General features: G+C 34.2%; 18 protein-coding genes, 2 long non-coding RNA genes and 6 pseudogenes across 25 annotated transcripts; 14 read left to right on the top strand and 12 right to left on the bottom strand.

Moving 5' to 3' along the window:
- Positions 1 to 3,116: 3,116 nt before the first annotated feature.
- On the top strand, positions 3,117 to 6,189 carry LOC120137725. The gene is made up of 3 exons (XR_005517449.1): positions 3,117 to 3,145; positions 4,230 to 4,642; positions 5,516 to 6,189. It is a non-coding gene; the product is annotated as an uncharacterized LOC120137725 (long non-coding RNA).
- Positions 6,190 to 11,840: 5,651 nt separating this feature from the next.
- Positions 11,841 to 12,961, top strand: LOC120137740. Its single transcript, XR_005517451.1, has 4 exons — positions 11,841 to 11,913; positions 12,025 to 12,091; positions 12,449 to 12,528; positions 12,801 to 12,961. It is a non-coding gene; the product is annotated as an uncharacterized LOC120137740 (long non-coding RNA).
- A 9,084-nt stretch (positions 12,962 to 22,045) lies between these two features.
- On the top strand, positions 22,046 to 23,302 carry LOC120137818 (probable inactive leucine-rich repeat receptor kinase XIAO). Its single transcript, XM_039153471.1, has one exon. The coding sequence runs from the start codon at positions 22,046 to 22,048 to the stop codon at positions 23,300 to 23,302; it is 1,257 nt and encodes a 418-aa protein (XP_039009402.1).
- A 1,552-nt stretch (positions 23,303 to 24,854) lies between these two features.
- On the top strand, positions 24,855 to 29,483 carry LOC120137890 (annotated as a pseudogene).
- A 1,339-nt stretch (positions 29,484 to 30,822) lies between these two features.
- LOC120137889 (GTPase-activating protein gyp1-like) lies at positions 30,823 to 53,391 on the top strand. Of its 3 annotated transcripts, XM_039153527.1 has the most exons (12): positions 30,824 to 31,098; positions 32,107 to 32,254; positions 32,398 to 32,569; positions 33,142 to 33,212; positions 33,775 to 33,912; positions 33,992 to 34,083; positions 34,460 to 34,731; positions 35,282 to 35,367; positions 35,483 to 35,584; positions 36,107 to 36,268; positions 52,753 to 52,762; positions 53,380 to 53,391. In XM_039153527.1, the coding sequence occupies exons 1-10, from the start codon at positions 31,010 to 31,012 to the stop codon at positions 36,266 to 36,268; spliced, it is 1,332 nt and encodes a 443-aa protein (XP_039009458.1). In that variant the 5' UTR covers positions 30,824 to 31,009; the 3' UTR covers positions 52,753 to 52,762; positions 53,380 to 53,391. The 3 variants fall into 3 exon arrangements, with proteins under 3 accessions (XP_039009459.1, XP_039009458.1, XP_039009457.1); XM_039153528.1 differs by lacking the exons at positions 52,753 to 52,762; positions 53,380 to 53,391 and having other exon boundaries at positions 30,823 to 31,098; positions 34,040 to 34,083; positions 36,107 to 36,537; XM_039153526.1 differs by lacking the exons at positions 52,753 to 52,762; positions 53,380 to 53,391 and having other exon boundaries at positions 36,107 to 36,537.
- LOC120137888 (transcription initiation factor TFIID subunit 1) lies at positions 46,353 to 75,893 on the bottom strand. The gene is made up of 21 exons (XM_039153525.1): positions 75,709 to 75,893; positions 75,485 to 75,603; positions 74,418 to 74,480; positions 74,221 to 74,266; positions 73,046 to 73,264; positions 69,888 to 70,003; positions 68,993 to 69,161; positions 67,611 to 68,700; positions 64,945 to 65,147; positions 64,568 to 64,805; positions 63,858 to 64,197; positions 60,714 to 60,923; positions 60,437 to 60,529; positions 59,273 to 59,479; positions 58,865 to 59,071; positions 50,665 to 51,151; positions 50,088 to 50,293; positions 49,838 to 49,954; positions 49,532 to 49,588; positions 48,350 to 49,447; positions 46,353 to 47,384 (listed from the first exon to the last, which is right to left on the bottom strand). The coding sequence occupies exons 1-21, from the start codon at positions 75,728 to 75,730 to the stop codon at positions 47,028 to 47,030; spliced, it is 5,664 nt and encodes a 1,887-aa protein (XP_039009456.1). The 5' UTR covers positions 75,731 to 75,893; the 3' UTR covers positions 46,353 to 47,027.
- Positions 75,894 to 79,049: 3,156 nt separating this feature from the next.
- Positions 79,050 to 102,433, bottom strand: LOC120137817 (annotated as a pseudogene).
- A 9,277-nt stretch (positions 102,434 to 111,710) lies between these two features.
- Positions 111,711 to 113,714, bottom strand: LOC120137903 (annotated as a pseudogene).
- Positions 113,715 to 115,254: 1,540 nt separating this feature from the next.
- On the bottom strand, positions 115,255 to 117,129 carry LOC120137816 (annotated as a pseudogene).
- A 5,711-nt stretch (positions 117,130 to 122,840) lies between these two features.
- On the top strand, positions 122,841 to 123,757 carry LOC120137904 (transcription factor bHLH153-like). Its single transcript, XM_039153543.1, has 3 exons — positions 122,841 to 123,053; positions 123,183 to 123,251; positions 123,427 to 123,757. The coding sequence occupies exons 1-3, from the start codon at positions 122,955 to 122,957 to the stop codon at positions 123,580 to 123,582; spliced, it is 324 nt and encodes a 107-aa protein (XP_039009474.1). The 5' UTR covers positions 122,841 to 122,954; the 3' UTR covers positions 123,583 to 123,757.
- Positions 123,758 to 125,980: 2,223 nt separating this feature from the next.
- Positions 125,981 to 129,326, top strand: LOC120137897. The gene is made up of 6 exons (XM_039153537.1): positions 125,981 to 126,071; positions 126,811 to 127,189; positions 127,500 to 127,810; positions 127,905 to 127,961; positions 128,256 to 128,731; positions 128,904 to 129,326. Exons 2-6 carry the CDS (start codon positions 126,900 to 126,902, stop codon positions 129,216 to 129,218), a joined length of 1,449 nt encoding a protein of 482 aa, XP_039009468.1. The 5' UTR covers positions 125,981 to 126,071; positions 126,811 to 126,899; the 3' UTR covers positions 129,219 to 129,326.
- A 1,763-nt stretch (positions 129,327 to 131,089) lies between these two features.
- LOC120137896 (protein IQ-DOMAIN 14-like) lies at positions 131,090 to 134,145 on the top strand. Of its 2 annotated transcripts, XM_039153536.1 has the most exons (6): positions 131,090 to 131,292; positions 131,842 to 131,939; positions 132,062 to 132,481; positions 132,727 to 132,966; positions 133,070 to 133,198; positions 133,287 to 134,145. In XM_039153536.1, exons 2-6 carry the CDS (start codon positions 131,865 to 131,867, stop codon positions 134,019 to 134,021), a joined length of 1,599 nt encoding a protein of 532 aa, XP_039009467.1. In that variant the 5' UTR covers positions 131,090 to 131,292; positions 131,842 to 131,864; the 3' UTR covers positions 134,022 to 134,145. The 2 variants fall into 2 exon arrangements, with proteins under 2 accessions (XP_039009467.1, XP_039009466.1); XM_039153535.1 differs by lacking the exon at positions 131,090 to 131,292 and having other exon boundaries at positions 131,679 to 131,939.
- A 2,306-nt stretch (positions 134,146 to 136,451) lies between these two features.
- Positions 136,452 to 142,222, top strand: LOC120137899 (stearoyl-[acyl-carrier-protein] 9-desaturase, chloroplastic-like). Its single transcript, XM_039153538.1, has 3 exons — positions 136,452 to 136,574; positions 140,434 to 140,938; positions 141,507 to 142,222. Exons 1-3 carry the CDS (start codon positions 136,474 to 136,476, stop codon positions 142,050 to 142,052), a joined length of 1,152 nt encoding a protein of 383 aa, XP_039009469.1. The 5' UTR covers positions 136,452 to 136,473; the 3' UTR covers positions 142,053 to 142,222.
- A 15,055-nt stretch (positions 142,223 to 157,277) lies between these two features.
- Positions 157,278 to 160,276, top strand: LOC120137900 (1-aminocyclopropane-1-carboxylate oxidase homolog 1-like). The gene is made up of 3 exons (XM_039153539.1): positions 157,278 to 157,891; positions 159,374 to 159,695; positions 159,774 to 160,276. Exons 1-3 carry the CDS (start codon positions 157,371 to 157,373, stop codon positions 160,020 to 160,022), a joined length of 1,092 nt encoding a protein of 363 aa, XP_039009470.1. The 5' UTR covers positions 157,278 to 157,370; the 3' UTR covers positions 160,023 to 160,276.
- Positions 160,277 to 162,778: 2,502 nt separating this feature from the next.
- Positions 162,779 to 185,153, top strand: LOC120137898 (annotated as a pseudogene).
- LOC120137902 ((+)-neomenthol dehydrogenase-like) lies at positions 170,252 to 172,630 on the bottom strand. Its single transcript, XM_039153542.1, has 4 exons — positions 172,475 to 172,630; positions 172,121 to 172,382; positions 171,083 to 171,265; positions 170,252 to 170,670 (listed from the first exon to the last, which is right to left on the bottom strand). Exons 1-4 carry the CDS (start codon positions 172,525 to 172,527, stop codon positions 170,278 to 170,280), a joined length of 891 nt encoding a protein of 296 aa, XP_039009473.1. The 5' UTR covers positions 172,528 to 172,630; the 3' UTR covers positions 170,252 to 170,277.
- Positions 182,948 to 185,121, bottom strand: LOC120137901 (U5 small nuclear ribonucleoprotein 40 kDa protein-like). 2 transcript variants are annotated; one of them, XM_039153540.1, is made up of 2 exons: positions 185,091 to 185,121; positions 182,948 to 184,129 (listed from the first exon to the last, which is right to left on the bottom strand). In XM_039153540.1, the coding sequence occupies exon 2, from the start codon at positions 184,069 to 184,071 to the stop codon at positions 183,043 to 183,045; it is 1,029 nt and encodes a 342-aa protein (XP_039009471.1). In that variant the 5' UTR covers positions 184,072 to 184,129; positions 185,091 to 185,121; the 3' UTR covers positions 182,948 to 183,042. The 2 variants fall into 2 exon arrangements, with proteins under 2 accessions (XP_039009471.1, XP_039009472.1); XM_039153541.1 differs by lacking the exon at positions 185,091 to 185,121 and adding an exon at positions 184,936 to 184,956.
- Positions 185,154 to 187,510: 2,357 nt separating the features above from the next.
- Positions 187,511 to 190,471, bottom strand: LOC120137954 (acyl-coenzyme A thioesterase 9, mitochondrial-like). The gene is made up of 5 exons (XM_039153590.1): positions 189,730 to 190,471; positions 189,373 to 189,550; positions 188,202 to 188,671; positions 187,903 to 188,031; positions 187,511 to 187,681 (listed from the first exon to the last, which is right to left on the bottom strand). Exons 1-5 carry the CDS (start codon positions 190,330 to 190,332, stop codon positions 187,529 to 187,531), a joined length of 1,533 nt encoding a protein of 510 aa, XP_039009521.1. The 5' UTR covers positions 190,333 to 190,471; the 3' UTR covers positions 187,511 to 187,528.
- A 462-nt stretch (positions 190,472 to 190,933) lies between these two features.
- On the top strand, positions 190,934 to 193,041 carry LOC120137814 (annotated as a pseudogene).
- Positions 193,042 to 193,805: 764 nt separating this feature from the next.
- LOC120137813 (mitochondrial proton/calcium exchanger protein-like) lies at positions 193,806 to 204,759 on the bottom strand. Its single transcript, XM_039153470.1, has 13 exons — positions 204,705 to 204,759; positions 204,459 to 204,604; positions 204,283 to 204,371; positions 204,095 to 204,187; positions 203,275 to 203,401; positions 202,960 to 203,036; positions 202,666 to 202,840; positions 202,212 to 202,406; positions 202,009 to 202,087; positions 195,023 to 195,163; positions 194,844 to 194,926; positions 194,593 to 194,708; positions 193,806 to 194,048 (listed from the first exon to the last, which is right to left on the bottom strand). Exons 1-10 carry the CDS (start codon positions 204,757 to 204,759, stop codon positions 195,150 to 195,152), a joined length of 1,050 nt encoding a protein of 349 aa, XP_039009401.1. The 3' UTR covers positions 193,806 to 194,048; positions 194,593 to 194,708; positions 194,844 to 194,926; positions 195,023 to 195,149.
- On the bottom strand, positions 204,638 to 207,461 carry LOC120137955 (mitochondrial proton/calcium exchanger protein-like). The gene is made up of 3 exons (XM_039153591.1): positions 207,375 to 207,461; positions 206,002 to 206,691; positions 204,638 to 205,892 (listed from the first exon to the last, which is right to left on the bottom strand). The coding sequence occupies exons 2-3, from the start codon at positions 206,622 to 206,624 to the stop codon at positions 205,580 to 205,582; spliced, it is 936 nt and encodes a 311-aa protein (XP_039009522.1). The 5' UTR covers positions 206,625 to 206,691; positions 207,375 to 207,461; the 3' UTR covers positions 204,638 to 205,579.
- Positions 207,462 to 208,943: 1,482 nt separating this feature from the next.
- On the bottom strand, positions 208,944 to 215,280 carry LOC120137833 (integrin-linked protein kinase 1-like). The gene is made up of 12 exons (XM_039153485.1): positions 214,809 to 215,280; positions 214,327 to 214,401; positions 214,118 to 214,222; positions 213,274 to 213,359; positions 212,224 to 212,344; positions 211,455 to 211,534; positions 211,168 to 211,230; positions 210,929 to 211,050; positions 210,727 to 210,812; positions 210,237 to 210,361; positions 209,859 to 209,990; positions 208,944 to 209,096 (listed from the first exon to the last, which is right to left on the bottom strand). The coding sequence occupies exons 1-12, from the start codon at positions 215,226 to 215,228 to the stop codon at positions 209,090 to 209,092; spliced, it is 1,422 nt and encodes a 473-aa protein (XP_039009416.1). The 5' UTR covers positions 215,229 to 215,280; the 3' UTR covers positions 208,944 to 209,089.
- A 4,622-nt stretch (positions 215,281 to 219,902) lies between these two features.
- LOC120137812 (TOM1-like protein 6) lies at positions 219,903 to 225,771 on the top strand. The gene is made up of 9 exons (XM_039153469.1): positions 219,903 to 220,033; positions 220,994 to 221,072; positions 221,455 to 221,553; positions 222,213 to 222,326; positions 223,569 to 223,716; positions 223,962 to 224,044; positions 224,516 to 224,601; positions 224,714 to 224,977; positions 225,087 to 225,771. Exons 1-9 carry the CDS (start codon positions 219,903 to 219,905, stop codon positions 225,769 to 225,771), a joined length of 1,689 nt encoding a protein of 562 aa, XP_039009400.1.
- A 1,281-nt stretch (positions 225,772 to 227,052) lies between these two features.
- Positions 227,053 to 229,561, bottom strand: LOC120137830 (regulatory-associated protein of TOR 1-like). 2 transcript variants are annotated; one of them, XM_039153482.1, is made up of 5 exons: positions 228,956 to 229,561; positions 228,767 to 228,861; positions 228,176 to 228,261; positions 227,659 to 227,743; positions 227,053 to 227,573 (listed from the first exon to the last, which is right to left on the bottom strand). In XM_039153482.1, exons 1-5 carry the CDS (start codon positions 229,251 to 229,253, stop codon positions 227,310 to 227,312), a joined length of 828 nt encoding a protein of 275 aa, XP_039009413.1. In that variant the 5' UTR covers positions 229,254 to 229,561; the 3' UTR covers positions 227,053 to 227,309. The 2 variants fall into 2 exon arrangements, with proteins under 2 accessions (XP_039009413.1, XP_039009414.1); XM_039153483.1 differs by having other exon boundaries at positions 228,767 to 228,855.
- Positions 229,562 to 232,148: 2,587 nt separating this feature from the next.
- LOC120137919 (alanine--glyoxylate aminotransferase 2 homolog 2, mitochondrial-like) lies at positions 232,149 to 235,439 on the bottom strand. Its single transcript, XM_039153557.1, has 9 exons — positions 235,182 to 235,439; positions 234,370 to 234,600; positions 233,985 to 234,155; positions 233,385 to 233,528; positions 233,112 to 233,291; positions 232,739 to 232,964; positions 232,539 to 232,652; positions 232,361 to 232,447; positions 232,149 to 232,281 (listed from the first exon to the last, which is right to left on the bottom strand). Exons 1-9 carry the CDS (start codon positions 235,419 to 235,421, stop codon positions 232,238 to 232,240), a joined length of 1,437 nt encoding a protein of 478 aa, XP_039009488.1. The 5' UTR covers positions 235,422 to 235,439; the 3' UTR covers positions 232,149 to 232,237.
- Positions 235,440 to 247,085: 11,646 nt separating this feature from the next.
- LOC120137918 (berberine bridge enzyme-like 8) lies at positions 247,086 to 248,779 on the top strand. Its single transcript, XM_039153556.1, has one exon. It carries the CDS (start codon positions 247,130 to 247,132, stop codon positions 248,744 to 248,746), a length of 1,617 nt encoding a protein of 538 aa, XP_039009487.1. The 5' UTR covers positions 247,086 to 247,129; the 3' UTR covers positions 248,747 to 248,779.
- The last annotated feature ends 3,698 nt before the right edge of the window (positions 248,780 to 252,477 follow it).

The following is a 252,477-nucleotide window of genomic DNA, read 5'->3' as shown; positions in this document are numbered from 1 at the left end:
AGCGGGCCATTCTTTTTGTATAGATCCTGCATTTCCTTATTCTTCTCTTCCCGCAAAAGAATCTAATCCGAAGTCGGTTGCGAAAGCATCAATGTGTCTTAGAGTAAAGCATCATAAGCATGATTGTCAACCGAAGAATTTTCCGCATCCAAAACCCGAAATCTGCTGAACACTTGAGAAATGTGTTAGTACAATGATTGTGGTGCACTCGAGCATATGGTTTGCTAAGTTCACTCGTGCGAAGTACTTGCATAGGGTCGAGGCGAGTCGCCGTTCCCTGTCACGACAGAGGTTACAGAAGAAGGCCTAAGTAGTTGACTGAACACCTGCAGATGAGAAAAATTCATAGTAACATAATATCAAGGGCTACAAAATTCATTCTTGCACCAACCCATAGACTCAAATTGTTTAAATTGGTCAACTTGCCTTAAGTCACCAGTAAAGTGTCATCTTTGCTTCCTATGCTTCTCCGACGATCTCGCTATAGCGTAGCCGAAATTCCGGACATCGGAATGCACCCGATAATACATCTAATGCCTAGGTGCTCCAGCCAAGTCTAGAGCCTGCAAGTATAACCATTGGCAAAGAGGCCAGTTCAAAAATTACTCAAAACATCCTATCTAAATTTCCCAACCCTGGAAAAATGCAGCCAAATTTTTTTAGTACCTGAACTTTCATATTTTTTAAAAAAACTTAACTTTAAATTTTGAACGGGTAATAAAATAAAACAAAAACTAGAGTTTAAGTATGGTTTTGAAAAAATTGAAAGTTTATGGTACTAAAACGGACCAAAACTGATAGTTAAGGTACTAAACGTGTAGTTTACCCTAAAATATATATAATGATTGTGAATGTTGATGATTATGTGGCCTATTATTAATTGGCATGGTCATTGTAACAGCCACATGAGTTTGAACAAGATCCATTAGATTGCAAATGAATTGATTATCTTTATTTCTTGCAAGGAAGAAAAGCAATTAGGCTTAGTGTGAAGCAGAACGAGATTTTCTTATTTAAAGCTTCTACAAATATTATTACATCCTTTTTTTTCTTTATAAAATAACTATGAAGTAATATTGTATAATATGGTTTGAAAAAACGAAAAGTAAGTTTGTTGTTGAAGTTTATTTTTTTTTTTTTTATGGAAGAAGAAGATACAAACATTATATTGTTGAATGAAAAATGTTATATAACATGAACCTAAGAACAGGTAGTGGAAGATGATCAAATTTGAATCGAAAATATATTTACATAATTAGCCTTTAAAAATACACTTTTTAGTACATTCTAAATTATTCTTAAAGTAAGAGTTTGAATAATTTTGTATATTTGTGATTTATTGGTCGGGCTGTCTTTACTTGAATTGTAGAACTTGATATTGGCATTATAACAATACCAAATTCCATAATTCAATTGATGGCATCCCTAATTAAAATAGGACATATATAAGTAATTCGAACTCTTAATATAACAATAATTAAGTGTATTGAATTGTATATTTTTTTATACTAATTTCCTGGGCATATCTTCAAAATCAGATTCAGTATTTTCAAAATATATTTCCCCTCGTCGAATCATGTTTTTAAATATGTTTTCCTTCAATTATAAGAATGCTTGTGTCTTCATCTTCTCTAAAAAAAAAGGACCTTAAGAACAAATTTTTTTCAATATTTTATGTAAATAATTATACAAGATTAGCTTCAGCTTTGTATAAAGAAGAAATGATGTATTAATACATGTAAAATTTTAAATCTAGTATGACCTTGCAATAAGTCTAGGTCCTCTCCTTTGCACATGATGTATTAATAATTTATTTTTTTCATTAATCTGGGATAATTGCAAAAGATAACTTTCAATCATTTGACGTTGAACGCTCACTCCCCTGACATTCATGATGCTAAAACCCGAGACCTAAAGGATTAACAACAATTCTTTTATTTTCGAGGTCACTTGGTTCGTGCAAGACCAAAGAGAATATTAGGAGGTATTATTTTATTCTTTAATAGAATAGCTGAGAATGAAATATGCCCAATTTTGCTAAACAACATACCTTTGGATCCATGCATAAATTGAACCTATATAATTAGATTGCTTTTTCCTGCATGGCTTTTATTAATTTTATTTCTTCTCCATTAAATCTTACATCTCATTTTCTGTGTATTTTTTTAGATTCTCCTTGATTTTTCGATGATGAGACATCTTCCTTCAAAATCCTATATTGGAGAGGTGGATAAGGAGGATATGAGCTATATATCTGATTCCATGATTAAACCATAGAAATTGTGGATCAAAGTCATTTTTCTCTAAATTTTAGATTGAGTTTTACAAGTTTTAAAGAGATTTTATAAAAATGTAAACTGATAAAATGATTGAAAACAGCATGACGAGTTTGTTGATGTCTTTTGTGGTGAGAGAAGACTCTAGAGAATATTGATTTCAATGTCATCTACACGACCAATAGGTAACTTCCACATCAGCATAAAATCAATCATTTCATCTTATTGTATATTAATCTATTAACGATAAAAAAAATTAAATAAACTAAAATTTTAATGATTAAATTTAAGGAAGTTTCAAAAACAAAATTTTGTGAATTAGATTATTTAACGGTAAGAGACATGTTTATATTATAACAATATTTTTATTGAGTGATTAAATTATAACTTTTTAGAAACAAATGACCAATTTATAATCTAAATAATATTGACTGACTTGGGGTGTATTTTACCCAAAACAAATCTCCTTTTCAATATTTTATTGTGTAATTGCATATAAACTTAAATTATCGGTTTTGGTTTGTTTTAATACTTAAACTTTTAATTTGTTTAAAATTATATCTAACGTTTAGTTTTGTTTCATTTTAGTATCACATTGTTAAAAAATTAACACATTTAGTTCATAAATTATCTATTTTGGTCTGTTTTAGTAACTAAACTTAATTGTTTCCAAAACTTAACATTAAATTTTGAATGAATATTAAAATGAAATAAAAACTAAAACATATGTATGATTTTAAAAAAATTAGATACTAAAACGGACTAAACACATAATTTACCCTATTTATTCATTTTCATTTCGTTTTATCGTCTTCTTCCTCTCTCATCTTGTTAACGGAGCAAAAAAACAAAAATCCTTCTTAATTCCAGTAAGTTCAATCTTTCGTTTGTTTCACTTAAATTTTTGAAAAATGATGACTTTTCTCTTTTATTTTTTTAATTATTATTAAAAAAGAACAACCCTAGAAATTTCACCTTTTTTACTTATTTTCACTTGCTCAATTTTGTCTTCATTTAGCGTTTTTCCCCTTCCTTTTTTGTAATGATTTTTATAACCTGTGCATTATGAAAATTCAAGCATAAATTCAACTTTACCTTTATATCTTTTTGTTTGAAGAGGAATATTATTGATGTAATTGTTCTCATTCATGATTGAGTTCCTGGTTTTGTTTGTTTGTTTATTTCACTTTTAGTGATTATTATTCAATCTGGAACTGGTACTGTAACTTTTGACTTTGGCCATTTGTGTTTTGAATTCGAGATGCTCCTTAGGAAATTTTCTGATAAATGCCTTCTATATATTGCTATTCGATATAGAGATTTAAAAACCTGGAGCTGCTCATATCTCATGTTAATAATGTAGTAGATCAACCATCATTATCGATCGGTGTTCTGGATTTTTATCTAGTTGGCACTATGTATGTCTTTGAATGGAAGATTGCCCATGATTGCAGTTTTCCTGATGCTTGACCGGAAAAGGATCATACCATAATAGAGTTACCGATTTAGTGTTGACACTATGTATGTCTGGTTTTTAATCATGTTAATAATGTAGTACATCAACTGGCATTATCGATTGGTATTCTGGTTTTTTATCTGGTTGGCACTATGTATGCCTTTGAATGGAAGATTGCCCATGATTGGAGTTTTCCTGATGCTTGACCAGAAAAGGATCATACCGTAATAGAGTTAACGATTTAGTGTTGAAATAAGCTTCTCCCCACCTGTGTATGATTGTTTTGTTAGGTATGTGGTTTATATCATCTGAGTGATTCCTCATCATTGATATTGATTGGGATTACACTTGTATATGTTAGATGATTTGTTACTTTAATTTAGTCCTCTTTTTTCCCTTATATATTTGAGTATTTCCTACTAACCATTGACTACTTGTTTATGTTTGCTAGATGTCTTATTTTAGTTTCTATTTAACCAAATCTCTTTGTGCATCAGTGGGTGAACAAGTGGATGATGGTGATGGTAGATTAGAAGCTTCTACTGTGGATGAACCAAATTTGCATGACTATGACACAATTCAGGAACCTACGTGGGTATGGTATTTGAATCAGAAGGGGCTGCCAAAACGTTTTATGATGGTTATGCAAGACAAGTAGGGTTTTTGACGCGTGTTCTATCTTCACATAAGTCGGAGCGTGACAGCCTACTCTTCTCTCGTGGACTTGGATGTAGAGGTTACTATGATGATCAGACAAATGTTCAACTTTAGAAGCAAGACAAGAAACGAGAAAGCTGCTCAGCAATGATTCATTTGAGGAGAGAAGAATGGGAGATGGATGATTAAGAAATTTATAAGGGACCATAATCATCCTTTGGTGATTCAGTTAGAAGAAAGCCACAAAACACTTGTAAGCTTTTTATTCCTCGGTTAATTACTTGTCAAATGAAAAGGAATAGGACATGATTTCTTTATATTACATTATATTTGTTATCCATTGAGAAAGTATTTTTTAGCTTTTTGTCTTTGTAAATATATAATTATGAGCCTGCTCAAACAAATTTGATCACAATCATCTAAGAGTAGTTTTATTGTTCTTTACCATTGTACTGATATTTTTCTTGATTTTGTGGGTTAGGAATTTACCAATAATTTATGTAGGAAGGAGCACTGTAACTTGTGTTTACCATTAGGGTGCTTATTTACTGAATTACTGTCATTATATGTTCTGTTTAGGCTCTCCTTTTTCCAACGGACATTTCCTATCATTTTCTTCCTAGTAGTACTCAACTACTCTCATTAGAGTTGTGTTTCTTTTCTTGTAAGATTCCGTAGATTGTCTTGTCCGTATTCTTCTACCTCTTTGTCTTGATACTTTATCTGTTTTGGGCCGGAGGAATCTGGTCGGATGAGTGTAGCCACAAAGGCAGTGCAATATTTACACTGTCAATGAGTTGTTTCCTTGTGATAAGGGATCTAGAAGTTCCATTTGTGTATTTGCAGCTTTAGGGGAGAGCATAAACAACTCTCATGGGTTTAAAAAATCTGAAGTTTCAGATTCATGGTATGGTTGTAACACATTAACCCAAATATTTAGTTCATTTCTTGGATAAAGGCTGATTTATATGATTAGATATCTATTAGATGATGAACTTTGATTGCAATTTTTGGTCAGGAGATGATTGGTTTCTTGACATCATCAAAAATCATATGATCTTACTATGTCTGCTCAGATTCTTTCTTCTGATTATTATTGTTATCGATTCTCTCGCCGGAATTACAGGATGAAGAGAAGGATAAGAAAATCCAGGAATTAACTGGGAAACTGCGGGTTAGGAAGCGGTTGAGTACATCATACCACGAGCAGCTAGAAGCATTTGTGAAAGAAGTTGAAGATCACAACTATGACATATCAATGAAAGTCCAAAGAACTTTGGACAATTTGAAAAGGTTTGATGCTGAGGCAAAGGAGCTTTTAAGCGGTTGATAGCTTCCTCCTTTTTCTTTTTCACCTACGTGTAATTGTGCTATCTTTATTTAGGTATCTTTTGTGATTTCCTTATTAGTTCATGAAATCTCAACTTTTATTAATGGGCATGATTAGTTTGGAGGTTGCTGAATTAGGGTATTATAGAAAATACACGGGGGAAATGGAATTGACGTGTTGTTATTTTCGGGCAAAAATGCATCAAAGATTCTTGTACTTTAAAAAAATTTATTGTGGCTCTCATATTATTTTTTCTCTCAATGTGGCCCTCTAACTCAGAAAATAAGTCAAATGTGACCCTTTTATCAACGTTTTTCGTTGTTGACCGTTACGATGCTGACATAGCAGTTAACGGTGCTAGGTATCAGATAGTATTCTCGATGAAAATGGTAATTTGATTAACCCATTTGATTGACATTTACATACGGAACCACATATAGGTTTGGAGTTTGAGTCTGCAGAAGATGCTAGGGAGTTGTACGAAATGTACGGTCGACGAATGAGCTTCACCATTCGGAACAATCGCACACGTCGTTCACTCAAGGATAATTCGATAACCGGTCGAGAGTTTGTTTGCTCGAAAGAAGGTTTCCGTGTGGAGAAATGTACAAAGAAAGGAACCCGAGTCTTCCAATCACGGCCTGCGACGAGAGAGGGATGTGATGCAATGCTGAGAATAGCAGCGAAGGATTGGGGGAAATGGGTTATCTATGGTTTTATTAAAGAACATACTCATGAACTGAATCCAAGCAAAATACCACCTCGACCGTCACATCAAATTGCATTTTGTGAGGTATGTTAGCACTTCTTTTTAATGATTCATAGAGATGACAACAGCTTGTTGCCTGAGATGACATTAATGATGTTCTACAGCCAAATATAAGTACTTTTATGTTTATTTTCTTTATGACACCATAGATATATAATTTAGGAACCTTTTGACCGTAAGACATGTTGGAGAGTATTGTCATTTTCAAGCTTGCACTAGGGTTCTCTGTGGCTTTTTGTACTCGTTAACGGTATTTGTTTATAAATTACAACTCAAATTGCCCTTATATGCATTAGCTTCTGATTTGCAGGATGAAAAAAGATCTTAAGATTCGAGAACTGTCCACCGAGCTGCATCGCGAGAAAAAGAAATTTGCTGCTTACCAAGAACAGCTTCAGATGGTTTTAAATTATATCGAAGAGCACACTCGGCGCCTATCCTTAAAAGTTAATTTGGTGTCCAACAATCTGTGGGAGTTTGAATCTGAAGACTAAGACCGCTCGTTTTCTAAGGTGAGCCTCCGTCTGACATCTCTTCTATGCATAAGAACATCTGTTAACTTTGTGAGTCACTTTGGTCCAGTCGTTGCTCATCTCTTCTATGCATAAGAACATATGTTAACTTTGTGAGTCCCTTTACTCCAGTCGTTGCTCTTCTCTGTAATTGCTTAATCAGATAGAATCTTGTTTAAACATTTATCCATGGCGGGCAAAGTAATGATGCCGAAAGTTTTGTTTCCGTTTCAGTTGATTCTCGAACTGTGGAAGTTGTTTCGAAGAGATCAGTTAATTATATTACCAAATGCGGAGATGATTAAGGTGCATATCTTGGTTTAAACAACCTCACCTTACTCGTAAATGAACCTGAGTTCGATCTTTGCTTGAAGAACAATATGTTGCGTATGATTGTTAATATATTGTTTCCTCCAAGTTTCTTGATGACTGGTTTGAGCCATAATTTGCTCACCATATTTGCTTTGTAGTTGTAAGAATAGTCTGTAAATGCAAAATTTACGTTCGTCTTTTCTTCCATTGCTTGTTTGTTTGTCTAGCAGCAACCTCAGGTTGCATAGGCAACAAAACATAAATAAACACGTACATTTTGTTAAATTTTGTAAAATTATAAGTCATGTCCTATAAAATCTTAAGATTTACATAATAATCTCTGAAATTATACTTAAATTCATATTAATCCAAAATTTATAAGGTGAGTAGTTAGTGAGCGGACGGATGGGGAGCGAGTAAGGTCTTAAACTCATCACTTACCCACTACTTACGATGGGTATGACTTTTTACATCCACACATGCCCGTTTATGTGTTTTTTCCCTCTTAGAAAAACATTAGTCAACCAAACCAAAATATATATACTATCACCCTGCATATATTTTTTTATTCCCTCGTAGAAAAACATCAGTCCATGATTAAATCTCAACCAAATCAAAATAGATTAACTATAAATAACTGACAAGATAAACATGTTACTATGAACAATAATATATTTTGAGAATCATTATTTAATTAATAATGACTCAAATGTTGAAGTTTGGTGGACTGAATATTTTTACCACCACTCCCACTATGAATTAAAAATTTGAGAATCATTCATGTCATGTGATGAATATATGATTATTTGATTTATATATATAAAATAATTGGAAAGCAAGAGCCGGGAAATTTCATTACCAACTTAACCTATTAACGAGGACTTGCTAAAAAGATAAAAAGCCAGTCTTCATCTTCGTCTTCCTCAAACAAATTAGCAAGCCAAATGGATTCCTATTGTGCGTTGTACTTGCTCCCCCTACCCATACTCTTGTTTTGCCCAATATTACAGGCAGCAAAATCACAAGAACCTGCAAGCAAGGCTGTTTGTGGACTAGAAGTATGTGGGAATGTTAGTATTAAACTCCCATTTGGAAAAGAAACTGGCTGTTATACTAATTCTTGGTTTCAAGTAACTTGCAACAAAATCGTGGACGGGCTCAAACCTTTCATCAATCGTCTCATGCTGGAGATACTTGATTTTACATCGGTTTCAGTTGTCAATAATCCAGTTACTTACGTTCATTGTCCCAACAGAAATGGATCTATTACGAGTACCAATCTAAAAGGCAGTCCCTTTGTCTTCTCAAGTTCTTACAACTTTTTCGGCTCGGTAGGCTGCGGAAATCTGGCTACTCTTTTTGGGAACCGAACTGATCATGTTTCCGGCTGCTTGCAAACAATGTGCGATGACGGGGCTTCTAAATCAGGCTGCTTTGTCACAATCAATGAAGATCTCACTTCCTATACTGTCAACATGACACCCTTTTATACTAATGGTACTGGTGAAGGAGACAGCAAGAGATGCACTTCCGCGTTCCTGTATGACATGATCAAGGTTCATAACCGAATGAATACCCGATTCTTAGTGATATCGATTTCGACACCACACATGTTGCTGCATCGCTCGAGTGGAATCCGTTCACCTGCAATTTAGAAGGTCGGTCTAAACTTGATTTACGTATGCATATGAGTTGGATTTTAATTCTTGTAACTTGTTGCAATTTTCTTCTTCCTGCTGAGCAGAGCCGTTATGCCAAGGACCTGCCACGGCACCTCTCAAGTCTAAACGTAGCAGAACATGTGGGACGGTTGATATTGAATATCCTTTCGGAATAGAGCAGGGAGATTACATTGATGACCGATTTAGAGTAACATGCGAAGAAATCAACAATAAGATGGTGCCTTACATACAAAGCATCAACCTGCAACAACTCCAGGTTTAATTTTCCGAAAGAACTGTTGAGGTCAACTATCTGATAACATATTTCTACTGTGGCAAAAACAAAAGCCATGTCAATGGGATCAGTGTCAACTTAACAGAAACCCCATTTTACTTCTCACGGACCCAGAACATATTCTGGTCTCCAGGTTACGGTAATTTGGCTACTGTTTTCGATTATCAAACAGGTCATCCTATCGGTTGCTGTTTGCAACAGAGTTGTGGTACTAATGAAGAGGTTTCCAGTGTTAATGGCTGCTTTGTATATCTTCCTCATGGTCTCAATTCTTTTACTGCAAATATGACCAAGTTTGATTCGAGTAATAGTAGTAATGGATCATGCGAATTTGCTTCTGTGGTCTATAATGACTTCATCAATGTGTGGAACTCAAATCCGGACCTCCGTGGATTGACGCATATTCCTGCAACGCTGCAATGGGGCACACCCATGTCAGGGTGGTGCCGGTTGGAAGAAGAATTTGACATTCTTTGTAGCTCCGATAGACAACACTGCTGGCGAAACTTGAGCCCTACTCATCTCTGTGTGCAGGATAGAGCCTTACTCTGATCTATCTTCAGATGTATGCCTAGGTATAATCAAATTATCTATATTACTTGCCTACTTATATGAATCTATAATATTTTTATATGGATGACAGATGCGACATGTGGGAATTCTAAACATCGGTTCTGTCATATGCTTTGCCTGAATACTCCTCGCAACTACTGTTCTTCCGAGAATTGTCCTCCTGAATTCGAATTCAACTGAACGAGTTACAGCTGCATTCACCGGTGTCGACCGAAAAGATTCTAAACTTGGGCATCGTTATAGGTATGAGTTGAATCCACTCGTTATCAATCGGTTTTCATCGAGTTGATTTGATTACTTGCTTAATTTACCTTGATAGAATTGTGTTTCATATAGGTTGCACTACAATTGGGACAATATTTATGCTCCTTGGAACATGGAGAGCATTCAAAGTACACAAAAGAAGACAAAATGTTAAGCTGAAGCAGAAATACTTCAAGAGGAACGGAGGTCTGTTACTCCACAGCATTTGTCTAACAACACAGGTAATGTTGAAAAAAAACGAAGTTGTTTACTTCGAAGGATATGGAAAAAGAGACGGATTATTATAACGAGAACCGAATCCTCGGCCAAGGAACTGTTTACAAAGGAATGCTAACGGATGGAAGTATTGTTGCTATCAAGAAGTCCAGGTTGGTGGAAGGGAAGAAGGTTGAACAGTTCATCAATGAAGTGATAATTTTGTCTCAAATCAACCATAGGAATGTGGTTAAGCTTTAAGGGTGCTGTTTAGAGGCTGAAGTCCCTTTGCTGGTGTATGAGTTTATCCCAAATGGAACACTATATTGAAATCTAACAGCTTCCTTAATTAAGGTCAAGATAGCACCGGTAAGACGAGAATAACTTTGGAAGATCTTGGGTCCGTACATAATACAAGTGAGCACTCCAAACCACCTTCGGAACGTAAGAAGTCAAGAAATTTTTCTTTGAGAAAAGAAGCTTTTGCCTAAAGAAATTCTTGATTCCACGACATAATCTGTCGACAAATGGTACACAATCTCCCAACACTTCGTCAAATGAAAGTGAGTAATAAAATAAAAGCGTATAAAATACCTTTAAAGCTTAATAATGAGTTATGAGAATCACATAGACCGAGAATAATGAAAACGTTTAAAATCTAAAACGTCTTAAGTTATTAAAAATTAACTTGTCATTGCATAACGTTTAATATCTGTTTGTTTCTTAGCTCCACTAATCAGTTATATCTGTTTAGAGTTCGTGTACCCGAAACATGTTCGGGAGCACATGAGTACTCTCAAAATCGAAAATCTCCATGAGAATCTCAGTTTTCTTTATATATATATATAAAAAAAAGAGTTTAATATTAAAAAAATACGAATTAAAATGTCTTCTATAGAAGAAATTCAATAAGAAAAACATATTAGAATAAATACAGAGAAAACTACTCCTCAAATGACCACTTAACTATATGTTGGTGTTGATATGACCACCATACTTCCAATTTTGACAACGTGACGACATAACTATTTAAATGATTTAAATATAGTCACTTGCCGTTAAAACCAAACGGAGTAACTCACGCGGAACTCTGACTCACCGTTAATCAATAACGATCCCGATTAATTACATTTACGACTAAGGTTAAAGCATTATTTTACACATTCCTCTTCTACAAGCAAAATTAGACCACATCTATTATCACTTTTCATAGATGAAAAATTACATTGATGTTAGAAAGAATCCATGAGAATCTTCTATTGGCATCACAAGTCGTTTTCTCACTATAACCAGCTTGAGTAGGCTTTCTAAAAGAAGGGCCAATCCGAATAAATCATAAAAATGAAAACTTTGAAACACAAAATTTAAAGACATAATAATAACCCATCAAACAGTCTCAATAGTTGAAGAGTGTGTTGCTCTTTCTTGAGATTTTGGATTCGACCGATTTTTTTTTTTGAATAAAAGAGATAAACACAGTGAGTTGAGTCTAATTCACACTGCCATTAGCCACAACAGTAACATGACGAGCATCACCTAGAAAAGCAGTTTCATTTCTTGTAGGCTTTCGAGTATGGACTTTTTCCGGGCTTAGCCTTAAGTGCATTGGAACAGTAAGACTTCATCTTTTGCTGGACATAGCTATGTAAAGATTACTTGTCGGCGACACTTGCTCACTTCCATTTTCTCTAATGTGAATGTTGCTCTGTTTTGACTTCTTACAGCTATGTATTGAAAGGAAAATCTTCGTTCACGCTTAAGCATGGGAAACCTGACCATGAAGCAACAAATGTAAGGAAACCTTTTTCTGGAGGAAAAAAAAGTTACTACAAAATGGCAAATTAAGTATTAGGATATATTTTGATCTAGGAATCCATGTTAACCCTGTTAAAATTCATCGTAAGCTGAAATCCAAGTTGTTTCTGGATAAAACAGTCAATATGGGAAACAATGGAAGAACACTCTTTGTCAATGAGCCTAATCATATCTCAAATCCGACGCATAAATAGAATTATTGTTGTAAATTATATGAAGAAAAAAAATAAACAAAGCTGCATATGCTGATAGAGAAAAGTTAATCCTGTACCTCTTTTAGCATTCGATTTTGTGCACATCTTCTGCAACTAATTAGCACACTTCAATTTGCAGGTTGCTATGTCACATTCCCCAATTGAATACCCGAAGCCGGATGGAGTATTGTCCTTGGACGTGCCAACGTCTTTGCACAGGTGTAGAGAATGGAACACATTGCCTTGTGTTAATTTTCTTTATCATAGTTTAGATTTTATTTCCAAAGATTTATTAGATAAAAAAAAAATCTAAATCTCGAACTGATTCCAGAATTCATTAGCCTCTAGTTTCGGTTTTTATGGTAGATAACGAAGGAAATGAGCAAATAAATGCGGTATGAAACTGGATTACTCAGCGAAAAATGCGTATTCTCTTTATCATTCTGTCCCGACTTATGGAGTGTTTTGCTTATCTTTTATTTTCATTTTAGGAGCAATACAAATCATAACCATGACCAGCCAGCTCATCTTCACTTGAGGGACCTGAATATTCCCGAAACAGTAAACTTGCCTTTGTATGCTGGACCTGAGTCACGATATTGACCTGCCCGTGTATACGAGTAAATTTCTTATCATACTTTTTATTCCAGCTTATCCCTTGTAATATATTGTCCCTGAATCTATTATTTTCTCAAGTTACAGATCAATGCTCAAAATTGCTTGCACTGTAAGGTAATATAAAAAACGATCAGTTGATACTTACCTCAAAAACATCCTTTCTTCTAGTCTGCAATGGTTTCAGTGGAAGCGAATAAAGAGCGCGACAAACAAAGGTCGGATATATATATCGACATCCGACATTCCCAACCGAGTTTAACGTATTGATTTAAACAATTTACAGGCATGCGATATTAAAGATCCGAAGCAAAACATCGAGTGGACGGTGCCGGAAGGAGGCGGAGGTCCATGCTATTCTGTCTTGTAGAATTCATAAGCTAACCCTCTTTTCGTTATCATCGGAGGTTGCAAATATTGTTTTACTTTTGGACTTCACAACAAATACATTATGTTTAAAATAATTAACAACTCCATCTTAAATTAATAATATTTTTTTAAAAAATAATATGATTAGGGTCTATAAAAAAATAATATTTCAAGAAACTAGTCACGAAAAAAAAACAAATTTCAGCTGTAATGTATCATTTATTGCTTATCTCAAACTAATGTTAGGCTAATTTTATCTCACATTACATATTCTCTAATACTATTGAAAATTTATAAATATACCAATAAAATAAAAACACTATATATACAATATTCATATAACTTTTGGCCTCATTAAGATGCTCAAGTAAAAATGGACTCAAACCCAGTTTTATCAAGTATGACCAATAAATAGGGTAGAGAAGACAAATAATTCTCAAATATTGTTTTATTAAGTTTCTCGACTATTAAAAGTCATAAAATATTCTTTTGATTATAAGGCGTTATTTTATTGAGTCATTTAAAATTACAAAATTGTCACCAAACTATTCATATATTTCAACTTTGTCCCTTTTTTAAAAAAATTAGTGGCCGTTTAAGTTTGACGTTAACATGTTAATTTAAAAATGATAAAATTTTACCAGAATTGTTTCAACTGTATTTTGTGGATCGACTCTCCGTTTACATTATGTCGTTGAGTCAGTGCTTGAAAGCAACGGTGGTGCCAATAGACATCATTAAAATGTTATTTTGTCATATCTCGGTGAGTTGATTAACGTCCAACTCTGACGACCTTCAAGTTTTTAACGGAAAAGGCCGAGTTTAATACATATGAATAATCGAATAATCATTTTGTAACTTTTAATAGTCGGAATACTCAATAAAATGTGATGGAAGCATTTGTATACTTTACTTTAGTAAATAATTGGGGCAACTTAGGAGTAGGGACGGAAGCAGTCATGTTTCTGGTCAATCCGAGCTAACTTGAAAATATGTATCCTTCACCCGAATCTGACTAGACACGAAATTATATTTTCTCCATCTGGCTCGACCCGAAAAATATATATCATCCACCCAACTCCGATCTGATCCGAAATTTTTAGAGTATAAATTTGACCCGAATCAATCTGACGTAATATAAATAAGGACTTAATTAAAATAATAATAATTTTTTAAGAAAATTACATTATAAGGTAGAGTTGTGTTTGAGTTTTTTTCACCTTCCACCAGAACTCGACCTGACCTGACCTTACCCCTTAAAAGATCGACCCGACCCAACATGAATCTATTTTTTTTTAAATCCAACCCTATTTAATCAAATTGAATCGGAACATGTCGGTTTTAGGTTAAATTACCGTCCCTACTTAGGAGTAATGATTAACGCGTCTAAAATTCTCTCTGCCACGAGTTCACATCTCATGAGACTACAGTTTTGTAGAAACAATAATTAGTCTCAAAACCCCACAAAATCAAAAGGTTCACGGACTACACCATTCATCCCCTATAAATTCACTCTTTGGATAGCACCAAACATCCCCATTCTCATCGGTCCAAATCATCAAAAAGGAAAAAACACCAGAGAAAATGAAGGGCATGGCATTTATAGTAGTAGCATTGGTCATGGTCATGGCCATTGCTGATGCTCAAACCATATGCAACATGCCCACTTCGGGTTTGATGGCATGCAAGCCGGCAGTGACTCCTCCGAAACCTCCGCCGCCCACGTCGACGTGTTGCTTGGCCCTTTCGCACGCCGATATGCGTTGCCTTTGCTCGTATAAGAACTCGAAGCTCTTGCCTACCCTTGGCATTGACCCAAACCTTGCCATGAAATTGCCTAGCCTGTGCAAGCTTCCTCACCCTGCAAATTGTTAGAGCCATATATATGCATATGATAAGCCTCTACTTCATGTGATTGTTGTACTGAATTTTCGGTTTCGGGTTTCCTTTTTCTTCTTCCTTTTATGTACTGTGTTTTGACTGGTGTTTGCCTAATAATCGTGTAATGTCACGTACGTGTTGTGTGTTTTCTCATCAATAATTATAATGTTTATATGATATTATATATATATATTAAACAAACAATATTTGCTTGATCTAATTAGCTGAAGAGAATGTGAAGTTGTTTGATTCAACACTTTAGTCACTTCTTGGCATCTTTCAACACTTGTTTATGTTAAAAGTTTCAAAGTTTGGCAACCAACTTTGGAAAATGTTTTTTTTCAAAGTTTGGTAAATGTTTCTTTGAAAAATGTTTTTCAAAGTTTGGTAAAATTTTGGTAGATGTTTGTTGAAAATAGGAATGGGTAAATTCACTTTAGTCATTGCACTTTAGGGTATTTTCAAAGATTAGTCCCTAAGTTTCTACTATAAATACCCTTACCCATTTAGCTTCAAAATCATCCCAAAACATTTCTTTCTTCCTATACTAGAGAGCTTTCTTGTGAGTAGTGAGTGTTTTGTAAACACCTGTAAATTTTCTCTCTTAGTAAAAGATCTGCAGCAGCCCGGAGACGTAAGCACAATTGGCTGAACTCCGTTATCAATTTTCGGGTATTATTTTTCCGCTTTTATTTTGCATTCTCACTAATCTGGTTATAGGGAAATTACTTGTACTCGGTTTATTTTCCTAACAACTGGTATCAGAGCTTTTGGTTGTGAATTTGTCAATTTTCTGCGAGGTTACTATTCACTATTCACGTGAATAGTGAATTTCGTGAATAGTGAAATTTCGGTCGGCGATACGAGTTTGTCGACAGTGGTGTTCTAATACACGGTGGTTCGCAAGAATTGTCAGAAACGATCCAAAAAGCCAGATTCGAGTGGAAGCGATGGCTGCAGACGAAGGGAAGGTGAAAATTGAAAAGTTCGATGGTGCGGACTTTGGCTTTTGGAAGATGCAGATTGAAGATTTTCTGTACCAGAAAAATCTTTATCAACCTCTCTCAGGAAAGCAACCAGAGGGCATGAAGAATGAAGACTGGGCTTCTCGACCGACAAGCCCTCGGAGTTATCCGACTGACGTTATCCCGCAATGTTGCTTTCAACATAGCAAAGGAAAAGACCACGGCGGGTCTTATGGCGGCTCTCTCCAGTATGTATGAGAAGCCATCGGCCTCAAACAAAGTTCATTTGATGAGGCGATTATTCAATTTGCGGATGGCGGAAGGGGCATCGGTGGCACAACACCTAAATGAACTCAACACAATCACAACCCAGTTGAGTTCAGTGGAAATTGAGTTCGATGATGAAGTTCGAGCTTTAATTCTCTTATCATCTCTACCAGACAGTTGGAATGCTACTGTTACAGCAGTCAGCAGTTCGTCGGGAAACAGCAAATTAAAATTCAACGATGTTCGGGATCTGGTATTGAGTGAAGAAATTCGACGAAGAGAATCGGGTGAAGCATCAACCTCCTCAGCCTTGCACACGGAGTCTAGAGGAAGAACTTCAGAAAGATATTCAAATCGTGGCAGATCAAAATCCAGACGGGAAAAATCTAGAACGGGAAAGAAAGATTTTACCTGTTATAATTGTGGCAAGAAAGGTCACTTTAAAAGAGATTGCCGAGCACTGAAGAAAGATACCGGTGCACAGGAATCTGCCAACGTGACAGAGGAGACAGGTGATGCCATGATTCTAAGCGTCAACAGTCCGATTGAATCATGGATCTTGGATTCAGGGGCATCTTTCCACTCCACCCCATGCCAAGAAATCATGGAGAACTATGTCAGTGGTGATTTTGGGAAGGTTCATCTTGCTGATGATGAAACCTTAAAGATCGTCGGAAAAGGAGACATCCGACTAAAGTTGCCAAACCAGACCACCTGGAAGCTGACAGGAGTGAGACATATTCCTGGCCTCAAAAGAAATCTGATTTCTGTTGGACAGCTTGATGGAGAAGGATATAGCACAACCTTTTCAGGCTGTGAATGGAAGATTACCAAAGGAGCACTCGTCATTGCTCGTGGTAAGAAGACTGGTACTCTCTATGTAACCTCAAATTTAGAGAATATCATTGCAGTAGCAGATGCTGATGGAAAATCAAACCTATGGCACCAAAGGCTTGGCCATATGAGCGAGAAAGGGATGAAAACACTTTTGTCAAAAGGGAAGCTGCCGGATCTAAAAAATGTAGATGTCGGACTATGTGAGGATTGCATCTTTGGCAAACAAAAGAAAGTCAGTTTTGCAAAGATTGGCAAGACACCCAAGGCAGAAAGGTTAGAATTGGTTCATACTGATGTATGGGGACCATCCCCAGTTCCATCTCTTGCAGGCTCACTATATTATGTCACCTTCATCGATGATTCAACAAGGAAGGTGTGGGTTTATTTTCTGAAGAAGAAATCAGAAGTCTTCGATATCTTCAGAAAATGGAAGGCCATGGTGGAAAATGAGACTGGTTTGAAAGTCAAGCGGTTGAGGTCTGACAATGGAGGAGAGTACAGAGACAGTAGATTCAGAGATTTCTGTGCAAACAATGGGATCAAGATGGAGACAACAGTTCCCAAGACACCGCAACATAATGGTGCAGAGCGCATGAACAGAACTCTGAATGAACGTGCCAGAAGTATGAGGATACATGCCGGCTTGCCCAAATTTCTATGGGCTGAAGCAATCAACACTGCAGCTTACTTGATCAACCGTGGGCCCTCAGTTCCTTTGGATGGCAGAACCAGAGGAAGTTTGGAGCAAGAAAGAAATAAACCTTTCACACTTAAGAGTGTTTGGTTGTATTTCTTATGTACACATAGACTCTGCTGAAAGAAGTAAGCTTGATGCTAAGTCCAACAAATGTGCCTTTGTTGGTTATGGCGGTGATGAGTTCGGTTACCGGTTTTGGGACTATGAAAATCGGAAGATCATCAGAAGCAGAGACGTCATTTTCAATGAAATGTGATGTACAAAGATAGATCAACCGCAGAATCAAGTAATACCGAAGCTGAAACAAAGGAATTTGCTGAGTTCGAGGAGATTTCTGGAAATGATGTTCAGATCAATCCTGAAGCAGTTCAAGAAGAACCAGGCACCAGAACTGAGACGCTCCTCCAGAATTCCTAAACCAACCCAACGGTATTCTCCTTCTTTACACTACTTGTTACTGACTGACAATGGTGAACCAGAGTGCTATGATGAAGCAATGCAAGTGGAGGATTCAGTCAAGTGGGAGTCTTCCATGAAAGATGAGATGGACTCGCTTATGTCAAATCAAACATGGGAATTAGCTGAATTACCACCAGGCAAGAAAGCGCTCCACAACAAGGATTTACAGGATCAAAGAAGAGCACGATGGGAGCAAACGCTACAAAGCAAGATTGGTTGTCAAAGGCTTTCAGCAAAAAGAAGGTATGACTACAATGAAATTTTCTCCAGTCGTAAAATTGTCTACAATCAGACTGATGTTGAAAATTGTAGCTGCAGAGAATTTACATCTTAGAGTTAGATGTAAAGACAGCTTTCCTTCATGGTGATTTGGAGGAAGAAATCTACATGAGGCAGCCAGAAGGCTTCATAGAGGCAGACAAGAAAAACCTGGTATGCAGGTTGAAGAAGAGCTTTTATGGTTTAAAACAAGCTCCTAGACAGTGGTACAAGAAGTTCGATAGCTTCATGAGTAGCAGTGGTTTTATCAGATGCCAAGCAGATCATTGTTGCTACATCAAGAGGTTCGACAACAGCTTCATTATTTTATTATTGTACGTTGATGACATGCTCGTTGCAGGCTCAGACATGCAAGAGATTATACACTTGAAGCAAAAATTGTCGAAGCAGTTTGCTATGAAGGATCTGGGCGCTGCAAAGCAGATTCTTGGGATGAGGATCAAGAGAGACACAAAGTCGGGGACTTTGATGTTATCACAGGAGTACATCAACAAAGTACTCTCCAGGTTCAACATGCAAGCTAAACCAGTAAGTACACCTTTAGGTGTTCATTTCAGACTCTCCAAAGACCAATCACCAAAGACGGAGGAAGAACGTGCACACATGGTGAAGGTGCCGTATGCCTCAGCAATTGGAAGTCTGATGTATGCCATGGTTTGTACCAGACCAGATATTGCTCATGCAGTGGGCTGTTAGCAGGTACATGAATAATCCGGGCAAGGTACACTGGGAAGCAGTCAAATGGATCCTCAGATATCGGGGTACCACAAACAAAGCACTTTGTTTCAAAGGTGGAGATATGATACTGACAGGCTATGTAGATGCTGACTTAGCCGGAAATGTCGACATCAGAAGGAGCACTACAGGGTATGTCTATACTCTAGGAGGCACTGCAGTGAGTTGGGTTTCTCAACTACAGAAGATAGTTGCTCTCTCCACAACTGAAGCAGAATATGTCGCTGTTACGGAAGCCAGCAAGGAGATGGTTTGGCTCCAAAGTTTCTTGGAAGAGTTAGGCAAGAAACAAGAAAACAATATCTTGTATTGCGACAGTCAAAGTGCTATCCATCTAGCAAAGAATCCGTCTTTTCATTCCAGGACAAAGCACATACAATTGAGATATCATTTTATCCGGTCTCTTCTGGAAGATGGGATTTTGAAACTTGAAAAGATTAGTGGAGCTCAAAATCCGGCAGACATGTTGACAAAGACGGTGACTACGGACAAACTGAAGTTGTGTTCAACTTCAGTTGGCATGCTAGAATAACAAGACCAGACATGCTGCTGCATTGATCGAGGTGTGAAGACATATTAAAATCAGTCTTCAAGTGGGAGATTGTTAAAAGTTTCAAAGTTTGGCAACCAACTTTGGAAAATGTTTTTTTCAAAGTTTGGTAAATGTTTCTTTGAAAAATGTTTTTCAAAGTTTGGTAAAATTTTGGTAGATGTTTGTTGAAAATAGGAATGGGTAAATTCACTTTAGTCATTGCACTTTAGGGTATTTTCAAAGATTAGTCCCTAAGTTTCTACTATAAATACCCTTACCCATTTAGCTTCAAAATCATCCCAAAACATTTCTTTCTTCCTATACTAGAGAGCTTTCTTGTGAGTAGTGAGTGTTTTGTAAACACCTGTAAATTTTCTCTCTTAGTAAAAGATCTGCAGCAGCCCGGAGACGTAAGCACAATTGGCTGAACTCCGTTATCAATTTTCGGGTATTATTTTTCCGCTTTTATTTTGCATTCTCACTAATCTGGTTATAGGGAAATTACTTGTACTCGGTTTATTTTCCTAACAGTTTAAACCTCTCGGAACTGAAAGCGATCCTAATCGGCCAATCGATCCTGGCGTCGAGGCCGTCGTCGCCTTGCGATCGGACGAGCAGTTATTGAAATGCAGCACAAGACAGATACTTGATAGGTACTTCGAACCTCTTTGCCTCTTCGTATACCAATACGTAACCACTTCGAGCTAGAACGGAATCGACATCGACCTCCTAGGCATTGGTTTCCGGCAGCCAATCGTAGGAACATCGCTCCTGCTTGCAGATCCAAAGCTTCTTCTTGACCAGCGAAACGAATTAAGATGCCGAATACATTGCAGAACCAGACCTGTGGGCAACTTTTTTTTTTTTGGATTTCATGAGAACAATGTTGTGATTTTTATGGAGGATTTATTGGTTGCATGGTATACCATAATACTTAAGAACTTAAATGTAATCCTAAAAAGTAATACTAATAGAGATATATTTCATATTTACTAAGACTTCTTTTTCGGTAGAAGCATAATTATGCATATTTTTCTAATTATTAGCAAGGCTGAAGGTTAAAAATCCTCCAATTCTTTTTAAAAAAATTAATTATACTAATATTTTTTAAGCACAATTAATACTTAACATTTTATTTAGTCTAAAATTTAACCCTAAATAGATGAAAATAGTTAACTCACAAACAACATCTTAAAATGATGTAATAAATCTACATAACATCGTACGTTGATGTAACATGTACTTATACTCACAGGAGGATACAAAACATGGTTAGAGTGAGTACGTATAAATTCAAATTATTTTATATTCGTGGCTCATTTTACTATTAATGTTCACTTAAAAATTTTATTTTTTTCAATAATTAATGTGTATGCTCACCATGTTACTGAATCATCTAGCGGTTATATACTTAAGGAGTTGTACAATAATTATATTCCACTGACACATGAATAGTAACCTTACAAGGTATCGTTCCATTTTGAAAGGAGACATCTCTTATCCCTTTGGATCTTTTAAAATCTAGGGTAAATTAAATATTTAGTATTTAAACTATCAGTTTAGTTTATTTTAATATTTAAACTTTTATTCTTTTCAAAATCATACTTAATATTTTGTTTTTATTTTATTTTAGTATCTCGCCGTTAAAAGCTTAATGCGTTTAGTACTTAATTATCAAATTTGGTCCATTTTAATATTTTAATATTAACAAGGTACTAAAAAGAAACAAAAACCGAAGTTTTCAACGTCGGGTTACTAAGATGAAACAAAAACTAAACTTTAGGAGTGATTTTGAAAGAAAAAAATTGAAAGTTTATGTACTAAAACGGATCAAAACTGATAGTTTATGTATTAAACATGTAATTTACCCTAAAAATCTAGACTCATTCTTTATACAAAGTAGGTTGAAATGCCAAAGATTGGAACTTTTTGCCAAAATATAAAAGCACTTCACAAGCTTTCAACCTAACTTTAAATTGGCATGATCATTAAAACCATACATTTTCCAAGTAAAAACTGCATTTACAGACCCTATTGGAAGAACTATTTATAAGTTATTTCCTTTCGCTGATGCTTTAGATGATCATCTTGTCCATAAACATGCATTCCTTTGATTGTTCTTCTTCTTCATGTGTCATCTTCTTTGCTGCAATTCTCTCTTTCCTTCTTACGTTTTCTCATTCGTTAACGTTACAATCGGACATCGAAGCTCTTCAATCCCTTAAACTCTCCGTCGATCCGAACATGATCCCGCCGTCGTCGTACCTCACGACTTGGGATTTCTCGGCCGATCCATGCGAGACTTCCGGTTCGAAATTCCTGGGAATTTTATGCTCTTTCCCTCAAGGCAACTCAACGAGCCGAATAACAGCGCTCGAGCTTGATAGCGTTGGATATGAGGGATTTTTACCACCCAGAATAGGAACACTTACCGCACTCACCACACTCGACCTCAGCGGTAACAAGTTCAGAGGGCCGGTGCCGGAGACCATAAAGAACCTCAACAAACTAACCAGAATCTCTCTTTCCGGTAACTTTTTTACCGGCGGTATCTGGACATGGATATACAGGTTGAAGAAGCTTGAAAGGATAAACCTGTCTGGAAACCAACTCTCCGGTCGGATCCCTGCTCGGATTTCCAAGCTAAGAAGATTGACTCACTTAAGCCTATCGAACAACGAGTTTTCACAAAGAATTCCCAGCCTTTATGCATTGGAAAACCTGCAGACACTCGAGCTCGACTCGAACATATTGATCGGAAGCTTGCCAAAGCTTCCTTCAGGGCTAACAACTTTAAGATTGTCACACAACAAACTGACAGGCCATATCACATCATTAGTTGACCTCGAGCATCTATTATACATAGATTTGAGTGATAACTGGTTTTCAGGACCTGTTAACCGGGGAGTTCTTGCATTACCTCGGTTGACATACCTCAATGTCTCCTTCAACAAGTTCAAAAAAATGGAGGTGAACAACTACTTCGGAAGCGGGTCCAGGCTTCGAACGCTCGACGCGCAATGGAATCTCCTGCAAGGTCATTTACCGGTTAAGTTGGTGAACTTCGAGAGATTAGTAGTGATTAATCTGTCACACAATCAGTTTACAGGTGAAATCCCCATAGGGTATGCACAAAGATTGGGGAGGCCATGGAGAACCCTGTTTTTAGATCATAACTACTTATTGGGTCGCGTTTCGGTAGAGTTCGGCAGCGCCGTCGCGAGGATTAGAGGTAGTCTGGCGAATAATTGCCTGAGATGCCCTTTAAGGATCCCGCTTTGCCGGGGGCAGCAGAGGCCGGCATCGGCATGCCATGGTTATACTCAAAATACCACGAATCATTTAGAGAACTATTGATTAACTTTCGCAGCACATGTAAATTGGTTTTTTTCCCATGAATATGGTAATAGAAAATTATACCAGATAAATTGTTATGACTCTTTATTTATATATAAGTAACCTGCCAAAATTATTGTTAAGGTACAATGTAAATTCTAGAGTTATTTTAGTTATTTTAGTTTATATATATATATTAAGAATACTCTAGATTAATATAAAAATTAGAGATGTGTAAAAATGTCCCTATAAAATTCTAGATGTTTATAATATTTAATATTATATATAAATTTATTTATTAGAAGAATCTAGATATTTATAATATTAAATGGTTAAGATACTAACACGTGTTGGATTCGTCGAAATTTCCAACAATTATATAAGATGGAGTTTTCACATATTTAAAGAGACCTTTCATATTTATTATCTGCCAAATCAATGGACTACAAACCATGTAGGAGTTCATCAAAAGATGTAATACGACTTCTTTAGAGGGAACCTCACCGCTTCAACTTCAAACTGACTGTCTTTCTTGTCAATCAACCTAGCCGAAATTAGTGGAAGGTTTTTTCATAGAACTACCATTTTATGATTTCAGGTGAAAGTGGGGTTGTTTAGTTTGTTTTGTGAGCAAAATGGACCCCTTTTCATCTAAAAGAACGGGAAATAGTAGTTGGGTTCCTCCCAGAGCTCAGATGGAGGGTTTGGGTGGCACTGGCAGGATCAGGAATTCACTTTTAGAGGACCCTTTTAACTTTTCAGACCTTATGAACTTTGATTCATATGCTGGTTGGTTTAATATCCTTCAGCAACAGATCGGGTGTTTGCTTCCTTCAGTTTGTCCTCGTATCCGTCCTTGTCGTATACCTCTTTCGATTCGCTACCCATCGCGGGACAAAATTATGACATCTTTGTGAAACTTTGATGCGTTGAATGGCACGGATGTTGAAAATTAAACACTAAGTGGCCATCAAATTTTTGATGGAAAGTTTGATGAAATATTAAATTTGTCAAGTCACCGGAAGTTGGCTTGAAATTATTAAAAAATTGTACAGCGGTAAAATTTTATTTTTAGTTATTATAATTTAGGATATTTACAAATTAATCTTTAAACTTCAACTATAAATACTCTAGTTCATTTAACTTCAAAATCATCCCAAAACATTCTAGTTTTTTTTCAATATTAGAGAATTTAGAGAATTTATTGAGAGTTATTTTCTCTTTTTTATCAAGAGAGAATTATCATTGTTTTCTCTTTAGTAGATCGAGAGAAGTTGTAATTCATATTTTTTCATAGTGAAATTCTTCTACCGTTGCCTGTAGTTTTTACCCTATATTATTTAAGGGTTTTCCACGTAAATTTTGTGTCTCTTTTATTTTCATTTTTATTTTTTCAAATTATCAGTTGTGTTTTTGTTCTATTCGATAGCCGTCTTCCGCATCAGATTCTTATAGTTGTGGGGACAACATGGTGTTCCAGGAAAGAGATACACACATCAGTAATTCATTGGTTCCATCTGAAGCAGAATTGGGTTATCCGGATTTGTCTAATACATTGGTTCTTTTTCCAACTAGACCCTCACTTGATGAGAAGATGCTTAAAGCATTTTCCTTTCTTAAGGAGTCATCTGGAGGGGGCATTTTGGCACAAGTTTGGGTTCCAATCAAGCATGGAGATCACTATATGCTGAGCACTTCTGAACAGCCTTATTTGCTAGACCAGATGCTTTTGGGTTATCGTGAAGTTTCAAGGACATATATCTTCTCTGCAGAACTGAAACCGGGTTCTTCCCCCGGTCTTCCTGGTCGTGTTTTTATCTCTAGAGTTCCTGAATGGACTTCTAATGTAATCCATTACAGTAAGGGCGAGTACTTGCGGGTTACAGATGCAGTCAATTACAAAATCCGTGGTTCCATTGCCTTGCCAATTTTTGAACCTCCTGAGATGTCTTGTTGTGCTGTGCTGGAACTTGTCACCATGAAAGAGAAACCCAATTTTGATTCAGAAATGAAAAGTGTCTCCCTTGCACTCCAGGTTAGTAACTAATATTTATGTTTCTGCAATTGAAAGATTTTGCATTTATGGGTCTGAACCTTCATTAACTCTTCCTTTTTATTGTGAAACTGTGTTATACATATTCGTGTCGGACAGGGGCACAAGGATATGACTTTCCTAAGACCCTTTAGATATATGGAGAAACTAAGAGAAACCTGAACATACTCGTGTCAGACACATATCTGTACTCGACAGTAACACCCGAGTCTGTGAAACATAGGTTTGAAAGACTGTTTTTCTGTTTTCTGTAACTCCCCAAACATATCCTTATTTCTCATTTGGCTTTCTATAACTCATTTAAACTTAAACTCCATTTTAATGGATGACATGAAGAAGAGTAATAAGGAGGTAAAATATTACTGACTAATAACTTGCCAGAGTTTTTCTTCCATTCTACATCTCTTGCTAACCCAAATTTTCAGTTTTTTGCAGCAAAATATTATTGTCTTCGCATATTATTTATAAGTTTGTACTGCTGAACAATAATGCATTTTCTGCTAGAAATTCTTGCATTTTCATCATGTTTGTAAATGGAAACCCTGGAGCTTTGATCCATAGAAACTGTAGTTAATGACAGAAAACTTCTTTAATTCTCTCGGATGAAGCGGAGTTTGCGTTATTAATGCTAGAATTTAGTTTAGAAAATGTTAAAAATGTATGATAAAATTATAACTAACATCTGATATTCAACCTTTAGGTGCCATGCTATTGTTGAATGTGGGAAGGTACTGGTGGTATATGTTATTTACCTAATCTTAGATTATCAATTTTAGAGAAAAATAACCTTACCGCACCCGCACAGACATACACTATAGAGCAATTCCTTTAAAGTAAATCATGTATGGATTTTAAGGTACTGAACCGTATTAGTTATATATGATATCATGGAATTTATCTTGAACCCTATCATGTGCAGGCTGTGAATTTAAGGACCGCCACTCCTCCACGACCTCTTCCACAGGTACATTAGAACTTCGAATGCATTTAACTTCAGCTGTTATAGAAAAGGCATTTTTATGTTGAATTGTGTGTGTGTGTGTGTATCTGTAAGTATAAACAATATTGGGTGTTTTTCTTATTGGTTAACTGAATAAGAAGTGTGGTACTGTACATTTTCTCTAAGGCCTCTCCTTCCAATTTTGTCTTCAGTGCCTCTCGAGGAACCAGCAATCTGCATTAGCTTAAATAACTGATGTTTTACGTGCTGTATGTCATGCACATAGTTTGCCATTGGCTCTAACATGGATTCCTTGTAATTACGCTGAGGAAGCTGTGGACGAAATTTTAAAAGTACGTGGTGGAGAGAGTAGCAAACGTCAGGAAGGGAAGTGTCTTACGTGTTGAAACTACAGCCTGTTATGTTAATGAAAGGGAGACATAGCATTTTGTGCGAGCTTGTATGGAACATTACCTTGAAGAAGGAAAAGGTATAGCTGGAAAAGTGCTTCGGTCTAAGCATCCATTCTTCTCTACTGATGTGAAGACATATGACATTAGTGATTATCCGCTTGTTCATCACGCACGCAAGTGTAACCTGAACGCTGCCGTTGCTATCAGGTTGAGCAGCACCTACACTGGTGATGATGATTATATATTGGAGCTTTTTCTTCCTATTAAATTGAAAGGAAGTTCAGAACAGCAACTCCTGTTGAATAACCTCTCAGGTACTATGCAACGAATATGTAGGAGTTTGAGAACAGTTTCGGATGCAGAAATTATTGGACAAGGGTCAAAAATTGAGGTTCAGAGGGAAGCAATATCAAACTTCCCCTCATTGTCTATATCTAGGAGGGGCTCGGAAATGGAATTATCTGCTGATAGTGACATGAAATCTAGTGATACAGTTCCCAATGTATCGAATTCAAGAAGTGATGGAAAGGAAGCTGATGGTCCTCGTGAACAGGTACCGTGTTGAATGTTCTTTCCCTTTTGATGGATGACTTGAGTACTTGACTTGTGAAACACATGAAAGGGATCCTTCATTTATTGTATGTAAACGAAAGAAGTCTGGAAATTTGATTTGAACGATGCATCCAGACAAAGGAATTCATGATCTGATATCTGTTTTCTGATAACTGTTGAGTTAGATAAGATACTATGTATGTGTTGAGTTGAATAAGATACTATCTTTTTCCTGTAATAATATACTTATGTTTACTAGTAATAAAGAGTGGTTGTCTAATTGAAATCGAAGAATCAGCAGTATTTTAAGCAAGTACTATTAAGTATTAACATGTCTCGTGAGCTTGCCCTGTCATACTTGCTTGCTTTGAGCTTAGCAAGTATTCAAGCTCTCTTGAAATAATCAATATGCACTTGTGTTTCCTGTTTTAATCGTTTAACATGATTGATATGTATGAGTTTTTGTGTTGGAATATACTGAACTTATTTTCTTTATTCAGTTGTGTTGTTCCATGTTTGCACCCGCCGTTGTGGGCAACCTTATGTGGTTAAGTAATATCTCCGTGCATATTTGTAGGCAATGAGCGGACCACGAAGGCAGATAGAGAAGAAGAGAACTGCAGCAGAAAAGAATGTTAGCTCGAGTGTTCTTCAACAGTATTTCTCAGGGAGTCTGAAGGATGCTGCAAAAAGCCTTGGTGGTAAGCCTTGAAGTTGCTTGTTTAAGTGCATCATAAGATTACTATAACGCCGGTTCTGATCAAGTTTCTGTAGAAATTTTTGTGTTCGTTGACTTTATAAGATTTTGCTTATCTTTTGGAGAAAAAATTTAAATATGCAAGTTTATAAAATCCAATTCCAAATTCGTGATTTTAAGTTCCAAAATTCCGATCCCCGACTGAAAGTCAAAGCATTGCTCCGTATACCAATTTATCACCGCTGCCTTTGCCCCACTCAAAATCCTCCCGATCAGAACCAGCGTTATTAGTAATCTTATGATTTTTTTATGAAGAATCTTTGAAACTAGAAATTGTTTTTATCGTTTAGTCTATATGCTTTAGAAAATACTTGTGAAAACGGGTATAATGAACATATGCAAGTTTTGGAATATCATTTTCAAGCAGTAGAGTGAACCTGGTTCATGCTATATATTTTGATGTATGATTGACCTTTGATTTCCTGCTCCTTGTAGTTTGCCCCACTACACTGAAAAGGATATGTAGACAACTTGGGATCTCAAGATGGCCGTCTCGCAAGATTAACAAGGTGAATAGATCATTAAAAAAATACAAACTGTTATCGACTCTGTGCAAGGGGTGGAAGGAGGATTGAAGTTTGATCAATCGACCGGAGAGTTTATTGCAGCAGGAAAACACTAGTACTCTCCAATAAGAACCTTCCCGTCCAAATTCTTGAACCTGTAGTCAAGAGAAATCATCAGCGTCGCTAGAATCTTGCCCAGATGAAGAAAATTCAGTGGTTAAGTTGGAGGAAAACCAGTGTTATTTTGGTGGTAACAACGGCAAGTCTGCAAGGGGTGTGCTTGTTCCAAATACCCGTGGTGAAGTAAAAAAATCTAGCGTCCCTCTTATTGATTGTAGTGATGACTCTAAGTCAGTTTCTCTAGACACGGAAAATGGAACCATTGGTTCTTATTTACGAAAAGGGCATATCAGTGGTCTGAACAAGGAGAATCTGAAGGTAGAAGACTCAAACTCCCACTTCATGTTTCGGGGTTCGAGCTCCTTGGCTGCTGCCGCTGAAATAGATATTGGAAATGCTGAAGAAAACCACCAACCAGCTTCTTCAAGTATGACAGACTCATCGAATGGATCTGGTTCAATGTCACATGGAAGCACATCAAGCTCTGAAAGTTTCGAGAAGGCTAAGAATTCTAAAGTGAAAATCTGCGTTGAAAGCAGCTCAAAAATTACTGTGAAAGCTACATACAAAGATGATACAGTCCGTTTTAAGTTTGAGCCATCTGCTGGGTGCTTCGAACTATACGAAGAAGTTGCGAGGAGGTTCAAACTACAAACCGGGACATTCCAACTCAAGTATTTAGATGACGAAGAAGAATGGGTAATGTTGGTTAGTGACTCAGATTTACAGGAGTATCTGGAAGTCATGGAATACGTCGGAACGCGCAACGTGAAGTTTCAAGTTCGCGATGTGCCTTGTGCTATGGGCAGTTCTGGTGGCAGCAACTGCTTTTTGGGTGGAAGCTAAACACTAATATGTCGATTGCGAGGGATGCAATCTCATAGTGGTTCCTCGAGCTCGATCCAAAAAGAAGGCTTCAATGTTTTACTCGATTCGCTTCCCATGGTGTTCCTAAATAAATGGTTGCTCGGCTCAACGATGCTGTTCTTGAATCTTGATTCTTGAATGGTAATGATTGCTTGGAAGTGAGACAAAGGCTTAAAAGAAGTGAGCATGGATTATTGAATAAATTTATAATACATCTTGTTATATAGGTTTGTGGACAATAGAAATTCTTAGGAGGTGTAGCAAAGGGCATTTTATTTTTATTTGAACTTGGATAGTTATTATTTTTTGATTGTCCGGTTTCAAGGTTTTGCCTTGACTAATTAAGATTCATCCGCGTCGGACACTTGAATTTGGTGGGTGAACTCCATGTAAGGATTTTCTGTATATACAAAGACCTAAACTCAAGACTTTGTTTAAGCGATATTAAGTTATTTATCACTTGAATCAACCCTGTTATAACTTGGATAGTTATTTTTAAAAGGTAACATTAAATTACATGAAATCGAATTTTAATATATGTACTATTCTCTCTCTTTTTCCTTCTATTTTTCTTCATTTCACAAATATATTGAAATTTAACTCCAATTACATATAAACAAAGGGTAAACTACATGGTTATCACTTCAATTATTATTTTATTTCATTTTGGTCATCCACCATTAAAAATTAGGATAAAGTACATAAATAGTCCTATGAATATAAAGTATTCGACTATTAAAAGTTATAAAATAGTCATCCGATTATACAATATTATTTTGTCGAGTCCCTCGACTATTATAAATTATAAATGTCATCTAACTATTCATTATGTTCCAAACTCGTCCTTTTCGTTAAAAAAATTAACAGTATTCTAAGTTAGACATTAACATGTTGACTGTGATATGAGAAAATCTGATCTCAAAATCTCAAACGACTATCATATCCCAGACATCATGTTAACGTCCAAATTAGACAATAACTGATTTTTTTAACAAAAAATTGACGAGTTTAGAACAAAATGAATACTTAAATGATCATTTTATAACTTTTAATAATTGAATGACTTAACAAAATAATACTATATAGTCGAATGATCATTTTATAACTTTTAATAGTTGATAGACTTAATAAAAATTAATCTATAATCGTTAGACTATTTATATACTTTACCTACAAAAATTAATGTTGATATTGGTAAAAAAAAACAATATCAAATCATCATTATTTTTCTTTTTAAAAATATCACGTTGATCTAGATAAAACTTATGTGATTTCTAATCCGATTTTTCAATTATAAAATATAGTGTAAATAAGTGTAATGTAATATATAAATCATTTTGTTGTTAGGCAATGTTAGTTCTTCATGTTTTCTTAAGCTTCTTCCCCGTAGGAAAAACATGAGATTCAAAGAAGAAAAAGGAGCATCAAACAAGAAGAATTTGTAGTAAAAGTGAAAAAATAGAGCCACAAACAAAGGAAAGAAAAGAAACAGAGCATGCTCTGGTCATCGAAACAAAACCATGAAAGCCAACATCAAAGGAGAAGCAGATCAGCCTAAGAAAGAAAGACTTGATTCCAGATTCAGCCAAACCCTCAGAAATGTCCAAGGGTACCTCCTTTTTAACTATATTCCTATTCCTTTCTTCCTATGTTTTCTGTTTTTTCTCCTGTTCCTCAATGTTTCGAATCTGGATTCTCCTACTTGTGTTTTTCTGCAATTGGATTTAGATACACTTTTGAGAAATGTGTTCGGATCTTTCGAATTTCAATTCCAGTTATCTTGTCATGTGGAAGGATTTTCCTTTTCGTGGAGAAATTTTTATTTCCCATACCTTTTCATTTCTTTTTATTGGGTATAAATTGTTGAAGTTTGCACTCAGATTTAAGGACCCTTTCGGTGATTTAATTCAGATCCCTCAATTTCTGCTTGGTTGCGTGATCCCGGTTTCTATTTATCATTGAAGATGATTCTCTGTGTTTGAAATATTTTTCCCTCTGCATGCCTTTATTTTGGTGTATGCTGTTATTTGATTATGGCATTGTGGTTAGAGAAACATAGGAATTACTAGGAATAAAAAGAGGTTATTCCATTTCATTTAGCCTGGGTTTTCTGGTAAAGGCCGTTATGCACCTGGGAATTGGGAAGTTCCTAAAGGATGTTCTATGTGTTTTGATGTGCTGACTAGTGAGCTTGGATTTCTGAGTACAAATTGGAAAGAGATCAATGATAACATGGGCTGCAATGTTGTTTTGCTTAATGAACTCTGTCTGAGTTTAAACTTTAAAGAGGATTGGCGAAAAAGGCTTCCTCTTCGGTAAGGTTGGCTTTTCTTATTATGTCACCTCTATTAGCTCCTCCATGTGGCTTTTATGAGTGTTAGCAAACTCCTGGTGTTTTCTACTTTTTATTTTTAATAGAAATGCAACTACCCCTGTTTACCGTTTTTGTCAATTTCGAACCATACCTTTATCTAAGAGTATGTAATAATAAATTGCGTAACTAGTCCACTTTCGTGTCCATGGAATGTTCACCCAATATTTCTTTGCTTCATGGACTTATGTCTCTCACAATTATTGAGTTGAGTGCAAATAATTTTCTTTTATGCCTTTTAATAAGGTTACTTAAGGGTCGCAACATTCCTGGCAAAGTATTATTGACCAGAAGGTTGGAATCATCGGACAAATCAGGCATACAGAAACAATATCAAAGAAGTTATTCTCAGAATGATGCTGGCAGAAGTAATGACGTGGACAAATACTTGGAGGTGATGTTGAGAGTGACTATGTATTGTGTACAATAGTTATTGTATTACTACAGTACCAAAATTAATTATTGTATCAGTAGTGTGGGTTTTAATTCTTTAAAAGTCAGAAATATTGTTAACCAACCAACTTTCTTTTCATATAGGAAGGTGTCAGAAATACAGGTATTGATATAACTGTTAATAAGTTAAGAGCCTCAACCTCAAACATCGAGCATGCTGCTAGAGAAGTCAAGTCTGCAATGGGTTCAAGATCTACAGATTCTGCAAGGGTTTTGAAGTTCACGAAAGAGCTCTCACGGGAAATGGTCATAATAGGTATTATGTCTATTTTGTTACTTCAGGATGAGTTTACAATCAAATAATATCATAATATTATAAATATTTACAATTAAAGTTAAGCAAAAATTCAACTTGATTCAAATTTTATAAACTCGACTCGAAAAAATTTCAACTTTGAGTTGTAAAATTGGACTCGTTAACTCTAATAACTCGAATTTTTTTCCTCAACTTGATCAAACGCTCACCACTACCTACAAGATATGAAATCACATATCTTCAATCATATTTGATAAAAAAAATACTACTTTGGTGTTGATATGCCTACATTTCCTGTCATGTTAGAAAGAAACAAAATACCGCTTTGGCCTGACATCAATATTCTGCACTCTAATGTATGGGCCATACTCTTTCTGTTTTTTGATATCTTATATGCACTTTTGTACGTGTTAATTTGTATGAACATTTATTTTCATTTGACACTTATTGTCACTTTCTTAGTTTGATAGATAACGTGGTCTTTTCTGTTCCCTTACTTTTCTGAGTTCTAGTTTAACAATCCTTTTATTATTAGTATCATAGTGTGACTTGATCATGAGTTTCTTGTGCAGAGAGATTACGTGAACTAGCTTGGAGTGGTATTCCACCTTACATGCGCCCTGATGTATGGAGACTTCTTCTGGTAAGCTTGATGATCTAATGAAACTGTCAATTTTAGGCATCAGGAGGACTGGAACTGTATGTGAACCAATTTGTTCATCTTCTTTTCTACAAAGACTGATATTTCTTATGTTGGCCTATTATGGTTGAAATCATACCAATTCTATTGACTTACTGCTATTATACGCCCCCCCCCCCACCAAAAATAAATAAAGAAAGAAAGAAAAAGATCACATCATTATCTGAACGTAGTAGGCCACTTTTAGTGTCAGATGTTTCTTTTTAGGAGCTATTGGTTTTAGTTTGTCATTCCAGTCTACAACGTCTTCCTTTTTTTTTCTTTCTTTTTGGCCAATATATGCAATGCCTCTTAAGGTTGTTGGTTTTGTACTTTTTGTATATACTTTTTTGGCTTTCTATTCCCATACATGAAACCAATCTGGCCACTGTTTAGAGCATGCATAAAGAAGCCTATATGCCTAATATTTTATATTCAGGCTTAACAAATGAGTCATCTAAGGGACATGGTTATTTTTATTAAATTTTGGTTGCTTGTTTGAAATGAAAGTATGAAATGACAACAGGGATATGCACCACCTAATTCAGATAGAAGGGAGGGAGTTCTAAGGAGGAAACGCATTGAATATCTTGATTGTGTTGCTCAATTTTATGACATTCCAGAGACTGACCGTTCAGATGATGAGATCAATATGCTTCGTCAGGTACCTTTAACCCATACTGAATTCAAATTTCAGCCTTCTATGTCTGATTATTAACAATTGCCTTTATTCGGTTCGTTAGATTTCTGTTGATTGTCCTAGAACTGTACCTGATGTTGCCTTCTTTCAGCAAGCACAAGTTCAAAAGTCCTTGGAGCGCATTCTTTATACATGGTAAGGTATTATTTACATTGATGAGTCCAAATTTATTGATGGCTTCTTATAACATGTAATGTTTGCAATTTAAGATGTGTGAGATCCCATGTGTCGTTTTGGAGTAATGATTTTTTTCTCAACATGTATTATTTCCATTGGTGAGTCCAAATTTATTGATGGCTTCTTATAACATGTAATGTTTGCTATTTAAGATGTGTGAGATCCCATGTGTTGTTTTGGAGTAATGATTTTTTTCTCAACATGTATTATTTCCATTGGTGAGTCCATATTTATTGATGGCTTCTTATAAAATGTAATGTTTGCAATTTAAGATGCTGTGAGATCCCATGTGTTGTTTTGGAATAATGATTTTTTCCCTCAACTTCATGTATAGGGCCATTCGGCATCCTGCAAGTGGATATGTGCAGGGGATAAATGATATAGTTACACCCTTTCTGGTTGTCTTCTTATCAGAGTATTTAGACGGGAGCATAGATAGTTGGTCAATCTCTGATTTATCTTCGGCGAATATCACCAACATAGAAGCCGACTGTTATTGGTGCTTGTCACAGTTTCTTGATGGGATGCAAGACCATTACACCTTTGCTCAACCAGGAATCCAGAGGCTTGTATTCAAGCTGAAGGAATTGGTTCGGCGAATTGATGGTAATCTCTTTAGGGGCAGTCAGTTCTCTCTCTAGCATTTTTTTTGTTCATGAATTCAACCACCTTTTGCTTCATGTAGGAAATTTAAGTCTTCATCTATGTGCAGATATTTTAGTGATTCTTATATGGAAAGCTAAAGGTTGTATTATGTATGTACAGGCCCCCTCATTTTCTTACTCATACGGAGAAAGGGAAATGGTTTTATTTAGTATAGACGTTTTCTTGTGCATGCCTTTATGTCGTGTGCTTCTTTTATTTACTAAAAATCTATGTTACTTGGACTCGGGTATGAATGGCAGATATGTGTCTGTGTTTGACATGCGAATGTTTAAAGCTTATATTTTTTCTTCTAAAGCTTTTCCTTGTATTTAGAGGATCCTTGGAGGGTAATACTCAGTCATATCCCCATATCCATGTCCTCCTATGCATCAAACATGGGTACTTTATGAAAAATGAAGAGTTAAAACAGCATAACTTAAAATTATGTTTCCTTTTATACGTTCTAATTTCTTTCTCATATTAACCACTTTGTTTTGTTAATTTGTACAAGAACCTGTTTCTAGACATGTGGAGAACCAAGGACTTGAGTTTCTTCAATTTGCTTTTCGTTGGTTCAACTGTCTACTGATACGTGAGGTAAAGTTTAATCCTACCATCCAATCCATTACTTAAACTGTCTAATTATCCTGCATTTTGCAATTTTTTTACGGTTAATTGACAAACTGGTCATACTTTTATTTTTGTTTAACAGATTCCTTTCGATCTAGTAACCCGTCTATGGGATACGTATCTTGCTGAAGGCGATGCACTTCCTGATTTTCTTGTGTACTTTTTTGCCAGTTTTCTTTTAACGGTGAGCTGTGCTTTAACTTCCTTTCTACGAATATAATTCACTTCATCTTAGCCTGCATGCATTTCTGGAATCTTTAAGCGATATAGCTGCAATAGTTGTTCAAATGAAAAGATGTCTTCTTTTTCTTCTTAATTTACGCTTTTTTCTTATCCGAAAGGAAATGAGTAACTATTTCTTTGGTCCAAAACATAATGACGGCTGAAGGTGAAGAAGCTGTTGGAACAATTACATTGAGACTGAAAGACGGCATCTCACACGGCTTTATTCATAGACATAAGAGCCTGTTTTCCAGGATTGTTATGACTGCATTCTTTTTGTTATTTTCCTCTGCATTGTTTGGATTATTTCATTCGACTCCTTACGGACTCTGCTGATGACATTTGCTTCTGCAATTTGCAAACTTCAACTGATTCTTTTCCCCGACAGCGGATGCCTCGACAAATTTGTGCCCCCTTTATGATTATTCATAATCTTATCAAGTACAGAAGCTAACCGATGATCGATTTTATTGTACAATTTCAGTGGTCAGACACACTTAAGAAGCTTGATTTCCAGGAATTGGTGATGTTCCTTCAACACCTTCCAACTCACAACTGGACATATCAAGAGCTTGAAATTGTGCTTTCCAGGGCATATATGTGGCACAGTATGTTTAACAATTCTCCCAGTCACTTGGCTAGCTGAACCCCCCACATTTCATTTTTACTATTTTATTGATATATATATATTATGATCAAATGGTGGTTTAATCGAGCAATTAATGCTCAGGTTTTTGTTTTGGTAGAAGCCTAGAAATGTTATTTCTTTGTATTTTGGCTTCTAATGTCTCATATTTGTAATACCAAACGAACATTCCTTTGTACATCTACTTGAACTTAAGGAAGGGCACTTGTATAACTAATGTTCACAATTTGGACCTATGCTGTGAGCTTTGATAGGTCTATGTGTTTGACTCAAGCATTTTCTTTTGTTTTTTTTAAGTTCTCATGTTCTTAGGATGGGATCATATTACACACTGTAATTTTTTTTTACTTTTACACAGATTTAGAACCGTTAGATGAATGAAATTAAATGGATAAGATAAATGATAAAAAATGAAAAGATATTCACTTGGGAAAAAACAAGTTAACCTCAACCCTAGTTTTTATTTTTTTTCCTTTTTCCTCTTCTTTTGATCAACACAAAGGATAGACCCATTTCTAAGATTTTATTTGCCTGGACGAATATAAAAATTAGGCCTCTAATAATATGTATTGAAAAAAATTAAATTGTAAGAGTAAGAAAAAAAATATATTTGTTTGTAAATTATTTTTTCATTACGTAAAATAAATTATCTAATAAATACAGAGCTATATCATACATTTTCGGGACCCTGAGCGAAACTAAAATATAGACCTTTATAAAACGAAAGTATATTCTAATACTTTGAATAATTAATTTAACATTACGTTAATAAATCATATAAAAATGATTAAATTAGGAGCTTAAACTATAAAAGTAAAAAATATGATTGAAAAAATTAGGGACCTCAATTATAAAAGTAAAAAAGCGAGATTAAAAAATAGTACCTTAATTTTAAAGGTAAAAAGTGAGATTAAAAAAAATTAGGGGCCTAAATTATATAAGTAAAAAATGAGATTGAAAAAATTAAAGGCTTCAATTATAAAGGTAAAAGTGATTAAAAAAATCAGGAACTTAATTATAAAGGTACAAAACGAGATTAAAAATCTTAGGATTATCAATCATAAATATAAAAAATGGGATTGAAAAAAATTAAGGGCCTCAATTATAAAGATAAAATGTAGGATTACAAAAATTAAGGACCTCAATTGCAAAGATAAAACACTAAAATTAAAGAAAATTCAAGGGTTAAATTATATAAATAAGCAATAAAATAGAAAAATTAGGGGTTGTAATACCATCAAACCGATACAGGTAACTTGATTCGATATGGGGTATCACATTAGGGCCATCAGAACGACCCACCATAAAAATCAATAAAAATTAAAACTTTTATTAACCCTTTTCAAACCGTAAAACAATTTAGAAATAAAAACACAACTTCAGAAAAATTATTTACATATTAAAATAGAATTCAATAGCGTCTCAATTTAAAGAACAAATGTGACCTATATGACCCTAATTACATATGTATCGTACTCTCAAGTAGTGCCGAAGGAACTCCCATATTGATGTCAATAGCCGCACAAGATCGATTTTTAACCTGAAATGGTAAATAACAAAGTGAGCTTTGGGAAGCTCAGTAATACAATACTACCATATGAATGTTAGAGGACAAGCAAATATATGGTACAACATAAAATTTTCCTTATTGATTCAAACATCTAAAGGCTTTTGTGATGAACTGAGGTTTCACTGATATTTCTTCTGGTAATAGAGAGGGAGCTTACAGTTCAAAGGAAATGTTTAGAGGAACATATTCAGAAAATCAGAATATGACGTTTAGTGTGTTCCCATAAAACCAGAATAAATAAAATCATAGTTTAAATATAATAGTAGTTTATTTCAGTAAAACATATTTTTAAAAACACAGGATTACCCATCACCCGTATACCGATATGTAGTTCCTCATAATTGTATCCATAAGGACTTATTTTGTCTCATTGGACGTAAGAGTCAACCTAAGGGAATGCATTAGGCTTTAGAGCCTACCCAAGGAGTACCTTGGGGCCTAAGAGCTTACCGAAGGGAATATCTCAGGGCCTAAGAGTCTACCCAAGGGTCACCTTAGGTCCGTACGGATTTATTAGTTTAATCAGAGTTGAACCTTTGTACTCTATAATTCTACCCAGATAGTACCCCAGTAAAAATTAGATTGAGCAGTAAAATGTAATATCAACATCATGATCTTGTAGAATCTCGTAAAAGTGACAATGAAATTTATTTAAATCACATAATTCCTCTTCATCCGTACACCAAATTGTAATCCTCTAGAACTGCATCTATAAGGACTTATCATATACCCATCGAGTATAAGAGCCAACATAAGGAAGTGTCTTGGGGTTTTAGAGCCTACCCAAGAGAGTACACCTCGGGGCCTAAGAGCCTACCTAAGAGTCACCTTAGGTCTGTAAGAATTTACTAACTTGATAAGAGATGAATCTCCATACTCTAGATCATACCCAGAAAGTATCCCAATAAAGTAGTTCAGGTAGTAAACAATAATTTTATGATTCATAAATCAGGCATATTACTTTTTTTAGTAAAATAAGCAACCAGAGAGCATAATTTAGGCAACCATAGTTTATAAACGGTAACCAATAAATCAATATATCCATCAGTAAAAACCATTGTAAATTAACTATATATCAATGCGTAATTTCAATACAAATAAATGGTCATTTAGTACGCAGGGAATACATTAGAGGATTCATATATTTTTTAGATGCACTTGATATTTATCAAGAAGGGAAAATATAAAACTTATATACATTGATCAATTTCAGAATCGAGGTCCCTATTACAAGGGTTCGGTTACTAACATATCTCATCAAACATTTAGAAAATGATTCAGGACCATTTAGAATTTGGGTGCATCCGAAAGATATTCAGGAACCTTTACATTAGAAGTATTTAATATTCAGATATAAAAAAATCATCATTCAAACTACCAGGGGCAATTTATATATTTTGATTCATGAAGGAATCTTATTAACTTAATCCAATTAAAACGATGATTTAGAGTATCCAAGATTTATATCCATTTATCAGAATTTTGAGTCAGATTAGACTACTCATATCCCAACAATGGGATACTTGTCAATCATTCAGATCGAGATCTTTCACGAATATTCACCTCTTAGTACCGACTACACTAGCTGAACGGATCTCTTGTAGAATCAACATTGAACAAATCTTCAGAAGACGAACATGTATTCCAATGATGTTTAATAGATTTTTTATTGCAATAGTATCCAAAATAACCGATGTGTTTGGGTCGTGCTCCAAAGATGTGTTTCCAGAATCTATCCATTGACATCCACTTATTTTTAGGTCATGAGGGTGTTTACAATATTTTAATACTCGAAGTTATTTTAGTCACTTCTGAGCTAAAGGGTATTTCGACCATTTTGAGGTCTAAGGGCATTTTAGTCATTTTCTTTGATTCAATCATATCATATGCATTAATCAGTTACCAACATGTATCATAAAACATGCATAGGGTAGTAAAGTATTACCTAAATTTTTGTGTTATATCGATCTACCATTTAAATTCCATTCGACTGCCATTGAACTTGATTTTAACGTCCCATAATATATCGGATGCATGGTAACACAAATTGCATCAGAAGTAGAACTTAAACGTGATAATCAAATCGAATTAAAAGGTAAAACGCTGAAAAATAATTTAACGGGTTCGAATTTGATGAAACGAATCCAAAAACACGTTCATTACGTCAACAAACCCAAAACATATCTTTTTCAAAAATAGTGAACTATCTAGGACCTCGTTATCCCTGAATTCGGACTTACTAACTATTAATCCAAGCTTCCAATCTCTCTCCTAAACCCAGACCATTTCTATTAACAATCTCCAAAACCACGTGCGCCTACCATTCTTTCATTTCTTATTTTCTTTTCTGTCCTTTACCTTTCTTCTCCCGTAAGCTCTCAAATCTCCACACCTGAACAATTAATTGCTCAGTGCACCCCTAATAGCCAAAAATAAAATAAGAAGTATAATTTTAATGTAAAACGAAAAATAATTTTAAAATTATCAATATCATTGTTGAATTTTTAACGATGGATAACCAATAAAATTAAAATGTAATATTAAGTATAATTTTAAAGAAAAAAAATTAAATAATCAAAACAAAAATAAAATAATAGATAGATAGATGACTAAATAAATAATTTTTTATTTTTTATTTATATATAAATTCTATAATTTTGGGCTCTGGGCAAGTGCCCCTCTTATCATGCCCAAATACGAGTCTGACAAAGGAGAGGTCTCAACTGGAAGAACATGTTCTGTTGAATTAAAATCTTAATTGTTGATATATATAATGTATAATACTATTATAAAGTATGATATAAAATTAAGCGACCAATCATGTTACATGTATCATAGGTATTAAAGTCCAAAATTCTCAATATTGCTTGTTATGAGACCACTGTTCATAGTTCAGTAGCTTAAAATTTTGCATCAACAAAGTGATTTCAGTGATTAAGAATTTTTTTTTTCTCGCTATAGGTCCTGAGTTCGAACATCGATAGGAGTATGAACATTCATTACAAATCTGTTAAGGGTCTTTGAACATATATTACCCCTTATATTCACACCAAATGTATAAAAAATAGTTAAAATTTTGCTATTTTATATACTTTTCGTATTTTTTATTGATAATTTATTAGAACCTTTAAAAAAATTTAATTTCATTCACTCTTAAAATTTTAAAAGTTTGTCTCTTAAACATAAAATAACGTGTCCATCGGAAGCTTAACTCACAGAAAATTTCAAAACCAGCTTGGACTTCCAGAGAGGAGCCATGTGTACCCTAGTTTTTTATTATTCAAAAATATATAGGGAAAACATGTATTTAGATCTTTAAATTTTGGTTTATTTTTATTTTGCCTCCAAATTTTAATTTATTTTGATTTTGTCCCTCTCATTTTATATTGTTAGATATACCTTGGCCCTTAAATTAGAATTCTCGCTGCGTCCATGTGAACTTCTATTTTGTTTGATAAAACCAAAAAGCGTAATGAGTAGTAAAATAAAAGTTTCAAATATTGACATTCAAGCCTCAATCTTCAAAGATAATCTTCATTGCTCAAACTCCCAATCGTTCAAACAACTCATGCTTTGACACATTCAAAACCCTAAACCTTTTACATCTTCCTTCCTAGCAAAAACCATATACCAAGCCCCATTTTCACATAGTTTTTCTTGGGTAAATTACGTCATATCACATCATCTTTCACGTATGGATCGTCACATCAATATAGCAAACTATCACGTGTAAGAAATACACCTAGTTTTTGTTTTCTTTTCCATTGTATGCGTGTATGACTTTTTCAAAACTCCATGGTCAACACGAAATCTCTTAAAAAGCCAACTGAGAAAACCCAGGCCAATATATTCAAACCATTTTACGTACTCTAGTCCAATTCTAGAAACCTTGCCTATATATACCCCATTTCGCTTCCATGCTTCATACACCAACAACAAAAACGTTCATAACTATAGCTTCCAGGAAATACAAAAAGAAAGAAAGTTACAGTTTGAGCTTTCAGTTGGAGAAAAAACAGTCTTTCTCAAAGATGAACAGCAGAAAATTAAGCAGCCTTTTGATCATTTTGGTCATCTCAGTGGCCATTTTGAGCCATGGTGGAGTGGAGGCGACGAGAGTTTTAGGTGAGGATTTTGCAAGAGCCAATCATTTGGATACGTACTCGTCGGTGTACGAGAAGGCCAAGTTCACCATGTCGTGCTGGCTCGAGCGGTTGGCTTCTGGTCCCAGTCCTAGAGGACCTGGTCACTAGATGTCTGCAAATCCAGTTAAGGATCAATATTCAGACTAGAAGGAAGTTTTTTTTTAATATGGGGTAAATATAAGGCAATATTGTTTAAAGATAGCTCTCAATAATTTGAGATTGAACGCTCGTATTCCTGATATTCCTGATGCTCGAATACAAGACCTAAATAAATAACAACAATTTTTTTGCTAGATACCGAGGGGTTTGGTTGAGAGTTATATTATTGTTTTATTTTCTTTCTTTGATTATAGGTAGGTTCAAGTTGTATAATGCAGCTTCAGCATATTGCACATAGAACTATATATATGTGCAAATGTAAATCTACAAGTGATAAAGTTTTTCTTCTTACGACAGAAGTTGCCATTCGGAATAAAGAAGATAGTTTTAGGGCTGAATATTCGGTTGACTCACGTCAACAAATTTCGAGTTAGTTAAATTGAAGAGTTCTATTTTATTATAACTTTAACTTTATTTGAATGTTTTTTAGTTGAGTCGAGTTTATAAAATTCAAGTTAAGTCGAGTTATTCGAGTATCTATTTAAATTTAATTATAAATATTTATAATATTAGGGTACTAATTGATTTCAATTTAAATGGTTATCTATAACCATATACATTAATATACATACATATATATTTTTTCATATTTTTTATTTGTGATATACATATATCATATAGAGTCGAGAGACTTAACTCGAAGTTAAAAAAATTTATAAATTAATGTGACCACATAATTTGTATTTCTTAATAATATTATTGTTTGGATAAAAATCTTATAATTTTTTATTATCAATTAACTCAATTTAGTTATTTAAAAAATCTTATAATTTAGTTATTTAAAAATCATATTAATTAGGGTAAAGTATGTGTTTAGTACCTAAACTATTAGTTTTTGTATGTTTTATAAAAACTAAATGTTATGCATGCATTTTAAAAAAATTAAAAGTTTAGGTATTAAAACGAAAACTGATAGTTTAGATACTAAACGTAAAATTTACCCTAAACTGCGTGCATGACTTTTTTTCAAAATTCCATGGTCAACAAGCACCCTCTCAAAAAGCCAACTGCCAAAACCCTAAACCAATATTATTTAAACCATTTTACTGGAGTCCAACTCTATCAGCCTTGCCTATAATACACACACGCACACCCCATTTCGCTTCCATGCTTCATACAACAGCATTCAAAGTTCAAACTAGCTTTCAGTAAATACAAAAAGAAAGAAAGTTATAGTTTGGAGAAACAAAAAACAGTGTTTCTCAAAGATGAATAGCAGAAAATTAAGCAGCCTTTTGATCATTTTGGTCATCTCAACGGCCATTCTGAACCATGGTGGAGTGGAGGCGACGAGAGTTTTAGGTGAGGATTTTGCAAGAGCCAATCATTTGGAAACGTACTCGTCGGTGTACGAGAAGGCCAAGCTCACCATGTCGTGCCGGCTCGTGCGGTTGGCTTCTGGTCCCAGTCCTAGAGGACCTGGTCACTAGATGTCTGCAAATCCAGTTATGGATCAATATTCAGAACAGAAGAAAGTTTTTTTTTTTAATATGGGGCAAGTATAAGAGGCAGAACTGTTTAAAGATATAACTCTTAATCATTTGAGATCGTACGCTCACACCCTAAAATTCTTGGTGCTCGAACCCGAGACTTCAAGGAATAACAATAATTCCTTTAAGGTAGCTTGGTTGAGAGTTATATTATTGTTTTATTTTATTTCTTTGATTATAGGTAGGTTCAAGTTGTGTAATGCAGCTTCAGCATATTGCACATAGAACTAATATATACGTGCAAATGTAAATCTACAAATGATAAAGTTTTTCTTCTTTATGACCAAAGTTGCCATTCGGAATAAAGAAGATAATGTTAGGGCTGAATATTCGGAATAAAGTATTTATTTAAATTTAATTAGAAATATTTATAATGTTGTGGTACTAACCGATTCCAATTTAATCGGTTATCTACAACCATATATAATATACAGAAGTATATATATATTTCTTTATTTTTTTATATGTGATATACATATATTATACATAGTTGATAGGTTCGACTCGAACTTAAAAGAATTTATAAGTTAATGCGACCAAATAATTTATATTTCTTAATAATATTATTGTTCGGATAAAAAATAGAACAATATATATCACTAATCGATTTTATTAGTCGAGTGGTAAAAATATTTATATTAATTTATCTTAAATAAGTTTAAATTCTGACATTTATATTTATCTAAAGAATATAAAAATATATCCCTATAATAAAAAAAAATTATTTTCAAGGAGTATAATTTCATTTCAAAAATAGGAAAATAAAAATTCATACAATTCCTTAAGAATGCTATGCTTGATATACTCACATATGTTTAATGTATTGTACCAAATAATTTTTACATTAATTATTTCCAATACTTTGAAATATAATTTTATGTAAGGGTAGGTGGATCAAATCAACAAATAAATAAATAAATCTTAATTCACTTTTAAAATTTATTTAATATTCTTTATTAGTTGAAATCGAATTAATAATCGAATTAAAATATGACAAATGATTTGATTTTTCACTTTAATTAAAGATAAAAAGTTTATAATTTTTTATTATCAATTAATTCATTTTAGTTATTTAAAAATAAACTAACATTGATGAAGATCTCAACAGTCAAATTCAACACTTTCACATATAATATATAAATGGGTAAATCACACGTTTAGGATCTCGACTATCAGTTTTAGTCAATTTTAGTACTTAAACTTTATTTTTTTTTTTCAAAACAATATATGAAGTTTAGTTTTTATTTCATTTTAATAATTCGCCGTTAAAAACTTTAATTTTTGTTTTATTTTAGTATCATGTTCAAAATTTAATATTAAGTTTTGATTTTTTTTATAAAAAGTTTATGGACTAAAACGGATCAAAACTGATAGTTTAGATGCTAAACGCATTAGGTTTTTAACAGTGGTATACTAAAATGAAATGAAAACTAAATATTATGTATGATTTTAAAAAAATAAAAGTTTAAATACTAAAACAAACCAAAACTGATAATTTAGATACTATATACGTAGTTTATCCTATTTTAAATAAACAGTGATTTATTTCTGTTGTCATTTTGCCGAAGCACTAGCCAACCAACCAACCAACGAAATTTTGGTCGATTTCAATATTTCCAACTTTGGGGCCTTTATTAAATTTCTCAAGTCTCAACTGAATCCCAATTCTGACCCTATCTTTTTCTCAAAATAACAAAAGTAGCCTTCATAGGCTCTACAATCCAATCAATGAAACAAAAGGGTCAAACATGAAACAAGGAAATCTGAAATGAAAACTGTATCTGCCACTGACAAATTCCAAATAGCTATGACTTGGCACAAAAATTCTGGGTCAACACGATTAGGCGGTCCTAAAAGGCTCACGTTTGATATTTTCAGCTGTTCTAACTAGACTTTGTACACCTTTGTTTTTCCTATATGAACCATTCCGTTCATAGTTTGTTTCATTCACAATATCATAATTCGTGTTAAGATACTCTTAACCACCTTTTTCTGGTGTTTAGAGTAATGTTTGGGAAGATAGCAGAAAGCAAAGTACCCTTTTGATCATCTCTGTCATCTCACTGGCAGTGTTGAGCCCTGCCAGTGTTGAAGCGGCCAGAGTTTTATCGGAAGATTTCACCGACGTAAACCACTTGGATACTTACTCGTTGGTTTACCACAACCATATCGTGTTGGCTCCAGCGGTTGGCTTCGGGACCTAGTCCTAAAGGACCTGTTCACTAGCAAACCTCCCTCATCCCCCATGGAAGTTTATAACATAGAGACACACCCATCACTTGATATTGTCAAGTTCTTTTATTTTTTTAGATTGAGATATTCTGCAGTTCTGTTAATAGCACAAGTGTAAACGATGAACACGATTCTTTGATTTTATTTGACGTGATTATATGGTCTCATTTTTCTGCTTCTTTGAGGGGCATAGAATGATTAATAACAAGAATTCCTCGGAGATTTTTGTTGTTTTTATTTTTAAAGTAAACTGAGAAAATAAAATTTAGAATGATGTTACCTACTAGTTAAACATAACTAACCGATCACATATTATAATCATGTGGAATTTTTAAATGAAACCCAAACTCAAAAATAAAAACGTTAGGGATTAACAAAACTGCAAACGCATATTACACATGTAAGAAATGACGATTAAAAAACGGTTTTTAATAACTAAACTTTGACAGATATGAATGAAAATTGTGTACTACATAAAAAGGAAAGAAAAGGAAAAAATAGTACATCAGAGTATACATAGATTTTTATGGTACAGACAGTTATCAATTGAGCATCAAAATTCTTCACTATATATCAGCTTCTCTCTCCCTCATAAGTTATTATTAGCAAATCAAATAAAGCTTGAATCACACTAACCTATGTCGAAAGGAGCTTTGACTGCTAAGTTTAGTAAACAGCTGAAGCATTTCCACCTACCCGCTTCGGCTTCCTCCACAAACCAACATAATTGATGTCAAAAGAGGGGAGCTCTTCAAGATAGTGAGACCCCATATCTTCATGGGAATGCTTCATCTCTTGGCTAATTGTAAGTAAAAGTGAAGCGTTTCCGAATGAATGCTACAGGGACATTTAGCCCTCGATGTCCTATGCTTTCAACACGAATCTGGTTCTCTACAAGCTTTCATCTCTTATCGTCCAAACCATCAGTTACCAGCCACCTATATCACTTAGGTTATCACCATCCTTTTTCTTACCCACCTATATGAACTAGTTTCTTTTGATGATTGAAACAATTCAAGCACTCGAGGTTTCAAGTACACATATACAAAGCTCTATTACCATGGTTTTCCAAAGCCTAGACACCCCTAAAATCCAGAGAAGCAACAGCTCTTCTCTAGGTGGTTCTGGCTTTCAAATGATAAATGATTTCAAGTGTTCTTTGATTAAGCTTCCCCTATACCTGCTTCAGCTTCATCCAAGCTATGAACATACTCATGCAGCAAGTAGTCACAAAGCTCCAAAAGCTGATCAGCGAGAGGAGGAATACCAGGATTACGACCGTCATTGTAGATATGAGCATTGTAGGCAATCTGCCACACATCATGCCTAAAGTCTTCTCGATCTTTGTATTCCATCCTCTTAACCTTGTCCCTTATTGTGGACAAATCCATTGGGTGCTTTACAATGTTCAGGTAGTCAGGGGCCTCCTTCTTGGACACTGGTTTTAAGAACAGAAAGGACACCTCAGTATTATCTCTAAGTGTTTCTACAATCCGCTCTAAGATGTTGGCCAGACCAACCTGGAGGGCAATCAATTGAAGAATACAATAAGCAGGGAACTAGAAGGATTAATAGTAAATAGGAAAGACATATTAAGTAAGATTTAGTAGCAGATATACATGCACCAAAATTATTTAGTTATCTCATTACATAATCTTACTGCTCCATAGCTTTCTCATTCCATATTCTTTTTTTCTCAGATGATAAAATTTCACAGGGCACATCAGAAAACTTATCATGAAAGAGTTCAATCATCCAAAAGTCACATGCAAGCATGCAGCCAAGCAGCTAGACAGCAGCAATGCTTGCTCATCTTGTTACAAACATAAGATACAGAAAATTCACAGAAATTGAAGATTTCTTTTCAAATGAGCACATAAATTTCTTTTACAGTTCATTGAAAAATGTAAATATCCTTGGCGTCCATTCAAACATGAAAACAAATTTGCATCAAATATAGACTCTCACCTTCTAAACTATCTATCAATTATTATGCTTATTATGGTTCAATCAAGTTAAGCTCTTAAATCTATTACAACAATTTATAGATTTTTCTTTTCAAATAAAATATTTCAATACCTTTTTTTTCATAATAATTTAATTTAAATATACACTTGAAGATATCAATAAATGAATCATGATGATATGTGGGCTCAGATCATCTGTGCATTATAAAAACAGAATTGTGATTATAAAGATATTAATACAACTACATTATCAATTTAATAATTTATAGTCTATTATATTTTATGCACATACTAAAAGAAAATAACGATGAGATTTTAATCTTAAGCAATTAACTAACAGCAGCCTTAAAGAACAAAAATTCAATTATAATTCCCCAGGATCAACGTCTGATGAGCCTAAACTCAATTTCAATGATCCCAGCAGAGTTTGGCACATGTACCATCATGAGTTGTAAAGGAGTAAAAAATTAAAAGATGAACCAGGACAAACGAAAGCAACGAAGGAAAAATGTCATTACCTCTCCCCCTCTGCGTCGCTTTGTTGGAGGAACACACACTGCAGAATATCGTCCTAACTCAACAGGTTTCCTTTTTGCTCCTCGATCTCTTTCCACCACTCTTCTGTCATTTCTTCTTGTCCTGTAGTCTTCTAAATAATCATCTTTTATTTCAGCCTTTTTCTTCTTCTTTTTCTTAGCTTTTTGGCGTTCCTCTTCCTCCCTCTCTCTTCGAATGTCCTCTGTGTATCTTGTGATCTCAGCAAATCTTTCTCGCTCTTCCAGCAGTCTCATTTCTTCCTCATAGAGCTTCCTTGCCCTGTCTTCTCTTATTCTCTCCACATTTCTCCTTTTCTCTTCCTCTTCCCACAATCTTCTCTCCCCTTTAGCTTTCCGCCTTTCTTTTGGTTCCGTTAATCGCAAGCTTTCCTTCTTCCCATGCTTTTCAAAGCTTGACAATTCCACTATCTTTTTTGTTTTTCTGTACTCAGGATAAGTGCCCCCCTCTTGACTAAGTTGATCCATATCAGAAATTTCCTTTGGTCGCTTGATTATAATTTTTTTGTGAGGTTGTTCTTTATCAGCTGGTGGGCGAATGACAACAGAGGGTTTATGGGGTTCAACTTGGTCCCTCTCCATATTTGCTGGTGGCTTTATAACAATAGATTTCTTATGAGATTCAGCTTCCATTTGATGCCGTATAACAATGGGCAACTCAACTTGCATTTCATCAGGCTTAGCCCTGTTTGAAATAATTATTTTATTAACCTTTGCAGCAGATTTGGTTCCATTTTCTGGGTCAGAAGAGACTGGATGGTCGGAACTTTGTGTGCCTCCAGAAGCAATTTTATCAGACATCTTATCAGTAGAGCATTTGAACTTCAATGGAAGCGCTTTTGCATTTGAACTAGATTTTTCACCCTCTGAAGCTTCTACAACTGCTATCTTTGTTGCACTTTTAGTTATGAGCTTCTTTTTCATCATCTTCAACCGGGACTGACCCGAGGGTTCCAGCGAAGTTGATTTGCCTGGAGTTTTTTCCATATCAGTAGCTTCAACCTGCATTTCTGGATCTTCTCCATACTTGGGGCAGTTCTTGTTGGTCCTCATGTGTCCAAGCTAGTTCACCAAAAGATAATGGTTGATTATATACTCCAAGAAAATCAAAACTCAGGAGTCACACTATCTTGATAAGTTGCATACCTGACCACAAGCTCCACAGACAAAAGTCTCTCTTGATGATTTCTTCTCCTTGAACAACTGATTTAATACAAGAAAGTGAAGTGGTTTAGAATAACAAGATTTCTAATGTTCTAAACAACACAAGCATACAAAGAACAAATGCTGAAGGACTTCCCAGGTTGAAATACAAATGAAAAGAAATTCAAAAAGAACGCTCATGCAACATCTAACAGGATATAGGCGGTATTTAAAAATAAACAAGCTCACTTGTCTTTCCATTAAAAGAAGATAAAAAAAGGAAAATGGTGAAGGGGAGAGCCCACTTGCCTTGACATTGTCTCCCAATATTTTGACTTTAGTTAATGGTCCTGTGCTGGGCATACCATTCTTTTTCATTCCTTTCAACTTTCCAGACAGGCTTCCCTTAAAACTTCTACTTTCAATCTGCCATCAAAGAACACCTCGGTCATTAAAACCATTTTGCACCTTGGACATGGGCGAAAGTTGCATAGACTAAACAGAATCTGTCAAAACAGGCCATATGTTTAATCCTCATAATTAAGGTAACCAGTCTTACATCCTTTGAATCCTTAACAAGATTCTCATTTGTAGTATATGACCCACTAGTTTGAGCAGCACGAACAATCTGCTTGGGAGTTATGCTTGCTTTCTTTACACCTAAACTCTCAACGCCCATACGTGGTTGTAAGCCAAAAGTCAACCCAGTATACTCTGCAACAGCTTTATTTTTCTTCTTCTTTTTCTTCTTTTGGTCATCCTCATCTAACATGAAGAGTAGTTGGCTAATTACTTGAATCATAAATACCTTTCTCCCAACAAAATATTCAGATGATAAAAGGAAAACACACTACAATAAATTTCCTGACTCGCTACTATGGATTGTGCAAAATAAACATTAACAGGCAAGCAAGAAAAGTTGGATAAATTACATGGACTTGAGCTAACTTTAAAGAACCAACACTCAATTTAAAAAGTTAAATTTAATAGTCATTTTAGCAATAAATGTTATTCCGATGAAATATAGGTAATTATTACAAACATATTTGCTTCATAAGACTAAGGTTTTTTATTTTTTCCCCTTTTTTCAGCAAAAGCAATAAGAGAAAACACTGTTGGGATGAAACAATTCATACCATCCATGAGTAAACGGCATAACTCAGCAGCCTCCTCAGCTTCATCTTCAATTTCTTCTTCTGCTTGAGCCTTATATGGACGTCTTCTCATCTTGAGCCCCTTAACAGCATCTGCTTTGTCAACCTTGTTATCGTTATCACCTTCTTCCCCTTCTTCAAATTCCTCTGCGTCAAGCAAAATTTCTAGATCGCCAGCAAAGGAATCAAGATCACTATTTGCCTCGGAATCACTTTCATTTTCTTCACCATCAACAGCTGAAAGAGACTGAATTTGTCGATCCCATATTTCCTGACATTTTTCCCTGGTTTGCTGTTGTAACTGAAGAAAGGACATCCGCTGTCCCCGTGCATACTTGCTTATAGTTGTTGGATCAACCTTGACTCCTGATGCAGCTTGTTCACTTGAAAGTTTGCGTATCATAGCAATACGGTGCCACCTAGTTTGTTTTGCAATCACTTCATCAGGAACATTAAACTTCAAAAGAACCTGGTAAAAAGAAAAAGCAGTTAAGAAACAACATATATGAATCAAAGAATTTATAGAAGATCTGTAAAAACCTACAAGGGAAACAAGTCAACCATTTTTTCTCCAATTTATTCAGAAGAGACATTGTTCAAAACATCTAATCACGGCAGCAAAAATTAGCTGAACTCGGTTTAAACTAGACCAGCACCTATGTTACATAAAGGTCCACTTAGGAGTTATGACGAGGACAAAAGATGTAACTGATGGTCTGTGTCTTGTACAACAAATTTAGATTCCCTTACTGACAAGAAGATTTCTCTAGAAACTATATTATAAAACCCAACACCTCCTTCTTCCTCTTCAGAAAAGCAAAAAGGAGAGAATGCAGAAAGCAAAAGCTGTTGCCTTAGCAAAATAGATAAAAGGTTGCAATGTTCACATCATCAATTCAAATATTTTTGCAGTAAATTTAAAATTTTCCTTTGTTCCTGAACTGATAACAATTCAAAAATTTCATACTTGAATGTTTTATTCCAATACTATTGACATTTCAGCATACACAGAAAACAATAAAACAAAAGGTGATTTTTTTTTTTTTTTGATAGGAATAGGAAGCCTCGTTAAAAACCTCCCTCATAGTTGACCCTTTCCTAATAGAAAGGATCAAGTAGTGGAGGGAGGAAAAGAGTGCCTCATTTTATTACCAAACCAGATTACATAAGACTTAACAATACAGCAGATGCTTTTACATTAGACTTAACAACTTCTGCTACTTCAAGAACCTACAGCCATAGGAAAATGAACTATAACTAAAACATACAATCAACCGATCCCCTGCTTTGCTAAACTATCTGCCTCCCCATTACAAGACCTTGGAATTAACCTAATTAAAACCACCTTTTCAGAAAGGATCAACAGAATTTCTCTAACAAGAGGCAACATGAAAACTGGTGCCAAAGACGGGGTGTGAATCCACTCCACTGCTGACTTACAATCACTCTCAACAACCAATCTACTAGCAGCATACCATCTTGAAGCTAGAAAAATTTCGATGCCTCTTTTAATAGCCTTTAACTCTGCAACTGGTGGGGGACCTTGACCAATATTCTCTGAAAAAGTCAAAAGAGTGCAGCAATTCCAGTCCCTTAAAATGCCTCCAATACCTCCAATCGAGTCATTTAACCTAACAGCTCCATCAACATTCATCTTTAAGAAATCAACAGGTGGAGGAAGCCAGCCAATAACAGAATAATCTTTAGGTTTAGGAACAGAAATACCATCAGCTAGTGATGGATCCCCAATTAGCAGATCTTCCTGAATAGGGAATTTAGGATACTTGGCTAGGAACCATTTAGATAACCTAAATCTCACAAGGAAAAAGAGAGACAGCCTATCAAGGTTTAAACCTTCAAACACAATCGCATTCCTTGCTTTCCAAATAGACCAAAAAACGACTCCCGGGATAAACTTCCAAATCAATGAATTCAACCTCAAACTCCCCCACGAATTAAGTAAGGAAGGAGGGTCCTGTGGTAGCACAATAGACAAGTCCCAGAAGCTTGCCAGTTTATTCCATAGTTCCCAAACTACAAAACACGAAATGAATAAGTGTTGCACAGATTCCTCATGTTCCTTGCAAAAAGGACAGAGTATATCTTCTTCTAAGGACATTCCTCTTTTAACTAACTCCATTTTAACTGCAACCTTCTGATGAGCTAACTGCCATAGGAAGGCTTCTACACGAGGCGGAGACAAACCCAACCACACCCCTTTTGACCACAACTCAATACCCCCAACTTCCTTACCAAGAGCTTTCCTGCACGATTTCACTGAGAATAACCCATCACCACTTGCTGACCAAGAGAGAAAATCTTCAACCGAATCAGTGAGTTTTATTTCCTTTAATTTCATCATCAGATCCAACCATTGTTCCAATTCCCAATCAAACAAATTCCTCCTAGTAATAATGTTCCACTGCCAACCATTCAACTCAAAGCTTCCAAAATCAGCAACCCTACCCCATTTGTTAGTTGAGAGTGCAAAAATTCTAGGGAAAAGAATTTTTAAAGGAACCCCATCCACCCATGGATCAGTCCAAAAAGATATGGACTTACCATTGCCTACTTGCAACTTCGAAAAAGATCTAAGACACTCACCCGCCGAATCATTCTTCAAAAAATTATTAGCAATACTTCTCAAATTCCAAGAAGATTTTGGAGAAATGACCTTACTAATAGACATAGTATTACTACTAATATTATGCTTACTACATAGCACTCTTTTCCATATGGAATCCTTTTCATTTGCGAACTTCCACACCCATTTCCCCAATAATGCCCGATTAGAAAGATTCAAGTCAAGAACCCCAAGGCCACCACTGTTCATTGGTTTGCAAACTGTATCCCAACTAACCCAGTGGATCTTCCTTTTTTCCGCACTGTCACCCCATAAAAATCTGGCCATTAAGGAGTTTAATTTATTCCCAACTTTGCAAGGCATTTTAAAGAAAGATAGGAAAAATGTTGGCAGGGAAGTCAACACTGACTTTAATAGAACTGTCCTGCCAGCCAAGGACAGAGAAGAAGCTTTCCACCCAGCTAGTTTTGAATTGAAATTTTTAAGGACAGGATCCCATAAAGCTTCAGAATTCTTCTTAGCACCGATTGGAAGACCCAAATAATCTGCGGGAAAACGATCAACAGAACAGCCCACTTCCACTGCCCAGTCTGATAAAATATCCTCATCAACGTTGACACCATACAGTTTACTCTTCTTTAAGTTTAGATGCAACCCTGCCATTATACTGAAAATCCTCAACACCCTTTTGACATTTTTAATCTGAGTAAGTGAAGCTTGGCAAAAAATGATGAGATCGTCGGCAAATTGAAGATGAGATAACCGAAGTGAATCCGCAGAATTCCCAATCACAAAACCTTGGAAAAGTCCTTTGTCAACTGCTTTGTCTAGCATCAAATGCAGCAACTCACCTACAATATTAAATAGGAGCGGAGAGAGACTACAACCTTGTCTTAGTCTTTTAGCCATAGTAAACTCTTCCGAAGGGGAACCGTTCACCAGAACCGAAACCGAAGCAGAAGAGATACACTGTGAGATCCACGAACACCATCTTATACCAAAGCCCATCTCCTTCATTGCTCTGTTCAAAATCGGCCATTCAACAGAATCATATGCTCTGCGAAAGTCAACTTTGAAAACAACCCCTTGTAGACCTTGTTTTCTCCAATAATCGATCCCTTCATTTGCAACAAATGCACAATCCAACAATTGTCTCCCTGGTATAAACGCAAACTGGAAAGGGCTAATAATGTCACCAACACAGCTGCTAAGCCTCTTGGATAGAACTTTTGATAGGATCTTATACAAACTTCTTACAAGGCTAATTGGTCGATAGTCTTCAACACTTTCCGGATTTAAAATTTTCGGAATTAGGGTAATAAAGGCGTGATTTACTCCATGCTCCCACATCCTTCCGAAATAAAAATCGTTAAAAAATTCCAGTACTTGCTCCTTTAAATCTGGCCCGCATTTCTTGAAGAAACCCATTGTAAAGCCATCCAGACCAGGAGATTTAGAACTGTCCGAGGATGCTATAGCTTGCCAAACTTCCTGTTCTGAAAACTTCTCCTCTATTTTTGTAGATTGTTCCCTTGACAGTTTAGAAAAATCCAGAAATAAGTTCTCCACTTCCATTGTAGAAATGGAATTAAAAGCTGTCTTAAAAAAATCAGAAATGTGGGTCTTGATCAGAGACGGGTCTGAAACTACAGTCCCATTAATCTTCAGACTAGTAATTGCATTTCTCCTGTTTCTGTTTAGTGCACACAAGTGGAAAAATCTAGTATTTCTGTCCCCTCCTTTGATCCATCTCGTTCTTGCTCTTTGAAACCAAACGCTTTCTTCAATCCTGTACAACCTCCAGAGATTCGATCTAGACTGCTTCACCTGTTCCCACTCTTGCGGAGAAAGTTTACTACCTTGTGCCTTCAATTCTAACTCATTAATTCGCCCTTCTAAAGTTTCGATAGAGTCTGAAATCCCATTAAATTTCCTGCTTGACCAGTTTCTGATTGACTTTTTAGTTCCCTGTAAAATACTGAGGATACCCCTTCTATTATTCCTTTCTATCAAGTCAACCATTGAAGATTTAACCAAATCCTCGAAGCATTCTTCCTCTAGTAAATAATTGTAAAATCTGAATGGTTTAGGACCCCAGTCTACATACGAATCCTCCAATGACACCGGATTATGATCTGATATGGACCTAGGCAGTAGCCTTTGAACTACGTTCGGACAGCAGGTCAAAAAATTACCAGAAATTAAGAACCTGTCAAGCCTAACCCAGGTTGATTCTTCCCTGTTGTTACACCAAGTAAAAGTTCCTCCCACCAACGGAAGATCAATTAGATTGGTTTGCTGCAGAAAATTCCTAAATATATCAACAGAATGCCAGTTTTGAGACCTTCCCATCTTCTCAGTCGGATCAAGATACGTATTAAAGTCCCCCCCAATACAAAGTAGATTCGATTGGGCTGAAACAAACTCCAGTAATTCCCTGTAAAATTCATCCTTTTCAGATTCAGTGGAGGGACCATAAATATTCATAATCACACACTCCTCAACAACATTCTTAAACTTCCCAAATATTGCAATGATCCTGCTACTTAAGTAACTACTGGACACTTTAAATTCATTATCATTCCACATTACCAGCAAACCCCCTGCAGACCCAACAGCTGGTGAAAAGATACATCCCTCGAGAAGACAACCCCCTACCCTTCTCCTTAGTGCCATAGAACAATTTTCTAGCTTTGTTTCTTGAATAAGTAGAATGCTCGGCTTATTCTTCCTGACTAATTTAGCTACAGCTCTTGTTTTTTCCTTCTTCCCCAACCCCCTTATGTTCCACGAAATAATATTAATGTTACTCATAAATATAACAAATATCCCAAGAAATTCAACTCAAAAAAGCACAATAGCACACCCCCTTATTTCAACAATTCCTACTAACCCCCAATCCTTCCTCAAGATCAATAATTTTATCTAAAAACACCTTCTTGCCTTCTTTAAATGAGATCCCCAACAACTTACTAACCTCCCACGTAGCCACTGCTTCTTCCAAAAACATCGAAAAGGAGGGAGAAGAAACTGTGTGTAAACTAGCCACCTCCAAAGCTTCCCTAGTCAAAATCCTTCTCTGTCGCCTACTCTCTTTCCTTATAACTGCTCGAGACTGACAATCTGATCGAGGCACTACCCTGCTCCCTGAATGCTGGTCCAAGTCTCCTACTACACTTTTAAAAGGACCTCCTTCCTCATCGTCGCTAATTATTCCATCTTCCTCTAAAGTTGGGAGCGGTTGGGTGGTCAATAAAGAATTGGAAGCTTTTCTATTATGGTGCAGTACCTCAGCTGGTCGCAACAGCTCTTCTTCTATCTTTGGATCATACCAGAATTTTCTATCTTTTGATCTTCTATACTCTATTACAAGTTCCTCTATTCCCTCTTCCCACCGGAACACTCGTCAAAGCCAAACTTCTGGACAAATAAACCAACGGACTCCAGCTCCTCTGACCATTAGGAAACGTCCCCTTTCGTACTTCCATTGGTTGAGTTCCAACAGTTTTGATTGAAACATCATCCTTTTCCTCCTCCACTCCTTTTGCGTTCGTAACCTCATTGTCCAAGGCCACTACGTCCTTTATCGATTCTTCATTGGACTTGATCCATTCCATGTTTAATTGGGGAATAAATCTGCCTTTGGACCCTTCGGCAATCCATTTCAGATTATACGCAGGCCCTGGAGGACACATAATCTTCATGCTTGATTCAGAAATCAAACTGTTACAATCTTGGGCTTGAGAGTCTAGGCCCAATTCTTCCCTTAGACCAAGTCCAGCATGCTCCCCAGCAGGATATTTTCCTTTTTCCTGCAAATCTGACAACCCAACGTCTAAAATATTCATATTTGACTTTTTTGGTAAAAGCTGCTCCCCATCCCCCTTTTGCAACCTACTCCTCTGCTCCTGATCATGCCAATTGTCTTTCTTCAGCATAGAGTCTTCAGAAGACTTAAAATTTTCAACTTGTTCCAAAGTCAGACGGCGGCCGCACTCTTCCTCGGGAAAATGATTTTCACTGTACCCGTAATTTGAATTTTCACCATCAATCCCCCCGGAAAACTCCTCCGGTTTTAAAAATACCGATCCCAGTATGGCTTTAACCTTGAAAGATCTGCCGTAAGACCCTATTGTGACCATTTCAGGGACATCAAACGGACTGGCGACCCTGATCAAAACTCTTGCTGACGATAAATCTGACCTATTCTTTGAAGAATCCAAGATGCCAATGAACTTTCCCCATTTCTGAACAAGTTTCTCCAAGAACTCTACATTCCAGCATAATAACGGTAATCCCATCAATTCCACGAGACAGAACGCCAATGGAACTCCCTCCTCGTTTAGCAATGGCTCCAGCCAATCAAACCAAAAACAGATCTCCTCCTGTTTTCTTGCCCATGTGTCAGAGTAGTCTTCAATCGATTTAAAGGTTACAACACAAGCATTCCATGCGTAGCCCCATCTCGCTATTTTTACCTGAATTCCTTCACTTGCCAAAGCTTTTTGAACAAATTCTTGCTCAAAGGAATGCTTGATTACCCCTGTTAAAGACCTTTTCACCCAAGTCGAATCCTCCGAGGAGATATGCATCTCCCAGACATTCCTTATCCCATTAGCAGCCTTCCTTAACCTTTGACCATCCTCTTTATTGACATTTCCGCAATCCTCTCTATTGGTCGTTTCCACCACCTCTTTGTATGATCTACTGTCCCTCAGATTTCTCAAAGATCCAGCTTGCTTCTCACCATTTGTTTTCTCCACCCTTATTGGGATTGGCCCATCCCTCGTAGACATGCCTTCAGTAACTTCTCTATTCCTGTTGTTCTGATATTTTTCTAACCCGACTGAAACTTTTTTCCCATCGATCCAAGTTCCGTTAACACCCTGAATAGCCCTCCTCCTCCCTTCCTCACTTGCAAACTGGACAAACGCGAAAGTGTAATTCTTGTATTTCGGTTTCTGAGTAAAATTTGGAATGAAAATCCTCACAACTTGATCGTAATGCTGAAATATTTCCCTTAATTCACCTCTTGTAACCCTCTTGCTAAGATTATCAACGAAAATCGTCCATTTCTCCCCCACAACAAACTGACCATTCGCTCCTTCTCTCTCTAAATTTTTGACTCTCTCACTCATATCTTTTTTGTATCAATGATAAATTTCTAATTAATGTTTAATTTATGGTTACTGAGAATGCCCTAAATATCTTGTTAACTTGATGAGTTTATCAAGTTGTGGGAAGTTTGAACTCCCTTTCTATATGTTTGTGATGTTACAAAAGGTGATTAATAAAATCAAAATTTGTTGTCTTTATCTTGATTCTAGACCTTAATTAACCCGTGGAAACTTACCGAGTCTTAAGTTCCTTTAGATGAAAAGTTGCAGGTTTTCACCATAGTTTGACATATGGAGCAGCTAAGGGAAAACTATATTTTTCTTTTTCTAAATAAACAGCATAGTGAAGATGTAACATTACAGCCACTATCTAAAAACTATAGTAACTATAAGTGATACCAAAATGACAAAAGAAAACAGTATTTCTGACAAATTTTCCTATCAGACTTCAATAGTTATTTTTTCCCCAATAAAAACTCACCTCCCGTGCTGCCTCCATGCTTAATCTGCGAAGGTCAGCATCTGTACCAGTCACACTAGAACCTCCACGAGCAGCTGCAGTTTTTTTCTTCATCACAGCATTTGACACAGGAGCCTTTGGAGCAGTACGGACATAGCTAAATCCTAAACCTCGACCAGAAGGATCACCAACACCAGTTATTTCCAGTCTCTCAATATTATCTCTGTCCTGGAAAAAGGGAAGAGGTAAAAGGTAAATGATAAAATTAAATAGCAAATTGCTACTTAACAAGCCATTTTCCTAATCAAAACACTTTAAAGAATATGATTGGAAAGGTCAACTTCATAATATGTGATTTTGTTGCTTTATAGCCTGTTTGAAAAGCAAAAACTCGAGTGCTTCTTATTAGCATAAGAAATAATATTTTACCTGGCTTGTACATGCAACAAAATTGCAACTCAGATTCCATGGAGTTATCTGCAGCTCCCGTTCAATGTGTGACGCAGCAGCCAGAGCTATAGCTTCATCAGGGAGTTGACTCATTGCAGATGAAACACTGGTAAGAGTAGTTAGTCGTGTGATTCCTAAATGTTTAAGCCGGTACAGACCAGCTTGCATGCTTTCATATGCACAAACCTGTACAAGATTGAGAAAAGAAACAATCAAGATAGATGAATTACATGGAAGCACATGCATTTCAAACCTCAGAGCCTTTCTATGTTTTCTATACATAATACATGTTTCAAAGATCATGATACAACAATGGTCAATAACAAAGCATCTAGTTTGTCATTTTGTTTTATTCTCCAATAGATGGAAAATAAAGCAAGTTGATTCACATATGGAGAATAAATAAATAAAAGGTTAGTGACAAAGATCCTTGCAGTGAAAAAATAATAATTTATTTTTCCATTATCTTCCAGAATATTCAAGTCAACTTCTTTTGTTATTAGGATAGGTGAATTTTTTAGATCCTTTCCCTGAAGGAACCAGACATGATAAGTTTTCATCATCCAGCTCAAGCAAAAGTCAATCAAATCAAAATGGATACCCATAAAATAAATCCATATGCTATCCCTATGTAAAAAAAAATTTACCCGACTCCATTTTCAAGAAGTTGAAGTTGTACATCCCAAGGAATTCCATTTTTACAGGCAAATGCTTTTTAAGAACCAAGGAAACACCAAAGAGAAGGTATAAAGGTTGTTGGTTCATATGGAACAAATAAGGAAACTACCAAAGTAAATGTAAAATCAACAACAAAGCAAATACCATCGAAAAGACATGTTATTTGAAGTTACCCACCAACCACATACACTAATACTTCACCATATCCAACAGAAGAAATATATATTATATACTATTGAGCAAGGACCTAATGCACTAACTATTGAGACAAATGTTCAGGTAATTTCCAAAATTGTTAAATTTACAATGGCTATGATATTATGCAACACCATGAATATACCTTCAAATACCTTTTCTTTATTGTAAACGCACTGGGCCTACATCTTCATTCATCTTCAGACTTTTGATATAAGACTCAATTATATAAGGTAAAGAAAAAGAAACAATATAGATAGTGAAACTCACGTGCTCTGGAGACACCAACTTTCTCAGAACACCTTCAGGTGGAATGTGGAAATCACGCTTCATGGACCAAATTTGTCGTCCACTTTTATCTCTCTAGGATGCAAGGAAGGCAAGTGTAGCAAATAAGTTAATAGAAGATAATAGAAGAATAAATCAGAAAAGCAATAATCTTGAAAATTTGAGGATCACTGACATCAATAGGAACATCAGGCAGGTATCAAGCAACTTTTTAATTAACAATCAACCGAAATTCAAAATAATAAAACACAAAAATTACCCGCAAATAAGCACATTCCTTCAGCTTTTTACGGACAATTGCATCTGAAAGGTTAGGAAAATGAGTAAACAACTCATCTGTACCAATACATGGAATCAAACCACGTTTGGCAGCCGCAAAGAACTCCCGATATACATAAACCAGCATTCTGTTCATGAGATATGTCTGAATATTCTTTGATCCAGGAGCAAATACCTCCATGAGAGGCTCCTGCATAAGGAAAATTGGATAAATCAGAAAGGGAAAGACCATAGTATGAGTTATGCCGATTCTTTAAAGAATTCACAAAGAACAACACATACACTCAAATGCATCAATGTCCACATACCATCTTACACTACATGGATTTATCTTGAAAATTCCAGGAGCAGGAGAACAAATAAAGTTACAAACAAGCAACCTATCACTATGACCTTGCTAAGCATCCAACCGAAAACCAATTAGAAATAGGCAAAGAAACCAGAACCTGAATATGGAGATGCAATAAACACCAAAACTGCATTTAAGATGTACCATTTCCATTGGATCAGACCTGATAGTTCTCAGGCTGGAACTACTTAGCATGCTAACATCCCAAAGTTTAACAAATATGATGCCAAAGTTATATTGACAATTTGTTAGCATCAGAAACCTAAGTTCATAAACATACATTGTACTCTATGCATAAACACAATGAGCTTATAATTCACACACAACTACCACAACCCAAACCACATATAGAACCCTCACTCTAGTCTCTATGTCCTTTTCCACTCTCAACATACATATAATAGCTTTTTCTTGCAATTATTCACCAAAAACACAGCAGATTAATGTTAAATATTCATCCATGGAATTAATTAACACAGTTTAACTTGGAAAAGAAACTGTGCAAAATCTAAATCTTGACAATACAAAAGTGATCAGAGGGCATTTGTCTGTTTTGGAAAAACTCACCCCTAAAACCACATATATGATTTATAGATTTAACTCTCTTTCTAGCAAGGAAGTCAATGTCAGCTGTCAGACCATGGATATTAACAAGGTTATTTCTCAAAATGACTCTTGGATGTGGAGGGGAATTGTTAATAACTTCATGAAGGATGATACCATCGGAGGTTGTCTTAGATCTCATGCAAAGATACAAATTGGGAATGGGAAATCTATATCCTTTTGGTGTGATACATGGCTTGGGGAGTTTCCTTTGAAATTTCTTTTTCCAAGAATTTTTGCCCTTTCTACTAATAAAACGGGTAATGTTGCAGACTTTGGGAGTTTTGATTCAACCGGATGGGAATGGTGTGTGAAGACTAGGAGGAATCTATGTGATTGGGAGGTGGAGCAGCTGGTAGAGCTGTTGGATAGGCTGAAAAATGTTAAACTTATTGAGTCATTGGATGATGGGTTGTTGTGGAATGGGTTGAATGTCGGGCTGTTTTCTGTTAAAGCTTGCAGGAAAGCTCTTTACAATTTTAATGATGAATCTTTATTTTGGAGTAACTGTGTATGGTCGGGCTTAGTTCCTCCTAGAGTAGAATCCTTCATTTGGCAATTGTCCCATCAAAAAGTTGCTGTTAGAGTTGAATTGTTGAGAAGAGGGGTTCCTTTAGGGGAGAACATTCTTTGTCCACTTTGTAACCTGCAGGATGAATCAATCCAGCATCTTTTCATTTCATGTCGAGTTTCGTGGGAACTTTGGTATAAGATTATAGGGTACTGGGGTTTTCGGTTAGTTTTACCGCCAGACCCTCCTTCGTTGCTTAGTTCTTGGGCTGATATGAATCCTAAATCTGCTATGTGGAAGTTTATTTCGGGGGCAGTCTTGTGGTCAATATGGAAGATTAGAAATGAGATCATTTTTGAGGAAAAGAAGTTGGATAGATTATCATTGTTTTTTCACTGTGCGGTTAAGGTTAGCCAAATGGTATTTGGCAAAATATCCACTTATCCCTATTCAGGTGGATTCTTTAATTGCTGACCTTTCTTTGGCTGATAATCTAACAGAGTTCATAGGCATGAATAGGAAGGCGATTTGTTGGAGTCCTCCTCCAGTGGATTTTTTTAAGTTGAATGTGGATGGGGCTGTTAGTACGGTTGGTATGTATGCTGGAATAGGGGGTATTCTCAGAGATTGGAATCGGGATAGTCTTTTTTCGTTTTCAGAAAGTGTCGGTCCTTCTCCTACTATCCTAGCAGAGCTGAAGGCTATCAAAAAAGGAATTGACCTATTTGTTTCATCACAATGGGCTTCGAAGGGCAGACTAATTATTGAAAGCGATTCAAAGATAGCAGTGGATTGGATTAAAGACCAAGCTCTTGCACCTGCTTTTCTGTCAAACTTTGTCAAGGAAATTGTGTCTATTATTTCTGCTATTCAGGCTCTTGTTAGGTGGATTCCTAGATGGTGTAACTGTGAGGCCGATAAGTTAGCAAAGGAAGGAATTGGGTAATTTTTGTCCTTGCTTAGGCGGTTGTGTAAGCCTTAAGAGCAAAGTACCCTCAGGACTGTTTTTAAGTTTTATGTAGTTTGCAAGACTGTTTTTAAGCCTTATGTATCTGGTTTATTATCAATAAATTGATGCACTCTTTTCCTCCTTCCGCTAGTTGGTCCTACCTTAGGGCAGAGGACCACTATGAGGGAGGTTTTTAATGAGGCATCCTATTCCTATCAAAAAAAAAAATCAAGCTTATCAATGGACAGGCCATGCCTAAACCTCAAGGGCAAAAAATGGTCGGCCAAGTCAAGCCTAACTATCAAACAAAGTTTTCCCTGGTCCTTGCCCTAAAGTTAAATGGCTGTTGAACATCAATCCTGCATCTTTTCTATAAATATTATTTACTCGTATGATATATCTGCTCTGAAATGCAAATCATACAACCAATGAATTAATGTCAGGAACACCACCACCATTCAGGTTAAGGTTTCTTATAAATGCAATAGTTCCACCCTGGCTAATAGATTTTGACAACGGCAATGCTAATACAGGTGTAGGCAGGCAGCCAACACATTGATTTGAGCATAGGCAAAACAAGTAACATGCAGCACCAAAATCAGTAACCAGAAGCTTACAGCATACAAATGCATCAACTCCATAGAATTAATGGTACAGTTTGATATAATTTCTTGGAAAGCTACATGCAGAAAAACCTACAGCTGAAACAAACCTGTTGTCCTACAACAGCGATCTTATCAATACGTCGTATGGAAAGCTTTCCCTTTGGTGACCTAACCAATAAGAAGTCAGTTGATGGCACTTTGTGGGAAAATATAGGAGCCTTGTACATGTTTGTTTCTAGAGATGACTGGCTATAGCCGGCTTTAATATCTCCAATAAAAGGTGATTTGTCAGCTGGCTCTAGAAGCAGAACATTTCCCAAGGTTTGGTTTCCATTGCGTAACATTCCACTAGTAGTTTGATCACCTGAAGATGTTTTCTGATAGTAGGTGCACAGGTTCGCACCCATGCCCACATTGTTCAACAGTAAAGGCCTCTCCTCACAGTACCTGAACCGTGAAAAAGTGGTGAAGGTCACTTGAGAAATCCATATGTAATATACCTATTTTCATGAGAATCCCTTCATTCATGATAATGAAAATTATTCTAATAATAATAATAATAACAATATTAGAAGAAGAAAATGCTCAATTTATATACAACTTAAGTTCAAAATGTAATGTAGAAGAAAAAATATCAGCTAAAGCTCAGAAGTCAGAAATACTACTGAAAAAGCCTAAGACGGTCTAGTCTTATTATTGCTTGTTCTAAGCCACAAAATAAGAAGATGCCACAACACAATAAGATTTGAAAACGTATTATACTCAAGAAAATGAGAGGGGAAAAATGGGCAGGCAGAAAATGATGTTTGACACTCACTCCATAAGAAAGACATGACCATCTTTCACAGAAAGATCAGATTTCTTCTTAAATGCCCCGGGAGGCCTTAAAGACTTATTCTCTCGCGGAAGTTTTTGTGCCCTTGGCCACAAATGTAATCTAGTGCGAATAAGATGGAGCAGAGAATTTGGTTGAACATTTTGGGCAGCAAGAGACTTATCGTCTTCAAGCTCCTTCCCAAGATAAAATATTTTCACTGTTTCTGATGGCTTGAAATCTACAAAAAAAAAATACCCAAAATGAACTTTAAGATCCAGACATTATAAAATTCACAAAGCAAAAACTTAAAAGCCAGCATCTTCTGTTTAACAGCTAAAGTACAGTGGATATACATGTTAAAAACAATATTTTTGTACCTAGCTTTTTAGAAGCCTTTGCTTTAACAGAAGAGACAGTTTCCTCAGCATCAACATGTAGTTTGCAACCTCTGCCTCCCAAGCTCTTCAATATGACTTTCATGGGTCCTTGGGTCGACAGCCTCCCTTGTTGCCTAACAGCCACCTCAATATCATGCGGATAACATATCGCTCTTGGACGGTGAAAATTTGCTATATCTTTACTGCAAAACCACAGATTATACTCAAAGGCTGAAATCTAGCGGGTACATACTCATAGTACTGAACGGCAAGCACTGTGCAAGAGCCAGGAGAAATAACATAAAACGAAAAGTTTAGCTAGGAATACACCAATGTAGCATCACATTATTCTAATTACCAAAACTACTTATATAGAGAGAAGATGATAAAATATCTGCAAGATCAAAGTTTATTCAGCTAAATTACAGCCACGTACTCAAGAGTAATTGTAATACACTGCTGAAAATTTTGTAGATTGTACCAAGATCAGAAACCATCAGCCACTAATGAGCTATTAACTATTCTAATCAGAAACCAAATATAAGAAACCTTTAATCAAAGGCGCTCTGCTTTTGCTCATAACGAATATTTTGAGCGTCTACTTTCTAAAACATCTAAAATTACAGCAAATACACATCCGTTAGGGCTGCATTGGAGTCTCGAAAACTTATAAAAACATATAGTATTACAGGCATGGTACCCCAAATATTCCCAAATCATGCAAATAAATTTCATACTTGTACTAAAATAGGCAGCAGGGTCTTCGCAGTCTCCACGATCTAAGCATTGAAAACCTCACTCTAATACCGCCTATTGTAACCCCCAAACCCGGCTCAAGAGTTGTCACTTTCCGTAGGTCACTTGAGTCACTGATGTGACATTGTTCGTTTAACGACTCAAATCACTCGACATTTCAACCATTTAATGAATACGGTACAAAAATGGGAAAGCTAATTTTAGCTAAGCATCCATTTCGGCTGTTTCATTGAATTCCCTGGCTGGTGATCCCTGTTTGGCGGACTCATTGTCCCTCGGAAATTAAAAGCGAAAATCACTTGTTGGACTCCTCCTCCCGATGGCTTTTTTAAGGTAAATGTAGATGGGGCAGTAGTAAGCGATAGGAGGAAGGGGGCATTGATGGATTGTTAAGGGATTCGAACAGCTGTACACTGCTGTTTTTTCCCGACTCTGTGGGTCCAGGTCCTCCAATCCTAGATGAATTGAAGGCGATCAAAGCAGAGTTGAAACTATTCTTTGATTCAGATTGGGGCTCGCTGGGTCGTCTTATTTTGGAGTGCGATTGCTCGGTAGCTTTAGAATGGATTAAAAATTTGTCTTGTCCTTCATGTTATGAATGCATTGTTAGGGAGATTAGATCCTTGGTTTTAGCTAAAGATGTCATATGTAGGCTGATTGTAAGATGTGCTAATTGGGAAGCTGATGAATTGGCTAAGAAAGGGATTGGGTGAGGTTAGGATAGGGATACTTAAGAGTGGGGTTTTTTCTTTGTAATGGGGTTATAGCAATGTTCTGGTTGTAATGTTGGGTATTTAAACCCTTATTTTAATAAAATTTGAGGCACTCTTTTCCTCCTTCCACTGATTGTTTGTTCTCCTTTTTGGGGAACGGACAGTTATGAAGGGGGGGTTTTAACGAGACCTCCTATTCTTATAAAAAAAATACAATCATGTAAGCTTAGACAGAGTCACCCCTAATGATAGAGCAACTCATACTAATCAAAAACAATGTTTTTAAACTAAAAGTGTATTTTGGTAATTTTGACCAAAACTGAATATCTCGTATGTCAGATGATAACGGATTTTTTGGAGTATTAAACTCATTTTAGGATACCACTGAAAATAGTAGCTCAAACGGATTTGATAAACTTGCTCAATTTTGCTTGTAAACAAAATACTAGGGTAATAATGGGCATAGTTTTCCTATCAAAAAAATAATGGGTATAGTTTTTTTTCTCTCGGATAAATAACAGCAGCAGAGGGATTTGTTTGATTAAGAGAAGAGAGGCAGATTGCTCCAGTTTCTCTAGTTTTGGTATCCTTGGCTTCGGTGGGTGCATGGATCCCACAAAACCACTTTAAAAGGGAAATTTTCAAAATTCGACTAGTTGGGAAGATTTGAAACTATAAAAACAGAAACGCTGATATTTTAATATTCCCATCATATAAAATAAACTGGGTTAACAATTCCTACCCTTAGAAAGCCTTACCAACAAAGTCAGTAAATTAACCCTCCTTTCAAAGCAACCCAAATACGGGGAACCATGGATTACCTTCCTCCGACTTCTCATCTCTCTCAGATCCCTCTCCTTTCCTTCCCTCATAGTTGACAAGCATAGGATATTTTCTTGTATCCTCCTTTCAATTCATTTTTCACAAATTAGATGAAACTACTTCGATAAAAGAAACTCAGATTCATTATAGTAGATCGAGCAAATAGACAACTATTGTGATATTGCCAATAAATTTAAGCCTAAGAAGAGATGCAATATTTTTGTATGAATTTTGAACCGAACAAAGATCACAAAGGACAGTTTACAGTACATAGATCAACAGGACAACAAAATGAACACATAAGTATGCACCAAACACTACCAAAGGAGTAGACATGAATTAAAACATTAAAAGGATATTAACAGGAAGACTTACTTGCTCAACTTCAACTTCATTGTTTGAAGCTTAAGTGCAGGTGCTGAATGATGAACTCTGACGCCATGAGCCATGCGTTTATTCGAATTTGATTGTAACTGCTGTGAAACTTTACGGTTGACGTAGAACTTATCATTAGCAATATTGAATTGCCAACCAGGTTGATATTTATGATCTGAGACCTCATGAGAACGACTGTCTGGCTTTGCAGGTCGAGTAATAACCATAGCCCCAGAATGGAGCTGAAGATGTTTACTTTCTTTGTTATCTAAAATTTCAAAAAGCATCTGCTCATCTTGAAGATCAAGAATTAGCTTAGGCTTTGCGATAACACTATGTGGTTCCCATATAACATTGTCTAACCATGACCCTTCAATTATATCTTTATTTTGCAACTCAAGTTTTCTAAAACATTTCACCAGATCTATTTTATAGGGATCTTTGGTAACACATTTGCTTTTACTTTCAGAACCATTTAAGGAATCTACTCCCAACTTAGATTCCAGCCTCAAGAGTTGGGGATGGAATCTGCTTTCCAATGATGGCATGCCCATGGATTCTGAATGAGATTTTGATTCAAACGATTCCAAGACAACAGAGGAATGACAAAGGCCACCCTCATGGTCCTTCTCATAGGGTTCTATAGACTGCTCGGTAAATAGATTTTGCCCAGTCTGTTGGATGGTCTCTCTTGAAACTGAAGCCTCCAAATCAGAGACAGAGATTTCAGGACTCTTCAAAGAATTGTCGTCTGTTGCAGGAGAATAGTCCCAAACAATTTGTTCTTCCCAGTCCAACTGGTCAAGTGGAAAATATCTCGGACATAAGGGTGACTGCCATCCAGAAGCAAAATTTAATACTGCCTCCTCTTTCATTGCTTCAGGATTTGAGTAACAATCCTTAACATGTTCTTCACTATGTGCAGAAATTTCCAAACCTCCTTTCACCAGAGGTTCATCTGTAAATTCAGATATATCATGTTGGATTGCCTTTTCCCAACCAATAAATGAGAACCCTTGATCAGTGTCCTTTAGAAACGCCTCTTCATCCTCTTCAACACGATCAGAATCATCCATAGATTTGTACTTCTCTGGACAAATGAAGTGGAAAACCAAAAATTACAACTGGTGAAAATGAAGAGATCTAGGAAACTGACAACTAAATTAACCAAGATATATTATTCATTTGTTGATTTTATAATGGAAGAAGTGGTTTCCAAACAAAAAAAAATGCTCCACATTAATGGCCAAGAATAATGACCAAAAGAAAGCAAAAAAAAAAAAAATTGGTGCATATGAACTCAAAATTGATGTCAGAAGCCCACTACAAGATTTAACCGCACATATTAAGAATGAAAAAGAAAATTTTCATAGGCAACATACCTCTATGAGTGAAATAGCCACGGTCCCTTTTGCCTGCTTTCTTCAAGGGCTCATGGATACCAAATATTTCAGAAAAACGTAAGATCACCATACCATCTTCTACACATAAAACAGGAAGAGGTGTCGAACCTTTGGAATCTAAAGGCTCTTCTGGAGTGTCAGGTACCTCCTGTTGTGACATTTAGAATAAATTACATCTTTCTTTATCAAATGAAAATCAAGAACTGAAAGAAAAAAAAAATACATTTCCTGTTAGTTTGTCATAGTTGAGCACTTAAAGAACAGAACTAAAAAATAAGAAGCAATTTCCTATTCTAAGTTTTTGAATGGCAATCTTGTTGTGACTTAATGTTTAGTAAAGTTATTAAAAGGAAACATTTGAAATCAGATAGCATGTATTCCATGGTCACCATTTCTCCAAACTCTCTAACAGCAGTCAAAATTCCATATACAAACATTTCATTATAACTACAATGCAATTAGAGGGATAATGCTCAGGTCCTCTAATAATAATTCTCTAAGTAGACCAAAACTGAATTAACAGCGTGAGAATATACAGCTAAACACTAGACCCTATTTTAGCTGCAAACACCAACTATAACCCTGATGTCTTTACATAAAAAATAAACAATGTGCTAGATAATATTATTTTACATTATATCTATTTGTGTATATCTATTGAAAATTTGATATTTAATTGGGGGTCTTACTAAGTTGAAATAAAATCAAAGGCTCGGGTTTCATTTCATTACAAAACTTGAGGCAATTTTCTCTGAGATGACATTCCAAAAAGAACATCTACCCGCAGAAAATCGTGGTTATCCAAATATTTCTTACAGTTCTCAAAGACATATTAAACTTAAATTCTAAAGATATATGTACATAAAATAGGCACCTGAAAATCTTCAGTACCATCTGCTTGATCTCCACTATCTGAAGAGCCACAAAGTACTTCAGGCCCAGGAGATTTTTCCACTTCAAATGATACTGCAAGATGCTCTTCCTGCACAACTACAAAATGGGTGCAAAAATTCAGTCAAATGAAGAATAAAGCTCGGATTTATCATAAACACTGCAGTCAAAGATGAAAGATGCCATAAAAACACCTGACAATTGCTTTGGCATATTTTCCAAGAAAAGTGCATGGTAAAGAATAAAACAAATTCTAAAATAAGTCGAAAATATCTAATAAAAATGAACTTTATCTATAATACAGATTAATATGTAAGCTATTCAATTTCCTGTTCATCACAATGAAAGATAATATGTAAACGAATCATTTTGCAGATTAACCAGAACCAGAAGAGGGTAACCACTATAATTTGATCCTAAATAAACTAGCATATGGAAAGTTTAACTTAATAAACTCAGTAGAAACACATCTGGGAAAAAAAAAAAAAAAGGTTATATGTAGAAAGATAATCCAACTTGATTTCCATAAAAAATACATGATCACATAGATTTAACCCATAAAAAAACGAAAAGCACATGTTTATGAACTAGAAACATCAAACTAGCAATCTTTTCATATTCTGTTAATTTAGAGAATACTTGGAAGAACAAAGACATCACTTCCACCTATCAAGAGAGAGCATATTGTAAAAAAAAACAAGAGAGATTAGTGTTGGTGAAGGCAGTTTTGTCATCCTTGCCCATTTTTTTCCTCTCTATATTCAAAATTCCTTCAAAGATTAATCATAAGCTGAATTCTTTGATGGCTAATTTCCTTTAGGGGATGGTTCTATGAAGAAACGGATTCATTGGGTAAATTGGAAATCGGTTTGTCAACCTTACGAGAAGGGTTGCTTGGGAGTTATGGATTTGTCTATGGTTAATAGAGTGTTACTTGGGAAATGGGTTTGGAAGTTTGCAAATGAGAAAGACTCTCAATGGAAGAAGATGGTATGTTGCAAGCATAATATCAGTAATTTAACCCTATCAATTACTAAGGTTGCAAACCCTCATGATTCATGGATTTGGAGAGGAATTTTGAACAACTATGCGAAAAGGATGATATTGGGGACTGTTTGAGGTCTAATTCGAAGATTCAAGTGGGGAATGGTAAATCAATTGCATTCTTGAATGACGTTTGGGTGAATAATTCTACTTTAAAAGAACAATTCCCTAGGATTTATGCTTTATTAACTAATAAATCAGGATCAGTTGCAGACTTCGGTAGTTATGAAAACAGTTGTTGGGTTTGGAACATTCAATTAAGGAGGAATTTATGCGACTGGGAATTGGATCAATGGATCTCTCTAATGACATTGATTGATAATATTGTTTTGATGGATTCAGTTGATGATTTCCTGACTTTTTCATGAAATGGAGATGGTTTGTTCTCAGTTAAGGCTTGTAGATCAGCACTTACACACAGTTCTGGAGGGAATTTTCAGTGGAACAAATGGGTATGGTTTGGATTGGCTCCTCCAAAGGTTAAAACATTTCTATGGCAACTATCTCATCTAAAACTAGTTGTTAGAGTGGAGTTGAAGAAAAGAGGTGTTCCTCTTGTAGATTTACTATGTCCTCTATGTCAAACGGAAGAAGAAACAATTCATCATCTCTTTATTTTATGTCTTGTTGCTTGGGAGCTGTGGAATAGATTCATCAGGTTATGGGAGGTTTCTATAGTTCTGCCAAGAGATCCCCAGTCTTTACTTTGCTCTTGGTCTTTTATAAGGCCTTCTTCTTCTATCTGGAATTTTATACCGGGAGTGGTTCTGCGGTCGCTTTGGAAGGCTAGGAATTTAGTGTTGTTTGAAAATTCAAACTTTGACAGTCATACTCTGTTCTTCATTTGCATATTTAGGCTTGCCAAATGGTTTTTAGCTAAATTTCATAAGGCTAATATCCAGGTCGATTTATTAATAGGGGATCCTCGGCTTGCAGACAAGAGTGCAGTTAATTCTCCTAAAAAGAAGAAGGATCTCTGTTGGTTTCCACCTCCACCTGAATTTTACAAATTCAATGTGGATGGGGCGGTTAGAGGTGATGGCTTGAAGGGTGGACTTGGAGGATTGTTGAAAGATTCGATTGGCTCTACTTTGATCACTTTTTCTAAGGTTGTGGGACCAGGTCCTCCTTTGTTTGCTAAGTTGAAAGCTATTAAAGAAGGCATTGATTTGTTTGTTGATTCGGAATGGGTGCTGAAGGGAAGACTAATACTTGAGAGTGATTGTAAAACGGCAGTGGATTGGATTTTGAGGCCTTTTGCTGCCCCTTCGTTTTTCAGTTCTTTGATTGGGGAAATTGGGAATTTAATTTCTGCTAGGGACATTATGGTTAGGCTGGTTCCTAGGGCTTGTAATTGGGAGGCAGACAAGTTAGCTAAGGAGGGGATAGGTTGATTGTCTTTAGTGGTTATGTTTGGTATTTTATTTAGGGTGTTTATTTGTAATCTTTAGTCTTATGTAATCTTGGTTTATTAATCTACTGAGGTACTCTTTTCCTCTTTCCGCTAATTGCCTCTTCTTAAAGGCAACTATGAGGGAGGTTTTTAATGAGACCTTTTCCTATCAAAAAAAATATTAACCCATAATTAAAGGTGAATCCATCTATATTCACAAACCAACATGGAAAGTAATTTTACCGTGGTTTAACAGTTAAACAGCACAAAGCATTAAACAAACAGGAAACCAGGTTTTGATAAGTTTGTTAAGCATGTAAAGAGTAAAGAGGATTAAAATCTCATTTTATAGTTCACACGCAGATACACTTGTAGCACACAATTTGCAGCAAGATAAAACTGTCCAAGTTGGGTAGAATCCATAGATGTTTATAACACCAAACTTCTCTTAAGATGAAAAAAGACCCAATGATCAAAAGATTATTTGAAAGGTACTCGGGAAAGAGATAGTAGTCATCAAACATTCAAGCCTCCAAATATAAGCAAAGGCACCCAGCTAAGAGTATTGGACCGTCACTACAACGATTATCAGTTATAATATTTTTTTCTAAAAAACACTGAATATATTACTAATTATCAAACTAAAAGAATACTGCAGTTCAACAGTGAGCCTGATGAACAATTTGAACCATGTATATGCTTACCTACCACCTCTTGCTCCTTTTCACTTTCCTCATCCTCATCATAATTTTCATCGTCAAACACAGAGGCTTTAGACTCCAAAGCAGAAGAAACATCAGCAGCAAAATATTCCTTTTTGGGAAGTAAATTGTCTTCCTCAGTGGCAGCTTGAGTCTCTGGACCTTCATACTCCTCATCAATATCTTCATAGTCAATGGCATTTTCAGCCTTCTCATCATAATCTATCATAGTGAAACCCCAATGAACAAATTATCAGAATGTTGGACCAGAGAGAGACACCAGATTGTTGTGAGGCATACAAAACTTAGGGCAACACAATTTTTCCAAGCAATGACTTATAGCCTCCATATCCTTCTATTAAAAAGATTAGAAATGAATAATCTACAATCCAAACAAATATATATATATATATATCATAACTTGAAGCATGTATCCTGATGAAAGAAAATACTTAGAAAATCACTAATAATTATGAGGATTACCAGTAGGAGACAACCAAAATAATATCTTGCCAGAGGCATTAAAACAATTTTCGCTTTTCATTCTCAAGAATTAATGCAATATTGAAAGCAGATTGTGGTATGCTTCATTATACCATTATTATGGATATTCGCCGCGGGTAATTGTCCATGAATGCAAACCAACCTATTATAAAGCCACTTAGGCACCAGTTCAACCTTTGGGGAAAGCAAATCATGGATTCTATGCTCAATCATAATTTTCAGCATAACACCAAGTTTCCTAGAATATGGTTTGACTCTCAAACTAGCTCTCATTCTATGGCCCAAATAATACCATATGCATTCAAGCACATTAATTTAATAAAGGAAACTTCTATGGAATATCCTTTTTATAATCACAACACTAATCCAATCGGAAATCGGTATCTCAACAATATAATCTAGATAGAAGTATATTTGATAGAAAAGTCTTATTAGATGTAGGCAACTCAAACTATTTAAACTACAAATCTCCTACTTCAATTATCATATTTTTTGTTCTTGCGTTAACTCCATTATTTTTTCTTCTCTCTCGATTTATTCTCTTTATTTTTTTTCCTTCTCTATCGTTCTATTCTCTTAGATTTCAACACAAAGCATAGCAACTAGTTGAAGAAACACACATACTAATAGAATATCAAAAACTGCATGAGGATTTTGCAACCGTACAACATCACCTTGGTCAGCAGCATCAGCCGGAGTGTGTGGTGATTTATCTGACAACTGACAATCAAACAGTGACATTAGCAACACAAACCCCACTTAAAATTAAAAACAAAACAATGGAGAAAATATTGCATTAGTTTTATTTATTATGAATCAACAATTTAGTAGGGAAGAGAGAATAGAGAGAACACATAATAGAACAACATACATCTATATCTGTAAGCGATGGACCCAGCTTGTCAGCTACCGCAGCAAGATGTTCCTTTGCGTCCTGGAAGAAATAAAGTTCGTTATCTATAATGAAATAGTTAAGCCAAGCATCAAACTAACAACTTAAATAGATAGTGCAAGCCAAATTAGTATGTTATATCCTACAAGGGTTTTATCAGGTTATGGACGAAATAAGAGGAGAAATCATGCAGTTCTCAAGAGCACCAAAGTCCTTCAAGTCCAACGGAAGCCAGCCTCGTATAATTATCATTTCATTTAGTCTTAGAGTTTCCATATTAAATTTGATGCCATTAGTTTTTTTATTTGTTTGTTTAAATTTTCAAAGAGGTGTTAGATTAGTGCTTTTGATTTCTAGAATGGGATTTTCTCGGGTTCACTAGTCTTATTTTGACCCTAATTTAGTTACTGAATCATCTCTCCTATGGAATTTGTTTTATATGTCTTTAGTATCATTATTGAACTAAAAATATTTGAAAGTTTATTTCTCCAAACTTGTAAGAGATTCATTCAACATGACTAGAACTTAGTAGAGTCAAATTTGATGGGAGTTTCACGAACAACAAATGAGTGCAGAATTAATTGAGTGATTGGTTATTCTAAACACAAATAGAAATAGTTCATTGCAGCATCAAGATGCTTCTGTTCCGCAACTCTATTTAGGTGCGAAATTCAAATTAATATAAACATAATACTAATTGCTCCTTGAACACAAAACATAAGTAGATTCAAAATAATTCTCCCGCAAAATAGAAGAAGCATAAAAAGCTAAGTGCTACACTATCCTTCCTCACATCAGTTTCATTTTATCCTAAGCCCTCGTCCAAACCCAGCTCCACCAAATACGTGAAGTGCAGAACATTCTCAAACCCATCAAGAACGTGAGATTCCACCGACTGATTTACATACAAAGTAAGCAAATAACGAGCTTTGAACGGCTTAATAAACAGCCTCAACAGTAAGAAAATTCTGTTTAGGTTTACGCCTATATTACCAAGAATTTAAGCTCCAAGAAGAAAAGGGGATAAATTATAATAGAAAACTTGCCTCGTCAAGATAATCGGCATCAAGATCACCCGAGTTATCGACATTCCCAAACATAAAACCCAGGAGCCGATTACTCCCACCAGCTTCCTCCTCGTATTCTTCTTCATCGTCATCTTCGTCTGCTCCAACGAAGAAAAAAAGCAAAAGACGCTTTACAATTCAATCCAAGAAAAGGAAATCCAAGTTTATAAAAAGAGATGCTAAAAACATGTGAAATTGAAGACCTTGGAAGCTAGAGTGACCCATATTTCTCTGTTTCTGCAAATCAAAGAAAACCCAGAACAATTTAACCTAACCTAAACCCCATGGGTGTTCTTCAAGGGCTTTGGGGATTGAACTGAGAGAAATGAATTGGAGAAAAGAAACAAAATTTCGGTTTGATGGTTAATAAAAGAGGGAAATTGAACAAAAATAAAAGGATATTTATATGATTTTTAAAAGAGAAAAATAAATTGCAGAAAGTTGTAAGTGCTGGAAATTTAGAGACAATATAAACCGAAAATTGGATGGAGATGCCAGGGGTATTTATAGAGGAGCTCGCGTCGACTTCGATTTTCACTTTCTTAAAGTAAATGGACCAAATTGCACAAAAACTCAGTTGATGGGCCTCTTCGTAGCTGTTTATAGGCCCATTGCTTTAAATATTTTTAAACTATAAATATTTTAATGGTTTTAATTTTATATTTGATAATATAATTACATGCATAAATTTTTAGCTTCAGTACACAAATAATCTCGATTATAGGATATTACTTTATTAAATCTCTCGATTATTAAAAGTTATAAAATTGTCCTTCAAATATAAAGTGTTACTTTATTGAGTATTTCGACTATTAAAAATTACATAATGGTCACTTGAATATTCATTATATTCTAAACTTGTATTTCTTTGTTAAAAAATTAACGATATTTTGAGTTGAACGTTGATCTATTAATTGTGATCTGATAAAATCTGATTTCATGATCTCAAGTTACCATCATATCACAATATCAATTGGCTATCATATCACAATTATCATGTCAATGTTCAACTTAGACAACCTTCAATTTTTAAGTAACATTAAATAATCATATGACTATTTTATAACTTTTAATAATTAAAAGACTTAATAAAATAATACTATATAGTTGGGAAACGATTTATGTACTTTTCCCTAATTTTTTGAATCAACGTGATATTTCTATCGTATTAACCAAAAGTATTCTATTAATTCATGATTAACGGTTAAAAGTTTTTACTTTAAATATATATAAGTTTTTAATTTATTTGAAATCTGAAGTAAATTATATATTTGTATTTATATTATATGTATAAACTCTAATTAAGTTGGTTTTATTAGTTAACTTAATACCAACTCAGTTTAAAAATTAGGGTAAATTACAAATTTGGCCACTGAACTTTCATATGATTCCTATTTTAATCACCGTACTTTCAAAATTTTCAATTTGCTCACTCAAATTTATAGATTGAGTTATTTTGGTCATTTTGTCGTTAAACTTCTCACGCCGTTATGATGTGGCTTAGAGAAATAATTTTTTGATCGTTAAAAGCCACGGATACGATACAAGTTAGAAAAAATAAAAGGTAAATTACAAATTTGATAACTGAATTTTCATATGATTCTTATTTTACTCACTCAACTTTATAGATTGAGTTTTTTTAGTCAATTTGCTGTTAAACTTCTCATGGCTAACAATCGTCCACCACTGCCCTCATCGTTAAACCCATATCTAGCCATCGGTGGCTCACACCGCCACCTCCAACAGCACCAGTGTTGTCTCCCAATCGAAGCTTTACACTTCACCGTTGATGAAAGCCAATCGTTCTTTGTATAGAAACCGTCAAAGGTTCGTCCGAAAACCAAAGCTTCTCATATGTTTTCATCGATTTTCGGTCATCTCGGTTGTCATTTCGTCTTAACGCTGCCACTATTGAAGTCTTCTCCTCTTTCCAACCAAAACCTAGTCGATTTGCGCCCTCTCATCGTCGCTGCCTAAGTCCGACACTATTTTCCGGCCACCCCGTGTTCGTTCATCTCACCTCGGTCAAAAACTCAATCTATATAGTTGAGTGAGTAAATTGAAAATTTTGAAAGTACGGTGAGTAAAATAAGAATGACATGAAAGTTTAGTTACCAAATTTGTAATTTACCCTAATTGTTTTTATTACGTGGAAATCCAATGTGACATGTTTAATATTAAAATATTCTACATCAACTAGGTGTAAGTGATATAAGGTGGAGTGACCAAAAAAGTTCAATACATAAAGTTGAGTGAGCAAATTGAAAATTTTGAAAGTACGGTGAGTAAAATAGAAATCGTATGAAAGTTTAGCTACCAAATTTATAATTTACCCTAAAAATTATTATATTATCTTTAAAAAAATAAGAGTCTCGTTAAAAAGTGAAAACATCCAAAATTATAAAGGGTTTATAACTATCATCTTTCATTAAATATATAATTTAAATATTTTTTATAACATTGAAACTTGCCATGTTTTGATTAGATTATCCTTTATTGGCATATAGTACAAATATAAAATTTATACATCAACCTTAATCTAATATGTAATTTGATGCATGACCTTTAATATGTTGTTAATATACATGGAACTTAAGGTTCAAACGTATACATTAAACCTTAATTTAATTTAAGTATACATATTCGAAGAAATAAATATAAATAACTGTAAATACCAATAATACTTGTAAATACCGATAATATATCTTTCTTTTTTTTGGAATTGAAAGAGAACAGGATTACATTAAGCTCTTAAATGGGCAGGGCCGTGTAAATCGCGATTTAGATGGTGCATAAGCTCTGGCGGGGGAACATCATAAAGAATGGTACCAACTAAGAGTGTAAAAAATTGACCCGACCTGTAAAACTGACTGAAATCGACTCGAGTTAAACTGTTTTTGATCTACACTGTGACGATCCGAAACCGACTTGAGTCGAAACTGATGTTGATCTGAACCCGAGTTGGACTTGGAAATTGTTGATCTGACCTGAGAACGACCTAAACCCGAATTAAACCGAAAATATGATATCCGAACCCGAACTGCATCCGACTGATATGAACCCGAACCCGATATTGACCTGGTAAAATAACTGGTATTACTCGACCTGTTTTCAACCTGACCTGTTATGAACCTGACCTGTAATTGACTCAACCTGTAAATGATCTAACATGTTAAAATGATCTAATATTATCCTGACTTATAAGTGAAGTTACAATTAATATAATTATGTTATTTTAAATATATAATAAACTTATAATAATTAAATTATTATGATAATTAAGTTAATACGATTACTTTTTAAAATTTTATCATAAATTATTATAATAATTAAATTAATATGATTACTTTTTTGAAATTTAGTTTTATATTAATTATAATTTGTATATTATAAATTTAATTTTTATGTTAATTCCAATTTATAAATTTCTTTATATTTCTTATATTATAAATTTTATTTAAAATCACTAAATTAAATTTAAATATTATCTTATTAAACTTGATTTTATTAAATTATATTAACCAAGTTAAAATATTCATAAATCTTTTGCAATCCCATCAAGATGACAGTGTTCCCTCCAATTGATTAGTTGTAAGCTTAGGCAGCAGTTTTGAAACCACGTTTTGCAATGTAACATGCTTCACCCTGTCATTGCTTCCGTTTAAGACTGTTTTCGACAGAAACGCGACCTCATGCTAGTTGAGATGATCACCTAATAGCTCGTTCCAGAACTTATCGTCCTCATTGAGATCGGGTGTTTCTATCAATTCCACCACTTTCTTCAACGTCGCTACGTTCCTACCAGCACCACAACCCACGGCGCGGTAGCTGCACCCACGACATTCGCAAATGCCAATGTAATAACCAACAGAATGTCATGTATAAAGCCGAATGCAATAGCAGCAACAAAACTATCTCCGTACCCAATAGTGTCCATGATTTTCACCTAATCAGGCATATGAAAGAATCCATGACCAATAGCTTTAAAATACATTTTCAAGCTACAAAAAGAAGCATCTAAGCTTAAAGCAAATCTAAACTTAATCGAGGAATTTCCATGAAAAGCATTCATATTCTAACTATGACCTTCTATGTTTTTGGATATACAACGAAGCTATAACTCACCTTAAATGGAGGCGCACAAGTAATATCTGACTTGGTTATCAGAATCGAACCCTTAGAGCCCATCTTCACAACCACCCATTTAGCACGGTTTCCTTTCTTCAACAACTCCTGCCCTGCTAGAATCGGGTTAGCTATGTCGGTTAAAGATTCAACCTGGAAGTTCACGAATGCAAGTAATAAGGTAAACAGCTAAAAAAATCTATCATCAGACAAGAAGACATTAAGTTTCACATCAAATACCATGAAAGGCCAAATACTTCCTAATGGAATAAAAACCTCCATAGTTGCAGGCATATCTAATATTTATCAAGGAATGAAGAACACTCGTGTTTATAATCTGTCATAACGAATGAAGTATAGACTTCATTATTTTCATCTTAGACAGACGATAAATATTTCTTAGATTGAAGGTTCAGCTAAAGAACTAACCGATAAAGGAACAATCATTCACAACGATTAGACAAAACTTGTGATAATTCAGGTTCGAATTAAAACAGGTCTAATAGGAGAATGTACCATCAGGATCAATAACCAACACTTTTAAAAAAGATCCGACGAAGCAACTTCCGAAAGTCAAAATGATTACAATGTGACATCAAAATGGGATATGAAAACATTGAAAACAGATATAGAAGCACAATACAAGCAGATAAAAAAATTGAATAAAACACGTCCATTGATTATGTGAAAAGAACCTCATCAGCTGTTAGAATGAGGACATCACTCATCCTCAAGAAATGCCTAAGTGCTTTTTGCTCTTCCGCGGTTCCACTTAAAAGACTCTTCCTTCGTGGCCCGGGATCAAAGAACACCGATGTACCGACTTCAACAGCATTCTCCACGGCTGAGACTATAACATCAGGGGATAAGTCATCAAAGCCATACCCATTACAAAACATGATTCTCGTCGTTTAATCGCCCCCTTTACTTCTTCAGACAATGTATTCATCCAGCTAAAAGCTGGTTCCTTACTAAAATCTGCCCGACTACCGAAACAAAAACAAGGCATAAAACTTTATCAACCATTTTCTCGTCGTTGGAAAACAACAAAAAGAAGAAAAGGGTTTCTTATCCTTTACCTGCAAAAGCCATGTTTTTGCGAAGGATCAACGAGCACCCAGTATAAGAGCGTTTCATAAGAATAAATTGCTTTACCAAATACTACTTTGCTAGTTTGCTGGTGACCTAAAAGATAAAATAAGGTTCACTATAAGATAAAAGAAGGGTTCCCTGCCCGAGCAGTATCTCTAATACAGAAGAAATTGATATTCTACACAAATCAAACAGCTATAACGGATTATCACTTCTGAAAGGAAAGAATAGAGAGCCAAACCTCGAGGGCCATCCAGAATGATGTCTCTGGTACTCCACAACCAAACGAGTATCGTCTTAGAACTTCACAGATCGATGAATTAAGAGAAAAACTAAACCCAAATTTAACAAATATATAAGGAAAACGAGAGGGAGAAAATGGAGGGAGGATTTGGCCGGGAAGAGAGGGAGAAAAGTAAGGGGAAACTAAATGAGATTTTGGATGCTGAGCAAGGAAGAAGAGAGATCGAAAATAAATGAGGGAGGGTTTGGCCGGGAAGAGAGGGAGAAAATGGTTATTTTGGCGCCTGTTTTTAGTTTTATCTATATAAATTTATATTAATAAACTACTTATAATTAATATTAAAATAATTATATATTATAATTAATATTAATATAATTAATATTAATATAATATAGTTTATAATTTGTAATTAAAATTAATATAAAATATAGTATATAAAATTAATATTAATATAAACTATATGTTATAAATTATATAGTATAGTTTATAAACTATAGTTAATATAATTAATATTAATATAGTATAGTTTATAAACATTATACTATATTAATATAAATTATAGTTAAGATAATTAACATTAATATAAACTATATAGTACATTAATATAACTATAGTTTATAAATTATATACTATATGCTATAAAGTATAAACTATATAATACACTAATATACATACATGTACTATAAGTTACATATATAGTTTACATTTATACATATACTATAAGTTTATACATACATGTACTATAAGTTACATATATTTACATATATATATACTATAGGTTACATATATTAACTATTGTTTATGCATAGTATTTAGGGTTTAGGGTTAACATTTTATGTTTTAGGGTTAATAGTTTATATTTAGGGTTTAGGTTTTTTTATAAAGTATATATTTTATTATTTTATATAGTTTATGCATAGTGTTTATATATATATATATATATATATATATATATATTACTTATATTAGTTATACATAAATATATATATATTATATTAATATAAATTATAATTTATAAACTATATACTTAAGGTTACATATATAAACTATAGTTTAGGGTTTATGATTTAGGGTTTAGGGTTTAGGATTTCTATAAAACTATATACTTTATTACTTTATATAGTTTATGCATAGTATTTCTATAAACTATATAAGTAATTTACTTTATATAGTTTATATATTTATATATATACTATACATGGTTTATATATACATGTACTATAAGTTACATATATAGTTTAGGGTTTAGGGCTAAAGGTTTAGGGTCAATGATTTAGGGTTTAAGGTTTTTTTATAAACTATATACTTTATTACTTTATATAGTTTATGCATAGTGTTTATAATATATATATATATATATATATATATATATATTTTATAGATTACTTATGTTAGTTATACATACATAAATATATATATTATATTAATATAAATTATAATTTATAAACTATATATTTTATATAGTTTATACATATATAGTTATATACATACATACATACATATAGAAAATTAAAAGTAATTAGAATGTGTACAAGATTAAATTGCATCGAATTGAAAATTCAAGAATATATTTACAATTAAACCATGACTAAAATGAAAGAAATCAAAAATCAAATACAAGTGGAAAAATGATGACTGTTGGAGGAGCATTAGCCTAATTAACCCAAAATATCTTTCCAAATAAAATCTCAATTCTCAATTTCCCTCCAAATTTTTCTATTCCCTCTAAATTCTCAATTTCCCTCTAAATTCCCAAATAAAATAAAAAAAATTAACACAAAAAAATCTTTATTTTAAATAGTTTTCTTCCACCACTCACTTTGAATATATATATATATATACATATACTATATTAATATAAATTATAGTTTATAAACTATATACTTTTTATAGTTTATACATATATAGTTTACATATATAGTTTATATTAGGGATGGCAATGGGTCGGGTCGGGTCGGGTTTTTGGGCCACCCGACCCGACCCGAGAAGAAAGGGTTCTCCACCCGTGATCCGACCCGACCCGACAAAATTAATGTTTCACCCGACCTGACCCGACCCGAATATATGACTTAGAAACCCGACCCGACCCGACCCGACCCGAAATAATAAAAAAAAAATTAATTCAATGAAAACAGTGACTTAATTGAAAAAAATTATATGGAGGGATATTATTGTAATTATCCCTAAATATAAAGATAAAATTATATATATTTTTCGGGTCGGGTCGGATTTTTTTTACCCTAAACCCGACCCGAACAGTGCATTTAAAAAAAACCCAACCCGAACCCGAATTTTTTTTAAAAAAATCCGACCCGATCGGGTCGGGTCGGGTCGGAACCCGTCGGATTCGGGTTGAGTTGCCATCCCTAGTTTATATATATAGTTCATATAAACATAATTTATATATATAACTTATAATAATTATAGTTATATATAAATATAGTTTATATATAAACTTATATTATATATATATTTTTTTTTTCAATTTTTTAAATGAATGTAATTTATATATTTTCATTATTCTTCATATTTTGCATTTATTCGATTTAATATTTTCTTTTTTTTTATTATTTCAATTTAAGTCATTCATTTTTATAGTTTCAATTTAGTCCTTAATTTATAATTGCATCTTCATTTGGCCCATTGTTAGTTGTTATTTATATTTTGTAACTAGCCCATACTTTTAAATGTTTTAATTAATCCTTTTTATATAATTAAACCTCACATTTAAATTTATTTTGATTTAGTCCCTTACATGTGTGTGTTGTTTAATTTATATTTTAAAATATTATTGTAACTTTATTACTTCAAATTTATCCTTAAATTTTTTTTTTACAAATTGATCCTGGATATTTATTTTTCTCTTAATTTACTCGAAATCATATACAATTATAACTTGCAATTCAACAATCACTAAAGATGACAAAATAATTAATCCAAAAATAAAAATGACCCGACATGAACTAAATATGTATTCGGTAAACATCCGACCTGAATTTTATCTGTCAATGATGTGACCCAATCTGAACGAGATCCGACTGAAGTCCACCCGAACCTGAATTAACCTGGTCTTTATCTGTTTTGGACCTAAACTGACATCGATCCGAACTGAAAATGACCTGGCCTGAACCCGATCTGGATATGGTGTCAAATCGACCTGAAAATAACTCGAACTAATTTGACCTGACCTGAACCCAATCTAGATCTGGTGTCAAATTTACCTGACTTGACCTTGTAGATGCTTAATTTGTCTGGGTAGTTAAGAAACCAAAAATTAGAGGGAACGGTTGTAGAGAGTGGGAGTATTGGGAGTTAACCAAAACAAAGTGGGGAAGGGTCAGTTTTAATGGAAATTAACCACTGAAAACGTGGGAGGAGAGAGCACATGAGAATAAGGGGGCTCAGTTTTGAAACGAGGGGGGGAAACCATTTTGGCAGGAATTAACAGAACAAAACACAATCAGAAAAGAAGAAAAAGAGTGAAAAGAAAACCAACGAAAAACACAAAAAAAGGTCTACTGTCCGATTCAAAACTAATCAAGCAGAAATTCCATCAATATTCAGTGAGGAAATTCGAGCATAGGGGGAAGACAATATTTCCATATTACAGGTCAGCATTGTAACAATCATCGTTTTTCAGGAAAGCAATAACAAGCAAAGAGCCATTCTTTGGTATATCTCTCTTTCAAATTCTAGTAATTTGTATGAGTGTTTTTATTTCTAAACTAAAAAAAAAACAAACTAAAGGTAAGGAATATAGAAATAGACAGTTGGATTTACCTCTGATCTGTTTTGATTGTTTGTCAAGGTCAGTTTTGCTGCATCTAGGTTGGGTTTCTGTCCCGTTTGGTTGATTTTTTTTCTTTGGGTTTAGGGAAGCTCTCGGGTCTGTAGTCTGAGATTGGTTTAAACGGTATGTTAGTTTCATACGTTTTGAAATCTTGTTTACTAAAAAGCAAAATCAGAAGAAAGTTAAAAGAAAGATTCAACTTAGCTTATCTCGCCGGTTCTGGTCCGTCGGAGTCTATAGGTGGCGTTGGTCGTTCATTTTGGTTGAGGGCTAGAGAGGAAGGAGGGTCTAGGCTCATTAGATCGATTCGGGTGCTTCGTCGCTGATGACCACCACGATAGTGGTCTGAAAAGTGAATTGGTCTGGGTTATCACAGGGGTCGAGAGAAGAGCAGAGAGAGGAGAGTGGAGAAGATGAGGGGTATTACGGCGGGAATGAGTAATTGATTTAGGGTTCAGCTTTCACCCTATATTTTGTATATATAATTCATTGAAACGTGTCGTATGGATGTTTAAGGATCTTGTTTTACGCGTGGTTATGTACGCTTGAGCCATCTAACTTTTCAGTTTCATGCATTTTGGTCCCAATTGAGTCTTGTTGTTTTGTAATTTGGACTTTCATGTACATTTTTTTAGTCTGCATGATATGGTATACATTTTCTTTCGTTGCACATTGGTTTTCAAGTGTTGGCACGTTCTATTTTAGTCCTTGAACCTAGTTATTTGAATTATTCTATGTTGTACTTTGCTATGCGGTTTTGTAAATCTACATTTTGGTCCAGCATGTAATTGTGGATTTATTTCCTAGTTAGTCATGCATATTTGGTTTAGTTCACTTGAATCCATGATAGAGTATTTTATTTTAATTTGATCTTCATAGTTTTATGTGAATTTAATTTCAGTCCTACATGTTTAGGTATTTATCTCAAATTTGGTACATGGAATGTGTTGGTTTTATATGTTAGGACTTTATTTATGCTGAATTTATGATTTTAACTTTAAAGTTATGGCTCATTCCATTTCGATCCTTATGTTTGTTTGACATGGCATTTTTATTCATTTGCGAATTTATTTAGGTATAGGTTTTTCTTGAAATCATTTTGCATAATTTGCATGATGGCCTCAACGTGCATAACTCGACCATATGACATAATTGGATTAAGGGTAATATACTTTTAATTTAAAATTGTTGAAGTGGGCAGTCATAACTGATTTGAGGTCTTTAATGATTTTAAATTAAAAATGTATCCCGAAAGTGAAACCAAAAAATTGATTCGTCACCTAAAAGTTGGGAACGAAAGAAAAGAAATGTTCGTTTATTTAAATATATCGAGAAAAGGGTTGTATATCTTTAAGATCTGGTCTCGATATTTGTAAATAATCGAACATCCTTTATCTTTCTAAAATGACTTGGTAATTTAATTTAATTTATTTGAATGCTTTTAAATGTTTTAAATTTACATTTTTTTTGGATCAAAAATTAATTAAGTTCGAATTTGTAAAGTTCATTGCAAAGACGTTAATCGACTAGGTACCGATTTAGGGCGTTGTGGGGGTGCTAATCCTTCCCTACACGTAACCGACTCCCGAACTCGGATTTTGGTAACGCAGACCTCATTTGTTGTTTTAATTAAAATTAATTTTTATTTAAAATAACAAACATTTTTGGGTGCCCAATCACCCTAATCAAAGATTGTGGCGACTCTTGAACTATATTTTTTCGATCATAAAGGAAATCTGATTTTTTTTTTTTTTCGAAACAGAGGTTTTTAAATCACATATGTTTTTAAAATGAAAAGAGACAATTAAGAATTAATGTGGTTTTCAAAATCTCACCTTTTTTCACCCTTAAGAAAAAAACGTTTCGACAGCTTGGCGACTCCACTGGGGACTTTTTTTTTAGAGAGTCAAGCCGATAGTCGATTAATTAATTGTCTTTGCAATTGAAAATTACAAATTCGTTTTAATTTGATTTTGATCCTTGTTTGGTTTTTAATAAGTTTTGTTTGTTTTTGATTTCTTTAATTTAATTTGATTGACAATTAAATAGTTGTACTGATCTGTTGTTAATGATTTCAGATTAATTGTGTGAATTAGGAAATTTTGAGTGTTTTTATTGGTTTTTTTTTTTTCCGCTTTTCCTCACACACTGCACAGCTGCATTGTCATAACATGAGCTAAAACCCCGCTCCGTCCTATTTAAGTAGGAGTGAGAGACTATGCCCTCGTGTGGTTTTCACCTCCGCATGGGATAGTGGATCGCTCCTGGAGCTCACGCCTTATGGTCCTCGTGATGGTAATCACCTCCGCATGGACATAAGGAGGTGTGTTCCCTCGAAATTGAACTCGATCCCCTAAAGCCTGTGATGGGCCAGGATTGAGGGTTCGGCAGCCCAAGGGGGCACCGACAAGGACAATTCGAGAACCTATTACTTTAGAACCTAACCCAGCATATAGTGAACGTAGAGCCTGAACTTAGGTTGAACCAAACCCGAACCTTAAGAATCCCGTGAGGAGGGTACACAAGGAAAAGCTTTTTTGAGTCATTTATTTTCATTTTTCGAACAAGCATGCGAACTAGATATCATGCGGTTAGGATTTCTTTTTGTGGATAACAAAGCATGGGGGTAGATATCATGTTGGGTAAGATCTGATAAAGCATGATGGGGTAGTCAACATATGTGGGTAGGATTTTTTGAATAAATTATTAGACTTAATTGCTTCATGCTTACTAACCGATTTGTTGTTTTTGCTTGTTTTTTTCTGTTTTGCATGCATTGTCCACATGGTGTTGATTTGGGGTCGATGTCCATATAGAAGGCCAGTAATATGGAACGAACGGTTCAGAAAGAGGTTGAGGACAATGCAGATGTTGAGATGGTCGGAACAGTCCCAATTGACCAATGGGGACAGCGTGATGCCTGGATATGTGTCAGAGTTATTTGGTTACACTCACATCAACGTGCGTCAGAATGATCTAAGTGAGCTAAAGGAGATATGGGGAAGATGGACAGTAGCCGATAAGGAGATGTTTTATCAGTTGTACGGCGATATTCCTTATCTTCTGGATGTTTCTATTGACCGAAGTCTGTTTAGAGCATTGGCACAGTTCTGGAACCCGGCTTATAGCTGTTTCACATTTGGTAGAGTGGATCTAACGCCAACAATAGAGGAGTATCAAGCTTTGGTCCGTTGTTCGAGGTCACAGATGGATAGAGTATATACCAAGCTGCCAGTCACTCCTTCATTTAAGAAGAAATTACTATTGATGACCGGAATGAGTGAAGATTGGGTAATCAGAAACATTAAGAAGAAGGGAGACAGTGAATGCATCTCTTGGGCTGCTCTGAAAGAAGTAATTGCTCATCATCCTGAAGAAAGAAAGCTTGACTTGTTTGCTTTAGGGATTTATGGGCTTGTTATTTTTCCAAAAGTGCTAGGATATGTAGACGTATCAGTTGTTGACTGTTTGAAAGATTAGACAAGCGCGTGGATCCTGTTCCAGCTATTCTAGCTGAGACGTTCCGGTCTTTGAGTTGTAGGCGCGAGGGAGAAGGACGCTTTATAGGATGTGCGCCTTTGCTGCTAGTGTGGATTCTGAGTCATTTCAAACATGTTGAAAGAGCACCAGGACGAGTAGACGGTTTTTCACCTTTGAAGGATTTTCTTGCTAAAGAGTGGCCTGGGGGTTTTACTGAAGAAAAATGGATGGTCATCTTCAAGGATATCAGAGATGGGATATTTTGTGGCGAGCTTCGTGGAATACCTCTTCGGATATACTTTACCGATGTGGAGAGCGAGATTGGGTTCCTTTGCCAGGTATATGGGGTTCTGTTGGATATGCACCGCTACTAGTTTCCAGACAGTATGGGTCAAGACAGTTCATTCCAGCCACATGGGACTTGGTAGGGTCGGATTTTGCATTCAAAGGAGATCAGTATAAGGGTAAAGTTAAAGGGGTTGCTGAGGCCTGGAAGCAAACTCGTCGCGTAAATTTGTTTACCTATGATCTCGAGTTGTCTCAAGAGTACGAGCAGTGGAGAAGCGGTCGAGTAAATGACAATATCCCAATGGTGAATCCTGAAAATATTCAGCCAGTGGAGGAACAGTTGAGAGTGGTGACATCTCCATTAGAGTTAGCCAAGCGTGATTTCGAAGCAGAACGAAGACAATGGAGAATGACTTTGCAGAAGCTAGAAGATGAAGTGTATCAAAAAGGATTGGAGATTGACATTCAGAAGAGTAGAGCAGATCGAATTGAAAAAGTAGAGAAGCAACTTCGGCTAGACTTTGACGATCTTCGGTCAACTTATCAGCGAATGGTAAAAGCTCAAGTAGGTTCTAGTTCGAGTAAGTCTGTCGAATTGAGGCAAGAAGTGGCGAGCCTCAAAAGAGTAGCCGGAGAGAGTCAAGAAGAGCTCAAGCAAAGCAGACACCAAGTGAAAATTTTATCGAAAGAAAAGGATTCTTTAGAGCAGCGGTTACAAGAGAGTCAAGTCCAAAATGAGAAGTTGAAGGAGGAAATTTCAAGTTTAAGGACCGCATTACGACGATACCGAAGCGAGGAAGGTAGCTCGAGCCGTGGGGAGGTTGAAAGTTTGAAGAGACAAGTGAGCGAGCTTGAAGCCATGGTTCAAGAGTTTCATAGGCAAGCAAGTGAGCTATCGATAGTTCCCTATGAGGGGGATATACAGTGGCGTTTTCGATGGGAGCGAGCTCAGGCGAGAGTTAAGCAAATAGAGGATTTTATTGCTTGTTACCTAAACCACGCGCGGGGAATAGCTCAGTATTTGGTCATTCTATCTGAGGAAGCTGCTGATGTGACTGAAGAACTGGATCCCGAGGCTGAAGAAAACCAGAAGATCGTGGAGTTGCTAGCACACGTACAAGAAATAGGAGAGATGGTGCAGATTTATTTGTGATATGTTTCAACTTTGTAATTGAACGTCGTTCTAATATAAAGAGTTGTTCTAAGGAGTCGTTCCAGGATCAACACCCTGCATTTTGCATATGCATTTTTAATGCATTTAATTTTTGCATCGCATTCTATTCATAATCATATGTTCATATTCATTAATAAATATCAGCGATAACAAAATGACTCTGTGACAGAGTAATACTGGAAAATCCCAAGCATATCTACAGAACCAGGAAGAAAGTTATGGAAGATAAACTTGCCCAAATTGAGAAAGCTCAGTCGGAGTTGCAAGATAATATCAAGAAAATGCAAGAAGATATGATGAATGCCCAAAAGGAGATGTTTGCCAAGTTTGCGAGTATGTTGGAAGGAAGAAATCCATAACATGGGAAAAGTCCTATGCCAGAAGGTGTAACTGAAGACCCACTTCATCATCCAGGGTTAACCCCAGAACAATCTCAGAATGTTCAAGTGACCCCTGTTCATGTCGGGAAGGTGCACATTAATCCAGTCGGTGCTTCTGTTAACGTACAGCCTGGATCTAGTTCGTATCAGGAAGAACATCAATATCATCAAGTTCCGGACCTTGATGAAGAAGCCAAGAAGGATCAAAACAATCTGTTGGAAGAGAAATGGAAGCAGTTAGAAAGAGAGGTCAGAGCCATGAAGGAAGATACCAGTGTCTATGGATTTGACGCAAAGGAGTTAAGTCTAGTTCCTGATCTGGTCTTGCCTCCAAAGTTTAAAGTTCCTGAATTTGAAAAGTTTGATGGTACCAGGTGCCCCTCTGCACATATCACAATGTTTTGTAGGAAGATGACCGGATACATAGGGGACGATCAATTGTTGATACACTGCTTTCAGGAAAGCTTAACTGGCTCGGCAATCCGGTGGTATAACCAGCTGAGTAAAGCTAATATTAAATCGTGGAAAGACTTGGCTAAGTCCTTTCTTGAGCAATACAAACATGTGAAGGATGTTAGGCCCAACAGGATGATGTTGCAAGGAATGGAAAAGAAGTCTAACGAGAGTTTTAGACAATATGCTCAAAGGTGGAGAGATGTAGCAGTGCAAGTCCACCCCCATTGGAGAGGAGGAAACAAATATGCTTTTTGTCAACACCTTAAAGGCTCCTTTTTTCTCGCATCTTATCGGTAATCCTTATCGAAGTTTTGCTGATGTAGTTACGTCAGGAGAAATGATTGAAATGGCTGTTAAGAGTGGGAAGCTCGAGGGGGAGAGTCTAGTAAGAGGCCACCAACGAGGAAAAAGGAAAACGAAGTCAGTAATGTGAGGCATTACGATTCTAATAACATCACTGTTTCCCGTCCTCAAGGAGCAGGGTCATCAACACAAAATGACAATAGACAAGGGGTAAGGGACCAAAGGAGAGAGAGGCCTCAATTTGATCCAATTCCGATGACTTATAAGGAATTGTTTCAGATTTTGTATGATCGACATGTGGTTTCGCCATATCACGTGACACCAATGCAACCTCCTTTTCCCAAATGGTATGATGCTAGTGCTCAGTGTGAGTACCATGCAGGAAACCCTGGGCATTCCATTGAGAATTGTACTGCTTTTAAGAAGGTTGTCCAAGCTTTGAGAACGAGGAATGTCATCAACTTTGGTGACAGTGAGCAGCCAAATATAGCTCAGAATCCGTTGCCAAGTCATGCAGGGGCATGAGTTAACGCGATTACTGAAGAAAAAGGAAAGAGAATTGTAAGAAAGGTTAGTGATGTAGTATCACCCATGAGTTGGGTGTGGTGCCAGATGGTCAAGGTAGGATTGTTGAAGCCCAGTTTGATGGGTGAACAGTTTAACAGTGGAGAGGTATGTCTGTATCATAATAGTGAAGGACACAGTATTCAGCAATGTCCTGATTTCCTATCTTTGGTGCAAGACATGATGGACAATAAAGAAATTGAGTTTTTTAGAGAGATTGCTGAAGAAGAGGAAGCGGAAGTTTGCGCTTCAGAAGGGTCGTCTAAAGGGGTATACAATGCTAGTTGTCCTCTAATTATTACTCCTAAAAATCGAGTTGCTGAGAAGGTAGCCCCGAAAGTAGTTATTACACCTCCATCTCCATTCCCATATCGGGATAATAAACAAGTGCCTTGGAGATATGATTGCCAGATGGGAGATGTAACAAAAGAGAATGAGGAAGTAGATGAGGTGGGACGCTTTACTAGAAGCGGTAGGTGTTATTCTCTTAATCCACCTAAAGAGTCTGAGAAGAAGGTTGTGGTTGATAAGGGAAAAAAAGTTGATGTGCAGATAGAAGAGGATAAGCCTGTTATCAATGAACCAGTAACCGAGAGTGAAGCGGTAGAATTTTTGAAGTTTCTGAAACACAGTGAATACAGTGTTGTGGAACAGTTACACAAGTTGCCTGCCCGTATTTCTGTTTTATCATTACTTTTGAGTTCAGAGGCCCATAGGAATGCTCTGTTAAAGGTTTTGAACCAGACTTTTGTTCCGAAAGAATTGCCCGTTGAAAAGTTGGATCGGTTAGTTTCCAATGTACAAGCCGATAATTTTTTATCTTTTTCTGAGGATGAGATCCCTTCTGGGATGATGGGTAGTCAGAAGGCTTTGCACATTACAGTTAAATGTAAAGGGCATGTGTTGTCCCGGGTCTTGGTTGATAATGGTTCAGCTTTGAATGTGATGCCTTTAGTGACTCTGAAGAAGCTTCCATTAGATAGTACACTTATGAGAACCTGTCAAAGTGTGGTTCGAGCTTTCGATGGGACTAAAAGAGAAGTGTTGGGCAAGATTGATGTTCCTCTGAATATTGGTCCAGCAACTTATGAAGTGGAATTTTCTTGTAATGGACATTATGCCTACATACAATTGTTTGTTGGGAAGGCCTTGGATTCATCAGGCCGGTGCAGTTCCGTCCACATTACACCAGAGACTGAAATTTGTGATTGATGGAAGGTTGGTATGTATTCATGCTGAAGAGGACATTATTGCTTCTGTTTCTACTACTGCTCCGTATATTGAAGTTGATGAGCAAGCCGTCGAGTGTTCTTTCAGATCGTTGGAGTTTGTCAATGCTACGTTTGTGGCCGAAGGAAAGAAGATACCAAAGCCTCGATTGTCAAACTGTACCAAGATGGGGCTTAAATTGACTTTGGGAAGAGGAGCAAAAGTTGGAAAGGGTTTAGGCCGACAGTTGCAAGGACCGGTGAATCCCATATGCCCTATTACTAAAAAAAATCGATTTGGTTTGGGATATCAGCCAACTTCGAGGGATAAGATGAGGGGAATTAAGAAGGTCCAAGAAATCAGAAAGGCCAGATTGGCTGGTGAAGACCTTAGCTGGGAACCCATGACCTTCCCGCCGTTGAGTAGCATTTTCATGTCTGGGGGGCATATGTTTCAAAGGAATTCGAGGAATACTGAGGTGATGGTTGAGAATGCCTTGGGAGATTTAGGCATTAATGTTATAACTGATGATGAATACGAGGAGATGAGAGCTATGGGCATTTATCCTGTACCACCGGGCTTTGTGTTGAACAATTGGACCGCGGAAGAACTGCCTGTAGTTTACAAATCTTTTACAGAGTAATGCATTGGAACTTTCTCCCTGTTGTTCATACCCTGGGGCAATAGGTGATTTTATGTAAAGGGTTAAGCTGTTTGTTTTTTCTTGCTTTCAATAAAAGATGCATTCTGTTAGTTCCAAATGGCAAACATTTTCCCATTCATATCATTCATTCATTCTTTGTTGTATATATGTATGTATTTATTTCTTTCTATTTATTTATATGGGAAAAGATCCTCCCATATGTATATATGTATATATATCTTCTCTTTCATTATTTTTTCAGGAGCTCAGATATCAATAATATGAATGCCAATGATTCTGACCCGGAGATTGATTTCGAGAAGCCTATATGTCAAGGGGAAATCGAAGATTGTGATGATGATGAGAGATATGAACTACCTTCTGAATTGCTGAAAATGGTGGAGAATGAAAGATAAGCAGATTCTGCCTCATAAAGAGCCTACTGAGATTTTGAATTTGGGGACGGATGAGGATAAGAGAGAAGTAAAGATCGGTACCACTCTGTCAGTTGGAGGTCGACATGATTTGATAGAATTGCTTCGAGAATACAAGAATGTGTTTGCTTGGTCATACGAAGATATGCCGGGTTTAGATACAGAGTTGGTTGTTCACAAACTGCCAATAAGCCTGAATGTAAACCGGTACAGCAAAAACTGAGAAGAATGAGACCTGAGATGCTGCTCAAGATTAAAGAGGAAGTGAGGAAACAATTTGATGCCGGGTTTCTTAAAGTGGCTAAATATCCTGAATGGGTAGCTAATATTGTCCCAGTACCGAAGAAGGATGGGAAGGTTCGAATGTGTGTTGACTACAGGGATCTCAACCGAGCTAGTCCAAAGGATAATTTTCCTTTGCCACATATAGATACGCTAGTGGATAATACTGCTGGAAATTCTTTGTTCTCTTTTATGGATGGTTTCTCTGGCTATAATCAAATTAAGATGAACCCTGAAGATATGGAAAAAACGACATTTGTTACCATGTGGGGAACGTTTTGCTATAAAGTAATGCCGTTTGGATTGAAGAACGCTGGGGCAACATATCAAAGGGCCATGGTGACGTTATTTCACGACATGATGCATAAAGAGATAGAAGTTTATGTCGATGATATGATAGTCAAAGCTAAGACAGAGGAAGAACATATCGGGAATTTGAGAAAGCTTTTTAAAAGACTAAGAAGATGCCAGTTAAAACTCAACCCAAATAAATGTACTTTTGGGGTGACATCTGGGAAGCTGTTGGGATTTGTAGTAAGCCAAAAAGGAATCGAAATAGACCCAGATAAAGTAAAAGCTATTCAAGACCTGCCACCCCCACGAACACAAAAAGAAGTCAGAGGATTTTTGGGGAGATTAAATTATATAGCTCGGTTTATTTCACAGCTGACAGAAAAGTGTGATCCCATATTCCGCCTTCTTCGCAAGAATAACTCAGGGGAATGGAGTGAAGATTGTCAAAGAGCTTTTGAAGCAGTGAAAAGATATTTGTCGAGCACTCCAATCTTAGCACCACCCATCTCAGGCAAACCCTTGATTCTGTATTTGTCGGTTTATGAAAATTCAATGGGGTGTGTGCTGGGGCAACGTGACCAAACTGAGAAAAAAGAAAGGGCTATCTATTATCTCAGCAAGAAGTTCACTGAATGTGAGACAAGATACTCACCCATTGAAAAGTTGTGTTGCGCTTTAGTATGGGCTACCCGAAGGCTTAGGCAATATATGTTGTATCATACTACTTGGCTTATATCCAAGCTTGATCCCTTGAAATATCTAATGGGTGTGCCGGCATTATCTGGAAGATTAGCTCGTTGGCAGATCTTATTGTCCGAGTTTGACATCCAGTATGTAAACCAGACGGCAATTAAAAGGAAGTGCTATAGCGGAATTCATTGCAAGCAGGGCTTCAGAAGAATATGAGTCGTTGAGCTTTGATTTCCCGGATGAAGATTTAATGGCTATTTCGGTAGAAGAAGTAGTTGCATCCACTAGCAAATATTGGAAGTTGAACTTTGATGGTGCTTCAAATGCCTTGGGACATGGAATCGGGGCAATTTTGGTCTCACCAGAGGGAGAGCATTATCCTTTCACCAGTCGGCTTAATTTTGATTGTACTAACAATATGGCTGAGTATGAGGCTTGTGTTCTGGGTCTTAGAGCTGCTGTTGAACGCAAAGTAAAAATGCTCAAGGTGTATGGAGATTCAGCTTTGGTAATATACCAGCTCAGAGGTGAATGGGAGACAAAAGATCCCAAGCTTGTAGAATACCGTAAGTTGGTTATGGAACTTGTTGAAGAATTTGATGAAGTAACTTTCAATTACCTCCCCAGAGAAGAGAATCAAATGGCAGATGCCTTAGCCACACTGGCAGCAGCGTTTAAGATGAACGAGCATTCAAATATGATGCCCATTGAAATGAAGGCTTATGAGTATCCAGCCCATTGTTTTAATATTGAAGAAGAAGAAGATGGAAATCCCTGGTATTATGATATCTTGCAATATATAAGGTATCAGAGTTATCCAGAACAGGCCACTGAGAATGATAAGAGAACCATTAGAAGAATGGCATCAGGGTATGTGCTTGATGGTGAGACCCTATACAAGAAAAGTCTGGATCAGGTCTTGTTAAGATGTGTGGACGCGAAAGAGGCCAAATTGATTCTTGAAGAAGTGCATGAGGGAATATGTGGTACCCATGCTAATGGGCATACTATGGCTAGGCAGATTATGAGATTTGGGTATTATTGGTCAACTATGGAAACAGACTGTATCAATTATGCCCGAAAATGTCACAAGTGTCAGATTTATGGAGATAGGATACATACTCCTCCTCATCCGTTGCATGTAATGACAGCTCCGTGGCCATTCTCAATGTGGGGCATGGATGTTATTGGACAAATTTCGCCCAAAGCTTCAAATGGTCATCGCTTCATTCTGGTAGCCATAGATTATTTCACCAAGTGGGTAGAAGCGGCTTCTTATGCAAATGTTACCCAGTCTACAATATGCAAATTTTTGAAGAAGGAGATCATTTGTAGATATGGTTTGCCCGAGAGGATTATCTCCGATAATGCGTTGAATTTAAATAATAAGATGATGGACTCGGTCTGTAAACAATTCAAAATAAAGCATCATAATTCCACCACTTATCGCCCAAAGATGAATGGGGCAGTAGAGGCGGCCAATAAGAACATCAAAAGGCTCATAGAGAAAATGACTGAGACCTATAAGGATTGGCATGAGAAGTTGCCATTTGCTCTGTTTGCTTATCGAACTTCAGTACGGACTTCAACTGGGGCAACTCCGTTTTCTTTGGTTTATGGGATGGAAGCTGTCTTACCTATTGAGGTGGAAATTCCCTCACTTCGGATTTTGTCAGAGGTAAAGCTTGATGAGAATGGGTCCAAGCTAGGTATGACCAGTTGAATTTGATTGAAGAAAAGAGATTGAAAGCTATTTGTCATGGTCAGATGTACCAAAACGTATGATACGGGCACATGGTAAGAAAGTTCGCCTTCGAGAATTCCATGAGGGAGATTTGGTGCTTAAAAGGATTTTGCCTATTCAGAAAGATTACAGAGGAAAATGGATGCCCAATTGGGAAGGACCTTATGTTGTCAAGAAGGCCTTTTCTGGGGGAGCTCTAGTCCTAACTGAAATGGACGGATCAGAATTACCATATCCAGTGAATTCCGACGCTGTTAAGAGATATTTTGCTTAAAGAAGAAATAAAAGAGAAAAGAAGAAAAAATGAGAAAAAGAAAAATGATGGAAAAAACGAAAGGAAAAAATAAGAGAAAAAGAGAAAAATGGAAAAAAAAAGAAAAGTGAAAAAAGAGAAATAAAAGGAGGGTTCAAGATGAAAACCCGAAAAGGGCGTCTGGGAACCAAAGGAGGTCTCAAGTTGAAAACCCGCAAAGGGCGACTTGAGTTGAATTTGAAATTCAGAATTCGTGCATGGTGGAAGGTTCTGAATTAATTTTGGAAGTGGAAAGAGCTCCTGATATGGATAGTAACAATGGCAGTTGGTGATCAGGGATGAGACTAAAGATTAATGAGTCTCGATTGAAATAACCAAGAGATTGAATGCACATGAGATTCAATACTGGTTTAGGGAATCTAATGATAGAGATTTGGGAGTTTAGAAGTAGCTTCATACTCTTAAGCATCACAATTTTGAAGATCTTTTTGACAGAAGCTACGCTCGAGACATTCTAACGGCGTGCCAGTTCAAAAGCATTTGCATTATTGATATTTGAAGACGCCTACTCTTTTGTTCTTTTACTGTTTCCAGTTAAAACTTTGCCATTTAGTTGCCTAAAATTCTCTGTATTTATATAAATAAAGAGATGTCTTTTCTTGATAATTTCCCTTTTGCAAACATCTTATTTGGAAAGGTTAAAACATATAGCTTAACTTGAAGTACATGAGATCATTTTGTATTATTGTGCAAAAGGTTTTGGAAAATGCAGGTATTCTGAAGCTGATGATGGTTTTAACATGTAAGCTTGTATGGTTATGGGAAAATGAAATCTTGAAATTCATAAGAAAATCTCAACCATTAAAAGATGACCCAATGAGGTTACCATTAATCAAGAAGTTGGTCATGGATACTGGCGGGTTTCAAGAAAGAAATGAGTCAAGGTCATGATTAAGCCGAGAGACATGGAATTGAGATTGTCAACTGGGGTGAACTGATCAAACGTTCTGTGCCCAAGATGAAGCCGAGTTCTATCGAGATCAAAAGGAGATAGAGTTCCTACAAAGAAGAAAACACATTGAATTGCATAATTGCATACATTTTAGGCATGAGTAGGATCATGGCATTCATAATCGCATGACGGCTTAAATATCTACAGGTTTCCCAGGGATAGTTGAAGATTGAAGATATGAAAGCATCGAGATGAAGATAACTGGTTTGACATTTGAAGCAAATCATCTATAAGCCTTCACAAAAGAGTAGTGAAGCAAATTCGTTTGTTGAAGATTGAGTCCTATACTCTCTGAATGAATAGAGAGCGGACAAGTTCGTTGAAGATTGAGTCCTATACTCTCTGAATGAATAGGGAGCGGACAAGTTCGTTGAAGATTGAGTCCTATACTCTCTGAATGAATAGGGAGCGGACAAGTTCGTTGAAGATTGAGTCCTATACTCTCTGAAGGAATAGGGAGCGGACAAGTTCGTTGAAGATTGAGTCCTATACTCTCTGAATGAATAGAGAGCGGACAAGTTCGTTGAGGATTGAGTCCTATACTCTCTGAAGGAATAGGGAGCGGACAAGTTTGTTAAAGATTGAGTCCTATACTCTCTGAAGGAATAGGGAGTGGACCTGTTTATTGAAGATTTTTCGAGTTCTATACTCTCTGAAGGAATAGAGAGCGGACTCGTTTTATTGAAGATTTTTCGAGTTCTATACTCTCTGAAGGAATAGAGAGCGGACTCGTTTTATTGAAGATTATTCAAGTCTTATACTCTCTGAATGAATAGAGAGCAGACACATTTTATGAAGATTGCTCGAGTCTTATACTTCCTGAAGGAATAGGGAGCAGGCTCGTCATTTGAAGATGTTTCAAGTCTCATTTATCCTGACGTAACATTCTCAAGACCAGACAAATTCGGTCATCATTTGATCTTTGCTCTATTCTCGTTACACGACAATGAACAAAGAGGGGCAGCTGTAGATGCTTAATTTGTCTGGGTAGTTAAGAAACCAAAAATTAGAGGGAACGGTTGTAGAGAGTGGGAGTATTGGGAGTTAACCAAAACAAAGTGGGGAAGGGTCAGTTTTAATGGAAATTAACCACTGAAAACGTGGGAGGAGAGAGCACATGAGAATAAGGGGGCTCAGTTTTGAAACGAGGGGGGGAAACCATTTTGGCAGGAATTAACAGAACAAAACACAATCAGAAAAGAAGAAAAAGAGTGAAAAGAAAACCAACGAAAAACACAAAAAAAGGTCTACTGTCCGATTCAAAACTAATCAAGCAGAAATTCCATCAATATTCAGTGAGGAAATTCGAGCATAGGGGAAGACAATATTTCCATATTACAAGGTCAAGCATTGTAACAATCATCGTTTTTCAGGAAAGCAATAACAAGCAAAGAGCCATTCTTTTGGTATATTCTCTCTTTATTTCAAATTCTAGTAATTTGTATGAGTGTTTTTTATTTCTAAACTAAAAAAAAAAACAAACTAAAGGTAAGGAAGATAGAAATAGACAGTTGGATTTACCTCTGATTCTGTTTTGATTGTTTGTCAAGGTCAGTTTTGCTGCATCTAGGTTGGGTTTCTGTCCCGTTTGGTTGATTTTTTTTCTTTGGTGTTTAGGGAAGCTCTCGGGTCTGTAGTCTGAGATTGGTTTAACACCGAGTCATGTTAGTTTCATACGTTTTGAAATCTTGTTTAGACTAAAAGCAAAATCAGAAGAAAAGTTAAAAGAAAGATTCAACTTAGCTTATCTCGCCGGTTCTGGTCCTCGTCGGAGTCTATAGGTGGCGTTGGTCGTTCATTTTGGTTGAGGGCTAGAGAGGAAGGAGGTGTCTAGGCTCATTAGATCGATTCGGGTGCTTCGTCGCTGATGACCACCACGATAGTGGTCTGAAAAGTGAATTGTGTCTGGGTTATCACAGGGGGTCGAGAGAAGAGGCGAGAGGGAGAGTGGAGAAGATGAGAGGGTATTACGGCTGGGAATGAGTAATTGATTTAGGGTTCAGCTTTCACCCTATATTTTGTATATATGAATTCATTGAAACGGTGTCGTATGGATGTTTAAGGATCTTGTTTTACGCGTGGTTATGTACCGCTTGAGCCATCTAACTTTTCAGTTTCATGCATTTTGGTCCCAATTGAGTCTTGTTTGTTTTGTAATTTGGACTTCGTCTTTCATGTACATTTTATTTTAGTCCTGCATGATATGGTATACATTTTCTTTCGTTTGCACATTTGGTTTTCAAGTGTTGGCACGTTCTATTTTAGTCCCTTGAACCTAGTTATTTTGAATTATTCTATGTTTGTACATTTGCTATGCGGTTTTGTAAATCTACATTTTGGTCCAGCATGTAATTGTGGATTTATTTCCTAGTTAGTCATGCATTTATTTGGTTTAGTTCACTTGAATCCATGAATAGAGTATTTTATTTTTTAATTTGATCTTCATAGTTTTATGTGAATTTAATTTCAGTCCTACATATGTTTAGGTATTTATCTCAAATTTGGTACATGGAATGTGTTGGTTTTATATGTTAGGACTTTATTTATGCTGAATTTATGATTTTAACTTTAAAGTTTATGGCTCATTCCATTTCGATCCTTATGTTTGTTTGACATGGCATTTTTATTCATTTGCGAATTTATTTAGGTATAGGTTTTCTTGAAATCATTTTGCATAATTTGCATGATGGCCTCACGTGCATAACTCGACCATATGACATAATTGGATTAAGGGTAATATACTTTTAATTTAAAATTGTTGAAGTGGGCAGTCATAACTGATTTGAGGTCTGCTTTTAATGATTTTAAATTAAAAATGTATCCCGAAAGTGAAACCAAAAAATTGATTCGTCACCTAAAAGTTGGGAACGAAAGAAAAAGAAATGTTCGTTTATTTAAATATATCGAGAAAAGGTTGTTATATCTTTAAGATCTGGTCTCGATATTTGTAAATAATCGAACATCCTTTATCTTTCTAAAATGACTTGGTAATTTTAATTTAATTTATTTGAATGCTTTTAAATGTTTTAAATTTACATTTTTGTTTTATGGGATCAAAAATTAAATTAAGTTCGAATTTGTAAAGTTCATTGCAAAGACGTTAATTAATCGACTAGGTACCGATTTAGGGCGTTGTGGGGGTGCTAATCCTTCCCTACACGTAACCGACTCCCGAACTCGGATTTTGGTAACGCAGACCTCAATTTGTTGTTTTAATTAAAATTAATTTTTATTTAAAATAACAAACATTTTTGGGTGCCCAATCACACCCTAATCAAAGATTGGTGGCGACTCTTTGAACTATATTTTTTCGATCATAAAGGAAATCTGATTTTTTTTTTTTTTTCGAAACGAGAGGTTTTTAAATCACATATGTTTTTAAAATGAAAAGAGACAATTAAGAATTAATGTGGTTTTCAAAATCTCACCTTTTTTCACCCTTAAGAAAAAAACGTTTCGACAGACCTATATCCGATTTTACCCAACCTGATAGAATCCGACTGAAACCTGAACGATTACCCGATTTTACAACCCTAGACTACCAACTGCATAAGAGCCATCAGCTTTGACAAGGGCATCAGCTACCGAATTCGCCTTATGGGGGACCCATTTGAATGAATATAAATATTTGTAAATACCAATAATATATCAATTTATTCGAAGAAATAAATATATCAATTTATTTTCACACTAAATGAATATAAATATTTGTAAATACCAATAATATGGATACCAATAATACATTAAACTCAAGACATGAATAAATTCCATGCTTAATAACTACACCAAGCTAAGTGTATGTAGGATGGTAATTTAACTCGAAATTGACGAGTTTTGATCTGACCCCATTCGATAGGGTCAGATTAAAAAAAAGTTCAGGTTGGGTCAGAATTTTTTAAATGAGTGAGGTCGGGTCTGGTTAGGTTCAGATGGAAGGTGAAAAAACTCTGACCCGACCTGAAAATAATAATTTAATTTATTTTTTAAAAAATATTATTTTTTAGTTAGGTCCTTATTTTATACTAAATCGGGTCGGGTTGACCAAAAACCCGACTCAACTTGATCCGTTGACATCCCTATGTGTAACAACCTAATTCAGTTAGACCTGAAAATCCATGGATTACAATGTTATGCGGGACCACCGAAATAGTGACCCAAAATTTTCTTTTAAAGCTGCTTGTAAATATCTTAAATTTAGACATTCATATTGTAATATAAAAACATAATAATAAACTGGGTTTACAAATAATGGGGAGCTCTCAAAATACATCCACAAAATAATACAAAATATTGAGTTTCAAAAGAGTTACGACTGAATATATAATAAGGTCCATAACAGTACATGCCCTCTAAAGATGATTCAAGACGTACTCTGAAAGGTCTCAGGAAATCTGAATCTGCTGCACTGGAATATCTGACGATGATAGCTCCTCACGGCCTGCTCCCTAAGAACCTGCGTAGGGAAACACATTATGAACTCTGAGCTTACGAGCTCAATGGCTCATTGAAAACTAATTATATTATATGCATTCACTAGATGAAGTGACAAGTGGCACATGTTTGAGTGTACAACTATTGGACTGCTACTTTGTGGCTGGCATCATGGTGCGGCTGATTGATTCTGCATCTCGGAGCTCACGCACCCCTTTAACATTGTCGAAGCACCATCAGGTACTCCTAAGCGAGATTCACAATTTTGCATCGGAATGTACACCAACCAACTTACTTCATCAAGTCTTGGGCATATGCGCCCAGTCGACTGTTATAGTGTCGTGACACTGATTTGGATCCACTGAGTGTCGTATTTATGCTAAAAGGAACTCGGGTGTTTTGATTGTTTCCCGAGCGTCAACCAATGCTAGTTTTATGTAAACCTAGCTATTTTTGTTTCTACTGTTATGATATTAATTATTATTCTCGCTTGAATTCTTATTTGAGGATATACTGAAGTGTTGGTTACCTCGATTCTAATTCCCTCAAAAACTGGTCTTTTTGTCCAAAACAGACTGAAAGTATCGATATTAACCAAAGAGTATCGATATTCCTGCAAAAGTTTTGATACTTTATATAAGTATTGATACTTTATATAAGTATTTATACTTTTAAACATTCTGTTCTTATTTGTTTCGAAACTTTTTTGGAGTTTTGAAACTATGACCCAAATTATCGAAACTCTTGAAATAGTATCGATACTCTTACCCAGAAACTCATGAGTTTACCCGAGAAAAAGAACAAGTTTCGATAATATCCTTCTAGTATCAAAACTCAACCTGTAAAGAGCATAAAATAGGTGAAAAAACTCATATTTTACTATCCCAAAGACCTTAGTGAGATCCCCAAACATTATTAATGTTTTATAAAGATACAAAGAAGCATAAATAGGGCCTTAGGCATGTTTATAACTCTAAAACATGAAATCTACCATGGGAATGCTTCAAGCTTATGCAACCTACTACATTTCATCTAAATGACATATATATGGTATAGTTGAGTCAAGAGTGAGTTACCTTTGATGCTAAACTGCTGAAAACACCCAATACTCAACCAAGGGTGAATTTCTCATTCCCTTTAGCTTTGGAGCTTTCTCCAACCTCCCTCACTGAACAATATTCAAAACAAAGATTACTAGTGAAAGTGAAGTCTAAGAAGGGTTTAAAAACACTTTCTATAGATAGGAATCACTAAAAACGAGCTAGATACTTTGAATTCCTTAAACCTATTCAAAAACCCATTTTTGGCACCCATCACTAAACCTTGCAAGAGTGGGCTTGAAATAAAGCTTTGAAAGAGTCGAATATGGTTCTTACCTTGGTTTAAAGGGATAAACTGGAGATAAACTAAAGTTCCCACCTTTACTCAAGTTTTCTAAGAAAGAATGTGAAGCCTTGGAAGAAGAAAATGACAAATGGGAGTTGAGAAAATGAGGAAGGGAAAACAGACGTAAAATCAACTTTAATTAAAGGATTTTAGCTTTATTTTTAAACAAGGGTATAATTGTTTCCTTTTTCCATCCAATTTTGTCTGCAGATTAAAAACACTATTTTTAATCTCTATTGGGCTTACTTCAAACCCAAATACTCTTTAATTTGGGTAAAGGTTTCCTACAAGCTAAGGAATTAAACCAATGCCCATCTCGGGTTAGCCAATACTTCTAACCGGGATTCGAGGCTTTACATTATATGTATAGAATATGAACACCAATCAATTATTAACTTAAAACATATTAGGGAAATATAAAAAAGTATGTAAGTTTCCCTTTATTCTTTAGCAGGTCTCTTAAAAGAAACCTTATAGTAGTAAATTTATTCTACACAACCGAACTTGGAGCCTTCTATATCTCCTACGTCGAAGAACAACTCAAAAACTCTAACAAGACATTTTGGGTCCAGGATCGATGTTGAATCGTTTACAATAACCGATGTAAAAATGGATTTTACGTTAAACCCTCTTTTATATTTCTTCATCGACCCCACATTCGAGTTAGTCGTTAATAGCTCCAAGGCTCTAAATCCTTAGCTGAGGCATTCATCTAGCACCATAATGAAGCCTTAAACGAGGTGGCATAGTTCATGGCTACTATTTTAGGGTTCTTCAATAAGTCCAACTTTAGAGCATTCCCGGCTTCCCCATAGTTGATGTTCCCCATAAGTTGAATGGGTCATCGTTCATAGTAGAACTTGCCTGGTGCACATTAGAACTTTGCTATTGTGGAAAGTGTAGGATCACATCAAATAAATTTTAGATCATGATTTAAATCTTTAATGTTTTAGTGAGTGCGTTAGTCACCAAAGTGGCCCACTCGAAATTCATTAAATGATTTATATTATGTTTATAAATGTTTATTTGATATAGCATCATAAATGACATTTAATAATAATAAACATTTATAGTTATTAACATGTAATTATACGATTACCCAAAAGGTATATCTTACTCAAGGTTAATAACAATTGAAGTAGGTTATGAACTTTGTTTAATTAATATATAAGTTGCATCCAAAGATGGCTTTTATGTTAAAGTAAACTTAATGATTGACCTTATATATGTTATAGGAATGATACATGTTTGATGATTGTTGGTTGTGTTTAGATTTAGCCCAAAGGTGAATTTAAATGTAATGTTTTGGTATATGTTATAGTATGAATTGTGGTTTAAATTCAAAGCAATTAATATGTAAGATGTAAATGTTTGTAGTGATCTCTACTATGTCAAATATGACTGCTAATGGTATCAAGTTTAATGGGCAGAACTATGATGATTGGATCGAATATGTCAAGCTAAATGTTGGCCTTTTTGGACTCGATTTAGCTCTAGTTATGGATGAGCCCACTAAACCGACTAATACTAGTCTGGAGGCAGACAAAAAACTGTATGAGAACTGGGAGAGATCGAATAGGCTTATGATGAGTTTTCTTAAGCTTAACACAGTGCCTAATATTAAGCCTTCCCAGCCCAAGACTGAGAATGTGTGGTAATTTGTGGTTGAAATTAAGAAATGTACTATGATACACATTGTGGATAAGTATGTTGTTACTGCTCTTATTGATGATTTTTTTAATAAAGAGTACATTATAACTCAGTCAATAGAGAAACACATTACTCATATGGTGAATACCTACAACCGACTTAAAAGTTTGGATATGGATCTTGGTGAGAGGGTTTGGTTGATTTCATGCTGAAATCATGCGATTTCAAGCAATTTCAGATAACATACAACCAACTTAAGGAAAAATGGTCTCTTTCGGATACTAAGGTCATGATCTTACAAGAGGAGGAAAGGAAAAATGAAGACCTTAAGGATAACCTTCCCCAAACCAACTTTGCCTATTGTGTTAATTCAAATGTTGGTTTTAGTGGCGGCAAAGCTCCAAGTAAGAAATGGAAGAACAAGGGAAAGCAACCATTTAAGGTGTAACCCGGTAAAGGGCAATGAGGGTTGAAAAAATACTTAAATGTTTCTCTTGCAACAAACCTGGGCAGAAGAAGACTGATTGCTCAAAGAGAAAATCATGGTTTGAAAAGAGAGGTATACATTTTATTTCTATATGCTTTGAATCAAATCTAATTGAGGTACCTTCTAATACTTTGTGGCTTGATACTATTGCAACCATTCATGTTTCTAATGTTATGCAGGGTTACCTAAATATCCACTGAATGCTGGAAAGTGAAAGTTTTCTATTTATAGGAAACAAAATAAAGGTTAGAATTGAAGGTTTAGGGACATATAGAATTGTGTTAGATACGAGTTATTACCTTGATCTCGAGAAGTGTCTATATGTTCCAGATTGCTCTAGAAATCTTGTTTCTATTTCTAGGTTGGATGTTTTAGGGCATTTATACGTAGTATATTATACCTAAATCACCACTTAAAATGGTGTCGCGGAAAGGCGTAATCGTACATTGATGGAGATGGTGAGAAGTATAATGAATGATTGTTTTATACCTGTTTCATTGTGGATGTATGCATTGAGGATTGCCGCATACATATTGAATAGGGTACCTAGTAAAGCAATTCTTAAGACACCTTATGAATTGTGGACATATGGGAAGCCTAATTTAAGACATCTTCAAGTGTGGATTGTCAAACCGAAGTAAGGATATATAATCTACATGAAAATAATTTGAATTCCAGGACCATTAGTGGTGATTTCATTGGATATCTGGAGAGGTCAAAAGGGTATTGATTTTATTGTCCTAACCATAGTACTAGAATTGTAGAGTTTGGAAATGCTTGCTTCATTTAAAATGAAAAAATTCTTGAGAGTATGGGAGCACGTAATGTAGATATAAGAGAGTCATTGATGGACCAAAACTCATCAAGTGATTCATCTCAAGTTGATGTTTCTCTTATTGTAACACGACCACAAGGCATGAATACGGAACAACAACAAATGGATGCTCAAAATCCAATTATGCATGTCATTGTTCAAGAATATGAAGAAAATGCTCAAGTTAATTAGCAAGTGCAACCTTAAGAAAAAATAACATTAAGGAAGTCTACTAGAGAGAAAAGATCGACTATTTCAAGTGAGTATATAGTTTATACACTTAAGCATGAAAGTAGCTTGAGCATTGATAATTACCCAATCTCTTTTGACCAATCCATGAATGGTGAAAATTCTAATAAGTGGTTGATGGCCATGAAGGAATAGTTAAAATCTATAGATGATAACAATGTTTAAGAAATGACAGAATTGTCAAAGGATTCTAAAAGAGTCAGCTATGAGTTGGTTTTTAAGACCAAACGAGACTCTAAGGGAAATGTCGAGAGGTACAAAACCAAACTTGTTGCCAAAGGTTACACTTAGAATGATGGCATTGACTATAAAGAGACTTTATCTCTGGTTTCTAGAAAGGACACTTTAAGGATTGTAATGGCTTTGGTGGCTCATTTTGATCTTTAGCTTCACCAAATGGATGTTAAAACAACTTTTCTCAATGGATATTTGGAAGAAGGTGTATATATGGATCAACCTTAAGGTTTTGAGACCACAAGTGAAAGAAATTTGGTATGTAGGTTGAAGAAATCAATTTATGGATTAAAATAAGCTTCTCGATAATGATACTTGATGTTTAATGATAATGTATTGTTATATGACTTTGTAAAAATGACTGTTGACCGATGTATTTATAGGAAGGTTGTGGGAAACAAGTTTATAATCCTTGTGTTATATGTAGATGATATTATTATTGCCGCTAGTGATCGTGGGTTATTGCATGATGTTAAGGGCTACATTTCTAGCAACTTTGAGATAAATGATATGGGTGAGGCTTCCTATGTGATCGAAATAAAAATCTTTCGAGATAGATTACAAGGAATTTTGGGATTGTCTCAAAAAGCTTACATCAACAAAGTTCTAAAAAGATTTAAGATGAAATCATGCACACCTAGTCCACACCTAGTCCATTTTTCCTCAAAAAATGAGACAATTCCAGTCTGTCCCAATGTCCCAAGAACGACATGGAGCACAAAAAAATGGATAATATCTCTTATGCTTCTTTAGTCGGGAGTTTGATGTATGCTCAGACTTGTACTAGGCCGGATATAAGCTTTACGGTCGGTATGTTAGGTTGTTATTAATCAAATCCTGAACTGATTCATTGGAGAGCTGCAAAGAAAGTTTTAAGGTACTTGTAAGGCACTAAGGATCACATGCTCACATATAGAAGAACTAGTAACCTTGAGGTTATTGGTTACTTGGACTCGAACTATGCCGAATGTTCGGATACCCAAAAGTTCACATTTGGCTATGTGTTCCTTCTAGCTGATGGAGCTATCTCATGGAAGAGTGGTTTGCATTATGTTATTGCTACTTCCATTATGGAGGCTGAATTTGTAGCATGATTTGAACCTATAGTTCAATCGTTATGGTTGCGTAATTTTGTTGATGGTTTAGGCATCATTGGTACCATTTCTAAACCGATGATGATTTATTGTGATAATGTGGTAGCTATATTCTTCTCTAAGAACGATAGATACTCCAAGGGTGCCAAACATATGGATTTAAAGTATCTATCTGCCAAAGAAGATGTACAAAATCAAAATGTTCAAATAGTGCACATTGGCACCAATGATATGATTGTGGATCTGTTGACTAAAGGACTAGCTCCTAAGACATTTGTTGTCCATGTTAGTGAAATGGGAGTTGTCGCGAAGTCCTTGTATAGCATATGATTAGTCATACATGTATGTATATATGTCTTGCACATTTATGTTTGTTTGATACTCTAAATATCGATGTTTGTTTGGATTTTGCTTATCTATGAAGCATATTTCAGTTATGCATATTTTGTTATGATCATAGGTGTTGGATCTAATTTTAAGACATTGTCGCATAAGATATTTTTGGGTGTCTATTTTATTAAATCGTGTCTGTTTGAATTGGGTTGACCTGTAATACATGGAAGGAATCAGGACGTTTGCCAAGCCCGTGACCGCCATGATTCAGTCGGTTTAGTTCTTACGAAATTGTGACTTGTATATTACATTATTCAAGTGAGCTCCAATTATGTTAATATGTTATATACTTGTTATATATGAATCAAGTAGGAGAATGTTATAAATTTTGATTTTTAAGATATTTAAGTAATTGGTAATTGTTGTTGTTGTACACAAGATGATGATTAATGTATATTAAGGAGGCAATTATCATATGTAAATCTCTCCGTCTCATACTGTGAAAATATAAGTTTGAGTAGTGATACGTGTAACTAAAAAGTAGAGGGGTCTTTCAGTTATTTTGTGATTTAAAAAACTCACGTAGCAAACAATTTTTTTTCAAGGCTATCTCTTTTTCTCTCTTAAAAAGAAAACAAAAACACTATCTGATTTGGGATTATGATTATTTCATCAAGAATCAAACAAGTCATGATATCATCACAAGGCAAATTGAGGATTATACAGTATTGACACTGTATAACATTTATTATTTCTTACTTTTGGGGATATTCAACTATCATAATGGAATCATCAAGGAAATTTTCATTTCTTTTTACTGTAGTTCCTAATAATTATGTCATGAGTTTGATTTGGTTAATTTAATTATCCTATCAAGATGTGTTAATTGATTCCGTATGCATGATTAATTGATTTTAACAACTTTAACCGAAACATGAAAGGAAATTTCAAAACCCTGTTCCGTTCAGACACGCAATTATCCTTTAAACTGTTGGTCACTGTCCGTAGAAACAAGAAAGTCGGTTCACGGTGATATGCCTGTAGACTCTTCCAAGCAAATCATCTTTGAAAAATACAAACTCTAACGACTCTGAATAGATTTGTCGTCAATGCTCGGTCTATCTCGTATCAACTGAACTTCCTCCTCGATCGAATCTGGTCATATTAACTTCCTTTTTCTGAGTTCTATTCGACACAACAGAATCTTATACTTACGATCATATAATGCTTCAGAAGAGGCCATATGAACTAATGGAATATTTTCCCATAATCGCTAAAAATCAATGATACAAAAATGAACATATCCTCGAGGACTTGAATAATTCGATCTTACTGATGACTACAAAATTGTAAGATTTGTTGTTGATTATATTAAAGATGATGAACATGCATATGTATCTCAACAGAAGGAACAAGTTGACTAATGGATCATGGACTAAACAATTTATCATCGAATCTGTTCATGGAATTGAGAGACCTTCGGGGGATTAGAAAGACGTCGAATTGTTTCTGAAAAGCTCAGATCATGAACGATCCCTCCACACGATATATTAAAAATCACGGCATCCATGCTTTTCAAGAAACAATGCAAATTATTGCTTATGTTGATAGCTTGGTTTCTTTCAATGGAAGATCAGAGTATGAGGAACGTATAATACGTGTGCATCAAGTTCATATTGAAGACAATGATGGATAGAGAACTACAACAGAAGAGGTAAAGACTTGATGGGATTCTCTGAGTGTCCAAGATGATAATTATTTTGTTTGTTTTAGTGTTTTTTTTTTTTTGTAAAATTCATGCCTAGAAAAACCACCTAATTGTTAACTCTTATCTGCAAATCAAATACAGTGCATATAATTATTTGCAGGCGGATCTAGAAATATTTTTTAGGGTACACACATGTATATTAACATTTAGGGGTGAGCGTTCGATTGAGTCGAGTCAAAAATTTCGAATTATTCGAGTTGACGAGACCTATTTTACAATTCGAAGTTGACTTGATTTTTTTCGAGTCGAGACAATTTTTTAAATTTTCTGTTTAAATTTTAATTTTAAATATTTATAATATTATGATATCATTTGATTCTAATTTAAATAGATTTTACAACTCGGATTGAACTTGAAAATTTTCGAGTAATTCGAGTATTTTGGGTGCAAAAGAAATACAGTGAAGCACTTTTCCCAGCCTTTTTCTTTTTTTCATTTGAAGGGCTTTTACAGTAAGCTACTGTTTCCCCGACGTAATGCATACGTTATGATGATGCGTGACTCCTGACGACATCCTTCTTCATTCAACTAAAACGCTTTGGGAAGAAAGGTGGTGAAATTGAAAACAAGGCATGTAACTAAACACCCTAGTGTGCAAGGTACATGGACAACTGGTGTGAAATTTTGAGACACAACTGGGCTTTCTTTGTTCTATTTGGCTATGGTTGATGGCTAAAGCATTCCCTCTTTGGAGGTCAATGAAACTGGCTCTGTTATGGACAAAGCCTAATGGTGTTTGAATCATTTTGAGTATGAACTGGAAACTGTCTCTATTTGTGTTGTATTTCAAAGTATGGTAGCTAGGGGTGAGTGTTTGATGAGTTAAAATTTTTTCAAGTCGACTTTATAAGTCAAGTTGAATCAAATTTTCAAATTTCTATTTATGTTATTATTTGATTTCAATTTAAATGGTTTTTTATAACCATATACAATACATTTTTTTTCTTCATATTTTTTTTTTGTATGTTATATACTTATGTTTCTTATTATTTGAAAATTAAATATTTCATGTATCTAAAAACTAATTTATGCATGTATCTAAAACCTCATTAAACCATTATCAGTGGATGCCTAAAGAAACTTTAAGATAACAGAGAGGGTCTGGTTTAGTTTGTAAAGGAAAAGAGCCTGCAAATCCGAGCAAAACAACACAGTTTTGCAATAAGATTATGCAAAAATGATAGTTAAAATGCAACATAAACCAAATGAGGAATGAAACTAAATTTCAAAAGAGAAAGAAGTTACTAAAAGCAAATCCATAAACCCTATCATTCAAGGCTAATTCTTTTGGCACAAACAACTCTAGACAAGGTAGGCTTAAGCAGCAACCTGGGCGGCAAGCCTCTTCCTTGCTTCCTCAATGATCGACAACTTGATACCCTTGCCCTTAGGAAGGGAAACCCATGGCTTTATTCCTTTACCGATCGTGAAGACGTTGCCTAGACGAGTCGCAAACTCGTGCCCAGCTGCATCTTGCACGTGGATCGTCTCAAAGCTACCCTTATGCTTCTCCCTGTTCTTAATCACTCCAACACGTCCTCTGTTCCTTCCTCCAGTGACCATGACAACATTCCCGACATCAAACTTAATGAAGTCGACAATTTTGTTGCTCTCCAAGTCGAGCTTGATGGTATCGTTGGCCTTGATCAAAGGGTCCGGGTAGCGGATGGTGCGTCCATCGTAGGTATTGAGGTATGGAATACCCTTCTGGCCAAATTGGACAGACCTAACTTTGCAAAGCTTAAACTGCAAAGTACAAGATCAACAAAATTAGGTCAATCATTTTTGAGATACTCAACGGTATAAAGAAAATTCGATCAACAACATTAGAGGATACAACAAGAAATATAAAGACAACAGTCCTTCCATACAAACCTTGGTCTCATCACCAGTGATGGCATGAAGGCGGAAACGACCTTTAGTGTCATATAAGAGGCGGAAGTCCTCATTTGTCTTGGGAATTGACACAACATCTAGTATAAGAAAATAAGGGAAGACCCATGAATTTCAGCAAGACTGAAGTACAAGGTATAGGTATTAACCCATAAAGTTCAAAACCGAGCATAAAAATAGCGATCCAGAGACAATAATCGCAAAATGCTTTAAGCTACATAATTCAGACTTTAATGTGAATGTCGAATACGGGTATGTTTCTAATATGAGTATCTTTAACTTTACCAAATTTTTACATGAACTTGGAGGATCATATCCCCATAAATCCAAATATGCATCAAATGTCTAATACGAGTACTTCAAGGCATGGTATTGAAGACGTGAAGAAATCTTAGACATTAAATTCTAGCTTTTTAAGAGTTCCTAATATGATTAAAAATACAACTAATTAATCAAAACACAATGGCAAATCCAACATACCCATAAACCCTGCAGGTAGGTCTTATCTGTCCTAACCTTCCCATCTACCATGACATGCCTTTGCATAAGAATGGCAATCACTTCTCTGTATGTCAAAGCATACTTCAATCTGTTCCGTAGAATTAGAATGAGCGGCAAGCATTCCCTCGACTAGTGTGGTCCGGACGATGGCTTCGGAGCCTGAATGATCAAATATTAATAACTCAGAATCAGAACACAAGGGCATCAAACTGGTAAGGAATCCAAAAAGAAAAGTTAAAGATAACATACAAATGCGCCGCCAATCTTGTCAAGCATCCAATGCCTAGGGGCATTGAGCCTCTTCAAGTGTTTCTTCAACCCTCTAGCCTGTAAGGAAAATACAAAGGAAAAATTTTGACTCAAATTTAACACAAAGGACAGTTCACACATTCAAAAAACGAAATCATTGATAATCACACAATAAGGAAAATACAAACATTTGATCTAACATTCCCCTTTCAGCAACTAAATTTATTATTTCTCCATCACATTTAAAACAAAAATTTAGAAGTATAATGCCAGTATCGCCATCCAACAGTCATTAGACATCTAAAAATAAATTTTGTGAACAACCCAAAAATATCCAGCAGCCAAAATCAACATTTCAAAACAAAATTAAGTGTTTTTTTTTTCATTTTTATATGAATAATTGCTGCAAAAAATGCAAAAATGTACACTTTACTGTGATTCAACAAACTCATAAATCAAATCTTGAATGAAAATCGAAATAATAAGTGAACAATCAGAACAAATCCAAGCTTATGAAGTGAACTAACCATTTTTTTATTTTTATTTTTTGCTGGACGAGGCTGTTTCCGCTGAAAGCTTTTGTTCTTCGTACGGAAATGCGAAAGAGAGAGACAAACACAAAACCCTAGTTTTGCTTTATCATTATATATTGACTTTTTGGGGTTTAAACCCGACTTGGATTTCACAGGTCGGTCCAGTTAGAAAATGAGTTAATTGCACAAATGTCTTTTTTACTTTGCTAAATGTTCTAATTTGGTCTTAATAAAAAAATGTTTCTCATTGTTCAATGTGCCCATGTCCTTTGCTTCGGTGTTCTGAAATGCCCTCTCAAAATTAACTAGGATAAATTATGCATTTAGTACAACTTTTAATTTTTATAAAATCATGCTTGATATTTAGTTTTCATTTCATTTTAGTATATGTCGTTATAAACTAAACATGTTTAGTACCTAAACTATTAATTTTGGTCCATTTTAGTACCTAAACTTTTAATCTTTTCAAAATTTAACATTAAATTTCGAACATGTATTAAAATGAAACAAAAACTAGAGTTTTTAACGGTGAGGTACTAAAATAAAATAAAAACTAAACTTTAGGTATGATTTAGAAAAAAATAAAGTTTATGGATTAAACGTTTTATGGATTAAATTGAACTAGTCCAGGTTCAGAGTCATATTTGTTAATCTTAATTTGTTCAAGGACTAATCAAATAACTTATAGTAGTTTATGAAGAGATTAAATTTTAGTTTATTTTTTAAAAAAATAATAAAATGAATAAATCCTTATATATATTTAGAAACTAAAGATGTCAAAACAAAATTTACTATTTTAGATTAAAATGTCGTATAAAGAATCTACAAAAAAATAGATATCTTATTTGGAAATATCAAATCTTAGTCTAAAAAGAAAAGTCACTTAAATGAGTGATTAAAAGAAGAAGAAAAATATTACTTCAATTGAAGAAGAAAATAATTGAAATGATTCCATGAAAATCAATACAAGAAAAGTTTGCTCATGGATCCACTAGTCATAATAAAATGGCATAATAACAAAATTACTCTCACTATTTGTCTAAATAATCACTTTGCCTCTTATCCTTTTGTTTTTAGTATTTTAGTCTCAACTTTTTATTTTGGAGCAAAATGTCCCACGGGTTGATGGAAATCGTTAGTTTACTAACGGTCAACGTTTCCTATTGATATGGTAAGCCCATGTGTAATGTAGTGTCATCAAAAATTATTTTTAAATATATTTTTATAAATATTTTTATAAATATATATGTAATTAAATATAATTGTAGTTTAATCTAAAAGTAGTTTTTTACTGAAGTGAAATTACACATGAACTTGCTTCAAAATGAAATGTTTAGAGGATAAAATGCTCCAAAAAAAAAAAAAAGATAAGAAACAAAAATAACCATTTGTACAAACAAACCAAGCAAGGCCACTCTCAAATAATTAAGTATTACCTCGCCACTAATATTTCAAGGGAAAAAACAAAAACAAAAATACCACGGCGTAAAAATACCACCGTATAGAAACGCCCTCTCAGCCCAACCGTCCGCCACGTTGGGCGGACAACAACCGTAGCCGGTCATTTCTATTGGCTCGAAACCCTCGCCGTCGACCTCCTGTACGACATGTGCAATTTATTGTAAAGAGAATCGAGGACCTGCCACGTGGCGTCCCCTTCTTGCATGTGCTCATTGAACACCAAGGCTTTGCCGACTGAAGGTTTCCATAAGTTCCTCTGTATGGTCGACAGGTTGGTTCTCGCCACGCCGTCCAGGATCGTCCCTAACTCCCCGACGTCCCTTTCCGCCACCCTGAGTGAAATCGCCGGCCACCGCACCACGGAGGCGAAAGGCAATCGTATACCGTCTGCTATGATTACCGGCACGCACCCCAAAGCCACGGACTCAACGAGCCTAGGACTCCATGGCGCCCATCCCAGTGGACACAAACAAAACACCGACCGTACAATTTCCGACTGGTAACCGGCGTATCTGTGTCTTTGCAATTAAAACCTCCGGTCACCGTTGTACCTCCGCCAGATTTCCGTCCTCACCTTCCTGATTGATGCCAAAACACAGCATTCGTAACCATATAATGATTAGGGTAAATTATGTATTTAGTATTTAAATTATCAGTTTTGATATGTTTGAATATCTAAACATTTAATTTTTTTAAAATTATGTTTCATTTTAGTATTCATCATTATAATATTTAATTTTTGTTTTATTTTAATAACTTTGTCAAAATTTAACGTTAAATTTTTAAAAAATTGAAAGGTTATGCACTGAAACGGACCAAAACTAATAGTTTAAGTATCAATCGTGTAAAATTTTTAATGACGAATACTAAAATAAAATAAAAACTAAATAAAGTATAAGTTTTAAAAATAAAAAAATTAAATATTAAAATAGATAAAAATTATTAGTTTAGATACTAAATGCATACTCATGATTAAAGTTTAATATTAAGACTTTGATTTCCCTGACTTACTTGCTATAAAATTTCCCACTAACGTTTTTGGGATGCACCTCCATTTCTCCCCGGAAAAACACCATGATGTCTCGATTCCCGGTCACGGGAAACTTCTCCAGGGTGTTCCGTACACTTTCCGGCGGGATATACGGCGGAATAACAACATGTTCAACGTCCTGGCAAGGGTGCTTGTAATCAACCCCGAAAGTTTGTAATATTATCGATTTCTTCAACAACTCCGGGATCCCATCATCAACAGCTCTATCCTCCTTCATACAAAAAAATGGTAAAAAAACTGGAATAAAAAACCACTCTAATACATCCTTTTTGAAAAATCATGGTTGCTTTACGTACCATGGCGTGAAAGCAAGCTCCATAATCATGGGAGGCAACGAAGATGTGGTCGGAACCTTGGGACTGGTTCCAGAAAGGGTAGCAGGAGATGAGTTGAACGGCGGAAGATATAAGAGATCGAGCGTGGCCGATGGCCGGGAAGCCATTAACGGTGCTGAAGTTGCACGACACGTAGACAGGGACGAAGAAGAAATCAGCCTCGTACGGGTCGAACGTTCTCAACTCGTACGTGTTCATCAGCGCCCGATGAACGGCCACCTCGGCGGCGAACAAGTGGCTGCTGCATCGCTTGTTCGAAAGCCAATCCTCGTTGTACTCCGATGGTAATTCGTATATATATATCTTCAAGACTTTAAACGAAGCTGTCAAATGAACAAACAAAAACAGTAAAAAAAAGCTTTGATCTTCAATGGAAAACTATAGATGAAGAAGACGAACCAGGGTTTACGGGTTTGGGTTTCGATTTGTGACGAGTTTTGTTGGCGGATTCAAACAGGACACGAGAAGATTTCGAACCGGAGACACGGGTTCCCGACAAAGGGATAGGCTTGTTTGTAATGAAGAATGATGTGAGGAAGTAGAGGGTAAAAGAAAACCAAAGAAGCCATTTGTAATACTTGAAAAAGAAGAAGCTTTTATCAGATTGTCTGCCTTTGTGTAATACCCTCATCTGCTTCTCTTCCTCCTCGTTTCTTTCTGGGTTTTTGCAGCTCTAAACCCATGTTATTTAAAAAGATCTTCCTTTATCAATGGTGGAAGATCAAAGGGCTTAGCTTTAGCTTCATCTAATGGCTAAGGCAGTTCAAATGGGGCTTTCGGTTTCTGTTTTTGGACGATGAATTGGAAATTAAGAAACAACGATTTGAAGATGGAGAATGTTGGTTGGCATTTCGGTTTTCCACCCAAAAATATTTAAACAAATTTTCATTAAAAAAACAAACAAACAAAGGCACAATGATAAAATTACCCACAAAATTTATATGAATAGTCGTTTAGTTAATATACTTTTTGGGTAAATTACATGTTTAGTACCTAATCTATTAATTTTAGTCCGTTTTAGTACTTAAATATTTTTTTTTCAAAATCATTTAGTTTTGTTTCATTTTAGTACCCCATTCATTAAAAACTTAATGGACGGGCTCGCCATCCGCCGCCGCGTCTACAATCACCGACTTTCACATCCGTCGATCGATGAGGCTCATTCTTTCCAGTTCACACCTTTCTCAATCCCTTGAACGTGATTTTGGCATCCGTTTCATCGAAAAATATCTCAATCTCCTCAAATCGACGATGGACTCTTGTACTTCTTCATCCCCGATCTCTATAGTCAACCATCTGATTGGCCTGAAATTGAACCATGTTGATCGACTCGTCATTCTCTCGTAGTCCACCATTCAGATTGGTCGTCGGTCCCTGGAGCTATGACGCGTCAGTCCGTCCATTAAGTTTTTAACAATGGGTGTTAAAATGAAACAAAAACTAAACATTAAGTATAGTTTTTTTTTAATTTAAAGTATAAGTACTAAAATAGACCAAAATTAATAGCTTAGGTGTTGATGTGTAATTTACCCTTTTTTGAAATATTTTAATTCCAAACAGTATAATTTTTTTATTAAAATATCCAAGTAAATCATTAGTCAAACATGTATAATATAATAATAAGGAAAACTAATATATAAAACTATCACGTCAATAATATATATTATTATTATCGATTAATAATCTCAAGTTATTTTGACCAAAGATTAGAATACTAAAAAGTTAAAATACTTCAAAATAAAAGGATTAAAATAATAATTTATATAAACGTTTAGAATAATTTCATGATTATACTAAAAACAAAACTAGGCAACTTTACTTACATTATTATTACACGATACATGTTTGCCTGTACAAGTATCGTGGTTTTAAACCGAGACCTACGCCCGAGTTCCACTCTGAAAATAAATTATCTTCTACTACCATGTGACCTCTATGAATATATATCTCTCTCTTCCGATATTTTTTTATCAATATTTTTTAATAATTTAAAGTGATTGTGAAATAATATATGTTGATTATCTATCGGTTCAACTAATTAGCAAGATTGTTTGTTATATGATAAATAATTTCACTACAACAAAATATGTTTTTAGTGACATTTTTAGTAGCGTTTTAATAGTAAAATTTGCTAAGATTTTACATATCGAGAAGTTTATAGTTAAAACGTCACAAAAGTATAACATTAGTAGTATTTCTTAACAAACGCCACTATAGACCCATATTTTAGTGACGTTTCTTAGAAAAATGCCGCAACAAGATGAATATAGTAGCGTTCTTAAATCAAACGCCGCAATAAGATGTATATATAGCGGCATCTTGTTAAACGGCACTATATAATTCATGTTAGAGCTTTTATATTGTCTAAAATTCCGAAAATAACTTATCTTAACTGTAGTTGACACTTGAGTTAAAATATAAATATGTTAGTATGATATAATAATACATTGAAACGGACTAAAAAAGATAATTTTAAGTTTGTATATAAATTAAGTCCAATTGTGATGTTCAAAATATATTCTTAATGGTGAGTGTAGAACTTACGTAGTTTGATATATCAATAATTAATAAATCTTGGGATAATAAATTGTTGGTTGATATCTTGATTGTGTAACTAGTACATAATATAATTGCATTTATAAATACAAAATTATAGCTCGATTAAAGAGTAAAATTTAGCACATGCAATGACATTATATGTTTTATGATATAATAAATTATTATTTAATTTAAGGAGTTATAAATTGAAATAAATTATATGTATATATTAGTATAGTAAATTTATCTTGATTTTAACAGGATTAGAATTGAGTTATGCAACACTATTTATTAAAGAAAAAATAGTTTTTTCATGATTAATCTATTTATTTATAAATTATAATTAATTTGAATCATTTATAATTATTAAATATTCAACTTGAACATTTAAATTTGAGTTTAAAAATTGTATGAAATAAATAAAATCCAAAACACATTAGTCCCATGTGCCATAATGAATTGTTGAGAGAGGAGAAACAAGAGTAGAGGTGGAATATCAGCAGCAAATTAAATTGGGTAAATTTCACGTTTAATACCTAACCGATCAATTTTGATTTGTTTTAATACCTAAACGCGTAATTTACCCAATTAAATTAAAGATGAAAAGATTGAAACCAAAATGAGTGTGTTATGGCAACCTTCACCCAACAAGCAGGTCACCCAACAAGCAGGTAAACGAGAGATTTTGAGTGACTTCTTACCTAGTATAATAATAGTAATAATAAGGCTTAATTATAAAATAAATACTCAAATTATAGTCTTTTATCATGAATAGGTGTTTATATGATTTTTTGAATGATTCGGGTGTCTAACCTTACAAACAATATCACTTTAGGTGCCCATTACATAACGATCGTTAAAAGATTCCGTTAATAGACATGTATCACACTTCGATAATTTTGAAATAATTTTAAAAAATATAATGTTCATAAAAAACTTTCTTTTTCTAAAATTACAAAAAAAAAAGTCCCAAAATCCCTAAAATCTCCAAATTCTAACCCTAACTCCACCTCCATTTCTGGCTCAGTTCTTCTTCTTTAAAATAACTAGCAATTTTTTAAACTCAAAAGATGTGAACAGTTTCTAGTTTTCAGTATTATTGACATGATTATTATTAGTTGAAACTCAAAAGATGTCTACTTCATAAAATTGGTAAATTTTTGCAACGTTCTTACTTCTTACTTAGTGGCATTAAAAACTTTTTCCCTTGTTAACATATGGTCTAAAACTCTCTGGTAATTCTAATATTAATGGTGGTTTTCTTATCTAGATTCTAGAATTGTTCTACATAAACAAGAGGACTAATTACAGCAAGGGTACATAACATTAGTCTGGGGTGGCGACTAACATTCCTCTTATTCTGATTGATGTTAACGAACGAGAGAAATATATTTGATAAGAATCTTTTGGTTTGATAACCCGTTACATTAATCCTGCAGGAATGTAAACGACTCAACTCATATGTGGAGGCTGTCGAACATTGCTAATGTATGCACGTGGAGGAACAAGTGTACGTAAGATGTTCTTGCTGTCCTACCATTAACCTTGCACCAGATATAATAATTTTTTGCATGCAATGTTAGGAACTGCTGAATTGTTGCTACTAAAGAACAAAGGAAACTCATTTTGGGTTTTGAGTCAAACTTAGTGCTTTTGGTTGAATATTTCTTACTTCAACTTCTTCTGCTCCGTACACAAACACAAGTACACGGAGTGTGGTTCAGTTTGACCAAAAAGAAAAAAAAACGAGGGGGCGGGGGCTTGTCGTCATGTTTTCTGATTTTATTATATATGTTCCTCATGGATATCTTCTGTTTTGAACTTTGTACTATTTCCATGGTTAATAGGTTATGAATAAAGAGAAGAAATATGCTGACGTCAGTATTCCATTACTGCAGTAACGATTTGTTAACGGTTGTTAATTTTTAGTGATCATTTTATAATAAACGATAATGTTAGTGACCATTTTGTAAGAAACGATAATATTAATGATCAATTTGTAATATTTTAAACATCAATATTAAAAACGAACACTTACCCAAACATTAATAACCATCGGCATAATTTACCCTTAAATCAACCACATAAGGTGCTTTGGCACTTTGCATGGTTGGATGTTACTATTAACTGTCAAATAATAAAACAAGAACAAATTATTCAATTTTATAAATTTTCTCTCTCCCCCCCCCCTTTTGTTTTTCTTTTCAATCTCTTTATTTTATTGCTTCAAAATCCCAAAAAAACTCCCACTTCTCTTTCCATATTCTCTCTTTCTCAGCTTCTTTGAGCCTTTAGCAGTGTTGGGGTTTAAAGCTTTGAACCAACTTTTGCAGATTTTGGATTAAAGCAATTTTGATTCTCTAAGTTTTGAACTTTGTTTGCATATAAAAAAAGTTTTTGGCTATAAAGTTCCAGTCTTTTAGCCCTAAACAAAAAGTTTGCCGCTTTCAATGTTTTCTTGAAGAAAACTAGAGCAAAACTGAATTCTGGACTTTGGGGTCTTTTCTTAACAAAAAACTATCAACTACAGTTTTCTTTTGTTGAATTTGGATGTTTTTCTTGAGTTGAGTCCTCAAAATTTTCAACTTACTGTACAATGCTTGAGTTAATCTCTCTGTCCAATGCAAACTTTATGTTCTTGGTGAGTTGCTGAAATCCTATCTGATTTTGATGAAATTGGAGGTGCTTGCTTGTAAGTGTAAGCATGCTATTGTTTTGTATTATCGTATGCTTCAATGTTATCTTCAAAAATAGTTGTTTAATCATAGTTCTGTTAATGTTTGGTTGGTATTATTAAGTTACTAATAAAACTGCAAATCAGATGCATCTATGGTTCATCCATGCATGGATATGGTTTCTGTTTTTCAATTGTTCGTTTTAAGAAAATGGTCCCACTAAAGATCATTCTATGGATAATCACTAATGATCATGCTTTTTCCACCGTTTGATTATATGTTCATGGCTTGATGAATCACACGATGTCTCTGGTTTGTAAGTATGTGTATATGATATATTGCTTGTGCTTTGATTACATTTTTGTATTTTATTTTCAGTTCTATATGTTGTTTTTCATTGATTCAGGCAACTATTGTCTGTGTGTAAGAAAGTTTGAATCGTTTATTTGATCATGCTTACATGGATGATTTCAAAGTGTATATTATCGAATGTTAATTGATAATCTCGGTCTTGAAGTATTGGATATCTTTGATATCCAATTCATGAATGTTCAGCTTCATGAATGAAGTCAGATGAACTTTTTATCGTGTTCACTGTACGGTGTTATATCAGTATGTGATTCTGTTTTTGACTCTTATTAACCAGTGAAGACAGGACCGAGATCGGAACGATGACGGAAAACGAAAGTAGCCCTTGCTCTGTTGTTCATAATAGTTTCACTTCCTTGGCTTCAAAAAGACAGAAGGCCGAGTTATCGATCTCCACAAAGGTTTTAAGCCTTATTTACTCCATTTTATGTATATACTAAGGGAATCTCTCATACCAGTACTTGAAGAACGATGGGATAGTCGGCTCAGTTCAGTTCGACTATAGCTCAATCTCCATTAGCTGGGATTAGCTACATGTAACTTTTTATGTTATCAATTTCCCGGCTATGCCGATTCGGTTTCTTCTCTCTGCATACTAAAACTAAGTACTGTGGAACCGGTTTGTTTCTAGCTAATATAATCCTAATTTACTCCTATTTCACCATAGGATAAGAAAGATAAGGTCAGTGAACGCGTTGTCACTCTGCAGCAGCTTGTTTCGCCTTATGAAAAGGTACTTTGGCAATCAATTGTTGACATCAGAGTGGCAATACGATTATGGTGTCATTATCGACATTAATATTTGACTTCAGTAGGTTGCATCAAGCCTAGCATCTTCTTATCCAATAAGAAATCGAATCCCGACGCTACATTGGTCTTATTTTAGTGTTTACTGTGGCTCGACTGAAATCATCTTTCGGCATAAAGTTTCCGATCTTGCTATGATCTTAAAGCTCTATTTGGTTTCATTGCAGACGGATACAACTTCTGTTCTCTTGGAAGCAGTGCAATACATACGGTTTCTTCATGAACAAGTTAAGGTATGGTTTTTCTAGTCGATTTACTTAAATGATTGTAACATGCCTATCAGTCGGTATTAGTTGCAATTTCTAAGGATCAGCAATCAGAAATTCGATGAAAATATTGCCTTTTAATGGCTATGATCATGGGTTTTGAGTGCTCCGTATCTTCGAACCACACCGACAAATAACGTGCAGGCTAGCATTAAACCGAACCGGGTACACAGAAATTACGATATGTAACATAAAGCCCTGATTACTTCTCATGCTCAAGCACTTGTCATCCCTATTTACGGAACCTATTTGGTTCAATGTCGGATGTTGATACAAAAAAACATTAGTTAGGGAACCATAGGTCGAAAGTTACTGGATTTTAAACCGTTTTTTCTTCCAGGACATAGAGCACTATAGCCTGAGGAGCCAAGGTTTATGCCTCGTCCCAATCTTGTACACCGTCGGAGTTGCTCGTAGCAACAACGGTGCCGATATTTGGGCTCCCATCAAGACTTCATCACCGAAATTTGCCAAGGGTATAACACCATTCAATTGAACATAGTTTTCTTCAGCTGCAACCTGCAGTAGTCTTTGAACTTAACTCGAATCGGGTTTAACAGGTAACCGACTTGATATCGAATGCACAAAATTTCCTAATCTGATGCAAAAATTTAAATGAAGCACTATAAGATAGGATGTTCATAGGCAAAAACTATTAGGCTTTGATGGGTAGGATTAAGCTGCATTTAGTCTTATTTGATTATAAGAATCAATAGCTCTCTCTTGATCATGTTATGTAAAATGTAAATTGATGAAGATGAGTCGAATAATTACAATGTTGTGTAGGGTTTTAAATGAACAGAGTATTCGTATAACGTTCGTTTATGTCTGTTTATTAAGTTATATAAGCGAGTATGATTGAATTTTTTATGTTTATTTAATAAACGAACGGACACAAACAAAAGTATATTTGATTCGTTTATGTTCACGAACAAGTTCATTTATAAGTTCAATTATCGACTCATTTGTAAGTGTGTTTACTTGGTTCTCCTTTTTCTTTTACTTTTTTTAGATTTTAAATATTTGTGAAAGTAAGGTCTAAATTGAACATATGAATAACTTTGGGGTGTAAGGACTATTAATGTAATTTTACCATTTTTCTTTGTTCCACAAACCATGTTTGGCAAATAATAAATGAACAAGTTGAACATCTTTGTTAATTTTCAAACTAAATCCGAAAACCTTTAGAAATAAACAAACAAACACAATATGATATTAAAAATTTAAATGAACATGAGTTGAATATAAATATTGTTAAAAATAAATAAATAAAAATATAATATTAATTATTTAAATTCTATTAATTTACACTCAATCAATTTTATTATCAAATGACAATATATATATATATACCTTAGTTTGGGTTTATTGAATTTTACAAATTTATTATTATTTTTAAATATTTAAAAAATTATAAATAAAATAATAATCTAATGATATTAATGTAAGATAGTTTAACTCTGTTTATTTTCACGGATGAAAGAAATATAAATTTACTATAAACTTAGAGTACAAATAAATGATATCTTCATGCATCTCATAACGCTCTTATAATATTATACATATTTTATTTTTACAACACAAATCTCAAAAGTTGTAAAGAATATGAAAGGATTATATATATTCAAAATAATTTTCTCCCATAAATTTTAAAAATTAAGCCATATTATTTGTTTATATAGTTAAATATTTTATTATTGAGTTAATAAAATTAATATAGAAATTAAATTGGTAAAATATTAAAATATTATATGTTATTTTTAAAAATAAAATAAAATAAAAATAAAGTGTGAAAATTGAGAGTTACATCTGTTATTATACTAAATTTATTAACTATTATGTCCTTAAAATAATTTTAAAAATTGAATAATTTTTTAATAAATATGAGATAAATATAATATAGTATATGTTCAAATACTCTTAATCATTTGTTAATTAAAGCTCATATCTCTGACATATGTCGTGCCCATATCTGAGACATCAAAAGAAAAAAACAAATTATTCAATAACTAATGTCGCTTGTGTAACACCCATAACTCGTATACGTCTCGAAATACAAGTCATAGATGTTACATAAAATTGACATAAGTTCACTAAGCATAAATACTTATTTGGTTCGTTTTAAAATACTCATATTTTTAACTTTAAATCTATTTCCTTAAAACATATAATTATAAATTAATAGTTTGTTGTAGAAAACAAATTCATTTTTCAACCAGAAATTAGACAATTTTGTCTATTTTTCGTAAATTATTTGGGGTATTACAACTTAATTAATACATCATTTTATAAATTTTTATGATAAGAGAACCCGACAAAAATGCCTTACAATAGGAAGACATTTGCATATTTAACCCTATGATGTAAATATGTAATGTAACTTTGCCAACAAAATAATGTAATAGGTAAATTATGTATTTAGTACTTATATTACTAATTTTAGTCCATTTTAGTACTTAAAGTTTTAATTTTTAAAAATCATACTTAATATTTAGTTCTTGTAAGAATTTATTTTTAATTATATTAATAAAATAATAATAAAGAAATGCCATGTCACAAAAATTAAATTATTAAAATTTTAAACTTTAGTACCAAAATAGGAGTGATGAATGATGTAATTTATCCATAAAAATGTAGTATCATTAAGTTTTTTACGGAGATGTACTAAACTGAAACAAAAACTAAATATTAGGTATTATTTTAAAAAAATTTAAATTTAAATACTAAAACAGACTAAAACTGATAGTTTATGTACTAAACATTAGATATGATTTTGAAAAAACTGAAAGTTTATATATTAAAACGGATCAAAAGTGATAGCTTATATGCTAAATGCTTAATTTACCCTAATGTAATTTACAAGAGCAACATTAATAAGACAAAACTAAAGTGGTTCCTCTTTAGGTTTTATTACTACAACGTTAACTTTCTCATTTATCTTCCTCGCCGCCTTTCTTTTTCTTCTTCACTCTCTCTGCCTCTCTGGTACACCACTCTCTTTCCATATCTTCAAAGATTCATTCTTTATGCACTCCTTTGTACGGGTTGGAATCATGAGTTGTTTAGTTTCTTTGTACTTGGTTTGTTTAGTTTCTTGTTTCAGCTTAATGAGTTGTTTGAATCTAGCTTGGAACATGTTGTTTTTAGCCGTTTCTACTTCCATGATCATAGTTCTTACTTCCCATGTATGTGAATATGGATATGAATGCCATGACCCATGCATGCATGTTGACATGAGTTTTCTTACATGATTATATACCCGAATTACAAATTTAAGGAAGGTGGAGAACTTCTTTGGAATTTCCAAATTGTTAGCTTTTTATGCAAAATAAGTTGCTTCCATTTTGTTATTCTTTTTTTGGTGAAGTATTTACTGTGCTTAAATTTGTACCTAGTTATCCATTTTTGTCTTGTTTTTAATTCGAAATTCGATTGGACTTACAAGCATCACAATGTATGGAATCTGGAAAATTGAAGAGCTTAGTCATCTGTTACTGAAATTTGGAATATTTCTTAAACAAGTTTTTCCTTCACATTCAAAATTCAAGGACAGAAATGAATTTTGGAGGATAGTTGGATTTCTAAGCTTCAAATAGAGTAACATGTTTGATTTTCAGGAGACTCGAATTTTCGAAATTTAACATAAGCTGGTTTTTAATGAGCATGAAGATGAACTATGACTGTTGTATGGCTTCTGAACAAATACCGATGGATGTTAATCCAGGTAATAAACTACATTGTGCTGCAAAAGCTGCAGTTCACAAGGAGAAGATGAGTTCCTTGGATGGCTTGGTTGGGAAGAGTTCAAGGTGAATGATTAAGTGCGAAGAGAGCATCGATAACATGGAGGTTGAGATGCATACACAAAATAACACTCTGGAGGATATCGAGGTCGATATACTCGGATGCACAAATGATAATCACACCGCGAAAATCGAAATTCAGGATCCGGATGCAACTGAATGTTCCAGCTCATTTGCCGACACCACGTCCTATACCGATAAATGTTCTGAGTTGAGTGATGCTGAAGTGGAATCCCGTTTCATCGGCGATGCTGCTTTCACATCTGCTTACGGACCGTTTAGTAGCGTGTTTCATATGAGGTTTGCTTTCTTTCCATATATATTTGAGCATTTAAGTAATTCGAATATGCATGCATGTTTATGTGTGTGTACGTATGGATGTGTATAGAGTCAATATTTGGCTACAATTTGAGAAGTTACCTTCTTTTTTATGAAGGGAGGAATGGCTGTTTAAAACATTAGAGGCTTTCTATGGTAAATTCTTCGGTTTTTGATTTGTTCCATCCGAATCTTCATTGAAACATTTTGTGATTCACAGCAATTTTGACATTGCATAGCATGCAGACATGCTGTAATCGTATATAAACGTCGTTCCATACTTGCCGTTCAGGAAGAAGAGGCGGACAAATCACTGGAGGAACTTCATTCGGCCTCTCATGTGGCGCTGCAAATGGGCGGAACTGAGGATCAAACAGATCGAGTCACAAGCAGGAAAATACACCAGAGAACTTTCAGCATACAATCAGAGAAAGTTTTCCAGAATTGATCCATCTGAAATTGAAGGTATTGTTTCAAAGTCATTGCCATTCTCTAGTCAGTATAGCCGTAAAAAGGCTGTTAAACGGAGGAGACGAAAGAGAATCGAAGAAACGACCGATGTAGCGTCATACATGTCAAGCCATAACTTATTTTCCTACTTCGGTACTAGCTTTTCCTTTATTCTTTATCATTGTTGTTTAAGTGTTTTTCTCGTCTCGCCTTAACCCCAATGCGATTCGCTCGTAATATGTTTCAGAAAACAGGAAAACCATTCCGGATGGTGCTTATATTGCTGATGATTTTCCCAACATAGGTAATGCCATTTTCCATTTTACTGAATCAATTTCCTGTATTTTAACTTCATTTTTAACCATTCATTTTGCAAGAAACTAGACCTATGGATCCTAGGAAATCGAATATGTCACCGTGGCTGGCTCCATTATGTTAAAATCAGGCTGACATACTGAAAAACATGATCATATGTTAACTGTCAAATGGAAGTAGTTCCTAAGGTAGAATCAGCATTTCGAAGGCTATGTTTTTTTTTTTCGATTTCTAGTTATCTTAGTTTTGATTGTGAAGTGATCTTTGTCATTACTTGGTGCAGCTGATACGGACCAACATGCCGAATGCAACGATAAATCCGGCATTAATAACGATCGATTACTTTTCGAGTTCAGAGTTGAAAATAATTCCTTGGACCAAGTCCTTAGGAAGATTGAAATCATGCAAGCTAAGATTCAAAAACTCAGGAATCAGCTTGATCATGTGATGTCCAAAAATGTTTCCAAGTTTTCTTCCTCTGAGAATTTGAGCCTCCTTGCTGTTTGTGATGCTCAAACCAGCTCTGTCCCTAGCCCTACAGTTTCAGCTGGCAACAGAGACACGATATCCACCGGACCTGCATTTAACACGACTCGACAAATTTCTGAATATGGTGGAGATATGGTCATGCCTGCAAGTGCCGTTTCAAGTTATGGAGAGGCTTTCCATGTTCCTGATATTATCGAAAGCACTGTTGGATCGTTGTCGTCTGCTGAAGTTACCTGCCACCAGCCACGACTCGTCTATTCGTGCGAAGATGTAAGGCCTCTTAACATACAGAACTTGCATGTATATTTTTGGCTCATTTTTTTCACCAGATATGACAATGCCATATAGTTGTTTGAATCTGACCTGTTTTGTTTGCTTCTCATTCTTGATATAGTTATGGCACATGAGAACCTTCTCATTATGATACCGATGATATTTGCAGATTGTGGAAAATGTTCCGACACGGAACGAAGGAAACGCCGGAGATAAACAAGCTTCAACAGCGACAAACAGTCGGTCCGTAAAGCAACATCGTCAAGTCGAAAAAGTAGGAGAGAGCACCGGTCCTTCTCGTGTTCCAACATCAGAACCTAATAACGCAACTGAAAACGTAGTGTCTCGGGAGCAATCGATTCCGAGACCATGTCTAGCGTCGGACATCTACGTCCCTAGGTGCAAAAGAAAACGTGGCGAACGTAAAGCCAGTCCCGTTGGTTGGAGCAAGAAACCTGCAGGCGAGCCTGGTAGTAGCCGGTGACTTCATTTCTGATGGTTCACCAAGCTTAATAGGCTCTTTATTGCTAACAAGTCAATCATAGACACTTACTAGGTACTGTAACCGGAACTCGATTTTGAAGAATACTCGTTTAAGGGGTTTAATGAAAAAGGTGAAGAACTTATTCGTTAAATATTCGTGTCAAGCTGAAGATTGTTAAAATTGTGTGAAATGATTTCATTTGATCCAGTCCGAAAGCTCGAGGCATAACTCACTTGATTTTTGACGTTGTGGGGACGGAACCTAATGGTACGAATTAATTGAATCCATACAAAATTATATTTCTATAATTAGATATTGATTAAGAGTAGGAAACTCGATTTAAGTAAACTTTCACCTATATAAGTTTATTTCTTATTAAGTATTTATCTCAATAGATAGATATTATATAATTTGATTAACCCTCAAATAGTGCATAATCACGATCCTCTCGCATTTTTTTGTATTTTCTTGACATAGTATTTTTTTTTACTTGTAATTTTTATCGTTAAGAATTTTTACGTAAATCTTGATGTTTTGTTTTTCTTTCACTTTGTAATTATCGATATCTATTATTACAGTTGATGCAAAAGTCATGGAAATAGATTTCTCTTCACCTCTATGAGACGAGTTTTGCACTATAATAAATGACTTTCTCTACCTCTATGTGACGAGTTCTGTATCTACTGTAACAAATTACCTAAATCTTAAAATAATTATCAAACAGTCCATTCTTCAAAAAAAAAAAAATTCAACCCATATTATTCTCAAAACTTAGTGTTATCCAATAATTATAGGATATTTAAAAGGCATAGATAGAGATGGTCAAAATACCTAAATTCAATGGTTCTTGATCTGATTCGATCCTATAGGGTTTTTTTTTAAAAATTTTTGGGCTCGGGTCGAGCCAGACTGGGGTCGAGTTCAAGGTGAGAAAATCACCGACCCGTCCTGGTTAATTTATATATATAAATATTTAATATTCTAGGAATTTTTATTTTATATTATTAAAATATATTATTTAGTTATTAAAAATATAAAATTATTATAAAATATATTATTTTAATTGTTTAAAATGTAATAAGTAATTATAAATATATTATTATAAAATATATTATTTTAATTATTTTAAAATATTAATATATTATAATCGGGTTGAATTAGAGTTTTAATTTAAAATTTAGGGTGAATTCGGATGAAAAAAAGATCTAAATTTCATCTAAACGGGATAGAATTAGATATAAAATTTATATTTTCGAGTCGAACAGCTGAAAAAGGGACCCACCCCGTGCCCAACCCTAGGTAGAGATGACACTTCTTTGTTAAGAGAATCAGATTATACCTAACTATATCATGTCCAAAGTTCGAAGCCAAGCTATGGTCCATTTTCCAAGGCTTTGAAACCCAGGCAAGCCTACGTACCCATGGTTGCCCTGGCCTTGAAAGGTTTTTTTCGTTTCACCTAGCCTTGAAAGTTGAATATCAGGCAAAAGGACACACATTGGTAATAAATTATTTTATAATTTCAATATTAATAGTTAAGATAAAATGAAAGAGTACCAAACCTAACCGTTTAAATCAGTGAGTGGCCATGGTTGCTGTCCAAATGCAAATATAGTATTCCCATTCAAGTAAAGGTGGTTGAAAGTTTGGCACATGGAGTGTAAAAATGACCAAACCCTATATCGAGCGATGGATCGAGAGCCAGACATAGTAATCCAAAAAATTTAAAATTATCATAGATTTTAAGTTTTTTAGCTATTTGTCAGCTAATTTGCGTGTCTCTTACTCTTTTATAAATTCCTCTTTTAAAAGACGAAGAATTCTTGTTTAAAAAGTTGAGAAATATTACAGTAGTAAGTAGAAAGAAAAAAAAATAGATCCCCACTAAATGTTTTAGATAAAAAGGCTAGGAATAAGAAAGGTTAACAGGAACAACTATGTTGTCCAGGGTCTACATGAAGGCTAGAGAGACGAAAAAAGAGAGGATCTTTCTATTTTTCTAGCTTCTTATAGCTCAGCTTTTTGAAGGGTTTTTTTTGCAGGATTTGGAATTTGGAGCTCTTCTTCAATAAAGGTACATACATATATGATCTTTTCAAAGCATTTTTGTTTGTATAAATTTCTGGGGTTTTGTCAGTTATGCTGTTCATGATCAATGTGATCTGTTTCTTTTGGCTTTGTGTGAATTATGTTCTCGGGGGAAGGAGTAGATAACATGATCGAGATTCCCCTGTTTGCTCTTAGTGCCATCTGTTGGTTCAAAGTTGTTTTTGTTTGATTCATTCATGGGGGTGGGCGACCTTAGCTTCAGGCCTATGACCTACTTGATTATTAGTGTTGGGCATTTTCTCACTGGCCTTCTTCCTGTTAATCTTCATGCTAATCTACTTATAATTGTGATTTACAAAAGTATACATGTCTTAACATTTGTTCTTCATTAAGAATTTTTGGATCATGAATAGCCTGAAAATTTCCCAAGTAATACAGGCCTTTATACGATTCTCGGTTTTTTTTCAAAAAAAACCAGCAGGTCGAATCGTATAATCCTGCTTTTGGATCAAGACAATAAAAAAAAGGTTGACCTACCGGTTTTTTTTGTCATTGGGTTTATTCTCATGGTTAGACCAAACCAGTAATGCTGGGAGTATGGGGAAGAAAGGAAGTTGGTTTTCTGCAATTAAAAGGGTTCTCATACCACACTCCAAGGAAAAGCTAAGCAATGTAAGTTCATATCTTTACTATATCATCTGTGGTTTTGATTTACTATGACTATGGATGTAGTATGATTGTAGATGATGTTTATTGTTTAATTGCATCATTTTTGTATGGTTAAATCCTTGCAGGGATCGGATAAAACGAGTGGTAAAGAAAAGAAGAAGAAAGACCTAGGAAAATTAAGATATGGGGACACCAATTCCTTTATTCGCCTCTTCAGAGAGCCCAGCAGTGTTGAGAAAATTCTTGGTGAGGCTGAAAGAGAGCAGAGAATAGTATTCAGGCCTCCGGCACTCCCGGAGCAGCCGGCGACACTGCCTTTCGTTCCTCATCGAGCTGCTGCTCCAAGTAGTTCTTCTCATAGGATTGCTTCCCCGAGGTCTGCTTCTCTGCCGCGAATCGCTTCCCCTTCACAAGCTCCTTCTCCACCACGAACCGCCTCTCCGAAAGCTGCTCCGCCAACAGTTATCCGTCCTCGACTGGAACCAACTTCAAGGAACAATCATGCTTCAGCTACAAAAGTTCAAGCGGCCTATAGAGGTTACATGGTAAAATGTTTTTACTTTTCTTATTAACAGAAGATTTCAAAGTGCAAATTTCATGGAGGCAAATATTCATATGCTGTAAATGAACATAATTCCCCTTAAAAGCTTCCTTGGGCAATAAGTTAATCACATTGCTCTTAGTTGGCGATTTCGTGTCGTAGGATTATACACTGTAGAGCCCTTTGCATTGATATGTTTTGCATCAATGTTCGTTTGCCAGATTGATAATGTTGAAGCTAATCATACAGGCAAGGAGAAGTTTTCGAGCTTGGAAAGGCCTTGTGAGGCTTCAAGGAGTTGTGAGAGGTCAGAATGTGAAACGCCAAACTACTACTGCGATGAAGCATATGCAGCTTCTGGTTCGAGTTCAGTCTCGGATTCAGTCTAGCCGGATCCAGATGTTAGAAAACCAAGCACGACAACAGGCTCGGTTTAAGAACGATAAAGAAGTGGGAAGTACCTTGGGTAAATCAACCTTCATTCAGGCGGTAAGTTTTCATCCAGGGGATACCTTTGGGGAACTTGACGTAAATTAGAGATCATATGTTTCTGCTTGTTTAGAATGAGTAACTTGGTCGAACATCGGATCAGTTTGTTGCAGGCAACGAAGACTGGGATGATAGCTTGCTAACGAAGGAAGAAATCGAGGCAAGAATGCAGAGAAAGGTAGAGGCCGTCGTCAAGAGAGAAAGAGCCATTCCCTATGCATATTCCCATCAGGTAGGTACATTTAGCACACCAATTCCCTTTAGTTTGACTTGTATAAGTCCAACTACCATTGATTTAAAACCTTTTTTTTTGCATACAGCTATGGAAAGCTACTCCGAATTCGGGTCACGCGGGTGCATCAAACATTCGAACTCGCGGACCATGGTGGTGGAACTGGTTAGAACGTCAGCTGGCTTCTAGCAATGCTCCTGCAGAAGGCCATGGCATGAAGGATTTCCGACTTACACCAACAAGGCCAAATTCTGAATTGAAGCCTAGTCCAAAACTGCCATTGGGCAACAAGAAACATCAGTTTATACTCGACGATATGGACACTCCGACACCGCAATCTAAGAGATTAACCACGCTTCCAATTACACGACCTATGCAAACTCCACCTAGTGGAATCCTGGAAGGAAGAAGTTCAGCATTGTCGAAATATTCAAGACCGAGAGCTAACGGAGGGGATTCATCGTTTGACTTGCTCTTGAAGGATGATGACAGTCTCACTAACTGCCCGCCATTCTCGGTTCCGAATTACATGACACCAACAGTTTCGGCCAAAGCCAAAGCAAGAGGCAACAGCAACTCGAAGGATATCTTTACGGGGACGCCAGAAAGTGAGACGTCGAAGAGGAGGCTTTCGTTCCCTTTGACACAAGGGATGGGATCATTCAAATGTAGCAAAGGGTCTTTGTTTCCAGGCATGGATTCAAGCACTCAAAGGGGTTTAGATAAGAACCGATCACTTCAATCCATAGGCAATTTGAGTGTGGATTCAACCGTTTCAATGCCTGCAGCGGTTGGAAGAAGGCCATTTAACCGATTTGTTTGATCTTTTTTTTAACCTTTGATTACTTCATTTTGGTGTTTATCTTGTGTGCATGGTGTCATGGTGAGTTGCAAAATTTACTGATTGTAAGATAAATGATAATGATAATAATATCTGCATGGATTAATATACGTGTCACTTAACCATTTTTTTAACAATATGTACCTAAAAGTGTAACAGATAAAACATTAAACATATATTTTTAACGAAAAATTCTTTAGACACAAAAATTCAATTTAAAATATAATTTAGACACCTAAAAATGTATTAAGCCTCTCACCGTTTACAAGTAATAGTGCCAATTTCTTGACCAAGAATTGACTAGCATGATTGTGAGTCCATATGAATCTATCTTCTAAACCAGGGATTAATATCGTTCGATGATGAATGTTTAAACACTTATGTAGACGATGTCTTCGAGCTCAGGACCGGACAACAATTATCTCATTAATCACTGAGATCGTTTGGTTCGTATAAGATCCATTTTAAGCAAGGGCGGATGCAATAAGCCCCATACGGGCCAAGTGCATCCCATGATTTTGAAAAATGATTAAATTTAATTTAATGTGTTAAGAAAAAAGAAACAAAAAAAATTGTATATCCATTATTTTAAAAAATATAAAATTAAAATTTTAGAATTATTCTTAAATTTTTAAATCTGTCACTGATTTTAAGTCAATTACTCTCTACGAAAATACATTTTTTCTGACATATATCTTCGACTCCACTTGACTAATGAAACTTAAATTTTAAATATTAATTGAGAATTTTTAATCATTTGTTCTATAGATGGTTGATCGATGACATACCTCTTTTTTCGTAAAATAAATTTATTTATAATGAAAATAACCACTTCACAATGATTTATGTAGTCCTATGCAAATGGACCCAAACCCTAAACACAAAATTACACATGGAACTTCACAAAACTATAAAAAAAGACCTACCACCTACGCCTAATACTCCACATCAATGCCCTACCGACATTCGGATACATAAATACAACAATTTAAATAAGAAACATAACTATGTAAGGACAAATTTTATGTTAAGAGAGAAATTTATAATATTTTAGAAGAGAATAAAATTATAAATTTTAAAAGATAAAATAAATTATCAATAAAAAAATATAGAAAAATTTAAAATATAAAAGAATATAAAATTTTCAGGAGACGACAGTTTTTTTTCGTGTCTTCTATTCATCTCTAGTTTTAAAACTCCTAAAGACATGATAAGATAATTTTTCGAAATAATCGATTAACAGATTAAATATTTGTGATTAAACTTAAAAAAATAATAAAAATAATTTTTCTAAATTGATTTGGAAACTCATTTCCATGTTTTCAAATATTTCAATATTTTAAGTAAATGAAGTTAGAGTTAATTAAAATCGAATTATTGTATCACACTATGCACAATAAAAGTTCAATACATATAGAATAATAATTTTTTTATCAAGTTAAGGTGGATTACATAATAATATCTATTTTAAATACTCTCAATTACTTTGTAGCAATCGTTGGTGCTTAAATTCATGACCTCTAAGAACAACAACAATTTTTTTTGGCTAATCTAGACCGACCCAGGACACACCTGGTTTTGGTTGGTGAGTCTCCTAGTAGAGATTTTTTGCATACACAATGAATCGAACCCGATACCTAGCTTAAGTGATATCAAGATGTTTACCGCTTGAATCAACCCCGTTGATACAACGATTTCTTTTACAGCTGAGGTAAATAGATTCGTACACTTACAAATAATAATACGAATATGATACAAATATTTATAAACATTTTTTTATTTATTAAAAAAATGCATATTCCCTTATATGATTAAACCAAGCATTCAATCAACCTCGTAGAGTAGCTGTGAAATGCTCGAACAATAACTCATGACATTGGTTGATTGCCGATTATTTATGCTTCCTTGAATTCGCAACTTGTTCGATCGGATAAAATTTTTGATCAGTTTGATTCAATTCAAAAAGTATTTATTCTGTATCTTAATCTGACTTGACTTGAAAAGATATATCATCTATTTGACTTTAACATGATTCAAATTTTTAGAATATAAATCTCGTCTAACATGATATAGAATAAGGATTAAATTAAATAAACAATAGAAATGAGTATTATAACAATTATTCATAAATTTAGCTGAAGAAATTACACTATTATCCCAGGTCGGGTCATGTTCGAATATTTTAACCCTTCACCCGAACCCGGCTCGACCCGACCTTACTCTTTTATAAAATTTGACCCAACTTAATTCAAATTCGAAACATTTTTTTGAATTGATATTCAATATTTTTTTATATTTTTATTAGTTTAGGGTCCATAAGTAATTTAAACAACAGTTAGGGGCAATGCGATAAAAGTAGGAGTATATATTGTTCATCCATTCGGAAAAAATGAAAACAGAAAGACACTGAAACTAGGAGAAAAGCAAAAGAAAAATGGCATTGAAATTCGACAGTTTGAGTTTTCAGTCCCTAACACTTCCGGCTCTTCCAGCAATGGCGAGTTTCCGATCCCCCAAGTTTTGCATGGCTTCCAAGTTAGCCCTTTTCTAATTATTTATTTATCATTCTTCTAACTTCAAAGTATTGTTGAATATATTTTCTTCACTAAACTTCTTTCATGCAGGCATAGTCTATAATAATAATTTTTGAATAATCTGGATTATGAAGTGATTAAAAGATTTTATTTGTTCAATAATTTTTTAGTCTATTAACAACGTATACACCTTGCATATGCAGTTAGTCGAAGTCAAATCTTTTATGGAAAATAATATTTTTCTTTTACTATTGAGGCCAAAATCATCTCAAATGTTTTTCGAGGTCTTGAACAAAAACTAAAAAATAAACCCCTATAAAACTATGTTCCGTTACTTTAGACAATTAATTTAATATTTTATTAATAAATTATAGAAAAATGAGTACATTTTTTTCAAACAAATTGTTTTCATTGTTTTGTTAAGAAAGCATTTTAAAAACAATTAAAAGAACATAAATAAAATAAATAAAGGAAAGTGAATATGACATGAAATTTGATTCTGAACACTAAATAGAAAAAATGAAGAATGATGTATTATTTTACTGTTAGATTAAGATTGAAGAAGACTAAAAGTTTAAAAATATTTCATAACTCAAATAGTAAGATTAAGGGAAAAAAATATTATAATTAGATTTAATTTAAAATTAAATCTAATTAAAGAGAGTCAAAAAATAAGGAGAAATTGAGAATGTTAAGTTATTAAAAATAAAAAATTAAAAGCCATTAATAGTTTTTCTGATTAAGAAAGCCCCTAATAATTAAGGTGAAAAATGGGGTCTTGAGCTAAAGTTCAGGATGCTCTCTTATTAATCGATTTAGGTTTAGGCCATTTATTAAAATAATAATGTATGTTTTTTATTAATTTAGAGTAAGTACAAGATAATATTTGTTTAAAGATAATCTTAATCATTTGACATTAAACGCTCACACTCTTGATATTCCATGTACTCGAACTTGAGAAGCACCGAGATTTCAAAGAATAACAATAATATTTTTTACAACTGAGGTCACTCGGTTCGTGCTAATAATAATGTATTTGTAAATATATAGAAAATGTTTAAAAATAAATTTAGTGATATGCAATAACATAATGAAATTCAACGTCAATCCACTTGATTTTTTATCCGCTTTATAAGAGAAAATATTCATGAATATATTGGTATTTCTTAATATTTATAGATACCTATTTGAATACCTATAGGCTATATCCTATATAGATGGTCAGCGAAAATGTTAATAATTTGGCACATCACACTATGTGGCTGAATAAAAATACTTAATAAAAATATTAAAAGGTAACTAATATGGAAGGAATCATAAAATGATTAATAATTTATAATTTATAATATTATTTTTTATTAAAATAAATATTTTATAAGAAAATAAAAAATTGCGTACATTTATTTATGATAAAAATTATAATAGTTTAATATGAAATTCTAAAAAGCATGCTTGACTTATAAATTATTTTTATGGTATAAAATTAAATTGAAATTAAGTAGGTTCTGATCCGAAATAATTAACCAATAAATTAAATATCGATGGTTAAAAAAATTTTAAGTAAGGTTCAATATAGTTAAACTTTTTTAATAATATGTGATAATTTTAAGATATTATATGTTTAGAATATTTATTAATCATTTTCAACGTATACATATTACATATATAGTTGCTTGAACTTAATACTTTTAAAATAATGGTAAATCATAAAGTTGGTAACTAAACTTTACTCTTTCTCCTATTTCATTTATTATACTTTAAATTTTTTCAATTTACTCATTGAACTTAATACATTGGGGTTTTTTTGGTCAATTGTTTTATCACTAATGGTTTTACAAATAGTCTTTATATAGATGCAAAACGACGTCGTTTTCGTAAAAAATTTATTTTTTTAAACAATGTCGTTAACTATTTAACGACGGAGTGACCAAAAGATTCAATGTATTAAGTTCAATGAGAAAATTGAAAACTTTTAAAGTTCTGTGAGCAAAATAAGAAAGAGAGTAAAGTTTAGTGACGAAATTTGTAATTTACCCTAACAACAACATTTTTCTTTTATTGAGTTCGTTTAATGGTTTGGAGTGTAGTTGAGTCTAATGAATAATAGGGTGCACCTTCCCACATATACGTTTTGACTTTACTATGTAACGAACGACCTGACCTATCTTTAATACCATTAATTCAATTAAATTCCTTACCTAGAAAATTAGTTGCCACATAAGGAAAGGTATATAAATGTGTTTTTTTATGGCTAATTGGATGGTTTAAATTGAAAATTTATTAAGTGCTTTTAATATTGTTGTCAATATACCAAATATTTGGTCGATTTTAAATGTTATTTTTAATTGTGAGATTCAATCATCTTTATATTCAATATTTATTTATATCTTATATTTTTAAATTCACAGTTATTAAAAGTAAATGATATAATTACTTTTAAGAGTTTAAACATTAATAAAATTATCTTATTTTTTTTAATTACAAATTAATATTGTTGTAACTTGTAAGAGTGTTTTTTTTTCATATTCTAAATAATATTTAAATAAATAACTTAAACCCGTCCATTAAGATTTGAATTCATAATCAATAAATTCATACACAATTCTCTAAGTCACTTATGATCATTGTTAAGAATTATGATGGATAATTATTTTTTCATATGTTTTATAATAAACAATAGCATTCTTACCCACTTATTATAATTTTTCAATTAGTAATAATCTTTTATTCCCATAAATATATAGATTTTAATATAAAAAAATTGTTATATCTATTTAGCATTGAGAGATAAAAGAATATTCATGTTATAGAAAATTGTGGTATTATGTTATGTAAATATTTAATAAAAATATATATTTGGATAAATTACATGTTTAGTACCTCAATTATCCCTTTTGTTCTGTTTCGATCACTCAACTATTCTTTGTTTCAAAATCATGCCTAATGTTACGTTTTGATTTCATTTTAGTGACTCGTTGTTAAAAAAATAATGGTGATGCTAACGTAATACTTTAAAAACATCAATGAAAATGTGGTATTTATGGTGACGCATCAACATCACCGTTAATTTTTTAACTTGTGTGACTAAAATGAAATGAAAACGTAACATTAGATGTGATTTTGAAAAAATAGTTGATTGATCAAAACGTAATAAAAATGATAGTTGGGTACAAAACGTGTAGTTTATCCTATTATAATTATACTTTTGGTTTTTTTTTTACAAACTCTATATCTAATTCTAAACTACTTAGAGGGGGAAGAGAACTCTATGGGGGAAATGAGAGTGCTCTTAATGAATCTAGAACCCATAACCTAAAGAAATATTAGGAAACAAATATGATCAGTTTGACCACTAACTAAATATGTTTTCGTCTTTTTAAAACTTACTCCATGGGTTTATTCACAATTTAATCATTTACGTTAAATAATTCTAGGATAAATTACACATTTAGTACCTAAACTATTAGTTTTGGTCAATTTTAATACCTAAACTATTAGTTTTGGTCAATTTTAGTACCTAAATTTTCTATTTTTTTAAAACCATACCTAACGTTTATTTTTCATTTCATTTTAGTACTTAAAAACTTAATGCGTTTAGTACATAAACTATCATTTTTGGTCTGTTTTAGTACCTAAACTTTCATATTTTTCAAAACTTAATATTAAATTTTGAATAGATACGAAAATGAAACAAAAACTAATTTTTTTAATGGCGGGTACTAAAATGAAATAAAATCTAAACTTTAGGCATGGTTTTGAATAAATTAAAAGTTTAGGTACTAAAATGGATCAGAAATGATAGTTTTTGTACTAAATATGGAATTTACCCATAATTCTAAATGAAGGTTATTTGAATCCAGGAAAGTTGAGAATTCGAGAGTTAGATGCATGGCTCGTCGGGGAAAACAAGTTGAAGTCACACATTCGATGCCCCCACAAAAGATCCAGATCTTCAAATCGTTGGACAATTGGGTGGAGAAGAACATCCACGTTCACCTGAAACCAGTTGAGAAGAGTTGGGAACCCCAAGATTTTCTTCCAGATCCCACATCGGATGGATTTTATGAGCAGGTCCAAGAGTTGAGGGAAAGCGCAAGAGAGATTCCAGATGATTACTTTGCTGTTTTGGTTGGCGATATGATCACGGAAGAAGCTCTTCCCACTTATCAATCGTTCCTTAATATGGCAGATGGAGTTGGTGATGAAACAGGTGCAAGTCTTTCTTCATGGGCGATTTGGACAAGGAAATGGACAGCTGAAGAAAACAGACATGGCGATCTACTTAACAAGTATCTTTACTTGTCTGGTCGAGTCGACATGAGACAAATCGAGAAGACAATTCAATATTTAATTGCTTCAGGAGCGGTAAGTAAGTTTAAAGTTTAGAATTTAGGGTTTAGAGGTTAGGGTTTAATATTACTTTCATGTTTTTTATCATTACAAATCAAAAGCAGTTCTTTTGATGTTTTTTATTCTTGTAGGATTTGGAATATGGTTCAAGTGTAAGAATGGTTTAAGGTTTAGAGTTTATGATTTAAGGTTTGTGTTTAGAGTCTAAAATTTAAGGTTTAGGGTTTAGTATTTAATTGCCTCAGGAGAGGAAAGTATGATTTAGTTTTGTCCGTTTGTGTTGTGTTGTGTTGTTTTTCAATGTATTTAGTTTTGCCCTGGTTGGGTGTACTAATTTACTTCATTTAGGCTTAAGAAAGTTTTTAATGAGGCACTCAACTCGGGTTTAGGCATATTTAATAATTAATAAAATCTTTTGCCGAGAAAAAAACTATGTCTCATAGTATAATTTAGGGTTTAATGTTTAAGGTTTAAAGGGTTTAAAGGATTTGGTGATTCAGGGTCTAGGGGTTGAATACCAAACCTTCTTTTCTTTATCATCTACCAATCAAAATTAATCTTTTTGTCGTCGTTTTTTTAATAGGATTTGAAGTTAGAGAACAATCCATATCATACGTTCATCTACACATCATTCCAAGAAAGGGCAACTTTCATTTCCCACAAGAACACGGCCAAACTCGCTACAGAGAACGGAGACATCAAGTTGGCTAAACTATGTAGTTTCATCGCCGCAGACGAAAAGCGACACGAGACGGCCTACACTAAGATCATCGAAAAGCTGTTTGAGATCGATCCCGATGAAACCGTCCGAGCATTTGCCAATATGATGAGGAAGAAAATCACGATGCCTGCTCACTTGATGTACGACGGAATAGACGAAAACCTTTTCGACCACTTCTCGAATGTTGCACAGAGACTTGGGGTTTACACCATCAAAGACTACACAGATATTGTGGAGTTCTTGGTGGACCGATGGAAGGTGGAGGACCTAACTGGACTTTCGGCTAATGGGAGAATAGCTCAAGATTTTGTGTGTGAACTTCCTCAAAGGCTTAGAAGGTTGGAGGAGAGGGCTCTATTAAGGGCTAAGCAGGCATCCAATGTGCCCTTCAGTTGGATTTCTAGCTGAGCCTGTAGGACTTATTAGTGTGTTTCATGGACCTGTCGTTTGTTTTTCTAGTGTTTTGTTGATGTTGTCTTATGTTTGTGTATTTGGGGTGTTTCTTGTTGATTTACCCACGTAGTAACTAATGTACGACTTTTGACATAAATAATAAAGCTACTGGCTACTTCTCTTTATCTACCTTAGATTTAGACAATAGCTATATCGAAACTTAACTGCTCCTTAAACAAAACTAGGAGAAAATCACCTTCTAGCGTACTCTCTAGCACTTGAACACTCCTAATACGTACAAAAGACCAGAGTTCATCTTCTTCCGTTTATTAAAATGAGAAAGATTTTGCTAGTACTATGATTAGTTAATTTATATCCTCCGTCATGATGTCTTGACATTGAGATGCCTTTACCGTGCTGTCATAGTGGAGACGCCTTCTCTCTGACTGAATGTGTTGAGTTGTCTCCACATTAATTGACGAAAAGAGTCAAGATACCTCTGTCAACCAAGGGAAACAAAGGCCTCCACCCTCGGACACCATAGAATTACCTCCGTCGGGAGTCAAGATGCCTTCACTCTAAGTTTACAACTTATGGAAATTACCCAAAAGGATGAAAAACCTCCTCTCTTGAAATATGAGTGACTACTTTATGTTTTAACGAGCGTCAAGACGTCTTTTTCCCTAGTAAATGGTTGTCCCTTGTTCCCATATGTAATAGGGTAAGGGGAGGTAAGATAGTAGGCTGCCCCCAACACCAGGTTGAGAGCAGCTTCCGTAGAAGACCTCCGAATTATGAAATGCCCTCCGTGGGACTCGATCCCACGACCTCAAGGTTAAGAACCTTGTGGGACTCGATCCCTTTTTCCCTAGCAAGAGGTATTCAAACTATTCGTTTCTACCGAGATAAAGATACCTTAATCATACAGAAAGAAATTCACTGCGTGGAGGTGCCTCCGCTATGCCTGTTGTACATTACTGCAAACTGAGCTACCCCATCTAAACTGGGCACAAGTGTTGAGATGCTTCTACTACTCCATTAACACTCTTAATATTGACCGAAAGTGTTGGGATGCCTTTGTCGTGTTAATATGAATTACTAACTCCGTCCCACTTAAAATATCTATTATTGACTTTTTTAGTTAGTTTTGTTGAACTTTGACTCTTTATTTTTTTATAAAAATATGAAAAATATATTTTAACAACATAAAATCAAATAATTTTAAAATATATTTTATTAAAATATTAAAAATAATTGTGGTCAAAATTTTAAAAAATTAACTTTAGAAAAGTGAATAAAAGACAATTTTAATGCCACATAGAGTATTACATTACCACCTCATACGGCATTAGAAAACCTTCACCTTAAAGCCCAGAGATACCTCTACATGATTCTTGTAGGGTGAAGTTGTCCCACACTTTAGCTGTCACTGCTATGCGGGTTATCCAGGAGTGTCGGATACCTCCGTACTGCAGCTGGGATTCCTCTGCTACAACTATAAGCATCAAGATACCTATGCCCATACTAAATAAAAAAATTCAAATAATATTTTAAGTTAAAACATAAAAAATTACGATTAGTTATAAATTTTATTCAATTGAGAAAGTTGTAACTAAAATTATTACCAAATATCACTTTTTAGAGTGGACAATTAATATTTTAGGTTTTAACTGAAAATATTACATTGTCTATAATAGATTATGTAAATCATATATTTTTAAGGTTATAACGTAAAATGATATCCTCAATGGTAAATTTTATTTAATAGAGAAACTCATGTAACAATATAGGTCGTAACTGGAATTTTTATTAAATATGTAACTTTTTTAGAATTAACAAGACAACATTAAATCATATAAGATAACATTTTAAATTCTATCGATTATCTCTTAAACCGATCACGACGTAAATTAGCCTTATATTTCATGATATCATGAAAATACTAGATTGAATCGTGAGCGTTAAGTTAAATTTGTGGAGGGTGGGGGTTTTGGTTTAGAGTAGAAAAAGGTTGTAACGCCCTAGACCAATACAACACATATTCGATCGATCAGAATGCCGTACAAACCAGTAGAGTGGCTGACCAAAAATATTCTTTTAATTTCTTCATTTAAAAAAATGATCATCTGTAAGTACTCATGCTAAGATAAATCAACCACAAATTTTAATAAAATAGTTTACAATCAGGAGCTCCCAAAATAATATTTCAAATTATAGAGATCATCTTTTAAAATAAGTTACAATTCGAATATACAAAATGGGGTTTACAAATATACATGCCCTTTAAGATGAACTTGAGACATACCCTGCACTAGTCTGGTCTGGCTGCTGGCAAAAGGGTCATCTAACTGCTCCTCGACCTAACCTACGTAAGGAAACAAATTCCAAACGCTGAGCTAACTAGCCCAACGTCACACTAACAACTAAGTCATACTAAAAGTGTTAATGTCATGAACAAGCTAATTCATAATAATGAAATAGTGAGTATACTCGTATATTGCACTCTCTACTCTATGGTAGACATCATGGTGCGGTTGAGGGTTCTGCATCTCAGAGCTCACACACCCCTCTAGTCTACCGAAGATGAGACCCGAAATCTCTACATCGGACATAACACCTCGACTAACCCACCCCTCGCGAGTGTCGGGCCTCGACCCTAGTTAGTTGGTTTAAAGTGCTTTGCGCACTACCTAAGGATATCTGAACCGATTCTATACTTCGATACCATAATCCTACTAAAGGAACTTGGGTGTCCTGATCGTTTCCTGAACATCAATTAAGGTTAGTTTTATGTCGCCTTAATTTTTATCGTTTCTAATTGTATTTAGCAATATTTCGTTCTCACTTATCGTTTTATTTGAAATTATCCCAATTAGAAGCATACTATAAGTCCACAACCATTCGTGTACCATTCTTGGCTAATTTGGCCAAAATCAATCAAAGGTTTCAAAACATATTGTAGAGGTTTAGAAACCTCAACATAATTGTTTTTTAGGTATGAGAAGGGGGTTTCGAAACCTACTGTAGAGGTTTCGAAATCTTTGCCTGAAATTACATTATGGACAAAAGGTTTTGAAACCAACCATAAGGGTTTCAAAACCTCTTCTGCAACTTCAAATTTTTACCCGTTTAAACACTTCCAAACCCTCAAAAAACCATTCCAACATTTCCAATTGACCAACATAAGTTTATACATGATAAAATGGATCATAAAGGGGCTTTAAATAAGTTAAATAACACCATAAGCTAGAATATGCCATGGATGATCATACATGCTTCAATCTCAACTTTCTAGCTATCATGCATTTTCTAGTGACCCACAAATGGTATAAGGGAGTTGTAAATATGTTACCTTGATTCTTTGATGGCTAGAACTCTCCCCAAATCAATCCAAGGTTAACTTTTCTTTACCTCTTACTCTTGAGTTTTCTCCCACCTCTTTTACTAACAAAGGTAAGTAAAGGTGTTACTAACTCAACTAAATGGTTGGATTAATGCTAAAAAAACGTTTTCTATAACTGAAATCTACTAGAGCAACTAAAAATCCATCCACTCCATTGACTTCCACAAAAACCCATTTTTGCTAACTAATGAAAAACTTAAGAAATGAAACTTGAATTAAAGCTTGAAGAATGGAGATTAATAAATTTACATTGGTTAAACACACTCACAATTGAAACCCTTAAAATCTTAATTTTTTAATGAGCCCCAAATTTTCTTCCAGATCCCACATCAGATGGATTTTATGAGCAGGTCTATAATCACCATTTTTCGACCCCATTATTATTATCATCATCATCATCAATTATTATAGTTATTATTGTAAACAAATAAAAAAATATTATTATTAATTAGTTGTACAAGCCTAAATGCAAAAATGGGGCCCAATAATGGCCCACATGACAACCCAATGGTAGCTAAGGTTTTGTCTCTGTCATCGCTCCATATTAATCGTTGAATCAAGATCTGATCTAACAATCCAAATCAACCCTAGGCTAAGGTTTAATCCTAAACCCTTGCAACTCATCCGCGCCGTTCACGATCTCAGTTGTTGGATCAGATCTGATCCAACGATCCCTAATGAATCCTCACCTATGACCCATCTCATTCCCGAGATCTGTCACCACCGCTGAGATATATGATGGTCACCACAAAAAATGTCAAAGCAAGCCTCAGGGTTAATTTTTACCTATCCTTTTGATGACATCACCGTCGTTTGCTCAAGCCGTTGACCCCAGTGATGTTTCCTCCTTGGCTAGAGCATTAAACACTTGAAAAAGAAAAACAAAAAGAAGAAGAAGAAGAAGAAGAAGAAGAAGAAGAAGAAGATGAATGAGAGAGGATGAGCTTACCGTCCATTGTCGCTCATTGGGAAGCCAAACATTGTCGGAAAGTGGTGTTTTTCGAAGGTAAATCCCTAGATCTAGGGTGTTTCATGGGTTTTTAGGCTTGAAGGGGCTTGGATATAGACTTAGGAGAGGGAGAGGGTTCCTTTTTGGGATTTGGTTGGAGTACTAGCCACCATGGACGATTGTCGACGGCGTTGGCATGTGGTGACCGAAGGCTATGTGACTCCTTCGGCGGAGAAGAGTGAAGAGAGAGTTGAGAGAAAAATGATTTCTCCTTTTGGTAAAAAAATAGAAAAAGGGAAAAATGAAAGACTTAGGCCATTTTAGGCCTTGGATCTGGGTTTATATACCCGTGTCAAAACAACGTCGTTTCAGGGGTCTTGGGTGCGCATTTCATTCCGTAATCCTCCATATTTTGTAACATTTTATTTTAGTCACTAAATATGAGACTTTGACCTTTATAATTTGAGGCTTCCATTTTATTGCTTTTACATTTTTACCACTGTTTGAATGTTTACATGCTTTGGTCGAATGCCTGATTTAATCCCTAAATTGTTGATGTGTTGCACTTTAGTCCTTTGTATAAGAATATCTAGAAAATGTTTTATTCATGCTATAAGCCCCCATAATTTACTAGGTTTGTATTTTAATCACTGACTGGGTTCGATTATCACATGGAATAAAATGGCATTAAAGGAATCCTTGAATCCTTGAGAAGAAGAGCAAGGATGATGAACGATGGATTCAACAGCTGCAAAAATGTTATTTGCAACTTCACTGAAGGTGCCATGTATTCATTTCCTCAAATTCGTTTGCCTCGGAAAGCAATCGAAGTAGCTGAAAATGTGGGAGAAGTCCCAGATGTTTTCTATTGCCTCAAACTATTGGAAGCAACTGGCATCTCCACCGTCCCGGCCTGTTTTGGATTCGATCAGAAAGAAGGGTACCTCTCCTTTCATTTTTATTTTTCATATCTTATGCGGAAGCTGTAACACCCCGACCTGGTTTAGTAGATCTCGAACTTATAGTTTAGAATATGATCATTGTATGTTTTGGTCTAGAACCTGAACTTATACATTAGTTTATGAATAAGTCCATAGGTCCCTCTAATCTGTTTCGAACAAGTGCCTAGGCGGTAACATATGCTATTTTCGAACAGTGTCTTCCACTTACGGACGATGATTTTACCGGCCGAGAAACACATGCTTGAAATATTGTCCGGTTTCAAGAAATTCAACGACAAGTTCATGGAGCAATATGAAGACCATGCACTTTAATAAGACCATGCTGAATTTTTCTCTAATAAAATGGAAGTTAATATCTATGTAAATATCCATGAACTTGGTTTGAATAAATTATACTATATAATATAAAATTTTATAAATATTAATTATATTTCAAATTTATAACATAATTTTAATGTAAATACTAAATATCCAAATTTGTCACTTCTCCATTAGTTTTGGATAATTACAAAATATTTCCATAACTTATTTCACTCTTATCCCAAACATTTCAGCCATAATCAAATTTTTCCTTTTCCTCTTCTCCATCCCGGTTAAACTATAGGGTAAAATACACGAATGATTTTTGACTATGGAGTATTATTTATTAAGTCTCATGATTATTAAAAGTTATAAAATAATCCTTCAACTATAAGATCATGTTTTGTTGAATCTTTTATTATTAAAAGTTACAAAATGATACTCGATTATTCATATATTCTAAAATTATCATTTTTTTAAATAATTGATGTTCGTCTGGATTTTTTTTGGTTACAAAGGAACCACTAAGACCTAGTGGTTGGTTGGGATCCTATTCCAGGATCGCATATCAGCCTATATTAACCGATGAATATCGGCAGTAGGACAATGAAGCATCTGGAGACCTGTGGTCGTCGTTTGGGCCTGCTTGGCGATAGCATCGGCTACACCATTGGCTTCGCGGCAGACATGGGAGATCTTGATGCTCCAATTTCGTTTGATAAGCTCGCGAGCACGTCGGAAGTGCACCGGCTCGTATCTACACCAAGGGTACAAAAAACTTTAAACTGCTTCATAATTGTCCATCTCCACCTCAATGCATTGGTACCCTTGATTCCAAGCAAGATGTAAACCATCGTGCAGCACCCACACTTCGGAATGGAGAACCGAGCAACGACCAATGTAACGGTTATAACCAAGGATCCATTCCCCGTCAGTGTTACGGAAGTTGTTGAACTGTACCGTTAGTGATCAGTGTTCGTATGGATTTTAACGTATTAATTAGGATATGATAAAATCATGTTTTAATGATATGTATTGTTGTTATGGATTTTAACGTACTAATTAGGATATGATAAAATCATGTTTTAATGATATGTATCGTTGTTACTTTCAAACATTGACTTGCTGATATAATGTTTAAAGCACTAACTTGACGACAATCTAAACGAAGACTCAATTGACAAAATACAACTAAAATGATTATGGGATCAAATTTTATCATATCTCAGTAAATAGGTTAACGTTCATTTCAGAGTCCACAAATTTTTTTAACGAAAAAAGGATGAATTTATAACAAATGAATAATCGAATAATCATTTTATAACTTTTAACAGTAGGAGGACTCAACAAAATAATCTAGAGGATCATTTTATAAATTTTAATTGTAAAAAAACTTAATAAAATAATACCCCATAATTGGGGACTACTTGTATACTTTACCATAAAGTCTTTTTTTTAAAATAGTAAAAAAATTAAAATTTACCCTAAGGGGTTTAATTTAGGGTATCTCACATTACGGCGGGAATAATATATCATTCTCCCGTTTGGTTGGCAAACATTCACAATCCCTGATAATAAGTTATTTCGAACAGTGCTATTTTGGGGTATATTACCGAGAATGTGATTACCCATTCCCTTAGGTATTGTTACATTCCCGGCGTTTTGGACTAAAATGCCCTTAATTTTTTTTTTCAAAAATATTATTCTTTTGTGGTTGAATAAAAAAATTATACGAACGTTAAATTACAAATTTATATTTAAACTATTTTAGATTTTTAAAAAAATCATAATTAGAATTTTATATAAAGTTCATGGGTTAAAATAAAATTTTACTCTTTCATTAAACCTATTTATCTTTTTAATTTTATAAAAAATATATGAATTTTATGAATTAAATTTTTTTAAAATATATATATATATTAAATATATTAAAATTATAATAGAATTCAATTTGTTAAAAAAATAAATATATAATAATAATTTGATAAAATATATATTTTAATAATTTTTTATTTAACATTGTAATTTTATATTTATGTTTAACGAATCAAACATAAAATATAATATTTCAAGTGATCTTAATTTTACAGATAATCCTATTTCTACAAGTAAGGCAAAACTGCCCAAATAATGATTTAGTGATTGTTTAATTCCCAAAAAAATCCATTTTATTTATTATTTCCCGAAATGGGGTGAAATGTACAGTGCTTCAAGTGGTTCTTTGGATATCTCGGCGTTTTTAGGGTTAATTTTTCCATGGTTCTTTGGATATCTCGACGTTTTTAGGGTTAATTTTTCCATGATTGCTTTCTCGGCGTCTTTGGGGTTATGACACTATGGGAATGCTCGGTGTCTTCAAGCAATTGGACTGAGGGATCTCTCGGCGTCTTCTGCATGCTACAAGGAATGCCAAGGTGGATCTCTCGGCGTCTTCACCTGTCGTCTGATGGGAATGCTCGGCGTCTTCAAGCAATTGGACTGTAGGATCTCTCGGCGTCTTCTGCATGCTACAAGGAATGCCAAGGTGGATCTCTCGGCGTCTTCACCTGTCGTCTGGCGGGAATCTCTGCATGACTCTCTGAATCGTGCATGCATTCTGGGGGCCTGAACGTCTTCATCTCTGCTTGACTCATGCAGAGTTGATTTAACAGTTGAATACAATAATAATAGGAGTGCTCGACGTCTTTAGTTAATAGGGTTACAGGGGCATTCGATTTCCCGGCGTCTTAAGCTATACATGGAGAATATTTGGTTGCAGGTGGTCGTGAAATCTCGGCGTCTTCTTCTTTCGAGATTCGTTCTGCATGCGTCTGTATTGTTTGTCGTCGAAGCGTGAGATTCGTCTGAAGCGTGAGACTAATAATTTACTCGAAGTCTTCAATTACTTGTTATAAAATAGGGGTGGGTATTGTATTTCATTGCATGCAGTTGGTTTTAACTTACAGAAGCAAGTGAGGGAATTTTTTTTTTGCATTAGATTCAATTGAAGCTGCTGCTTGAAGTGATATTGGAGATTTTTGTTGGTTCAGTAATTTTTCGAGCTTTGGTTTAACGTCGTTCAAAAACACGTAAGTTCTTTCTCGTTTCCCATACGAACTCTGTTTTTTTCGTGTTGAAAGAATGCTCATATATGTTAGGAGAATGATACATTTAAATTTTGTTCATGAGACCATAGTAATGTAATTTAGAGTACTAATGATAATTTAAAATTAGAAAATTTAAGTTTGATGATTAGGTATACAGAAAATTTAAGTTTGAGTATTATTGTTAATTTAAATTTTCGTGTTATTTTGATTTAGTGGGAAAAAAATTCCCATTATGTAATCCTGATATTTTTACCGTAATAATAATGTATTTAAGTATTATTTTTATAAAACAATTGTTAACATAATTTATATTTATTATTTATAGTTTTGTAAATAATTAATTTTCATTACATTATTAATGTAATTTATTCTGAATATCTATATTTTTACGTGTAGAGAAAATGAGCAACAAATTTTTCACGATTGTCCATTACAATGGACATATGATGGAAAATGAGGTCGGAGTTATTTTTCAGTCTGAAACACCTATAAATATGATGTTTAAAAGGGACATCACATTTGCAGAGATCAAGGAGAGGATAAAAAGAAAAATACGTGCTAAAGTTGATGGTTTGAGGTACAGATTTATGGTATGTCCCAATCCGGTCAGGTATGCTGCAGTACCACTTGAAGAAGACGATGATATTATAACTATGGTTGAATTACATGACTCAACAAATATTCCAATTATTGAGTTATTTGTTGAGTTGTGTAATATATCTAATGTGCCCGGGTCATCAATAAATGCGGTTGAAACTTCATCTCAAATGGGTTTCGAGAGTCATTTCGATAACCCAACATATAGGTCGATGAACAGCTTTGTGGCGATGTTGGAAAGCGCAAATGAAGTTGGTGGAACATCTGGAGCCGCAGAGTATGATGCTGAAAACCGCTGGGAAGAAATACTTGAAGATTCCAGTGAAGATGAAGAAACTGAGGAACCTCTTTTGGCTGAGGATGATGCCATGTTCCATGGTGATGAAGCTGATATCAATATTGATGAATATTCGACATCGTATCAACCTACCCCTCACATGCAGGAGATTGATTATGAAGCAATGAGGGCACCTGAATTCCCGGAGATGCCACATTTAACTTCAGGCTATATGATTGAATCGTCCGATAACTCTGGTGAATTAGCAGTTGGGAAGCATTACAGAGGAAAAAAAGAAGCTACACTAGCGATTAAAGAGTATTGCATAAGAGGCCATGTAGATTGCAAGACTGCAGAGTCCAACCAGAAAACTTTGTACGCAAAGTGTGTTAAATATGGGCCCGAGTGTAAATGGTTGATCAGAGTGTCCAAAATGCAGAGGCAAGATGCTTGGGTCATCACAAGGTACAATGGCATTCGCCATCGTTGAAGGAGAGACAACAGAGGCTTGGGACTTCTTTCTCAATAATCTACGTAAGTATGTCGTCCGAGAAGAAGGAGTTTCCTTGATATCCGATCGAGGAACTGGCCTTTTGGCAGCAATTGAACGACCGGGAAGTCGTTGGACACCTCCGCACGCATATCCCGCATATTGTATCCGTCATATTGGTAAGAATTGTATTGAGAAGTTTCACAACGGCCGTATTCGTAGGGAGATAGTCAGCATGGGTAAGTTTTATTTTCAGCATTTGTACTCATTTATGTGTTTGTTTATAAATTGACTTTAACACAATATCTATTTTGAAACAGGATATGAACTACGCCAACCAAATTTTGACAAGAGATTGGAGGATTTGAAGGCCATAGATGAGCGTGTTTGGAAATGGGCGTCGAAAATCGAGCGGGAGAAGTGGTCGCAAGCATACGATTGTGGTCGGAGATACGGACACATGACTACAAACCTTGCTGAGGCCATTAATTCAGTACTAAAAGGTACACGACATCTCCCAATAGCGAGTGTGGTGAAAGAGACATACTTTAGGTTGGCTAAAGTTTGGTCTGATAAAGGGAAAGAGATCGAGTGTCTGATAAATCGAGGTAAAATCTAGGCTCCGGCGGTGGTAGAAGCAATGGAAGCAAATAAGCGTATGGCAACCTCAATGTTTGTTCATGACTTCGATCGAATTGGACATACTTTTGTTGTCATCGCATGCATACGTCGCAACGAAGGAGCTGATCGAGAATCATTTACTGTTAATTTACGACAAAGATGGTGTGATTGTGGCCGCTTTCAGGCGTGGAGATATCCGTGTGCTCATGCAGTCGCTGCATGTATGCATACTGGAATCAATTCATACACTTATGTTGATGAGTGCTTTCACCTACAGAGGATATTAAATATATACAACCATGAGTTCAGACCGATCCCAAATGAATCTTATTGGGACAATCGAGATCATGATGAATGGTTGCCAAATCCACTACTTCGTAGAAGTCCAACGGGTCGACCGGAATCTACTCGTATTCATACCAGTATGGATATACATATTAGAGAGAAAGGCCAACCGAAGAGGTGTGGATTATGTAGAGGTGAAGGGCATTCAAAAAGAAATTGTCCAAACCTTCCACAGTATAGACCTCAGCAGTAATCTTATTATTTTATAAATTTTTATATTATATGCGATTCAATTACTCGAGTACATATTTAATAATAATTATTTAAATTTAATTATTTAACTTTAATGATTTAAATATAATTATTTAACTTTAATGATTTAATAATAATTACTTTAATGATTTAACTTTAATGATTTAATAATAATTACTTTAATGATTTAATTTTAGTGATTTAATAATAATTACTTTAATGATTTAATTTTAATGATTTAATGATTTAACTTTAATGATTTAATGATTTAACTTTAATGATTTAATAATAATTACTTTAATGATTTAATGATTTAATGATTTAATAATAATTATTTTAATGATTTAATGATTTAATAATAATTACTTTAATGATTTAACTTTAATGCTTTAATAATAATTACTTTAATGATTTAATGATTTAATGATTTAATAATAATTACTTTAATGATTTAATTTTAATAATTTAATAATAATTACTTAATTTTAATGATTTAATAATAATTACTTGACTTTAATGATTTATATTTACTGATATAATAATAGTAAATATATTCGATTCAATTACTTTAATTTGATACAAATAATTAAAATAAGGATTACAACTCTTGTCGGTGTCGGGGTGTTGTTGAGTAATAATGTCGAGGCCCACGTCGGTTTCGTTGTTGTCGTTGCACTTGTTCAGGAGTTTGTTCAGCATAACCAACCTGCTCATTCATCGAGGGCATAGGATCTGGTGTTGTAAATACATGCCCACCACCACTATGCTCTCCCATCTGAGGACAAACACTCGTACTTGTGATCATATATGTCATCTGATCAAAATCATTTGTTGCCCCAAACATAGGAGGGAACATGAGTGATTGATGAGGAACATGCTGAGGAGTGTAGGGCGTAACACCAGAATCACCAACCATTTGACTAAATGATCTTGTGTGATCAAAAGATTCTGGTGGGATATTATCCATTGTCTCTTGTTCTGCTCCACGGTGAGAAGAACTCCCACTCCCACTCCCAGTCCTTCTTGGTTTCTCGGGTTTATCGAATTTTTTGGTATACTCTATAAATTGTCGCCTTTCTCTGATCGTTGTCAAGAACGGCTTTCCATGTTCCCAAAAATAATTCAGGTAATCCGAACTCTTGAAGTCAAAGTCATTTGGTTGTATGGGAGTGAGCGTTGGCAAGTATGAACCCCTGTTGTTCCAATGATTGATATGGTTAGCATGCCTCACCGACCAATCCTCACCGACCCTACCCCGCCCATCTAATCGATGGAGAGCATCATGATTCTCTGGAATGACTGGAATATGTTGGTGGAAGCCGAACTGCCTCAACACTCTATCGGCAAATTGGAACTCCACAAACATGAAATGGATCAATGGTGTAACAGCACACCAATATTCACAACCCTCCCAGACATGTTGCGGTACACACGACATAATTTCTTGATCATGGTACGGCCTCCAAATAAACTATAAAATAAAATTATATAGTTATTATTTAATTAAATAATTATAAAAATCAACAAATTAATAAATAACAATATTATAATATAAACATAATAAAAAATAAATTCACTTATTAATTTTATATATACCTCAACTTTGCATTTGATATCAATCTTAAACCTAAACTCTTTCACGTTGTTGTGCGCCAACCCCGTTCTTTCTATTTTATGCCTCCATCTGTATACCAATCAAAATAAAATTTTGTAATTATTTTTCATTTACAAAAATATTCTTTATTTAATTAAAGATAAAATATTTTAAATCAATAAAATTACCTTCCGGCAAGAGGAAAGTCAACTGCAGTTCGGCTAATCGATGTTAACCATGGAATTCTGTACCACGCCCACGATTGTAATAACATCGTGCATCCACCGATTTCAGTCGTGTACGCATCATTAACAATTAATGATGCCTTGCACATCTCGCGATACAAGAATGCCAATATTGCTGATCCCCAACTATACTGACGGGTCATAAAGAAGTTCTCCAAAAACGGAAGATATTGTATATGGACAAGATTACTGGATTTATCTGGCATCAAGATTCCGCCGATCAAACGTAATATATATGCTCGAGTTGCATATATAATGTCTCGCTCACTACATTGTGGATCGAGCTTAAACTCATTTGCCAACCAGGATAATCTCAGCCGTGACCCTTTCGCTACATCTTTGTCTGGTACCTTCCCAAGATAACGCTCACATATTGCAAACATGTCAAGATCTGTATTTCCAACCACTGCCATTCCATTTGTAGGAACCCCTAGTTGTAAAGCCACATCCTCCAAAGTGATCGTACATTCACCACATGGAAGATGAAAAGTATGAGTTTCTGGTCTCCACCTTTCAATTAATGCACTTATCAAACCGGGGATCAACCGAAATTCTCTTACAAAAGCAACATCATAAAAACCCACTGTTTTCAAATTATCAACAATACGTTGATCTGGCATCTCACAGTTGATAAGTCGAGGACGAAGGACTCGTTGTTCGTCATCCTGCAATTTATTAGTCATTGTAATTAGAATTAATACACCGTTCTCAAATAAAAAAATAAGTCGATCATATTACCAGTTCTCCCAAATTACTCGAAATGTGTCGACCATCTAGCCTCAAAAGAACATTTTCTTCGGCCATGTTTCAACAAATCTAGACAAAAAAAAATTAAATATTACACTCAATTATTACATTGTTTTATTCAAATAATCAATTGCATGTTATCTACTTTAATAAAAAATAAACATCAAGTATAAAATGATCCCTAATTACTATTTGCTTCTCAACATTTTCAAACTTTGCAATTTAATCACTAAATTTATAAATTCTTTCAAATTTAACCAATTAAGCATATTAATACTAAATTCAAGCATAGTATACCAACTTTTATAATTTACTCTAATTTCTTAAATTCCTCAAATTTTGCAAAACGATCCCTAATTACTATTTGGTTCTCAACATTTTCAAAGTTAGCAATTTAATCCATAAATTTTAAATTCTTTCTAATTTAACCAATTAAGCATACTAATACTAAATTCCAGCATAGTATAGCAACTTTTAATAATTTACTCTTATTCCTTAAATTCCTTAAATTTTACAAAATGGTCCCTAAAACTTTACAATGTTCCAAAATGGTCCCAACCTTATTTCAAATTATGTAACAACATATAAATTATTATTTCAGAGTGTAACAACATATAATCACAAAATTAATAAACTTATGAAACTAAAATTATGAGATCAATATGAAACCCTAAACCTTTAAAACAAGAATCAAATGAGATCTAGGGCTTGAGTTTAAATTACCTCAGGCTATGCTTTGTGATCTTACTGCTGATCAATCTCCCTCTCAAGCTCTCACTGCTTCTGTAATTGTGAATTGCCTCAGCCCCAAACTCTCACATTGCCTCAGCCCGAGCATTCTCTTATAAACACATTCGTAACTCATCCATGCATTATTGGATTTATTTGTTAAGAAGACGCCGAGCTATCCAGCCTTCCATGCAAAGACGCCGAGAAATCCTTACCTAAATGTAAAGAAGACGCCGAGAAATCCAACAGTTGCATGCCCCCCACATGCAGACGAGCAGGACCCACACATGCAGACGTGCAGCCCTGCAGGACCCGTGCTCTCTCCTTGCAGAACCCGTGCTCTCTCCTTGCAGAACCCGTGATTTCTCACGTCCAGTCCCATGCACAGCACTGAAGACGCCGAGATTTCCTACGAAGAATCCAACTGAAGACGCCGAGAGTTCCTATGAAGAATCCAACTGAAGACGCCGAGAGATCAATCATACATGCACAGCTCCCACGCTTCTACATCTGCTGAAGACGCCGGGATATCCAAGTTGAAGACGACGACAGCTCCATCTGAAGACGCCGAGCTTTCCATATTTCCTATAGCAATGGGAAAATAATAATTAAAGTGCATTATTTGGGGAATTAAACCTCCCCGTATGCATTATTCCGGCAAAATAGCCCTACAAGTAATCTAATCGACCAAACACACCTAAAGTCTAAACGTGTAAAAGGATGAGGGGTAGGTCCTGACACTTATCTTCCTTGACTGGAGTCCTCATTGAAGAACTCCATCAAAATCTGGAGAAAAATGGCAGATTACAGCAGAAGCAAGGAGCTGAAGAAATTCGATGACACAAAAGCCGGTGTTAAAGGACTTGTAGATTCTGGAATCGTAAACGTCCCCAAGATGTTCATACGACCAGCAGATGAGCTTGCCCAGGAACTCATCATCAATCCCACCCACACAAACAACAACAACAACAATCAAATTCCCACTGTCGATCTCAGCGGCACGGAAGCCGGCGGAAGCCGGCGTAAGGAGACGGTGGACCAAATTAAGGCGGCATCAAAAGAGTGGGGTATTTTCCAAGTAACCAATCACGGGATCCCTTTGAACGCGATGGATGAGATGATCGACGGGGTGCGTTTGTTTAACGAGCAAGATCTGGGGTTGAAGAGAGAGATCTACAGCCACGACACCACGAAGACGGTGAGATTCAATTCCTACGCTGATTTGTATACATCGAAAATTGCCGATTGGAGGGACACGCTTTTCCTTTCTTCCTTCCGTTCCGATCTTGACCCCAACGAAATCCCAGCAGTTTGCAGGTATGTACAAGTATACACACTCGTCTCATTTACTACTATAAAATCTTGGGTAAATTATACGTCTAGTATTAAATTATCAGTTTTGTCTTGTTTTAATATCTAAATTTTTGATTTTTTAAATCATACCTAACATTTAATTTTTGTTTCATTTTAATATGTCATTAAAAACTTAAAGCGATTAGTGTTCGATTTAGATTTTTAAAGGGTATCAAAATGAAATAAAATCTAAATGTTTAAAAAATTGAAAGTTTAAATATTAAAATATACTAAAATTAATAATTTAAGTAATAAATGTGTAGTTTATCCTAAAATCTTTCGATCATATGGTTTCAATCATAAATATAGTTTCAAAAATTTGAGTATATTTTCGATTGATGGAACTAGAGATTCAATATATAAAACTATGATTTTATATTTTATTTTATGAGATATTTATAATATTATATCATGCATGAACCAATTTTGGAGACTAGAGTACTAAAATGTTAGTGGAATATCAAATGTGAGATATGTTTATTCATATTTTAGTTCTATATTTATTATGTTTTGTTCGATTCAATAATAATACTAGTTTATTATTATTATTATTTGGATAAAGTACACTAATGGTCCTCTGATTATAGAATGATGTGGTTTTGTTGAATCATTGAATATGAAAAGTTATAAAATGGTCCATCGATCATAGGACGTTGTTTTGTTGAGTTATCGACTATTAGAAGTTACAGAATGATCACATGATTATTAATATATTTCAAACTCATCATTTTTCGTTAAAAATTTGATTACAATTTGAGTTGTATGTTAAGCTATTGATTGAAATATGATAATCGTTTGAGATCTTGGGATCAAATTTTATTATATCACATTCAGTATGTTAACGTCCAGCTCAAGCTGTCGTTAAAACATTAATAAAAAGTATAAGTTTGAAACATATAAATAATCGAGTGATCATTTTGTAACTTTCAATAATTGAGGACTCAATAAAGCAATAACCTTATAATTAGGAGACCAATTTATAATTTTTAATAGTAAGATAACTCAACAAAACAACATACCAAATAGTTGAGGGACTATTTGTGTATTTTATCTTTAATTTTTTATTTTTGAATAAAATATACATTTAGTACCTACACTATCAGTTTTGATTTATTTTAATACTTAAATTTTTAAAATTTTAAAAATCGTATCTAACATCTAGTTTTGTTTCATTTTAGTACTCAACGTTATAAACCTAACACATTTAATACCAAACTATCAAGTTTTGGTCCGTTTTAGTACCTAATTTTTTTAAAAAAAATCAAAGTTTAGTTTTAAATTTTGAACGGTGTATTAAATGAAAAGAAAAACTAAACTTATGTATGTTTTTGAAAAAAAAATTAAAGTTTAGATATTAAAACGGATCAAAATTGATAGTTTGTATACTAAACACGTAATTTACCCTTTTGTTTTCCCGGACTTGTGTTTTTCTAACACAATCTTCAGAAACTCAACCATGGAGTATGTAAAGCATATCAAAAGACTAGGGGAAACGCTATTCGAGTTGCTATCGGAGGCACTCGGGCTCCGATCGGACCACCTCGGCTCGATGGGGGGCAGCAAAGGGTGTAGCATCGTGTGCCACTACTATCCCCCTTGTCCCCAACCGGAACTCACTTTGGGACTGAAAGAACACACGGATCCTGGCTTCTTGAACGTGCTTTTGCAGAACGAAATCGACGGTCTCCAAGTCCTTCACCAGTGTCAATGGCTAGATGTTCACCCCACTCGAGGGGGACTGATCGTAAACATCGGAGATCTTCTTCAGGTTTTACAATTCTATATTCTAATTTCATTTTGTTTCCAAAATAGCCACTAAGCTCATAAGTAGTAGTTTATATGGCAGATTGTATCGAATGGCAAGTTGAAGAGTGTGAGGCACAGGGCAGTAAACAAGAATGCAGGACCAAGAATTACAGTGTCCAGCTCTTTCTCGGGACATGTAAGCTTGCTTCACAAAACGTTCAGCCCAATCAGTGAGTTGACATCCGAGCCTGATCCTCCTCGATACAAAGACTTTGTGTTAAAGGAATATTATGCCAGATATTTATCCAAATCAGATGGTAAATCTCTTACCGAATGCTACAAGCTGTGAAAAAGTAAGGTAATTAACCCCATCAATGGCAATCATAGATTTAGATTACGGTTGTTATCGTGTTTTCGATTGTGTTTATCGCGATCGCGGTCATGTTTTCGATCACGTTAACCGTGATTGTGACAATAACGGATATTTTACGGTTGTTGTGGGTATTGTAGTTGTACAATAACAGTTTCGGACGGCACCTATAACGATCACTATTATAATAAGGGACCGCTATTTTATCATGTATGCAGACTGTACCAAGCTTTTGACGGGATTATGTTATGCAGTAAGTAGTAACAACCTGAATTCTATATCGTTTCTATAAATAGGAGTCCACTATTACATATCCTAATTTCGTAAATTAATAATTTTAATATGATTTTTTTTTAAAAAAAGCAAATGAATAAAGGACTTAGATATTCAAATACAAGTCTATTATTCATGATATATATATATATAATTTTGCCTTCATTGTAGTATCAACAGTGGGATTCGTTGGAGGTTTTACAATGGCATTTGAAACTGTACCTGTGACTACAGCTACATCGATGATAACAACATATAACATACTTCTTGTTGTTCGAAGAAAATGATCATATTTCTGACTATCATCAATAGCTTGTACCATCAAGTAGTTCGAGTTTGGGGAGCTAGGATGGTCCGGATGAGGGCTAGGGTGCTCAAACGTGCGGAATGAGCTGAGGGATAGAAGGAAGGTAGATGGTCTTGGGGGGTTTTTGGGATACGATGGGTGAGAGACTCGAGTTAGGGTTTAAAGGTAAGGGACTACGATAAGTCAGAAAATAAAGAGAAAAATATTAACTTATATCATGTTACATCATCATTTTCGTTAAATTGATGGTCAAATATAATGATAAACATCAAAATAAAACATAAAGTTAAATATAATTTATTTTTAAAAAATTAATTGAATGGCTAAAACAAAAATTCAAATAGATGATATATCAAAGAGGTAGTTTACCATTTAAAATATGGTAAATTATTCATTAAGTACCTAAACTAATAATTTTAGCCCATTTTAGTACTTAAACTTTCAATTTTTTTCAAAACCATACTTAATGTTTAGTTTTTATTTCGTTTTAGTACCTCGTCGTTAAAAAGTTAACAGTGTTTTTCACGTGGCACCTTTTTATGGATAAATTGCATTATTCGTCACTCTACTATATTCTCACTCTTATTGCGGTCACTAAAGTTTTTTTTTTTTTAATTTAATTGCTTAACTTTCAAATTACTCATAATTTAATCACTCTAACTTTCAAAAAAAATTCATTATATATTAATAAAATAATAATAAAAATGTCATGTCACTAAAATTATTAAAAAAAAAATTAGAGTGATTAAAATAAGAGCAATTTGAAAGTTGAGTAGTTAAATTGAAGAATAAATTACACTTTTAGTACCTAGGCTATCAGATTTAGTCTGTTTTAGTACCCAAACTTTCAATTTTCTCAAAACCATACCTAAATTTTAGTTTTTGTTTCATTTTAGGACCTCGTTCAAAATTCAGTTAAGTTTTGAGAAAAACTGAAATTCTAGATATTAAAACGGACCAAAACTGATAGCTTAGATACTAAGCGAGTTAAGTTTTGAACGGTGTGATACTAAAACGAAACAAAAACTAAATGTTAGGTAGATTTTGACAAAGATTGAAAGTTTAGGTACTAAAGTGGAGCAAAACTAATAGTTTAGGTACTAAATACATAGTTTATCCTAAATTGATTTTTTTAAAATTTAGTTCTAAAATAGAAGCGAGAAGATAGTTGAGTGACGAATGATGTAATTTACCCATAAAAAAGTTGTGCAATTAAGTTTTTAACGCGATATACTAAAAATGAAACAAAAACTAAATGTTAGATGTGGTTTTGAAAAAAATTAATAATTTAGGTACTAAACGAGTGATTTACCATTTAAAAAGTACTTTTTTTAAGAAAATACCCTCATTAAAAACTCCTTGCACCTACAAGGGAAAAAGCTTGCCCACAAAATATATTAATCAAGATCAATGTCATGAGTTACAGCAGAAACAATTACCTCGGGCAAACCGAGTCAAAAAAAACAACACATTCCCTAATCTAAGTGTCCAGGATAAGAACTCATGGGCCACTTTATTACAAATACAAGGGACAAAAGCAACTTTGAAAGATACATTGGATCGAGCTTTAGCCAGATGAAATCCTAAAGTGGACAAATATACCACATCACGAGACAATTTATTAGCCAACATTGTCGAATCAATCTTAAACACAACTTGGTGCCAATGGTTTTCTTGAGTAAACTTTAAACCGTTCAATGCAAATGGATGGCGATAAAACCATACCATCCAACGGTAAACCTACGGAGTCCCGAGTAAAACACCAACGGCAGCCAACTTTCGTTGAGGGTCAAAGACCCCATCTACATTAATTTTAACATAATCTAGATCGGGGGAAGCCAACGAGCAGTCGATACTTGCAACGAGCGCGCTGAGGAGGAGTGCACGCGATGCATTTGTCCTAGAGCTTGCTTCTTAGCCGCTAAGAACTCTCCGTGCAATATTCGGGTATTAAGAACTAGGATCTAAAGTGGTTGAACTTTATTGTGATGGATCTTCGTATTGCAACAATTCCAAATATTTCGAAGCAGAACAATAAATCCTTGAAGAATTGAAACGAAAGTAAAGGGTAATGTTAAACAGAACCAATTCCGTGTCCGTTAAGAAGTAGGCTATATGCTTCTTTCGAGTAGTTTGGCTTTCACTTTCTGAGGAGGAAAGTGCAGCTGCCAAAGCTCGATGACGCAAACCAAAACAAAAAGCTCTTAAACCCTCCAAAATACCAGAATAAAAAAACGAAAATGGCTCTCAAATTCAACCCCATCACTTTTCAATCTCACAAACTGCCTTCATTTGCTCTTCCTCCAAGGGCAAGCCTCCGATCTCCCAAGTTCTTCATGGCCTCCACTCTTCGTTCTGGTTCCAAGTATGTCTCTTTAAATTTCCCTTTGTATTCATTGTTGCATCTTCAATATTTTCTTGTCGAAACTTGGATTCTTTTTGCTGATTTTGCATTTGGGTCTCTGTTGTTTTTGCGAACTAACACGGTTCTTGCTCTCTTTTGTTTGGTATAGCTTATGATCTTAGTGTTCATTTTGTGTAATGGTTTTTAACGTTGTTCTTTTCCGTTTGGGATGATGATTTCAATTTATAAACCACTGAAACAATGTTTATTTCTTATTAAATATTTGTACTTTCTAGTTCATTGTTATTGGTTCTTTTATATATATATATTTTTTCAGATGTTATTTTTTCTAATCAAGGTTCAATAATAAGAAAAGCACATTTCTTTCAATATTTTTTTTGTCATTTTCATGAATTTATGTACCTATCATCTTTACTTTTGATGTTTTTGTGGTTGCATGTTTGGTGGGTGGTTTACATTTTCATTATCAAAATTGAGACTTTGAGAAGTTGGTATTAGACTCGGTTTTGTGCTCCATTCGAATCATCGCCTGCTATGAATTTGAGAGTGAAAGAGGGACCGTGTGTCATGTTTAAGCCCGAGGTTAAGGGATTGTTGTTGTGGCTCTAAGTTCGAGCACCTAGCATGCATGACGAGTGTACGAGTGTTTATTGTCAAATGATTGAGAATGTTTCGAACATATACTATCTAATATTCACCCGGTTTCAACGAAAGATGTAAAATATCTAATGAGTTTTGCTTCATCTTTGCCTGTCACTGCATGTGCTCATACTTGGAAGCAAATAGATTTTCCATGATATGTTATATCATTGCGTGTGCTGCTTTAACTCGATTTCGGAACACGTGAATGCTCGACGAAAAAGAGTCTTTCGATTTTCCATTTGTTTCAATATGGTTGAGTTTATCTTTGAAAAGAAAATTCAAGTTGGTGGAAGTTGTTTAGATTCTCTAGACATGCTGATGAATAGAATAATTTTTCCTTGTTTGTCCTTTAAGAAACTTCATCTTATTGTTCTAAAAATAGAATTGAATCTGCAATTTGGTGAAAGTGGTTTAGAATTTGTTGTGGTACCTTATATTCTTAGTATATCTTTGAGTTTACCATTTTGTATGTGTTTGACAAGAATAAGTACTGAACTAAGTTTCGATGCTTTCGACATTCTTCCCTTCCCTTCCCTTACCATGTCAAGCGAATTCGACGGTAATCCTTGTAATGGTTAAGCATGGCTGAATGGAAAAAGGTTTAAAGTAATTTTCTTTAGCTTTCTTCCTGGTATCAGTTTTTGGCATCTTTGTGGTCCATTCTCAATCTATCCGTTTTCGCTTGTTTGTTTGATGCACTTTTCCTTGCGTTTGTTGTGACCTTCCCATTTTGATTTATTGTTTCCTTTTAACCCTTACTGACGTGTCTGATCGATAAGAACATAATCCCAAATTCATTTTACTTCACGCAGGGAGGTCGACAATCTCAAAAGGCCTTTCATGCCGCCTAGGGAGGTGCATGTTCAGGTCACACACTCGATGCCACCTCGGAAGATTGAGATCTTCAAAACTTTGGAGGACTGGGCTGAGAACAACATTCTAAATTACCTCAAACCGGTCGAGAAATGTTGGCAACCCCACAATTTTCTTCCCGATCCTACATCGGATGGATCTTATGAGACCAAGTCAAAGAGCGTAGGGAAAGGGCAAAGGAGATACCTGATGATTACTTTGTTGTTTTGGTTGGTGATATGATCACGGAGGAAGCTCTTCCAACTTACCAAACCATGCTTAATACCCTCGAAGGAGTTTGAGATGAAACGGGCGCTAGCCTTACTCCTTGGGTGATTTGGATAAGGGCACGGACAGCGGAAGAAAACAGGCACGGCGACCTACTTAATAAGTATCTCTACTTGTCTGGGAGAGTTGACATGAGGCAAATCGAGAAGACGATCCAGTATTTGATTGGATCGGGGATGGTGAGTAACATGGGAAATTTTATCGAATGCTGTTCTGTTCATCTTCTGATTTGGATTAACACCTTGATGTGCTTGTATTTAAACTTTATCGAATCCTTTGCAAAACATGCATGCAAGATTGTCATATTTCTTTAATTTTATTCTTATGTGATTTTATAGGATCCACGTACAGAGAATAACCCATATCTGGGTCTCATCTACACATCATTCCAAGAAAGGGCAACTTTCATCTCCCACGGGAATACGGCCCGGTGATATCAATTTGGCTCAAATATGCAGCAACATCGCCTCGGATGAAAAGCGGCAAGACACTGCGTATACTAAAGTCGTTGAAAAGCTCTTTGAGATTGATCCTGATGCAACAGTCCAGGCATTTGCCGACACGAAAATCTCCATGCCGGCACACTTGATGTACGATGGCTGAGACGACAACCTTTTCGATAATTTATCAGCTGTTGCTCAAAGACTCGGGGTTTACACTGCCAGAGACTGCTGATATACTCGAGTTCCCGGTGAACAAATGGAAGGTGACGGAGGTAACCGGACTTTCAGCAGATGGTCGTAAAGCGCAGGATTATGTGTGTGGACATGCTCCGAGAATCTGAAAGCTGGAGGAGAGAGCTCAAGGAAGGGCCAAGCAAGCACCCAAGGTTCCATTCAGCTGGATATTTGACAGACAAGTCCAGCTTTAAGATGAAGATGGCGATTTCGATTTGCTGCAACAGCTATAGAAAGGAAGATTGTGAAGCTACCACATTTGGTCTATTCAAGTTTAAAGTATTTAAATATATAAATATATGTTTATAATCCATTAGAACCGAAACCCCAAGTGATGCATCAATTAGATAAAATTCAATCTATTCTGTTATATTCTAACTTGTGCTTGAATTGAATGTTATTCTACGGCTTATATATTATTTTGTGTGGATTGCTTGCTATTTAAGTTATTCTAGATTTTATATATTATTTAGTGTAGATTGCTTGCTATTTAAGTTATTCTAGATTTTATATATTATTTTGTGTAGATTGCTTGCTGTTTAAGTTATTCTAGATTTTATATATTATTTTGTGTAGATTGCTTGCTATTTAAGTTATTCTAGATTTTATTTATTATTTTGTATAGATTGCTTGCTATTTAAGTTATTCTAGATTTTATATATTATTTTGTATAGATTGCTTGATATTTAAGTTATTCTAGATTTTATATATTATTTTGTCTAGATTGCTTTATATTTAAGTTATTCTAGATTTTATATATTATTTTACGTATATTGTTATTTAAATTGTATATTGATTTAAATTGTTCTAATTTTGTTTTAAATATTCTCGATTGTTTAACAATAAACGTATAAATACTTTATAGTCTTTAGTGCTGGAGGTAGAAAATTTGTTCGGGTTTGAGGGTTTATATATTTAAAAAATAAATTAATATAATAATTTATTTTATAAAAATACAGAATTAAAAAAGAATCTTGTTATTTTATGAAGTAAATCTTTGCAAAAAAGTATTGAAGCTTTTTTTACGTACGTATAATTCAAAAAGACAAATTAAAAATATGATGAAAAACCCAACATGATTGGTTTAAATAATAAACTGTTTGAATTGATATCATTTAAACAAGTCTCGAGTTCGAGGTCTTGTGGATTTAAAAAAATCCCCGTTGAAAAACTCACCTGTCAAAAGTCGATCCAGATTAATCAGTATAAAATCTTAAAAAACTAAGACGGCAACAAAAAAAATAAAAAAAAGGATAAATTATATATTTAATCACTCATTTATATGATCCTATTTTGATCACCCAACTATTTTTTTCAAATTAACAAAGATATCAACGTATAACAATAAGATAATGTCACATCATCATTAAATAAAAAAAAATTATCACATCATCAGTTTTGTTTTTCCTTTTGAAGGACGGATTACTAAAACAATCACACAACTTGGGAAAACAGATTTCATTGCAGCAACTCTAGCTCTTATACTGCACACCACCAAATAATAAAGGTCGGCCAATTCCAATCCATCATCCAAGCTCTTCCAACAATAAACAATCAATTTGAAGACTAAATCAAAGGAGAAACTAGGTAATAGGCCATTTTTATTATTATCAACCGTAATATGAATATATAAATGTATATAACCAACAAAGACAATCAATTCAAAAACATAGAGTTCAACCACATAACTTTGTCTGTCATACAAATTACCATTACCTTGTTCTTGAATACATTATGACAGAAAGAGTAACGAGCTCAAGCCTTTCATTCCCTGTTTGATTTTGCCTCTAGCTTTTTCTGCTCCTCGAACTTATCTATGGCCACCTGGAGCTCATCCGTACCTCCAACCGCTCTCATAGTATAGAAATACACACCAAAGACGAAAGCTGACAAACCCCCAGCAACTACCAAATTCTTAGTCTTTGGTGCGAGGTTGTTGAATGCCAATAGCCCGGCCATCTCGAAGGAAGTAGTTGATCAAATGGGTTAATACCTTCAAAGCTGAAATTCACCAAGATACGAGTCTATTATCTTTCCATAATCAATTGGCAACGGGGAAAGGAGTAGAAAAACACGAAAATTAACACCGTTATTCCATATGATTCTTTGGGAAGTTGAGGAAAAGTAAAAATTATGAAAAAGAAAAGGGTGATAGAACTCCCCGTCATGGTTTATTTGGTTGCTTCTTTTCACCTAAAATTGCTAAGAAGCTATGCAAAGGAAGCAAGAACATTATTGACAGCAAATAAACAATCGAAACTCGATGGATTCATGGGTCACTTGATTATTCATTTGTAGCCCTAAGCCAATGATAGAAACCACTCCCTCTCTTCAAATATTATATGCCAGGAATTGATTGAATCCTCTTTGGCATGAATCGTGATACACGATTATACATTGACAAGCAAGAAGAAAAACCAAATTATCTAGCACATCATGTGGATAAACTTTTTGAGCTTTCATTGTTGATTGGTGCATCACTCCTATTCGACAAGCAAGATTTCTATCCCCTTCCCCAGATCAAAAGTAAATAACCAAATTGAAACGCAACATTAATTCTCTTGTTCCTTACAAAGTAAAATCGTGCAATTCATTTTCTATATCAACAGATTATTTTGTGCTTTCTGGTTCTGGAAACAAAAGCCTAAGCAGTTCGATGTTCAGAATATTAAACAGAACAGAAAATAAGGCATCGAAATTGAAAAAAAGAAAGATAACACTGGTTCCAAGCAAAAACTTCACAGCAACAAAATCAGGCGTCGTTCATACTTCATCGGTTCATCCTTTGAACAATAGTTAAGTCAATGAAAATGTGTAGCAAATCATAACAACACTGATGAGCAATCAACCATGCAAGAAAACCCCATTTCTCATAACACTCAGACAAATTAGATTCGTAAAAATTTAAGACCAACTTAAAACAGAAAAGTGTTTCATCCCAAATTCTGCTAAACAATAACCGTTCTCTCACGCCTAGAAACTAGACCAGGTGATTTCTTTTCTTTTTACAGTTGCACAAAATAAAGAGTAAAACGAAATGATAGAGTCGAAGCTGACCTGAAAATCCCGAAGCGATGATGGGGTTTTGATCCAAACTTGAATCCAGAAAATAAAGGAGCAATCGGTGTATGGGTTTGATTGATGGGCAAGCAGAACAACGGCCCACTAAGTAACATGTTGGTCTAAACTCTCAATGTTGGCATTAACTTTTTTTTAATCATTTGTATCCCAATTTATAAATCGATTATTCTAGATCAAATTTTATAAAAATTTAAGATAAATTATATGTTTAATACTTAAATTATTAGTTTTAATTTATTTTAGTATCTAAACTTTTAATTTTTTAAAATCATATATAAAATTTATTTTTCATTTAATTTTAGTATTATTGTTCAAAATTTAACGTTAAGTTTTGAAAAAAATAAAAATTTAGGTACTAAAAATGACTAAAACTGATAGCTTAGGTACTAAACGCGTTAATTTTTTAACAGTATGGTACTAAAATGAAACAAAAACTAAATATCATATATGATTTTAAAAAATTGAAAGTTTAGGTACTAAAACGAACTAAAACTAATAATTTATGTATTAAATACGTAGTTTACCCAAAAGTTTATTATGGAACGACCCTTTCAATTCAAACTGATCTATTTATAAAGAATTTAACTCTTAACCTTACTTAAGGGTTAAGGGATCTAGTGTCTTGATCTTTTATCATTTCCATGTGAGATGGATAAAAAATTCACATTAACGTTGTTATCCAAATACAACTATAATTCAGAAATGATATAATACTGAAACAGTGCTTCAACGTTTATTAAAACAGTTATTTTACCCTTTATTTTGTTTTTCAGAGCATTTTGACCTTAATTTTTCAGTTTTGGTGCAAAAACTCCCATCTATAGATGAAAAATACTAGTTAGCACATGATTAACATTCCAAATAGGAGTCTTTTTACCAATGTTATCAAAATCGGACCGGACCGACCGGTTGAACCGGGAACCGGTTGCCTATCCGGTCCGATCAGCCTCCAAAACCAGTTTTGCAATGAACCGCTAAAAAACCGGTTGGGAACCGACAAAACCGGTGTGAACCGACGGTTCACACGGTTCTTTTTTTTAAATTAAATCAAACGACGTCGTTTGTTATGATGATTGATACTTGTATCAATTATGTACTTTTTTATTTAGTTGTTGATGAATTTCATTAGGTATTGACCTTAAATATTATGTTGTAGTTAATTTGAATTATTTTGTTTCACTTGATATTATGGTATTTAACTTATATATATATTATGATTTGTGATATTTTTATACCTTTTAGTATTGTAAACTTAAAAAGAGTGTTATATATATATATATATAAATATTGCTTTGAATATTATGTAAAATTAAAAAAGATATTATTTTATATAAGTCGATTCAATCGCGGTTTAACCACGGTTGAACTAGTGAATCAGTTAACAATAACTTCACCGGTTTAAAGTTCAGTCCGATTTTAAAAACATTGCTTTTTACTCTAAATTGTAACTTTGAAGGTCAAAATGTTATAGAAGAAAAAATAATAAGGGTCAAAGTGTCTACCATATCAAATGTTAGAAGCTTTTTTTATTGTAAAATAAACCATTGGACCAAAATACCCTGAAAAAGAATATGGATCAAAATAGTCATTTTAATAAATGTTAGGGGTTAATTTTAACATTATACTTTCAAAATTAAAATAAACGTTTTTAAACTAAAAGTACCACATCGAGTATTTAATCAAAGTATAAATAGCGTTTGTAGCATTATCTCTTTTTCCAGAAATAAGAAATAATTTTATATCAAGTTTCTATAGTCTAGATTTATTATAAGTTCCAAATCCCAGAAAGAACCGACCGGTCGGCAACTGATGCGGCGGAAGCAAGGCCAAGCTAACGGCGAATTCAGCAGCCGCATCGGGGGTGTGCGTGCCTTGCCCACGAGTCAGCGATGTCCGAGTAAAGCCGGGGCAAAAGCAATTAACGCTTAATCTTCTTCCCCGGAATCGCTTGGCCAAAACCCTAGAATAAGCGTTCAACGCCAGTTTCGACACTGAATAATCAGTCCATATCTCCGGCCACCCTTGGCTCCGCCATCTCCCTTCCTTCACGTCTTGAACAAACGTATTTACTACTCCCTGGATTTCTTCTTCCGATAGCCTTTCATTTTGTAGAATTGCTTTTATCTCGAGGTTTCTCACTTTCTGCAAATATGGAGTCAAATATTACTATAATCACTTCAACCAATATCCTTATATTTAAGAAAAAATTACAAATTTAGTAACTGAACTTTAATCTCTCTCATTTCACTTATTATACTTTAAATTTTTTCAATTTATTCATCAAATCTAATATATTGAGTTTTTTTTGTTCACTCAGCTATTAAATTATTAACGATGTTAAAATTTAATAGATGCAAAACGACATAATTTTAGTGAAAATTTTGTTTTTATAAAATGGCGTGAGAGTAAAGTTCACTTACCAAAAAAACTCATAGAGAAAATTAAAAACTTTTAAAGTTTGGTAAATAAAATAGAAGAGAGAATAAAGTTCAGTGATAAAATTTGTAATTTATCCTATATTTAAAGGGAGAGGATTATATAGCAAGAAACTTACATTAATGGAGCCAAGCCTGGAGCTAATGTTAAGTATACGACTTGAAGAAGGTGAAAGGCGAAACAATGGCAAGAGTGACTCAGTGAGTTGCTTGGGTCCTTGAAAGTTGGTTTGTATTACAGTATCTGCAAACTCCACCGAGTTCTCATGGATTTCATTGAATGAAACACCTGCATTGTTCACCTAATATATTTTAAGGATTAACACTCCACAAATCTTAATTATTTAAGTTAACACACCCAAATTATTTATCATAGTAATATGTGCAGTAAATAATATATTGTTTTTTTTAAATATTCTTTGTATTGTGTTTGAACCAATATTTTTAAAGAAAAAAATCACTGAAAATTCATTATCAAAAGTGAAACTCGTTTTCTTGTTTTAATCTAATTAAGCTTTATAATGTGGACGGAATTATTTTCAAAGATTAGAATAGTTTTCCAAATGGGAAAGTCATTGTTTGATATTAACGTCCTTTCTGAATATTAATTTTTTTTAAACAAAATATTATTTTAATTACAGTGTGATTAAATTAGATTTATAATTTGAAAAATAATATTATGTAAATTAAATTAAATCAAGGTTTATTTTTTTTACTCTTTAATATTTTTTAATCATCGATATTCGATTATTTTGAATTATATTTTGCATAGACCCATTATGGCACAACCCTTCCAATTCAACTTGTTTTCTTCGTAAATATCCGAATTCAAACTCCTACTTTTACTTAAGAGAATTAGTACTTCATACTATTAAATTGACTAATTGTTGATTGCACAATTCAAATTATAATAATTATTATTTTTAATGGTCTTAGATTCGAACACCAACAAATATATCATGGGTGATTGAAATGTTTATAATAAATATTATTTTATAATCATAATAGATAAAATAATGATTGATTACTTCTTAATAATCTTAATAAGATCGATGCATCAAATCCGACTGTTTCAGTTATTTATGATATAATTTGTATTTGACTCATTAATCAATTAAATTAGATAAAACAAGATTCGAGAGGTAGAGAAGACTTACAAGAATATCCAGTCCTCCAAAAGTTGTTTGCAGCCATGAAACGAAGGTTTTAATCGAATCAGCCTCCGTTACATCCAGTGGGAAGAACCGCACACTTTGAAGCCCTTGATCCCTCAGTTTCTCGGCAGCTTTCTTCCCCCTTTCCACATCTCTGGCCGTCAAAACCGCCGTCAAACCCAGCTCCGCGAATCTCTTCACCACCGCGAAACCTATGCCTTTGTTTGCTCCCGTAACCACGGCCACCGTGTCTCCGCCCCACCATCTGCCACGATCCCCAAAAAACCGTGTTAAAACACCGAAAATCCCGAGAATTCGAGGATTTTCGTATGAGAAGAAAAGGAAGAATTATTTTACCTTGTTGATGAAGAGAGCGAAGCCGGAGAAGATATGATTTCTTTATATTCCATTGTTTTTTCTGTTTGGAAGCGATCGATTTCTGGCGTTTGATTATATAGAGAGGAAAATCATAGAAAGAAGATAGCAAGGAAAAGTGTTGAATTTAGATGACATTATTGTAGAGTCAGCTGTAGTTTATGCTAGAGTCAGCAGCAGATTTTTACGTAATTTTATAAACTGGACTAAACTAAAACAAAAAACAGTTCAAATCGAATTATAGAATATATATCAAATAATAATTTAAACTTTTTAATAATTATTGAATTAAATTTTAAGTTTAAATTGAATATCTCGACTATATATATATATTATACACGACATATGAAAAAATATAGATGTATTATATATTTATAAAATATCATTTAAGTTGTAGCTGAAAAAAAAATAAAAAATTATTTAAATTAGAATAAAATAATATCATAATATTATAAATATTTATAATTAAATTTAAATAGAAACTTAAAAATTTGACTCGACCCGACTCAAATTTTATAAACTAGACTTAACTCAAAAAAATAAATTAAATCAACTTTAAATTATAAAATAAAACTTATCAACTTGAATAGCTTAAATTTTTCTTACTCGATTCAACAAATTAAACGCTGATGCATAATTTATACATATGAAATCATAGGATGAGATATCGTGTTAGTTCCTTTTTAACTTATTTATTTATTTATTTATTAGGTAAATGTCATATTCGAAAATTAATTTATGTATACATAATATATGTGTCATCGTGTGGTTGACGATGTATTATACACACTAATACATTAAATATTGAGTTTTTTCTCAATTTCAATCACATAAATATGTAAATAATTTGGGTAAAGTATACCTATGATCTATGACTATAAAATATTGTTTTATTAAATTTATTCACTCTAAAAAGTTAAAAAAATAATCTTCTAACTAAAGAGTATTGTTTTGTTGAGTCTATCGACTATTAAAAGTTACAAAATGATCACCCAACTATTCATTATGTTCTAAACTCATCATTTTCTGTTAAAAATTGACAACATTTTGAGTTAAATATTAACATGCTGATTGTGATATGATAAAATCTGATAACAGAATCTCAAACAACTATTATATCTCAGTCATTATATTAACATCCAGCTCATACGACATCCAACTTCTTAACAGAAAATGATGAGTTTGGAACATAATGAATAATCAGACTATTATTTTGTAACTTTTAATAGTCGAATAACTCAATACAGTAACAATCTATAATCGAATGATCATTTTATAACTTTTAATAGTTGATAGACTTAATAAAGTAATATCATATAATCGGGGATAAGTTGCATACTTTAACCAAATAATTTATAAAGCAAATGATTAAAAAAATTTAATTAACACCTCATTCATTTTATATTGTGAGCTCAATACACATTAACATCAAAATTTCCTTTTTCTTTCCTTATTGGTAGAAATATTTAAAAAATTATTTTAATACCTTATTTAAATTTCTCATAATTTTTTAAACTTCGAGATATATTAATTGATCGAGTGATTAAGAATGTTTATGTTATATCATTTTATGTGAGTTTGCGTCTTGATATTTATCTTGTAAATATAATATTTTTTATTTAATAAAAAAATATACGTTTATGCTGAAAAAACTGTATACTCAAATAAGTTCCAAATCATGACCTGCATAATTACTAAATTATAATTATAATTAATTAATATAAATGTCAAATAAATTTATAATTATAATTAAATTAAATTATTATAAAATAAAAATAAACAAAAAGTATATATTAATATTTAAACTAAAATAATATCAAACAAGATCTACGCATAATAAAAATCCGAAAATATGTAGCTTTCACTTTAAATCCGATTCGACCTAAGTTTAGGGATTACTTTACTTGATTCGAAGTCAACCCAATTTTTTGAGATAAAACTCGAACTCGACACGATCCAACCCGAAATAAATATATTTATATAAAATAATATTTTTATTCAATAAAAAATTTACATTATAAGATAGGGACCTAATTGAAAGAATAATATATAAGGGTTATTGTTGTAATTATCTTTAAATATATAAAATAAAATTACATTATTTTTTTAGTTAGGTCAAATTGAGTATTTTTCATTTTAAACTCAAATATGATTCAATCCGAACATATTTTTAAAAAAAATTGACTCGATCCAATCCAAATTCAAATTTTTTTAAAAGACTTATCCGATCAGAACAAATCGAATCAAAATTTATGGTGTTTGGTCCCGTGGCCATCCCTAATCATACATTTTAAAAAAAAGCACAAGCACGAAATTTGTTAATAAAAAAGAAAAGGTGAAATCTGAATAGTGGAAACTACTCCCCATTTCCATGGCATATAAATTAATTTTATATAACCCATGCAACTTTTACAGTTTATTATTATTATTATTAAAAAGATGTTATTAAATATATTTTATAAAACGATGTTATCAATGTTATAAGTGAAGTTAGTCTCTAAAGCAAAAGGACACGTTTTTAGTAATAAAATATTAAGGCTTAATTATAAAATAAATACCCAAACTATATTACTTTTCTCAAATAGGTATTCAAACTTTTTTTGAATCATCCAGTGTCTAACGTTACAAACGTTACCACTTTAGGTGCCTAGGCCGTAACAACCGCTAAACTTTTCTGTTAAGTGACACATGTCGTATTCTTGTAGTTTTAAATTTTTTTATTTAAATTTAAATTTATATTTAAAAAACACAAAAAATTTAAAATAGCCCCAAAATTTGAAAACCCTCATTTCAAACCCTTAACCCACACCGACTATCGTTCTTTGTCGTCGACGAAGCTCCACCCGACCTCACCTATCCCCGACGATCAATAACCCTATGAAATCGCAACCAATCGATGTTTTGTATCCCACGAACCCTAGATTGAAAATCGTGATCTCGACGGTCAACCGGTGGCAACTATGGCGGCATATGACTAGGAATATGATAGTAACTATGTTGACAACGGTGATCGTGGTCGGCAAGGGCGACGACGGTGGGTTAGGGTTAAGAATTTAAGATTTTTAGAGATTTGAGTTTTTGTAATTTAAGAGAATATAGGGTTTTATAAATACAATGATATTTTTATTTTTTTTAAATCAAAATTATCAAAATGTGACACATGTCACTTATGGAAAAAAATTAAATACAATTACGGCCCGATCAGCTAAAGTAGTAACATTTATAACGTTAGACACCTGAATCATTTTAAAAAAGTCCGAGCACCTATAAGACGGTATATTTTACAATTAAGCCAAATATTAAATATGAAAAGTGATTAAAATTAAAAATATACTGTTTCTGCGTTACACCTACAATTAAATCCTAATGTATATAACCGTTTCCTTTTTTATGGAAAAAAGTAACGTTTAGAAAGCATATTTAACGACCTCTTTTTTTTAACTATTCGATTAATATCTAAATTATTAAGAGAAAATCGCCTCAGTGACCAAAAAAAAGTTATAATATACGATTTTAACCAATTTTTTTTGGATTTGTCAAAATGACCAATAAAATCGCAACGCGAAATAAAAATCGCAACGCGATCCCCAGAATCGCAAATCAGTTTCCAAAATCGCAACGCGATTCTTGAAAATCGCAATGCGATAGTACAAATTCGCATTGCGATTTTCCAAAATCGCAACGCGAATATGAAAATCGCAACGCGAACACATAAATCGCAACGCGTATCCGTAAATCGCAACGTGTATCCGTAAATCGCAACGCGTATGGGTAAATCGCAATGCGTATCCGTATATCGCAACGCGTATCCGTAAATCGCAACGATAATCCGTAAATCGCAACGAGAATCCGTAAATCGCAACGCGATATTTAAAGCGCCATTATAATCGCTACGCGTATTTTATTTTCAAATTACAAAAACGAATATTAAGACAAAATCCCGTAATCGCAACTCATAACCTAAAACCTAAAATCACAACTCAGTCCCATCTCCATCTCTCACTCTCTACGGCGAAGAAATCCGTCTCTATCTCCGAATATTTCCGTCCCCATCTCCGGCGAAATCCCTCACAACCATTCACGGTCAGAAATCCCTCACAATATTCAGAAATGGAAAATCAACCTCCGAGGGTTAGTTTTTTTAATTATTTTTATTTTGAAATGTTTGCATTATTGTAGGTTTTTCATATTGAAACTGATGATAAGTTTACTGGTCATTTCAATAATAGATTAACTATTTCACTTAGATTTCATTTCGCGTTACGATTCTGTCGTTGCGATTTTCAAGTTAGTATTTGTCTTTGTCTTTGTTCTGTCTTTTGGTTGAAGTAATGCAATCCATTCAAGTTTCAATTTGCAGAAGAGTCGCAACGAGAGAATGACTGTCGCAACGAGAGAAATGAAAATCGCAACGAGAGAATCGCAACGCGAAATGAAAATCGCAACGAGAGAATCGCAACGCGAAACCAAAATCGCATTGCGATTTTCATTTCGTGTTGCGATTCTCTCGTTGCGATTTTCATTTCGCGTTGCGATTCTCTCGTTGCGATTGTCATTTCGCGTTGCGATTCTCTCGTTGCGATTTTCATTTCAACCCAAAGACAAAACAGTGTTGCAAATTTTAGTTTCAAGAATAAACTACTACTTTTTATGTTTATTGTTTTTAGTATATCTTCACAGTGTAGTTTTTGGTATATCTAACTTGGTATGTTTATTGTTTTTGTAGAAATTTTTTTCGGCTCAATTGACCTTGAGAAATAAAGTCAGCCTGGCCACTACAATTGCTTCGAAGCTTTCACCTGCTCAAAGACAATTGTTTGAGGAAACCTGCTTCGGGCCATGGCTGAGAGTACAGCATCCGGGTGGAGATGCTAATTTGACCCATTTATGGCTTCAGACCATGACATCAAATCTACCCGACAGTATACAACGTGGTGAGGAAGAGATATGGTTTCATTTTCCACCAGCGTATACTTGTTTTGGGCGGAAGGAGTTCTGCTTAATCACTGGTCTACGATTCGGACACGATGATGTAGGCCGGTACACTCGTCATATCGCCCGCCCATCATGGTTATCCCGGGTTTTTCCGGATGAGTCAATGGAGAAGCCGAACCTACATGTCGACGACCTGAAGAAATTATTTAATAAGAAAGCTGGTTTCACTCGGATGGATGACGTCGATGTTGTCCGAGTATGCCTTCTACTACTTGTGTATGCCGGCTTTTTAGGCAGAGAGGCCAGACAACCTATTCATCGGGAGCTAATAATATTGGTAGAGGACCTGAATGCATGGAATCTGTTTCCGTGGGGTTCATATATATGGAAAGCTACCTGGACTAAGTTGTCGTCTGCCTTTGATGACCGCAAAAGTTTGCGGGGCGATGGGTCCAAATACACTTTGTCAGGCTTTGTTTGGGCCTTTAAGGTAAGAATTTCTATATAATGTTTCTAAAATTATAATTAATTATTTAACAATTACTAATTTTGTTATTATATTGTTTGTAGATTTGGATATTCGAGGCTTTCCCCAGCATGCGTACATATGCAATAAAAACGTCAAATGATATTCCCAGGGCTATTTCCTGGAAGAGGAAAACTCTGTTGGATTGGGAAGACTTAATACCATATGCGACAATAAATAATGTAAGTTAACACAAATACTTTCATATAATATATAAACAAGTTATTAATAGTAGACGTTTAACTTTGTTTGAGTTTTTATATTTTAGGAGGCCAACATTCCATTACAAAGACTGACACCCACGGAGGAAGAGCTTGCCACTGATTGGTGGCAAGCTAGTCAGAGTTTTTTTGATGGCACGGATGATGAGCAGCATCCACTTCCTCCAATTCGAGAGCCATCACCTCACCTAGAGCCATCACCCGATCGACCCGACTATACACCTCTAGAACGAGAGCCATCACCTATCCCGTCACATCATCGAGCCTCTTCTCCACCATCACCTCATGATAGGCGACCGGCAAAGATGCCACGACTCCTATCTCCCTGTTCTCCACCTCCACCTCCACGGGATGAGTCAAGGGAGTTACGTGATGAGGTCAATGCCTTGCGTGAGGAGATCGGTACTCTACGCGATAACGATGGTGCATGGCGTGTGGAGGTGTCAACTTTACGTGGTGAGGTTGCCGCTCTACGTGAGATGATAGTATCGTTGCAGAATGAGGTTCATACTCTACGCAACGAGGTAAGTTTAAGATTTTCCATATTTAACTTAATGATAAATTTACTCGTAATTTCACTTAGATTAGCCATTTCACTTAGATTAGCCATCACCCTGCCATTCAAAAACATTAACTCAGCCAGAAAACCACCCAACACCTTTTTGTTTGCCTGTCTATGGTGAGGAAAAACTTGGGTTCTTGAACATGTATGTTTATCAATAAAAGTCCTAACTTGAAACATTTTGCAATCTTTTATTCTCTTTGCAATCATACGCCACGTACAGTTTTTGTCAATCATACACCTTGTTTCGAAACGATCTTTGCTTGATTTGTTAACTTTTAGTTGATAGCCATCTTCCACACATTTCGTATACAAAGCTATCTTCAAGTCTTCTTTTGTATCAAAACAATCATCTTTCTTGATACGAATAACTTTTGTGTAACAATCAACTGCTTTCTTTATCAACTCTTCTTCCGGTATCTGAAGTAATTCTGGCATATTCCAGTTATACGCCCGTGGCATTTTCTTTTCTTCGGGGACTTTTTCTTCTTCTTTTTCTTCTTCAGGATTATATGAATTACAGAATGGATGTTCAACATGTTCATTCACAGTCGTAACTTCCTCCTCATTATCATCATCAATACATTCTTCGGCAACGGCTGTTTCATCATCAAAATTCGGGTATTGACCAATATCAAAATCATTACACGCAGGGTCTATTTCTTCTTCTGAAACATCATCAAAATCCGTGTATTGACCAATATCAAAGTCCGGATATTGACCAAGACCAAATTTCGAATACTGACTAGTACTCACAATTTTTTCTGTTGGCTCATCATCGTCTAACTGGTCAATACGAAAACCGGAATTTGGTGCTGAAAGTTGATTGAGATTTGGATTAGAGAAAGGTTGTGGGTTTTGAGAAAAACTTAGTTGATTACTACCCGCTACTGACCCAACAATACTACTTCTAGGTTCAACAACATACAATGTAACATCATCTTGTGAAACACTAATGTAAGCAATGAATCGTTCAACATCTTCATTGTCGGTTAACAAATAAACTTTACCATTTCTCTGATAAGATAGCCTAAATCCACTTAGGGGCTCTAAATTCAATTTATTTGAAACACGTAGCATTAGAGTTTCATAAGTTAACTTTTGTAAAGACAATTTTAGTTGAAGATTCATGGGTAAAGGCATATATTGTAAAACACCATTAACATTATCCCATGACCCTCCAAAACACAAATCTATCCAAACATGATCAACATTAGATGATTTCATGGTTGTAAATTAATTTACTAAACAGACGAGCTGCGAAACTAAAACCTGTTGCCGGATTGGGAAGGATGTCGTTGGATATAGGAACGGATGTCGCCGGAGAGAGTGATAGATGGAGATGGAATGAGTTGCGATTTAGGGATTTAGTTTATGATTTCAGTGTTATATACCCAAAATTTCAGTGTTGTGATTTACAGACATATGCCCTACCGGATTTACAGATTCTCGTTGCGATTTACGGATTATCGTTGCGATTTACGGATTATCGTTGCGATTTACAGATTCTCGTTGCGATTTACGGATTATCGTTGCGATTTACGGATACGCGTTGCGATATACGGATACGCATTGCGATTTACCCATACGCGTTGCGATTTACGGATACACGTTGCGATTTACGGATACGCGTTGCGATTTATGTGTTCGCGTTGCGATTTTCATATTCGCGTTGCGATTTTGGAAAATCGCAATGCGAATTTGTACTATCGCATTGCGATTTTCAAGAATCGCGTTGCGATTTTGGAAACTGATTTGCGATTCTGGGGATCGCGTTGCGATTTTTATTTCGCGTTGCGATTTTATTGGTCATTTTGGCAAATCCAAAAAAAGTTGGTTAAAATCGTATATTATAACTTTTTTTTGGTCACTGAGGCGATTTTCTCAATTATTAATTTTGGTCCATTAACAATTAGATTTAATTTTTATTTCATTTTAATATCCCGTGAATTATTTAATAGCGATGATACTAAAATGAGACACAAATTAAATATTGGGTAGTTTTGAAAAAATTGAAAGTTTATGTATTAAAACTGATCAAAATTGATAATTTCGATATTAAATGCGTAGAAAAATTAAACGTTGGGTATGATTTTAGAAAAATTGGGAATAACATTTTTGAGTTTTTATTATATGTTATATTCTGGTTGTTAAATGTCGAGAAGGCAATGTGTTTTAAAAGTGGGAATAACATTTTTGTTTATTTCCCCCCAAATTGTAAAGTGTCAACGAGCAAAAGAAAAGAAAGAAGAGTGAGAATAATGCTTTTAAAGTCCACCTGACAGAGACCATCAGCCAGCCAATTAGGAAAAACAATGGTAAAATTAAGCCCCTTTTTTTTATCACGTTTCTCCTACACATGCTATTGTGCTTACATGATGAGCATTTGGAGCTATTGTTAGATACAATATAATCATTGATATTCGATCTATTAATCAATTAATTCAGATCGAATACTTTAAAAGTTTATATTAGTGTGATTTTTCTAACTTAGTTTGTTCCATTCAAAAAAATTAAGACTTCAAACCTCTTACATTAATCGTTTGTGAATGCTTCTCCAAACAAGCTTTTAAACGCAAAAACATCAACTTTTAGTTTCTTAGTTTGAGTCAATAATCACCTTTTAAACGTGATTTTTTTATTTTTTTATTTTACTGAAATAATGTGTTTGAGATTATTTTAATGTTTCAAATGGATTTTTGGTTCAAAATCACTTCCACAAACATTCTCAAACAGTTAGTGTCTTTCATAAACATGTGTTGTGAGTCGACACCATATCACAATTGCTAGAGATACAATTTGGATTTTAAGATATATATTCATCAGAGAATATATTTATTTTGTTAATACACATCTAATCCATACTATTTCTTTTGTTAACTTCTGATTGAAAGCAATGAACTTTGTTTGAGTATATTTCTTATTATTTCAGGGTATTTTCCCTCTTGATTTCTAAAATTTCACCATGATTAATTAGAATTTATTCGAGTCGTACACCTAACTTTGATGAGTGATTAGAGAAAAAAAAACATAAAACAATTTAATGTTTCTCTACTCTCGACATTTAGTGAATTTCTTTATTTATATATGCTTTTTTTTTTCATTTTAGCTTTATCAAGTGTGATCGGGAATGCATCGGTAAAAAAAAAAAAGAGTATCGAAGATTCAAGTAGAGGCAATTATCATGAACAATTGTAATTGAAACTAATGATAATTCACTTTTGAAGAGGATAAGAGTTCATAATTAAAAATAGGGTATACTACATGTTTTGTACCTCAATTATCACTTTTGTTTTGTTTTGATCATTCAACTATTTTTTTTTTCAAAATCATACTTAATATCTAGTTTTGATTTCATTTTGATCACTCATCGTTAAAAAGTTAAAAGTGATCATGATGTGTCACCATAAGATAATTTCATGTCATTATTAAAAGAATAAAAAATATCACATCAATAGTTCTATTAAACCAAAAAGTATCAGAGGTCCCTTTACTTTTTAAAAAAATCAATGTGGGTCTCGTATTATTTTTTTCTCAATGTGAACCTCCAACTCAGAAAATAACCAGATGTGATCCTTTGACTAATGTTTTTCGTCGTTAACTGTTACGATACTGATGTGACAGTTCACGGTGCTGGCGTGGTAGTCCACGATAGTTGATAACATGACAGATGTGATAAATTGATAACTCAAACATGGCAAATGAACTACCACATCAACACTGTGAACCACCATGTTAGTATTGTGAACTGTCACATCAACACCGTGACGATCAACGACGAAAGACAATGATCAAAGGGTTACATTGAGAGAAATAATACGAGAGCCACATTAATTTTATTAAAGAGTACATAGACTTTTTATGCCTTTTTTGTCTTAATTTTTTTAATGATGGGTAACCAAAGTAAAATAAAAACTTAATATTAGGTATAATTTTGAAAAATAAACAGTTTGATGACTAAAACATAACAAAAATGACAATTGGGATACTATACATGTAGTTTACCCTTAAAAATATTGAAAGTGAAGACCGTGGAAGGATTGAAAATGCACTTTCATGCAGTTTACATGCAAGTAGGTATAAAAACAAAGCATTTTCAACACATTTTTTCAAGCTGAATCATATCAATGTAGGCTAGAAAATAACAAAACCTGTTACGTTATCAATAAGGATGTCATGTTTTCAGATATAACACTAAAGAGATGAAATACAACTTTCCTACTTAGGTCAATAAGACCTCTCAAAGAGTACTCTTCCAATCACTGACAATCAGTTCGGTAGCAAGCGGCAGAAGCTACGGCACATTTCAGAACTCCCCTAGATAAATCTGTTTATCGCTACTGCATGAACCGATGATTGGTTCGATAGGATGAAAGACAGATTCATTCACGGATCCTGTGTGGCCAGGAAGCTTGTACAAGATCCGTCGAGAAGTTGTGTCCCATATGTACACCATCCTATCCGAGCTACCGGCTGTGACTTTGCTTCCATCTGGTGACCAGCCACATTTCAACAAGTTCTTTTCGAAATTGTGTTGGTGCCCCTCAAAAATCTTTACGCAGCGATTCTGTGGTGCGTAAGGGCGCATATCCCATATGCAGAGTTTACAATCCATGCCATTGGTGAGAAGGTAAGAACCATCAGGACTCAAACTCATACCTGTTATCATGTCTTGATGACCTTGAAGTGTCATGGTTACTTCACCTTTTCGTAAGTCCCAAACCTTGATATCGTTGTCGATGCCACCCGTGAAGATCTTATCTGATGCGTCGGAGAAACTGACAGCTGTAATTTGGTATTTATCGGGAAATGTCTGGATGGCACCCCTCTGACGCATATCCCAAAGTTTTGCTGTTCCGTCATCAGATCCACTAACAACGAGAGGTGGTCCTCTCCGTGATGGACAGCATGAATTCACAAAAGAAGAGTGTTCCGCCATCTTTTTTATTTGTTTCCCTGTTTCAGCATCCCATGCTCTCAACGTTTTGTCAGGGCTAGCTGATATTATCTGGGATCCATCGGTGGTCCAATGAAGATCCAAAACTGCATTCTTGTGCCCTTTTAGAACCATGAAGTTTTTGCACTCTCCATGTACATTCCACATAAAAATTTCTCTGTCATGCGATCCAGATGCGATGACAGTCCCAGCTGGATTAAACTTCATGGTATATATAGAACTCTGATGTCCGGTAAGCAACATTATCGGTGACTCCAGACTTGATGTACGTTTGTTTCCATTTCTGTCTGGTCCTTGAGGAGCGTACGCAACAGTGGACCATTCCATAGGCCTTGGACCAGACAAAGGACTTTCACCCTCCCTTGCAACAATTTCCATCTTCTAACCTTAGGTTGGTATTTAGCAGGTACAAAAATACACTTCTCGCGGCTACAACCTGCAATATAATATTATAGAAAATAAATATTTACATAAAAGATATATGATTGTATCTAGATGGCATCGGTCCATCCTGGCCTAGACTTAATAACTTATACTGCAAATTAATGTAACTATGATCCTGTCCCTTTTCCCAGCATGCCAACAATAATAACACATACTTCTCAGAAGCGGATAAGATCATAAACAAAAAAGAAGAAAAAACCTTGCACTTCATCAAAACAGTTCAACTAATTGGAAGAACATGATTCGAATTTTAAAGAGACGAGATATACCGTACTATCATTTCAATTACATCAAAAACAAAAAATCAGTGTAACTTTGATTTCGAAACAGATCAACAAGGTACACCAAACAGGAACAAACAAAGGGATGGTACATAATTATACCGAAAACAAGTTAATAAACAGAAGGTAAACCTCAGGTGCTAAGAACGGAGTTTATCAGGTTCGTAAATATAATCAAACCTTAATTCTCACAATGCCATTGCCACATGAAATATAAGCAAGTTACTCTGCAAAAATCTTAATCTAAAACAATGAGCTGAAGTAACAATTTTTACTATCAAAATATAAAATTCGCAGGAATAAACAAAAAAGAGTTAAGCTATAGGCAAAGTCAAGGTGTCAAAACATCTAGGGATGCTCAACTCGGAAATCGATTCAATTGTAAGAACATGTATTCATTACAGAAAGAGTTAGGCTAAATCCAAAGGGTTTAAAAGGGGGGGGAGAGAACAAATAGCATGCAGCTAAACCCTAAACGGCGGTTAAGCCAGTAAACTAAAAACGGAACTCCGCTCACCGTGAGGATCTAAAATTTCAACATAACAAGCTGAAAGTGATCAAATCCCAGCTCAAAAATTCAATCTATCAAATCCAAATAGATGCAAAACAAGGGATTGTAAATCATACGTAAATGAATGAAGGGAGTGAAGAGGGAAGCGAAATAATACTAACTTTTGAGGTTGTGGAATCTGGAACAATGTTGAATTTGGCATAGGGAAAACAAGGGTTTTCTGAATTAGAAGGGAGATTTTGAGCACTTTGAAAGGTACGAGGCCCAAATAACTTGGGCTGGGACACTGGGTCTAGTAGAAATTTATGTTTATTGGATAGGTTTAAGTTATCGAATCTACCTTAGGAGTCAGTGAATCAAAGCTTAAATGTATAAGATTGTAACCATGTTTATTTATTTATTTTTAACTGTATTTAATTTGCGTTTGTTTAAAATTTTAATATTATATTTAAATTCGATTTAATTTTTCGTATACTTCATACCCATCTAATATTTTCGTATTCACCATTTACCCATTACTCATGATGGATAAATTTTTTAAATTCACACATCCACGCGCTGGTACATTATCAAATCCAACCTAACACCCACTACCTAACTAGATACCCACAACCCATAATGTATCCGTTTTTACCCGTCTGGCAACAACCTACGGATTTAACAAAACATAAAACAAACACATCCATTAAGAATAATAATAAAATAACTAAGGATTAATTAAATTTATATTCTAATATTTGGTTAAATTACAAGTCATGTCCTATAAAATCTTAAGATTTATAGATTAATCTTTAAAATTATACTGAAATTCATAATGATCCAAAATTTATATAATGGGTAATTAGTGGGACGGACGAATGCAAGGTGAGCCGATGTGAAGCGGGTAGGTCGTAAATCCATCACTTACCCACCAGGGATGACACACAATTATATGTTACATGGACAAACTTGAACTTATAAAATTACAAGAGACGAATTTAAACTCATAAAATTTTAGAGGATAAAAATATATTTTAATAAAAAATACATATAAAAATTTAAAATACATGACAATTTTAAATTTTTAGAGGCGAACACTCACCCCACTTAAGTCCGTACTTGTTATCTATGGCAAGTATGCTTTTTTACATTTATATTCGTTCACTATCTATTGTATCTATTCTTGTCGCAATTAAAATTGATATAGTACGAAATCTATGAACTTACATCTGTGTGACATCTTAATGCACGGGCAATGAAAAAGTAGTAATAGTAAGGATGATGTGATCAAGGTGATCCACCAAAATCTCTTTTGGAAATTCTTGACCAACGGTTAAAGGTGCTGACTTTGGAAACATTTAGAATATTCCTCCCCTCTCTCTCTATATATATATAATTTTGTAATATGTCTCTCTCTCTATATATATATAATTATATATATAATTTTGTAATATGGAAGAGAAGGGAAAAATAAGATATTTTTCATTATACCTAAATAAAACGAAGGAAATTAATTAGTATCGAAATGACACTTCAAGGGTATTGATCATTCTTTGATTGTAATCGACTCTTGGATTCAACATATTTTTGGTAAGACACATATCAGGTAAGAAATTAAGGTGTCCGATCAACCCATTTTTATTCTTAAAATAAATTATCGGTCGCTACTCTAGCCCATTATTTCAAGACGAAGCCAATTTCGGGCATACCGAAAAAACAGCTGTGACAAAAGGTTTATATTTTTCGTGTCGAGTTTAAGTTGAATGAAGTATACATAAATTTTAGGTCGGGTCATATTGACTACCAACACGACCCGATCTGACCCGACCCATGCCAATCTATAACCCTCCGGAATAGAAAAGCTTTTGCACTGCAACGAATGGAAACTCGACACAGCGATTAACTCAGAAACTATCCTCCACTTCCCATATTCACCACAAATCAGGCCCTTTTGTGTTGAAAAGACTTGAGTTTTCTGCTTCAAATGATAATTTAACTGAACCAAAATGATAATTAAATAACTAAATATGTAATAAATTATTATGACAAACTGAAAATTATGTGAACCACCATGGTGAGAATATTTTATACTTAATTAAATCATTAAAATACTATTAATCAAGTCATTAAATGTTATTATTTAACAAAAATAATGATTCGATTCAATTCAATAAATTTGTATAATTATATTTTTGGACCTTATTACTTTTGTATTCCATCAATTATTAATATGAACTAAAAAAATATTTATGAATATATTTTAAATAATATTTTTATAAAAGTAATAAATGGTATTAATTATATTAAGTTTTTATTTTATATTAGTAACATAAAAATATAATAAATATATTATTATATTAATAATTATTAACTACAATTTAACCTATATATATATAATATAGAATAACTCTTCAAGGTTGATCATTATCGAATCCTAAGCCTGATTTCAGCTCTCTTTATTTCATTGGTGCTTATTTTTTGAACGAAAAGAACTCTTAAAATTCTAATAATTATTCTTCAATTCCAGATTTTATTACTTCAATAAAGATTCATTTGATCCATACTTAAGCGCTATCTCATATGTATGGCTCCCCACAAGATGCCTATTAACAAGGAGTCTTCATATGTATGGCTCTTGGGGCCTCTCGGCATCCATACGTTCGAGCACCCGTCGAGCTTCCTCTTCGGTAGCCGGAACGACGTTCCGAATCCTCAATCCTTTTTTCATGGCCTCGGGGCGGATGGTGAATGTGAAGTAGAACTTGTTGGATACCTATTCAAGTCGGAAAGTACTTAGAAGGGCCTTTAAAGCAAATAAGATGAACAAAGTGCATGCATGCCATATGTAGAGCCATTTTTATGCATATTGTTGAATTCTATTATTCATTTACAGAAAGGGTCCTGAAAAACGATAACCGTAGCGCGACGACAGCCGGTAAGCATGACGGATGATGCTTTAAGTTCGTTCATTGTTATGTAGTTTCGGGTACTCACCTCGCTGCACCTTAGCTCAGGCCTTGTGACATGAGCTACAACTTCCACATTTATCATAGGTTTCATAGGGTTCTCAAGTTCTGTATATAAAACACAAGACTTGAAACGGAGGAAATTTCCAACATCCACCTGCATTAGCCAAAAAAATTCATTAAGACAAGTGTTGTTGCCTTTAGCTACAATATACTTGGCCCGATATCCGAATCCGATCGGCCGAGAGAGAAAAGGTCCAGTTTATGTGGTGTCAAGATTTGTTGCTGCAAAGGTTTATTTAGAACTTAATAGTTCTATCTACTTACAGGTTTAAAGAAGTCAACATGATCAACTTCCAAAAAGCAAGGTGCAGCACCAGCGAAGGCATAAGCAGTCGAGAAGGCCAGTTCAGATGCTTTCCGCATCAAAAAACCTCCGAAAATCCGACCATGAGTATTCCTTTGTTGTGGTTGGCACATCAATGAATTCTCATGACAGGTATCTCTTATGAGAATGCTATCTCTGTCTGCCAATGCTGGCATGTTGCAGAAAACTCGCCCTTCAGCCAACAGCGCGTTAAGCCGGTCTTCGTCTCTATTATCGACATCCTTCTTTTGTGATGCTCTATTCTGCCTCCTCATTTTGTTCCTCTCCTCTGCTTCTTTCCATAGCAATTTTTCGTGCTCAGTTTCGGGCAATATCTGGTTAAGTGGAGCTGATTTTCCTGTCTTGGAGTCACGAGCAACAAAAGTAAAGTTGGCCACAAGCGCAACAGAATCCGAGGGATCCGGAGAATCTACAAAATCATATACAGAGAAATCATTTAAATTATGTACATCATCGTGTCCCAAAATAAAATTTAACAAGGGATTATACTCAGCTGGCAATTTTTCAGGAGGTTTTACTCCTCATTTGTTACTTCATTTACATTTCAGACACACAACCCGAAGTTCGGAGAAAATCGACCAATGTGAACGAGGATATCACCAACATTTGAGGGCTTTGTATGTGAAGCACAGAAAGTGAAGCATAAATTTCAGTCCACTCAGCAGCATCTGAGTATGCTATATCTAAATGTTACAACTGTGAACATTGATATAAGACCTACATTTTCGAAAGATGATAAAATTCACCCAGTTTGAATGCCAAAACCAGCAAAAAAGTAAAGGAATGACCATGGATCCCTCAACTCAAAATTGAAACTAGTGGAGCACAAGTGTGAAGTGTCTATAAGCAGCGAAAATATTCGATACGAGACACAAATAATGATATGTCAATTGCAACTTTCAAACCCGAACAACTTCGAGATTACCGATGTACCAGAACAGTTATCAACTCAATCTAGCAGCAAACTCAACTAAAAATAGTCGATTTATATTTGATTAAACATGATTGCTATAGGATAATGGACATATTTAGAACCAGAAGAAACAAAAAGACACAGAACATGCAAGAAAGCAGGGAGGGAAAAATTAACTAGTCTTTATTCTACACTACCTGGTGTGGATTGAGTTACTTCCAGCTGAATCTCCATTGATGACCTCCCAACCCATGTAACAGCCCCGGAGATTTTCAAATCGAAGTCGACATGGATCGGTTTTTTTAGAACCATCCTGTCAACAGAAGCTGTAACCAACAATATAGGCCTTGTTGCACCATCATCGTTCCGACAATGCTACTCCGAAAGCAAACAACAAATGATAGAAAGTATGAAATTCGGTAGCAGCTCATCATAGAATGCATATATTTCACCTCATTTCATGAACTATTGTCACCAGTCTAAACTCAAACAAGCTTAATATAGCCACGGATTAAAACTATAACATTTTACAAAAGATTCTTGAAAATTCTTACCCTATATGAGATGGTTCCAGCGAGAGCATCAAGATCCTCAAGCAATTTCCCCATCCTCATCTCATCCCAGGGGTTCCTGTACTGCTCCCTGATTATATAATCATAAGAAAACTTGTAAGCAGTACTAGTCTTGCTCTTTGAAGGGGATTTTGCAACTAATTCAGTTTGTGAAACTTGAGCTCCATCAGTAATTTTCTCAAACATGCTTGATCTAGCTTCCCATAAGGCATTGGTTACAGGGGAATGGTACATTCCGGGCCATAAACTGATTGGCTTCCTCATTGAAGACCCTGCATCAATAGGCCGAGAACCATGATTCGGTCCACTAACAGTGGAAACAACAGGGATGTCATTTGAAGCAGAAACTCCAGTCTTTTCAACACAAAAGGTCCTGATTTGTGAATCTGGGAAGTGGGTATTAAACCTTGAGAATGAAGATGAATTGGCGGTGAAAACCGGCATGGTTGAACCAGGAAACTTGAAATTAAAAATGGTATTCTGGGAAGTGAATGATTGATTGGTTTGACAAGCGTTTTTCATTGAGGATCTGGAGTTGTTGAATCTGAAGAAAGGATGCGAAAGTGGCCTTTTCAAAGGGTTCATGGTTTCAGATTCTGATTCAGAGACAAGTTAAGCGCTGTTAAACTTCATTGTTAAGGTTCGAAGGAAAACTGTGAAAGTGGAGGATAATTTCTGAGTTAATCGTCGTGTCGAGTTTCCACTCGTTGCATAGCAAAAGCTTTCCTATTCGGGAGGGTTATGGTTTGGTATGAATATTGATGGAAGGAGGAAGAAAATATAAAATTGACATTGCTAAAAAGGGAAATTGTTAACAAAGTAGTTTTACTGAATGCTTAATTATAAATTAAGTGCCCAAACTATAACGATTTTTATGAATATATGCTTAAATTATTTTTGAATGATCTCCGTGAAGTGATATGTGTTACAGTATGATAATTTTTTTAAATATTAAAAATATTATTATATTTAATAAAAAAAACCTTAATTTGTCTTAAATTATAAAAAAATAAAATCCCTAAAAACCCCAAATTCTAACTCTAACCCCAGTTGCTCCCCTTTTGGGCCACGATCACCTCCACTGACATAGTCCCTGCCATCCTCCTAGTTATACGCCGTTGTAGTTGTCGTCGATTGTCTGTCGGAATCGCGTGTGATTTTCATCTTAGCGTTCGCACAATATAAAATGTTGATCCGTCGTCGATTGCCTGTCGACCGGTCACGATTTCATAGGGTTTTGATCACTGGTGGGAGGTGAGGTCAGGTGTAGTTTCATCGACGTCAAAGGGAGGCTGCTGACGTAGGTTTATGGGTTGAAATGAATGTTTTTAAAGTTTTGGGATTATTTCAAAATTTTTGTGTTTTTAATATATTTTTAATTTTTAATTTAATTAAAATTTTAAAAATTATTAGAATGTGACACGTGTAACTTAACGGAAGAAATTATCATCGTTGATGGCTGAGTAACTAAAGTGTTTACGTTTGTAGTTAAGCACCGAGATCATTCAAAAAATAATATAGGCACTTATTCGTGAAAAACGCTATAGTTTAAACATTTATTTTATAATTAAGCCTTTACTAAACTTAGGAAATATATATATGCAGATTGTAATCTTATTTAACATTATTAAATTTAAAATCTCATTTAATTAATATTAAGTTTAAAATACCAGTATAGTTCAAGAATTTGAAGATGGTAATCTCTTTAAACTTTTAGGCGACTTCTGATTCATAAAAAAAAATTAAACACAGATAATTACACTATTTAATTTTAAAATTTAAACGTATATGATTGTATAATTATAATTGATATTACTAAGCATTCATAAAAAAATTAAAATACAAGTACACTCTACCATTCAGATACAGCAAATCAAACAAATTTACTCGTCCAAAATATAGTTGAATAGCCTATTTACCCAGCTAATTCCACACAGCCGATGATCTACCAAAATTACTGTTCTTAATTATTATTATTTTAATTTGTTGTCACCTAAATAATAGAATTATTTAGAGTACCTACTTGATCGGTTTAAAACAAAATAACAAGCTGCAGAGATCATTTTTGAACAGACATTTGATTGTCTTTAAGTACTTAATTTCCATAACATTAATCGGACATCAGAATTTGATCCATCGTTAGTAGTATTCATTGTACCCTTAAATTTAAAGTAAAGCATGGAGGAAACAATGGTTGTTATCGTCGGAGAACCGCCTTTCGATCTCAAACATCGTGCTCGAAAGAGAGGATTGCTACGCTTCTCTTTGGCAGAAAAGATCCTATGATCGCCTCAAACTTCACTTGGCAAAGCAGTTTTGCCGGCTCCCCTACATGGACTTCCCTTCAAATGCACCAATTTACGTCCCCAAAAACGGCTTCCTCGACTACTTGGACGACTACGTCTCACACTTTGGCATAGCCCCGAGATATCTCCGATCCGTCGAGTCAGCGGTTTATGATTCGGAATTTCCCGGATCGTGGTCACTAACATGACAGTGTCAGACGTTACCGAGACCGAGGTGTATACCTCGAGGTTTCTAGTAGTAGCCACCGAGGAAAATAGCGAAGGTTTGATCCACGGTATCGACGGTCTCGAGAGCTACGGAGGGGAATGCATCCACTCCAGCCAGTATGGAAACGGAAGGAAATATAGAGGCAAAAACGTTTTGGTCGTCAGTTGCGGCAACTCTGGCATGGAGATCGCCTATGATCTTTGGAATTGGGTTGCCAAAACTTCGATTGTGACTCGAAATCCGGTACATGTGCTGACCAAGGAGATGGTTAAAATGGCAATGGTCATGTACAATACCTCCCAGTAAAAGTAGTGGACACAATCACAGTGACCGCTAGTAAATTGAAACATGGTACGCTCTCAATATATGGTATTCAAATACCAAGAGAGGGTCCATTCCATCTCAAGCAAATATCCGGTCGGTCCGCCGTCATCGATGTCGAAACTGTTAGGAAGATCAAAGCCGGAGAAATCAAAGTCGTACCGGGCATTAAACGCATTGATGATAAAATCGTCGTTGCGTTCGCAAACGGCGAGACGGCTCGATTCGATGCCATTGTTTTCGCCACCGGGTACAAGAGCATGGTCCAAATTTAGCTCGAGGGAAGCCATGAGAAAGGGATGCCCACGAAATGCTTTCCGGATCACTGGAGAAGGGGAAAATGGGACATACAATGCTGGATTTTCAAGAAGAGGGCTGCAAGGTGTTTCAAGGGATGCTCAAAATATAGCAAGGGATATACATTTGCTTTCTGCTGCTGCTTTGGGTTTTAATAATTAATCACTCTTTTCTTCATTTTTAATATTCTATGCTGTATTTTCCAAAAATAAATATATTATGTTGTACATTATATAAGGGTTTGGTGTAAAGAATAATGCACGCTACTTATAGAATGGAGTATTGTATTTGTATATTGAGGATTCTTTGTTCTTTCACCGTAAATACAGTGATAGAGCTGAACCTCGTATGTTTTTTTTTGACAGACCTTACGTTGTACGTTTGACTAACACTAATAATTATATAATTTTATATTTATTTGAGCTTTTCGATTATGATTTGTGAATTAATACATCTTTCAGTATGATACACCGGTAATATTTAAAATTCATAAATAATTCTATTTTTTATAAGTAAAATTAATAAACAATTCAGTTTACAAATTTTAAAATATACTTTTTCCCCCCACACTAGAACCTATACAAGATTGAAAAGAAGTAGATAAAACCGTGCCATATGTCACATTCTAATTAAATGACATCAATATTTAGAACAAGATAGGACAAAACTAATAATTTAGGTATCAAAATAAAAATAATAATTTAAATATTAAAATGAAAGTAAGTGAAAACAAGTATTAACCCATTTAAAAATCTAACCATCTATGTATTGAATAATATTTTTTCTGATGTGGATCCACTCAAAATCCAAATTAATTACTGCTTAAAAGATATTCAAGTATAACCATTTTTCTAGAATATAATGCATTTGTTAACTAAAAACTACCAGTATTAGCCTATAATTTTTACACCACCTTTCGTCCCAGTTTTCTTCATAAAATAAAAGGTATGGAAAAACTGACCCATTCCATCCAGTTCAATACCTCCACGCCTGCAACCCCAAGCCAAGATATATATGCATTCCACCGACTACACCTTCGATCATAATTAATGAAGCTCGCTCGAAAACGGATTATAGTCTCTAAATTCTTCTTCCCTCCTCCTCGGATCTATTGTCGTCTTCCATCGGACTGCCCAATTTGACTATGTCTTCCACGAGAACTTTTCCATCTATTTCATTCAAACAATGATATAATTATTGCCATTCATGTGAACAGATATATCAGATGATTCACCCTAACAAACATTAAAGTGATACAATCTAAATTCTTAGGTAACTTAAAGGCGTTTCTACTAAAAGAATTACCCTTTTCCATGCTACATAAAAACAGCAAAAAGGCGGATTTACGACTAATAAATCCAATCAGATTGAGCTAAATTCATATTTTTCTCAATCATCCCGAGATACGGATTCACCTTGTCCATTGTTAAGATGATACACTTGTAAGTAGTCATTTTCTGCTTAATCATAATGCTCTACGGATAAAATGGATCTTTCAACTGCTTTACAACCATGAAAGCAGACTAAGAGGCTCTTCCGGAAATGGATTACATGTCGGAGTTACCGATCATAGAAGGGAAAGCAAAATGCACTATAACAAGCCAAATTTATAGTAACTCTGATATACATTTACCTAAACGAAAAGTATATTCCTGTCTATTTATTTATTAGGACAAAGCTAAAGCAAAAAGGAAGAGGATTTGTGAAGCTGACCTCTATCTTTCGAAAGATTGCTGATGAGTTCTTGCACACCCTCCTTTGCTAATGTATTCTTCAAGTATTGAGCAACAGCAGCCACCTCCTCGGGAGTGACTTTCCCGTCATGATCCCTGTAGGAATAGAACATTTCTCACAAATTCGACTACATAGACCTTGCAGCAACTAATGTGGTGGTAAGCCAAGTGTGATGATTGAGGACATAGCCAAAAATGAGAAAAGAAAAGAATCCAAAAACAAAATTTCACCTGTCAAGTACTCGCCACCCATCACCAATTTTTGCATCTACATCATCTATTTCCTTCTCAAGATTTTGGAGCATAGCACCAACCTAATGAGTAGTAAGAATGGTAAAGACTATCGTTTCAATCACATATGATAAGAAGAGAAAAATTGCCAAAAAAACTTGGGCTCAAATATGTCTTACTTTTTCAATAAGCGCTGAAGAAACCTTATCACTATCAGACACTTCACTAGAATGGTCACTTTTTTCTCTTGCAGCCCTATATGCCTTAATGGCATCTTTTTCACCATCTTCTTTGTCTACCATGCTATTATAAAGTTCTATCTGGCAACATTGGCAAAATCTAACATCAGCAGAAAATAAGGGATACGAACAAAATTAGAAAATTTATCATTCTTTAACGAGTTTTCCAAGTTAAAAAAGTTGCAAGTAAATACCAAATGCATTTTCTGATAACCTAGTAAGTTACAACTGAAAAGTCAGTACATAAAACTAGGGGTGAGTGTTAAATGTAGTGGAAAAAATTTGACTTGGTCGAGTTTCCAAATACCATTCTATCATTCGAACATCATTTAAAATTTTCGAGTAGAGTCAAATTTATGAAATTTGAGTCGAATCAAATATATTTGTTCAAATTTAAATGTATTTTTTTATAATGTCATAAGACTAATTGGTTCCAATTTAAAAATATATGTATATATATTTCTAACCATATACGATATACGTATATACTTCCTTCATATGAAAAATTTCCACATGTGCAAGTAAGATTTTTAATGTTATTTAATAAATCAAATATCATCTAAAATTATATAAAATTTTTACAATGTTATTCTTTTAAAGAATGGATTCAGAGAACAAATTGTTGATGACAGTATGAAAGATTCAAGGAACTGGTGGGAAGAAAGAATTTGCAAAGTGTTGCAATCGGAGGACCAAATTGAATAAAATGTAAATTGAAAAAAGAGGAATTAGAGTTACATAGGTATTCTATAGTGGTAGAGGAGCATGTGGTTCAAATTCGGTTAAGAATGGACTTAAAACGAAAGAGGAATTGAAGAAACAAGGAAATCAAGCAAAGTTAAGGGACTAATTGCAAAAAGAGGAAATTTATTGTGAAAAAGAGTAATTGAAGCTACATAAGTATTCTACAGTGGTTGAGGAGCATATGACTCAAATTTGGTCGAAAACGAACTTAAAATGGAGGAAGAATTGAAGAAACAAAGAAACTAGGGACCAAATCATAAAATAAACAAATTACTTATCAAAAGACCAAAATGACATTGTTTTAATTTTCAGTTTTTCGATTATTCGAACTTTGAAAATCCCAACTAAAAAATCGAGTTAACATGAATAACTTGAAATTTGAAAAAAAAAATCGATTTTTTCGAGCCGAAATGATTTTTTGCTCACACCTACTTAAAACATCTAGACCAAAAGAAAATGACATTGCACAAATACTATGTTCTATCTATTAAACTAACCCTAAAAAGAAAATTCTAGTAAACTATCTTCATTGACTTCATAACTAGTTAAAAAATAGAGAAAAAATCGCCTCAGTGACCAAAAATGCCTTATAATATACGATTTTAACCAACTTTTTTTGGATTTGCCAAAATGACCAACAAAATCGCAACGCGAAATAAAAATCGCAACGCGATCCCCAGAATCGCAAATCAGTTTCCAAAATCGCAACGCGATTCTTGAAAATCGCAATGCGATAGTACAAATTCGCATTGCGATTTTCCAAAATCGCAACGCGAATATGAAAATCGCAACGCGAACACATAAATCGCAACGCGTATCCGTAAATCGCAACGTGTATCCGTAAATCGCAACGCGTATGGGTAAATCGCAATGCGTATCCGTATATCGCAACGCGTATCCGTAAATCGCAACGTGATATTTAAAGCGCCATTATAATCGCTACGCGTATTTTATTTTCAAATTACAAAAACGAATATTAAGACAAAATCCCGTAATCGCAACTCATAACCTAAAACCTAAAATCACAACTCAGTCCCATCTCCATCTCTCACTCTCTACGGCGAAGAAATCCGTCCCCCATCTCCGAAGATTTCCGTCCCCATCTCCGGCGAAATCCCTCACAACCATTCACGGTCAGAAATCCCTCACAATATTCAGAAATGGAAAATCAACCTCCGAGGGTTAGTTTTTTTAATTATTTTTATTTTGAAATGTTTGCATTATTGTAGGTTTTTCATATTGAAACTGATGATAAGTTTACTGGTCATTTCAATAATAGATTAACCATTTCACTTAGATTTCATTTCGCGTTACGATTCTGTCGTTGCGATTTTCATTTCGCGTTGCTATTCTCTCGTTGCGATTTTCAAGTTAGTATTTGTCTTTGTCTTTGTTCTGTCTTTTGGTTAAAGTAATGCAATCCATTCAAGTTTCAATTTGCAGAAGAGTCGCAACGAGATAAATGAAAATCGCAACGAGAGAATGACTGTCGCAACGAGAGAAATGAAAATCGCAACGAGAGAATCGCAACGCGAAATGAAAATCGCAACGAGAGAATCGCAACGCGAAACCAAAATCGCATTGCGATTTTCATTTCGCGTTGCGATTCTATCGTTGCGATTTTCATTTCGCGTTGCGATTGTCATTTCGCGTTGCGATTCTCTCGTTGCGATTTTCATTTCAACCAAAAGACAAAACAGTGTTGCAAATTTTAGTTTCAAGAATAAACTACTACTTTTTATGTTTATTGTTTTTGGTATATCTTCACAGTGTAGTTTTTGGTATATCTAACTTGGTATGTTTATTGTTTTTGTAGAAATTTTTTTCGGCTCAATTGACCTTGAGAAATAAAGTCAGCCTGGCCACTACAATTGCTTCGAAGCTTTCACCTGCTCAAAGACAATTGTTTGAGGAAACCTGCTTCGGGCCATGGATGAGAGTACAACATCCGGGTGGAGATGCTAATTTGACCCATTTATGGCTTCAGACCATGACATCAAATCTACCCGACAGTATACAACGTGGTGAGGAAGAGATATGGTTTCATTTTCCACCAGCGTATACTTGTTTTGGGCGGAAGGAGTTCTGCTTAATCACTGGTCTACGATTCGGACACGATGATGTAGGCCGGTACACTCGTCATATCGCCCGCCCATCATGGTTATCCCGGGTTTTTCCGGATGAGTCAATGGAGAAGCCGAACCTACATGTCGACGACCTGAAGAAATTGTTTAATAAGAAAGCTGGTTTCACTCGGATGGATGACGTCGATGTTGTCCGAGTATGCCTTCTACTACTTGTGTATGCCGGCTTTTTAGGCAGAGAGGCCAGACAACCTATTCATCGGGAGCTAATAATATTGGTAGAGGACCTGAATGCATGGAATCTGTTTCCGTGGGGTTCGTATATATGGAAAGCTACCTGGACTAAGTTGTCGTCTGCCTTTGATGACCGCAAAAGTTTGCGGGGCGATGGGTCCAAATACACTTTGTCAGGCTTTGTTTGGGCCTTTAAGGTAAGAATTTCTATATAATTTTTCTAAAATTATAATTAATTATTTAACAATTACTAATTTTGTTATTATATTGTTTGTAGATTTGGATATTCGAGGCTTTCCCCAGCATGCGTACATATGCAATAAAAACGTCAAATGATATTCCCAGGGCTATTTCCTGGAAGAGGAAAACTCTGTTGGATTGGGAAGACTTAATACCATATGCGACAATAAATAATGTAAGTTAACACAAATACTTTCATATAATATAAACAAGTTATTAATAGTAGACGTTTAACTTTGTTTGAGTTTTTATATTTTAGGAGGCCAACATTCCATTACAAAGACTGACATCCACGGAGGAAGAGCTTGCCACTGATTGGTGGCAAGCTAGTCAGAGTTTTTTTGATGGCACGGATGATGAGCAGCATCCACTTCCTCCAATTCGAGAGCCATCACCTCACCTAGAGCCATCACCCGATCGACCCGACTATACACTTCTAGAACGAGAGCCATCACCTATCCCGTCACATCATCGAGCCTCTTCTCCACCATCACCTCATGATAGGCGACCGGCAAAGATGCCACGACTCCTATCTCCCTGTTCTCCACCTCCACCTCCACGGGATGAGTCAAGGGAGTTACGTGATGAGGTCAATGCCTTGCGTGAGGAGATCGGTACTCTACGCGATAACGATGGTGCATGGCGTGTGGAGGTGTCAACTTTACGTGGTGAGGTTGCCGCTCTACGTGAGATGATAGTATCGTTGCAGAATGAGGTTCATACTCTACGCAACGAGGTAAGTTTAAGATTTTCCATATTTAACTTAATGATAAATTTACTCGTAATTTCACTTAGATTAGCCATTTCACTTAGATTGCTTAGTAAATTTATTCGGTTGCTGCCAATTCTGCTAAACTGTGTATTCTTTAACACTGTGAAATAGTATTTGTCTTTGTTTTGTCTTTTGGTTGAAAGTAAATTTGTTCGATTGCTGCCAATTCTGCTAAACTGTGTATTCTTTAACACTGTGAAATAGTATTTGTCTTTGTTTTGTCTTTTGGTTGAAAGTAAATTTGTTCGGTTGCTGCCAATTCTGCTAAACTGTGTATTCTTTAACACTGTGAAATAGTATTTGTCTTTGTTTTGTCTTTTGGTTGAAAGTAAATTTGTTCGGTTGCTGCCAATTCTGCTAAACTGTGTATTCTTTAACACTGTGAAATAGTATTTGTCTTTGTTTTGTCTTTTGGTTGAAAGTAAATTTGTTCGGTTGCTGCCAATTCTGCTAAACTGTGTATTCTTTAACACTGTGAAATAATATTTGTCTTTGTTTTGTCTTTTGGTTGAAGTAATGCAATCCATTCAAGTTTCAATTTGCAGAAGAAGAAATAGTTTACTTTCGCAACACGAAACTTAAAATCGCAACGCGAAACCAAAATCGCAACGCGAAATGAAAATCGCAACGACAGAATCGCAACGCGAAACCAAAATCGCAACGACAAGATCGCAACGCGAAACCAAAATCGCATTGCGATTTTCATTTCGCGTTGCGATTCTTTCGTTGCGATTTTCATTTCGCATTGCGATTCTGTCGTTGCGATTTTCATTTCGCGTTGCGATTTTGGTTTCGCGTTGCGATTTTAAGTTTCGTGTTGCGAAAGTAAACTATTTCTTCTTCTGCAAATTGAAACTTGAATGGATTGCATTACTTCAACCAATAGACAAAACAAAGACAAATACTAACTTCAGGGTATTAGTTTGAAACATATTTTTCTTTGTTATCTGATGCATTTTGTGAACTATGATAGAATAATGACTTGGGTGAATACAATGCAAGTTTGAAACATATTTGTCTTTGTTTTCACTGTTTAAATATCATGTCTGTTTATTTACTGATTTTTGTATTTAATTATTTAGCGGCCCGATAGAGTGGATGCTTTACGTCGGGTTATGCTTGCACGACGGAGTTCACGCATCAGACAGCGTGCACGTGCTATTAAGTCTCCGTACACCCCACGTACAGTTTTTGTCAATCATACACCTTGTTTCGAAACGATCTTTGCTTGATTTGTTAACTTTTAGTTGATAGCCATCTTCCACACATTTCGTATACAAAGCTATCTTCAAGTCTTCCTTTGTATCAAAACAATCATCTTTCTTGATACGAATAACTTTTGTGTAACAATCAACTGCTTTCTTTACCAACTCTTCTTCCGGTATCTGAAGTAATTCTGGCATATTCCAGTTATACGCCTGTGGCATTTTCTTTTCTTCGGGGACTTTTTCTTCTTCTTTTTCTTCTTCAGGATTATATGAATTACAGAATGGATGTTCAACATGTTCATTCACAGTCGTAACTTCCTCCTCATTATCATCAACAATACATTCTTCGACAACGGCTGTTTCATCATCAAAATTCGGGTATTGACCAATATCAAAATCATTACACGCAGGGTCTGTTTCTTCTTCTGAAACATCATCAAAATCCGTGTATTGACCAATATCAAAGTCTGGATATTGACCAAGACCAAATTTCGAATACTGACTAGTACTCACAATTTTTTCTGTTGGCTCATCATCGTCTAACTGGTCAATACGAAAACCGGAATTTGGTGCTGAAAGTTGATTGGGATTTGGATTAGAGAAAGGTTGTGGGTTTTGAGAAAAACTTAGTTGATTACTACCCGCTACTGACCCAACAATACTACTTCTAGGTTCAACAACATACAATGTAACATCATCTTGTGAAACACTAATGTAAGCAATGAATCGTTCAACATCTTCATTGTCGGTTAACAAATAAACTTTACCATTTCTCTGATAAGATAGCCTAAATCCACTTAGGGGCTCTAAATTCAATTTATTTGAAACACGTAGCATTAGAGTTTCATAAGTTAACTTTTGTAAAGACAATTTTAGTTGAAGATTCATGGGTAAAGGCATATATTGTAAAACACCATGAACATTATCCCATGACCCTCCAAAACACAAATCTATCCAAACATGATCAACATTAGATGATTTCATGGTTGTAAATTAATTTACTAAACAGACGAGCTGCGAAACTAAAACCTGTTGCCGGATTGGGAAGGATGTCGTTGGATATAAGAACGGATGTCGCCGGAGAGAGTGATAGATGGAGATGGAATGAGTTGTGATTTAGGGATTTAGTTTATGATTTCAGTGTTATATACCCAAAATTTCAGTGTTGTGATTTACAGATTCTCGTTGCGATTTACGGATTATCGTTGCGATTTACAGATTCTCGTTGCGATTTACGGATTATCGTTGCGATTTACGGATACGCGTTGCGATATACGGATACGCATTGCGATTTACCCATACGCGTTGCGATTTACGGATACACGTTGCGATTTACGGATACGCGTTGCGATTTATGTGTTCGCGTTGCGATTTTCATATTCGCGTTGCGATTTTTGAAAATCGCAATGCGAATTTATACTATCGCATTGCGATTTTCAATAATCGCGTTACGATTTTGGAAACTGATTTGCGATTCTGGGGATCGCGTTGCGATTTTTATTTCGCGTTGCGATTTTGTTGGTCATTTTGGCAAATCCAAAAAAAGTTGGTTAAAATCGTATATTATAACTTTTTTTTGGTCACTGAGGCGATTTTCTCTAAAAAATATGTTGACATGATGCACATGCAGTTCTTTGGGCTAACCAAATAAACGAATGTCAAGTTTAGAGCATTCCTCCTTATTGACAAGACCAAGAAACTCTTCACGCTCTCCGCTCACAGACTGCATATGAGGGTCAAAGTGAAGTCAAAGATACATTCCAAGTGGCAATTCTAGGAAGATAACAAAAGAATGGAATCAAAAATAACAACTGTCACAGAAGAAATTTTTAAAATCTAATCCTTACAGAAGCTGAAGCTAAAACAGCCAATGCGCGACTGATTTCACAGAGCTGGTCTCTTTTTTCCATTGCTCTTGCTATAACCTGTTCTTGTGCTTCTCTAGCCGTTGGGATATTCATCTCTTTCAATGCCACATCAACTTGTCTAGCTTTAGATTCCTTCATCTTTGCCAGCTCTTCCTCTTCTTTCTCTTCTTCCTCCTACAAAGGTACCAATTTAAAACAACCAATGAAATTCAAAGAACCGCACACCTGGAAAGCTGCTTTTGGGCCTTTTTTTTAAAGCTAAGCAGAAAACGTCAAGACTAAAGGCCTCTATTTGCAGGCCTTATGATTATAACAAACTCCTTCACAACAAGAAGGGTCAACTGAGCCACATAGGAGGCCTAAAACAGTAAACAACCTACAGTAGAGGAGGCTATTCATATGAAAATAATATAAAACATCTTCCTTTTCAAACCTTGATCAGTTCTTCCTGCATCTCAAGGTACTCCAGCTTCCTTCTCCTTTCTGAAACAGGATCTTCAGATGGTAAAGCCGTAACACCAACAGTATCCACAACTTCATCAGGTAGAGAAGAAAGCGTAGCCCGAACAGCATCTTTAGGCTTCAGCTTTCCTGATACAGTTAATGCCCTAAAGGGGATATCACATCAGAAATTAAGATTTGGATTTTAAAAAAATAGCAGAGTATGAACTGTTCAGTGCTAGCAAAACATTGAAGAAAGACGACATAAAACACAACTTAGAATCACCTTGAAAGGATCAAAAGGGAAGATGGGACTGCATGATTGAGAGACAAATCCAGCCAATCCCGAACTGCATGCAGATACTAATCATATTAAGGAGTCACAACAAATGTAGTTCATAATGTAATTAAAATACAAAATAATGTAGCTGAAGGAAACATGGAACCGTGCAAATCCAGAAATCTACCAATATATGAGACCACGGCATATCTCATAAACAACTTATCATTGCCAAGCAGTGCGATGGATATTGCAAAGTCTGGGGCACTTAATTGACAAAGGGAACAGTAAATAAGCACACAAAAGAATAAAAAAGAACACCTGTTGACGCATTTCTTCCGCTGAGAGTGCTCCAACCATCCCTCGCTCCCTACAATCTTCACGAAGTTCATATTCTGATAAGGAATCCACCCCCTCTGCTTGAATCAGCTTGTCATCATTCTTAATCCTAAAATATATATAAAAACTATAATAAGAAAATAGTAACAATAAAAACATTTGCAATGATTTAGAAAAGAGAGCTTAGTTACTCCTAAAAGTTAAAGTTAACGAAGTAACTTGCTTAGTTTAAGAAATTCCATTGCCTTCTATATTCCAAGAAAACTGCACTTGCTATCTAGTTTCAGCATATTTCTTATATAAATGAAAGAATTGAAGGGGGAATGCCTATCATTTAAAATTCCAAATTTTATACATGTGATATATTATATATTCCAAATCAGTATAACTGGGCTCTCAAAATGAAGACCACCCCCTCCCCAAAATCTAAATCAGAAAACTATATAAATAAATGAACACTTAACATGAAGCCTCTTGGTTTTAAAATGTACTACCACAAGTTGTGGTTTAAGGGATAAACTTAAATATGTTTAAACTTTATAAGAGGTAAAAGAGAACCACCAATAAATAATGAGTAGATATCTCTAAAAAAGCAAAGAACTTCTCATGAGTTCATAAAGGTCAAGAGAGAAAAAAGTCAGGAAAAAATAAACCACTTAGGCAACCACAACAAGAAACAAGTTCAATAAGCAGATCTGATATAATCCATTCACTCTTCTTGCATGCATCAAACTCCATTGATATGTTATTCCAAAACAAGGTACACACAAAAGTTAATTTAGATTGGATAAACACATTTTACCTTTGGAGTCTCCTCCGAAGCATATAACGCAAATACGCATCCGTTCCAAAAGGGCTGAATCCCATGTATTTGCACATATTTACCAATCGAGGCCTGGTAGAGAAAAAAATACAACAAACATGACAAAGTGACACAACATTTAAATTAAATAGTCAACTGGTGTCAAATACAAAATATTTACAACTGACCTGCTGATATTATCTAGAGTGAGTTCATCGTTAAACAGCTTGGCAAAACCAAGAATCTCATCATTAGATACACCAGCACCCCTTCTGACCTGCAAAATATCAATATTTTAATTGCTAATGGTGAATAGCAGAAAGGAAAAGAGGCAAGAATACCCATCGGTGAAATAGGATCTTACCCTATTCAAAAATTCATCAAGATCTTCAGCAGTCTGTTTAATTTCTCCACTCCTTGAATTTGAACCTCCTTTGCCATTTCTTTGACTGTATCTTGAAGAAACTTGGCATATTCTATTCTTGCACGGAGCCTCCTTTTCAGTGCTTCCTACATATGTTCAGCAACTGAGAAAAATGCATTGACCAAAAAAAGGGGAGGGTGCAGGGGCATGCCACACACAGAAAAAGAAATGGTACCGACAATAAACCAGACGTAAAGCACTCATTTGGTAATACTTCTCCAAAGCCACAACATTCCCTCATGTAGGACACAACAGAAATAGCGCAGACCATTCAATTTTTTTTGACAAGACAGACCATTCAATTGTCTAGATAATATTCCTGTCTGGAAAACATATATTCTGCAGATTACCCTGTGATTAAATGCAAAAAGATGTAAGAATACCTTAAGATAATCCTGATTCATATAGCAAGGCCTATCCCTATTGATGTATATCTCTTGACTTCAAATTATCAGAAATAGCCCAATAAAGATTATCAATTATACTTGATATTATAGCCTCGTCATGTTTATGTTATTGATCCATTTCCCTATATTTTTTACTTCCCTCTTTATTTCTCTGGGGCAAGGTACTTCAACATTCCATCTGTTAAAAACTCATTCATATCCATTTAAGAAGCTTAAATCAAGGTGAACATAAAATTTGTTAAAAAATTTGTTCACATACATGCTCTCAATCAAGTATTAAGATCTGACAACACTTCTTCTCCGAATAAACAACAACAACAATAATAATAATCAGAAAACTTCATGCAATGCAAATTTTCACATAAGCAACCACAATAAAATTATGGTGAATAACAAACTCTTGGTTTGGAAGAAAACTAAACAAATAATGAAATATCATTTCAAGTGTGACAAAGACAACGATGCACTCATTCCCACCAACATTATGAATCATGAATAAAGATAAACCAAAAGATCAATGGTTCTGGCTTTAACATGAGAGGTTCTAATTTCTAAAAAGAGGAAAAAGTACTTAAAGAATAAAGCTTGAACAGCAAAGCGTTATAAATCAAATTAACCATAAAAGCAAGCAAAAATTGAAAAATGCCTCTCTACCTATTCTTTCATCTTGTCTTGAAAAGTAGATGGCAGCATGTTAGGGAACAGTTTCAAGAAAACAGGCAGAAGAAATTCCATGAATGGAACTATGATAAAAACTGCAAATGGAACTAGCCTAAAGATATCGGCAGTAATTCGAGTCAGTTGTTGTCTCTCCCTTCTAGATAAACTTCTACCACCAGCCAGCTTTAGCAGCAATCGTGAGCTGATCCTCACATCAGCCCAAAGTAGCTTAAAAACCAACCAGTAGTGTTGCAAAGTAGAGCGAATTTCATGTTTCCAATGAACAAGTTTCTTTGCCCAATCTTCCCTGTAAAAAGCAATAGAATAACAAATATGCAGTAAACCAAACATCAATATGAATCAAGTTAATTCAGTTATTTATATTATTGAAAAAAAATTAAAGGATAAAGTTTTACCTGCTCATTGAAGCTACAGCTCTTAAAGCAGGACCAATCCGAAGAACTGTGGCCCATACTCTTTGCAAAATGGATTTGACAACCTTCTGAGAATCTTGCGAGTGTTTAGCTTTGGCTTTCGATTTAGCAGTACTCAAACCTTCAACAGCTTGATCACATTCTTCTGCAGATGCTTCCTTTCTCCTTTTTGCAACTAATTCTTCATTTCCCTCATCATCACTACCAGGTTCAGGTTGTCTAGCAATAGCTGTTGAGGCACACCGAACAGAATACGCCTTCAATCTGACACTCAGTGGAGAATTGAATTGGAATCTTCTACTTCCAGGACTCAAAACTGAGATTCCCTGAGATTTATATCTAAAGTATCCTGATCTTGAAAAACCCAGTAAACCCTGTTGCACAACTGAATTTACATCCAGTTTCTTTGGATGATTAAAATCTTCAGATGAATGGTCCACATTAGATATATAACCACATAATTCCAACTTCTGAGTTGGATGGCCAAGAAACTGGAAGGTCTGGATTGGGCATAACGACGAATGCAGGTAATCAGAAACAAATCTTCTCCTCCTTAAAATTGCTCTAGAAGCCATTGTCAATTGTTTTTCTTGTGGACAGGACATTCACCTTCCTCGAACAACCAGTCAGTTAACCTGGTGGAGATAACGTTTCAAATAAAGAACAGCATACCTACAAGAGGATGAACAATAAACAAAGTTTTGGTATTATTTCATCACAATATACTACAAAAGCCAACAAAATCATAAAACAAAAAAAATTAAGAATAATGTCAATATCCGAAAGAAAATTATAATTAATCCTTGAATTGGATCGCATCAGTCAAGGAGTCAATATTAGGATTGCTCAAGTAAAATTAGACTTCTTATTCAGATCAAGGCTGATAATTAACAAATAAAGGAATAGTAACTAGAAAAATAACAAAAAAAAGAATTACAACCAGCTCATAAATATTTATTCAAAAAATTGAAACTGGATTAAAAAAATAACAAATATTTATTCATGAACAGCGCAGAATACTACCATAAGTTTATTATCACAAAATAATAATAAAAATATAGAAATAAATCAGTCGATAATCATTTCATCGATTATTTTCTTATATCACTTCAGTTCTCTATTCGCATCAAGGAAAACAATCCAAACAACACCGAAATAAATTCTCACTTCGTTTGAAACTGGAAATTGAAAAATTACAACGGGAAATATAGAAGACAATAACATATATCCGATATTCATAGCTCATCACGGATTCGACTAAAAACACTAAAGGTTGCAATAATAAACCTGGAAGCAGCAAAATTCAACAACAAGAAGAAACAAATGAATTGCTGATAAAAAGACGTTTTACTTACAGTGTTCATGCGAGAGATAAGATTATAATATTTCGGAACAATCACAAGAAGGAAATTAAGAGCTCAAATGCAAGAAAAAAATGGAAAATAAATTAAGGCAGGGGAATTATATTTGGGAGAAAATTGGAGGGTTTAAGAGGGGCTAGAGTGAAAAATTACTCTGCAACGCCGGTGTAATTAAGGGCAGTGTGAACCGTCGATTCCTTTGACTATTTTATCTTGACTGATGTGGCTGCTGCTTTTGACATGTATTGTTGATTTTGGCATTGGTAAGTTGGACCGAGAGAATAAAGAAATATTTTTAAACTGATCACTGTGAAAATTAAGAACAAAATTTAAAAAAAATACGAGTACATAATTATTATTTAAATTTAATTATAATTTTTTATTAATCTCAGTATCTGTCGAAAAGATTCAATCATTCTACAATAAATATTTAATTAACCTTGTAGATATTGTGTTTGATTAACATAATAATCTGAGTGATTACAATATATCATCTAATCAGAAAACTCTTAAATATTTGATAATAAAACTCACAACCCCCGTAGATCTGCTTGAACTTGAGACCTGATAAAAATTATTTTTTAACCATTAAAATCACTTCATTCGTACAAATAATATTTATTTTCAAATTAATTAAATAATGGTATAAAAATTATAAACTTATTGAATATATAATCTTTATTCTTAATTACTTGAAAACTATAATGCCTACTTTTTAGTTGAAATGTTTTCTTATCCATAATGTATATATCGTAGGCCCATGCATTGTGTATATTACAAACTAAATAAGTCTTCTTCTTTTTCTTTTCTTTTTTTACATAAAAGTTTAGGTAACGGATGGCTCCATCAGTCCAGGACCATGGCATATATAAAATTCAATTAAGATTTACATAGGAATTTACAGATTACCCACTAAGAGTGACGATGGTAAAATTCGAAATTGGCTTTACAAACTCAAATTCTTGAATTCCAACCACTTGTGCCAACACTCATCGGCAATAAGTCTTCCTTTTTTTTTAAGACAAATAAGCATTATTTGCAAAAATCTAATCGAAAAATATTAGTTAGTTATTGCATTATTTTTTTATTAATATGGGATAAATAAAAAGCAGTGTCTGTTCGAAGATAACTTTCATACATTTAACATTAAACATTCTCACACTTGACATATACAATGTTCGAAGTCGAGATCTCAATAAATAATTATGGATTAGATAAGTATTTACAGAAAAAAAATAAATTCTTTTACTTATAATATTTAATAATTTTATAAATTTAATTTGTTTATTTAATTTGGAAGAAAAATTGAAAGTATAATTTGAATTTTACCTTTTTTTCATCACGATAATATCACCTAAACAAGTGATAATTATTTTCATTAATTTAATTGGAGTCCAAAAAAAATTGAAAAAAAGGCCAGATTTGAAAGCATTATAAAAGCAACTCAAACATTAAATTCTCAAAACTAAAACTAAAAATTTATTGTCAAGGCCACCAAAGGCCATAATAAGTACATCAATTCCCTCAATTTGTAATTTTTCGCAGGAACTGTTCCAGCTCCTGGACAGACAGAATGAAAATCACTTCCTTTCTGCTTCTAATAATTTCAACAGGATTTTATACTTTAAAATATTTAATATGATGAAGTTTAAAAAATCCGAGATCATATTCCCTCGAAATCTTCATCCGATTTTCTGTTTCCCCTCCCCTTATTTCCTGTAAAGAATCCAATGCCGATCATATCTGGTTAGATTATGAAGGAAACTTCAGAATTATGGAATAACAGCATTTACCAAGGAATCTTTATCTATGGATCTAATGCTTTAAAAACTAAATGTGAGCTTCCATTTTCCCAGTACAAGATATTTTTGTATCCTATGCTGGCCTACTTCGGTAAGACAAGGCGCCAACAAGTTTTCTCCATTCAACCCTTGATCGTTAACTTGGGGGGGGGTGCATGTGTGTCCTTGTGTATCAAAATTGAACTTCTCATTTCGAATACGTAATGAATATATAATGTGTGTGCATGTTTGAGTGAACTTGTCTATTGCAACTTGAGCTTCTCATGTAGAAGATCCTACTATGGGCGCATGCATGGAAATGCCGTCTACATATATATACATGGCTTCAACTCACACATAATGAAGTTAGTAATAGAAGTTCCAATCGACAATACCGAAATCAAACTGATTTCTACCTCCCTCCATTAACTATTGTTGTATGATTAACAAAACTGACACTGGAATTTGCTTCTATAGTAAATAATCCATTTCATTGTACTAGCGACGAATCGATATTAACAATCAGAATTCAGACAGCATCTTAATCAGAAACATAGCACAGGAACAGCCTTGAAATAGAAGCCTTAGCAGTAAACATTGGGTATGCTCATGATATGACGAAGAATTTTAACAACATTTCATTCATATGTAACATATAAAAACTGTCTCAGAGTGAAGATCGGTAACAGAAGCATACCATGGAAGCTTGAAAGCATCTTTCCACCGCCCATGTTTTGAGCAGTTGGCAACTATTTTGTCTAATCGTACAATGATCTCTGAAAACGTCGGTCTAACAACAGGTTCTTTAGCCCAACATTCTTCAATTAACCTGTTCATACATTATAATGTAGTAAAGCTTCGAGTATATTTCATGTGCATATTTCTGTACAAGATAAGGCTTAGGATGCACTCTGCTTATTTCTTCTGAAAAGGACATACACACAAATGAGTTTTTCTTTTCAATTAAATGAGTAAGAAACATAATACAACCCATACAAACATAACACAATCATTAATTCAATAACCTAACCTGAGGTAAAAAAAAACACATTTTCATTTCAAACCCGAAACTCACTCTTTTAAGTCTGGAGGATAACTTTTTGACTTTGACTTGAATGATGGTCTTCTATTGTCCAAACACATCAATCTCAAAATCTCTTCAGCAGGTTTGGGATGAAAAGGCACTACTCCTTCGATCATCTAAATTCATACAAGAATAAAACAGAAAAAGTGGTTAATACCGATTATTCAACAAAAAAGCATCTTTAATTGTCTGAACAATTACTCCCCTCGACCCCCTACCAAAAATTCCCCACCTTGACTACTCTCATAAATCTCACTCAAACTACCACACATGCAGAAAAAATTACAGGAGAAATTATCACAATCTGGGCAGCAGTTGAGCATAATTCTTTGTTAAAAAAAAAAAAGAAAATCACATTCATTATCTGCAAGATGTCAGCAAGAAACAAGGAATTAAACTATTGGAGGCAGTTTACTTCCTTTAGTCAGAATGGAACTTTCATTTATGTCAGTTGATAACAAACTTCAGAGAAACCATGTACCTCGTATAGAATGACACCGAAGGAATATGAATCAACACTTCGATCCAATACCAAATTTTTATAAAGCTCAGGTGCCGCATATATATCTGTAATCAGAGAAAACAAATTATCAGTCACAGTTTTACCATTAGCAGAAAGAACAAATGTATAATACTTGTACACATCCAAAGAAAACGTTTTCTTTTTTTTTCCACAAACATACTTTTCGGATCAAAATGTTTGTTTGGATGTGCTAATTTTGCCTTGTCAGGTGCTATTCTTGTCAATCTCAACAAACCGAATCCAGATACCTTCAAATGACCTCCACTATCCATCAAAATGTTTCTGGAACCTTACCAAATTTCCAATATTAAAGAACAGTATATCACAATGAGTACTATAAAGAATGATCACTTGCCATTTCCGCAAGCATTATGTCAACTTCTGCAGTGGTTGCCTTACTTTGTCCTTAAATTGCAGTGAATAATTGGCTCTGGTTTACACTCATGAAGGTAATTCATTCCCCTGATATCAAGAAAATAACAGTCAATAAAGTGAATAACCAGGAGAAATAAAATACTTGAAGCAGTTCCATGCACTATTGTATAAAGGATGTTAAAGTATAGAAGAACAAGCATATTCCAAACATTAACATCCGAGTTTAGCTTAGGAGAAAAATAGGACTAATGTTGATCAAAGTGACAATAACAAAAACAGTTCTTGAAGTATAATCCAAAGAAAGCACATGCCTGGCAACGTCAAGAGCAAATCTTAACACTTTGGATGGTGATAGACGCCCTTTCTTATGAAAGTAGCTTCCCAAATCACCCTAAAATAAGGACAATCACCGTAGTAATGTTAATTTGGTAAGTAAAACTAAAACACAATACTTTCTCTGCACAAAGAAAACTAAGCTGATGGAACAGTATCTAGGCGTAGAACACATTTCTATAACCAAATAAAGGAACCATACTGGAAAAGCTTAAAGTACACACCATTGCAAGGATGCATAAAACATATCAAAAGCTCTAGTGTAGAAATGCAGTACAAAGAAAACAAAGTTGAATCAATAAGTAACTGAAGATGGTTGAGGCTAATTTCATTAATTAGGGAGCCACTCTAGGCAATGGATAGTCGTTACTCAATTCTTCAATTCACCACACAGGCAATATACAGTGATCTTGTTAACAAAATGTACACACATTCTAATCTTTTCCACTACCTAGTGTCAGTTGTTCTGTTTATTCATTTTAAATTCCGGCACCACCTAAACTATACGGGAGAAAACTTTTAGGCCTTTAGGGAAATCTTAATTGTTTAGTCATCTCACTTTTCTTTTTTCTTTTTTTCTATGTAATTGGCTGTGTCTCTCTTCAATTACTATTTCACACAGAAGCATGCACAAATACAGATAAAATAGACAAATTAACAGAACATAAATACAAGCAATATAGTCAAGAGGCAAGCAGCAAGAAGAACAAGAGTTGGGCCGGAGGGGAGAGGGAGAGAGATGCTTACTTTTGAAGGATACTCAGAAACAATCATCATGGGAAAATTTTGTGTAACAGCTCCAACAAATTGAACCACATTAGGATGTCGAACTTTTTCTAGCAAAGTTAGCTCATGCTTGAAATCATTTCTGTTAAAGAGTGCATACACACCCATATAAAATATATGGTTGTATTAGGCTCCGCAAGAAAATTGGTAAAATAAAATCTTAACATCCTTTAACGATAATTAGAAAAATCATACAGCACTCAGAAAACAATAAATGTAAAGTAACAAAAAAAAAGTATGTCCTAATCTCCATAGAAGTTGAGACAACAAAATCATCTACTTAACCATGTAACCTCAAAATTTGTACTGAATGCATTTAGTACAGCTGGTGCCATTATACCAGATAAAAAATGATTGAAGGAACTCAAAGGCATATTCCCTAATTAAACTAAAAGAAGAAAGTGATACGAATAAATGGAAGTGCACAATTGGTAAAAAGTACATCAAAATTTTACATAAAATCACTCTAGTACAAGGCTGTTAGAAAGCTGTTTACAGCAGCTTTGTTCAGTATTAATTCTATCAGGACTAGAGCTATATTAGGTTATTGCTGCTCCCAATAAATATCCTGTAGTTTCTTCTTGTTGGAATTTAGACCGCATAACTTATTTGCTGAAAGAAAATCAGCAAACATACTTGTTTCTTACCCCAGTTCTTGAGCTATATACATGTTGGAAAAAGTACAATTTCTCCAGTCAACCTTTTGAAGCATTCATATACAAACTTATTTGCATGGCCCATAAAAACAAGCATAAAAGCGGCAAAAGAAGATATGAGTAATTCTAGACATAAACATGACAAGAAACAAACAAATTTATTGAGGCATAGATAAATAAGAACCAGCATATAGCATGATGAATGAGGGGCACTGAATACCAAGAAAGTGTACATAGAAAAGGAATGTGCACAGTAACAGAAAGTATAAATGACTGATGTCAATAAGTAAATAACATATGTATGTTGATTCACATAAGTCAAACACATCAAAAAGAAAACAAAGTAAGTGCATACATGATCTCAGGATCTGAATAGCTATCCGTGTCTAGTATCTTTACAGCAACCTTCGTGCCATTCCATTTTGCAACTTGATATGATCCCTGACAAGTGATTTATGAATGTTAACAATCTATCAATATATTCTGTGTTTTTTTAATTCTTATACACACACATACATGTACGATTGTGTGTGTATAAGAATATAAAAAGAACAAAGAGCATCTAAACTTTGAAACGATAAATACAAATTCATCAAGCTGCAAATCTGTGCAGTGTGCATCAAGCCCAGAGACAAAAATTGTGGCTACCTAAAAGTCAGTCACGTCTACAACAAAGGCTGCTCAAAGGAGCAACAGTTTGGTGAAAATTTGCGGGAGGTAGTGAAGAGTAAAATACATTTCTTCATGTAAAATTATGAAGAAAGCAAACTATTTTATATCTGATTGAAAAGTTCCAAGCTGTGCCGTGAAATTAAAGAAAAACCTCAATCTTGAGTCCGTCTTGGCAATCTAAAATGGATTGCCACCAAGAATATAAGATAACAGATTGTTTTAACAAATTATGAAAATGCAGAGACCATAAGAATACATGTGACATCCATATAATGCCAAATAAACCACTATTGACCTTAAGAAAAAAATGCTCACTTATCTAGCAAGAAGCATAATGCCTCTTGAAATCGAATCTGAATAGAAAACAGATCCAAATCTAGCAAAAGAAGCCTAGCCTAATCCTTTCCCAGCGGAATACATGAAACATAAGATACTATCAACAGATCAACCTGATCCCCTTTCACATTGGACCATACATGAATGTCTAAAAGAATCAATGCAGTAAAAATAAATTTAAAGAACCATACCTTTGTTATACCATCGGACTTCCGAACTTGAAGCTCCAAGGGATTAAGTTCGTACTCAGGAACTTCTTTAGGATTAGAAACTGTCATTGGCGTATTCCTGATTTTCTAATATCATAGAATATGTGTAAATATCAATCATCATACATGCATAAATTGCAATAATAGACAGAAATGAAATTTAAATTGAAGAAGAAAGCTTCATGTCATACAGGAACTTTAGCCCCACGGGCCTTCAAAATATTGTAGACCTCCATATTTCCATAATACTTAGCATCCGCAGCTGCCTGCCCATACAAAAAATAAATTTACTAGAATGCTCAATATGCGTTCACGTCATCATAAATCAAACTGCATTTCATACGTAATCTGTCATATGCAGTATCATCAAGGAAGTTAAAATTAGAATTAGAATTTAGGGGCTGGCATTAAAACTCAAACTTAAGCGCATTTATCTGCCTCTTTTTTCTCCATAGAGTATTCATCTTAGTTTTCCAAATCCAAGCAGCAGATCGTTTTCAAACTTGCACAGAATCATTGAACTTTCTAGTTCGAAACCCATAAATTTTATTAACAAAACCAACCAACAGAGATGAATTATATTACCATTGAAACTGCAAATGAGTCTTATTCCCCATCATTCGATTTTGAACAACTAAAGGAAGGAACAACAGAAGAAGAAGAAGAAGAGTACCGTGCTACCCCAACGATCACGGGCATCAATATTGGCCTTCCTAACAAGAAGAAGCTTAACAACCTCAACATGGCCTTCACAAGAAGCGATGTGCAAAGCAGTACGGCCATCCAAATCAATACTATTAACGTCAACGCCTTCATTCAACAAATCCTCTACTCCCTTGACGTCCCCTCTACACGCCATGAACAACAGCTGCATGGTCGTGTCAAGGTTCTCCGGCACCGCCATCTCATCATGGACGGGACTCCGCCTGATTGGGTCGAGCGACGACTGCCGTCCGAAGCTGAACCTTTGGTTTTTCTTCCGAGGGTCGAGTGATGCCTGCCGCGTGAACTGCCGGTTGAAACTCTGTTTTAACGACCCGGTCGAAAACTGGCGGGAGATTCCCCGACTTAGCTGATCTGCTAAGTTCGCCATCGTCGTTTCGTAAGATAACAACAAAAGGGCAATCCAGAAATGAAGTACAAAATATCGGAACAGCAAGTAATTCAGATAATGATCATCGGAACAGCTACATGTGAAGGGAGAAATTCTGGGTTCGTACGATAACTAGGAGAAAAAGAGGAAGGCAGTTTAAAGCCCAGGGATCTCGATAATGGATCCCAATGCCTGAAACAGGAGAAGACGAAAAGCTATTATTGATGATTTGAGATCCGAGCGAGGTGCAGAGGAACATCTAAAATAGAGAAAAATGCAAAAGCTGGTGGAGTTTGGCTTTTGGTGTTGAGCAACAAATGCCTTGTTTTTCTCTTTCACTCTGGTTTACGTTTTTTGACCTACGAGATCAGCGAAAATGGCGTTAATCGAAATATTAATTAATGAGTAAATTACATATTTACTTAACTATTCTTCGGATTTTTTTCACCCAATTATTTATTTTTTAAAATTATATTCTGATTTTATTTTAATTATTTATTACTAAAAAAATTAAAGGTAAATTATGTGTTTAGTATCTAAATTATTAATTTTGATTCGTTTTAGAATCTAATTTTTAATATTTTTAAAAACTTAATGTTAAATTAAGGATAAATTAATTATTTAGTATCTAAATTATCAATTTTAATTTTTAAAAAAATCAAAATTAAACTACGCATATGTAAACTATCAATTTTAATCAGTTTTAATATTTAAACCTATGAAAAGAAAAACTTTAGGAAAAATCAGATCTAAAGTAGTTTCAAATAAAGGAAGATTAAAAAAACTCATAAATGAAGATTACATGTGCTTAAAAGCTTTATGAAACCCAAAGATGAAATATTTAGAAAACCCAACTATGAAAAAACCTACAAAGAACAAAAAAAATATATAAGGTTAAATTACGTGTTTAATAATTAAATTATCGGTTTTTGTTTCATTTTAGTATTTCATTCTAAATTTAACGTTAAGTTTTGAAAAAATTGAAAGTTTAAGTATTAAAACAGACCAAAACTGATAATTTATGTATTAAAATTGTTAAGTTTTTAACAGTATGTACTAAAATGAAATAAAACTAAATGTCAGATATGGTTTTAAAAAAGATTAAAAGTTTAGATACTAAAACGGATCAAAATTAAAAACTTTAATTACTAAATGCATAGTCTGCCTTAGATCCAAATATAAACCCAATGAATTTTGTTTTTTCCCAATACCTGAGTGAGATTACGAACACTATATTATAATCAAAAGGTTCCAACATTGAATATAATAACAGAACTTCCTAAAACAAAGGAACGTTGTCCACACTCTGTGATGGAACTAAGTGGACGTGGAGGGCCCCCTCAAATTGAATCTAACAAGTTGCCCCCTCCACTTTAAAACTATTATACTTTGCACCCTCAAATTAATATCTTAGCTCCATCCCTGTCCACACCGGATTCAAATCTTAGACAGTCTCTCCACGTTGTCCCCTGCAAAATCAAAATCATAAACAAGTTTCTTAAAGAGATTCATGTGGTTTGTTTCCAAACGAGCTATCCGAGACCTCAAAAAACAACAACAATTCATTTACTATTGAGATCGTTTTGATCGTGCTTAATTATCAAAGTTAGATTTCATTAATTCGGGCAAAATATTTCGCATCGAGTGAATAAATGAATTTGTAAATTTAAGAAGTTTTTCTCTATCCAAGTATACTTTATTTTACAATATATTTTTTAATTTGGTATCTATTTTAGATTATTTTTTGAATTGATGTACGTTTTTTTGTAAGAAGCATCTTCTGCTAATGCGACTAAAACGGTCAAAACTCTTGAAATTGGGCTGAAATTAAAGAAAAATAAATTAGGGTCAAGAGTATAAAAATTTTATACAAATTTTCTTTTATCATTAAAATCATTTGAAGCGTTCATCTCTTGTGAAAATGTTAAATAAATAAATTTTAGTCGGAAGGAGAGACGCAGAAAAGAAAGAGAAGGGCTGTTTGGTGAAAAATACATTTAAAATGTAAACGAAATTGTCCTACATTAATAAAAGGGTAAACTACACGTTTGGTAATCAAATTTTACTCTCTCCTATTTCACTCATAGTATTTTTAATGTTTTCATTTTACTCACTGAACTTTATAAATTGATTTTATTTGTCATTCCGCCATTACATAATTAACGGCGTAATGATATGATCGTATTCTAATCAAAACAATGTCGCTTAAGTCTAAAATTTACTTTTTTTTAGGAATTCAAAACAAGCTCGAATCAAAATTAAAAATGAACTCGAAATATTTTTAGACTTAGCTTAGTTGAAGCTCAAATTCTAGCTCGGTTCAATCTTAAACTCAAGCTCAAACTTAAACCTTAAGTTCTTGAAAACCTTATACTATATTTAAAAAAACATATATATATATATATATATATATATATGATAATATTAATAATTAAATTTTAATATATTACTTTTTTAAGTTACCCAAAAACTATTCGAGTCGAATATAATAATCAATATATTTTATATTTATAGGATCCAAATTATAACATATAAACAACAAACTCAACCTTAAATAAAACTGATATAACAACATACAACCTTTTATGTTTGTACAAATATTCAATAATTGTCTTTCAAAAAAAAATTCAATACTTGGCATTAATCAAGTGATCTTACTGAGTGAGAAATTGTAATTATTTTTTGAGATTCCAAATCGGAGCAACGTGTATGTAAGATATAAACATTTATTGTCAAATGATTAAAAGTTTTTGAACAAGTATTATTTTATATTCACCCCAAATTTATCAAAAATAATTCAATAATTGAATTAATCTAAACTCGGGTCGGATTTCAGGTCGAATTAAATTACTCTGAACTAGAGTCATATCGAGTTTTGGGTTGAAGGTATAAAGTTTTCAGGTTGGATCAGATGGACTAGAAATCGATCCATGACCATCCCTACTAATATCAATGATTAATTCAGAAAGAAAAAAAAAACAATGAATACCCTCTAAGTCAAAACCCTTCATAAAAATTTACTCTACTATATTATATTTTTTAAAATGTGACATAGGACAATATGAATAATTCATAGTGTTTTTATGTGATAATAATATATAATTCAACATTTTGAACTCTAAATTATATGATAATTATTAGCATGAAACTTGAATAATATATAGAACATATTAATATACTTAGTTAAATTTTTTTTTGAAGATTGAGTAATATTGAGTAAATTATTTGTAAATTTTGTTTATATATCAATTAAAATATTTTGAACTATTTTTTTATGTCGTCTTGATAACTAACGTGACATTTTGAATTTGATTGTAACATCTGGATCGAATCAATATATTAGGTGTTTGTGTTAAATTTTGAACTTAATATCACAAATTTTATGGTGAATAATCATTTAATAATAATTATTCTATCGAAATTAAATTAAGTCCAACAAATAATAGTAATAAACCTTTCTCTAAATAAACTTTTGGGTAAACTATTTATTTATCTACCCGCCTATTTTAGCGGTTTTATTTTAGTCTCTCAACTATTCTTTTTAAATCATATATAATTATATGTTTTGGTTGCTTGTCAGTGAAAAAATAAATAGAGTTGCTGACATGATATTTTTTCTATTTTTTCAGCGTTAATATGACATTATTTTATAGTGACACGTGAACATCGTTGTTAATTTTCAGGTTTGATTTAAAAAAGTAATTGGATGATCAAGATGAAACCACAAGAATAAATCGGTGATTAAATATGTAGTTTACCCTGAATTTTTTTATTATTATGCCTCCACGACTTATTAATTTAATTTCCTTTGGGATGATTTGGCTACATTTTATATTTTATTGTTCTTAATCTAAACACTGAATTGACAAAAAAATGTAGAATATTTGAGAGTGTATCATGATAAAATTGTTATTTTATAAATTTATAAAGGGTAAACTATGCATTTAGTACCCAAACTATTAGTTATGATATCTTTTAGTATTTAAACTTTTAATTTTTTTAAAATCATATCAAACGTTTAGTTTTTATTTCATTTTAGTACCAGTCGTTAAAAACTTAACGTGTTTAGTACCTAAACTATCAGTTTTGACCGTTTTAGTACCTGAACTTTCAATTTTTTCGAAACTTAACGTTAAATTTTGAACGCAAGTACTAAAATGAAACAAAAACTAAATTTTAAGTGTAGTTTTGAAAAATTAAATTTTTTGGTACTAAAACGGATCAAAATTGATAGTTTATATATATTAAACATTGCATTTATAAATTGTCAATACATAACACGAGGATAATTTTTAACCAAAAGTTCAACAAAAACAGAGGACAAGATTATAGCCAGAAGTTTGATAGAAAAGTGGGGAAAATGAACTTCTTTTTTTAGTAATGTAAAGTGAGTGTCATTATATTAATTGATTCGAACGCTCCTTCTAATTTGCTAACGCTGTATTCACCAGGCATGAATAAAAATAATAGCAATAAAGGAAAAAATGCATTATTCCCACTGATAATTAATTACAAACAAAGCAAAGAAGACCAAGAAAGAATTTCACTTTAATGTTTTTCTTCTTCTAGGCATTCAAACAGAGGGTAAGGAAAAGGTGGTGTGTGTGCTTTCTGGGGAAAATTCGGAGGTTGTTGTTCCTTTTGGTGGAATTTTCTCGGGAAACAAACGGAAAGATGATGATACTGCAACCACTTCCATCGTCAGCTGCAACAGTGGCAGTCGACAAGGCGACCAGCGAGCTTTTAAACACTCCCGATTGGACTCTCAACATTAATATTTGTGATTCTCTTAATTCTAATCCCAGGTAAAATTTTGTTGTCTTTTCTTTTAAAAAATAGGGTTTGGATTTGATTTCATTTATTTCTTAATTTTCACGTGCATGCTGCTCTTACGTTGATAGTTAGTTCTTGGATTTATATTTAATTAGGGTAAACTACGTAAGATACCACCGAACTTTAAGCATTTTATCGTTTATACCACCGAACTTTAAATTTTGCCATTATAACACTGAATTTTGATTTCCATTTCAATTATACCTCTAAACCATTAAATTATTAACGGTACGATGATGTGGCTGATGGTTGTCGACATAGACTCATCACCAAAACGACATCGTTTTGATCCAACTATTAACAATTTAACGGCCAATGGTATAATTGAAACAAAAATCAAAGTTTAGTGTTATAATTGATAAAATTAAAATTTTAATGGTATAAATGATGTAACGCCTAAAGTTGGATGGTATCTAGTGTTACCCTTTAATTTATTATCCTGTATAAATTTATATGTTAAATATTTAATGCAACATATCAAAAAGTTTAGTTATTCGCACGATATAATGTAAAAAAAAAACTAACGTTTTATTTTACCTCTTATTTTTTTCTAGAATATTTTAACTTCAAACGTTTCATTTTAGAATAAAAATATTAATGTTTGACTAAATAGTCATTTTAGTCTTTATTCTTTCTTTTTGGAGCATTTTGTCCTCAACGTTTCATTTTAGGGAAAAACACCCCTATTGTGGAGTGTTAATCGTTTGTTGACTAACAGTTTCCACATACAGATGAACTTTTTGTCCTAAAATAAAATGTTGAAGGTCAAAATGCCCCCCACACACAAAAAGATCAAAGTGATTATTTAATCAAATATTAGTGATACTTTTTTTTTATCATTATGTCTATTTATAATCTTTTAAAAAAAATTAAAAATAGGTGCTTAAAGGGTTTCTAATGGGTGACACTGACATGTGGATGTGAATTTGCAGGCAAAGAAAGGATTTTGTAAAGGCAGTGAAAAGAAGGTTGCAACACAAGAATTTTAAAGTGCAATTACTTGCTTTGACGGTAACTTTTAATTATTGGAGTTTAAATAATTTTATGGGTAACGTACACATTTAATACATAAACTATTATTTTTGTTTCGTTTTAGTACCTAAACTTTTATTTTTAAATCATACCTAACATTTAAATTTTTGTTTTGTTTTAGTACTCCGACGTTAAAAAATTAGGGACTAAAATAAAACAAAAAGTTAATAGCGGGGGTACTAAAACGAAAAGTTAATTATGGGTACTAAAATAAAATAAAAAGTAAATGTTAGGTATGGTTTTGAAAAAAATAAAAATTTAGGTATTAAAATAGAATAAAAGTGATACTTTAGGTACTAAATATGTAGTTTACCCTCTTTTTTGGAGATGGATATTTGATATGGATTAATTAATTTTGTAGCTTTTGGAGATGATGGTGAAGAATTGTGGAGACTTTGTCCATTATCAGATTGATGAAAGAGAAGTATTGCGGGATATGATCAAAATTGTGAAAAAGAAGGTAAATTTGTTTCATATTAAAGAGAATTGTTTTTAAAAGCATTATATTATAGGGTAAAGTATTCAAATAACCCCTCACTATAGCATAATGTTTTGTTGAATCATTTGACTATTAAAAGTTACAAAATGGTCCTCCGACTATAGGACGTTGCTTTGTTAAGTCCATCGACTATTAGAAGTTACAAAATGGTCACCCGACTATTCATTATGTTCCAAACTCATCATTTATTTTGTTAAAAATTGACGATTGTCTGAGCTGAATATTAATATGTTGTCTGAGATATGATGGTCGTTTGAGATTTTGGGATCAAATTTTACCGTATCTCAGACAACATATTAACATCCAGCTTATATTATTGTTAAATTTTTAATAGAAAATGACGAATTTGGAACATAATTGAATCATTGGGTGACCATTTTGTAACTTCTAATAGTCGAATGACTCAACAAAGCAACGTCCTATAGTCGAAAGACCATTTTGTAACTTTTAATAATCAGAGGACTCAACAAAATAACATCCTATAGTCCGGGGACCATTTGTGTACGTTACCCTATATTATATTTACATCATTTTGTGTTATGTTTGTATTGAAAACATTGCAAAAGTTTAGATGTCATGTAATTACTATATTATCTAAATGGAATGGTAAGTTTGTGCAGGCAGATGCAAGAGTGAGGAATAAAATATTGGGATTGTTAGAGTCATGGCAGGAGGAATTCGGTGGTCGTACTGGTGAACATCCTCAGTATTATTGGGCATATCAAGAGCTAAAGGTAACCCCAACACCCGATAACAGTAGCGACGGATCTAAAAAAATTTAAACGAGGTCCAAAATTTTAGTACAATTTTTTTTATTAAAAAAAATTTGGGTATATTTTTTTTTTCTCTTTAATATAATAAGCTAATTTTTACAATTTTTTCAAAATAATAGGGATGAACTTGACCCCTTAGAGGCTTAGTGCATCCGCCCCGGATAGAAACAATATGATGTTTAGGAGTATAAATGATCATATTATTTGATGAATTGGTCGTAAATCGTTCATATAACATATTTTTATTAAGTTAAATAAATGAGTATGAATAAAACTTTTATTTTCATTCAATAAACGAACAAAACACGAATATAGGTATTTTCGATTCATTTATGTTCATGAAGAAACTTGGTTATCCGACTCTCTTTTTCCTTTTATTTTACATTTTAAAATATTAATGAATATAGGGACTGAATTGAATACATGATGAACTTTGGAGTACAAATTGTGAAGCCTAAGGAAATTAAGGAGTAGTGACATAATTTCACCATTTTTCTTTAGCTTGCAAATAAAAGGATAAAAAGAGAGTGTTAGTGAGGAAGCTTGAAGCATATAAATGAATATGCTCGAGAAGGCTAAACGAATATGTTAATGAAAGTTAAACGAATACGATCCAAACACTTAAAAAAAAAAATAAAAAAACAAATCGAACACAAACTTAGCGTTAAACACCAAACCCAATTCATTTACACTCTTAGCGATGTTACAATTTTATGGGTAATATACACAAATGATCCTTTAATTATATGATACTATTTTATTTAAGTCTCTTGACTATTAAAATTTATAAAATGATCCCCAATTATATGTAGTTGTTTTTTTGAATCCCTCGACTATTAAAAGTTACAAAATGGTCATTCGACTATTTATTACATTCCAAAATTGTCTTTTTTCCTTAAAAATTTAACAATCACCAGAGCTAAACGTTAACATGTTGACCGAGATATGATAGTCGTTTGAGATTATGAGATCTGATTTTATCATATCTTAATTAGCATGTTAACGTACAACTTGAATAGTCGTCAAATTTTTAACGGGAAATGATGAGTTTAGAATATAATGAACAGTCGGGCGACCATTGATGTACTTTACTCTAATTATATTTTGTTTTTTGTCAAACTTATAAAATGGCGGTATAATATTTGTTATATCTATATAATGTTTTGAAAAAGCAGTAAAATTATACAAGTGCATAAATGGCAGCGTTCAGGCGTATCATTTCCCGAGCCGTCGGCGAATGCGGTCCCTATCATTGCACCACTGGCTAAGCGTCATCCTGCTAATGGAACGCCAAGCAGTTCTTCTAAAAGGGTTGAAGAAGAAACAATGGCCACTCACATTGAAAATTTAAGGTATGCATTCAGGGACAACACAAGATTTTATGTTAGGGGACTAATTTAAACTTATAAAATTTTAGGGGTAAAAATAAATTTTTAATAGAAAATATATAAAAAAATCTAAAATATATGGTAATTTTAGATTTTTAGGGAGAAGCGATATGCCCCACCACCTAGGTTCTCCCTATATACATTTGTGTAGTTACAGAGTTTTTGCATTAATGCTTTTTTGTCTAAAATTTGCCTTCTGGTTATCTTGGTTTGTATAGCTTGGACTCTATAAAGGATGCTATGGATCTCCTAGGTGACATGCTCCAGGCTGTAAACCCTAGGGACCATTCTGTAAGAACAAAAATGGAATTTAATTTTGGGTAAATTATGCATTTAGTAGTTAAACTATTAGTTTTGATCTGGTTTCTTATCTAAACTTTTGTTTTATTTTCAAAATCATACCTCATATATAGTTTTTATTTCATTTTAGTACACCCGTCGTTAAAAACTTAAGACATTTTGGCACCTAAAATATCAGTTTTGGCCCACTTTAGTACCTATCCTTTATTTTTTTTTTAAAATTAATGTTAAATTTTGAACGGGGCACTAAAATAAAACAAAAACTAGAGTTTTTGATGACATGTACTAAATGAAACAAAAACTCAACTTTAGGTACGATTTTGAAAAACTTGAAAATTTAGATACTAAAACGGACCAAAACTAATAGTTTAGTTACTAAATGCATAATTTACCCTTTAATTTGACAAAATCTAATCTTTTCTCTTATTTAATTTTGATCATCTTTAGTTTTTGTATGTGTAGGCAGTGAAAGATGAAGTAATAGTTGATATTGTCAACCAGTGTCATTCTAACCAAAAAAGGCTGATGCAGATGCTTACAAATACTGGGTTAGTATTGATGTTCATTATTCGAAATCTTATTTTTCGCGTTGTTATTTTATGTCGATATCAATTTGGTTATTTTCATGCTTACGAATTCGTATTGGATGTCGTGTGGCAGGGATGAGAAACTATTAGCTAGGGGCCTTGAGCTAAATGATGGTCTGCAAAGCTTACTTGCCAAGCATGAATCCATATGTTCAGGTACAATTCAAGTTACTACTAGCGTAAGCTCCAAGCCAACCGAAGCGATTGCAGTCGAAATATCGAACGAGGCAAAGAACTCAAGCCCACCGTCGAATATCCGTCAACCTGCGGGTGTTACTTTTGTGACAAGAAACCTGATCGAAGAAGACGAAGAAGATTTGGCGCAGCTAACTAGAAGGTTTCATATTCTAATTCCTCTATTCCATCCTACATGGTACATACTAGGTGTGTCTGAATATGTCTCGAATACGAGTGTTGCTCGGTTAACATTCCGATACGTATTTCAGGTGTTCGAGACGAGAGTCGAGGTCATCTCAGAGCACATCTGCCGGAACAAAGGACTCTCTCGTGCTGGTCAATGAACCGATTGTGACGACAACTTCATACGAGCCATCTGGTTCAGCCACTGATGATCTTTGCAAAGCATTAGCTTTGTCATCGGATTCAGCCCCACAAGAAACCACCACAAAAGAGCAAGAACTGATCGATGCTCTAACCGTGACATTGTCATCATCATCATCAGCTTCACCACCCCATAACCCTATTTCTCCACCACCTGCGATTCACCAAAACATGAACCATCCGGTTCAGGTCCCTCATGGACCACTGCCATACGACAGCTACATTGTTCCATGGGCTCAGCCTCAAGTTCAACCACAATACCAGCCACAAAACCACTCAAATCCACTGGTTTTAGGCCAGCAAACTCAGTATCATCCATACACATATCCACTCCCAAAATGGGCAAACACTCCAGGCTATTTCACTGGTGCAAATATGTGTGATTCGTTCGCCATGAACGCAAGCAATGGTGATGCTTGGGGGACTCCGATGTTGGCAGAGAAGCCTTACATTCCTCCCTACAGATTGTTTGAGGATTTGAATGTGCTTGGAAATGGAGGTGGAAGACTTAAGATGAAGAGCCATAGTTCTTCTAGTTCTACCCAAAGCATGGTTGGTGAAAGGAAGTAGAGATGCTTACATTTTGTGGTAATAATATATGTTCATATGAACATGGACATGGAATTGTCTTTTAGATTCATCTGTGTAGTTCTGGTGATTCTTCAGTTAAGGTGATTCCTTTCGATTGATTTAAGTATTAATTTGTTCCCATTTTTTTTAATTCAAATATTGAAATATATATCTATCAAATAGTTTTGTTTAGTGCCATAAAATTTTCTCTTTGATACCTGATCAACTATGTGTTCATCAAAATAGATTTGGACATGGATATACGATTTGCGCTTAGAGATAGTTTTTTCACGACGATCGATTCTGATTTGTGATTATCAATGATCATTTTCCTTAGATACCATTAAGTCAAAATATAATCATTGATATAAGAAACTAAACACTCGAGATCATATAAGGATCATAAAAGAGAAAAGATTAAAAATACATCCAAAAAACTCGAACAAAATATAAATACAAATAAATCTAATTATATCAGTAAACGAACCACAATAGTGGATCAAACTACTGAAAGACCACCGACAATCGTAAATCAGAGATGAACTTTGTGAGAGAACTATCTCTGAACGCAAATCGCGTATCCAAATTCAATAAAAGGGTCCAAAACATGAAAGATCAGCAGGCAATGAATGTTTAATCAGCCTTACTGCAACCGTTAATGCTCGAACCAGAAATCTCTAAAAATAATAATCATTCGTTTAACCATTAAGGTAATTTGATTCGTATATCTTAGAATAAGTGTTTAATTTTAGAAAATAATGTAAATTTTAATTAACACAAACCTATTTAATTTAATGTTATATTTTATTTAAAAATTTGTTTAGAGTTTAGATTTAAAATTTAGAATTTAAGGTTTTACATTTAAAGGATTAAATAGGTAAAAGTGGGTAAACTTTATAATTTATTCATTTTTTTATTAAGTTAAGATGAATGTGTTCTAAATACTTTTAACCATTTGACAATGAACGTTCAATCACCCTACTATATTCATCGGTACATGAACCCATAATCTATAGGAATAATAACCATTCCTTTAACTACTGAGGTAATTTGATTCGTACTAGTTTATACAGTTTTTATATTAGATAATTTTATGAGTAGCATATGGGATCCATAAACTATGATAATGCAAAGTATGTTAAAAAAAAAGAGAGACGGAACAATGAACACACTGAAAAAGATGAAATAATAATGGGAAAACTATTTACAATGAATTCACTTATAATAACAAATTATTTGCCAAAGCCCCCACTGCAGGTTAGGATTCTTCCCCCCCCCCCCCCAAACATGCGTTAGACAATCTACACCGGGGGCTAATGAATATATAGATATATATAAACCCCTCTATATAAATAACAACACAATCAGAGCAGATCGCACACCCCCTAGAATTTCCAGGAACAGGCATTGTGACATTCTAAATGTGGAAGTCATCATTTACAGGTTTACTGACCTCGACTCCATGAAATTTGTGCAGACATTGTATCGTCTACCGTGCATTGCGTCCAGAGTTCATGAAATTGGGAAAGGATTGATGCTTATCTTGTCTGAGAACTGCCGTCTGCATAGATGGAAACGCAGGCATCGGCAGCACCAGCAGCAAGCAATACTTGGTAGGGATGGTAAGTAAGACAGCTCACAGAATCAATCTTCTGGGTCATGAAAGTATGTTGGTACCTAATGATGCCTAGTTGTTCGCCTTCTAGACTGAAGACTTTGTGCGCATTGATTGTGAGGTAAGTATCTCTTTGATTTCTAATATCAAGGAACTGAATATCACCAGCCTGGGAAGCACTAACAATCTGAAAAAACGTAAAAATGTCACCAAGCTTTACTGGAGCTTCGATCAAAACCTTAAATCAAACACAAGGACTGCGAGTTGCTTACCTTTCCTCGATCCAGTCCTGGTTGAAAGCCAATACCTACAACTCTCTCGACTTGCTGGGAATGCGGTCTTGTTGCACGAACCAACCTAAATCATTATAACAATAATCTCCTAGTCAAATGGGAAAACTTGGATGAGAGCGTGAGATAGCATTTTCTTCTGAAAATAGACAGCAGCAAGTAATAAAATAGAAGTGGGGTGTTAAGAATCATGGGATAGGAAACTAATAGAAAACTGGTTCACTTCCGTTAGTTGACAAAGTTGATTATGGGATAGGAAACTATAGCTGTTTAAAAGATAAGGTCACAGGAACCTTTTAATGAGGAAAGTTGAATTTAACTACAAGGAAGTCAAATCGTTCAAAGCTCAAAATAATGACAATTTAATCAGGAAAGTTGAATTTAACAATGGGGAAAGTCTTGTCATTCAAAGCTCAAGATAATATCATAAAGAGGTAAAAGCTCAGAAACTTGTTCATTTTCTTATAAAAGACCGAGAAATTCATTATGGAGTGCTTACATGTCAGGTGTCCGGATATCATATAGTCTGATAGAACCATAAAAAAAACCAGCAGCAAATTGACCGGCATGAACTTGAGAAGAAGCCTGTAACAGTGCAGGAAAGGAATCAGTGAAGAAAATCACACGCTTCTTTAATTTTGCAGCAAGAATGGGATGCAATTGCCCACTCCTTGTTATAAAGCATGTTACAGATAAACTAAACTGAAATATAAACAAACAAACAAAAAAGCAACACAACAGCTACCTTCTTAAACATGTCAAACTTTAGAAACATATTAAATTAAATTAAATGCTAAGGAAGGTACGATTCGTGCCATCTAACACATAACCATAGCAAAAATAACCTCCTTTCAATTTATATTTTGGCCCACTTAATATTCAGGAAACCATCCATACGAATAGAACATATTCCATTAGAGCATGCTTCTTATTTGTCAACCGGATGGTTATATGCACTATGCAGTAAGTTCCAAAGTTGTACCTTCAACAAAAGTTCTTTGATAAGTACCTATTGCCACTAGCATATATACAAGCATGCTCAATATGATCGCTTAAGCAAGAACTAGATATAAATGCAGAGTTGACTCACCAATGCTGAGACATTGCAATCTGAGGATGATGGTATTGAATTAACAACCTGCTCCTTATCCAGATGGATGATCTCTCTCCAGATGCATACTAGTCCTATGACATCATAGAAATGAATAATAATACATTAGGCATCAAATTATAATCAAGGAAAACCTTTTAGAGATGATATTTTTAGAAAAATACGTACTAGATATCCAGACTGCTTCTGCCAGTCCACAACAGCACTCAAACTCCGCACACCAGGTTTGTGACCTTGAATTGAAGAAAATGCAGTAACTAGTTCTGCTTGCCCCTGGTTGTATAAACTTTCCAAATCCGAATATTTCCAGTGGATGCAGTATCAAATCCCTCATTTGAGAGGCCAGGTCAGCAGAAGCAGCAACCTCATGGTAGTCGCCAAAGCTTCCATTGCCGTCCGTTACATGATTTGATACCGCCAACGACAATTGAGCAAATTGTGACGTCATCAGATAGGCCATTGCCATCCAAATCAACTCCCCAAATGATACAAGAAGCAAACAAAGCCCTCGGAAGAAAATTTAATTAATAAGAAACAAAATTCCCCCACGAGACAACTCTATCCTTTCTTCTTGAAACTGATCGAGGAATGAAAGCAAGAAAGAGAGAGAGAGAGAGAAGAAGAAGAGTAAGTGACTTAATCGACAAAGCCGCTGAACCAGCGGCGCATGGAGATTCGCCTGAGGAAAGAGATAGAATCCAGCTCGGAAAGCTGAGCAGCGAAACAATAAGCGACAAGAGAAGATTCCGAATCCTGAAACAAACCCTAGGCTACGGAGGCGGCAGCGATTGTGGTGGCGCGTACAACACCGGCGGCACAAGAGAAAGAAAGAAACAGAGAGGCATCTCAACTCTCAAATAAGGATTTTGTCGTTCCAGTGTTGTTGCGTTCGTTAGTGTATATTTTTATTCGGTAAATTCCGCGTTTAGTATTTAAACTATCACTTTTGTTCCATTTTAGTATCTACTTTTTAATATTTTCAAAATCATACCTAAAATTTAGTTTTTGTTTAATTTTAATATCTCGTATTTAAAAACTTTATTTTTTTTGTTTCATTTAGTATCTTCGTTCAAAATTTAAAGTTAAGTTTTGAAAAAACTAAAAGTTTATGTACTAAAACGGACCATAACTAATAGTTTAGGTACTAAACACATTAAGCTTTTAACGATGAGATACTAAAATGAAATAAAAACTAAATGTTAGCTATAATTTAAAAAAAATGAAAGTTTATGTACTAAAATGGACAATATGTTTTCAAAATTAAATTTGTTTAATTACTTTAAAAAATTTAAATGTTCATAAAACTATGAAAAACTTCTAAATAATTCTATAAAGGTTTTTTTTAAAAATAGATTTAGTTTAGGATTAAGTGAAGTTTTAAAAAATAGAGGTGTTTTACATTTTATAATGATTTCATGAATTTTTTTAATTTTTTTTTTAAAAAAGATTAAGGTCAATTACAATTTTATAAGAATATAATTTCAAAACATAAATTCTAATTATTTTTGTAATTAGGTGCTTTTACATTTTATTTTTATTTCTTTGATAAATTTGGTATATTTATAACTAAATTTTATCATACTTAAAATGTGGATGAAGTGAAAAATTATTTATATACTGATCGGTAGTTTCATACTCAATCCTCAAATAATAACTTATAATTATTTTATTTAAAATATTTAAGAAACGAAAAAAATACTATTATCATAATATTAAATACTAATTTAAATTCAGTGTAGTTTGGTAATGATCAATTAAATTAGTGGTTGGTTGGTTAACCTGTTAGCAGTAGTCACTAAGCTGAATGGTATTTAGCAAAGTTACTTGTACTGCGACAAAGGTATATTATATGAGCAAAACTTACCACTATAATATAGAGATTATATGTCGTTTTCGGTCGCATTGTGTTTATTATGATTATGTTATTACTATTGCGAATTCTTTTAAAAGAGAATTTTTTAAAGAAAAGAACTATTTTTAAAAAAAAAATAGAATAGTGAAACAATAGTTAGAATAGAGATTCATTATTGTCACAATTGATCGTTACCCGTTAAATTTCGGACACAACATGCCATTATTAATGTAATTCTGCTTCACACAATTCTTTATCGTAATTACAATTTCGAGTGCCGTCACTATCACTATATAGCAATCGTTGTTCTACTACTAGATCACTATTTGAATCCTTAGTGATGACATTTTACAACCTCAAAGTATCGTATCATTATAATTTAACCAGAATTATTAAAAAAAGGTAATGAAATACAAGTCCAGGCGTATATTTAATCTAACATGTTTAAAATATAAAGTAAATTACGTATTTAGTAACTAAACTAATAGTTTTGATTTGTTTTAGTATTTTAATTTTTAATTTTTTCAAAATCATACTTAAAGTTTAATTTTTGTTTCATTTTAGTACCCGCCGTTAAAAACTTTAGTTTTTGTTTCATTTTATTATCCCATTCAAAATATAACGTTAAGTTTTGGAAAAAAAAATTAAAGTTTAGTTACTAAAATAGACCAAAAATGATAATTTAGGTACTAAATGCGTGACGTTTTTAACAGCGAGTACTAAAATGAAATAAAAACAAAAATTTAAGCATGATTTTAAAAAAATTAAAAGTTTAGATACTAAAATTGACCAAAATTGATAGTTTAGATACTAAATACACAATTTACCCTTTAAATATAATGGGTAATTGGGTGTAGTCCAGTGACAGTATGAATATGAATTCACCCCGAACATAAGAATTAAACAATTGCAAATTGAACCTCAAGCAATAGATCTTTACCAAACTGTTTCAAAATGGGTAAATTATGAATTTAGTATCTAACTATCACTTTTGGTCAGTTTTAATACTTAAATTTTCATTTTTTTCAAAATCATACCTAATATTTAGTTTTCATTTCATTTTAGTACACACCATTAAAAACTTAACACATTGAGTACTTGAACTATTAGTTTTAGTCCATTTTAATACATAAACCTTCAATTTTTTTCAAAACTTAACGTTAAATTTTGAACATGTACTAAAATGAAACAAAAACAAAAAGTTTTTAACGGCAGGAACTAAAATGAAACAAAAACTAAACTTTAGGCATGGTTTTGAAAAAATTGAAAGTTTAGATACTAAAACGGACCAAACTGATAGTTTAGGTACTAAACACATAATTTACCCTTTCAAAATTGCAATAAACACATGCTAAACAAGCAATGCATTTGGCAAAAATTCAAAATGGCCTTGAAGGCATTGAATACTTTGAAAGGTATTGACTCATAAATAAATAGCATGTTTCAAAACCATTGCTACCAATCCTTTTTAAGCTTTTTTTTATTGAAACAGAAACCTATTTGTATTTATCATTTCTTCACTTACAATAGAGACGCTTATGATATACCACTGAAGAGCCATATAGAGGCATCTTCATTCTCATTTTAAGTCGGATGCTTTACATCTTCCCCATGATGTGATCCATCGCATCTACAAGGAAATCTGCAACAAGAAATTATCGTTCGTTAGAAACAGGACCGTACCGGACGGTTCGATAACGGTCCGAAGAAGGGGCACCTACCTGCATCTCCCTTGGTGAAGCAGAGAGGGGGTGTGATTCTAAATACATTGCCATAAATTCCACCTTTCCCTACCAATACTCCGGTTTCTAGAAGAATGCGAAAATAGGTTTGTTAGCTGCGTTAAGCGAAGTACATTCTAGGGTATATGATTAGTGTGGGGATTGGAAGTACCCTAACCTTTCAGCTGGTCCATTATATGAAGAGTTTCGAGCGTTGCAGGAGTCTTGAGCTTCCGATCAGTGACGAGTTCGACTCCGAGCATTAACCCTCTTCCTCTCACATCACCAATCACTGCAGACATATATGGTGCAATCAGGCAATATCAGTCATCATTGGTTTAGAGAATGTTTAAAGGAGGAGAAACGATGAGATCTTACAGTCGTATTTATCTTTTAGTGCGGTTAGTCTCTCTTTCAAATAGGTCCCAACAACAAATGCATTTTCCTGAAGCTTTTCTTTTTCAATTACTTTTAGGACAGCTAACCCGGCAGCGGTACATACAGGGTTCCCACCAAAGGTATTGAAGTAACATCTGCGAGTCAAGACCGCCGCAATCTCAGGGGTCGTTACCACAGCTCCCAGAGGAATGCCATTTCCAATGCCCTGTCCATGTGGTAAAAGAAACATGTCGATGCACAGAAGTTAGATGCAAGTAAATGAGAGTGAGATCGCTGTTATAATGCACATCTTGCACAAGGGAGGCGGCTAGGAGATTTTCATAACTAAGAAAATGAGAGAATTTATAATAACCTTTGCCATTGTCACTATGTCAGGCACGACCCCATGGTTTTCAAATCCCCAGAAGTGGCTCCCTGTGCGAGCAAACCCAGCCTGAACCTCATCGGCGATGCAAAGACCTCCAGCTTTCTTTATGGTGCTATAAACAGCAGGCAAGTAACCTGGGGCCAATTCTATGATTCCGCCAACTCCCTGTCAATGAAAACATGGAATGTTAGGTGATGGTGTCTTCACTAGGAAATCATGAAAATTTGATCAAAGGAGACGCCAAATATTGGTGATTACTTGTATGGCTTCAGAAATGAAACCAGCAATGTTGCCAGAAGTTCCAAACTGGATAAGATCTGGGACATCCCTTGCATACTTCTCTCCATCAGAACCAAAGACACCGCGGTACGGATCTGGGTTTACAGCATGATGAACTCCACTCTGATGTACATATTTATGAGTAAGGCATGCTTATGTTTACGTTGGGTTATATGCAGTGAACAAAATATAAGGACTAGATTGGGCATGGTTAGACAATTAGGTTGATCTGGCTTTTAATTATTTCTACTTTAGATTCAATATATGTACATGTATTTTGTACTAAAGATGCCAATTATCAAACATTACATAAATACCCATCCTTCTGAAGAGAAAAGAACGAAAAATGGAGAGAGCCTTGTTGAAGTGTTCTCTTGTCTTTGTATCAGAACTTGCTGCAATCATACGGCATGGTTTGCCAGCTACCATTGTCAAAGTTATGGCATCAGTGTGTCCTAATCACCACCTACCTTAAGTTTTCTCATCTTTAACAACTGTAATCAGACACGGATATCTAGGCCAACACTAGAGAAGCAATAAATATTTCAAGAATATACAAATAGAAAAAGAGCCACACACCTGTATAACATTGAACTTCCAAATACTTTGGGAAGTAGCTCCCATGGTCCCCAAAGCATTCCCATGATATGCATTCCTCAATGATATTATGTCATGGCATCCTGTATATAATCTTGCCATCATCATTGCCAACTCATTTGCTTCGGTCCCTGAATTTGTAAAGAATACCACCTACATAGGCACAAAACAGAAGCCCAGTTTACGATACAAAGAAAGAAGAAAGACACTGACACCAAAAGAAACCCATATATACGTCATATTACAACGACCAACGTAAAATAAATAAAAATTCCTCGTGCATTCTTGAACTCCAAATTCATTTCAAAAAAGAAAAGAAGAAAACCCCCCATTTGAGTCATAATTTGAGCAAGTAACAAGTAATCACCTTGAGATTGCCAGGTAACTTGTTTCCAAGGGCCTCGGCGAAATCAGCGATGGTATGGTTGAGGTAAAGAATAGTGGAGTGCTGCAAGCGCTTGGTTTGATTGACGATTGCTTCCACTACATCAGGATGACAATGGCCGCAACACACCGTAGCAATCCCTCCAAATGCGTCGACGTATCTTCGCCCCTTGTCATCGAACAAATACTGCATCCTTCCATCCACTATGTTCAGCTGAAAACAAAAATAATTAAAAAAATAAAAAGGAGAATATTCATTATTCATCGCTCAATCCTCTTTTGCAGATTTATACAAGATTCATCCCTTTAAGGTGTAGGCGGTGTGGGAGAACGATTTACTAGTGAGTTGTAAAACTAAAAAATAAATAAACAAACACCGAAATTGACAGAGAATTCAAAAGTTGGGACCACAGTAGGGACAGATCTTCTGCTAAACTTAATTAATTTCATCGAAGCTTCTAATCAGCCAAACAGATCGTAAACAAGTGCCATAATGAAGCATTCGAAACAATTTCATTATCTTCTTCGTCCTATTTATTCAAATTTTAAAATAAAAAGAATCTAGCGAGTGAACAATACAATCTTTTACTAGACATTTTGATTGTTTATTAACGATAAAAATCCAATTAGAATCCACGGTTTGCTATTGCATGAATAGAATCACGTCGTAGACGTTTCAAAAAGACTGTACAATAATCAAAAGCAACAATATTTTATCTTAATGGTGCATCTGAAAACTCCATAGATCCATTAATTGTCTCCAAAAACATATTCATATATTAGAAAGGAACTCACTGGTTTGCTGTACAAGGTGAGCATGGCGGGGCTGAGATACTTCCTGCGTTTGGAAATTATCTCGTCGGCGGAAGGACCGGTGTAAGGAGGCGGAGAGTAGTCAAAAGGGGGCAATTTATGAACAAAACCATCGCTGTTATCGACCTCATTCCGAGCCACCTGAGAGAAGCAACGCCGTTGGCGGCGGAGAGAATATTTAGTTTCCGATAATAACTTTCTCACCGGAATAAATCTCTGCATGACTTTTATCTTCGAAAATGTAGGCGAAAACGTGAATGGAAGAGACAGACGAGACGTACCTTATATAGAGACACCAGGCTTTGCTTACGTGTACTACATAGGGGTAAACTATAAATCTAGTAATGGTACTTTATTCTCTTTTATTTTACTCATTGTATTTTAGTTTTTTTTAATTTTTTCACTAAATTTAATATATTTTTTTCTTATTCGATTATTAAATAGTTAACGATATTAAAATATACAAATATATAGATGTGAATTGATATCATTTTGGTGAAAATTTTATTCTTTTAAAATAGAATCACTTTTAACGTAGTTAATCATTTAACAATGAAATGACTAAAATAAGAGAGATAATAAAATTTAATAACTAAGTGGTTGTTTGTTTACTGATGAATGAAACCATTAAACGCTAAATATTGAACCGTTCAGCATTCAACGTGTTTGATTCTCACATCTGAATGAAGACTATGTTGAATGAAACAACAAAACACTGTTAAATGATTCACCATTAAAGTATATTCTAAATCATTAAGCAACCGGTATTTTACCATAATACCTATTTTTTCACATGTTGTCTTATTAAACAATCATATCTTATAATCAGTGGCGGATCTAGAAATTTATAAATGAGAGTCCAAAATTTTAATTTTCTTTTCTTAAAAATGATGGGGTGCAAAAAAATTTATTTTTTCCATTTTTCTTTAACATATTATATTAAATTTTACTTTTTTCCCCCTAAATAATGAGAATGCACTTGACCCATAGGGGGCTTATTGCATCTGCCTCTGTTTATAATATAATAAATCATTATGACGGTAAAAATGAAAATATTCATAATTCATATTGTACATTTAGAATCATTATCAAACAGTATGTCACATTCAGAGCCAATTCATACAGAGCCTTTGAATCATTCAGGTCATTGAATCATTCAGCGCTTAATCATTTTATTTTATTAAACATCCCTTAAATCTTATTAAATTCAGTAAAAATATTTTAAAATTTAGTGAAAAAAATAAGAAAGAGAGAAACGTGTTCAGTGATAAAAATTTGTAATTTACCCACTGTAGTGAGCTTTTTTTCCGGGCGGAACACGATGTTTAAAGAGATGCCCCTGATTCACCTTTATAATTACACTTTTGTCTTCCCACCTGGCTTAATATTAGCCGTCAGATGAACTATTGCCACTTGTTAGCGTTCTATTGGCTCACATATCTGATTCATGGCCAGTTATAAAAAGGGCAAGTTAATAAATTATTTTATCTTCCCAAAGCTAAAAATAATAATAATAACGTACCAACAACCCCCATTTTATTTAAAATTTATAAAAGGAAACATTTATTTTTGTATTCAATGTATTTAAAAACGAGAATTTTATCAAAATATATTATTTTTTTAATTAAATATTAAGTTAGCACTCATTTTCAATTTTTCATTAAAATATTCATATCACGTCGATAAATGTGAATTCAATCAATCAAATTTTTAAAATAACATGATTAACTAGTTGTACACCCCAACATTAAGGTTATTATTTTTAGTCAGTGCAATTTAGAATTTATTTGGACATAAAAATGAATATTGGGACTTAATTGTGAAAAAAATTAAATTCATATATTAAATTAAAAAGATTTAAAAGTTTAGGATAAAAAATGTTAAAACTTTTAGGATGCTGTAGGATTTTGGATTTCGAAAAGAAAATGTTAAAATTGCAGGAAAAACATGAAAAATAAAAAGTCTCAATGTTTTAGTGTTATCATCCAACGGTTGAGTGATCAAAATAGAAGTGATTTGAGATTTTAATGGTAATAATAAAATAAAATAAAATTGAATAATCAAAATATAAATATGAACAAAATTAAATGACAAAAAATAATTTACCCGGCAAAAATAAGCTTTCCTTGCGTATACTCTCCAATTTTCATTTTTAGGAAGTGTTGTAATTACTAATTATAATATTATATATATGGAAAAAAGAGAGGAGAATGCTTATCTGTTACATATCCATTTGTTGAGTAAAGACGATATGTTTGGGCCGAGCCTTGTTGATTGGATATTAATTGGCATTTTAAATATTTTTATAATTTTTTTATATAAAATTATTAAAAATCAAATCACTTTTTTTGGGGTTAAGGACAACTCGTAGGGATTTACAATCTTATCTTCCCATCACCTCTAGCATCTGCACTTTATTAGCTAGGAATGATAGAACGACATGAACTCGAAAGGGAAACTCGAAATTTGAATAAATTTAGATCAGGTTTGATTTGAATAATATCGGGTCGGATCAGGTATTGAGATAAAATTTAGGGATATTTTTGGGTTTGGGTTCAAATTCGGGGCAAGGTATTCCCTCCCTGCTCCCACTTTCGGGTTTGTATATTAATTATATATAATACAAACAAAACATTTAACCTAGTTTCCCAGTTCCCACTTTCCTCTTTGTATTTGTTATCCCCTTTGACTTAATATTACGTATACATCTTCATTGTATGATTTGAATATCGGAACAATTTTGTATTTAATTATGTATGTATTTATTTTGGAGTTTAGACAATTATATAGAATTAGGTTTGAATTTGTGACTGTAGTTTGAATTGTAAATCATGTAGACTAATTTTTCAGTTTTTTGTGATCGTTTTTTCTATTTTTTATGAAAACTACGGTTGCTCGGTTTTTCTAGGAATCGGGTCGGGTTCAGGTACAACATTTCGGGTCGGGTTCAGGGATGGGGCAAAAAAATCCAATATGGGCGCCCCGATAAAAAAACCGACGGGGAACAGGGCGGGAACGGGAACGGGAATTCATTTCGGGGATAGGGACGGAAGGAGCAAAATCCGTCCCAAACCCGCCCCGTCGCCATTCCTAACCATGCCCAAGGAATCAATGTGGGTTAGCTGGAAGAAACCTCCGGAAGGTAGCTGGATTCTACACACGGATGGGGCCTATAAAGCGACTACAGGATTAACTGCAGCGGGAGGCCTAATCCGCAACGAAAAAGGTGCTTGGATGGGTGGCTTTATGATGAACATTGGGACAACGAATAGTGCCTTAGCTGAAGTTTGGGGTATGAGACAATGCCTCGTTCTAGCAAAGTCCCTAGGAGCGACAAGATTCATCGTCGAGATGGACGCGAAATGGACTGTAGGCATGCTAAATGGGGATATTGAGGAAGATCGTTCTGAAAAAATTATCCAGAAGGACTGCCCGAGAATCGCGATGGAGGGATGAGTCAACAAGGTTAGACATATTGGGCATGAAGGAAATCAATTGGCAAAACAGAACAAAAATAATAGTTTAAGTATTAAATGTGTAGTTACCCTATTCAATATAAAAAAATTCAAGATTATGGTTTTAAAATAGGCAGGGTGGGAAGAAATATTATATGGGTTTTTCTTTAATAATCTTGTTTATGCATATTGCTTCCACAAGCAAGCATAGGCAGAAACAGCAAAGATTGAGAGGACCAAACAGTTGAAAATTTTGGAAAAAATTATAGTAGCAAGGAGACTTCAAAATACAGATTACTCCTATTCTATGGAGTTGTAGCAATGAAGATTGTAACGAATATATTTTGCATATATATAAACAACTGAAGTGATTATTCTTTCATATCGTTAAATTTTGAATGAGGATGCTAAAATAAAACAAAAACTAAAGTTTTTAACGGCGGGTACTAAAACGAAACAAAAACTAAAGTTTAGGTATGTTATTAAAAAAAATAAAAATTTAGGTAGTAAAACGAACCAAATCGATAATTTATATGCTAAATGCATAATTTACCCAAGAAAGAATTCATTATCAGATCAACCCAATTTTCACCCGGATCAAAAGAGAATGGGAATTTAATTAGAGGTATGTGCAGTGGCGAATCCATATATACTTTAAGGTCAGTACGTGTCCACACAGATATCAAAATTTTCTTCGACTATATATCTAATTTTATTGATAGTGTTCATCAACACGTTGAGTTGAAATCAGAAAAAGAAGTCAAGACAAATAAATCATAGGGTACTTTACATATTTAGTAACTAAATTATCACTTTTATTCCATTTTATTTTTTTCAAAATCATACATAATATTTACTTTTTATTTTAATTTAGTACCACCGCCGTTAAAAATTTAGGTGCTAAAATGAAAACAGAAAGTTAACAGCATGGTACTAAAATGAAATAAAAAGCTAACGGCGGGTACTAAAATAAAACAAAAAGTAAATGTTAGGTATGGTTTTGAAAAAAATTGAAAGTTTATATACTAAAACGGAATAAAAGTGATAGTTTATGTACTAAACCTGTAGTTTACCCTAAATCATAAAATAAACAAGCAGTGTAATTATTCTAACAACTTTTAAAATTGAAATTCGATCAAATTCTATAATATATATATAACTAGTTTAGATATTAGAGAACCCACGTAAGAATAACCAGCTGGAAATGGGTTTCTGGGAATTATTTCTTTTAACATCAAACCATGGTAACTAGTAGAAATGAGAGTTGTGATTAGTGTTTAAATGTTAATTGTCACATGCACGAACCAAATTATCTTAATAGTTAAAAGGACGATTGTTATCCTTAGAGGTCCTCGATTTGAGCACCAACGATTGTCAGGGTATTTGAGCATACCAATTGAGAGACTTTAAAATAATACAATCACTTGTAATTACCATAGATTAATAAAAAGAAAGGGGGCAAACTATGTATTTAGTGCCTAAACTATCAATTTTGATCCGTTTTAATACATAAACTTTCATTTTTTTCAAAAGCATACCTAACGTTGAGTTTTTATTTCATTCTGGTACCCACCATTAAAATTTTAACGCATTTTGTACCCAAACAATCCGTTTTGGTTCATTTTAGTATCTAAACTTTCAAATTTTTCAAAAATTTACGTTAAATTTTGAACAGATGTACTAAAATAAAACAAAAACTAAATTTTATGTATGATTTTGAAAAATTGAAGGTTTAGATACTAAAATGGATCAAAACCAATAGTTTAGGTATTAAATGTGTATTTTTTCCTAAAAAATGTTAATTGTCACATATGATTGGTATATGATATGATAAGTTCTTGAATGAGCTTTGTACGTTGGGATATTAATGTATGGTGACTGAAATTTAATGTTAAATATTGTCCACATATTTCCATTACTGAATAAATATGCTTTTATAAATTATGTTTGAACCCCTTGTGATGAGTTCTATTCTATGATCATCATATTTGATAATTTTGATAAATTAGTCCCCAAATTAATGAATATGATTATATGATTATTCGTTTATCCAATTAGCTTTGATTTAAATATTGGTTAAATTCAATTAATTAATGTAATATCTACAATCCGATTTTCAACTAAATCATATTAAATATAGGATAAAGTACATAAATGGTCCCCAACTATAAGATATTACTTTATTAAGTCCATCGATTATTAAAAGTTACAAAATGGTCTTTCAACTATAGAGTGTTACTTTGTTGAGTCCCTCGACTATTAAAAGTTACAAAATGGTCACCCGACTATTTATTATGTTCCAAACTCGCCCTTTTTCGTTAAAAAATTGACTGTCGTATGAGCTTGATATTAATATGATGATTGGGATATGATAGTCGTTTGAGATTCTTAGATCGGATTTTATCATATCATAGTCAAAAAATTAGCGTTCAACTCAAGTTGTCGTCGATTATTAACGAAAAAAGACGAGTTTGAAACATAATAAATTGTTGGGTGATCATTTTGTAACTTTTAACAGTTAAATGACTCAAAAAGCATCAACCTATAGTTGGGAGTCATTTGTATATTTTACCCATAAATGTATTACATATAAAAACGATACATATTTCACCAAAAATTATTTTCACTCATAATCTTAATAAGAAATGTGATATAAAAGTTCTCAAATACGTTAGAGTGGTAATTGGATTGATTTATTCACCAAGACATTACTAACGGCAACATTCGTTATTGTGATATCTACATCAATTTATTGAGTTGGAAAATGATGTGAAATTGACATGACATTACACATATGTTTTAGGTTTAATTATAAAATAAGTGCTTAAACTATATCATTTTCTCTAAATATGTGCCTAAACTTTTTTGAATCATTTAGGTATCTAACGTTACAAATATTACCATTTTAGGTTCATGGGACGTAATGGTTGTTAAAAAATTTTGTTACATGACACGTGTCATACTATGAATTTTTTTTAAAGTCGTTATATTTATAAAACTCTATTTTTATAAATTACAAAAAAACTCTAAATCTCTAAAAACTCTAACCCTAACCCTAACATCCCTTGTTGGTCACGACCTTAGTCGTTGAAGGAGCTCTGGCCATCTCCCTAGTCGGTCGATGTCTTTCTTGTCGTCATGCGCGATGTTGGATCGTCTGGTTGTTGCGAATTTAGGGGTTAAGTTTGTCAGAGAGACGATTTTGTTGTTTCCTTCGTCAAAGACACGTCGTTTATGGTTAGGTTTGGCTTATCATAGAGTGGAGGTCCATTCGACGTCAAACAGAGACGATCGATGTGAGTTTATGGATTGAAATTAGAGTTTTCAAAGTTTTATGTTTTTTAAAATTTTTTGAAATTTTTCTAAATATATATAATTTTATTTTTTGTATTCAAAATAAATTTTTTAAAATTACCTAAGTATGACACATGCCACTTAACAATGGAATTTAACGGTTGTTACGATCCAAGCACCTAAAGTGATAACTTTTATAATGTTAGACACTTAGATGATTCAAAAAAAGTTTAAGCACCTATTTGAAAAAAAGATATAGTTTGGGTACTTATTTTATAATTAAGCCAATATTTTACAATAAAATGTATTTTCATTTGAAATGAAATAAAATAAAATAATGTATTTTGTCAAAAAGGCTCCACCTCTTATCAAACCTAACCGCATATCACTCACCAACCCACTTTCGACTTGGTTCATTCATACTCACACAATCAGCATCTTTATTCAATTCCTCACACCTAATTTACATTTTTTTATTAAAACAAAATATTGTGGTCTGAAAACTATAATAAAATAAATAAATTATTCAAAAAAATACTAATAAAATAAGTAAATGATTTGTAAATGAATGTCCCAATTGTGGCCCACGGATAAAAATGATGTCACGTGTTTTTTTTTTAATTTTTATTAAATTATATTTGAAAAGAATGTGGAAATATTAGAAACTATCTAATTGGAAATTAAAATATATACAAATAAGGAATTATATCAATTCACCATATATTTTTTTAATTTCTGAAATTGAAAAACTAAAGTAATTAAATATTTTCTATGCAAGTCAGTTTTGATGAATTTATTCTTTAATTAATTTTAATCACAAGATTAAACCTTACACTTACAAATCAGTTTGAGAATTAACTAAAATTCAAATATTTAGATGTTTAAACTAAAATTTTTAAAAACTTTGAATGATTTATTTAAAAAATTAAAAAAAAAGTATTAGGGGTGTAACTAGAACATTTTTAAAAATTGAAACTTAATGAATTTTTTTAACATTTTTTTTCAGAAATTGAAAGATTTTTTTTAGAGAATTACAAATTTTAAGAGACAAAAATATTAATTTGGGCAAACTACACATTTAGTACATAAACTATCAGTTTTTATCCGTTTTAATATCTTAATTTTCAATTTTTTTAAAATCATACTTAACGTTTAGTTTTTGTTTTATCTTAATACCCCGTTGTTAAAAACTTAACGCATTTAGTACCTAAACATATTAGTTTTGGTCATCTTAGTACCTAAACTTTCACGTTTTTTTCAAAACTTAACGTTAAGTTTTAAACAAAGTACTAAAATAAAATAAAAAAACTAAACTTTAAGTACACTTTCGAATAATTTGATCCAGGGTGTCTCCAACCCTTCCACCCCTGCAAATAAATTATATCATGTGTCATAACTCATAATATAGGAGTAGGGTTTGTGAAGAATTAATGATTTATATAGGAGATGATCTCTTATTATAACGATTACACACATCAAAATAAATATATCTCTAAGGTAGTAATTAATACACGACGCGATCACTAACTATTTTATTTATTTATTTTATATTTGTCCTGCCAATATTAATTACTCGTTTTGTAGCAATCTCTTTTCCAACACGTTATAGAATTTACAACACGTTGTCGGGTTAGGAAGAGAAAAGTTTAGAAACAAACAAAAGATCAAAGTCAAAAAAATTCTTAGAATCGGAAGGACAATTAAAAAAAAAAAAGAAATTCAGGATGAGGACATAGAGAGATGGTTTGTAACACGTCTAAGAGAACAATGGTTTTATGTACGTACATATTCATTTAGTGATGTGTTGTCAGTATTCTGTGGCTGAAATTCATTTAAGAGGTGTAATGATTTTTTTTTAGTCATAAAGTGATTTTAGGAGTTTTTGAATTTGAATGATTTTTTTTTAGTCATAAAGTGATTTTAGGAGTTTTTGAATTTGAATGATTATATTTGTACGGTCTGTTATCAATAATTAATTTTTTTAATAAATGTATATAAATAATCTCAAAACTTTTTGAAAGCTTACATTTTGGTCATCAAACTTTTGAAATTTTCAATATAATCATTGAACTTTTAATTCAATTTTATTTTGGTCCTTGTTGTTATCTCCCATCAGTTTTTTGATGGCATGACACTTAACCCCATCAACTTTTTTGATGTGGCAGCTTCTTCTTCTTCTTCCTTCATTCTCTTCTTCTTCTTCATTCATTCTCTTCTTCTTCTCACGCACACTCTCTCAATGAAATCTCAAATCCAAAGCCTTGCAATTTCTTAAATTCTTTCTCTCTCTCTTTTCCCAAGAAAATTTAGCTTCTCTCTACTTTTCTGGGTAAAATCCACTTCAAGTAGTTTGATTTGTTGCTATTAAATGTTAGCTTTTCCCCCAAGTGGGTGTAGGGAGAATCTGGGAAAAAGTTTCTTCTCACACACTCTCTTTTCCTACTCTCTCTACATACAGATATGCATTCGGATGCTGAATTACAACCATCAAAGAAATGTGTGTTGAATACAATTAGCTTACCACACCAATGTGCCATTCATGTCTTTAAAACTCTTGAAAACTCGTTGCATCCATTTCCCGAAGTTGCATGAATTAATATCATCAGAAAATATAATATAAATGCTAATAGAATGCATTAGGACGATGTTCTTAGGATTACTACCCATCTATACAGTCTCTAACAACAAAACGATCGATCGGGGTAAAAAACGTCTGACGTGAATGTCCATTTTCGATGCCGAGTACGAGCCATTTCAATGTAAGTCCTTATTTCTAGGATGTAAAAGCATCAAATGAAAATGAAAGCAAAAAACAAAGCAGAAGTTGAAACTTTATACGACTCCAGTGAACTTAAGTCGGGTACTTAAGGCATCGATGTAAAGAGCAGGCATATCAACTGCAAGATGGATGTTCCTCCGGGCACAAAGCACAAATCAACGTTTTTAACGGAAACTCTCCAATAAAAAAAATGTTATTTCTTGGTATTTTAAGCATAGTTAATGAGGAACATGATAAGTTGCATCAAGTGATGTAAAAGCTAATTCAATCCTTAATGAAATGCAAATTAATGAGGAACATGATAACTTCATGCACTGGCATCGATCGTCTTTGAAGCTCATTAAATTCTCCACTGTGATATTCCATATCTAGCACTTCGTGTTTCCCAGAATTATTTTTTATTGCTGTAGCCAAGTTTTGTACGAGACAAAAGCTCAAGAGATTCCGTTTTGGTAAAAATTCTGCATATATATCGGTATGTAGGGAGAGAAGGAAAAGAGTGTGTGTGAGAAGAAGCTTTTTCCCAGTTTCTCCCTACACCCATATGGGGGAAAAAGCTAATAGTTAATAGCAACAAATCAAACTACTTGAAGTGGATTTTCCTGAGAAACTAGAGAGAGCAGCTGAATTTTCTTGGGAAGATAAAGAGAGAAAGAACTCAATAAATGACAAGGTTTTGGATTTGAGATTTCATTGAGAGAGTGTGTGAGAAGAAAAAGAAGAAGATGGATGAAGGAATAAGAAAGAGAGTTAAGTGTCTCGTAAGCAAAACTAAAGGAGGTAACGATAAGGATCAAAATGAAAAAATTAAAAGTTCAATGACTGTATTGTAAGTTTCAAAAGTTTGGTGACCAGAATGCAAGAATCCTAAACGTTTTTGGACTATTTATATATTTTACCCTTAAAATAATTTCTAGAACACCGACACTGACATCACACATAGTACTACACAATAATGTTATTTTTTTAAAATAAATATTTAATAAAATTTATAAATATTTTAATGATAAAATAAAATATTATTTAAAAATTTAAGTTCGAACATTTATATTTATAAGTGTAATTGTTATAAATAAATTTAAAATTTTTAAATAAATATTATGTTATAATTGTTTAATATTATTAAAAAAAATATTTAATGCATTTTTGTAATAAGAAAATGCTCAGCCTATCATCAAACCTAAGCCTACATCAGTCACACACTACATGGTTCATTCGTACTCACACAATGGGCATCTTCATTTAATTCGTCACTCGAAACCTGACTTACATTTTTTAAAAAATAAAGGTCAAAAAAGGCATAACAGATCAATGTACTTTTGAAAAATAAAATTAATATTACACTCGTATTTTTTCTAAATGTAGTATTCTAATGGGGGACAGAGTTCTCTTCAAGGCTTAAGGGGTTTTAGTCTTTCTTAAAATTTATATATTTAATATAATTTTAATTTAATAATATTTTAATTTATATAAAAATAAATATTTTTACAATATTAACACGATAGTTCCCGATATTAACGTGATGATCCACGGTGTTAAGGTGACAATTCCCCTAATTTTAGTTTAATAATATTTTTACACTCGTAATTTTTCTTAATGTAGTATTCTAATGGGGACAGAGTTCTCTTAAGACTTAAAGGGGTTTTAGTCTTTCTTAAAATTTATATATTTGATATAATTTTAGTTTAATAATATTTTAATTTATATAAAAATAAATATTTTTACAATATTCACACGATAGTTCCCGATACTGACGTGATGATCTACGATGCTAATGTGACAGTTCATATGTTTGAGTTACCAATTTAACTCATATATCATGTCATCCGCTACATTATCAATCATTATAGATTGCCACATCAATATCATGAGCCCCACATTAACGACTTTAATTGTCATTTCAGTATCATAATATTTAATAAAAAAATATTGATCAAAAGATCATATTAAATTTATTTTATGAGTGTTAAAGGAACACATTAAAAAATACAAATGTCAAGTTATTTTTTATAGTAAAGAAACTTCTAATACTTTTTTTTATATAAAATAAATAAATTATTGAAACAAAAAGTACTAAAATAGTAAGTAAAAGGTATTAGTATTTGCTTTTTATTGTAATAAATGAATTTTGTTGTTATTTTTAAAGTTTTGAGTTTAAATATAAAATATATTAAAATTTAAGTATTTAATAATAAAATATTAAAAATTACCTTAAAATAAATATTATCATATATTTACCTCGCATTAATAAAAAAAACAATCACTTTATATATAAAATGCAGCTCAATGGTGATGAACTCATGAGTGATATAGGTTTCCAATATCACATAAATACTTTTTTTTTGTTGATAAATCACATAAATACTTTGCTCAAGCAGAAGAACACATTTTGCAAAGAAAATATGGGGATTTTGAAGGCGGTGGTTGTTCTTACAATGATATCCACTCTTCTTCTATCCATCATATGGAAGGCAACCTTGGATTCAGATGAAGATGGTAATCAAAATTTTATCCAATGTCTTTTGGATAATTCTGTCCCCTCCCATCCCATTTCTTCTGCAATTTACACGCCTGAATCCTCCTCCTATTCACCTGTTCTTCAATCTTACATCAGAAACCTACGTTTCAACGAATCTTGGACGCCGAAACCTTTCCTCATTCTAACGCCACTTCATCAATCCCATGTCCAAGCCGCCGTCGTTTGCGGCAAGAGCCATGGAGTTCGGATGAAGATTCGAAGCGGGGGACATGATTACGAGGGTTTGTCTTATGTGTCGGATGTCCCTTTCTTCCTCCTCGACATGTTCAATCTCCGGTCCATCGATGTCGATATAGAACACGAGTCGGCTTGGGTTCAGGCAGGAGCGACCCTCGGCGAGGTTTTTTATAGGATCGGGGAGAGGAGCACGACTCATGGGTTCCCGGCAGGTGTTTGTCCCACGGTCGGCGTCGGCGGTCATGTCAGCGGAGCTGGTTACGGTAACATGATGAGAAAATATGGCGTTTCCGCCGACAACATCCTCGACGCGGTCGTCGTTGACGCTGACGGTAGAGTCCTCGACAGACGGTCCATGGGTGAAGATCTTTTCTGGGCAATTAGGGGAGGCGGAGGAGCAAGCTTCGCCGTCGTCGTCGCGTATAAAATCAAGCTGGTCCGTGTCCCGGAGAGAGTCACGGTGTTTCAGGTCGAGAAAACACTCGGAAAAGACGATGTCACCGACATCGTAGACCAATGGCAACACGTTTCACACAATCTCCCCGAACAACTCTTCATCAGACTCATGCTGGATGTCGTAAAGAAGACTGTGAGGGCGTCGTTCGTCTCCTTGTTCCTCGGAGACTCCGACAGCCTCATCTCGATCATGAACGACCGATTCCCCAAGCTCGGTTTAACCAAATCCGACTGCATCGAACTCAGCTGGGTCAAATCCATTCTCTTCTGGTCCAACATTCCACTCGACACAGACAACAAAGTCCTACTGGATCGAACTCTCCCAACACTGTATCACCTAACCAGGAAATCAGATTACGTACGAGAGCCGATCCCAAAGCCCGGCCTGGACTCCATCTGGAAGAAGATGATCGAACTGGAAACCCCAAAAATGTACTTCAATCCTTACGGAGGAAAAATGGCGGAAATCGTAGAACAAGAGATCCCATTCCCGCACAGAGCTGGAAATCTTTGGAAGATCCAATACATAGCCAATTGGAAAGAACAAGGCATCGAAAAGGCAAACTTTTACATTGATTTAACCAGGAAACTCCATGAATTCATGACTCCATTCGTGTCGAACAACCCGAGGCGAGCATTTCTCAACTACAGAGATGCTGATCTGGGAACTGATTACCATAAAAAAGGCATGCACGAGGAGGCAAGAGCTCAAGGGATTAAGTGGTTCATGGGTAATTTCGATAGATTAGTGAAGATCAAGGGTGAAGTAGATCCCAGTAATTTCTTCAGATATGAACAGAGCATCCCTCTTCTTCCTTCTCTACAACATTCGGATGCTTCTGTCTGATCTTTTTTTAAGAGTAAACTACACATTTAGGATCTAAACTATCAGTTTTGATCAATTTTAGTATCTAAACTTTCAACTCTTTCAAAATTATAACTAATATTTAATTTTTATTTTATTTTAGTACCCACCTTTAAAAGCTTAACGCGTTTAGTACTTGAACTATCAGTTTTAGTCCGTTTTAGTATGAAAATTTTCATTTCTTTTTAAAATTTAATATTAAATTTTAAATGTGGGTATTAAAATGAAATAAAAATTAAATTTTAGGTATAAGTTTGAAAAAATTGAAAATTTAGGTGTTAAAACGGATTAAAATTAATAGTTTAGGAACTAAATGCGTAATTTAACATTTTTTCACTCGATGGTGCAGAGAAAGAGTGGTGTTCGACTCTATGTGGGTTTTCTTTTGATGAGGCTTATTATATATAAATAATTTAAATAAACTTGGTTAGATCCTAATGATAATATTTATGTTATGATAATCAAATAAGCGTAATAATAAAAAGTTTACTAATTCTCATTTGATAATTATTTGTAATTTTATTTTTTAAAATATTTTGAAATTAACATCATAGGAATACTATACAATAAAACTATTACCCTTCGGCAAAAGCTCCGGCCTCTTATCAAACCTAATCGCATTGCTCACCAACCGACACACTACTTGATTTTTTTTTATTATTAATATGGGGTAATTAGTAGGGATGGACTGAGTTAGGTCGAATTTTTCAGTCCACTTGACTCGATTCGAAAATTATTTATCATGTATCTGATCTGAATTTGACTCAAAAAATACACACCTTTCACCTAACTCGATTCGTCTTTTTGAGATAAAATTTGAATCCGACCTAAATATATAAGGTAAAATTATAAATTTTTTTGGGTTAAGTATTTTCACCCTAAACCCAAACATGAGCCGACCCGAACTTGAAACTTTTTCAAAAAATTCGATTCCATCAAGTTGAACCAGTACCGGTCAGGTTTGGGTCTCATGCTCATCCCTAGTAAGCATAGGACAATATATATTCAAATATAACTTTCAATTATTTAACATTAAACGCTCACACCCATGACATTCCTGATGCTCGAACCCAAGACGTCAAAAAATAACAATAATTTCTTTACCAATGAGGTCAATTTGGTTTATTCGTGCCACTATTTGATTTTTTTGTTGTTGAAATGAGAGCCTCATTAAAAACTTCATCTACGCATGTGGGGTAAAATAATACCCAAAAGAACTTCATTACTGAATAGAATAATCAAACAATATATCGTTTCGAACAATCTTGAGATAAACTGGGTCAAAATACATAGCATTATCAGTACTAGTAGTCCATGTTGCAAGATTATGAGCAATCATATTACAATTACGTACAATGTAATGAACGCTAAACCCATTAAAATTAGACAACAACTGATGCGTCTCTGATAAATAGATCCCGATTTTCGAAAATATCTTCAATATAATGATTGAAGTTTATTGACCAGTGGTTGAGAATCAGACTCAATCATCACTTTCTGCCATCCGCAATCCCTGACCAAATGAATAAATGCGATAATTGCATTTGTTTCATCTAACGCTGCTTACACACAATCGGGAGAAGTCGAGGCCATTACACCTAAGACCCTACCATCAGAGTCCCGAGCAATGACTCCTATAGCTGTCAATCGCGTTCGTGGATCAAATGCACCATCAACAATAACCTTAACCTTCACTACACCCTGCGGAGGAGGATTTCAGCGTTTCAGATCCAATACAAGCTCAATCCCATTGCGGAACAGAGTGAGCATCCGTATGAGAACTCTAAGCCTAGACAAATTCTGCCTGAAGTGTCTTCGCATTCGGCACAATAACCCAAGGAGGTTGAAATAGACCATTATATACATTCCAAATGTTCCAAAGAAGCATTATGAACCCTACAAAATTTTCAAGATCAAGCGCAGCAAAGACTGTTTCAAGCCAGTTTAAGGGAGATATTAATTGAATAGATAAAAAGGAACCTGTCAACCCAGCTGTTATGAAGGCTTCTTGGGTGTACGAGCAATCACGAAGAATGTGCACCACTATTTCCGTATCCTTATTACATATAGGGCATAAACCCGTCCTTGTACCTACATTCAGATGGCGAGAACCAACTGAGAGCCCTCCATACCTCGTTTTCCAAGCAAATAACCTGACCTTAGGAAGCGTTCGAAGCTTGGCTATGACCTTCCATAGTTTCGAATTCGCCTCTGTTGTATGTGTAGATCGTTGGAGCCACCAATATCCAGATAGAACAGAATAAATCTCAGAATCATGATTACCCCAGATAATCCTCCAAGTAAGGAGCTATTGCCGTTGATAAAATGAGCTCAGCATCTGAGATCGTAAAAATCGAACGCACCTTCGTCTCGTCCCACATAGGCTGTCCTATATACATGAATTGAAAACAACATAATCTTTGCCTATTAATTAAATACTTAACGCGTTTAATACTTAAACTATCAGTTTTGATCCATTTTAGTACCTAAACTTTCATTTTTTTCAAAACTTAACGTTAATTTTTGAATGGATATAAAATGAAACAAAAACTAAAGTTTTTAATGGTGTACTTTTGGTTTTTAACTTTACTTCATTCAGAGGTACTCAGGTGGTGATTTGCAAGGTGTCACTGCTAAAATTGTGGATATGCCTCATCACTGTATGTAACCTTTTCTATATGTTTCAGTGTAGTACTAGTTTGCTAACAAGTAAAGATACCTGTAAGAGCTTGTTTCGATGTTATTATATTTACAATGTTTTGAGAGAATTTGTTCTTGGATAAGGAGAGGTTTGAGAATTATAGCTTTTGGGAATTGATTAACAGCTTTTTCGTGTTGTGCATCATTCGTGCATATGTGAATTGTATTCTGAGATTTCTTCATATTCAATAATTTTAGAGTACCATATCCAGTGCTTCAAACAGATCATAACTGCTCATTAATTTATTCCTCAGTGGGTTGACCGGGAACTGATTATGTTTTATCGTCAACAGATGTTGAAATTCATCCAAATATTCGTAAACAATTCTGGGATCCTCAACATTGGCCAAAACATGTGCTTGTCAGATACACCTGGTCAGTTTGTTGTTAAAATCTCTCTCTCTCTCTCTCTCTCTCACACACACACACACTCTGTCGGGTTTTGAATTTAGTCTGCCTTTAAGTTTTCAGAAGCGTAAGAGATGATACTTTGAAAACGATATTATCATTTAAAGCGAAGGGTACAGTTCTCTGTTGTGTCTTAAGTGCTTAACAATACGTGGTTATATCCTCTGAAAACATAAGAATTTTGAATGACTCAACTGGAACTTTTAAACGCAGGAACCATTAGTTACTTTATTATAAGTTCTGCATGGGAAACTTCAACTAAATCTTCCTCTCTATGAATTTGTTTATGCTTTATTCAGAGTATTTTAGAATATTGATTATACTTGGCATCTCGTAGAATGAGTAAAATAACTAAATATCTAAGATGTAAGATTAACTTTAATCATAATCATTTGTAATAAGATGCACATAAGCTTCCATAGTTTGTTATAATTTATGATATGGTTGTGATGGTGTCATACGACAGGGAGGAGCAATCAGAGATAGATGTGACATCTGGATTTTATGTTCTGTTTGGATCAGGTAAAAAGGTTAACACTTTGTATAAGTTGGTTGATCTGTCTGTTATGCTCTCTTCTCCTTGTACATTTTAGTTCCTGAAACAG

This window comes from Hibiscus syriacus, unplaced genomic scaffold, assembly GCF_006381635.1.
Source record: "Hibiscus syriacus cultivar Baekdansim isolate YM2019G1 unplaced genomic scaffold, ASM638163v2 tig00110676_pilon, whole genome shotgun sequence".
NCBI lineage: Eukaryota > Viridiplantae > Streptophyta > Magnoliopsida > Malvales > Malvaceae > Hibiscus > Hibiscus syriacus.
This window is presented reverse-complemented; position numbering and strand designations above follow the sequence as displayed.

Excerpts from the sequence above, each read along its gene's own strand:
- LOC120137813 (XM_039153470.1), bottom strand. The coding sequence starts at position 204,759 with ATGAGGGAATGTTGTGGCTTTGGAGAAGTATTACCAAATGAGTGCTTT. Across the intron at positions 204,605-204,704 it reads AAATGAGTGCTTTACGTCTG|GAAGCACTGAAAAGGAGGCT; the intron begins GTTTATTGTCGG and ends GAACATATGTAG. Across the intron at positions 204,188-204,282 it reads ACTCTAGATAATATCAGCAG|GCCTCGATTGGTAAATATGT; the intron begins GTCAGTTGTAAA and ends TTTCTCTACCAG.
- LOC120137812 (XM_039153469.1), top strand. The coding sequence starts at position 219,903 with ATGATGATACTGCAACCACTTCCATCGTCAGCTGCAACAGTGGCAGTC. Across the intron at positions 221,073-221,454 it reads TGCAATTACTTGCTTTGACG|CTTTTGGAGATGATGGTGAA; the intron begins GTAACTTTTAAT and ends TTAATTTTGTAG. Across the intron at positions 224,045-224,515 it reads TAAACCCTAGGGACCATTCT|GCAGTGAAAGATGAAGTAAT; the intron begins GTAAGAACAAAA and ends TTGTATGTGTAG.
- LOC120137902 (XM_039153542.1), bottom strand. The coding sequence starts at position 172,527 with ATGGAATATAAAGAAATCATATCTTCTCCGGCTTCGCTCTCTTCATCA. Across the intron at positions 172,383-172,474 it reads TCGCTCTCTTCATCAACAAG|ATGGTGGGGCGGAGACACGG; the intron begins GTAAAATAATTC and ends GGATCGTGGCAG. Across the intron at positions 171,266-172,120 it reads TTGGAGGACTGGATATTCTT|GTGAACAATGCAGGTGTTTC; the intron begins GTAAGTCTTCTC and ends AAAATATATTAG.
- LOC120137919 (XM_039153557.1), bottom strand. The coding sequence starts at position 235,421 with ATGCAGAGATTTATTCCGGTGAGAAAGTTATTATCGGAAACTAAATAT. Across the intron at positions 233,292-233,384 it reads TCATTTCTGAAGCCATACAA|GGAGTTGGCGGAATCATAGA; the intron begins GTAATCACCAAT and ends TTTCATTGACAG. Across the intron at positions 232,448-232,538 it reads TATAATGGACCAGCTGAAAG|AAACCGGAGTATTGGTAGGG; the intron begins GTTAGGGTACTT and ends GCATTCTTCTAG.
- LOC120137818 (XM_039153471.1), top strand. The coding sequence starts at position 22,046 with ATGCATTCCTTTGATTGTTCTTCTTCTTCATGTGTCATCTTCTTTGCT.
- LOC120137904 (XM_039153543.1), top strand. The coding sequence starts at position 122,955 with ATGATCTTAAAGCTCTATTTGGTTTCATTGCAGACGGATACAACTTCT. Across the intron at positions 123,054-123,182 it reads TTCTTCATGAACAAGTTAAG|GTTTTGAGTGCTCCGTATCT; the intron begins GTATGGTTTTTC and ends CTATGATCATGG. Across the intron at positions 123,252-123,426 it reads CTAGCATTAAACCGAACCGG|GACATAGAGCACTATAGCCT; the intron begins GTACACAGAAAT and ends TTTTTCTTCCAG.
- LOC120137833 (XM_039153485.1), bottom strand. The coding sequence starts at position 215,228 with ATGGCGAACTTAGCAGATCAGCTAAGTCGGGGAATCTCCCGCCAGTTT. Across the intron at positions 214,223-214,326 it reads CCCGTGGGGCTAAAGTTCCT|AAAATCAGGAATACGCCAAT; the intron begins GTATGACATGAA and ends CTATGATATTAG. Across the intron at positions 209,991-210,236 it reads TATCCTCCAGACTTAAAAGA|GTTAATTGAAGAATGTTGGG; the intron begins GTGAGTTTCGGG and ends ATGTATGAACAG.
- LOC120137954 (XM_039153590.1), bottom strand. The coding sequence starts at position 190,332 with ATGAACCCTTTGAAAAGGCCACTTTCGCATCCTTTCTTCAGATTCAAC. Across the intron at positions 188,672-189,372 it reads AGTAACTCAATCCACACCAG|ATTCTCCGGATCCCTCGGAT; the intron begins GTAGTGTAGAAT and ends ATGATTTTGTAG. Across the intron at positions 188,032-188,201 it reads ATGTTGACTTCTTTAAACCT|GTGGATGTTGGAAATTTCCT; the intron begins GTAAGTAGATAG and ends TGGCTAATGCAG.
- LOC120137955 (XM_039153591.1), bottom strand. The coding sequence starts at position 206,624 with ATGTCCTGTCCACAAGAAAAACAATTGACAATGGCTTCTAGAGCAATT. Across the intron at positions 205,893-206,001 it reads GCTGTAGCTTCAATGAGCAG|GGAAGATTGGGCAAAGAAAC; the intron begins GTAAAACTTTAT and ends TGCTTTTTACAG.
- LOC120137899 (XM_039153538.1), top strand. The coding sequence starts at position 136,474 with ATGGCATTGAAATTCGACAGTTTGAGTTTTCAGTCCCTAACACTTCCG. Across the intron at positions 136,575-140,433 it reads AAGTTTTGCATGGCTTCCAA|GAAAGTTGAGAATTCGAGAG; the intron begins GTTAGCCCTTTT and ends ATTTGAATCCAG. Across the intron at positions 140,939-141,506 it reads ATTTAATTGCTTCAGGAGCG|GATTTGAAGTTAGAGAACAA; the intron begins GTAAGTAAGTTT and ends TTTTTTTAATAG.
- LOC120137896 (XM_039153536.1), top strand. The coding sequence starts at position 131,865 with ATGGGGAAGAAAGGAAGTTGGTTTTCTGCAATTAAAAGGGTTCTCATA. Across the intron at positions 131,940-132,061 it reads CCAAGGAAAAGCTAAGCAAT|GGATCGGATAAAACGAGTGG; the intron begins GTAAGTTCATAT and ends AAATCCTTGCAG. Across the intron at positions 133,199-133,286 it reads CCTATGCATATTCCCATCAG|CTATGGAAAGCTACTCCGAA; the intron begins GTAGGTACATTT and ends TTTTGCATACAG.
- LOC120137901 (XM_039153540.1), bottom strand. The coding sequence starts at position 184,071 with ATGGAAATTGTTGCAAGGGAGGGTGAAAGTCCTTTGTCTGGTCCAAGG.
- LOC120137830 (XM_039153482.1), bottom strand. The coding sequence starts at position 229,253 with ATGGCAATGGCCTATCTGATGACGTCACAATTTGCTCAATTGTCGTTG. Across the intron at positions 228,862-228,955 it reads AGAAGCAGTCTGGATATCTA|GACTAGTATGCATCTGGAGA; the intron begins GTACGTATTTTT and ends ATGATGTCATAG. Across the intron at positions 227,744-228,175 it reads GATATCCGGACACCTGACAT|GTTGGTTCGTGCAACAAGAC; the intron begins GTAAGCACTCCA and ends ATAATGATTTAG.
- LOC120137897 (XM_039153537.1), top strand. The coding sequence starts at position 126,900 with ATGATTAAGTGCGAAGAGAGCATCGATAACATGGAGGTTGAGATGCAT. Across the intron at positions 127,811-127,904 it reads TAACTTATTTTCCTACTTCG|AAAACAGGAAAACCATTCCG; the intron begins GTACTAGCTTTT and ends AATATGTTTCAG. Across the intron at positions 128,732-128,903 it reads TCGTCTATTCGTGCGAAGAT|ATTGTGGAAAATGTTCCGAC; the intron begins GTAAGGCCTCTT and ends TGATATTTGCAG.
- LOC120137918 (XM_039153556.1), top strand. The coding sequence starts at position 247,130 with ATGGGGATTTTGAAGGCGGTGGTTGTTCTTACAATGATATCCACTCTT.
- LOC120137888 (XM_039153525.1), bottom strand. The coding sequence starts at position 75,730 with ATGGGTCACTCTAGCTTCCAAG. Across the intron at positions 64,198-64,567 it reads GGTCATGTCTTTCTTATGGA|GTACTGTGAGGAGAGGCCTT; the intron begins GTGAGTGTCAAA and ends TTCACGGTTCAG. Across the intron at positions 49,448-49,531 it reads TCTGTGGAGCTTGTGGTCAG|CTTGGACACATGAGGACCAA; the intron begins GTATGCAACTTA and ends TTGGTGAACTAG.
- LOC120137889 (XM_039153527.1), top strand. The coding sequence starts at position 31,010 with ATGAAAGCCAACATCAAAGGAGAAGCAGATCAGCCTAAGAAAGAAAGA. Across the intron at positions 35,368-35,482 it reads ACTGTCTACTGATACGTGAG|ATTCCTTTCGATCTAGTAAC; the intron begins GTAAAGTTTAAT and ends TTTGTTTAACAG. Across the intron at positions 35,585-36,106 it reads TTGCCAGTTTTCTTTTAACG|TGGTCAGACACACTTAAGAA; the intron begins GTGAGCTGTGCT and ends GTACAATTTCAG.
- LOC120137900 (XM_039153539.1), top strand. The coding sequence starts at position 157,371 with ATGGCAGATTACAGCAGAAGCAAGGAGCTGAAGAAATTCGATGACACA. Across the intron at positions 157,892-159,373 it reads GAAATCCCAGCAGTTTGCAG|AAACTCAACCATGGAGTATG; the intron begins GTATGTACAAGT and ends CACAATCTTCAG. Across the intron at positions 159,696-159,773 it reads ACATCGGAGATCTTCTTCAG|ATTGTATCGAATGGCAAGTT; the intron begins GTTTTACAATTC and ends TTTATATGGCAG.